This window comes from Canis lupus, chromosome 13 (genome assembly GCF_048164855.1).
Source record: "Canis lupus baileyi chromosome 13, mCanLup2.hap1, whole genome shotgun sequence".
NCBI lineage: Eukaryota > Metazoa > Chordata > Mammalia > Carnivora > Canidae > Canis > Canis lupus.
In genome coordinates, this window is record NC_132850.1 from 25,547,427 (window position 1) to 25,835,784 (window position 288,358).

General features: G+C 37.1%; 2 protein-coding genes and 1 pseudogene across 19 annotated transcripts; 1 reads left to right on the plus strand and 2 right to left on the minus strand.

The window, feature by feature from the left end:
• Nucleotides 1-75,239: 75,239 nt before the first annotated feature.
• Nucleotides 75,240-84,471, minus strand: CCDC59 (coiled-coil domain containing 59). 3 transcript variants are annotated; one of them, XM_072772930.1, is made up of 4 exons: nucleotides 83,774-84,471; nucleotides 81,383-81,679; nucleotides 77,964-78,063; nucleotides 75,240-75,715 (listed from the first exon to the last, which is right to left on the minus strand). In XM_072772930.1, exons 1-4 carry the CDS (start codon nucleotides 83,925-83,927, stop codon nucleotides 75,634-75,636), a joined length of 633 nt encoding a protein of 210 aa, XP_072629031.1. In that variant the 5' UTR covers nucleotides 83,928-84,471; the 3' UTR covers nucleotides 75,240-75,633. The 3 variants fall into 3 exon arrangements, with proteins under 3 accessions (XP_072629031.1, XP_072629033.1, XP_072629030.1); XM_072772932.1 differs by having other exon boundaries at nucleotides 77,964-78,044; nucleotides 81,367-81,679; XM_072772929.1 differs by having other exon boundaries at nucleotides 81,367-81,679.
• Nucleotides 84,030-214,142, plus strand: METTL25 (methyltransferase like 25). 16 transcript variants are annotated; one of them, XR_012005731.1, is made up of 18 exons: nucleotides 85,015-85,183; nucleotides 91,183-91,428; nucleotides 91,792-91,890; nucleotides 97,191-97,337; nucleotides 107,339-107,503; nucleotides 108,183-108,289; nucleotides 116,692-117,288; nucleotides 118,126-118,273; nucleotides 148,300-148,394; nucleotides 151,048-151,077; nucleotides 155,037-155,110; nucleotides 176,669-176,762; nucleotides 189,498-189,572; nucleotides 190,121-190,192; nucleotides 191,830-191,938; nucleotides 207,173-207,279; nucleotides 208,407-208,485; nucleotides 210,551-214,142. XR_012005731.1 is itself a non-coding variant. In XM_072772928.1 (12 exons), the coding sequence occupies exons 1-12, from the start codon at nucleotides 84,111-84,113 to the stop codon at nucleotides 191,920-191,922; spliced, it is 1,821 nt and encodes a 606-aa protein (XP_072629029.1). In that variant the 5' UTR covers nucleotides 84,032-84,110; the 3' UTR covers nucleotides 191,923-192,070. The 16 variants fall into 16 exon arrangements, 1 of the variants encoding a protein (XP_072629029.1); XR_012005729.1 differs by lacking the exons at nucleotides 85,015-85,183; nucleotides 97,191-97,337 and adding an exon at nucleotides 84,241-84,381; XR_012005728.1 differs by lacking the exon at nucleotides 97,191-97,337 and having other exon boundaries at nucleotides 85,009-85,183.
• Nucleotides 181,206-182,027, minus strand: LOC140603219 (large ribosomal subunit protein eL6 pseudogene; annotated as a pseudogene).
• Nucleotides 214,143-288,358: the final 74,216 nt, after the last annotated feature.

Sequence of the window (288,358 nt, forward strand, 5' to 3'; positions counted from 1 at the left end):
ATATCAAGATTCTTTGATGAATTTTTGGTAATTTGTATAATTTATGTGTACAATGTTAAAATAAATAGTATTCAGGTTCCAGATGCAAGAAAAAGCTTTCAATATCTTGTGAAAAACTAGTATACTGTTGAAAAAAATTCAATGGGCCTTATAAAATGAACTGTCCTCTGGAAGAGTTTGCAGAAGATAAGAATTACTTGTTTGATTACCTGATAAAAGTCACTAGTAAAGCCATCTGGGTCTGAGGTTTTCTTTGTGAAAATTCTTGGATACTCCATTAATTTCATGTTTATAGAACTACTCGTATTGTCTATTTTACTTTGACTCACTTTGGGAAAGTTTTATTTTCCTAGGACTTTGGACATTCTTTTCCATGTTTTCAAATTTATTGGCATAAACTAATTATAATACCATCTATCTGTTTATTGTCTGCAGCACCTATAGTTATGTCCTTTTGCATTCTTTGTATGGATTATTTAGGTCTCCTCTCCCTTGTTCATGATCACCTTTGCCAGGTTTGTCAATTTTATTGATCTTTTGCCTCCAAAACAGCTGACTTTTGGCTTGGTTGATATTTTCTCTCATATATTTGTTTTTAAATCATTAATCTCTGCTCTTATATTCTTTCTTATATACTTTTGTGGTTTATTTTGCTGTTTTCTAACTTTTAGAGACACGTGGTTGACATTAATTTTCAGCCTTATTTTCTAAGTACTTAAGGCTATAAATTTCTAATTATTGTGTTAGCCTATATCCTCTTCAATTTCCTAGTTAGTATTATCATTATTAAAAATAGTATTTCCTATTTAGTATTATCATTATTAAAAAAATACCCTATTGAAAAGAAACAGTTTCAAAATGGAGTCACTTATGTTAAACCTCACCAAGATTTTTTTTTTTTTTAATTTATTTATTTACGATAGTCACACTCAGAGAGAGAGAGAGAGAGAGAGAGAGGCAGAGACACAGGCAGAGAGAGAAGCAGGCTCCATGCACCGGGAGCCCGACGTGGGATTCGATCCTGGGTCTCCAGGATCGCGCCCTGAGCCAAAGGCAGGCGCCAAACCGCTGCGCCACCCAGGGATCCCTAAAACCTCACCAAGATTTAATAACTAATCTAATTGCAGTTTCAGGCTCTCCCAGGAATGGAATTTTAAGCCAAGAAGTCTAGAATTTCTTGATTAGCCCTAGTAAAGTACTCTGCATAATAAGACACCTGCCTTCACCTAAGGAAAGGTAACCTGGCCTGAAGTAATCCTTTCTTTTCTTTTGCTAATAACCTTGTTCTGCCCCATTTCTGCCTATAAAATCCTTCCATTCTGTACAGCCCTTTGGAGCTCCTTTCTGCTTGCTGGATGGGATGCTACTTGATTCATGAATAGTTGAATAAAGCCAATTAGATCTTTACATTTACTCAGCTGAATTTTATTTCTTAAATACCTCTAATTTCTGTTATGATTTCTTCTTTGAACCATGAATTATATAAAACTGGGTTTCCTAATTCCCCATCTTATGGAGATTTTCATGGAAACTTTTCTTCTTATTACTTCTTAAACTTAAATGCATTTCAATGGGAGAATACGTCGCATATCATCTCAGTCCTTTTACATTTTTTGAAAGTGTATTTATGGAACACAGTCAATATTTTTAACTTTTCCCTATATAATTTGAAAAGTATATAAATTCTTCAGTTGAGGAGGCTACTAGGTCAAGTATGCTAATTATATTGTGCACATACTAATTTTTTGGTCTGTTTGTTCTATCAATTATTGAGAGATGCCTGCTTAAATCTACCACCACCATGTACAGAGATCGATGTATTTATTTTGGTAGTTCTAAAAATTCATCCTTTATGTCTTTTGAGGCTATGTAACTATGTACCCCTATGTTTAAATTTTCCATCTTCCTTGACAATTGAATTTTTTATCTCTGTGAAGTATCTGCTCTATCTCTAACAATTCTTTTAGATACTAAAGTTAATTTTATCTGATGGTAATGAAGCTGCACATGTTTCCTCTCTGTTAGTATTTGTATGGCAAACTATTCATGCTTGGAGGATTATTTTGTTCTTGCTATTGTTGTTCTTAGTCCCCAAGTGATGAGAATTTTTACTACAACTGAATTCAAAATCTCACATATGGCAACAATTTCTAAAGTTGGTTTTGTTTCTTTTTTTCTCCTGTTCTGCCAAGTTGCAGAGAAACTTTTCTTTTGAGATCTTGGGGATGAAAGTGGGCAGGGACAGGTTTAGCTTCTAGTTCATACTTATCCTGAGGTTATAGTCCTTTGGGGTCTCAGAATTCCTACCCGTCCCCCGCTTTTTATGGTATCTCATGCTCTGACTCCACACAGTTTCTCAGAAGGTCATCAGATCTGAAACTCAAAATAGCCTAGTTCTAACAAAACACCCCCAGGTCAAAAGCAGCTATCATACTTAACCTATTTTTCAAAGTTCTTAGAATTTAAATTTTCCCTTCAACATATTTGCTATCCCCCTCAAAGCTTTATTATCATTCTTTTTTTAACTTAACTGTTAAGATTGTGTATTATAAGAGCCAAGCATGCAAATCCTTAAGCATGATACCTGACAACATATCTCAACTTTGCTGTTTACTAGCAGTGAGATTTGGGCAAATCACTTCCCCTCTTGGAGCCTCAATTTACTGCTCTGTAAAATGTAGATACATAGTGCTACTGAGATGATTAAATGGGATTGTGGGTTTAAGACATGTAGCACAGCACCTGACACTCAAGATTCAGGAGTTCAAATGTTTAAGTTACATGGTACGGAAAAACCTGCCTCAGCTGTCAAAGTAGGGAAGTTTTACTTCACACACATGTTGCAAAGTAAATTTATTTAGTGGTTCAAGAACATTCTCAGTGATTGGGGTCTTTCTATCATCTTTCCCTGCTCTTCTGAGGCATGTTGGCTTTCTTCCCTCCATGGTCTCCAGATGGCATTAGCATCTTCAACAATTTTGCCTTCATGGTAAGATCCAGAAGGCCTTAAGAAACAAATCTCTATCTTCTGTCTCTCAGGAACTTTCCTGGCCAACTTTCCTTCTAAGTCAAAATGCCCATTTCCAAATCAATCACTGGCAAATGGTATAGGGCATAATGGTTGTCTTACTTAAACCAGTCATGATTCTGGGGTTGGGACTGATGTTTTTCCACTTGGGCACATGGCTGCTATAAAAAGAGTTAATGGCTGAAGAAAATTGGAGTTTTGTTAGAAGGGAAAAGAGGAAATTGGCTGTGAATAGAGATAAAATCTTCTAAAGTTTCTATTACTGTTCTTCATCATCATCATTATTATTCAATATAATAATTTATAAAATGTATACCACAGGGGACAGCCAAAACTAGACCCTGAAATAGACTGTTAGAAATTTTCTTATATGTCTACACTAATTCATTAATCTGGACCCTTTGGGTAGAGTTACAAGATTGATTACTTTTCTAATTAATAAGTCCAGCATCTTGAATCTAATGAACAACAAAATCCCTATCCTGTTCACAAGATGAAAGAGCTTATTTAGTGACTTACTAAAAGCCTGGAAACACTGTCCCTAATGATATTTAGGAAGTGAAGTGTTTTACCAGTCTAATATCTCTGTCAAAAGGAATTTACTTAGACTGACATGATTCATTCAAATTCCATTTTGGCTCCTGATAACCACCTCTTCCTTTTCTCCTATTCACAAACCACTATTTAAATAATTCACTCTGGTTTTTCTTTTTTGGTCAGAAGTTGACATCTAGCACAAACGTCTCAAGGTTACAATTATAGGTCCTGTTTTCTTCATCTCTTTGAATATTGCTATCACTTCCTTCGGCCTCCTATATCTTCTTCATGATTCCTCACAGATTAAAAATATTATCAATTATAGAGATAAGCATCAATATTGGTGTCAGTAATTAGAGTGCAGATAACATTTTGGAGTAATTTGCTATGTGCTAGGCTTGTGCTAGGATCTTTAATTATATTAAGTCCCCTAAGCTCCACAGAAACTCTGTAGATTTGATACCAAGGCATACAGAAGACAAGTTACTTGCTCCAGGTAAAAGCATCCTGAATCTGAAGTCCATACTCCAGGCTACTGTGCAATAATGTAATATAGCAGGTAGTCCCTCCAGCTACACCCAAGCCTCAGAGAGAATAATTCAAAATACGGCATTTTAATCTGAATTTTCATGACTATCATACCAGGTTTCTACCATATTAAGTTTCATTACTTTTATTGCCTTTTTTACCTGCCTACCACCTCAATCTTACTTGGATTGGTAACCATTCATTTAATACCTTATTAGAAGAATTGCTTCTATTGATGCTACAATTTCATGTTTGAGATTCCCTTAGAGCTCTAAATTATACCACTGTTTCCTGAACCTACACTAGTATATTAGACCTTACTTCTGGAAAAACAATTCAGGGGCACCAGTCGGTTGAACGCCTGACTCTTGATTTCAGCTTAGGTCACAATCATGGGGTCCTGGGATTGAGTCCCAAGTCAGGTTCTCCACTGAATGGGAAGTCTGCTTCAGATTCTCTCTCTCCCTCTGCCCCTCCCCACACTCACTCACTCAGTCTCTCTCTCTAAAATAAATAAATGAGTCTTTGAAAAGAAATTCATAAAACCTCCACATCAAGAAATAAATGACAAATGTCCACAAAAGATATCTGAAGACTTGTAAAACTATATTATTAGTAATCAAAATGTTGTAGTAAATAAAGTGAACATTTTCAACCTTAGTTTTAGAACATGTCTATATGCAAAACAGGACATATTTAATTACTTCTCCCTACATTTGCTGGCTGTAAGGGGAAAAATGTTTAATAAAGACAAGTAAAATTTTCTGTTAAATTCACACACATTTAGTAGACTTAGAATAATTTTATAGGGTTACAAATTTTGCTCTAGACAATTAATTGAAACTATCTCATCACTTTTTAATTTTTTTTTCTAAAATATAAAGCATCTTCCATATATAATGCATTGCATCCCTGTAGTCATTTCTCAGTACAGCTGTGGTTTTCATCATAAATTGGGGGCAGTGAGCTATAACGTATGTCCAAATCACCATTTGCATGGCTATAACTCTGTCTGTAGCTTTTTCTAAATCCAGGACATTTTTATATTCCTACCTGGATGTCAGTACACAGTTGTACTTCCTCCAGACTTTCTCATTTTACATAACTGCTTCTTGGTTCATCATAATAAAACGTACTATATCAATATCCAAATATAGGAATGTTAGCAAATCCAGAGTGAGTCTCAGTTTCAGAGGCAGTAATATAAGATACATTTAAGAGGGGATGAATAACATACTACACAGAACTCTCAAGTTTTCTATCTTTCCAATTATTCTTTACCTTCTCCCTCTTTTATTGAATGTCCTTAGTTTTCTGACCCTGACTGTTTAGATGAGATTGTCTGGTTCTTAAAATTGGGTTGGCTATATAGACATCTTTGAAAAATGAGTTAGCTATGCACCATCTCACTTAAAAAAAAAAGTCCGTATGTACACACACACCCACACATACACCCTAAAAGGAGCAAATCACCTACATATGTTTATATCACTCATTCACAGTACAAGTACTACTTTCTCACCTGCTAATGAGGAATTTTGATTAGATGACTCCTAGTTTGGCAAGCTATGAAAAGAAAAAAGAAACAACTTCTCATTACATAAAGTTCCTACACTAGGATTGTATGAAGCATTGTAATCACTTTACTTTTATCAAGAACGTTGAGAAAATTGATGAAGAAAGTATTTACATCTGTAGAAATAATAAGTGATGTCGCTGATAATTAAGTCATAAGATTTTGTTTTCCTTTCCTCACTTTCCCCCCAATAGAAAGCACAATGGGGACGCCTGGGTGGCTCAGAGGTTGAGTATCTGCCTTCAGCTCAGGCTGTGATCCTGGAATTCAAGGATCCAGTCCCACATCGGGCTCCCTGCAAAGACCTGCTTCTCCCTCTGCCTATGTCTCTGCCTCCTTATGTCTCTCATGAATAAATAAATAAACTTTAAAAAAAAAAAAAAAGAAAAACCATAATGACCCCATCACGGGGGAGTCATTTTGGTCTGAGATGATGGCTTTATTTCTAAGCCAATTTGAAAAAGGAATGAATATTAATTATGGAGAAAATGTTTTTCTCTTTCATGCATCAATCTTAACACTTACTCTATTTGCATTTATTTTGAAATAGACAACTACCACAAATTCAGCATGGAAGTCAATGTCGCATAAACAATCCAAGATGTGGCTTACAAGTTTAACCACTCTGATTTCCTTGGTTTGAAGTAGAATCTTTTCCTACAATTTACCTTTTTATTCTATAATGACCTGAATTAAGACAGTTTATGAACAGCTACAGTCTTTTACATACATAGCTACCAATTTTTTTTTCAAATGCCACCTCACTTTTCTTGATAGTAGAATATCTTGCAGGGTTTGATGCATATCCCCATCTCTTGATGGTATATTTGTAGGTAAAAGAGAAGGAACTGGAGTGACTAGAGCCCGACAGTACCATGGGAATCTCAAAAATGAGCATTCAAAAACAAGTTGGATGTAGGAAAAGGAGTTAGAGAGGGAATGGAATCGCAGACAAACTCCTAGAGCTGTGAGTACAATAGTGACCAAAATCTAAATCAGTCCTTGATTTCATGGAGCTTACAGTCAACTTGGGTAAAATACATTAGTCAAATAGTCATACAGCAAACATGATTCCTTAAATTTTTGTAACTGGGGAGCTTGCCTGGCCTGAGTCCACTTCCCTGAAGAAGTGATACTTGAGATTTGAGGGATGAATGTTGAGTTCAGTCGGCAAGGGAACCGGAATCTTCCCTATTTTGAAGCAGCAGAAAGAGCTTGTAGCTGTAGGAAACACAGCTCATTTGAGCAAATGAAGAAAGTCCATTGTTACTAGAATAGATGAGAGAGAGAGAGAGAGAGAGAGAGAGAGAGTGATGGAGGTAGAGTTTGAGGACAAAAAAGATAGGGTGAGATCACAAAGAGTCTTACAGATGAGGATAAAGATTTTGATCCTGAACCTGAAAGCAATTATGAAGAGATAAAAGGCTTTATTCAAAGCGATGACATTAACAGATTTATATTTTCATCTTCATTTAGAAGATTGTTCTGGCTGCAGTTTGGAGCTCTATTCTGTTACTTCTTGTCTCTATGCCCTTTTTGGAGCCCAGAATTGTTGCAGAGTATAAAAGCAAATTATTCTTTCATAGCACTGAATACATCAGAGTACATGGTGACTTGTTTCACATCTATATCAAATTTCATTTCCCAATCTCATATCCAAAGCTGTTTAAATTACCATGGGGGTAATGTTGGCCAGGAAAAGGCAAAACTGAAAACCAGAAAATAAATGTAAGCATTTATTTGGGGTTTTAGGGATTAAAATCCAGGAGACAAAGTATAGACCAAAATCAAAAGTGTGCTCCAAATCACAGGCAATAGGCAAGAGTTTTTGAAGACAAAAACTACATGCTTACACAAATGTTTTGAATTAATTATGACTGGTGCTATTGAGTTTAAGTTGACTAATATATGACTGGTTGTTTAGCTAACAGGATTCTGTTATTTCTACTTCAGTCCAAGGTACAAGGATGTTTTCTAGGATGTGGTGGGTTGAGGTTGGCAAAAGTCAAAAGTTCAAATTGCATTTGGATGCATGAGCTACATTTCTTTGATGGCCTCCTGACTTCATTCTAAAATTACTCTGCTAGCCATGCTTATAATCCTTTTTGAATCTTTTTTCACAAGACGTTTTGTCTGCATCACATACATCTCAACTGGCAAGGTTCTCTTGTGGTGTTTGCCTCTGAAATTTACCAAATGAAATCTGCATTTTTTTCTAAAAATTAATAATAATAATAATGTAAACCCATGTCTTAAAAGTTGGAGTGCTTGATGTGAAGTTTGAATACTTTGCTCCACAGGAAGAAGCCTTGGTTTTGAATTCTCTCGGCTGTGGGTCTCAGCACTGGGGTGAGGGGGGCCTTAGGGCAAGATTATGTCCCAGCCTCTCCCACTTGCTTTTCTTCTCATTTCCCTAGTGTGAAGTCATCACTCAGCCAGGCTCTAAGCTTTTTTTAAGAAGAACTGTTCCATATGTAACTGTAGACTCAGTGTGTCTGTGGGAGGATGTAAGTCCAGGTTATCCCCGTGTGACATCTTGAACCAGATTCTGTTGAGCTATTAGAAACTTGTTCCTTCACCTAGCTGATCCATTTCTTTTCTGCCCGTTCCTGGTCCTGGCTAATGCCAAGCCAATCTTTCTGCCATTTTGGTTCTGTTGGCTTGGAATGTCTCATTCTTAAAATTTTCACGTGGAATAATTCTGGTGTTTTTCTAACACAATTTCAAGATTCTCTGTAATATTCTGCAAGTTTCACATGTGTTTAGCATAGTCAGAAAGTCCGGCCTTTAATTTCTGTATTTGTTCATTTCTTCTCAAAAGCTAGGATAAAAGATCTTCTCTGGAGCTGCTTCCATTGAAAGCAGTCACCTCCTGAGTCAGCTTCCATTGAGGGAACTGATGCCTTGCTCACCAACCGTGGGATCTAAGTAGCAATCCCGGGCCTGAGGATGAAAGCAGTCTCTTCTACAATTTTCTTCTTTCATTTTATAAATATTTTTGCCGTGTGGCTATCCTGATGACCAGCTCTTGAATGAACCAAGGTTACCTTGGACTGTGATATCCTCTACAAACAGGGTTGACATCAGCCTGCCTCTCCCCTGCTTGCCCTCCTTTCTGCCAGGTGTAAGACATGTGGAGAGGGGGGTTTTTTGTGGTTGTAAGTGATCATATTTTACGCCCCTTTCCCTGTCATACAGCCTTCCATGTTTTATTATAAGAAATACTGGCTGTGAAAAAAATTATATGCAGAAGTTCCAGTCAATAATCAGATATGTATAATTTAAAATAGTATTGCTATGACATTTGCACATATCTCTGAGATGTGTCTTAAGGCATGAGAATAAGAAATAACTAAATATTATCCCATGTGCGGTAACACACTTAAGATTTTCTTCTGAGATAAACATGATTGTCTGCTTAAGGCACCAATTCAAAGCCATATATTATACTTTTAATATGAGCATTATCCAGTTTTCAACTCCTCCGAGCTATCTTATTTCATTAATCCATTATCATTTTTTCAGAAATCTTGATAAAGGAAAAGCTAAAATTGTATAATTTATGTGACTAGGAAATTAATCAATAAGCTAAGGAAATATGTCACCAAAACACAGTTAATTCTAGAGAACCTTTTTTTTTTTTTTTTTTTTTTTTACTAGTTTTCTTATAAACAGAAGACATTTAAGGTAAATGAAAGTACCAATCCCTGCCTGGATGAGTGTTGCCAGTCTGTCATATATCTACAACCCCTGATGCCATTTATTATTTCTCCTCTCAATTTTTAGAAGTTCTAAAAATGAAAAAATACTTTCTAAGATTAGTAGGATTAATATGTTGAAGGAGCAACGCAATTTTTAAGTGTTGTTTTCTACTGCTCTCATTTGGTAAAACTAGCTCCGTGCTTCCACCCAGTGGGATTATTTCACAAAAAGGATTAAAGAAAGAAGAGGAGAAAGAGAAGGAAGGGGAAAGAAAAGAATAACAGGAGGAGGAAGAAGGAGAAGAAAAGCAAAAGCATTTTTTCCTTTCAAATTTCATGGCTGGAAAACATGGGTGTATGACTTTACTCTTGAATCCCATACCATTTTTCCAAGGATGTCCACTGTTGAGTTACACTCAAAAGTGTCTCATCTCTGTTTAACAAAATGTGATCTTGCTACGGCATGAAGCACCATAATAAAAATATATAATTAACAATAATAGTCCAATAATGTGTTTGATAATATTTCATTCTAATTCAGTAATCTAGAAAAACATACATTTGGAGCTCCAACTTAATACTGCTTAGAAATATGTCTACAATGAAGCCCATTTATTTCCTTCATATTTTAAAGTTCCTTTCAGAAGCCTTACTTTAAATGAGTACAGAAGTATTTTACGTAGGAAGATACATAAAGAAAACTAATTTGTATCATTTTTCCCATTAGAATCAATTTAAATGAATTTACAGAATTGGTAAATTTTTAAATACCACTAATTCATTCATTCAACAAATAGTCATAGAGCTTCTACCAGGTATTGGGAACCAGGGATGTGAAGACGATGAAAAAGAATGTCCTGCCCTCACAGTTTCCTTTCTTGTAAGGAGACAGTATGCACACAAACAAACATAGAATATAATCTCAGAGAGTGATAAACAGTTGAAGAAAATCACAGCATGGGAAGGAAATAGAAGTTAGCCATGAAAGCTCTGAGAAAGTGGTATCTGAACAAAGAAAAAAATGATATAGAGGAATAGAACGATATTGAAGAACATCCAGAATGAGAGAATATAAAGGGAAGGGATTAAAAGGGGGGAAAAGATTCAAACAACATTACAATAGTAAGTTTGCTTTTGTCAAATAATCATATAAGACCCCAAAGTTATAAAACATTTTGAAGGCAGCCAGCCACTGGCATATTATAAAACGTAGTTGACCCAGTTCAACCAAAGACTTTGAGAACTATCTATATTCCCCTGATAAAAGCAAATAGCAAAAGTTTTATTTCAATTACTTTGAGGTAGTCATGAATTTTCAAAGCCATGTTCCTGCATATGCAAATTAAATTTTTTGTTTCTCTATAACCCATCTTCTTCTCCATTTGGAATCAACATTTTACCAAAGGAAAAATAATAATAATTCCGTTTCAAGTGAGTGAAGACACTTCAGATCTTCTTCAGTGACAAATTCAAGAAGGCTTACACAACACACAGTAGGAGAGTGGACCTTAGGTGGGAAATCAGAACCTGATTTATTTTCTCATCTATTAAAGTCCAAAATCCTGGTGGGTGTACTGATACGTTCTTTTCACTATCCTGGCAACTGCTGAGGGAGTCAGCCTTCCCAGTGAGTCAACAACCACATAAGCCACAGCTGTTCTCTGCTCTGGACTGCTGTTATTACCTCAAGATGCTCTAGGTCTTCATCTTCCTGAGCCACAAAAGAAAACAATGGCTGCTTCCCATATGGCAGGAGGGCCTGTGTAGACAAAAGATGCATCTCCAAATCTCCTTCTAGAGACGGGTTTGGGGCCCAGCTGTGGGGAGTGTGGTTAGCAGACCACCTCCCACTGCCAGCCACCTCTTGGTCTGCTTCACCAGCAGCGAGCTGTCTTGCCTGAGCTCATGCACATTGCTGAGTGGCTCATGCCAATGACAGAACAAGGTCAGGGCCTATAGGTCAGCCATGTCAGCCAAGCCAGGAAACTGGCGATTCTTGTTCCAAAGTTTCCCTCAAGGCTGGCCAAGGCTGTATCACAGCTAGACTCTCTTGTCCTGTCCTATCTCTTTCCCCTTTCTCTTCCAAGGTATTAAACCCCTAAAAAAAACTTGTACCCCAAATTCTGCCTCAGCATTTGCTTCTGGATAACCTCACTTATAAAAGGCTTATCTTAATTTAATGAGCCTACTGCACCCCCTTCTGCCTAGGCATCTGATACGGTGGTGCCCGTTCTGTTTTCCCACATGGTGGATATCAGAGGGATGTGCCATTCTGTCCCACCCAGGTAACCAGGTAGGAGATGAATCACAAGTCCCTTCTAAGCTCCCATCTCCAAACCCAAGGGGGTGGGGGTGGGAGGGCTCAAGTTTTTATCTCCCAACTTGGAACTAACCCCAGAATGAAATGTAAAGGGTCCTTCTCAGTAGTCCAAGCCATTGTCCTACATTGCTGTCTTCTCCACCTCTTTTCTCACCTCTGCATTGCAGCTATAAAAACTGATACAGCAAATGTTCCCCCACACATAAAGTCTGATATTTGAATCATGACTTTTTGTCTAACTTTACAAGTAAAAATTCATGTTTTTCTGGGTTCCAGGGAAAACTTACACTCCTTCCCCCCAAAGATGATGGAAGTATAATGTTTAGCAGCCCGGGCTAAAGAGAAGGGGGCAGGTCACAGAGTAAAAGTAAATTAAATACATAGGTGCATACAAACATACATACATACAGAAAACTCATACGTTTCAAATGAGATCTGATCCCCATCTCTTTGGGATAAGCACATGACCTAGACATGATCAATCTAAGCCCTTCCTTGGGTTTTTAATAACTGGAGCAGAAGATGGGATAATGAGTTTTTACTACCTACTGGCTAAGTTGCAAGATACCCTGGAAATTGCAAGGTACATCCTGTACAAAGAAAGCTCATCTGCATGCCAAAATATAGAGAAGACCAAGATGATAGATTTAGGAGATCAAACAAAACCATCCTGATGGCTTTCAGGCCCCTGACTCAGTACCTCTGGATCCTGGAACTGTCCTCATTCTTGCTTTCCTGAAGCTGATGTTTTGCTCTGCCTTGGACTCTGAAAACTCTACCAGAATCCTTCCAATATTGTTTTTCCATAAGCTGGTATAACTTGGGGTTCATTATATGCAAATAATATGCTTTACAAAACTATACTGGAACACTTAACTGCCTATTGAGGACCTCTGGCCTATGAATTGTAACCACAATTACCCAAGGGTGGTTGTTCCTACTCTATCAACATACATGTGTGAGCACAAACCACACACACCGAGGCTTCTGGGCCAAGGAATTATCTGAACAGCAACTTCATCAACTTAATATACGCATGTATTCCCAATTCAGAACACCATTTTAGCATGTTTATCCTGGGCCATTTGTAACAGTATCATTTGTATATAAGACCTGAGCAAGATCTGATTGTCCAAGTGTTTGAGTATTATATCTACTTCCTTAAGGGAGTCCAAATTTTCCTGAAAAAAAAAATTAGTATTATAGCAATGAAAACCTTCAGTTATTCCAAAGATCTTTGGTTCTTACTGGCTCTAATGTCCAATCCTTGACATTGCCCATCCCTTTGCATATATCTCCTGAAAAAGATTGCATAATTTTAGTGATTCCTGATGGCATAATATATTCTCCAGAGTCTGCATTTCAAATTTCTTTTTTTTTTTTTTCAAATTTCACTTTAAAAATGTTCTCAGCTGCTTCTGATGGAGATTGATGGACCTAAATGGTCATGGCTGTCTTGGAGGCCCAGGGGAACCCTAACTATTGCCTCATGAAATTCTTAAAGGAGCTCAGCCCAACAGAATGCAACTATTCGCTCCATGTGGGTAATGAAACCTCAAGAACCACATTTAATGTGGGATGCCTTTACTAGGAGGGTGGGGATATATTACAAAATAACAAATGCAACCAATTGCCACAGCTTAAAATAACTCTATAAAATTACATAGTTAAGTGGTGATAAAAATAGTAAATGGTGTACTTTGTGTATCTCAACTCCAAGATCATAAATAAGCCTAGAAATCTAACCTAAAACCTAAATATCTAAGTCAGATAGCTAGCCTCAAAGAAAAAATATCTGGCTGTGCTAGAACTGTTAATCAGTAAAAATAGCCTTAGCCCTATTTTTGAATAAGAAATTCATCATCACTCAGCCTACGTTGAACTTCATCTTCCTCACCTGGTAGCAGCACAAACTGGTCTGGTTGACCATCTGATTTACTAATATTCACATTCACTCCTATTTGTATCCCTAAACATATTGCATTATTGGTTTCCTTCTATATGTGCATTTTTGCGTATATCTTTCTTACACAAGGGTCCATGGACCTCTAGTTGGGCCACAGCCTTACCTGGAACCATACTCTCCACAATGTCTCTCTTTACCCTTATTTGCCATCTGGTAATTCAACAGGCTCTAAGTGTGATCTATGCCCGGAGAAAAGACTACTCTCAAAAACTCCAAGCATTTCCCACTCTTCATGCCAACATACATGGCACAACCACAGGGGAATGATCAGTGACCCTAATCATCTTTGTGCCAGTCTTGTCATCATAGACTCTCAACAAACTGGATTGTTTAATATGTGGCTTGAAAGTCATCATCATATTCAAAACATTCTCCATTTTCTCTGATAGATCTGAATACAAAGGCTCACTAAGTAGATAATTAAGATTACAGGACATGGTCATTTTCTATTTCTGAAAGGCTCTCATAAATAACCCCAAATTAAGGTTTGCTTATAACATCACAATGCTCATAATTTCTGCCCAGTACTAGGCACATAAATGATGGCTATTAAAAATGGTAATTATAACCATAGCAATTTTAATTTGAAATGCTCTGTAAATATTTACTAACTGCTTACAATATGACGTCATGCTAGGATATAGACAATCAATAGTGAGGAAATAATTTGGGTGCCTACTATCATGGAATTTAGACACTGGCAAGAATGATCAATAAATTACTAAGAATAAATAAACATGATTTTTCTGACATAATAAAGAGAATAGAAAGTACAGGATGCTATAGGAGTGTGTAATGGGAATGCATGTTGGAGTAGGGTGGGGTGGGAAAGTACCCTGCAAAAAGTGATGCTTAAACTGAATCCTAAAAATGGGACAATCATCAAAGGAGTTGGCGTAAAGGAGAGAGATGAGAAAAAATTTGAGCTCCAAGCAAAGGAATCAGAATAATAAAAAGGCTGGAAGGGAAAAACAAAACGACAAACATGAAGAAATTAAAGAAGTTCATTCTAGTTGCACAAAAAGCCACATGAGAAGAAGAGAACTGGATTCGGGTGTCTGGGTGGCTCAGTTGGTTAGCATCTGCCTTTGGCTCAGGTAATGACCTCGGGGTCCTGGGATTGAGTCCCACATTGGGTTCCCTGCTAAGCAGGGAGCCTACTTCTCTCCTGTCCCTCCACTTGTTTGTTCTCTCTCCCTCTCTCAAATAAATAAATAATATCTTTAAAAAAAGAGACAGAGAGAACTGGATGGACAGGTAAGGGGCGGACAATAAGAATTTGTGAAAGACCTGCTCAGAGAATTAGAATTTATCCCAAGAGCAATGAAAAATTACTAACGGGTTTTTATGCAAAAGTACAATAAGATTTGTGATTTAGAAGGAAAATAAGAACACAGGAGATTCCTCATCACTGCCGTAACAAACTCTACTGCTTTTTTTTTTTAATTTTTTTATTTATTTATGATAGTCACAGAGAGAGAGAGAGAGAGAGAGAGAGAGAGGCAGAGACACAGGCAGAGGGAGAAGCAGGCTCCATGCACCGGGAGCCCGACGTGGGATTCGATCCTGGGTCTCCAGGATCGCGCCCTGGGCCAAAGGCAGGCGCTAAACCGCTGCGCCACCCAGGGATCCCTCTACTGCTTTTTAAATTCACATTCTATTGCCCATGAATGTAGATCCATTTCTTGCAATATGGTGAACTAGAAATTCTAAAAGCCTTCAAACTACAAAACTCCTAAGTACACATTAGGTAAATATAAGAATTTTTTTTTTTAATACAGCATGGGTTTAGAAGTAACAACATTCCAAGGAAATATGGGGGGGGGGGGTGGTGGTAAGTGAAGACTAATTCAAAGAGAAGAGCGAACCAAAATCCAGAACTGGAAACACCGAGTCGCTGGTATACATGGGTGGAGTGTAATAATGCTGCTTTTACCAAGAGCCTTATGGATTTCCTGCTTTGAGCCCTCGCCCCTCCTCCATTAAAGGAGAATCCTAAAAGGGGGCATCCCCACATGAAATGATAAGCAATAAAAATGCACCCAGCTCCTACCAGAGAAAAATGTAAAGATAGTATATTGTTGTGCTCTGGCTCTACAACAGAGAGGAAAACAAATCTTTGCCAATAATTTATAACCACAGGCCTGACCTCAGTCAAAATTGGTGTTTTGATTGCCACTGGTTCCTCGGTCTAAATCTCCAAAGCTTAAAAATTAATATAAAATGTTGCCTGGAGGCTGGATAATCTTTAAGATTCTTGGTAGAACTAAATATAAAATCATTCCTAAAGGATACACCTTAAATTCCATTAACAGAAGATTGCCTACTGAGGATAAACAATCCAAAATTAGAAAGCACAGAAGGAAACCACCACTGAAGGCAAGAATCAGCAGATACTATAAACAGCAGGTAAGACATCTACGACTTCAGACAACATAACAATCTCATATAAAATACTAAATATATTTAAATGCTTAAATATGCAAATAAGGGATTAGAAACCCTGAACTAAAAAAAAAAATCAGAAAAATCCAGGCAAATTTGGAAAATAATTAAATATAATTCCTAGAAACTACTAATGTAACAGAGAGTAAAAATAGAAAATTAAATGAAGCTAAAAACATGATTCGTAAATTGCTAGTGCTGAGAAAATTACCAAGAAAGCAATAATCATAAACAAGAACAATGATTAATAGAGGGAACATAAAAATCAAGGTGAAACAAAAAATATTTGATCATAATGACATGGAAACATGCTGGGAACTATTAAAGAGAAAAACATTCTAGGTAAGTTATATTGTTTGGAAAGAAAGCAGAAATTCTGATTTGTTTAAACTTTGTTAAATATATATGCTAAAATTTTAAGGTTAACACTTACAGGAAAATATACAATCTTCCTTAAGTGAGAACACGTAATTTCCAAGTGAATAGAGGGATTAAAAACAAAATAAATTTTAGCAACCTAATAGAATACATAAGAAGGAAAATGTGAGCATAGAAAAATACAGCACAGGGCAGCCCCGGGTGGCTCAGTGGTTTAGTGCCACTTTCAGCCCAGGGCCTCATCCTAGAGACCCCGGATCGAGTCCACGTCAGGCTCTCTGCATGGAGCCTGCTTCTCCCTCTGCCTATGTCTCTGCCTTTCTCTGTCTCTGTCATGAATAAATAAATAAATTCTTTAAAAAAAAAAAAGAAAAAGAAAAATATAGCACAAAATCAAATGAGAGAAATAAAAATTAACAATAATTACAATAAACATAAATGTAATCTTTAAATACCTAAAACATATGGACCCCAAACAATTGCAGGCAAATGGATAGAAAAAAGACTGCAAATACTATCAAATGCTAATAGCAAATGTTGATCAAAAGAAAGCTGGCATTAGACAAAGTAGGATTTATGGACCAAAATATATATATAAGTACTGTTACGCAAAATGAGTGAACGAATGATAAAAGGTAAGATTCATCAGGAAGACCTTAGAATTATGAACTAAACATGTATGTACCTAACGACATAACTAGATCATTCTGTCACAACAAATTTAAAAACTAGGTGCTATTATTATGCACATTCTACAAACGGAGAAACTTGGACACAAAGAAGTAAGTAATTTGCCCAGAATCACACAGGATAAAGCTGAGATACACTCATTTATACCATAGTCACTCAAGATTTAAAAGGTCATAAAAGTATAATTGAAATAAAGAGCTGAAAACAGCTGCTCGTTGCTTTGTTCATTGCATCCAGGGCACCTCAGAGTGTATACTGTATAGAATACGTGTATAAATCTTTCATCCAGTATCTGAAAAGTAGTAGATAATCAATAAATGCTAGTTCCTTCCACTTCAGAATGGGGTGGTAGGAATGAATATAGTAGTCAGGCAAGCAGGTTTGAATACCTGCTTCTGCTACTTCTTGGTTATGTGACCAAAGTCAATTTTCTTAATTCTTCTGAGACGTGATCATCCCATCAGTTACCAGTCCTACGGTAATACTCACCTTATTGTGTGCATTGAGAATGGTGCATGAATACTGACACATAGTAGGTGCTCAACGTCATTTATGCTTTCCTTCCATTAGACGACTGCTTGTATATGGTCTTGATCCTGGTGTTTTATATTTGACAGGGTTCTCCAGAGAAACAGAATCAGTAGCGGCTGAGAAGGGCCACCATCTGCCCTATGTATGCTGGAGATGCAAGAAGGCCAGCGTCGCAGTGTAAAGGCTGAGATCCAGAGAGCAGATGATGGATCCCAGTTCTGAGGCTGAGAATTAGGAGCATCAAGGACAGAAGACTGGTGTTCCAGCTCAGCAGTCAGACAGAGAAAGACTGAATTCATCCTTCCTCTGTCCTCTTACTCAATTCAGGCCTTCAGTAGGTTGGATGATACTCACTCACCTTGGGAAGGGTCATCTGCTGTGTTCAGTTCACCAGTTCAAACACTAATCTCTCCTCGAAACACCCTCATAGGAATCCTCAGAAATAACATTTAAACAGCTGTCTGGCTATTCTGTGGCCCAGTCACGTTGACACATAAAATTAACTATCATGAGTTTATTACAGACATCAGATCCAGATAAACAAAAGTATTGTTCTTAAATTTTTTTAAAGTACAAATTGTAGGGATGCCTGGATGGCTCAGCGGTTGTACGCCTGCCTTCAGCCCAGGGCGTGATCCTGGAGTCCCGGGATCGAGTCCCACGTCGGGCTCCCTGCATGGAGCCTGCTTCTCCCTCTGCCTGTGTCTCTGCCTCTCTGTCTCTCTCTGTGTCTCTCATGAATAAATAAATAAAATATATATTTTTAAGAAGTACAGTATCAAAAATACTCCCTTGTGTGCTGCAGTCAGAACTAGGGAGTTGTTTCTGTGTGTATATATTTTAATTAGGTATCTTAGGCAGACAGTGAATGTAAAAGTCGGGCTATCCACACTACACAGTCTACAAAAGCTAGCTTCTTGAACAAGAAGGAAAAAATTGTGCATTTGTTTTTCAATCTGGATTCCTCCAGTTTGGACCTTCCATAGTAAAACCACAAATTTTATTCTGAAAGAATAGACTGCCCTTGTAATGAAAGAGTAGAGGTCCTCAGGCACTGAGCCTTTTGACTTCTGTACCTTTAGTCATATACCCAAAGCCTAAACCCAAATCCAGGACAGATTATAAACACCCAGGAAAAACATAATTTAATCTATTTTATAAAATTTCTGTGCACTAGTGTTCATTACCTTCAGCACCCTGCCATCATATGTAGTAGGATCATTGCTTCAATATATTAGTGAATGAATCTAAAACAGAGGCTAAAAATAGACCTCTACGCTCACACCATTTGAAATTCAAATCACTAATATAACATTATATATTAACTATACTTTAAATAAATGAGTGAATGAATAAAATGTAAATGAATAAAAACTCATGTTTCAATATGAAACAAAAATCTTCGAACCCCTCATGTCAGTTGATTAAGCAACCTGTGTTAACATTTCTCTTGGATGTAGATAATTCTATTTTTCCTGGACTGATCACAGATTCCAATTTTCCCTCTTTAAATATACTTCCACCAACATATAAGAGAATGTAATTTACTTATGGAACACCTAGCTCAACGGTACTTGAAAAACTCTCTCCTAGCACCCAATAACAAGTCATTTTGCTGTTCACAACTTGCATAGGTTGCTATGCAACCATAATGAGAGAAAGGGAAAATTCAAGGCACAGAATATAGGCACATGAATTAAGGTGTTAGAACAAAATTAGTTGAATGTGTATATGTATGTGTAGGCAAATACTGTATAAATTATCAGACAATAATGAGCTGAAAGAATAAAGCAGTTTTTCTGTGAGAGGGGGGAAAAAAGGAGCCAGAAGAAGCAGATTTTCTAGTTAGAAGCTTGCAAAGTTCTTTCAGTTAATTAGGCCTATCATTTAATTTGATCACTCAAACTGCAGCATAGGCATAAGGCGCAAAGAAGAGAACAGTGGGTGGACAGTTAGCAACTAAATTGGGCAGGCAGCACAAACCAGCATAACTCTCTTTTTTTCTTCTTCTATTCTGGGTAGGAAGACGATAAGAATATATAGAAGGAGAGCTCTGTACTAAATCATGTGTGACAGTCATTGTAACAAGATGGAATACATGGTATTCAGAAACTCACACTTTTGTAGGAATGCAAGCAAAAAATAAAAGGAACACTAGAAATACATGTAAACACAGCCTATGTGATCTATAAAGGCAAAAGCACAAACCAGAGGTGTTCAGATAGAACCTTTTCTCTCCTACTGATATCGTCTCAACTCCCAGTGGCGTTTCACCTGAAAAACCCCAAAGCTTTATGCGCTTAAAAAGATGTTTTTAAGGCTTTCACTCTTGGGAAATAGTAGCATGAATGAGATTGTTTCTCTAAAATCTGCTTGGGTAGTTGCACTGCCTTATATTAATACCCTTCAGCTAAAGACCACCAGAGACAGGCCTGTGGTTGAGTCAGTTAGGTTCATTACTCACGGAAGCCAAAGAAAGAGAGGATGTGTGGGAACTGGGGGGGGCCATCTTAGTAACAGGGTGCTACGAAGAATCTCCTAAGGGATTTGGGCTTTGGTTGGGTGCTCTTGAGGACAGTCTAAGAAAGCAAGGGTTTACTCTAGATGCTATAAGAAAGCAGGGACAATTCTGGGGTTGGGTATCTCAGGAAGTCTTATCAATGTAAATGCTAGGCCTGCGTGAGGCTAAAGCTGTGTAGTGATGGTGAGTAGCAGTTTCTCAGGCCAGCCAGGAGAGGGAGACGTGTTCTATTTTTGGATGGCACAGTGACCTTGTTTCCCCCTGTGCTTAAAATGTTAGGATATGGCCCTGTTTTGTCTCACTCTGTCTTGGTCTCATCACGGCCTTGTCTTGTGTTGGTGTTTGATGAGATTGTTTATGCCCAACAGGACAACCACTAGGGGTAAGTACCAGGCCAGTTTCAAATAACCATGAAGCTTAGGGCTCTATCAGACAGTTCCCCATGGTCAGAAGCTGCTTTTTTCTTCCTCATGTCTGCTTATTTGGAGAATAATAAACCTTTCTTTCAGGGCGTGATCCTGGGGACCCAGGATCAAGTCCCACATTGGGCTCCCCGCATGGAGCCTGCTTCTTCCTCTGCCTGTGTCTCTGCCTCTGTCTCTGTGTCTCTCATGAATAAATAAATAAATCTTTAAAAAAAATGTACACAACAAACGAGGCTTGAGATCTTCCATACCATGCTGAATTTACTACTGGAGTCCAAAGGTTTACTGCCACATACTGTATGATCTTTCGTGCCCATTGTCATGGACCTGTTTTCTCTGGAAATCAACAGTCTTATGTCAGTTCAGTAGCTAGGCTGCCCATAAATATAAATGACAAATACACCTGTACTGATGAAATTACTACAACCGTTGACATTTATGGAGTCCTTCTTATTTACCAAAGAGCTTTATATCATCTTGTCAGTTATTCCGCACATACAGGAGATTGTAGACGATCTAAAGAGATCAGATGGCTTTCTGAAAAGCATAGACTAGTAGAGCCAAAACATGAAGTCATCTTCTGAACTGAGGATCGAGTATTAAATTGTTCACCCTTAAATTGGTACAAACTAACGTTTAACAGCGCAGTGTCTGAGAGAGCAGCTCTGAGACCGGGTCACCTCCATTTATGCCCTACTCCGCCATTTACTGCCTTTGTGACTTTGAGAAAGTCATTTTACCTCTCTGTAACGTGGTTTTCACATCTAGAAAGTAGTATGTTTCATAGTAGCTAGCTCACAGGTTTGTTGCACAAACAACTCAGTAAATAAAAAGGGGTTAGAACACTGCAGATCCCTCATTACCACTTATTAATGGGCTGAATTGGGCATCTCTCTCAAATTCCGATGCTGAAGCCTTTAACTCCCAATCCCTCAGAATATGACTGTACTAAAGATAGGACCACTAAAGAGTTAGGTACATTAAGTTAAAATGGAGCTCTTTATTTCTCTCTTAGCTGATACTCTGAAGTGAACAGCCTAGGTCAAAAGGTTGCCCTGCTCCATGTAGTCATTCAAAAATCTGGTCCAGTCTGAATGGGGTCCTTATACGAGGGGGAAATCTGGACACACAGAGAAACACCAGGAATGCATAGGCTCAGAGAAAAGATCATGTGAGGACACAGCAAGAAGGTAGCCATCTACAAGCCAATGAGAGAGTCCTCAGGAGAAACCAGACCGGCTGACACCCTAAAATTGGACTTCCATCCACTAGGATTTGAGAAAATAGTTTTCTGTTGTTTAAACCACTCACTCTGTGATATTTTGTTATGTCAGCCCTAGCAAACTAATGCCGATACACTTATAGATGTTAGCCATTGCTAAGGGGCTGAACAATCCCAAAGATTGCAGCTGCCATTTCTTAAAATCTGTACATAAAGATATTGATGAGAACATGAAATAAGTCTTTCATTTTTTAAAATAGTTGACATCTCTTAGAGTTTTTAACTGTTGTTTTTTTTTAAAGCTTCTCATACAGATCTTTCTTTCTGTCCTCACTGTACCATCTTATATACCACTGTATATAAAAGTATACATTACTTCATACCTTCTAATTAGTATGTGATAAAATCCACATAGACAGAATATAGGGAGATCAGTCAAAAAGGACCAGGAAGATGATAAGGCCATAAATAAATCTGTAACTAAGCTGGAAATGAGAGACAAGCCATGACCAGTCACCAGGAAAAGATTCCTTGTGTTTTGCTTTCTTTTGGAAATGAGCAAGACCTAGCAAAGAGATTCTCGTTAGTGTCAAGAGAGCCTGTGCTAGAACACAAGCTCTGACTACACACAGCCACATACCTTAAGACTCCCAGGAAAGACCAAGACTCTTATGTCCACTCTGGACACAGAAGTTTACTCCATACAGATTACTGGGAATGCACAACCAGTTCTGACAACAAAAGTGTTCTTTCAATATTGGGATGTCTGAGAACAGGTACTTCCAAGGAAGCCTCTCAACCATGCAATGTCAATGCTAGGTCACCTAAACCAAGGCCAGCTTCCCCACATGCCTGCAAATCTCTCTTTATCCCTTACTTTTCTTTCCTATTCTATGTCCCTTCTTCCCTGAAGCTGTGGACACTGCTTCTATTCCCACTGTACATCCTGGCATCTCACTCCATTATTATTTAGAAAACAAAAATGAACTTGGGGCCAGAGTGGCCAACTTTGAGAACTGGGTCCTCTATCTAGCAACTGTGTGTAATGGCCTAAGCTAGTTATCCCTCTATCTCTCAGCTTATCCCTCTGTAAAATGAGGAAGTGTTGGCCAGGAAACAAATTAAAAAGAGAAATATATTGTAATGGAAAAATATAAGAATAATAAATACTGTATAGAAAACATACATTAGATATATTGTAAATAAAAATATATGATATATAGTATAAAATATAGATTTAGAATGAAACTAGACCACTCTCTTTCACCACACACAAAGATAAACTCAAAATGGATGAAAGATCTAAATGTGAGACAAGATTCCATCAAAATCCTAGAGGAGAACACAGGCAACACCCTTTTTGAACTCGGCCACAGTAACTTCTTGCAAGATACATCCATGAAGGCAAGAGAAACAAAAGCAAAAATGAGCTATTGGGACTTCATCAAGATAAGAAGCTTTTGCACAGCAAAGGATACAGTCAACAAAACTCAAAGACAACCTACAGAATGGGAGAAGATATTTGCAAATGACATATCAGATAAAGGGCTAGTTTCCAAGATCTATAAAGAACTTATTAAACTCAACACCAAAGAAACAAACAATCCAATCATGAAATGGGCAAAAGACATGAAGAGAAATCTCACAGAGGAAGACATAGACATGGCCAACACGCACACGAGAAAATGCTCCGCATCACTTGCCATCAGGGAAATACAAATCAAAACCACAATGAGATACCACCTCACACCAGTGAGAATGGGGCAAATTAACAAGGCAGGAAACCACAAATGTTGGAGAGGATGCAGAGAAAAGGGAACCCTCTTACACTGTTGGTGGGAATGTGAACTGGTGCAGCCACTCTGGAAAACTGTGTGGAGGTTCCTCAAAGAGTTAAAAATATACCTGCCCTACGACCCAGCAATTGCACTGTTGGGGATTTACCCCAAGGATACAGATGCAATGAAACGCCAGGACACCTGCACCCCGATGTTTCTAGCAGCAATGTCCACAATAGCCAAAAACTGTGGAAGGAGCCTCGGTGTCCATCGAAAGATGAATGGATAAAGAAGATGTGGTCTATGTATACAATGGAATATTCCTCAGCCATTAGAAATGACAAATACCCACCATTTGCTTCAACGTGGATGGAACTGGAGGGTATTACGCTGAGTGAAATAAGTCAATCAGAGAAGGACAAACATTGTATGGTCTCATTCAGTTGGGGAATATAAATAATAGTGAAAGGGAATAGAAGGGAAGGGAGAAGAAATGGGTAGGAAATATCAGAAAGACAGAACATGAAGACTCCTAACTCTGGGGAACGAACTAGGGGTGGTGGAAGGGGAGGGGTGAATGGGTGACGGGCACTGAGGGGGGCACTTGACGGGATGAGCACTGGGTGTTATTCTGTATGTTGGCAAATTGAACACCAATAAAAAATAAATTATTAAAAAAAGAAAACTATACATTGTATATGTTGCATTTAAAAAAGCAAGAGAAAAATAAATAAATAAAAAAGCATCAAGCCAATAATTTTATATTTTCATCAGAATCTATTTAAATCATCAGAGATAGAAAAAATAGGGGTGCCTGGGTGGCTCAGTTGGTTAAGCATCTGCCTTCAGCTCAAGTCATGATCCCAGGGTCTTGGGATCAAGTCCCACCTTGGACTCCTTGCTCAGCGGGGAACCCCCTTCTCCCTCTACCCATCCCCCCCCCCCATGCTTGCTCTCTCTCTCTCTCAAATGAATAAATGAAATATTACCAAAAAAAAGAAAAAGAAAAAGAAAACAGAGCACACAGACCATGGAATGCTTTGGATTCTTTAAATCACAAAAGTAAGGGTAGCAAAGAACTAGATTGGTAAGGAAACCCATCAAGTTGAGTCAAATATCTCTTACAAAATTGCAATGTACATATGGCTGGCAAGACACCAACCCACCCTACTTATGGTAATAGCAGTAGAATAAGAGAAAGCACAAGTAAATAGAGCAAGCATTAGTTAGAGGTAAAGCTACCTACTAATGTATGAAAGAACTGGGGCGGAGTGTGAGATTGTCGCACGAGACTGATGGTATTATGGGGAAGAATGTGTGTAAATGAGCTAACTTGAACTCATGAGTTTCTGAAAACATCTGGATTTATTCCTTCTTTCACTGAATCCAGTCAAATTACTATGTATTATTTAGCCCACGCTGCTGTAATAAAGAGAATCAACAATAATTGAGTAGCCTACAGAAGACAAAAAAAAATGTATCTCTTATCTGATACCCTGAAGTGAGCAGTCTAGGTCAAAAGCTTGCTCCCCGCAGTCACTCAAAAATCCAGGTTCCTTCCTTCCTGTTCCTCCACTGTCCCACAGGGCCTTATGTTTAAGGCAGGTCAAAGTCAGGTCACTGCCATTTGAATCAAAGTCAGGTCAGTGCCATGTGAAGGCTGCCTCTGGCTAACAAGCAGAAGACGGTCCGGTGGCACACACCCAGACCAACTGCGGGGGTGCCATCCAGCACTGCTAGTCATAGTATCTTCAGAGAAAGTTTAGTCACATGACCACCCCTAATTTGGAAGCAGACTTAGCTGAGGGATGGGGGGATAGGGGTTATGGGATGAGGGGGGCATCTTAGAGATGGAGAACGGAGTTGGCCTCAATACCAAGATGACAAAATGATGCAAAAATAACTAAAAGGAAACAAAAATTGGAATTAAAGATGTGATCTCTGTAACTGTGATTTTTAACAAATTCCATCAGTACTTGCTTTCTCACTGAGTAAAAGAGGGTATAATATAAAAATGTCCACTAATAGCTACCTCATACAAAAATCCCCAGAATTCCCTAAGAATGATAGAGAGCAATTTCATTTCTTTAGGGGAAAATGTATAATAAAGTGTAAATCGTCACCACATGTTGTCTGGGATATGTAATTGAAACAAATTTTGTGATTATCTTTTCTAACCATGTAAAATGTGATTTAAAAATCTGTTTTTACACAGTTCCAAAGCACTTAAATCATGTTATCATTTTACATATGGCAATAGCAGGAATTCAAAACAAAACTTCTCATTTGATAAATTCAGCTCAAGATTATATATTTTTGTGGTTACCTAGGTAATAGTTACCATAGCTCTGGAATGCATAATCAGTTTAACATTATATTCATAATTGGTACTACATAATAGAGTCACTATTTTACAGTCATAAGTCATAATATCTTTGTATTATTTATCTATCAATACAAACACACTTTTTTATTCCTTCCCTGACAATATTTCAAGTGCCAATTTAAAATCTATTCTTCCTTGGGACGCCTGGGTGGCTCAGCAATTGGGCATCTGCCTTCAGCTCAGGTCTTGATCCCAGGGTCCTGGGATCCAGTCCCGCCTTGGGCTCCCTGCATGGAGCCTGCTCCTCCCTCTGTCTGTGTCTCTGCCCGCCAACCCCTCTCTCATGAATAAATAAATAAAATTTTTAATAAAATAAAATAAAATCTATTCTTCCTTGCATATTCCCCTCAAGATTAAGAATTTTATAAAATTTCATAATTATGTATATGCATTTATATTGGTCTTAAAGATTCAGTATATGACTGAATTTCTATAAAAAAGAAATGTCACAGGACACCTAGGTGGCTCAGTCATTTGAATGTCTGCCTTTGGCTCATGTCATGATCTCAGGGTCCTGGGATTGAGCTCCACATGGGCTGCTTCTCCCTCTCACTCTCCCTTTATGATCTCTTTCTCTCTCTCTCAAATAAATAAAATCTTAAAAAAAAAAAAGAAAGAAAGAAATGTCAAGACATTTATATATATAAATGACATTTATATATAATACATTTATATATATATAAATTTTATATATTCTTGAAGAATATATAAAATATTCTTCAGAATATATACAGAATATATACAGAACATATAAGTCCCCCCAAAAGATTTTTAATATGACATTCATTTCTACTAATTAGGTCAACTATCATAATTATTCAATCACTCTCTATGTAGGAAAACCAAAAAAATTGACCTTAATTTAAATGCATAATTCTAGGTCTCTAATTATTGAGTTGTAATTCATCCTGAAGTACTTAAAAGTTTTGGTTGGGGTGGGCATAAATGATTGCCTCTTTTAAACCATTTGATCATTTTAAATCGAGAAGTAGCATAAGAGCCTAATGTCAGACTTGCAAATTCCATGTCTGAAACTAGCTATATGATTTTGAGCAAATTACCTGAAGCTCAGAGCCTCCATTTTCTCATCTATAAAGGACTTTTAGAGGATCCTCCTCAGTATTAAAGGAGGTATGTGGAAACAATCTAATAATAATAGTATGTATGAGCCCACAGCAATTACTGTAACTTAACTACCAATTAATGTTTCCTCTACTGGTTTAATTACAGATGCAGAAATGTAAATTGGGTGCTGCTCCAAACAAAAAAAAATTCGTATCATTTATATCGATATATTTAGCCCCTGGCGTTGTGAAAATTAATAAAGTGAAACTTCATTAAAATGGAGTTGAGAAGTTGGACAGGGGGAGCTCTCACACCCTAGCACTCTTCCTCAACTGCAAATTCAACAGGAAGAGACAGCCCTGGCATGTGGGTACTATTTGACCATCCCAAGGGGAGGTAGAAAGGCTAACCCCCACCCCTACCAGGAAATAGCCCAGCCACTAAGAGACAGTCACAACTCAGCCAGTGAGAGGCCACTGTACTCTCAGCTCCCAGTTTACTCCAGTGGACTTTTGTCTAGGACAGTCTTTCCAACTTGCACTTCCTTCTATGAAAGAGTGTTCCTCTCCTTTGTTCAGTAGACCTGCCTATGCTCTTTGCCATATCTTGCTTGTCCCTAGTTGCAATTCTGTGCCATTCAAATAAACCCATTTTTTGGCTGGTAAAATAACTGGCAATTCTATCGTTCAGGTCAACAGAATCCAAGGTAGAAACTTTTGCATTAGCAAAATTCATCCAACTCTTTATTTTACCAAAGCATAGTGTTTTGAAAGGGTTTATTAACTATCCATATTCTAAAACTATAACAATAGAACTTGACTGGCTTGGTGAACATACTCAACTATATTCCAGATCTCTCACCTGTAAGAGAAGAGAGAAAAAATGCAGTCCAAGGAATATGATGTATTGTGCCTTTTAGAAAATCACTTCTTCTATGGATAAAATGTAAACACACACACACACACACACACACACACACACACACCTTTGCATGGCTTCTTTTTTCTCAAGCTTCAAAGCCCTTTCCTTAACCTTGCTTTCAAACAAGTCTTTTCACTATTTCACTGTGAAACTGCTTCTATCAGAGTCAACACTGATTTCCCCTTACCATTTCCAAAAGTCAGCATCCAGTCCTCCTCTTACTTGGCTCCTCAGCCACATTTGACATAGTTGATCATCACCACCCTCTCTCCCTCATTTTCCCCAAATACGTCTTTCCAAGATACTGCATCTCCTGCTGTTCTTCATACTAGTCTGTTCCTTCTCTGTCTCCTTTCCTACCTAATTGTCTTCGTCTCTCTTTTTGAATTGTGGAGTGCCTTGGGGCTTAATCAAGGGTGCACATCTCTATGTACACTCGCTGCAGCAGGTGATCTCTTCCAAACTCACTGGTGCAAATTTCACCCAAAGTCTAATGCCCAAATTTTATCTCCACTCTACGTCTCCTCTGAGCTTCATGTTGCTCTTCTTAAACTAACTGTTTACATATCAACTAGGAATCGAATACGTAGTTTAATTTATCCCAAACAACTATCTCCCCACTAGGATCACGAACCTGTTCTTCCCCTGTCCTTCCCTGCCATTCACACATTTCCTCAAGCCTACAAATCATCCTTGACTTCTGTTTCTCATCTCCCACATTCACCTCACTACAAAGCCATAGTTTGAACATATACCTGAATCCTACCTCTTCTCACCATACCACCACTAATACCCTAGAGCTAATCACAATTTTCCAATGTGACTTTTATAAAAATGTAAATCAGGTCATGGTACTCTCCTCTTCAAAGCCTTCCATGACACTCAGAATATCTGTTAACCATGGTCTTATGTTCCTATTATGCTCACAATCTACCCTCCCAATCTCATCCCCTACCTCTTTCTGTGAACTCTCTTCACTTCAGCCACACTGGCTTGTCTGTCAGGACTTTGTCACTTGGTATCCCACCTCCTGAAATATTCTTATTCTAGATCATCTAATAGATTGAGGCTAACTTCCAAGTCTCCACTCAACTATAATCTTATCAATGGCCTTCCTCACTGTCCTACGTAAAATAAACTTCCCACATCACTTTCTATTCGCACCTATTTTTATCTATAAAAATTGTGGATGAAGAGATACTCTTTTCAGAAATCCCTTCTATTTCCCAAAAGTGAGGACTGGGGTTAACTAACGGCCCCCCAGATATTAACTCTATCAGGACCTGCCTCATCTTCAAGTACAGGTACATTCTACTCCAGAGGACTTCAGCCAATGGCTGAGCAATGGTCAATACAAGGGCAAGGACATTTCTAATGAGAATTCCTTGCTCTGGATTGCCTCACTGGACTGTTAGAGACATTGTCAGGTGTAGCATTATAGTTGACCTCTGTCCAGTCCCTCTTCTTCCTTTTTCCCTTCACTGGTCTTAGTCCTCAGCAAACATTTTCACTCCTACACCTATATCACTGCCTACTTTCTGAAGGACCTAAGAGACACAGCAAAATACATCACATATTCGTTTGTTGTATCTCTCCCTCATTAGAATGTAAATTCTATTAAGGCAGTGAGTTTGTCTTTCCTACTGTTGTACTCCCAGTACCCAAAAAAGAATCTAGGATAAAGTAGGTACTTGACAACTATTTATGACCCAAGAATAAATGAATTACCTGATGCATAAAAAACTTTATAGCACCATTAATAAAATATAACTAAAAGAGGAAAATACCAACCCACAATTTTGCCATCCTAATAAATCAAGGCTTTAAATTGTGTTTCTTTTTCTTTAGCTATACCCTTACAAAATTATTTAGTTATAGTTTCAGTCACAGCCTCACAAATATAATTTTTGTTTCATTGGTCAATTTTAATTTAACATAAATTGTTTCTAGGTTACCATAGAGTGTTCAGATTGTGCATTTCTATTGGTGTTTTTGCTTTATTAGATATATAAAAAATTTACTAAATTGTTAAGATTTTTTTTAATCAAATTTTTCAGTTTTAGAAGTAACAGCACAACAAATTTCCCTTAAATGTCTGATTTGGTTTTAGCAGGGAACAGAGCTAGATTAGGTGCCATTTCAGGAATATTAGGTTGGGAATAGGGAATATATATGTATATTTTATTCTATGAGCCCAGTTTGTTGCACTTTGCCAAAAACAATGAGAAAGATAATAGAAAATACTTTTTTTTATTTGAAATAGGTTTGGTAGAAAGGATACGAATTAAAGGGAGAGTGAATTAAGATTTTTGCATGACCTCTAAAATTGTCTTTGATCTTTGCATGACCTCTAGATTTATTTTATTTTATTTTATTTAGATTTATTTTCTAAATGGACATGCAGACTTAGAATTCTGTCCTCAAGCTCTGTGCATACATGATACAAATACTAATAAAACATAAATAGATGATGTAAGTTTCATATGGATGCAATCCAACATGCCTGGTCACTGGAGTACATGTTACTTAATTTTAATAGCAAGAAATTTTCTCTTAGTTTAATAATCTAATAATGATCTCAGAAAATTGACAAGATAAAAAATTTATATTTTATCACATTTTGTTAATACACTGAGTGAAATATGACTTCAAAAAGTATAATCTGGGGATGCCTGGGTGGTTCAGTGGTTGAGCCTTTGCCTTTGGCTCAGGGCATGATCCCAAATTCCTGGGATTGAGTCCCGCATCAGGTTCCCTGCGTGGAGACTGCTTCTCCTCCCTCTGCCTGTGTCTCTGCCTCTCTTTCTGTGTCTCTCATAAATAAATAAATAAAATCTTTTTTTTTAAAAAAAAGGTATAATCTGATGATACTTCCTAGTCCATACTATATACAAGTATAAGTTTCTTGACATATAAAGTGATAGGGTAAGAGGACTGAGAGGATCCTTGAATCTGCCATAAACTATAAGATCAGATCAGTCACTGGAATTATTAAACATTGTTTCACAAAACTTCACTTGGCCTTGTGTTCTAATTAATTCCTTGCCCTATTTGTAGCAAAGTTTCATAAGGACTTTAGGCTTAACCTGAAGTACAATTGAAATTATTACATTAAATATAATCCCATTATGAAAGCAATACATGTACTTCATTGTATTTAGCTGGGTTTGATTAAGCCTTGGTAGCAAATTCTAAAATTTGGGGGGCTTAACCCACTCGAGTTTTTCTTGCTCTTATATTAGTGTGGTTCTCTCCCATAAAATTTATTCAGAACTCAGTGCCCTTCCATTTTATGGCTTTATCATTCTCATCAGTCTCTGCAGGCAGCTAAAACAAGGGAAAGGAAATCATGGAAGAGGCCAACCTATACTAGAAAAGCCTCAGATGAGAATGCTACATATTATTTCCATTCACTTTAACCACACTTTAACCACAAGGGAGAGATATATAGTCTAAACATGTTCATGACCACATCTTATTATATAGAAAGAATGAAGAAGTTTCGGACAAAAGTTAGAGTCTTTTAAATATTTATATAAAATTAAAACATTATAAAAATGCGCTTTCAAAAGTAAAAATTCCCCTTAAAACATTCTTCAGAGATAACTATTGTAAAGAGCTTGTTACATATTCGCATTTAATGTATTCATATACTTAGATATATTTAAATAAGTCCATAGCGTGCCTAACATTTTTCAATTTTAGAATAAAATTTAAAAATTCTTAATACAGCTAATAAGATGCTAAATAGACTACTTGACTTCCTCTCCCCACCTCTCACTGCATGCCAGCCACATAATCCTTTTCTTCCGTTGTTAAAACATCCCCATTTACATTTTCAGTTTTTTCTGTTTGGAAACTTCTTATTTTTTTTTTCAGGACTAGTGGCTAGTTTCACTCATGCAGCTGCAGTCAGGTGGGAGCTTGTCTAAGATGGCTTTCTCCATGTGGTCTCTCCATGTGGCCTCTAATCATTCACTCTCTAGCCTGGACTTCATCACACACCATGTTTGCTGAGATCCATGAAAAAGGAGTAGAAGCTGCAATATCTCTTAAGGTTTAGTGTAAAAATCTCAGAATGTCACTTTCACTGCATTCTATTGGTCTAGCCAAGCCATAGTTCAGGGCATATTCAAGAAGACAAAAAACAGACCCCATTACTTGGAGTCTACCCATGTATGGTGAAGGAAGGAATTACTGACCACCACGTCTGGAAACCATATACCCCAGTCAGTGTATGGAAATGCTGGCATAAAAAGTATGAAACAATTTTAGTAAAACACTGTAAAATTCTTTAGAAATAGATTCTAACAATACTGTTTTGGAGTCTGCCATAATTTGGTCAGCCTCCCTCTTTGTAGTCTGATCATCTAAAATTATATATGTTGATTTTAAGGAATTTAAGTGGTTAAATATGGATTATTCTATTTTACAATGACATTCAGAAAAAATGGTAAAAAATAAATTGAAAGTTTTTCCCTTAGTCAGAAATGCCTTCATTATATCTGGGACTTTTGACATAAATACATTTTAGAGATATTTTAAGTCCTTTAAGTTTGGATTTTATGATTGAAAAAGAAAGATCACATCGTACAGCCATCAATTCTTTATAGTGCTGATGTGATTATCACTTTCTTGTGATCCAATTATGCTAATAAACTCCCAAAACAGAGTTTAACATATGTGAACTGTTACCTTAATTAAAGAATAAAAATTTATAGAAAATAAATACACATAATAATTATATCACTCCTTTAACTCTTCAGATTGAGTGATGCAGCACATCTTCTGCTTGTGATAAAGCAATGTCACCTTGTGACCTTAGCAAAGTCACTTACATTTTCTAGATCTTAATTTATTTTTAACATAAAGTTAATAATACCGATTTCAAAGTTACAAGCATGTATGAAATAATACCTGAAAAGTGCTTAGTAAAATGCCATATATAAACCCAACACCCATTAAATAGTTTCTCATTCTATTACTGTTGTTACCACATATATTATGAGACACATGTTATCTTTGACAGTTCTTTTCATAGGTACCCACCTTAGTCAGGTTTCCTCCCCACCACTCCATTGCTACTGTTTATGTCAAGGTCACCAATGACTTCTGTGAAACCAAAGCCCATGCACACCTTTTTGATCTTACATTCCCTATTTTCTGTCCTCTCACCACACTTAGAACACTCTCTGTCTCCTTTATGATCCTTTCTCCTCTACTGAACCTCTACATTGTTAAGGTGCTTCAAGGCTCAGTTTCAAGTCACCTTGTCAATATTCTCACAAAGTAACATTTCTAGCTAATTTTGTGCACTCCATGGCTTTAAGCACCAACTAAATACTAATGGCTCCAAAATCCTTGTCTTTAACCTTACACATCATCTTCTACCTCCTATCTCTGCATGCGAATTAAACAAATATTTCAAAGTTAACAGGGAAAAATCAGAACTGCTGGCCTACCTTCCTAATCCCATCTCAACTATATCCTGTGCAAATCTTCTCTGTTTCATATCCTAGTACTATGACTTCTTAAAATGTAAAGCAGATCTTGTATCATCCTTCCTTAACCTACCAATGGATTCCCAGTATACTTTTAAAAAAAAAAATTCAAATTCTTTTCCCTGGTTTACAAAGGATACTCCATGGTCTTTTTTTCTCTAACTTTGACATTACAAAAATGTCAAATCTCTCCTTATCCAGGAGAGATATATTCCATGATATATCCCAAAGGATGCCTGAAACTACAGATAGCACTGAACCCAATACATATTTTTCTTTTATATCCATTCCTATGATAAAGTTTAATTTATAAATTAGGTACAGTAGGAGATTAACAGCAATAACTAATAATGAAGTAAGATAATTATAACAACATACTATAATAAAAGTTTCATGAATGTGGTCTCTCTACCCATATATTATTGTAGTGTACTCACCCTTCTTCTTGTGATGACGTGAGGTGATAAAATGCCTACGTGATGAGATGAAGTGCGTTCAGTGATGTAGATATTGCAATGTAACATTAGGCTATTACTGACTTCTGATGATATGTCAGAGGGAGGATCATTCGCTTCCAGGCTGCAGCTGACCATGGGTAACTGAAACTACAAAAAGTGAAACCGAGAATAAGGGGAGACTACTGTATAATCCCCAAACATCTCAAAGAACAGACGCTAGTATTCAAAAGAATATGCTAAATGCATCAACAAACATATGAGTCCTCTCTACAACTGAAAAATAAAACTTGAAGAGCTAGTGCAAAACATTTCATGGGGGGGGGGGGAATGATGAGTCATCACTTCCCTTGAAACTTTCCAAACCTTTTTAAATTGCTTCTAAATAAATTTTTCAGTTAAGTAATATTTATGAAGCTACTACTTAAATGCCACCCGGAAACAAAGAACAAAACATAAGCATGATCTCTAATATCCAGTAGTTTCCAATTTCAGTGAGGAGACAACCATACACATGAAAAGTTACATACCAGGCAGCAAATACTAAATGCTAGAAGAATGATACAATTATGAATAAAGAGAAATAGTGTAAGATTCGAATGCATTTACTTTACTGGATAACTAGTGATTTTTTTTTCTTTTTTTGCTTCACTGTTGAAGTGCAGCCAGTGAAGATTTTTTGAAGATTTTGATGCCCAACTGAATATATAATCTGGTAAAAAAAAAAAATCTGAGAAACTCTAAAAAACTATTTCAGACCATTCAAGAAAAATAAAGACAAAAATGTAAATGTTGCTCACTAAGAAAAAAATAATTAAACTGAAGTCATTTTCAGAAGGATTAGTGGTTGGGACAGAGGGGGAAAAAGCCTGTGCTGTTTTGGACAGAAATTGGCACACTTGGTGGATCTGCCTAGTATACATATTTTGGGAATTATATGAAAGCTAAGTGTATATTTTATAGTTGTAATTTTAAAATAAAGATTTCATTGCATATTTCTAAATGCAGAGATTTCTGCCACATGTATGTTTCCAAGAAAATTTATTTTTCTCTACAAGAGTTCTCTCTACAATCATGACTTTTGTGGCAAACCTAAATAATGCAACTCAAAGATGGTGAGGATTTAAAACCATGGATAACTTTGCCAGATTAATTTATTCCTTGTTAGGAAGGTCTCAGATAATATATGGTCATCACATACCTAGAGAATTAAAAGGATGCTATTACTGGGGAAGAGCTCACCAAAAAATGAAAAGTGTGAAGATAAATGTTACCTACTTTACTTTTTTTGCAAATAGCCAGCCTGGACATCACCAACAGCAAAGTTCTTTAATTATTCTTAAAAGAAGGCAGAGAGGGTCAATTTAAGCAGAGCCTATCAGCAAAAGACAACAGTCCTCAATCCTCCCTGAAAACAACTCAGCCTGATGTAGTCTTGAAGTCATCCTGTGTGGCCATATCACCATGGTAACCTCCAGCTCAGGCTAGATGATGTCTGCAGAGCAGTAAGAGCATTCCTTTAAAGAGAAGAATGCATCTAGGTCACACACACACACACACAATGCAACGGAATAAGACAGTCATTTATGGGGAAGTGCAAGCTGCATGCTCTGGGCATGCAACATATGGACAATGAAACCTTTCTGAGTCTTTTTATTGCAGGAGACCTGCAAACATTTCACTCTAGCTACTGAAACTGGGAGCATCTCTGAAATGAAAGAAGGAAATAACCAGAAAATAAAATGTGAATAACAGGGGGAAACTTCTCCTGATTCCATAATCCAGAAAAAGTATATTCCCCACCTAAAACTGAAGTGGAAGAAATTTCATTCCTCCATCTCTGGAGGTACAAAACACCTTTTTCAGAAGCCATACATATCTATGTAAGACATTAGTGAAACACATTTGCATAGAAGGAAAACTATACTATAACCCATGCCTCCTCTCTATGGGACAAAAAAGCACTGACAAAAGTAGTTAGAAGTAATTATAACAGCAAATGCTTTCATAATGCTTATTATTTGATAGACACCTGGTATATATTCACGTGTGTAATTCTTTCATCAATCTTGTAGTATAAGTGCTATTGTTTTCTTTTATATATATATATATATATATATAGATGAAGAGCTAAAACACAACTAAGTAATTTTTCCAAGGCCACACAACTAATCAATGATGATCCAGAATGCAAATGGGGTCTGTGGCTGCAGAGTCCTGTCCTTAACCACTATGATAAGAGTGTATTACCAGCACAGAATTCTTTTATCTTTAGGTACAATTGATAAAATGCCTGGAGTCTGCTTGTGTTATTTATCTATTGCAGCATAACAAATGGCTGAAAACAATAAACATTTATTATCTCAAAGTTCCTGTGAGTCAGGAATTCGGGAGTAGCTGGGCTGGAATGGTTCTGGCTCAGGGTTTCTTATGAGATTGCAATTAAAATGTTGGCGAGGCTAGAGCCCCTGAAAGGCTTGACTGGGGCTAAAAAATCTGCTTCCAGAATGGCTCCTTCTCAGAGCTGTTGGCAGGAGGCCTCTGGTCCTTAAAGCTTAAAGGCTGGACTTCTGTGTGGAGCAGTCTGTGTAGCTAACAAAATGGCAGCTGGCTTCGGAGAGCTTCTTCCAGAAGAGAGCAAAGCCCTACCAGGATGTCACATCCCATCACTCCGCTCATTTTCTCCCTGTCATAAGGACCCTGTATCTCTATGAATGCCATCAGGATGAGCAGGGGATCGTGGAGAGCCATCTGGGAGGCTGGTGATCACATAGCTGTAATTTGAATTTCTTTGATTAATGCAAAGCTGGGCTGGGACTACAGGCAAGGAAAGGGAGGCCTCCAGGGAGCAGGACTCAAGGAGGCGCCCGTTCCAGGTGCTGACCCAGCAAGCGCATGATGCAGAGAGGATCTCTTTATATTTTGCTCCCCAGGCATCTTGCTTGCTTCACCCTAGAGGGTCAGCCGTGGAGCAAAGAACAAATGCTTTTCCAAGCTTGAATTTACAACTTTTCTTATTATTTATTTTACTTTTGGTTCGCACCCTTGAGAAGGCCTCCCAGGTGAAATGGAAACTGGCCCTCAAACTGGGAGGACAGGGAGAGACTGGAGAGAGAGAGGCCGAGCACTGGGGATTGGCAGGTGGCAGTTCCAAGCCAGGGAACTTACCTACACCCCTGGTCTCTGTCGGCTGCAGGGCGAGGGGTCTCCACACCCCACAGCCAGAATCTGAAATGTTTCCATAAAGGCATTAACTGGGTGTAGCCACAGATTCGGTCCAGGTGGTCTCCACAGCTGCTCTGTCCAGGCTGTGTCCTAGGATATAGCTCCACCTATGGGGATGGCAGCCGGAACCCACTTTTCAAGGTGTTGGAGGAGCCTCAGGTTGCCCAGGTCCCACCCCCGGGGTCAACTGGAGGTCACGCCCTCTCCATGACCTCCTCCAACAATTACAAGATCAAAGTCAACACACGTTGACCAAGTGGAGTGCTTATTTTATAATATCCCTTGTCTTTAAAGTTTAAAAATACTAAGCCTACATTCTTGTCATCATTTTTAGGGGTGCTTTTGGCCTCTAACAAGGAATTTCTAATATCATGGTTCTGAATCTTGTCTCAGAAGACTAGAATGGAAATGCTTTTTTAAAAGTGCTCTTAACCTGGAGTCCCATGAGTCTGCTCCATGAATACTCTACTATCATAAGATTTGAGTCATATATATGCCAACGTTTCCTGGGTAGGAGTTCATAATCTTAACCTAAAAAGGTCAAAACTACTTCTTCCTCGTGAATTAAAGCAACATTTTTTTCAGACTTTGGGATTTGCTCTCATTTGTCCTATACAACTCAGATTTTTTTTTTTTTTAAGATTTTGTTTATTTGATAGACTGTGAGAGAGCAAGCACAAGCAAGGGGAGCTGCAGAGAAAGAGGGAGAAGCAGACTCCTGGCTGAGCAGGGAGCTCAATGTGGGGCTTGACCCCAGGACCCTGGGATCATGACCTGAGGGGAAGGCGGACCCTTAACTGAGTCACCCAGGTGCACCTCAGTTATCATTTTTAAATGTAAGAATAAGATTTTTATCACTAATTGATGTTTGAAAATAAGAATGAGAACTGAATTTCATTTCTTGAATTCAATTTTGTTTCATCGGACTTTATGAAAAGAGATTTACAGAACACACGGTTGAAGTACACTTAAAATTCATATTTTTGTGTAAACAATAGTATCAAATAAGCCCCAAAGGAATTAGTTTCTCTACTCTAACATATCAACTTCTTTTTTAACTTATTTTCTCCTACTCCTAGTCTAGCTGCACACAATAGATCATAGTAGAGATGCATTTGCTTTGTTATTCACTAAACAAGAAGGGTATGTGCATTTCTTCTGTGCATTATGCACTAAATGCCTTTCTATGCACTATGTACTTCACCTTGCCTTGCAATTTGTGTATCATTTCACATTTTGTTTTTCAAAGCTTTTTACTTCAGAAAATTCCAATCATACGCAAATATGGAGAGACTTGTAGATTAAATCCCGTGTACCATTACCTAGTTTTGACAATTATCAATCACTTAATTCCTAGAGAGAAATTATTTTGCAGATGTGTTTCATCTCTTCATACCTCACTAAATTATGAGATTAGATCTTTAATTTACAATCTCCATTTTTAAAGCACTACACAACTGCATGAAAGATGTTCACTGTGTTCTGATCCTTGGGAAGGATACTTTTCCATGCAGTATAGCTGACACAGAGACAAGAAGGAACCAAACATCTTTGAGTTACCCAAGAGGCTAGCCTGTATTAAAAGTTCCAGACTGAAAAAAAAAATTAAAAAAAAATTAAAATAAAAAAATAAAAGTTCCAGACTGTTATATATTTTTAATTGGATGCAAAATCATATTAGAGGTTGAAAATCATCCTAAATTGATTTAAAAATAGCAAAGCCTCAAGAGTAATCAATTAATGGTTACTTGTTTATCTCTTTCACCTGTTTCAATCATTGCAAGAATGTATTTCTTAAAAAAGTTACAAGTTTGAAAAATGATAAATGTGAAGAAAAAAAAGAAAAAAACCAAAATGTGTTTTGTTATCTGAGACCCGGTGAGGAGCTATTGACCGCTGAGTTCAATTAAGTTTCAGAGAAGAAAGTCAGAATTAGCAAATCCTTAACAAGCCACTCTGGCAGGAAGTTAATTTTTGATTAAATGACATGATTATAGAGTGAGGTAGTTTAATTCAGAGGGAGATCCTAAAGGCATCCAAATATATTACTTATTTCTAAAAATTGAAGAATTTAAAATAGCACAATATGACATTTAAATTTAAACAGCATGTAAATAACAACTCAAAATTGGTAGCAACTAATGATCTCTGGTTAAATATTCAATATTAGCGTGGATTTGGCAAATAATCCATACTAATGTAGCTTTCAAACTTTTGTTTCACTTAGGACAAAAGTTTTCCATTGCTGATTTGACTATATACCTACATAAAAGAGGTAACAATGAAGTTCACACTCCAGAGATAATTTTTTTTAAAGATTTTATTTATTTATTCATGAGAGACAGAGACAGAGACACAGGCAGAGGGAGAAGCAGGCTCCATGCAGGGAGCCCGATGTGGGACTCGATCCCGGGACCCCAGGATCACGCCCTGGGCCGAAGGCAGACGCCCAACCTCTGAGCCACCCAGGCGCCCCTCCAGAGAGAATTAATAGCAGTAATGAAAAGGAAACTGGACTTAGATATCAAAGGATTTAGATTCAACCTTCAACTCTTTCTCTAAATGCTTATGTCTTTGGGCCTCAACACCTTTTTTGTAAAGAGTATTGGGCTAAACTAAGTTAAACGGATGATCAAAATTTAAGATCGATATATGTAGTATGAAAGGATGATTAATCTTAAATGATAGTTCTCTTTAAGCTTCTATATTCAAAACAGAATTCATAGAAAAACCCTCTCATGACAAAGGTGCTACCCGTCTGCACAGAACTGATATTGAGACAGAGGGGGAAAGAAGTATGTTACCATATGATAATGTTACTGTGTGACTTCACTCAGTCTTTAAACCAAAGAATAAAAGTAAAAATAAATGCTCAGCATAGCATAAGCTGATCTAACACACCTGACAAATCATTAAATCTGTATTAACATACAGATTAATGTGCAATATACATTTTTAATATATACTTTTTTTGTGAATTCAGTTAATATTCTCCATTTGGGAGATAACACTTAATGAGTCCAGTTATTCAACTTTTGAGAAACAATTGTGATTGGCCTGGATTATTTGACACATTCAGAGACAATACTTATTTTATTATAGATTCTGGGTAGGAAATAGAAAATACTTTAGATCTATGGTTCTTAGATTGTAATCTCTAGTTCAGCAATCTGAGAACTTCTTCTACATCAATATTCTTGGATCCTGCCTCCATGCCTAATAAATCAGAAATTCCAAGAATGGAGCCAGGTAATCAGTGTTCTTACAAGTCCATCAGGGCATTCTGAGGCACCCTAAAGTTTGAGAACCACTGGTCTAGATATTATATGTAACAATAAATACAGATTGGGAGTTTACAGAATCATTAAGAAGGCTGCAGGAGGGGATGCCTGGGTGGCTCTTGGGTTGGGCATCTGCCTTTGGCTCAGGTCGTGATCCTGGAGTCCCAGGATGGAGTCCCACATCAGGCTCCCTGCATGGAGCCTGCTTCTCCCTCTGCCTGTGCCTCTGCCTCTCTCTCTCTCTCTCTCTCTCTCTCTCTCTGTCTCTCATGAATAAATAAAATCTTTAAAAATAAAAAGAAGGCTGCAGGAGCAAGTTCTGCACTGGGCCTCCAGAAATAAAGAACAGGATAGAACTGACCCACTGGGGAATTACCACTGCTGCATCCACTACTGGAGCAACTGATTTAGGAGCATAGACTAACTGCAGGGGGCATCTGGATGCTAAAATTAAGAAGCCATCATTACTGCCTCCGCATGTGTGCCTGAATACCAGAAGCTGGAGGGTGGAGCCTGAGAAGCCACAATAGAATGATCTCACGTCTCCAGGAATTTATTTCTTACAGAAAAACAGTCAAAGGGGACACAAGGATGGCTTCTGCCTCTCAAATCTTACACCGGTGCATATGATCAATAGATTCAACGATACAAGCAGAAACAAAGCTACATGGGTATAGACTTAGTGCTACCATTGGCGTGAAAGAGGCAATAGAGTTAAATCACTGTTTGGACATGGTGCATCCTGTCTTAAAGTATGTAACTGGAATTATATAACTATCATTATCTGGCTTTATCACTATACTGAAGCATAATTTAAGAAATACTAAGAAATCAAGGCTTAGAAGCAATTCAGACATTTAAAAGGAATGGCTACTAATTTGTTACGTGTCATTATCCACAGATATGAACTTATACACTTGCATATATTCATTGGCTAAATTGAGCAAGTGAAATCATACACAGCCATACCCTGGGAAATACACCTACACAATTTATATAGAGTTGATAGATACAAAGACACAGAGCAATAGCTTATATATATATATATATATAATATTGTACTTTACTTTTTACATATTATAATTGAGGTATTGAGGTAGGTAATGTATAATATATTCATTTTCATATGAAGAAACTGAATATCAAAATTGTAAAATTCTGCATGGCCATGTAGCTGAATAATAAGTAAAAGAATGTATGGGGGAATCCCTGGGTGGCTCAGTGGTTTGGCACCTGCCTTTGGCCCAGGGCATTATCCTGGAGACCTGGGATCTAGTCCCACGTCGGGCTCCCTGCATGGAGCCTGCTTCTCCTTTTGCCTGTGTCTCTGCCTCTCTCTCTCTCTCTCTCTCTCTCATGAATAAATAAATAAAATCTTTAAATATAAATAAATAAATAAATAAATAAATAAATAAATAAATAAAAGACCAAATCTGAAAATATTGAAAATCTAATACAATTCCAAGTATATTTATGTATTAGTCAAGACAGTTTGGGCTATGCTGAGATAACAAAGAAACTCAATATCTCAGTGACTTAAAACAATAAATGTTTATTTCTTGCTTCGTTGAGGGACACTCACAACCCTAATCTGGAGAGTCTTCATTCAGGAACTTAAGCTGAGAAAGTATCCATTAACTATAACGTTGCTGATCACCAAAGCAGAGGGAAAGCACACCCTAGAGAGTCTTTTACTGGTGTTTAAAGGACACACTTCACTACTGCTCACATCTCATTGACCAGAATAAATCACATGGTATTGCCCAACTACAACAGAGCTAGGAAGTACAATCCTATGTCATGCTTGCAAAGTAGGTTGATAGAAATATGTGGTGAGCAACATAATGACCGCAATGTCAAAGCCAAATGAATAAATAAAGCTTTTACCAAAAACTTGGAACGGAAGGTCAGAGACAGCCAATTAAGACAGATGGAACAATGTTGATATATAAACTTGGTATCAGTGAGTAACCATTTTTCCATCCCGGTCATGGAGAAGCAGAAGTCAGTCTCAAAAAAAAAAAAAAAAAAAAAAAAAAAGCAAGCCTGATGTTCATGGTAATACAGAGAAAAGTGGCAGATTATAGCTGGGAGAGCTGGGAGTCCCTTTGGCTTTTTTTGATCTTGCCTCTAGTCATTAGAGAACCCTAGTTGCCCTTTCCCATTAGATTAAGTCAATATCTATCATTAAATTTCTGGCTTTTCCTAAATTCACTCATGTTAATTTCTATTATTTGGCTTAATATTTCTCTATCAAATGAAATACAATATAGGGTCTAACACAACATATAGAAGTAGTTTCTCACATTAGTGGGCCTTACTTTTTTTTTTCCCCTGCATGTAACATGCTGATTACAGAAAAAATTATTTTAGACTTGGAATTACTATCACAGTATTAGAAAAAGTTAGATAATGTTATTAGAGACTTTGGATCCTTCTCTCAAAGTTAAAAAAAATGGAATTTCATTAATTTACACTGGCATCAATAAAAATAAATGGTCAGTTTTTAAAAGATTTCTGTCAAAACAGAAACAAAAACCTATCAGATCCTTTTTCAAGAGCTGAGAAAATGCCAAATAAGCAACTTTTGTCTAAAATTTAAATTATTAAAATAAAATTTATATCAGCTAGAGAACAAATTATTAGAATGTATAGTCATATTGAGACAGAGAAATAGAAGATAAAACTTAAAAGAGAGAGACAAACCAAGAAACAGACTCTTAACTATAGAGAATAAACTGACGGTTACCAGAAGAGAGGGGGTGGGGGGAATGGGTTGGATAGGTGATGGGGATTAAGGAGGGCACTTGTGATGAGCACCAGGTGTTGTGTGGATGTATTGAACCACTGTATCGTACACCTGAAACTAATATCACACTGTATGTTAACTGGAATTTAAATCAAAACTTAAAAAAGAAAAGGTTTCTAAAGTCCATAGCATGATACATCCAGTAATACTTCATACCAACTATCGGTGTCCTTAATTGTAACTATAATGTTTCCATACATTCTCCAGTTGCAGAGTAACAATTCTGGGAGACAAGTTTTATTATTATTATTATTAATTTTATAAGCAAGGAAATCATTTGGTTCACATTGTGAAAAAAAAATTAGACAATCATGGATAGAAGCTGTCAGATAGTCCGAACTGTCAGTTTGGCTTAAAACATTTCTGAAAAGATGAAGTAATTTGACCAGAACTGCCAAAAATATGCCAACTGCTTTAGTGCATGCTTGAATAAACACGAAACAATATTTGGATATACTATTAAAGATAAGATTTTGTTATATATTTATTAGATTCCATTCAAAATGTTTTCTCTTAGTAGGAGAGCCAATAATGCTTTTAAATATCAAACAAATACTGAAGTCTGTTTCTTAGAAAACAAAATATAAATAAGAGTATGATATTAATTACATAAAGGTTAAGTTTAATTATGGGAAGTAAAACACATACTGCCTACCATAAGATGGTGACTTAATAATTATACCTTCTGGGACACCTGGATGGCTCAGCGGTTGAGTGTCTGCCTTCGGCTCAGCTCATGATCCCTGAGTCCTGGGATCGAGTCCCGTGTCGGGCTTCCTGCATGGAGCCTGCTTATCCCTCTGCCTGTGTCTCTGTCTCTCTCTGTGTCTGTCATGTATAAATAAATAAAATCTTTAAAAAAAAATAATTATACTTTCTTGCATAATTCCCCAATTTTCAGCAGCAAAATACTTGTGTACACACAGGATTTTAAAATATTTTTCTTTTCTATTTACATAAGATACTAAAATTGTGATTTTTTAATCACTTGAAATCTCTAGTTTCAAGTAGATTCAAAAATACTAACTAACCATAAACATTAGGAGACAGTGATCCAGTGATGAGTGGTTCTCTGCAGTGTGATGGTATTGATTTGTTTAAAAAATAATTGAATGTCTACTGAGTGCCAGACTTTATTTTAAGTGCTTGGGGTTCAGCTGGGAACATAACAGAAAAGGTCTCTACTTCAGTAAATGTTACTAACTAGTTAGAAAAATATTCTAAAACAAAAGAAAAATATGTGAGATAAGTGCCATGGAGAACATTTAAATTGGGTAAAATGACAAATGTAATACCTCTACATCCATTTTCAGGACTTAGATTCAGTATTCCAACCACCTCTTAACTTCCCCTCATAACTTCGGCTTTGCAGGATCTGTAAATACTTTCAGCATGTGTACACAGCAATAACTGTTTTTCTACAAAAAAAAATCATAGCTTCAAAATCCATTTATTAATATTCACCTGTTTTTTCCTCAAACTGAAGGAATAAGAAGCAACTTTAAAAATCTGTTTTACAAATTAGAAAAAAACAAGTCTCAGGGACCTTAAAAAGCTGGCCCAGGTCTATGTGCTACAGCTGGGACTTGAACCTGGGTGTGATGAAGAATTTTATTAAAATTCTTTGATATGTCAAGTACATGATGGATATTATAAATGAATGTGGCATGAATCTGACTTAAAAATGTTTCTTCCAGGATATTCTCAATTGCTGGATAGAAGCAACCATGCATCATCGAAAATTAACCACACACTCGCAAAAAAAATCTAACCCTTGGAAAACATGAGCCTGGAAATAAGTCAAAGGCTTGGTCTCAGTCGTTCTTCTTCTAGTAGATGATTATTTACCTCTAGATCATCAGAGACTGCATGCAACAAAATTTACGTTATCCATTTTAAATGTTAACCTTCCCTTTCATAATTTTCAAATATTATCAAGGGTGAACAGAAGAACCAGAGAGTGAGCTCAAGACAGAACATTAGCAGAGGTTTTCTTGTTTTCCCCACGCATGACTACATACATTGGAAGGCTGAGGCATGGGATCCCCACGGCCCCAGGTGATCATAAGGTTGTACTTGGCATCCTATGCAGTACAAAGGAAGTAGCTCTTTTTACCAGTTGAAATGTGATTTGACACAGGTAGCTTCTGGGGATCGTTGCCGTGCTAGATGGCTTTTGGAGAATCAGACTTAGAAAGCTAATTGAGAGGCAATCCAGTAGATTTCCCCAGGGGGACCTTAGATATATTTTCTTTTTTTTTTTAATAATAAATTTATTTTTTATTGGTGTTCAATTTGCCAACATATAGAATAACACCCAGTGCTCATCCCGTCAAGTGCCCCCCTCAGTCCCCGTCACCCAGTCACCCCCACCCCCCGCCCTCCTCCCCTTCCACCATCCCTAGTTGGTTTCCCAGAGTTAGGAGTCTTTACATTCTGTCTCCCTTTCTGATATTTCCCACACATTACTTCTCCCTTCCCTTATATCCCCTTTCACTATTATTTATATTCCCCAAATGAATGAGAACATATAATGTTTGTCCTTCTCCGATTGACTCATTTCACTCAGCATAATACCCTCCAGTTCCATCCACGTTGAAGCAAATGGTGGGTATTTGTCATTTCAGAAAGAGTTGCTAAATACCTGGAGGGATCATCTTTTAAAGGAGATTCAAAATGGAAGTGTTCGTGTTGGTGCTAAAAGGCCTATTCCTGCCTAGTGCCCACAGCGGGACAGAACAATTAGTAAATGTAGGAATTGCTTTCACTTGTGCCTCCAATAATACAGGCAAGGTTTGCAAATCAAGTTCTTCCTTGCTTCAACGGATTCATGCTTGTTAATAATACTAAAGTACGTTTAAGTATATTTTATTGTTTTGCGCTCTACACCTCAGGGAAATCTTACGAGTGTATCACTAGTCAAACATTACCAATTGCATAAAATAACATTTAACCATTAGAATGAAAATATCACAAAGGGAATCATTCACTAATTTTTGAATTCTTTATCTTTACTCTCCTCCCAAAATTATCTAATGGACATGGCCAAACACGTTGGAGAATATGCTTCTTACACAGAATTTTTTTTTGACCCGAGTTGTTAGAGGAGGTCATCTAGAGAATGTGACCACCAGTTGACTTCAAGCTGGACCTAGACAATCAGGTGCTCCTCACCTCCTCCCCTGTCTTTGGAATGTACATGCTACTCAACCGTCCCCATAGCCCAAGCCATTCAAGGATGCAACTTTGAGAGAGCAATGCATTATTGAGGCCATCCTTTTTTTTTTTTTTTAAGATTTTATTTATTTATTCATGAGAGACACAGAGAGAGACAGAGAGACAGAGAGAGAAGCAGGCTCCATGCAGGGAGCCAGACGTGGGACTCGATCCCAGGACTCCAGGATCACACCCTGGGCCAAAGACAACACTAAACCGCTGACCCACGGGGCTGCCCCCATTGAGGCCATCTTGACCTGATTAAGCCTAGTTAAGGCCTCTATATACACTTTTAAGGTTTTGGGGGTCTTGTGCAGAGACCTACCTGTCTTGAGGCCACCCAAGACAAGCTTCGTAGATCAGTTCCCTTGCTTATTAAGACTGTCATTTGCCACTCTGGAGTGGCCTTCTCCTCTCTCTGCTCTTTCCTTGCCTTTCCTGTAAGGGGGCTAGTTTCAGATTTCACCTGGGACATTCTTGACATTTTGAACCAAAACCCGTCAAGCAAAGTGCAAGTAAATTACAAGGACAAGACCTCAAGAATTCCTGGGACAGTCACATTTGCAACATTTCCCTCCCAGGCTCCCATCCAATCCTGGCACAGGCTCTTGTGGAGTCCATTGTGCCCAGAGGATGTGGCCGTGTCTGTGCCATGAAGCTGGAATGCAGATAGCCCAAGCCCAAGCCCCCTGTTTAAGCACCTGCTCCCAAACTCAGGATTGATATTCGCCCAAATTCCAACATTGGTTAGTGCTTGGGACAAAAGGAGCACTCAATGAATACTTGTCTAATTAATTAATTAGTTAATGACAAAGATAAGTGGCAGAACCAAAAAAGTAAGCATAATAGTGAAAAATTTTAAAAGCAAGCAAAACAAAAAGCATCAAGAAAAAAAAATGAGAACTTTCTATTTAATCTATATGCCTTTGATAAATCATATAATATGCAATATGTTAAAACTGACAAAATCTTAAAACGACCAGAGAATCTACGAGTTCATTAATTCCACTCCCTTGTTCTCAGAAAGGTACATTTCTAAGCTTTCCAACGAAATTGTTCTCTCATCTTCTCTAGAAAGTCTCTAGGGACAAATGACTACACATCTTCCTGAGCAGATTAACATAAAAATTTTATGAGGATAAACCTAATGGTGTTAGATATAAAAGAGATGATTAATCACTGTGTCATTTTTGAAACTGAATTTTTCTTACTTTTGCAATAAATCATTCATAAGGGCTGTTTCTATTTAATTTTTGTTTTTCTCTCAATAAGAGAATTATAAATATAAAAATTAAAATCTATTTTCTTTGTAGGAATTTTGAAAAACTGGAAATCTTGAGGAGAATAAAAACCACTTGTGTTTCTGTCAACCAGCATGCCAGAATTAAACTTTCTTTCATGTTTTGATATATTTTCTCCTGAACTTTTTCAATTCACGAATTTAAGTAAAATTAGATTTATTTACTCAGTGTATGTATGTAGCTATATATCTATACACAAACAAATAGGTTGCCATCATTCTTTCTTTTTTTAATTTATTTATTTATTTATTTATTTACTTATTTATTTATTTATTTATTTATTTATTTATTTATTTATTTATTCATGAGAGACAGAGAGAGAGAGGCAGAGACACAGGCAGGGGGAGAAGCAGGCTCCATGCAGGGAGCCTGATGTGGGACTCGAACCCAGGTCTTCAGGGTCACACCCTTTAGTGCTGAAGGCAGCACTAAACCGCTGAGCCACCCGGGCTGCCCCATCCTTTCTTAATTAAACATTACATCGTGAACATTTTTCAAGATTTTAAACAGTAACTAAACTATGATTTTTAATAGCACTGTAACAATGTAGTGTACTGTAGTTGGGTGAATGGTGATTCCCCTACTCAAAAGATAGGTCCTCCTGGAACTTGTGAATAGGACCTTAAAAGATGAAAGTCTTTTTGAAGATGCAATTAAGAATTTTGAAATTAGGGATGCTTGGGTGGCTCAGCGGCTGAACATCTGCGTTTGGCTCAGGTTGTGATCCCAGAGACACAGAAGTCCTCCCTGTGAGGAGCCTGTCTCTTCCTCTTCTGTGTCTCTGCCTCTCTCTGTGTGTGTTTCATGAATAAATAAATAAAATCTTTAAAAATTTTTTGAAATGAGATCATCCTGAATTGGGGTGGGCCCTAAGTCCGATGACAAGGATATTTTTAAGAGAATAGAAGGAAAGAAGACAGAGAGGTAATGTGAAGATTGTGGCATAGTGATGCACCAGTGATTGCCAGCAGCCACTACAGGTTAGGAAGTATGGACGGGATTCTCCCTCAGAATCTCCAGAACGCTGCCAAAACCTTGATTTCAGGCTCTTGGTCTCCAGAACTGTGAGAGAATAAATTTCTATTGTTTTGAACCACCCAGTTGGTGGTGATTTGTTAGGACCACTGCAGGAAACTAGCACACTTGTGTACAGACCATGATTTATGTCACCATTCTTAGACACAGAGGAATTTTTCCCATTTTTTTCTTTTGCTTTCGTGAATAATACTAGAATTCTTGACATTCATTCATTCATTCAATGAATATTTATTAAACACCTACTATATGCCAGATACTCTTGCAGATAATTGGAGGTGCAAGACATCAGGGCACAAGACCAAGATTTCAGTCTTGTTGAGTTTCCAGTGAACAATACCCATGACAAATATGTAAATTATAGGGTATGTTGGAAGATGTTATGTATGATGAAATAAAGAAAAAAGAATAAAATAAGGGAGTTTAGGATGAAGGGTGGGATTTGCAATTTAAAGAGGTTGGTTAGGTAAGGTCTTAACTGAGTAGTTGGCTGCTGAAGATGGATGAGAAGGGCAGTGAGGGAGCTATCCACGTGGTTATCCTGGAAAGAGCTTCCAGGCAAAGGAAAGAGTCAATGTAAAGTGCCAATTTCTAACTATAATTTTAGGATATTTTTCTAGAATGGAATTATCAAGTCAAAGTGCATATATATTTTTAAACCTCTTGATAAATATCAGCTACCCGAAAGATTGCATCAGATTAGACACTCACTGGAAATATGTATCAGTAATGACTTCCCCAAATTAAAACATTATATGTTATCGTTTTTAACTGTCATGTTATAAAGAAAAAAAAAACTGTTGTTGAAATTTGCATTTTGTGATGAGAACATATATTTTTGTATATCTAGTAATCATTTGTATTTTTAAGAAATTCCTATGTTTTGAAATGTATGCTCTTTTTAATATTGAGCTGTGATCTATAATCTTTAACATATGGTACACTTTTTCCCATTTGGAGCTTGCCTTTTAAGTTTGATTGTGTTTATTTTGACATGCATAAATATTTTTAAGTTAATGTAGTAAAATATACCCATTTTTTTCTTTATGATTCACTTTGAGGTAATGCTCAATTATTTACTATCTCCAAGAAAAGATGGATAATCAAGTATATTTTTTCTACTTGTTTTATAAGCCTATTTTCAACTGAGTATATTTTGCCAAGGTAGTTATATAACTTTTCATGAATGATGACTAGAAACTTAACAGTAGCTAAATTTGTGTTTCTTGAAAAATTGAAAATTCAAATGCTTATCTTGGGTAAAATATTTTGAAAATAGAAGTGTAGAAAATTCAGCAATGATAATAGTTAAAATATATCATTCTAGATATTTATTTCAAAATTTAACTCTGTGCTACGAAGTGTGTATGTCTGAGATATATTAGCTTTATTTTTAAAATATTTTATTTATTTATTCATGAGAGACACAGAGAGAGGCAGAGACAGAGGGAGAAGCAGGCTTCATGCAGGGAGCCTGATGCAGGACTTAATACCAGGACCCCAGGATCACGACCTGAGCCAAAGGCAGATGCTCAACCACTGAGCCACCCAGGCGTCCTGATACATTAGCTTTAAAATAAAACTATTCTAACACAGTATTGTACTTTTAAATATTTAATTTCATTTATACTCTATCGTCTTATGTAAATATATACACACACACACAGCTAATAATATATATCGACAACAAACAGAACAAAATGTAGAACAAAATGAAATGGATACATCAAACTCAGGATAATAGAGTTACCCTGATAGAGCATTAAATTTAACACTAAGTAAGGTTCCTGGCTTAAAAAAATATTTGATACAACAAAATGAGGTCTACCTCTGCTATCACATAACAAGTGGCCCACAGGGCTTTTGTAACCTTTGCTTGATTGAATTACTGCTACTGAGAGGTTCAGTGAAGCATTTTCTGCTTCATGGCAGTCTCCATCATTCTGATATTTATAAATATCAAAGAGCAGCAGGCTAGAGACAAAAACTTCCACTGGAATAACCCAGTGTTTTCCAAATATCCAATATAAATTAGCCTATTTATAAGTTCCTACTAAAATGTCAACCCCTTTTCAGGGTATCATGTTTGCGGTATTTTGTAATTTCTTACTTACACTTTAAAAAAAAAAAAAAAAGTACTGCCAGAATGTTTAGAAGTGTTATTTATGCAAGACTTCAATCTGTTTTATGCATATTCAAGCATTAGAAAACTGTGTTCAGGGGATCCCTGGGTGGCGCAGTGGTTTGGCGCCTGCCTTTGGCCCAGGGCGCGATCCTGGAGACCCGGGATCGAATCCCACGTCGGGCTCCCGGTGCATGGAGCCTGCTTCTCCCTCTGCCTGTGTCTCTGCCTCTCTCTCTCTCTCTCTCTCTGTGACTATCATGAATAAATAAATAAAATCTTAAAAAAAAAAAAAAAAAGAAAACTGTGTTCATATGATCAAAAATAAGTGACAAAATAATAAGCATTTATTAACTAATCTTTAGTCATTTTCTCTGGATTTTTTCTGTTTGATTTTCAAAAGTTAAGTCGAGATCCCATTTATTATATTCCATATATTATTTTAATTTTATGTTACCTTCATTGTATACATGAACTTGTGTCAAATATTCATCTCACTCAAAAGGAAATTTAGGTTCTCTAAATTATGTGACTTATGGAGAGCCTATAAATATTTAAGCAAGTTTTGATTATGTAGGTGTAAATTTTGATCAATAAAGATATTTGATGGAATAAATATTTTGAATTCTTAAATGTATTCCAGAAATCAGTGAAAGGACGTATTTCTAAATGATTTTTAATTCCTCACGAGTAAAACAGTGCCTTGTACTCCCTCTGCTGGCTTTCGAGGGCAGTTTAACTTAAAAAGACATTCCTGTATTTGCATAATAATCTAGCATAAAACAGAAGCACTTAGAAACACTTTAAATGTTACATAACGACCTCAACTATGATAAAAATTCGAGTAAAAATAAGCATATCTATCTTCTTTCAGACTTAAAAAGTATACTTCAATGTCAAGAACATTGAAGGAGTGATAATATAAAATCGCAGTAATCAAAACAGTTTGAGGCAGACACAAGACAAAAAGAGCAGAACAGCCAAAAAAACAGGTACATTAGGAGTTTACTAGATGTAAAGTAAAATGACATAAGCAGTGGTGACAATATATGTTGATATAATTGGTCGTACTTTTTTAAAAATAACTTTTAAGCCCACATGAACATTGGAATAGTAAATTAGGAAATTTCATATCTCCAGATGAGGATGATCTTCCTAAAAGATGAGGTTTAAGAGTCACAAGAAAGGGATACCTGGATGGCTCAGTGGATTAGGCATTCAACTCTTAATTTTAGCTCAGTTCACAATTTCAGGATCATGAGATCAAACCCCATGTTGGGCTCCACACTAGTCATGGAGCTTGCTTAAGGTTCTCTTTCTCTCCCTCTCTCTCTTTCTATCCCTCTCTTTCTCTCTCTCTGAAAACAACAACAACAAAATACCATAAACAAAGTTAAAGGCAAGTGACTGGGGGCAAATATCTGCAACAAATGTGATAGGTAAAGGTATAAATTTCCTATTATTAAGAGGCTTTTATAAGGTGGTAAGAAAAAAGAAAAGGAACCTAAGAAAAATAAACAAAGTCTTACTAAGGAAATTAGAAGACATCCACGTACTCAACACGCATAGGAAAAGCTGCTCATCCTCCCTGGTAGTCAAGGAAAAGGAAAAAGAAATATACAATGAGAGTTACAAACCATTAGAGGATAGTTATCTTAAGCCCTGTTCAAACTGGCAAAAAATTAAAAATACAGTTCAAGTTGGGGCATCTATATGGTATGGTCGACTGAGCGCCAGCTCTTGATTTTGGCTCAGGTCATGATCTCAGGATTGTGGGATGAGCCCCATGTGGAGTTCCAAGCTAGTAGGCATGGAGCCTGCTTGGGATTCTCTCTCCTTCTCCCTCTCTAAACAAAGCAGAACAAAAAACAGTGCAAGCTGCTGCAGTCTTTTAAAAAATGATTTGGCAGTATCTTTAAATTAAATATACACACACATGCACACACGAACACACTTTTGACACAATAATCCCACCTGCGGGAATTTATCCAATACAAATAAAAGTGCCAACATCCAAGGCCATGTATCTAGTGACATTCAATGTAACAAATTTCTAATGACAAAAACTAGGGAACATCCAAATATCAATGAAAGATAAAATATATGGATAACTTTTGCTACGGTCATTCTAACATACAATTATTTAAAGGAAAGCTTATATATAGAGAGACATAATTATATATAGAGAGAGAGATCAAAAATACATATTGAGGGGCGCCTGGGTGGCTCAGTGGTTAAGCATCTGACTTCAGCTCAGGGTGTGATCCTGGGATCCTGGGAAGGAGTCCCCCATCAGGCTCCCTGCAGGGGGCCTGCTTCTCCCTCTGCCTATGTCTCTGCCTCTCTTGGTGTCTCTCATGAATAAATAAAAAATCTTTAAAAAAAAATACGTATTGATCATATTTAAGGTGAATCATGATGAATCATTACAAAAAACAATAACAGTATGTCATTTATTTATGAATATTAATGTATGTATGAGCATAATAGGCATTGCAGAAGGAAAAGAACTAGGCCTTTTATAGTAGTTACCAAGGGATAAGAATGAAGGGGGGTGGAGGTAAATTTTACCTTTCTACATCTGAATTTCATACTAGTTAAAACAAGTATCAATATGTCTCTAATTTGCTGTTTTAATTAAGAAAATAAATTTTCAAGTGTTAATATGAAGTAGTCACATTTATCTCTCAGGACTAAGGTACATACACCCTGTACAGATTGAAGTCATAGGGTCAAAAAGGTCTTCCTTTTTTTATTTTCCCCTAAAAGATAAAAGAAACTTTAACCACCCAGCAGTGTATGGCCATGAAATCTGGATGGAAGGAGGTGAGAAGTAGCAAAGGAATTTCCAGTATAGAGTAGGGGAACAACACCGCAAGCACACATATTTGGGAAAACTTCCCAAAGAACCCCTAACCTGTGCTGAGAACTACAGCTTTACTGATAAGGTAGGGAACACCTTCTCTTTGCTTGCTTTTTAGAGTTTCACCAGGGGCTGGATGGGATCACAGGCATCAGCATCACTGATTCCCAAAATTATTCTGGAAAAGTAGTGCAGTATTTTCTTCCTCAACTTTGGCTGCACAATAGAATCAAAACTGGGAACAAACAAAAGGATATCGTATTCAAGCTGATTGGATCAAAAATCTTGGAATTGGGGATTGCTTGTACTGTGCTAGTATTTTTTTAAAAAAAGCTCTCCAGGTGATTCTGAAGCAGAGTGAGAGCTGAGGACCGTTAGAGTACAGACCTTAACACTGTGCTAATGTAGTACCTGGAATCTGCGGCTTGCCTCAGGCAGGCAACCTAAAGGGGAGGAGAAGATGTATATGGTGTCAGACAGAAGAAAATTAAAAACCTGGAAGTCTAGACACCCTGCTGTATGTTTTCTGTGCTTTTTTTTCTCTTTAAAAACAGCTTTGTTGAGTTATAATCTGAGGCCATTATGAATGATGCTCACAGGTTCATAGTCTTTGTATGAATCTGGGTTTGTTTGTTTTTTTAAAGTGAATCGCTTGGAATAGATTCACCAAATTGTACAGTAGGTGTATGTTTAACTTTTTTTTAAACTGCCAAATTAAAAAACAAAAAACCTGAAAAATTTCTCCAAAATATACCATTTTACATTTTCAACAGTAATGTATGAGGGTGCTGGGAAACAGTTGTTATGTGTCTTTCATGTTTCTGCACATTTGTCAGTAGAATTAACTGCTCTTTTGTTTCAGACTATTTTTTAAAAGCTTTTGGGTTTTTTTTTTTTTTTTTTGGTTTGGTTTTTGTTTTGTTTTGTTTTGTTTTGTTTGTTTGTTTTTGTATAGAGAACTGCTTTGGAAAAGCCAAGAGAATGTTAACTCACTAGCACAATAAAAATAATATCTCCCTCTGGGGCAAAGGTCAGCAGATTTTCTTGCGGCCTTATATAAAAGATGTATATTTCCTGAGCTTAGGGCTCTTCAGGTGTGATTAAAAAAACAAAACAAAACAAAACAAAGAGCACCTGGGTAGTTCAGGTAGTTCAGCGTTTGACTCTTGGTTTTGGCTCAGGTCATGATCTCACAGGGCTCTGTGCTCACTGGGGAGGCTGCCTGAAGATTCCCTCTGCCCCTCCCGTCCCCCGCGAGTTCTCTCTAAAATAAATAAATTAATCTAAAAAAAAATCAACAACAACAATGAAAACCATGGCACGCATAGCATCACCTGACTCCCATTGCATCACTCCATGGGAGTTAGGACTCAGGGAACTGGTGCAGGAAAATAATACTGTGGCTACTGCTATTGCAATAAACTGTCCTTTGTCTCAGAGTCAGGAGTCTTGTATCTTCTACTAGGATCCCCAAAATGTGGAGGCCTAGCTTGTTAGCTTGCAAGTGGGGCAAAATCTCAGAACTTTCAGTTTTTGACAGGAGGTTCCAGTTTCTCCACATCCTCATCAATCTCGGCATTGTACATATGGGATATTAGCCATTCTAGTAGGTATGATTGAATTTGAGTTCCCTAATGACCAGATACTGAGCATCTTTTTCTGTGCCTGTTGCCATCCATATATCTTCTTTGGTGGTGTGTCTATTTCAATCCTTGGCCCCATTCTTAATTGTTTTTTTTTTATTATTATTATTTTATGATGGATTTGTGACATAGCCTTTTCCCTTCTTATTAATTATATCTAGCCTTTGAGAGAGTAGATTGAGTTGTCAGAGTTCTTTGTGTATTCTAGATACAAGCTCCTTATCAGACATATAATCCCCAAATACTTTCTCCTGTCTATGGCTTGTGTTTTCATTTTCTTAATGATGCCTTTGTAAGAGCAAATTTTTTATCTTGATGAAGTTGAATTTATCAATGTTTTCTTTTATGGATCATAAACTTGGCCTGAACCAAGGTCACAAAAATCCCCCTATGTTTTGCTCCAGAAATATTATAGTTTTAGTTTTTACAATTAGATCTGTGAGTTATTTCAAGTTTTATATGGATCAAGGTCCTTCTTTCTTTGCATGTAGACATCTTATCGGTCCAGCACAATTTATTGAAAAAAAAACAGTACTTTCTCCATTGAATTATCTTGTCACCTATGGCAGGGGAAGATCATTTATGCATGGGTCACTCTAGACTTTATGCTGTTCCATTCCTCTTTATGTCTATTCTTATGCTAAGAGCAGTGTTTTGATTACTGTGACTTTGTAGCAAGCTTTGAAATTAGGTAGTTAACTTTTCCATTTTTTTCTTCTTTTTCAATATTTTGCCTATTCTAGGTCCTTTACAGACTATTCTGTTTTAACAGTAGTGCAATAGGCCAATTTAGGGTGGCAAGTTGGAGTTGGGTTAGGAGTGATGTTCAAAGGGGTTAAATAAAAAGAGATGTTATAGGGACACCTGGGTGGCTCAGCGGTTGGGCATCTGCCTTTGGCTCAGGAACTGATCCTACAATCCCAGGATCAAGTCCCACATCAGGCTCCCCACAGGGAGGCTGCTTCTCCCTCTGCCTGGGTCTCTGCCTCTCTCTCTCATGAATAAATCTTAAAAACAAAAAAAAGATGTTATAGAATGTGTTGGACATTAAGACAGAGAACATGTATACATGCATCTGGTTTACACGGGGGTAGGTTATTTTCTACTTGCTGCATCAATGAATGAGAGTCTAGTTTTATAGTCTGACCATTTGGTGATGTCTCCTCATTCTGATATTTTTGGTTGCTCTAATAAATTAACTACTTCCATTCATCAGTCATCATCAACTTTCTTCTTTCCATTCATGCTTTCGTGAAGGCTTTGCTACACACTGCATGCAAAAAAATGAGTCAGTCTCAGAGACTCATTGAAAGGATTGCACTAAGTAATATTTCTAGAAATAAACTCATCATAGTTACAGACTTTGGAGTTTAAGTGAACATTGCTCAGACAATTTCCAGGCTGCCCAGAGGACTGAATTATGATTTTCAAGAATCATTTAGTCCAAAAACAGAGATTTTAAGAAAACATATTCAGAAGAACAGGAATTGATTACATAAATTCAAATACATTGAGGCATATTTAATTGTGGCTATCTCTCTTGCCATGCTGTTAGTATTATTTCTAGAGGTCTATTTTCTGATGGATTTGTGAGAAAGCCTTTCCCTTTCTTATTAATTTATAGCTAACCTTCAAGCTAGTAGATTATGCTTTTGTAAATTGAAGTCAAACATTTAAAATATATCTGATTCTCACTGACCTCTCAGAGCTCAGAAATTCATGGTAATGCATTTATTTCATAGGTTCAATAAGATTCCACCATTCTTTTTACCAAGACATATCTGACAAATTGATGGTGGAATCAAGGTCATAAAGAGGTACTACACTTCATAATAAGCCTCAGAAGCTCACCATTAAAGCATAAGTATGGAACCAATATTCAGAACACTCTCATATCAAACTGGACTGGTGCTTATCATATGAATTACAAGGTTCCAGTCCCACACTAGTAAGAAAAATCATTTCCTAGTCAGAAATCTTAGATTATGTGGGTAACTTCAAAGAGGAAACAATTGACCAAAATGTATAGACATTGTAAGAAATCTTATATAAAGAGACTTTTAAGAGTTTTTATTTAAATTCCAGTTAGTTAACCTACAGTATAATACTGGTTTCAAGTGTACAACATAGTGATTCAACACTTCCATGCATTATCACAGCAAGTGCACTCCTTAATCCCTACCACCTATTTCACCCGTTCTCCCATCCATCTCCTCTTTGGTAACCATCAGTTTGTCTCTATAATTAAGAGCCTATTGCTTGGTTTACCACAGTCTCTTTTTTTTCCCCCTTTTCCTTATTTGTTTTGTTTCTTAAATTCCACATATGAGTGGAATCATATGGTATTTGTCTTTCCCCGACTGATTTATTTTGCTTAACAAAATACTCTATAGCTCCATCCATATCATTGTAAATGGAAAGATTTCATTTTTATGGCTGAGTAATATTCTATTATATATATACACATATATTATATATGTATGTATATATATATATATATATATACACACAGACTTTGGAGTTTAAGTGAACATTGCTCAATTATATATATAATTGTCTTCCATAAAAAGATATGGAAAAAAAAAGATATGTCACATCTTTTTTTCCATATATTTTTTAGAGTTTTTTAGAATTGAAATACAAGAGCAAATAAATAGGATTTTAAAGTTCAATCCTATATATTCCTTATGAAATTTCCAAACAAAGTTAATTTTCTGGCATTAATTTGCCTAACTCTGTATGCTCTATGAGGTTTGTTTTAAGTAACACTTCTCAGTGAATCTATGTAATAATCAGGTCAAAGAACAATGAAACCAGCCATTTTAGGATTAGGAATAATCTTTGAAGATTATTGGTGATTATAAAAGAAGGACTCTTAAGAAAAATTATCCAAGGTTTGGAATAACAGATATAACAAGTCAATCTAAGGAACATTTCATTATCTAGGGGAATCAGTAATGCTATTGTTTGTTTAAATCATTATCTACTACCAGAGTGCCTCAGTGGCTCAGTCAGTTAAATGTCCAACTCTTGATTTTGGCTTAGATCATGATCTCAGGGTCCTAGGTTCGAGCTCTGAGTCAGGCTCCACACTCAGTGGGGAATCTGCTTGAAATTCTCTCCCTCTCTCTCTCTCCCCCTCCCCATGCGAGTGCTCTCTTTCTCTCTCTCAAAATAAATAAAATATTTAAAAAAAATCATTATCTACTATTGATAGAAGTCCCAGACTATGTGATTTTTTTCTGTTAACATATGTATTATGTATCTGGCATTTTCTTTCAGTAAAAATATAATCTCCCAAATTATGGTTTTATGTTCTATAGAATATTAACTAGTTTTATATCTAAGTGGCAAACTTATTCAGTATTGTGTTTCCAATAACAATACTACTACTATTCCTTCTAACCAACTTAGACTTCCTGCTACTTATCCCATTAATGAGTTGAATACATTTTAATGAGTGTTCATTCAATATTTTATGACAATCATATTCTTAACCTTTAGAAAAACACTCTAACAAGTCCATGGCACAAAATTGTTAAGGGTCCTTGCTCTAGCCAATTAATGAAGTCAGAGAAGTCTCTCTCTGAAATTGATAACAGAAATTCATTCATTCATACTTTAAACATGTCAGCCAAAAATATTTTTTAAACATATACATGTGCAAGGCTCTTTTCTAGGCATGATAATATAATGGTAATTATGGGAGGCTATTTCCCTGCCATGTAAGGGTATTTAAATTCACTCAAAGAGACACACAATAAACAAAATCATATCCATATAAATTAATAAGTTTTTAAAAATAAACCAAAGGATGAGGACAGAAGATACATATTTGGAGAGAATGATTATAATTTTATGAAAATCAGAGTAGGTGATCTTTAATAAAGATTAAGAAAAATTGAAAGCAAACTATATGACTGGTAAAGGAAGATCTAAAGCATTGGTTCTCAAACTTTTTAATCTCAGAATCCCCTTATTTTGAGTTCTTAAGACCTATTTAGGGAAGAGCTGTTTTATATACTTATACACATATATCTCACTATTTACTGTATTATGTAAAACCACACAATTTCAAAATATGTATTTACCTTAAAATTAATAAATAAATCAGATAGTAGGTTTATATGTTAATATAAGTAATGTGATTTGTGAAAAATAACTATATTTTCTAAAATAAAAGCTTGCAGTGAGAAAAAAGGCATTGCTTCATATTTTTTGCAAAACTCTTTAATATTAGGTTTAATAGAAGACAGTTGGAATCCCATATATGCTTCTGCATTCAATTCCTTACAGTATGTTGTGTGATTAAAGCTTATGAAGAAGTTTCTGCTTCACACAGATACACAGATGGGGAAAGAGGGATTGATTATTTCAATAGCCTTTCAGGTAATTTATTTAATTTTTAATCATAGTTGTGTTTTGCAACCCATTCACAAAATTACACACCTATCAGGCTGGCAGCTTCCTCAATAATATATTTTACAGTGTTTTGTTGAGAGAAATATTCTCAAATATTTCTCTTTGTGGTATGGTAAAACAAGGACTGAGCAGATTCTGATATTTCTATCTTTGGGCCTGTAGACTTCTACCTTTACAGTACGCCAGCAAAGTTCAGGCATTTCCAGTTTATAAAGTAGGTACTATTAATGACTCCAGGCTTCAATTAGCCCGTTTATCAGGTTATTGATTCCTTTTCCCCATACTTAAGCCATTTTATTAAATTCTATATTCTAGGTGAATGCATCCATGACAAGAAGTTCAATCTAATTGCACCTTATAGTTTTATCCTCCTTAAAATCCATTTCCATACATATTCTCTAGTTTTTTTTTTCAATACAACTTAGGGAGGTCCTGAAATCCTTTGGGTGTGTGGGCTGTCTCCTTTTAAAGCAATTCTTGTACTTTTCATCCATGCTAGGTCTGGAAGTAATGACAATTGTGTTATGAAGAGAATCCATATGTGATATAAGTGGAACCACTGAAAAGCTTTCATAATAAATAGATTTGTTCTTAATTTTCTAGATGTCTTCATATTTGAGGTAATTGATGGTGGAAGTGAGGAGAACATCAAAGTTCTCAGCTTCATCCATGCTGTTTAAATATCCCTTTCTTGTGATTTAAGACTCTATCTCTTCCCCATCAACACTTTCCTATCTCTATAAGAGACCCTGAAGTCTCTTTTGAATTAGAGTTAATGCTCCAAAATCCTCACAATTGGATCTTGAACTTGGTTCTCACCCATTTCTTCATTCTGGCCACAGAAAATGAGGGATTCCTTCAAGACTTCTCTTTGAACTTTCTGGCCATCCATGCCAGATATTTTTAATTCTCAACTGCTGGTTTTTCACATCTACATTCTCCAGGGCCATCAGGAAAAGCCAAGTTTTTTCCATAGCAACTGAGTTTTATGATCGCTTGATATGCCAATGTTATAGCCTGTCCATATAGCTCATTCCATGGCAGTATCAGTGTCCATTTGAGTAATCATAATTTCACTGCATGTCATGGATTAGCTGTGTCCCATCTCTCTCCAGCACTCTTCAAATATGTGAGCAATCCATCTCCCAAATGTGAAATTCTGCTTCTTGGTGCCACTTTGGAACCAACTATTGTATCAGTGAAAGTCCTGGCAGGAATGAAATGACACAAACTTAAGAAGAGGTTCATGAAGAAACTAATTTACATGGGCAAAGTATAGGGAACCATAAGGGATCATGTAGGGCAAAGTATAGGGAAACCATAAGGGATCATGTAGGACTGTGTATGGTAACGTTTCCAAGTTCTGAGCTCCTCTCCCCTTAAGACTTAATTCACTACATGACCCAAAATAACAAATTTGGGAGTCATCCAAGATTATCCCTTGTCTACTACAACCCACTTTTAATTAATTAAATACCAAGTCTTACTAAATATATATCCAAGTCTTTTTTCTTTTTTTTTAAGATTTTATTTATTTATTCATGAGAGACAGAGAGAGAGGCAAAGACACAGGCAGAGGAAGAAGCAGGCTCCATGCAGGAGCCCGATGCGGGACTCAATTCCAGGACCCCAGGATCACACCCTGAGCCAAAGGCAGGTGCTAAACTGCTGAGCCACCCAGGGATCCCCAAATTCTTTTTTCTTTACTACGTTCCCCCTACCCAGTGTGGCATCATGGTTTAATTCTTACTGAATCAAGAAATTTGAGTATAGCATAGATTATGTATATATAGGAGTAGTAGGAGAGGGACCTAGAGAAATAAGGAGGAACTAGGTTATGGAAGATCTTCCATAGCATAATGAGTTCATTTTCCTTTAATTTATAGCAAAAGAAAAAAATAGGGATAGCAGAGCCCTTTATATTTCCATACTATTTGCACTGTTGCAATTGAATGCTCAACTTGAGACAATACATTAATACAACATCAGCACAAAGATGTGAATTTTAATAGGTTAGCACATCCAATTACAGCACCACAAGAAGAATTAGGAAAAAAGCAGCTATAAACATCCAGCTGCAGAGTTTAAGCGGTCTCATGCTGTGACTTTAGAAAATGCAAATTACATGTTCTCATCTTAGAAACTAAAATGTTAAGTTATATTAAAGGCTAATTTATATTAATGACCTAGAAATTATTAACTTTGACACAATTCAGGAAATGTATAGACTTTATTTTGATCAATATTACTGAGTAAATGTTAAACTACATTACACAAGGTGGACAGGCCAATATAGGTAAAGGTCTCCCTATTTCAGCTACCGTACCATTTATTAACTATAAAGTGTCAGGGTGTAACATAACCATAGTTCTTCCACCTATGCTATATTGCCTATAAGCTTTGTATTAACTATAATGTAATACAAACTTTACATCAACCATAAAATGTGAGGGTAAAGCATAGCCATTGGTCTCCTATCTGTGTTGTAGTGATATTTATTAACATAATATGTGGCTTGCTATATTACTTGCAAGTTAACGTAAGTGAAACTAATCAATCTTAGTTTTTAATCACTTGACAATGTAACTTTATAATAATTTATTTTTAAGATATATGATAAAGAACAGCCTTTTATGAGACAAAGTGATATCCTAATAAAATATGCATACAATGTCCCATTCTTGAATTCCTTCATCCTATTTTTCTTCTCTCAGTAGCAGTTCTCTGGCTCATTACTTTAACCCCAAAATGTAAGACCTACTCTTTGAAGAAGAATCTGCTGCAGGTATATAGACTCAACTCTCATGATACTTTAGTTGTTAGGGGAAATAAGCCCACCTTGGGATCTGGAGCCTCTATGAAGCATTATAGAATAGGACCTTTGTGAAACAAGAGCAAGCTAGGTGAGAAAAAACCCAAACAAACACAAACAACACTTGCCTTTCCTTTCTAAACTCCATAAGGGATTCTTTAGGCCAGACAGCCTTTGACAGTTGTGTAGCTTTGGTTCAAAGAGGAGGTACCTATTAAAAAGAAAGAATAAATGTCATGTGTTCCAAGAAAAAGATCTATTAAATGTCAGGAGGCTGGCTGTACTTTTCTGTTATTCTGAAATTAATTAGTGCATCGTAAATGGTTCTTCATGGGTACAATGGAAAAAAATCAGACTTCAGAAATACATAGTCTAGGTCACTGCTTTCCCTATGACCACTCCCATCAAAATCACACTATAAATTAACTTAAATTCCCTGATTTAGGTTTCCATTCTTTCCCACTCCCAATCTCTCTCTCTCTCTCTCTGCTTCTCTCTCTCTCTCTCTCTGCTTCTCTCTTTCTCTATCTCTGTCTCTATCGCTTTTTTGTTGTTGTTAAGGTTTAAGGAACTTAAAATTCTAAAAGATTGTTTTAAAATTTAAGTTAATTATTTAAACAAAAAATATAATGTATTTTCTAAAAACATATTTTCTTTCAGGAAGTCTGGATAAAATAGAATCTCCTAGAAAACTGAAAGTCTCTAGAAGCATACTGAAATATATCAGAATATTATTGGAAAGGAATGTGGTTCTTACTTTGCTTCATGTTTTTTTGGAGTCTAAAGCCAATTCTATGATGTGATTTTTTCCCCTATCTCCCATTTGTGTGAACTACCATTTCAAATTAATTGGGAAATTGAAATTTTCTTTCCGTTAAAAATGGTGGGAATTATTATAGCTTTATGGTAATAAGATTAAGAATACTCATCGTTCAATAAAGCTATGTAAGAAGGGGTTGGAGAAAATAATCATATTTTCTTTCTTTTTCAGAACTGAAGGATGTACAATATTTTTCTACATTTTCTTTCCACTATACCTGATTATTTATTGTGATCCAAGGGAATTTTTTTAAAAGCTCAAAAAGAAATACTTTATATTATCCACTTAATATGTATTTACAATTATAGTTAATATGTCAAAATTTCCCAAGTAACTTAGTTAACATGAAATGTATAAATTTCTATATGGATATTTTGTATAAAACAGAAATCTTTAAAGAAAATTTATCCAAAAAGTGTTTAGGGATGCCTGGGTGACTCAGTGGTTGAGCGTCTCCCCTTGGTTCAGGTTGTGATCCCAGGGTCAAGTCCCACATCGAGCTCCCTGCAGGGATACTGCTTCTCCCTCTGCCTATTTCTCTGCCTCTTTCTCTGTGTCTCTCATGAATAAATAAAGTCTTTAAAAAAAAGTGTTTAAAAATTTAAATACACAGTGGTACCTGGATGGCTCAGTCAGTTAAGTGTCCAACTCTTGGTTTCCACTCAGGTCCTGACTTCAGGGTGAGATCAAGCCCTGCCTTGGGCTCTGGGTCCAGCATGGAGTTTGCTTAAATTTCTCTCTCTCTGCCTTTCCCACTGGTGCTCATCCACAAACTCTCTCTCTCTCTTGCTCTCTCTCTCAAATGAATAAATAAATAAATCTTTAAAAAATATTTAAGTACACAAATTTCATTACATTATTTTTATTTTAGGATAGGCATAATCTAAAGTCTAACTCAATAAATAGATTATGAAGGTTCAATATTATAATAAAACATATTCAGCTATAAACCCTTAGAATGCTGATTTATCAGACCATTTAATGATGTAAAATATGTTTGTAATATAGTAAGGGAAATATAAAACACTATATTAGGAAGATGTATACCAATGCATTAATAGTCCGTAATAGTCCATAATTTTTCTTTGTTAAAAATCTGCATTTTCATCTGAACTAATATTTATAAAAATAAAATATTCATTTCTCTATATATTTTTTAATGTACTGCTATTTGGCTTATTCCTTAGCAGAATACTAAATACTGTAGAGATAGCTGAGGAAACACTTCTGTGTGTACATTTGACTGGAAGATAAGAAAAGACAAAAAATACAGCTATTCTTTAAGTAGAATTTCTTTGGAAACACAACTAGTTGATTATTTTTAATGTATTTTATTCTTCATTTTTGTAATTATAAAATGAGTCACTGGTTTAAAGAAACTTTTGTTAAGTAAGTAATGAATATTCTTATTTGGAAGCAAGATGCTTGAACTAACTAGGGTACTAATTTTGAAAATTTGCTACACAAAGAACAAATTTTGAGGAATTTAATTTGGGTAAATACTATTCTATGTATGAGCTGTATGAAGCCTGCTTGTACCTCAATTAATTTACCAGTTATGATTAAGAAGTTATATCACAAAAATGATAATTTTCTTAACTGAAAATGGCAACGATAATATTATTTATCAGGGGGACGTTAAGGGGATTACAGGAAATAATGTGTAAAGAAGTCTTAGTATAATTTTGGCCAATATTAATATTAGTATTTTTATCATCATCATATTATATTTAGCCACTCATAGGGTTGGATGGAATCAGAGTTCATTGGGATTAAATGAGATAAGATTAGTAAGTTTCTTAGCATGGTACCAGGTAATTCTAATAATAAGGATCTTAATCTACTTATTTTTTTTAAAGATTTTATTTATTTATTCATGAGAGATACAGAGAGAGAGGCAGAGACACAGGCAGAGGCAGAAGCAGGCTCCATGCAGGGAGCCCGATCCCTGAACTCCAGGATCACTCCCTGAGCTGAAAGCAGAGCTTAACTGCTAAGCCACGCAGGTGTCCCAGGATCTTAATTTACTTCTTACATATGTGTCCGATGAATAGTATCTTAATATCTCTATTTCTCTAACATTCATACCTTTCATGACCTCAAATTATTAGTTTGCTATTAATTGGCCTCAAAATACCAACCTATATTTCACATGAAAATATCTAATAATTATAAGAAGGAAAATAGTATGTTTAACATTTAGCAAAGTAGTGCTAAAAATCTAAAATATCTGAGTTCTCAGCTTATATGGATATAAAAATATGTTTAGAGATCTACATTTGAATATGGACTTAAGGTGCAATTACATTTTTACCTTGTAAGTGGCATTAGCATTAGCCTGCTTAAGTCTCTGCTATTAGGTTTATTTTTTTATTCATTCATTTATTTTTTAAAGACTTCATTTATTTATTCATGAGAGACACAGAGAGAGGCAGAGACATAGGCAGAGGGAGAAGCAGGCTCCATGCAGGGAGCCCGGTGTGAGATTCGATCCCGAGACTCTGCTCTGGGCTGAAGGCAGTCTCTCAACCACTGAGCCACTCAGGCATCTCTGCAATTAGGTTTAGAAGAAGATAAAGTTTAATTCATATCCTATGCTTACAATCTCATTTTTTAAGTAACAAAAGTGTAAAAAGTCTTCATGGATAAAGAAATAAGGGTGGATAATTCAAATTGGCAGGTTTTATCTGTAAGGGACCCAGCACTCAAGTGTCACTTCAGGATTTTTTATGGTTTCTTTTTTTTTTTTTTTAAGATTTTATTTATTTATCATGAGAGACATGGAGAGAGAGGCAGAGACACAGGCAGAGGGAGACGCAGGCTCCATGCAGGAAGCCTGATGAGGGACTCGATCACAGGGCCCCAGGATCCTAAGCAGAAGGCAGATGCTCACCACTGAACCACCTAGGTACCCCTTTTTTATGGTCTCTTAATGGCTGTAATTGCCATTATTAATCGAATGGGTTAATACCTGTGTTACAAAAACAATCATGCATGACATTCAATTTGACAAGCTAAAAATTATTATTAAATATTACCAAGACAGAAATTAATGTGATTCATATCTAAAATATTACAGTCAGATAATTGCAATTATGGGTAATTGCAAGTGCTTTATATTGACAACATACGTACTTTTTTCCTAATGCCATTTTGATCTTTAAGAAGTGAAATGTTTATTTATTCACTAAAGTTATCCTATTATGTGTCTATTATTTCAGGTCACTGATCTTTTTACCTACAGTTTTAAAAGGCAAGTCTCGGAGAGCTTTGGTTTTTTTTTTGTTTGTTTGTTTTATCATACAGGCAAAAATGTGACCTGAATTGATATGAGGCTATTTATATTCTTGAATCATCTCTTAGTTTGAATATTCAAATTTACTGCAGCAATTTTAATATTTTAATATGCTGCTTGAGACCCTGCTGTGACTGTTATGTAAATATATGTTGTTTGTGCTGAATTACATATTTAAAATTCAAAACATTCTGAATCTGAAACTTTTGGACTCTTGGAAAATAAATTATGAACCTATATTATCGTGCTCATTTTACAGATAGATAAACTGGAGCACAGAGATGGTAAGCCATTTTGCAGTCACACAGCTCATAAATAAGAGAAATATGACTAATCTCCATATAAACATTAAATTGGTCTTAAATGCTTTCCCCATCCCTCCATTCTTTTCCACTGGTTCCCAAATATCAGAAATGGAATGTTTGATGGACACTTGTGCATAGGAGTGTCATTTTTAAAAACATCACTTTGTATCCTATGGATATCATATTGGTCAACCCAGATGAGTCCTTTAAGACCCGGCTGTTAATTTATTTCAAAGTGTGTGTGTGTGTCATGGTTACTGCAAGGGTTGCCAAATGCTGTGCCAGCATGTACTGTCAAAAAAAAAAAAAAAAAGACCACTGTGAATGACTATATAATAATCAGTCTGAAATGTGGAATTACATAGAAAGCAAAGTTTTCAAAGGGCTTAAATACATCTGTCTTGATGAAATTTCACAGATGGAATTTCTAGAGTTATCCGCATAGCAGCTTGGGGTGAATGTTAGGAAATTCAGTTTTTGTTTAAGCTCAGAAATCAAATTGTCATGTGACCTTGAATAAATAATTTAGTATTCTATTTCATAGGTTCTCATTTCTAAATTATATTTGGAGTTCTGTTTTGATGAAACGTAGATGAAATAAATGTACCTGACTGAGCCATTTTTAGAAAGCCCTAAAAGTAGTATTTATTACTATCCCAGTGTCTAATTCTGAAGCAATATGTGAAGCCAAGCTCCGAATTTGTCATCTGCTGTGTGTCCCAAGGTAGAACCTTTAGACTACTTCTTATATTCTTTAATAATTTTTTTGAAAGTGGCAAAACAGTAATAGTTTATGATCACAATTCTAAACATAGATTCCATTCTTAGTCAACTTATAAATGTGTAAGTTAATAATTCAAGCCTATTTGTCCCTTTCACACTCTACATTAATGTTTCCCAGTTTTAGTTATTCCTGGGACAGCAAAATACTGCAAGCTCTTAAACTATTTCAATTAATAGCAAAGAATAATTCTTTCCATTCACACCAGATTAGTTGTTTCTAATTTCTAGAATAGTGCGTATTCCATTATTGCCAAAACCCCTATATAGACCAAAGAGTTGTCATCATGACTCACGTGGATGGCTCATTTATTAGGCCGCTAATGCAAAAAACATTCCTATAAAATCAAAGAATGTGGGTAAGCTTTTAGAGTTGATGACAAATATATATACCCTGTGAAGAATATATAAATGTGGAAAATTATAAATTGTAGTAATTCATGATGCAGAATACATCTCAAAAAATTTTTAAAGGGCTAAACATGGGTTGTTGTAAATTGTAACCTTTCTTAACTAATTAAAAATTAGATTTTTAGGGGGCACCTGGCTGTCCCAGTTGGTAGAGCATTCAACTCTTGATCTCAGGGTTGTAGGTTCAAGCCCCAGGTGGGCTATAGAGCTTACTTTAAAAACTAAGATTTTTAAAATAATTTGTCAATAAAGCATACAAAAAAGTAAATTTGCTTGGAAATGGGGGTAAGAACGTAATGGATGAATTTAGCGGTTTTTCAGTTTTTACTAAGGGAAACCGCTATTGTGAATATTTACAGTTTAAGATGATACATTCGATACTATGCCAAATTATACATAGATTGGAAGAAAAGAAATCCAAATTACTCCTTTCAATATGCAAGCACGAAATGCAAGTCACACAAATATGCTAATGTTTTTTAAATGAATTCAGATTCTAATCTACATTTAAAACACAAAAAGTAACCTTCCAAACCTCCTGCCATGGTAATTAACTCAAGAAGAATTTCCAAAAGACTTTTTCCTAAGGATGTCAAGAGGAAGAGAATGGTATTAAGGATCCACTTGACTTTATCCACTGTGGTGAACAGATACATTGAGGTCTACTCAGATGTAAATTGAACAAACACTTATTAACCCAAGCCAGTTCCTTCTACCAGTTTCTCTATTTCTGTTGTAGATTTTCTATGTAGTATATATAGCATATTATAAAATATACTATATATAAAATATATTATAAATATATATATTTATATATAAATAATAGCCGACCAAGTACAGGGGGCTCTCATAAAAAAATCTGGGGAAGGAGAAATGGACTAGGTCTTTTATAACCATGAGACAGTGAACTGTCTCTGTTGCATCTTAGAAAAACACGATCTCTCAGTGATGTCCATCGGATGGCTATATCTGGGTTAAGTAAGCACTAGGATACTTGGAGTGTTTGTATGACGCCCATTTTAGGATTATACCATCTAAGCACCTCTGCTTTGTATGTGATTTCACCAGTTTAGGATTATGGTGTTTGGCTCTCTCTGCTTTGTATGTTGTGTGCCCAAGACACCAAAGTTCATCAGTCTCTTTTTATGGTTATTCTTCCGTTCCAGGAGAGAAGGTTCAACCATAAAGAATTTGGCTCACTCTGCACAGACTCATCCTTTGAGTGTGTCTGTGCATCAGAGGTTCAGTGACGGAAGTGGCCTATTGAGATAACAATATTCTGAACCCTGTATGACTGCACTGCATTAATATTAAACACAACTGATGAAGTTTTGGAACACAGGTGAGGTCTGGAGCCGACGACCAAGAAAGAATTCTCGAGATGTCTTTGGTGCAAAATGGTGGTTTTATTAGAGCACGGGGACAAGACCTGTGGGCAGGAAGAGCTGCTGCCCCAGGCCTGTGAGGGGTGGCTAATTACATATCTAGGGGTTGGGGGAGGTAAGTAAAAGGGAAATTGCAAAAGGATTTTTCTATGCTAAGGAGGACCTACAAGATACTGGAGGTCTTGCCATGGTCAAGTTAAAGATTGCTTTTTCCTCTAGCAAGGCGTTAACATTAAGACAGTTGGAAGCTTCCTGAAGAAGTCACACATATCCCCCCCTCCCCCCCCCCGGGTGGGGGTTGTTTGTGGCTTATCAGCTGTCCTTTGTCCTCAGCTAGCCCTGCTCCCTCATCACAACCACAAGTAGAAGTTGAACCAACCAATGATGACCTTTTTTTGACCAATGGAACACTGCTTTGCCATCTCAAATGGATCTTGTACACTTTGCAAGGTTGACAATAAAATAGGCTAAATTACTCAGCATAATCAGTTAACAGGCAACATCTAACAAGTTCCAGTTTGCACAAATGCAATATGAGGAAGAAGATACTAAAAAAAAAAAAAACCAACCAAACAAACAAAAAAAACCTTAAGAAACTTGCACTGATGACACTTTGTGTTATTTCCGTCATTTTTACATTATTTTTCATCTCTCAAACATTACTGAAAGTGACACACACTGGAAAGTCAGTCCCCACTCAGACCCCATGACCTGTGTGGATTTTGACCAGGTAAGCTGGCCTCTACAGAGGACCACAGGAATGGTATCACAAACCTCATGTGGTTCTGGCCATCGGGGACCACAGCAATCACCCGTGCCTGTGCATAATAACTGAGAATTACAAGGATGATTCCCTGGTAGCTTGGAGACTTTCTGAGTGTAAAAAGAGACATTCCCATAGACCCAGCCATTTTTGTAATTTAAAGCTTTGGAAATGCACAGGCTAACTGTAACCATGTATTTCGAATATACCAAGAACTGAATATGGTTAAATTCAGCTATGCTGACAGAAAACGATCTGTTCGGGTTATTTGGGTTAAATCACTAAAGAATACCAGAACAAGAAGTACAAAAAGTGAAAGATTAAAAAAAAAATCATTGTGCTATGTCTTATTTTGTCAGGCATGGGCTTGCTTCACATCCGTCGTTACCTTTGGTTCAGACTGTTTTTGAAACTGTCTGCTTCTAGAGACTTTTTTGACTTAGCCTCAGTTTAAGGAATCATGTGAGTGGAAATCCACCGATGTGGGTTGGTCATTTGTGCGGTGACATGTGAACCCATAGAAAGAACAGAGTTGGGTGTTCCAGAAATGTTGTATAGCATTTTTATGATGATATGTGTTATGGGTTGAATCGTGTCCCCCATAAAAGATACATTGGATTCTTATCCCCAGGACCTCAGAATGTGGCCTTGAAGGAGGGTCTTTATAGAGCTGATCAAGGTAAAATGAGATAAATGGGAGGAATCCTACTAGAACATAATCAGCATCCTTATAAAAAAGGGAACTTTGGACATAGAGACAGGCACGCAGAGAGAACAGCATGTGAAGACTGGAGTTACGCTGCCATAAGCCAAGGAACCAGTAGAGCTAGAAGAGATACCTGGACCAGACCCTTCCCAGAGAGCATGGCCCTTCAACACCCTGATTTCAGACTTCTGGCTTCCATCTCCCTGATGGCCATTTCTGTCTTTCAGGTGGATCTAGCTGCTGGGAGATGACGGCAGCCTGCTTAAACTGAGAAAATGATCTGTCTGGAAGTTTAGTGAGGGGGAGACCTCAACATAGAGGCATCTCCTACAGCTCAGACGGTTAAGAGATGCTCATTTAGCATGTCGCACTGCGAGGGCCTTGCCACCAGCTTTTGGTCTGTATGCACTTCTACCTCCTTAACCACCGTTGCCTTGTGAGTGTTGAATAGCTTCCACTAAGTCATCAATATCTTTCTTACCATTAGTCAACGTATCTGAAGTTATAAATCCTTCAGGTTTCACAGCATTTCTAAATCACAACTGTAAAATCATACCGACTATCATTTTATCTTCCTCTGCCTCGGTCAGAGCTATTGCTTCCGCTACCTGGGAAGATCTAATGTATGTAATGGAGCTGCTTTAATGGCTGTATTTTCAGTAGACACAATAAGAGTGGATGCCTTTGTCATTTTTAAGATAAAATCCATCTTGGGATACCTGGGTGGCTCAGTGGTTGAGCGCCTGCCTTTGGCTCAGGGTATAATTTCGGGGTCCTGGGATCGAGTCCTGTGTCGGGCTCCCTGCATGGAGCCTGCTTCTCCCTCTGCCTGTGTCTCTGTCTCTCTCTCTTGTGTCTCATGAATAAATAAATATAATCTTTAAAAATAGAAAATAAAATAAAATCCACCTATAAACTATATCAAATCAAGTGTCAGGTGGGAGAGGATGAATGGAGTAAAAAGATACAGATATCCAGTTATAAAATAATTCATGAGGATGTAGAAAACTGTATTGCATAGAAGTCCTCTGCCTTGAAGAGCAGCAAACACTGATATAGTCAGTTTAGCATATTTTTTCTATCATTAAATCCTAAATGAGGTTGCTTTCTAGTGTTGCTGCAGCCTCTGAGGAGGTTCCTGAGGCTCACACATAGTTTAAATATAGTTCAAGGTCAAGCTGTAGTGGCCTGCCTGCACCTGCCACCTGCACTTGCCAATTCCTTTAATACCAGCACCGCCAGGGTGACTCACGGAGCCTCATCTTGGCTGGCATCAGCTGAGGCCATGCATGAGGCCAGTTTCTGGGTGAGCGCGCTCCCACATTCTGAGCGTTTGCTGAAGGTTGGGTGTCTACCATTCCCACTCCCCACCCAGCTTCTTTGTTGAGGCCGGTACAACCTCTACTTGAGGCTCAATAGTCCACTCTGCCTCTGTAGAAATATCCGATTTTCTATAGATGAAGCTACCCTGAACTTCAGTTCAAAATCCCATGTGCCGTAAGGCTTAAAGTATCTCGCCCAAAATGGCAGCAATTAAAAGCCTACTGCATATTTTTAAAAATCAGATTAACAGGGCAGCCAGAGTGGCTCAGTGGTTTGGCGCTGACTTTGGCCCAGGGCGTGATCCTGGAGACGCAGGATCGAGTCCCATGTCAGGCTCCCTGCATGGAGCCTGCTTCTCCCTCTGCCTCTCTCTCTCTCATGAATAAATAAAATCTTTAAAAAAAAAAAAAATCAGATTAACGGTCCAGTATAAGCCTCTGCAAACTGCCAAGATCAAAATCCCCTGCGTCTGTATTAAAGTTTGAGGGTTAAAACTACAAGCTCCGGCCACCCAAAGCTGCTGCACTTCTTGTTTTATTTCTTGATGTATGGACCCAGGCAGCACAAATTGGTTTTAGATGTCACATTCCCCCAAACACAGGCCTCTCCTCTGCTCTGCCTCCATGTCCTCTCCCTCCTACCCTTCATCCATACTGCCTGTTCTTTACAATTTCGGTGTAAGAATAGTAATCAAGATTATATGCACTGTGCAGGCAGGCCAGGTGTTCTCCCCAAATTACCATTTAGCTAAGTCACTACTTTGCTGGGCAGAAAAATTAAGAAGAGCAAAGAGACCATGAGTTCTAGCCTGAGGGTGCAGGGAAGAAAACATCAGCAAAGGATAGGAAGAGTTAGCTCCCATTCGTAATAAAATACACAGAACTATTTTTAAGACTTTTAAATAAACTTTTACATATACCCCAGGCTTTCTTCCCTTCGTCTTTTCCTCATGCTGTCTTCACTTCTCACCCTTAAAACCTTTTCCCACAAACAGTCTCATCCATGAAATTATCTCTAATTTCAACCACATGAAATCTCTCAGCATTTGTCCGATGCTCCGGAAAATGTTCTGAGGGCCATCCACAACAGAATCATGAGCTGTGAAAACATGTTAATGAGCCCACAGATACGATCCAAACCTTGGAAGTAGGACCCTTGAATGTGCCTTGTAAGAAGTTCTGGTGAAGTCTGAACCTCTTTTTTTGTACCTAATCATCACAGATTACTTTTGTCCTATGATGTTATTTATTTGGTATTTACCATTAAGTTGGAGGAAGGAATTCTTTCTTTAAGACTAATTCCTTGGGCAGCCCTGATGGCGCAGCGGTTTGGCGCCGCCTGCAGCCCAGGGCGTGATCCTGGGGACCCTGGATCGAGTCCCACGTCAGGCTCTCTGTATGATGCCTGCTTCTCCCTCTGCCTGTGTCTGTGCCTCTCTCTCTCATGAATAAATAAAATTAAAAAAAAAAAAAAAGACTAATTCCTTAAGTGGACCTTGCACTGCTCATAGCAGCTGCTCAACAGCATTTGGAAAATGAACTCTATTTTTTGCTCATCTCTCAAAAGTACTAGATGTCTTCCCTGGTACTATCCTGGTAAAGTGTCTCCCCTGTCTTACCTTGATAGCCTCTAGAGGTAAAACACAAGTGAAATCATCGTACAGCAGTTGAAAAATTTTAGTTGCACAATGTATTCTCTCTACTGATATAGCCATATTTAGGCTCTTGGGGTTGGCTTGTTTTAAAGGCAAATTTCTAAGCACTGTTTTTCTACATAATAAAGAATTCCTCTTCTTTAGTAAGTGGTTTCCTCAGCATCTCCTAATGCATTTTTTTTAAGATTTTATTTATTTACTCATGAGAGACACAGAGAGAGGAAGAGACATAGACAGAGGAGAAGCAGCCTCCATGCAGAGAGCCGGATGCGGAACTTGATTCCCGGACTCCAGGTTCATGTCCTGGGCTGAAGGCAGGCGCTCAACCGCTAAGCCACCCAGGGATCCCCTTCCTAAACGCACTTTTAAATGCCAATGATAGAGCACCAGCGCTCCCTAAAACCTTAATGCAGTACCAGGCTGCATGTTTCCATTTATAAAATCTTATTACACAATTTTTTACAAATACTATCATAGGGTCCTTTTGTTTCTAGGGATGATACACAAGCCCTCCTCATCTTGCAGTGATTGTAAGGGGGTCAGAGAAGCAGTACACCAGTCTTTTTCCTCAGCTCACAGAAAGTATCAATGGAGACAACACTGTTGTCCAGTCACAGCATCCTTCCTTAATAGGGTACCACAGAATCTGAAAAGCTTAATTATTGCTGTGACACTGCTCAGTTTCCATCATTACTCAAGATTTGACACTAACAAGCTATCTGCTTCCATTTAAGAAAAAGTTTATAAATATACCAGATGGAATTCTTACACCAAACTCTATAAAGACCATGTGATGGGACGTCTGGGTGGCTCAGCAGTTGAGCCTCTGCCTTTGGCTCAGGGTGTGATCCTGGTCCTGGGATCAAGTCCCACATCAGGCTACCTGTGAGGCGCCTGCTTCTCCCTCTGCCTGTGTCTCTCATGAATGGATAAATAAAATCTTTAAAAAAAAGAAAAGAAAAGAAAAGAAAATATAAAGACCATATGGTAATATGCTAATGGTAGAAGATGGCTTCAGCACCCATGTAGCCTGCTCTTAGGGATTAATAAATTTAAACATTTCACTGAAATGATTCATTGAAAGTTGTGCTCCCTTATTTTCAAAACATTTTATTTCATCTGAATTTCACATGATACAAAAATATTACATGCTTAAATATGTTCAAATAGAAAGTTCTTTGGACCACTGTCCTTCAAAGGCAAATCAATAAGAAACAAATTATACTATGTAGGGCACACATAGAAAATTTTCTTTCACAAGAATAAAAGCATTTGAACATTTTATACTTAGTATAGCTTTACAATCCATTTTATGTTAACAAATTTAGTTAACTGTTAGGAGGTACAGTACCTATACAAAAGAACTCAATAGAGAGCAGATATTTTAACCCTTAAGAACATGTCTGATTTAATTATTCTCTTGTATTTTTTTAAGAAGATACTCCATTTGTAAATTCAGGTTTGGTTGGCCCTTTTTAGTCTTTTTGCTCAATATTTTGAATACTTCCATTTTCTTCTTTTTATAGAGCCTTTGAGCTTCTTCTCTCTCTCGTTTTCTCTTCTCGAATTCCTAAAATTATTAACATATGTAATTTCCATTAGTAACAGACAGCAGATATGTTTCAATAATTGTGTTGAAATAATTATCACACAAATGCTTTAGGATTGTCTTATATTTTGCAAAATGGGAGGAGTTGTCACTGAAGTAGTGTACCCTCTTTGTCTTTATACTATAATGCATCCTATAACATAAAATAATGTAAAGTTATTAAATTTTTAATTCTTTGGATAAAACTAAAATTAGAGCAGAGAAAAGGAAGCATATTTAAGATTTCATCGTTTAATTAGATCTGCTAGAACTAGAAGAGACTTTAGAGATTACCTACTCCATATAATACAAAAACCTTCACTTCCAGAATAACTGGTATTCTTTTTAATTTGCTGTCTAACTGCTTTAATTCGGCAAACATTTACTGACTATACACTGGCCAAAAACTGCTAGGCATTATGACTTTGATTAAGAATTATCATGTTCATTTGATTTGCTAAGATAAAGACTCAAATTCATTTAAGCATAAGAAAAATAATTCAAATTTATACATAAACCTGAAAAGTACTACTTGAAATGCAGAACATTCCTACTAAATTAAATATAAAAGTTAAATGAAAGTTCATAAATAATGCAATACATATACGGTTTCTCAATCTCCCTGGTAACATATACAGCTCCCAAATGACACAGCGTGTTTTGCATGGTAACATAATCATCAAAGGGCTTTCACATCAGAGCATATTCCATTCTTATAAAACTTTCATGCTAGGCTATTATCATCATCTTACAGATGAGGAGCTGATGCTCAATGATACTGAAAGTGACTTGTCCCAAAACCCAAATACCTGGCAGAGCCAAGTCTTGTATCTAGATCTAGATCTTATGAATTCAGTCTGTATTAGCACTCGAACTTACGTTCTCCAATGGTATAATACTTCATTTATTTTAATAAGTATAAAAGAGCTGGAACTATTTGTGAATTTAGGTAGATATAGTCTAGTTTACCTCTATGGAGTTTCTCTAAACAAAGTAAAAAAAATTTAAATGGTCTTACCATTTACTATGGGTGCTTATGTGATTTCTTGTGGATTGGGTATTAGCTTTTATACTGACATTTGATATCTGTAAGTCCTAAGAAACTGTCAATTATAAAGAAAATTTTAAAGCATACTATATATGCTTTACTGTATGATGGTGCTTGCCTTATCTGGCATACTATTTACAAGGGTGGCTAGAAAAGAGTATAATGTAACAAAACCTATGAAACAAATATCCAGTATTTCCATAGAGAGATGTTTCTGCTTATGCTAATCCACCAGTCTCAGAATAATCATGAGAATTTAGTTGTTAAACTTCCAGATTTTTTAATTATATAAATTCTAAAGCTAAGATATAAAATAAATTATGTCAGTGCCATCTTTAAAGTAGTTTTTGATTGATGTGTTCTCTTTTAAGGCAATAAATATAGCTTCAATACAAAAAATAAAAACAAGTTAAATTTTATCGAAGCTGTAGATACTTTTATTATACTCACTTGAATAGGACTTATATTTTAGATTTCTGAATGATAATAAAAAGTGGTAATTTTTTGCTAAGTTAATCTAGGAAGCTGGGGATCCCTGGGTGGCTCAGTGGTTTAGCGCCTGCCTTCGGCCCAGGGCCTGATCCTGGAGTCCCAGGATCGAGTCCCACGTCGGGCTCCCTGCATGGAGCCTGCTTCTCCCTCTGCCTGTGTCTCTGCCTCTCTCTCTCTCTGTGTGTGTCTATCACGAATAAATAAATAAAATCTTTAAAGAAAAAAAAAATCTAGGAAGCTTTTTAATAGGCATGATCAACTCTTTTTGAGAAAAGTATTTTTTAATGCCTCCTGGTTTTTACTTGCTTCGATGTAAAATTATGATAATCATCTATTCTTTTCCCAGATCAGTAGGTCTCAAATTTTATTATACATAAAAATTTCTTGAGGCACTTTTAAAAAGTGCAAGTCCTCAGACCATATACATACTCTTGAAAAACGCTGTTCCAGATGCTCATAACCTATGAGCAATGTCTTTAAAATCCTATTCTTGATCTGCTAGTATCTCTTCTCAAGGGTAATATAAATGATCAAGGAATTTGTTGGAATTCTCTAGCTCTGCTAAAACTACTCATTTATTCAGCAAGTACTTGTAGAGAACATATTATATGCACATACTAAGAAGCACTTTACATAATCTTCATTTAGAATAAATTAAAAAAAGAATCTACATATTTTGAAAGGTCTTACCTGTCTCTTAGCAGCACACTCAGCTTGTACTTGCTCATATGCTTCCCGTGCTTTTTGATTTGACGTTTTCTTTTTATTTTTCTTTGAAACGGTAAAGGAACTTTTTAAGATAAAGATATGTAAGTCAAACAATTAAGTGACGTAACCGAAGTTATGATGCACTCACATCAAATATAATACTTCCACAGTAAAATCTCACTGATGCAAATTGATAGAGCAGGGGAGAGAGGCTGGCAGAAAGAGGTCATCAACCTTATTAGTAAAATGTCCATATAACACATCAAAGTGGAAAATGGGGACTCTTGAAGAAATATTTGAACCAAGGACAATACAGAAAGCTCTGAAAGATCCTTTTAAGATCCTGAAATGTTAACAGGAAACTAGCACAAGAATGACACAAATGATAGACTGAAAAGGCATTAAATTTAAGGACACTATAAAAGTTATGGGTGACACGAACTTTAATCCCAAAGTGCCCTGACCGTCTCTACGTTATCTATTCAGTCACAAATGACCACACCTTGAAGGCAGCCCGCAGTTAGGACTGTTCCATCCTGTTGAAGTACTCACCTCTCTGGTGTCCCTCTCTAACCTAATTCAACTACTCAGGCTCAGATTCCATCCATTTCCTCAAACTATCTGATTCAGCAATTAATCTTCCTTTATCAGCTTCAACTTTTTACTACATCAACTGAGAACCACAATAAAACATATTTCAACAGCTCCTTTCTTTTCTTTTCTTTTTAAGATTTTATTTATTTACTCATGAGAGACACAGAGAGAGAGAGAGAGAGAGAGAGGCAGAGACACAGGCATTGGGAGAAGCAGGTTCCATGCAGGGAGCCCGATGTGGGACTCGATCCCAGTCTCCAGGATCAGGCCCTGGGCTGAAGGCGGCGCTAAACCGCTGAGCCACCCGGGCTGCCCAGCAGCTCCTTTCTTTTTCTTTTTCTTTTTTTTTAAATTTTTATTTATTTATGATAGTCACACACAGAGAGAGAGAGAGAGAGAGAGGCAGAGGGAGAAGCAGGCTCCATGCACCGGGAGCCCGACGTGGGATTCGATCCCGGGTCTCCAGGATCGCGCCCTGGGCGAAAGGCAGGCGCCAAACCGCTGCGCCACCCAGGGATCCCCCAGCAGCTCCTTTCTTAAACAAGTGCTTAAATTACTCATCACCAGACTCTCTGTACTCTTCTAACCAGGGACTAATCTTTTCCTTGTCCTTTCACAGTCAAGTACCTTGAAAGCATAGTGCGTAGGCTACAGTCATCACCTCACACTCTTTATTCACATTCACTCCTTAACTCTTTGCCATCTCACGTTTGCTCTCTCCAATAAAACAGTCCATGCCAAGATAGTGATGACCTTCTCGCCAAATACAATGATTGAATCAATGGATACTATTCAGTCTCACTTAACTGACCATTCACTACCTTTGCAAATATACTCCCTTAGTTCTAATAACATTTTTCTCTCCTGATCATTTTTTCCTTCCTTGCTCCAGGCCTTTCCCCAAGTGTTTCTCTTCTCGGTCTCCATTCTTTTTTTTTTTTTTTTCGGTCTCCATTCTTCAGTCATATCCATGACCATGGATTCAGACACCAAATGGATGTACACTCAAAAAACTCAGAAAGGCTTATACATTAAAATCTTTCCAAAGTCACCAATGATTACTTAGGCCATAAATCCAAAGACTTGGTCTTAGTCGTGTTTTGTGTGGACTAAGTATTTGATAGATGACCAGCCTCTACTTTGCACAACTTTCCTCTGCTGACTTCACTCTCTGTATTCCCCTTTCTCCAATTACGACAGTCTTATTAACTTTTTCCTGCTTTGACCCCAAAATAAGTAAACTTTAAGAATATGATGGTCATGGGGCAGCCCGGGTAGCTCAGTGGTTTAGCGCCGCCTTCAGCCCAGGGCCTGATCCTGGAGACCTGGGATTGAGTCCCAAGTCAGGCTTCCTGCATGGAGCCTGCTTCTCCCTCTGCCTGTGTCTCTGCCTTTCTGTCACTCTCTCTCTGTGTCTCTCGTGAGTGAATGAATGAATGAATGAATGAATAAATCCTTTAAGAAAATTAAAAAAAAAAAAAAGAATATGATGGTCACTTATATATCATATCTTATGGTTTAACCCTCCTCACCTCAATTAATGCCAGGAATGACTGAAATCTACATTTCTAGATTTGTCAGAGCTTTACATCCATTATTAAATAATATGATGCACAAGCCGACCAAAAAAATTTGAATTTTTAGTGTCTTTGTCTCTATCTCCACCACACTTTCTCCTAGGGTATTATTTCCTATTACTTTTACCACAAATAGTTAACAACTTTAAAGAATAGTATTTTAGTGAACTAAAAAGTTACAGTCTCAAGTAACACCTGGATTCCCTGCTGGTTTAGGTTTCAACATACATTTTTAACCTGAGATGTGTGTAGAGAAAGCTTTGTAAGGTAGCTCTTAAAAAACCAAAGTGTTAAAAAGAAGACAAAACAAAACAAAACAAAATAAACAAACAAACAAAAAAAACCCAAAGTGTTATACAGCTATGCCGTTTGTTTTTTAATGGTCACCAAGTCTATGTCCTCTGGAAAAAGAATCAAGAATAGTAGTAACAGTTAACATCCATGTAGCACTTCCCAGGTACTATACACCTTTTATGGAAATGAACTCACTCTTCACAACATCATGAAATGGGTCAGAGACACCATAGAGACCATGTGAATAATCCATTCGAGAGTTCTAACAACATGACAGCTCTGGATTATGTACTTTCATTATTTCCATTTCAGAGGGCATCAGGCACCAATATGTTAAGTCCAGCTCCAGAGTCTGGTATTAACCACTACACTTTAATAGCTCTCAAGAGACAGTTGTTTATTTTAAACATGGATTAGTAACAGGAGCCAAACATGGTCCCCAAAAGCTAAATATACTCAAAATACTAAAATCCAAAACCTAGATCTTTTAATTCCAATTCCATTACTTCTCCCATTAACCTATAAACTAGCTTAATGCATTTCAGCTAAAAAAGAAAGCTTTCCTGAAAATATTTTCACATAATCCACTCTGACTTCTATGATGCCTTAAAATAAGAAAGATTGCAATTCCTTAAACTGTCCTATAATCTCTTTGATAAAATACTACTTACATCTAAAATTAAGGATTTGAGGGGTGCCTACATGGCTCAGTCGGCTAAGCTTCTGACTCTTGGTTTCAGCTCACGTAATGATGGATCTCATGGTCCTGAGACTGAGCCCTACCTTGGGCTCTGCACTCAACTGGGAGTCTGCCTGAGATTCTCTTCTCCTCCCTTTTGCTCTCTCTTTCTCTAAAATCAATTAATCAATCTTTAATTATTTTTAAAAAACAAAGGACTTGAAAGAAAATCAATACATACTTTACTCTTATGCTACCTTGTTCTGCAGACTGAGGCTGCTCAAAACTACAATGTTCTTCTGACGAGGCTTTTTCGATGTCACATTGCTCCTGTGGCAAAGGTTGATCAGTTTGTTCTTCTGACAGAGGCTGTTCAACTTTTCTAACTTGCTTCCGGAGTCTTTCCTCTTCAGCTAAATAAAGGTGTTTCAGATGATCCGGGTATCGATCTGTGAACTGGGATTCCTGAGGGGTTTGACCCTTCTTTTCCCTCCATTGCAATTTCTTATAATGTTGCTGAATCTTCAGTTTTCTTCGGAATGCAAAGCCTTGCCCTGTTAAAGAGTATGAGCCATAAATTACTTTCTCAGAAAGGGAGTTGTATGAAAAATGTAACTGTTAATTTAAAATGGAAAACTTCTCACATTATCACATTCAGAAACTAGAATTACACGGATTTGCCTAAAAGGTCATTCTAAGAAAACGAGTTTCGCGGGGGTGGGGTGGGGGGTGGGGGGTGGTGAACAGTATGTTGGTCCTTTGCAAAAAGACTTGGTTAACATCAGTCATGCATGCTCGGCGGGAATCCCAAAGAACAGAAAACGACTCGCGCCGCAGGACTCCGACTTACCGTACCCAGAATCCAAACAAATTCTTTCTCTCAAACACTCATTCCAGATCTTCAACACTTAAGAAGAAAACCCACATCCGTTATTTGACCTTAGAGAAACACCGGCGGTAAGACTGACTTTCTAAAGTAATTCTGTACAAGAGTGAGAAGACAGTGTGCGATTTCTAGCAGCGATGAGAAAGCTGAACTTAAACTTAAGACTTACACATTTTAAATGGAATTTGAGGAAACTTGACAGCAAGACAAAAGCACAAACGAAAGCGAAATAAAGGACGGTCAGTGAGAAGGCTGGAAAGCTCTGGGATATTTGTAATCAGCAAAGAACAGGGGCAGTGCGTTTCCAGTCATGCCTCTCTTGCTTTTTTTAAAAAGATTTTATCTATTCATGAGAGAGAGAGAGAGACAGAGACAGAGAGGCAGAGACACAGGCAGAGGGAGTAGCAGGCTCCATGCAGGGAGCCCGACACGGGACTAGATCCCAAGACTCCAGGATCACGCCCTGAAGGTAGCGCTAAACCGCTGAATCACCCGGGGATCCCGCATATAAGCGTTTTTAAGTGTCCACAAGAAGGGTAAAATCGTATGTGTAAGCTGCTTCTCCTCTTTAGATAAATCTTTAGAGCTCCTCACTGTTCCTGACGGTTGGAAGGAACCGGCTTTTTCTAAAGAGGACAATCCCAGAGGACTCTCGGAGGAGGGCAGTTTTGCAACTTTGTTCCCAAAATATAGAGAGGCTTACTTGAAAGAGCGCTGGCCTTTGGTACAGAAAGCCTTGAATGAACATGTATACACATTTTATATACTTCTTTGAGATTTTGCTTTTATACCTTTTTTTTTTTTAATTTTTATTTATTTATGATAGTCACACAGAGAGAGAGAGAGGCAGAGACACAGGCAGAGGGAGAAGCAGGCTCCATGCACCGGGAGCCCGATGTGGGATTCGATCCCGGGTCTCCAGGATCGCACCCTGGGCCAAAGGCAGGCGCCAAACCGCTGCGCCACCCAGGGATCCCCGCTTTTATACCTTTTTTAAAAAAAATAAGTTTATATGCTGGTGGATTTTTTTTTAAAGGTAGTAGCGTAACTAGTTAATTTGGTTCCTTTGTTTTTTGTTTTTTTTAAAGAGAACTCTTTGAGTGTGTGCGCCTACAGGCATGTGTGAGCAGAGGCGGGGGCAGACGGAGAGGGAATCCCGCGTGGACGCGGCCGAACACAGAGCCCGACGTGACCTCTGCTCTCACGGCCCCTGAAATCACGACTGGGCTGAAATCAAGAGTCGATGCTTAACTGACCGAGGTGCCCCTGGTTCTTTTTTTAAAGAATATTTTATTTATTTATTCATCACACACACACACACACACACACACACACACACACACAAGCAGAGACACGGGCAGAGGGGGAAGCAGGCTCCAGGCAGGGAGCCCGACGCGGGACTCGATCCGGGACCCCGGGTCACGCCGCCCCCCCCCCCCCCCCCCCCGCCCCCGGCTGCCCAGCCCGTCCTTCCGACCCTCCACCCTAACACTTGCAGGCAGGGACCCGCAGGCGCTGTGGGTGCGGCCGCACAGGGAAACCGCAGAGGAAGACGATTCTGATCGAGGAGGGGGGCAAGTCGGGGACGACGCTTGAAGACCCAGAGTTAGCAGCCCGGGCTCATCCTCCCGTTCGCAGCTCCGGGAGGCCCACGGCTCTAGGGGGTTCGCCATGGCTTCCTCTGCGCCAACCGAGGCCGGCTCTCGTTCCTGAATCCTCGGGTGCGGCGGGGAGCGAGCGGGCCGCGGGCCTGGGGACCTACCCTCGCGAACGCTCCCCTGAAACGCCTGCGGATGGTTCGACCGCCACGTCCTCTGCTTCGCATCCTTACTCCTGAACCCGGCCGAAGACGCTCTTGCGCTACGCGTCCTAAGACCGCCCGGCGGCCAGCCCGCGGCCGGTCCCACCGGCGCCATGGCGCACCACCCGCGTCGCCGGAACACGACGGACGCTGTTGAAATACGTCACGAGACGAAAGCAATCAACCCCCCACCCCGCGTCCAGATCGACGTTCCGCTGATCTGGTCTGTGTCACTTGCGACCGAGGCCTCGCCGTGCGGCCACGTTTGCGCCACCTACAGCCCGGGAGGGTGAGCGTCATGGCGGCTTCTTTCTCGCTCCCGGTGACCCAAGACTTGTTCGCGCTGCGTGCCAAGTTGCAGGAGCTGCTGCAGTTCCTGCGGGAAGCCTTGTCCATTTCCAACGCACACACGGTGGACTTTTATACGGAGTCCGTGTGGGAGCAGCTGATCGATTTACCCCCTGAGGCCGTGCTGGGGGTCCTGAGGAAGTCAGCGGCGGAGGCGGAGGCCGAGGCCGAGGCCCGGGTCTCAGAAGCGCGCCTCCTGTCGGAAGCCGAGAGTCCCTCAGGTAAGCGGCAGGTGGGCGGGGCGGGCAGGGAGCGGAGACTCGGGGCGGCCCACAGAAGCGTCTCCCTAGCGGAAGAAGAGCGGAAACAGGTGTGCGGCGGGGCGGGCGGAGGCGGCCGGACGCGGGCGGGGGCGGCGGAAGTGCGGTTGGAGGCACGGCGGGGTGGGCGCGGGACCTTCTTCCGGGTTCTCTCTCCGGTCCGTGGGTCCCCAGGTTCCGTAAAGAGAACCGGAAGTCGCGCGGAGATCCGAGCCGACCGACAGGGATTCCCTTACCGGAGGAAAACACGCGAAGCCGCGCTTCTGGGTTCCGCGCGGGAAGCGCGGGAGACGGGTGCGCGCGGAAGGCACTGCAGGATGGATTTCTACATGACGATAACGTCTATCTTGGATAAATAAAATTATTTTTAAAAATAAACAAATAAGGATAACGGCCAAGGGACAAAAAAGCAGGAACCGTTAGGCGTGGTCGTGGGGGAGGCTGCGTCCTTTCCGGGGGGTCAGGAGCCGGGGGTCCGGGCGCCGCCGCGGCCGGGGGCACGCGGGCGGGCGGGGCGGGGCGGGCTGGGGGCGCCGCCAGCCGTCGGGAGCGCAGCGGGGTTTGGGGTGCGGCCCCTGAGGCCGCGGAGGGGCTTCATGTCACTTAGCTCCGAGGAGGTCGTCCACCAGGCGTTGGAGAGCGGCTGGGCGAGGAGGACTGCGGGGGCCGCGTCGTGCGGCTGCGGGGAACGGCGCGGGGGTCGCCGCGGGGCCTGGCGTCCGCGCCCCGGGGCTGTGGCCTCGAGCAGCTCAGGGCCCCGGAGGTGAGTTCGTTCTGAGGGTGCGGGCAGGGGGCACGTGCTGGCCTCTGGGCCCGGGCCGCAGGACGCAGGACGCAGGCCGCAGGAGGCGGGCCGGGGGCTCCCCGGGGCGCTGCGGGCGGGGCCTCCGCCCGGTCGGCGGGGCCCGGCACTGAGCGCTCCGCGGGACGCCGGGCAGCCCTCGCGTGCCCCGCTGCGTCCGTGGAGTGACCTCCTGACCGAGTCGCGGCGGCTCCCCCGAAGAGCAGAGCGAGGGGAGGGGAACCTGAAGCCCGGGGCTGCCCCGCGCCGGTGGCCGCCCGCGCTCCCGTCGTGGCCCCGCGGCTCGGAGCCTGCCGCTTGGGGGGCCCGGCCACCGAGAGGCGCCCCGGGGCCGCCGCGGCGAGTCCGCCAGCAGGCCTTGGGGAGCCGGTTACCGAGACCGGACGCCGTTCGCGCAGAGCCGCCGTCCACGCGGCCCGCACGCGTGCCTCGTTTTGTTTTTTTGTTTTTAATCGTTTCCCCTTTAAAGACGTGAGGACCGCCGTGTTCGCCGCCGCCGAGCCCTCCGCGGGCGCCCCGACGCGGCCTCGGCGGCAGGACTGGCGAGCGGTGAGCGCGCGGGAGAGGGGCTGCTACTGCCTTTTGGGAAAACCTTACAACCGACTTTTTTTTTCATTTATTTAACAGTGGAATCCTGACTGCACTGTTGTTCGCTTTTGAAAAGTTTCTGGCCCTGCAAACTTTCATACACACTATTCAGCCGCACAAATGCTCAGCTGTCTTTGGTATTAAAAAGAATGAATTTTCATAAGTCGTGCTTGTAAGGAATGTTAATTCTTGTTCACGAGAAGATTAAAGATCAACATTTTCTCTATCACTGTATGAGATCTGTTAGTGTCAAAGAAGAGCAGTTTTTGTTCTTTGACTATTCGCACCTCACTAAAGCTTACATCACATGGTTGCTGTCTACAGTATAATTTAGCGGTTAAATTTTTAGACTTGTTCAGATGTGGTTCAAATTCCATTTTTTTATCACTTATTAGCTCTGTAACCGTGGGGAAATTTTGTTCAGCAAACATTAACTAAGTGTCTGCTGTGCGGTGGCACTTTTCTAGGAGCTAGGGAAACAGCAGCAAATCAAACAGTAACCCCTGCCTTCATCTTGCTTGCATTCTAGAAGGAAGAGAGAGTTTTTTTGATACCGCAGAGAAAGATGAAGTGTAGAAAGGGAGGAATAGATACGGGAAGTGCAGGAGGAAAGTATGCTTGCAGCTTTAAATAGGCTGTTCCAGCAAAAAATTATGTAGGTAACTCTAGAAAAGAAACCTGGATAAGAAGAAAAATGAGTCCTGAAGCTCTCCGGAAGGGAAGCATCACAGGCAGTGCGAGAAGTACAAAGGGCCTGGGGTGGAAACATGCATGGTAATGTTTGGGGAGGATTGAGGAGACTTGAATGGATTTCCACCAGGGACTCACAATAAGTATTTTCTGCTGATTATGTATGAGGAGACAAAAAGGAAACAATTCCCAGAGCTGCAGTGAGTTAATGGGCAGTGTGTGAAAGTACACTAGCAGATGTTTGACCTAATCATTTGGTGTTTTATGAGACCAAGTTGTTTCTGAAGATCTTCCTGTAGCTATTTTAGTAGATTTCATTCGCCAGGTAATGTTATGGCCTGGTCAGCCTCCCACAAATTTCTTCTCCACCATCCATCTAAAAAGAACTAGGAAAGAAAAAAAAAACAAACCTTAATTCTCTAAAATAAAAAGGAAAGATGTGGAAAATAATTGTTTTATGGGTATAAATGACAGGTGTTATGGATTGCATTGGATTCCCCCCAAAAATTCGAGTGCCAGAATCCTAATCCTCCACTGCGACTGTATTTGGATGTAGGGCCTTTAAGGAGGCAATTAGGATTAAATGACATCAGTAGGGGTGGCACCCTAATCCAGCAGGAAAGGAAGAAACCTCGGGAGGGTGCACACAGGGAGAAACTATATGAGAACACGCTGAGAAGGCAGCCATCTGCAAGCCAAGGATAGAAGTTTCATCAGGAACCGCCATCCTCCAACTTCCAGAACTGTGAAAAAAGAAACTTCTGTGGTTTAAGCCACTCAGTCTGATACTTGGTTATAATAGCCAGAGCAGAGTACTGCAGTGGGCTTTGCACACAGGACTGCGGGGTTCAGATCCTGGCTCAACTTCTGGTTAGTTTTGTTAACTTGGACTTCAACTCTCTGTGCTTTGATTCCTTATCTGTAATAGGGATAATTATGATCCCATTTGATGGGGTACAAGGAAAGTAACATGAGTTGACACAATAATGCCTAACGGATAGCAGCACTTTAACCCATTCGTCTGTTTGGCTCATGTTTATTGACTACCTTCTGCCTACCAGGCTCTGTTCTAGGACCTACAGTTAGGATACCGGATGCAACAAAATTCCAGCCACATAGAGTTTGTTTAAGTGAGAGTAGATCCGTAGTGACCGTATGTCTATGTGATACATATGTACATGTACATATATATTTATATACACATATCTATGTAAATAAGTGAGATCAAGTGGCAGTAAATACAGTGAGGAAAAAGCAAAGCAAGGAAGGGGATGTGAAGATGATGGACAGTGTAGTAGAGAGAAATGCTCTTTTAGATTGGGTAATCAGGGAAGTCTTCTCTCGCAAGACAAAATTAGAAACTTGGAGAAAGTGAGGGGAGCCAGTCGTGCAGCTAAGTGAGGGAAGAGTGTTTTAGGCCAAGTGAAGACCAGATATCCAAGCTGGAGTGTGCAATGTGTTGTTGGAAGCACAGGAGAATGGTCTAGGTGAGACTGGTAAGAGCTAAGGTTTGAGAGGTGGTTTGGGCAACTTTATATAGGACTTTGCAGGCCATATGATGGCTTGGCCTTTACTCCGAGTGAAATGGAATGCTTTTCAAGGATTTTATGGCAGATGTGATACGTGATTTATGTTTTAAAGGGATGACTCTGGCTTCTGTGTGGAAAAGAGACTATCAGAAAGAGAGGGTGGAAGCAGGAAGGCAGGACATGAGGCCAATAAAACAACTTCAGGTAATGGCCACCTGAAGAGGTCAGATAGTTTCTCTAGCAGATAACAATGATAAACAGTGGCCAGATTATCAAAAAACAAAACAAAACCTACTGGAAGGTTCTGGAAGATGACCACAGGTAGGTGAGAAGAGTTTACTATAGAAGGTTTCTTCTGATTGGATAAGAACTGGGAGTTAAGAGCTTTCTTGCTTTCTTTTGTGCTCCAAGCCCCCCTAGATCTGGTGGCGGAGAGCTGCATCCTTACTAGATCCAGGTGGTAATGACAAAGGTCAGAGATAAAGCCGATGGACATTTAAGGGGTATATTTTGGAAGCAGAACAGCCACAGAAAGGGCTGAGATCTAAAATAGAAGCTCTAAAAATAAATGAATGAAATGAAGTAAAATAAAATAAATCTCTACCCTGGATGACTTCTAAGTTTAGAGGTCACATGCATGGTCACATGCAGAGTCCAGCAAAATTGCTGGCAAAACCAGGGGATAGTGAACCTCTGAGAGAGAATTTCTGGGGAGATTTACAAATTTACTGCACCTTTGACAGAGCATGTTCCCCAGGGTGCACACAGCTTGGGTGGCAAACATCAAGAGCCTGACTGAATTCATGTATTTAGGGAAAGAATTCAGGGCTAGTATAGCAAATGGAAATTTAGGCTGGGGAATCCTGGAAACAAAGATAACCACAGAGTGGGTGAGCCCTGCAATCTGACTATAAAATGTACCCAAATTTGTGGGACTGCTGAACTGCACAGGTTCACGGATGCCCTCAGGGGCAGGCTAGTAAATTAGTAATTGAGCAGAGACATCAGTGCTTCACCCTGATGGGGGACAGATGTCACAGTTGAGTCCAGACTAATTAATTTCAACTACAACAAAACCCTTAGGTGTAAACAAAATGGAATCCTCTACAACAAATTATCCGCAATTCTGCTTTTTTAACTGAAAACTACTAGATGTGCAAAAAAAAAAAAAAAAAAAAAAAAAAAAAACCAGGAAAGTGTGAGTCATACTTAGGAAACTGATTCCAAGTGAGCCCTGATGTTGGATTTAAGTAACTATGTTCACAGAATTAAAGAATTGTGTGACCTACGGTGGGGAGAATGAGTTAATAGGAGCCGATCCTATTGGGCTCAGATGTTGGATTTCAGCAGCTGTTATAAATATATTCAAAGAACTAGATGAAAATATACTCAATAATCTCCAAGAATTAAAGGAAAAGATAGCATTAATGAATAATTATATGACTTATCTCATAATTCTCTTAACTGGAAAAGTACATGCATATTGACACAATTATATCAAGGTTTTATATTATCTGTTGCTGCCTAACAATCTCACACAGTTCCTATGGGCCAGGAATTCCAGGAGCAGATTAACTGAGTGGGTCTCGTTTGGGGTCTCATGTGACCACAGTCAAGATGTTGGCTGGGCTGCAATTGCTAAAGGCTTGTTTGAAGCAGGTGGATTTGCCTTCATGATGTCTCACTCACGGGTGGCTAGTTACCCGTTGGCACGAGGCCTCAGTTCTTGCCACGTGCGTGGAAACTTTTGTGTTTGCACAATGGCCTTGTTTTTGTCTGTACTCAGACATGATTATGAAGTAGTTGTGGTCACGGACCTTGTCTGATATTGGTGTACTGTGCCACTTTTATATTCCGTAGGAAGACTGACCTGCATGTCCGTGCCAGGACAGTTATGAGCGGACATCTGTCTGTCACAACTGACTTTTTTTTTCTTTTCTAGAAGTAAAATTTTACCTATTTCGCAGAGTTGTAGTCAAGATTAAAGATGATGTACTATCTCACTAATGGTAGCACTGAGTGTAATAAACTGTGGCTAGTAAATGTCGTGGTGATGATATCTGTAGTGATGATGCGGTAATTAGTCTTTCCTTGAAAGAAATAAATTGTCAGGAACTTCTGGAAATGTGTATGCCCTCTGTAACAACCTGTGTTCTCTACCAAATTAACAAATGTCATACTGTTGTCATTGTCCAATGGCTTGTCTGTAGTTGCAACTACATCATTAACCATATACAAACCAAAGTACAGTATTTGCTTTTTTCATTGTATTCTCAGAACCTTGTACATTTTCTGGCATACAGAGGAGTAAAGTAAATGATTCTTAGAGAACAAATGAAGTGAAGCATAATGAGTGTCGCTGAAGGTACCCCTTAAAATGTGCTACTGAACTAGACAGCTAGTATTTCTGGTGTGGTTTCTGTCTATACTGTGTTTATTATTTTTATGTATATGTGATTTGGTCCAATTATTTTAATTTGAGGAGGCAGAAACCAGTAATTATTTTTTTCCCCTATGTGAAAAGGGTGTACTTCTTTTAGTACATTGCAAATTACAATAAGATACCCTGAGAATTTGAAGATAAAATCGAGACAGGCATCACTTCAGGTTAAAATTCCTGAGAGTCATTACATATGTGAGATTAACCATCTACAGGAAAACACTACCAGAAATAGTTTCTAAATGCTTTGCTGATATAGGACAAAAGGTCTCCTGTATCTCATCTCAGAGGTAAGATTTTGTTATACCCCCTTCAAGGGAACAAGGCTGTGTCCTTAGGAAGTAATAATTATGTATATAAATCTGTAACATTCTCAAATGAATCATCTCTTGGTCTTCAGAAATTTATTCGTTTTCATAAAGTCTAGAAAATTCTTCCAAAAAAACAAGCGGGAAATGATATTCCGAGTTAGGGTAGCCAAAATGTTTTATGAAGTAGAAATAGATCTAGACTACAGAGACAACCAGTTATCCAGTTTGATTAAAATTTTAAGAATATCTGTCTTAAAAAAAAAAAAAGAATATCTGTTTTTAAATGTAATTTTAAAATTAGGAGACTGTCCTAGCAAATGAATAGTATGGGTTATTATTATAAGTATATTTCTCAATGCATATTAATAAATTTGTATTTCAATTTCTTATAACTTCGTTTAGAACCTGTTGTGGAAAACCTCCTCAGCTCTCAGAAAATCCAGTTTCTATACCTGCAAAGCTGTCCTTGGTGACTGCCAAAGCCCAGGGCTGCTCTAAGACCCTGCGTGAGCCTCCAGGGCCTCTCTTGACTCTCTTCTTCCAGCTTCTTGAGGCCATATGCTACTTCTCCTGTTTCTTATTAATGTCACTCAGATGATCCTTACCAGGATTGGCTGCTGAGTAAATGTTTAGAATTGATTCCTTTTGGTGAGCATCTGTGTAATTAATTTACTATCATTTTAATTGAACAATGCAGAAAATGTATGCCTGTGATAGATTATTGTTTTGTTGAGCTTTCTCTTAAATTATTTTTATTGCATCTTAATAGATTACATTTCTTCTTGGCCATCCTAAGTAATTTCTATTGGTGGTGGTGATGGTGGTGATTGTGGTGTATTGACATTATGCTAACATTTAATTCAAAACACATGAAACCAGAAAATGTGTTTGAAATATAAAATGAAAACAACAGAGAAATAATTAGCGTCGTCTGTTTTACTCTGTTGTATTCAACTTTTATTCATTCACTTTCCTTGTGTATTTTCCTGAACTCTATTTTCCCTTTTTCAGTTTTTCTGGATCTTTTTAGGAGACTTCAAGTGTGGAAATGATATGACACCATAAGATAGTGGCAAATGTCAGCTCTGTTCCCGGGTTGCTACTGTAATTGTAAGTAAGGGAGAGTAACAAAGCAGCAAATCTGGGAGCCCAGAATAATTTGTTATCATACTTTGTTTATTTGATGTATGGAAAGTCCTTTCAGATTGTTCCTTTTAGGTGAGACCATTTAGAACTTGAATTTATGTTCTGGTTTTTAATGTATTCTCCCCAAGTTTTGATTCCCCACTCCTCTATCTTTCCATTATTAAGATGCTCAGTAAAACAAAGTTCATGAAGATCCCGCTCATCTCTGGCATTTTCCCCCCTCATTCTACTTAAATTATGCTTATCTTTAGCCAGTCAGAATAAATTTGAGTGCCATCTGTGTGTTTAGATATTCATTTTATGTTGTTGTTTATTTAAATTTTGTCAAATCATTAACTTTTCACCGGAAGCTTGCAGTTACGGTGACCTATCTTTATGGCTTACCATGATTTGGATTCTTTTCCCGGTTTACAAAACCACCCTGCTTGCCTGCATGGCTTCATAACCGCCAGTCTGCATTTGTTTTTGTTTTTTGACCTCATCACCTCAGTGGTTACTCTTCTTCCTGTTACTCAGGCTCATAATCTGCCGACTCTTCTTCCTCAATTTTTCTTGCATCTGCTCATTCCCATTCCCATAGCAAATAGTTCAGTTCCCTCCTTTTTAAATCTTGCAGCAGAATTTTAGCAATAACTTTGAGCTGTTTTTCTTGCCTTCAGACTCTGTATTTCAGTTACTTTGCCATTCAGTTATCTTCCTGGTCCTGTCATTCCTCTGCTCAAAAGCCATCAATAGGTCTGCATTTCCTACAAAATAAAGTCCATCACCTTCTGGCCTTATCCATTCTTTCCTCTCCACCTGGATCCTCAGCTGTTGATGTAAGCAAATAGGAGGCAGCACATTAGGAAAATTATGGGTTTTGTAGTCATTACAGTTAGTTTTGAATCCTGGCTCTGATACTTTACTGCTGTATTATCTTGTGCAAGTTGCTGCAGGTTTTGAGCCTTAATTTTCTCATTTGAGAAATGGGAATCATAATTCCTGCCCTGTAAGGGCTGTGTAAAAGTAAATGAGATAAGTGTTAAAACCTACCATGTGAGTAGGCATGTAATGAATACTAGTAATCTCTATATTCTACTCCCCTCAGATAGGGGCAAGCTGGGCCCAGAGTCAGGAGACCTGGATAGTCATTTGCCAAGTCTGATGAGCCATATATCTTGCACAGACATTTAACTGTAGGCCTTAGTTTCCTCATCTAAGAAGTAACCACCTAGGGAGTTTCTCAGTGTCAGAGGTAGAAAATAGCTGCCCCCAGGTTCATGTGGCTTGTCAACATGTGTTACACGATCAATAAGTTAACTTTTTTTTCCAGGCAGCATTTCAAAATGGACAGATTTAATATATGCACATGCACATAAACACACACCCACAAATCTGGAATTGTAGTTTCTCTTGTAAAAAAAAAAAAAAAAAATCAGAAGATCTGGCTGTTTTGTTGCATACCACTGTGTGGCAAATAGCTCCGTGTATTCCCTCAAGTGTATCCTCACCCCCTAGCCAGCATTGCCATCTGAATTTCCCTGGCCCTCCGAAGTACCAGCGATGATGGCTCTTGGTCTGTGGCCTCCAGTCAGTTTCCTTTTACCCCCTGAAAATGAATTCAGGAGTTTGTTTCACATTCTCAAAGGAGAGCAGCAGCCAAAGATAGTTATGGGTCACGTGGCTAAACATTACCTAAGGTTGCTTCTAGTTCTCAAATCCTATAGAATGAAATGATTTAAAATTTTTATCTCCAGACCTTATCAGTCCGTGCTTTTAAACCCATGATCATGTGAAGGGCCTGGGCCAACCTGAATCTTGAGATGAAAGAGTGTATGACTGGTCATAATTGAGTCAGCCAGGTTAATAAATTTTTGAACTTCCCACATGATCTGATTCCAGATCAACTTTAATTATGAAAACGGCTGAAATTGGGATGTCTGGGTGGCTCAGTGGTTGAGCATCTGCTTTTGGCTCAGGTCATGACCACAGGGTTCTGGGATCGAGTCCCACATCAGGCTCCCCTCAGGGAGCCAGCGTCTCCCTCTACCTGTGTCTCTGCCTCTCTCTCTCTGTGTCTCTTGTGAATAAATAAATTTTAAAAATCTTAAAAAAAAGAAGAAAGAAAATATCTGAAATAATTTGATGTGCATTCTCACTTTTAAGATATGTCTTCAACCAAAGTTGAAGGGAGGGAGTAGAAGATAGTGGTATAGTATTATCAAGCACTTCTCTTGGCGTTCCTCTCTACCCAAATACCTCGTACTTCTGCTACCTTATTCCCTTAATGTGCCATGTATTTTTCCCCTCCCTCATTTTGTTCATGCAATCCTCTTTGCCCTACCCCAAATATTTAGTAACTGTCTACTTATTTTGTATCTTCTCCCAAAGCCCAAATCAAATAATATTAAATTAATAAAACTAGCTATTTGTATATTATTTTATTTCTACCTTTATTAGAGTACTTAGCACACTGTATTAGAATGATTTGACATTCCTAGTATGTGAGTTCTGGTCTCTAGCATATGGTGAGCACCACGTAGTAGGTTCTCGTATGTTTTTTAAATTTCATATAGCTGAGTAAGGGTACATATGGCTCATCATGGGCATTCCAGTAGGCAGAGCAGTAGAAGCAAAAGGCTAAAGATGAAAACTATAAAACATATTTGGAGGCAGGAACAGAAAGCTGAGCATTCATACATTTTTAAGTAGCTGAAAGCAAAGTCAGAAAAACATATTGCAGCCAGTTGCTGGAAACTAGTCTTAAACCATTTGGAATCATTCTTCCATGGGACACTGCCTCCTTTCTGATAGTCTAGAGTTGAAGTATGAACCTGGGGCCAGATGATGGCAATGGAAATGCAAAAGTAGTGATAGTTTTAAAAGAGTTTGTATGGAGAAAATTGGTAGTTCTTGGTGACTGATATTTACATAGGGTTTAGGAAAATGGAAGAATCAAAGATAATTCCAAGATTTTGATTTTGGAAATGACTTGAAGAATAATGATGAATGTACCATTGACAAAATTAGGAAAATTGGGAGAGGGAGCTCTTTGGGAAAATGATGCATTTAGTTTTAGATATATTGTATTTAAGGTCTCCCAAATAGAGACATTTAAGATTTCACATTCCTTGCTCCTCATTTCCCTACCACCTTACATGTTTAGAATTAGTTTACATATTTTGAGTAGTATAAATGATCACTTCTCTAGGCTATAAGGACCAGATGTTGATTGAAATGAAATTAACCCTACTGATAGTGGAGAGGTGAGAGGAAGAGGTAGCAATCCTTGAGCATCACTTCTATCACCTCTACAAGTTCAGTATTCTTCAAAATTTGTGTGGTTATTAGAGTTAAGAATAGGTCAGTAGTCTGTCTCTAAGCCTTACAACTTTTGAGAGCATGATTATTTTTATATCCTAATTTATTTTTGCAAAGATTACTTAACATTTTCTTAGCATAAGACAGTGCTAGGTGTTATGGTTGAATACAAAAGTGAACTGGGCATAATCTCTGTCTTTAAAAAAGTCACATTCCAATAAGAGAGAAAAGACACCAGTAATTGTACAAAACAAAATGGGAAGATGAAGGTTTTCCTTTCTAAACAGAATTTTAATCTAGTTTCTTACCATCTGATAGAGTCTGAGAATTATTATACTTTCTAGACTAAATGATCTATGAAAATCCTATGTCCTAAGTATTGCCCAAGAAAATGGCTTATGTGTGTTATAATAATAATACATAGTTATTATATGTGAAAATTTGCAATTAATATATATGTATTTTTTATTATTTAATTTCCAGGTATGTGACAGTGTTTTTATCCAAAACTAGTTGATTTCATTTTTCAAATAAGTTTTTCATTATTCTTTATATTTGAAATGTAAAATATCCAGCTGTGTATGTTTCAGTTGTATTGCTTTCATGGGTTTTTATAGTTCTCCATAATAAAATTCTAGTGTTCCCTCCTGGCAAGTTAAGCTGTTCCTCATTTACTGTTCTATTCTTCTGTATGCATTTCTTAAGAATGTTTATGCCATTTTAGTGGGGTAATGTGCCATGACAACTGTTTTTTTATTTAAAAAGTGACAATATTTTCAGTTTATTCAGAATTTTACTACAGCTGGCTCTTTGTCAACTGTTATTTCCCAAAGATTATTATTCTTAATTGACTGCTCTTTGCATCTGTGGAATGTGAAGGCATTATCTAAACACAGTGAATCTGTCGTTTTGTCAAAAACCCCTACATTTATAAATCTTTAATACTACTTAATATTTTTAGTATTTTCTACCAAAGACAGATATAGAAGTATAATTCCATTATTAAATTATTGGGAAATAATTCTTTTTTGTAGGAGGAGGGTCATCTTTAATCAAACTTAAACTATATAAATTATTACTTTTTTTTTTTTTTTTTTTAGGAAAGGGTGAGAGAAGGGGGAGGGGCAGAAGGAGAGAGAGAGAGAGAATTTTAAACAGGCTCCATGCCCAGCACAGAGCCCGATGTAGAGCTCGATCTTAAAACTCTGAGATCATGACCTGAGTGGAGATAAGATTCGGACATTTAGCCAACTGAGCCACCCAGGTGCCCCAGATTACTTCTACTTTTGTTTGTTGTTTTCAATCTTCTTTGCCATCCCCCCCACCCCCCCCATCCTGTTCACTTAGTATGTGAATGTGGCTTAAGTTCACTTATCTTTTTGTCAAAAAATAAAATGTGTGGTTCATTCTTTTCCTGGATCAGATGGTTGTATCGTCACTTGAGATGTTTTTGGGGTTGTGCAAACAAGCAACGATTTTACCTTTTTCATTAGAGATTTAAATTTAGATTATGCAAATTTATTTAAAACCATTTAATATTATTAACATTTACTTTGTCACATGGAACAGAGTGACCTATATGTTTTGGTACTTAAATTATTTGTTTTGCTTAGATGGGCATTATTTAGAAAAGCCAGCCCAGTAACTTTGACCATCAACACTGTGGATCTGCTTAATAATAAAAATACTGAAGAGCAAAGGGATGTTATCTTTTCAAAGTTAGATTAACTTCAAAAATATAAAATTTATATTAAGGATTAGTAGCTTTCTGCTGATGGGATAGAAACAATAATCCTACGTTGTTTTGGTAGCCAGTACTTAGTTTTCATGTTTTGAACATTTAAAATCTCTAGATTCCTCTAGCCAGAAGAAAAATACTTGGTTGAATTGCATGTTATAATATTAATACTGGGCAATATAAAGGGTGAAAATATAGTAAAATACAGTGACTTTTAATCTTTCAGGTCACAAATCCCATTAAAAGGCTGTATTAAATGAGTACTATAGAACTCTTTCCTCAAAAAAAATATGGTATCTTTCTTCATAAATAGATACAAAACTGCATACATCTTTTGATGATTCATAGGCTTCTTGAACTCGTAGACCTCAAGGTAAGAATCACTGGTTGAAAGTTTTATTAGTATTACAAAGCTCTTTGAATTCTTGATCTAGACCACCACTTGTGCTCATTCTTCATTTTTTTCTTGTGACTTTTTGTTACTTATTATGAACTATTTATATATTTGCAAACATTCACTTAACTAATCTTTTTTAGTTTGTAGAGTCTGTCTTTATTTCTTTTTTAAAAAGTTTGTTTTTGGGACACCTGGGTGGCTTAATGGTTAAGTGTCGGCCTTTGGCTCAGGTCATGATCCCAGAGTCCTGGGATCAAGTTCTGCATCAGGCTCCCTGCAGGGAGCCTAGTTCTCCCTCTGCCTGTCCTGCCTCTCTCTCTCTCTGTGTCTCTCGTGAATAAATAAATAAAAGATTTTTAGAATTTTTTAAAGATTTTTAAAAATATTTTATTTAAATTCCAGTTAGTTAACATGCAGTGTAACATTTTTTTCAGGTATACAATATAGTGATTCAACACTTCCATATATCACCTGATGCTCATCACAACCTTAATCTCCATCATCTATTTCCCCTGTCCCCCCCACTTCCCTTCTCCTCTGGTAACCATCAGTTTGTTTTCTATAGTCTGTTTTTTGGTTTGCCTCTCTCTCTTCTTCCCTTTTGCTCATTTGTTTTATTTCTTAAATTCTACATGTGAATGAAATCATAATGTAATTGTCTTTTTCTGACTGACTTATTCTGCTTAGTATGATATTCCGTAGCTTTGTCTATGTTACTCCAGTGGCAAGATTTCATTTTTTGATGGCTGAATAATATTCCATTGTATGGGGGCACCTGAGTGGCTCAGTGGTTGAGTGTCTGCCTTTGGCTCAGGTGGTGATCTCAGGGTCCTGGGATCAAGTTGTGCATCAGGCTCCCTGCAGGGAACCTACTTCTCCCTCTGTCTATGTCTCTGCCTCTGTCTCTGTTGTCTCTCATGAGTAAATAAATAAAATATTACAAAAAATATTCCATTGTCTGTATATACCACATCTTTGTGCGTTTGTTGGTGGATAGACACTTGGGCTATTTCCATGATTTGGCTATTATAGATAATATCAAGTGCTGAAAACAGTCCCTCCTCTTATTAGGGGAAACTCCATTTCAGGTGCAGCAGTAGATTATCCGACCAGTATCTCTAGGCAACACCAAAGATCGTTACAGAATCTCTGTTCTTCCCTCTTGATTTCTGAAACCAAAATGGCAAATTTAAAGGTTAGGTTGGCATTTTATTTACTTATACTATTTGCAGCCACCTTGAATAATGACTCATAAAGAATAAAAATGATTTGGTTTTATTAATTATATACACTGTTACAAAAATTAAGAACAAGAGTAGGAAGTACTGTTGGAAGTATGGTAGGAACTATATAGACAAAAGTGTATATTAAATACAAATTCATTTCTTTTGCACGTTCCTTCTACCTGGCAAATGATTATAACTAGATTTCAGTTAAGAGTAGAATAGACATGGTACCCTGAGTGGCTCAGTGGTTGAGCATCTGTCTTTAGCTCAGGGTGTCATCCTGGGTCCTGGGATCAAGTCCCACATTGGGCTCCGTGCAAGGAACCTGCTTCTCCTTCTGCCTGTGTCTCTGCCTCTCTCTCTCTGTGTTCTCTCATGAATAAATAAGTAAAATCTTAAAAAGAAAAAAAGAGTAGAATAGACACATCTATTTTGTATTAATGTTGAAATGTAAGTAATGGATTTTAACAATAGCATATGAAATTAAGTTGAAATTAATGAAATGCATAATGGAAAAACAATACAATTTTAAGAGAGAGGTGTGACTTAATTTTACTCTTTCAAAATGCCCTGTTAGAAGTTAATTATGCTTACAGTTTACCTGGGACAAAAATTCTTTGTGTGTCCTACCTCAAATAATAAGTAAACTGAAAAGTCTCCTTTATTTTTGAAATCTTGGAGATCTAGGTCCAAGTCAATGTATAGAAAAAGATAATATTTGTCTTCCCAGTAGTGTTAGTTACTAAGATACTGGCTGGCATTGTTGAGGCACCATGGGATGATAGAGCCAATAGTGGTGTTTAGAAATGACAGTCAGAATAGGAAAGGAGAGCTCTGTGGTAGGAACAAGAGAAGAACAGATGGACTTCAAAGTGCTTACTGGTTGATTTTTAAGGTATCCTTTACAATTATAACATCAATTTTTTAAGTTTTGCAATCTGGAATTAATTTTGTATTTTGGTAATACCACATTTAATTTATTAAATTTTAAATGTATTCTTCAGAAAATATTTACAAATATTTAATTTACTCTTTTTTATTATTTATTTATTTATTTATTTATGATAAGAGAGAGGCAGAGACACAGGCAGAGGGAGAAGCAGGCCCCATGCCGAGAGCCTGACGCGGGACTCGATCCTGGGACTCCAGGATGGCACCCTGGGCCAAAGGCAGGCACCAAACTGCTGAGCCACCTAGGGATCCCCTTAATTTACTCTTTCTTTAATGCCTTTTTTTTTTTTTTTTTAATGGAGTTTGAAGTTGGATTTCTAGTAATCTATATCTTGGTTTTGGTTATTTTCTGAAGACAGAGACTTTTGATAATAGAAAATTAAAACATAGTAAAACTTGAAACTCGACGTCAGGTCTTTGAGGCATAGTCAAGTTTCTAACATATCTATTACATTTCACATTAAATACTGTGAGAAATTACTGTGGTATTAGAATTCTCTCCTATACTTTAAAGCTGATGGTACAATAGTGGTTGCTACTGCTAACCACTGAGCTCCCAACACTGAGTAATTCTTGCTGTTATCCTGCCTAGAATGTCAAACCGAGGATTGGCTTTTCGACTCCTATGTCATGTCTCAAGCTTACCTGTCCCTAGTTGTGCCTTCATTCTAATATTGGAGGTCTTACACCCAAGTCTTATACTAGGCCCCGAACTTCCTTTCACCCAGCAGGTTCTCCGTTTAGGAACTGGGTATATGTATTGATCTTTCTCTTGGATTCTTCCATAGTAGCCTATATAGTGTTCTGGGCCTAAATATTTGAGTGTTTTCAACCTTCTTATTCCAACAAAGACCTGAGTATACACAGTTACTAGTTTGGACTCATGGTTTGGGGGTTGTCTACTATGTTCTAGGCTCATAGATGATATGTATGTATGTGTGTATGCATGTACTTGTGCACATCTGTGTGTACTTACATTAAATACTTGTGTACATATTCACGTATATATGTTTGTATTTTTAACGACATTATAAAATATATATTTTCCTCCCATTTTATAGATAAATCAAGCCTTAAAGCAGATAAATAAATTACTTATGGTCATAAAGGGATAGACAGTCTGAGAACCAGAATTCAAACCTAGTTCTTGCTCATTCATTTACTCATTTTCTCATCGAGTACCTTCTAAGTACCAGGCATTATTCTAGGTTCTGAGAAGTCAGTAATGAATAAAAATCTTTGTAATTTTGGATCTTATTTGCTATGTTAGATGGTGATAAGAGTTGTGAAAAAAATTAGTAAAAGATCAGAGAAGGGGCAGCCTGGGTGGCTCAGCGGTTTAGCACCGCCTTCGGCCCAGGATGTGATCCTGGGAACCCAGGATCAAGTCCCACGTCGGGCTCCCCTGCATGGAGCCTGCTTCTCCCACTGCCTGTGTCTCTCTGCTTCTCTCTCTCTCTGTCTTCCATGAATAAATAAATAAAATCTTTAAAAAAAAAATTAAAAATATTTTACAAAATGGTCAGGGAGGGTAAAGGTTGAATGGGGTTGCAATTTTAAGCAGTATTGTCAGAGAAACTTTCATCAAAATGGTGACATTGAGCCACAAACCTAGAAGCTTGAGTGAGCCATGAAAACACCTGAGAGAAGATGGTCTTGGACAGTTAAAAACAAGCCCAGAGACCTGAGTAAGCACATCCCATGTGGGCTGTCAGCAGAATTCTAAGTGGGAATTTCTGTGCTCCCTAGAATCCACATGGAACATTTGTTGTCTGTATGCTTTGTAAATGTTGACACATGTCCCATAAATTAATCTCAAATTAGCTTTATTCAGGTTCAGTTATTACCTTGCTACAATGTAGTAATAAGCACCTTGGAAATGTTTATTTTTTTATTTTATTTTTTTATTTTTAAAGATTTTATTTACTTACTCATGAAAGACACAGTGAGGCAGAGACGTAGACAGAGGGAGAAGCAGACAGGGAGCCCGATGCAGGCTTTGATGCCGGGACTCCGGGATCACGCCTTGAGCCAAGGGCAGATGCTCAACCACTGAGCCACCTGGGCATCCCGGAATTGTTTATTTTTTAATCAGTCTTACTTTTTATTTACCAAATCAGTTTCTAAATTGCTGTTTCTTTGTATGATAGTTTTATTTTCCTTCAACTTTTCGTAGTTTATGAAAATGGTCTGTTACAGTTAAAGTATGTATAGTTCAATTTTCCTATTTTTATATTTATTTTTATTTTTGTAAGTAACTAAATGTAAAAAGTGCTTTTGAGATGGCTACATGCACTTTATATATATAATATGAAGTTAATATTGGTACAGTAAGAACATGCATGTCAATTCTTCGCTAATTTTACCTTATTCTTTCTAAGAGCATGGTTTACATGTTGAAATGGCATATTTCATTTCATATGCAACCTGAAATTACTCTGAGGTAGCATAGGCAAAAAGTTTCCTAGCATGTAATTGAATGATAGAAGTTTTTTTTTAAAGCAGCAGTATATATATTATTTTCTTCACTTACATAATTGATAGGATTATGGAGATATATAAACATTCATAAAATTTAATGCATCCCATCTATAATTTTCATAATTCAGGAAGACAGACTTCAACTTTTGATTGGAGTCTGCTAAACAAATATAAAAGATTAAAGCCTAAGTCAATCGTTGTGGAAGTCACAGCCTTAAAATGTTTAATTAAATTTTCATTGAAAATAAGTAAGTTTCTGTTTTAGAAAACATGTTCTTTTTTTCAAGGTTTTATTTATTCATGAGAGACACACAGAGAGAGAGAGGGAGAGAGGTAGAGACACAGGCAGAAGGAGAAGCAGGCTACATGCTGGGAACACGACATGGGACTCAATCCTGGGTCTCTAGGATCACACCCTGGGCTGAAGGCAGTGCTAAACCGCTGAGCCACTAAGGCTGCCCTGTGGAAAACACATTCAACTCAGCCAACATTTATGAGCACTTACTGTGCCTATAGGAGTTTTATCGATTAGAAAAAAAAAAAATCACCTGTGAAGCTATTGCAGTAGCACTGGTGAGAGTTAATAGAGTTTGAACTCTGGCAGTGATAGTAGGGGATTGTGGTTAGTTCCACAGTGAAAGACATTTTTACGTTAAGATTGATGGATAGCTGGATATGTGGATTGAGGGCACAGGGAGCATTTAAGATAATATAAAGACTTAACTTCAGCACTGAGTGAGCAAGGACGTTATTAAACAAGATAGGAAATAGGAGAGAAAGGAGAGATTTGCAGAGCATAAGAATGTGCATTTCAATTTTGAACCTTTTGAATTAGAGGCACCTGTAGGAGATTAATGTAGAAATGAATATAAAACATTTCCATGTCCTTTAAAGATTATATTATTAAGAGGGCACTGTTGATTTTTCTTGAAGTTCTAGGGCATGGGATAGTTGTAGGCTATGTGATAGCAATAGCGACCTTTGTCCTAACACCTGTAACACGGTTAAGCCTCATTATTTAGCACATGATTATATTTTATCTAGTATCGTATTGTAAATCTTCTAAGTTGCTCTTGTCTCACCTTATGATTGTAGACATTAGGACTGAGATGAGATTTTATTCTAACAGGCTCAGCAGTGCTATCAGAGTCCTCTAGCTGGCATCAGTGATCACTACCACCACAGAATCTTAGAATTTGTTTCTCCTAGTAGAGCAGGTGATGCTGCATGCAGTAGTAAGTGCATTAAAGAATTCCTTTTCATCTACTCATCCCCTACTGAGTGCCTACCAGGTATTCAAAGGTATTGTTGCTTTACAACGGGGCATGAAGCAGTTGGGTTGTTTTATTTCTAGAAATAGCACAACAAAATCTTATTATAAAATCTTTTTATTTCCTTTTCAGAGACATCAGTTCTGTGTGTAAAAATTACTTTTAAAATTTCTTGAAACTTTATAATCACTTCTGGTAGACCAGGAGGTGTCGAGAGAAGTAAAGTGAAAGTATTAGGAACATGAAGAAAGTGAATATGAAGCACCTTAAGATACTACCATTGTATGGATCTCTGCCAGAGGGAATTCTTGCTAGACCCGATTCTGACAGTCAAATAGTTGCCTAGCAATTTTAACTGCTGTCTTTCCTGTTTGTATTTGTTGCCCTCTGAACTTACTGCTGTGGCATGCTAATTATCAAATTTGGGAATTACCTGCAAGGGCTGAACACTGCCTTGGGTCACATCCCTTGCCATTTGGTGTCTGTGCAAATGTGACTAACATGTAGCCTCTTAATTTCTTCCTCTCTAAATAAGAGCACTATGTAATCACTTCCTAAGACTGTTCTGTTAAATGTAAACTATTGAGCAGGGTGCCTGACATGTAGTGTATATACAATAAATATTAGTTATAATACTGATGAATTATGAATCCTAACATAGTATTCTTCCTTAAAGTGCTAGGTAACATTCAAATAACTATTTTTAAAACTTAAAAAAATGTAAATATGTAAACTGTGTAAAATGTAAGTATATTATTTCTATTTTATTTAGTTTTGAAGTGTTATTTCTTTACCATGATATTTTCATAATCCAATGTGTATACATAATTTTTCTATCTCCTTGTACATTGATCTCTGCTGGTTTTTTAAAGAAAAGATAGAGATATCTCGATCTCATTTTTACACAAAATAGCTTCTCCTCTGCCTCTTCACTTCCCTTGCTGTCATGCCCAATTAACCTATATTACAAGAAATCTCTGTGCAATAGTGATGTAAGCTGTACAAAAAAATAAGAGTAAAGACAGCATGCAATCAAGCAGAACAGGTTCTTCCAGTAGGGGGAGATATTTACAAAATAATCAAGCCACATAAAATGCTGGTGCAGTGACAACACATTTAAAAACAAAACTTTCTCTGTGTAAAAAAATCCAGCTAATTAATAAATAATTAAATATTGGATGAGTAACACTGTGGTTTCTGTTTTGCCAGTTGCCGAACCCAAACTCCTTCTGCAGGTACCTAGAGAAGCGTGGTGAGGACTAAATAGACCGCTACCATTGCCACATAACTTGTATTACATATTATATCAGAGGTGGAAGTGAAGACAAGAACATGATAACCACCCCCCCGCCCCAAATCTTTAAAAGTTGCTGGTGGAAGTTACAGGCTGGGTTACTTGAAAACAGTACAGAAGCTGTATTTCTGTAATTCAGAAAGATTTTTTTCACAGGTTCTAGACTATCTGAATAAACTGGTGTAGCCGTAAAGGATGTAAACTAATGGATGGAATCAGAACACTATACTATATATATATATTTTTTTTTTTAAAGCATCATTAAAAAGATAATAGCTTTGTAATTTAGATCTCCAGATTTCTGAAATTACTGCAAGACCTATAATTAAAATCAAATTAACAACATTTAGATCTGGTTAGACTTGGGTTTTTTCAAGTATTTTCAATGGATAGTTAAGTTGGTATGAACCTTTATTTTTCCAACAGAAACATCACATTTCTTTCTGTTGGCAGCATTGTCCAATAACTGACTACTATAATAGTCCCTCTGCACCTTGAGATTTAGTACTCTTATTCTATCACATTCTAAGAAATTGCTGCCCTGGAACTTGGGGATGTTGAGACTGCCTTTAAACCTGAGAGTCTCACTTAATAGTTGACTGAGTTTTCCCCCTTTGTATCATGCCTAAATATTTTGATGTGGATTTTATTACTTTTGGCCGTGTTACTAAATTCAGTTTGTAAAATACCCAAAGAACTATATAATACACAAAATATATCTTAAATAAATTCACTATAGTAGTTTTGTAGCTTGAATTTCTATTTAGTTGAATCAGAAATGGAAGTTATAGGTCTCTGCCCATTTTATTCTTATTAATTAATGCAGTGTTACCAGCAACAACTTAATAGATATTAGCTTTAAAAAGATACTATCTTAACCATGTAATTTTTATTTAGAATTTTGCAAACTTCATCAATTTTCCTCTTTTAATTTTTGCTAGAGTCGTCATTATTCTGTGTGTTTAAATGAATTTTTATAATTTTTAAAGTATCTGTGGAGGGTCAGCTATGCTAGAATAGACTTCATAGTGTATAGTTTGGGTTCTCTGGTAGAACCAAAGTTGTTTTCTGGATTTACCATTCTTTCATAAGATGAACATTTTAAATCCTTGATTTAAACACTGGATGCATGGGGCTTTTTAATTATTAAAAGTAATTTTCAGTGAATGAACTTTATTAGACTGAACTATCCAAAGAGTTTATTTGAACCACTACAGACACATTGAAGTGATCTTTTTATGAGCTTCCTAAATAGATTAAGTATATTAAAAATGGCCATAAAAATGAAATTGAGCAAATAAAAAGCAGATCTGTCAGGGTACATATATGTTTCCACCTATTCTATTAGAATAGGTGAGATTATGCTGTAGTAATAAACCTAAAAACTTAATGACTAAAAAGAATGAGGTTTACTTTTTTTCTCTGTGTTGCAGACCATGGTAGTTTGACAGCAGTAATATCCACGTCATAGTCACTCAGGGACTCAGGTTCCATCTTGACGGATGCTTCAGTGATTACAGTTCTGAGAAAAGAAAGCATAGTGAATCCTCCAATTTTCTTAAAACTTCTGTCTGCAAATGACATAGTTCACTTTGGTGAGATGTGTCCACACCAGAGTTCAACAGGATACATGATCCTCACACAGAGAGAGGCGCTGGATGTTTGTATGATGGTTGACCATACTCTTCTTACTGAGTGAGCATTTGGAAATCAATAGTTCCTACAGTAAATGTATAGAATGTCTGGCTTAAAACTGACCAGGGAAAGAATGTTAACTCTTTTTTCCTGATTTTACCGTGACTAGCTTTAAAAAAAAATTTTTTTTTTAAAAAGAGTTTACATCTTTATTCATGAAAGACGCACAGAGAGAGGCAGAGACATAGGCAGAGGGAGAAGCAGGCTCCCCATAGGGCACCTGATGCAAGACTCGGATCCTGGGATTCTGGGATCACACCCTGACCCGAAGGCTCAACCACTGAGCCACCCAGGCGTCCCACCATGCCTAGTTTTAAAACTCATATTGACAGTGCATTGAATGCACACACATATGCACATAAGATTTCTGCATGGTCTTTTACAGTAACATTTATACCAATGGGGATATTGCCATTGTTCCACATGCAGTGTGCACAGGGAATAACAGTGTAGTGCAGGCTGATTGCCTTTTTTTTTTTTTTAAGATTTTATTTATTTATTTGACAGAGAGAACAACCACAAGCAGGGGGAGCAGCAGAGGAAGAGGGAGAAACAGGCTCCCCACCAAGCAGGGAGCCGGGCCATGGGGCTCCATCCAGGATCCTGGGATCATGACCTGAGCCAAAGGCAGGCGCTTAACCAACTGAGCCACCTAAGATCCTCAGACTGGCTGCCTTTAATTTCACAGTTGTAGGTCAGCCAGGACCGTTCATAAATTTAATGACCGCATTACAGTGTAGCAGAATTTTAAACTTTTATTTTTCTTCTTTTTTTCTTTTTTAATTTTGGCTTTTGGAAGAAAAAGGTCAAATTTTGATTTAGAATTTAAATATATAATTTTGTACACTATTAAGAGAAACCTGAGTGCTACAAATAACTAATTGATTAAATATAAATATAGTGGAACCATTAGAGATATTGTTAAAATTCACACCAAAATGAAAATATTATAATTTGATGTAAAGATCCAGTGTTTTTCATTTATTTTTTAAAAATCTCATACAAATTAGCATTAAGTAAATATTGCTAACATTTCTCTTTTTATCCTGGTTGTTTTAGGTATTACCAATTTTCCCAAAATATTTTGTGAAACTTCCCAGAAGCTGATGAGTGTGGAAGCCTTTGCTCTGGCTGTGAGATATTATTCTGTACAAAACTTAGGAATATGTACTCCTTTTGAACAGTTGCTTACAGCCCTTCGAGGAAGTCAAAAACAGAGAACTGGTGAGTGTGTATGTATGTTTTTTTAGTGCTAGAAGCGATATACTGTTCATATATGTTCCTATATTCTTTCCAATGTGTTATTTTTCTATCTGCGCTCTTCTAACATAAGCACTGATAGATTGGCTTATACTTAGATGAGTAGGTTTTCTTAAGCATCATGTCATACAGAACAACTCCACATTTTTTCTCTACATTTTAGTCCAGCTATCAGTCTTTTCCACAAATTGTTTTTTGTGTAAAGGAACATTTTTGTTCTATTTTATGTTTAAGATTTTATTTATTTATTTGAGAGAGAGGTGTCAAGAGAGAGCACTAACAGGGATGGAGGCAGAGGGAGAAGCAAGCTGTCTGCTGAGTACGGAGCCTGACACAGGGCTGGATCCCAGGACTCTGGGATCAGGACCCCGGCCAAAGGCAGATACTTCACTGACTGATCCACCCAGATGCCCCTTAGGGAACATTTAAAAAAATAATAATGTTCTATGGGTCTTCCTATTTATGTTCTTAATTCAAATTTTGATTTGTAGCAGCTAAACTGATAGAAATCTAACATGCAGACAAAATGGAATCTCTTTAATATTTTCACATATATAACTACAGAAAACACGAACATTAACTGATGATTTTTTTGTTACATTTTGTCATAGCAATATTTTAATTTTGTTTTATTTTTGTTCAGGTGAAAATGTGAAACTAGATGAATTTATGAATTTGAAAAAATCTCATGAAGTTCAGGCTATGTCAGAGCTGATCAGCGGTATTGCTGATTACTGTGGAATAAAGCAAGTAAGAGAATTTCCTTGTATTTTCAGGTATTAAAATTAGTGCCCTCTTTTTGTATCATATACATCTTATCTACAATTACTATCTAGCCTTTAAATGTTATTAAATAATATAGCTGATGTTAGTTATGTCAGACACTTTAAATATATGCTCTCATTGCCCAATATGGTGTGATGATAACAAATTTAAACTAAAAATAGATATGACTATTCATGTTTTGCCACAACTTTCACTCTTTTAAATTATCTTTGATAAGTTTCCAACTTGAGGCAGCATTATATAATGACATTCTGCAAAATTGTTTGCTGCTAGGTGTTCTCAGAACCTGGGCTACTGATGTGGTGTGGGGTACCTGCCTCATTATAGTAACACAAAGAAGCTATGTTTTAGAACTTGGATTCTTTCACAGTGTCAGAATCACAGTGATTCCTGTTGTGAAAAGTAGCTTTTATGAAGCATAGTAGTGTCTGATAGCAGATGTTAAAATAAAATTTAAAAATTGCCTATGTTGACCTATAAAAATAGTAAGTTATTTTTCTTATCTCTATAAGAACATCTATAGGGGGTAGTGAAGATTCTTCCCTCCTTCAATTTCGGTTAGGCGTTAGAATCTTTTCAATGGATTCTTCCAGACTTGTGGAGAGTTTGAGGATGATTAGAAAACTATCACAACTTGGGTGAGGCATGCGGAGCCACTTGTGATAACATAGCTCTCTAGGGTAGAGGCTAGAGGCAAGAGCTAAGGAAATAACTTTCCACCTTTTCTTTCATGTATCATACTTAGCGGTACCTATCTGGATCAGTAACTGGCTTACTATTGGCATTGTTACTCAGCTGGAGTACAATTTAAACTACTGCCATACATATTTACATGGATGGATATTAGAAACATAAAATTGAGTGGAAAACTTAAACACTTTACAGAAGACTACATATTTTATTTTATTTTGTTTTTAAGATTTTATTTATTTATTCATGAGAGACACAGAGAAAGGCAGAGACATAGGCAGAGGGAAAAGCAGCTCCTTGCAGGAAACCTGATGTGGGAGCCTGATGGGGGACTTTAGCTCCGGGATCACGCCCAGAGCTGAAGGCAGATGCTCAACCACTGAGCCACCCAGGCATCCCAACTACATTTTATAATGCCATTTTTTAAAGCTTTAACGTAAAATAATGGCATATTCTTAATACAAAAAATGCATGCAAAACAACTATTACAGAAGCAAGGGAATTATGAACAGCAATTTGAGAATAGTTGTTATTTCTGGTCAAGGAAGCAGTGAGATGAGATATGGATGGAAAACATCGCTGTGTGCAGTGGAGTTAACTCACATTCTCATTCGTATGATGGCTGGTGGGTTCACTGTTATAGCAGATATTGTTGGATGTCTAACCCAGATATTCTTGGACATTTCATGGTGTGCCAGCCTGCCTTCTATCTGGCAATATTTGCATTTTCCCCTATGGATTTTGTCTGGCTGCCAAAGCAAAGCACTACTTATATACAAGTCCTGGGAATTAGTTTTTCCCTTTGAACATCCTTGAATTAATGATTGATGAAAGTTCAATACAGATACATCAGCTCCTTGACATTTCAGGTAGGATGATTCTGAGGTTTGTGTTCTACACTAGCTCCTAAAATGTTATCTTTCTTAATAGCGTACCTTTTATTGGGCTTCCTTTTTCTTTCTGCTTTTTTAGTTCTCTACTTCTCTCCCAAATAATTCACTTATACTTAAATCTTTGTTGTAGAATCTGCTCCGTGATAACCCAAACTAAGATAAGTGTGATTTTTTTTTGTTGTACTTCATAATTTTACATTTAGACTGCGTTCATTCTTTATTTGTATGGAATATTGCATAATAAATAACTTTAAATTCATACAGCAGATTATATCTAAAGTACAGAGAAAAAAATTTGTAATACTTTAATGTATCATGTTAGACCTGCTTTCAGGGAACTTTATTATAGCACTGAGGCTTGTTCCTTAGGGAATGAAATAATCTAAATTAAAGACTTACAAAGTTTTTCTCTCAAGACCACTTTATAGCAGTATTTGATTCTCACATTAGTAAGTTTAAAGTCTATTATATATGTACAACTTTTATGTTTAAAATGCAGATTTAGGGATCCCTGGGTGGCGCAGCGATTTGGCGCCTGCCTTTGGCCCAGGGCGCGATCCTGGAGACCCGGGATCGAATCCCACGTCGGGCTCCCAGTGCATGGAGCCTGCTTCTCCCTCTGCCTATGTCTCTGCCTCTCTCTCTCTCTCTGTGACTATCATAAATAAATAAAAATTAAAAAAAAGATAAATATTAAAAAATGCAGATTTAATAAATATAGATTTCATGAGGATAGATAGAAAACCAGATTCTGAAATACCTAATTTACTAGTGATCATAGACTCCAAAGAAGAAAACAAAACAATTCTTTTTTTTTTTTTTTGCCTCAGCCACATAGCTCTCTATATGCCAAAAACCTTTGCTTCTCTCACTCACATTACCAAGGCTTCTTAATTTTTATTTCTAAAATATGTTTGTTCATTCATTTAATAGGTATTTCATTAGTTCCTACCATGTGTCAGCACTATTATAGATACTGAGGATGCAGTAGTGAACAAAACTAATGATATCTTTGCCCTTACGGCATTTATATTCTAATAGGGAGAGATTAATAATAAAATGATTATAAGTATTTTTTGTATATGTTGATATACTTTAAAGAAAAAAAAAAGTAAAGGAAGTAGCTAATTCAGAGATGGGAGATTAAAGTTTTTGATTAGGAAGGGAGGAATAAGTAAGAGGTAGATTCATTTGAGTTAAAGACCTCCTTCAGGAGGTAAGAAAGTTTCCCATTAGAATATCTGGACTAACAGCTTTTCAGATAGAAAGGTTAACATGCTCACTGGCCCTAGTAGGAGTATGCCTGGTGTGTTCTTGAAACAGCCTGAAAGCCAGATCAACGGCAGTGGAGAGAGCAAGGGCAAAGTAGTAGGAGCTGAGGTTGGAGCGGTAGAAGGCAGGTCATAAAGTTGTAGTCTTAGAAGCCATTGTGATATTTTGGGCTTTTATCCTGAATGAGATGAGAAGCCACTGAACACACCGGATCGCTCTGGTTGCTGTGCTGAGGACTGGTACGAAGCAGATATTTTCACTATCTTTGCACTTTTTAATCATAGTCTTTGTAGACATTCAAGCTGTTTTTTTCCAGAAATTGGCTCCTCCCTGAGCATGTGAAGAGGTTTCAGAGTTAAGGCAAAAATCCCAGTAACAAAGGAAGTTATTAGTAAGCAAGAGGTAAGATTAAAGAGCTGATGAGAGATTTTGCTAAGAGGAGTGGTATGATCAGACTTTGTTTTGCTCTCCTGAGAGTAGATTTGAGGGAAAGGAGCAGGGGGACTATTGAGGAGGTTGCTGCAGTAAATCAGGCTTAGAGCAGGTTGTGAACATTATGGATTTGCTCGCATTTCACATGGAGGGTATGAGAGAAAGAAAGGAGTCATAATATCCACCTGGAAAGAAGTATGGAGATATTACTGACTACGATGGAGAATCTTATGGGAAGGGCAGGTTTTACAGGGAATATCAAGAACTTAGTTTTGAACACCTTAAATTTGAGATTCTTACTAGATACTCATGTGGAAATGTTTAGTAGACTGTTGCATATAGGAGTATGAAGTTCATGGGAGAATTTTGTACTGGAATTTTATAAATTTGAAAGTCATTAGCTTAGAATGGTGATTAGATCTCTAGGTTAGACAATAAAACATAACTCTTCTAGACTCTGAACTCTAGGAAACAAACTGAGGGTTGCTGGGGGAGAGGGGGAGGGATAATTGGGAGATGGGCACTAAGGAGGGCACTTAATGTGATGGGCACTAGATGTTATATGCAACCAATGAATCACTAAAGTCTACCTCTGAAACTGATTTTTAAAAAGATATTTTGAACTCCTTATTTAAAAACAAAACAAGGGACACTTGGGTGGCTCTGTGGTTGAGCGTCTGCCTTCAACCCAGGGCGTGATCCTGGAGTCCCAGGGTCGAGTCCCACATCAGGCTCCCTGCATGGAGCCTGCTTCTTCCTCTGCCTGTGTCTCTGCCTCTCTCTCTGTCTCTCATGAATAAATAAAATCTTAAAAAAAAAAAAACCCTCATGTTGTAAACCTTAAATACAGTTTTTATTAAAAAAAGGCAAACAAATATAAAAAAATATATAACTCTTCTATATGAAGTTCATTACTGTACTAGTAGTGTTAAGAAATGTCAGCACTCTGTATAACAAGGTTTCTGTGGGAAGTCTCTTAAACAGAATTAGGAGACTAGGAAGATACCTCCCACCAGGCTTTGGACTGGAGAATCCTTTATTTTCAAATCCATAAGATGATCAGGAAGGAAAAGACTATTGCGAGTAAGGGGTAGGAGACCAGAATGGTAGAGATTTTGCTATTCAGACTAGATAGTTTGAAGGCAAAAAGTTGTATGGCTTCTGTTACTTGATTGCATAGAGGTTTTCGTTGTCTTGCTGCTACATACTCTACTAAAAGACCAATTTGAAGAGGGGTAAAAATCAACATGGATTAATAAAATAGAAGGATAAGTCAGCCCACAGATTTCCTAGGAAAAGTTGCCTACTAACAAAGATTTATTTTTTTTAATTTTTAATTTTTTTAAAGATTTTATTTATTTATTCATGAGAGACACAGAGAAAGAGGCAGAGACACAGGCAGAGGGAGAAGCAGGCTCCCTGCAGGGGATCCCCAGACCCCAGAATCATGGCCTGAGCCGAAGGCAGATGCTCAACCACTGAGCTACCCCAGGTGCCCCTGAAAAAGGTTATTAAATATAATATTGTGAAAACATGATTCTTAGAGTCTCTACAGCCATCTTAACAACTAGAGGTATTACAAATAAGATGTCCCCTGGGCTCTGTGTGGTTTGGCCTCTGAATGGTTCAGCCATTCTACTGCCAGATTTCATAAGTAAGGTGAATTTTCTTCCTTGTTCAAAACTTGATGTTCTATTACTTGCAGCCAGAATATTTTTGATTCACAAGTAGAATCACCATAAACAGTTAAATGAACAAGCTCAGTTACCTCTTGGTAAGAAAACATTGGTAGGAACAAATGTGCTGCTGCTTATAAGCAACCCACTGGTTGCTAACTTTAAGGTTGTCATCAGCATCAGTAAGTGTGTTTCCTAGAAGGAAAGGAATAGAGAGCTTTGCTTTCCCTGGAGATTCAGATAGGGAGGAACTGATTAATAGTTTCTACTGTATAGCCCTTGTATTCATGAGTCTGGGAATGGTATCTTCAGTTAGACTGTAATTCCTTAAAATTAAGGTATATATAATGCTTCTATATTTCCTATAACACCTGGCCCAGAGATGAACATAAAAAAGGGTAGAGGGAGTTCTTTGTAAGCTTATTTATGGGGATTATAAGGGAGTCTTACCTATGAGCTCCTTGAATTACAAGACCCTAAAATTTTTAAGGATTTAATTAATGGCATTACTTCAAATATAAAAATGTCTCCTTAATGGGCTCATACTTATATCAGAGTTTAACTGATTTTAGGATAGACATAGATTAGATACTGTTTTCTTGGAATAGTCTTGCTGTAATTTTTCATTTATTTCTTACGGAATGACATGGCAATAAAATAGCAATCTTGGTAATATTTTATTTCTCGTTTTTAGTTCTGTTGAGGTATAATTTACATAGTCACCAATTCTAGGTGTACATTTTGATGAATTTGGTGTGTGCAGTTGTGTGACCACCACCATATTCAAAAAATATTTGTCACCATAAAAAGTTTCCTTTTGCCCTTCTGTAAGATATTTCTTTTTCCACTCTCAGGTAACAACTGATCTGCTGGTAGTAGTTTTTTAATTTTGTTTTGTTTCGAAGTAAACTCTGCCCCCAACATAGGGCTCAAACTCATTACCCTGAGATCAAGAGTCATATATGCTACCGACTGAGCCAGCCTGGCACCCTTGACCTACTTGTAATTTTGAATTTCTGGAACATCATATAGATGGAATCAAATATATTGAGAACTTCTGTGTTCGAATTGTTTCCTTTAGCACATAACTCTTGAAAGTCATCAATGTTTTTGTATTTATTCTTTGTTTTTCTTTATGCAATGGTATGGCTATTACAATTTGTTTTGCCATTCACAGGTTGATGGACATCTGTGATGTTACCTTTTTTTTTTTTTAAGCTCCTATGAATATTCACATACAAGACTTTGTGTGGACATGTTTTCATTTATCTTCAGCAAATAGCCTACAATGGGATTTGTAGGTCATATAAAAGGTGTATATTTTAATTTTATGATGAGCCACACCATTGTTTTTCAAAGTGCCTGTACCACTTTACATTTGTGAATATATCATTATGATTTTAGTTTGCGTTTCCCTGATAGCTAGTGATGATGGGCATCTTTTCATGTTGGCCATTTGTATATCTTCTTTTATGAAGTGTGCATTCAAATATTTTGGCAAGTTTTAAGTTGTTTGTCTTATTATTGAGTTGTAAGAGTTCTTAAATATTTCAGATACAAATCATTGGTCAGATGTATGTTTTGCAAATACTTTTTTTTAACTATGTGTTTTAAATATCAAAAATTTGAATTTTAATAAAGTTCATTTTTTCAATTAGTTCTTTTGTAGTAGATACTTCTTTAAGTCCTACATAAGAAATCTTTGCCCCTCTCAATGTCACAAAGATGTTCTCATACTTTCTTCCAGATTTTAGTAGTTTTTATTATCACATTTAGATTTGGGATACACTTCTAATTAAGTTTTGTGTTTGCTGTGTGACAGGAAAAGTGCATTTTTTCCCCCCAGGGAGTCATCCATTATACCAGCACCATTTGTTGAAAAGGTTATCTTCTCTATTGGATTACCTTAGCCATTTTGTTAAATATCAGTTGATTATATAAATGTTGGTCTATTTCTATATGCTGTTCTTTTCCATTGATTTATTTATGTATTTTTATACCAGCACTATGCTATCTTTGATTACTGTAGTTTTATTTATTTATTTTTTTGATTACTGTAGTTTTATATTAATTCCTGAATTAGGTTACATCTTCCAACCATTTTTTGCAAATATTTTATTTATTCATGAGAGAGAGAGAGAGACAGGCAGAGGGAGAAGCAGGCTCCCTGCAGGGGGCCCAATGCAGGACTCGACCCCGGGATCACACCTGGGCTGAAGGCAGGCGCCAAACTGCTGAGCCACCTGGGTGTCCCTTCCAACCTTATTCTTTTTCAAAAGTATTTTGATTATTCTAGGTATTCTGCCTTTTTGTATAAACTATAATATCTACTTCTAAATTTTTTAAAGAGACCTTGTTGGCATTTTGATTAGGATTGTGTTGAATCTGTAAGTCATTTCGGGGAAAATTGACATCTTCATTTTGAGTCTGCCATTTTGTGAACATGATGTATCTTTATTTAGATCTTTTAAATATTTTCTCTGCTTTTATAGTTTTCAGTGAATAGGCCATGCAGAACCTTCACTGAATTTATTCCTAGATATTCTATTTTTTTTTGCTATTTTAATTCAGTTGGTTTTAAATTTGTTTTCTAATTGTCGCCCTTTGCCGCTATATTGTGTACGTTCTGATGCTTCATTATTAATCTCTAATGATCCTGTATCCTGACACATTGCTAAATTCACTTGCTAGTTCTTTTAGTTTTGTATATTCCTTTAAATTTTCTGCATAGTCATGTCATCTATGAAGAAAGACAGTTTTATTTCCCATGTTTATATCTTTTACATCTTTTCCTTGACTTTTTATACTGTCTAGAACTTCTTTTAAAATGTTGAATGTAAATGATGAAAATGGTTGTTTTTTAATAGGAATCAAAAATTAAAACAAAAAAACAAACATAACAGGTTGTATAAATTATACAACCATTTCTTTACTTGCTTAAAATTTTTTTTAAGATTTTATTTTTATTTATTCATGAAAGACACGGAGAGAGAGGCAGAGACACAGGCAGAGGGAGAAGCAGGCCTCCTGCGGGGAGCCCAGTGTGGGACTCAATCCCAGGAAGCTGGGATCACGACCTGAACCAAAGGCAGATGCTTAATTACTGAGCCACCCAAGTGCCCCTTAAATTTTTTTTAAAAAGATTTTATTTATTTGAGAGAGAGAGGAGGGAGCGTGTGCACAAGCTGGAGGGAGGAGCAGAGGAAGAAGCAGACTCCCCAGTCAGCAGGGAGCCTGAAGTGAGAGTCCCGGGACTCTCAGATCATGACCTGAGCTGAAGGCAAGATGCTTAACCAACTGAGCCACCTAGGTGCCCCTACTTGGTTTTTAAAAAGGTACTAAAGATGCTTTCTGTTCTCATCTGACTAAAATCCTTTAATTCATTCTGTTTTTCTTACTTTAGGTAATTGACCTGGGTTCTGGGAAAGGCTACCTAAGCTCTTTTTTGTCCTTGAAGTATGGCTTAAAAGTTTATGGAATTGATTCATCAAATACCAATACTCATGGAGCTGAGGAGAGAAACAGGAAATTGAAGAAACATTGGAAAGCCTACCATACTCGGTCAAAATTAGATGCTAATGGACTGGCATTAAAAATGGCAAAAGAAAGGAAAGTGCAAGATGAAATTAAATATAAAGTAGATATTGAGGGACAATGTAACAGCAGTCCTGCGAATCAAGAAAAGATGTCTACTTCAGATTTTTTGCCGGATTTTTCGGATTCTGTAATTTCTAACATTAGAGCACAAATGGAAAACCTACACGTGTATTCACATCAAGAAGAAAACTTGTGTTTTGAAAATGCCTTTTCTCTTATAGACCTTTTGCCTATTAATGCTGTAGAACCTACTTCATTTCAAACACCTAAGAGAAAAATGTCTGAAGCAAATAAAGAGAGAAGAAAAATGACATCAAAGTCAAATGAATCAAATATATATTCACCTTTAACATCTTTTATCACTGCTGATTCGGAACTGCATGATATTATTAAAGATCTGGAGGTTATTTCACTTTTGAATTCCTTAATTTCATTTTTAAAAACGCTCTAAGACATAGAATTAAATCTTAATAGTAAGCTTACTTGACTTAATCTTATTTGGTTACATTAATCTAAAGGACCAAGAAATATGATCAGAGGCTATATGCAAACAATTACAAGAATCTGTCTAATATAAGATTAGTTGGAAGAATGTTCTCTGAGTCCTTGAAATCATTCTGAGTCCTTGAAATATTAAGATCTTTGACTGCATGTATGTGCCCACACATTCTGTACACACATTCTTTATGTGTGTACATTTGAAACAAAAAATTTTTCCTGAATTTCATATTGCCATATTTGATATAGTGAATAAACTATACTCTTGGTGTTGGAGTAGAAATGCCAAGTTAGCACCACCTATTCTCTATGACAACATTTTATAAGTTTTGGTAGGCAGTTTGTGAAGAACTTAATAAAAATATTGAAGAAGCTGTAAATGTGTCTCAGTTCACAAATTTGTCCTAATGTAAGCTTCATTTGATTGTCCAGTCTTTAATATGGGCTAGTTGTTAAGCAGATATTAGTTGCAAAAGATATCAGAGAAAATTCAAATGGATAAGTAACTAAAAACATTAGAAAATAAACTCAAGAGTGTGTTAGTTATGATAAAAGATCACAGTCATTTTGCCTATAAAGGAAATAATTATTCATTTAAAAACATACACTACTTTCTAGGTAGACTGTGATCATTTTTAAAAGCCCCATACATTCTAATGAACATTTAAAATCTTCACCTGAAATTTTTTTTAGCCTTCCTCTTACTAATTCCAAAATTTATTTTTTCTTTTCATTTTTAAAGGATTGTTTGATGGTAGGTTTGCATACTTGCGGTGATCTTGCTCCAAATACTCTGCGAATATTTGCTTCCAAATCTGAAATCAAGGGAGTTTGCAGTGTGGGTTGTTGCTACCACCTCTTATCTGAAGAGTTTGAAAACCCGCATAAAGGTACAGAGTTTTCTATACCTCCTAATTATATTTATTTGAGCATAATGACTGCTTTCTGTCTCTCCTTTTTTTTTTATTGTTTGCAATAACATTTTGAATTCACATTTACGCATTTTATTATATCATCTTACGCATTTTATTATAGTTTTTTGTTCATGAAAAGGTCTTAATGAATGCTAAACACTGCAAATATTTAAAATTTTTATAGGTACATTTGAGAACTTCTGTTTAAAAACACTTGTATGATATACATTTACTTAAATAGTGAAGCATAGTTATTTTGAGATGAATATAGAGTTGCAAAGTTTGCTTTATATTTAAAGCCTCTGTTTTGTAAGCTGTATTGATATTTGTCATAAAAAAAGTTCCTTACTGTATTTTGAAGAGTCAACGTACTCTGATTTTAACAATCTGCATAACAGCAGTTGCATCAAGATAATATTCAGGGATCCTTGGGTAGCTCAGTGGTTTAGCGCTGCCTTCTTTGCCCTGGGGCGTGATCCTGGAGTCTCAGGATCAGGTCCCACATCAGGCTTCCTGCATGGATCCTGCTTCTCCCTCTGCTGTGTCTCTGCCTGTGTCTCTCTCTCTGTCTCTCATGAATAAATAACTAAAACCTTAAAAAAAATAATATTCAAACCGTTCCCTGGACTGAGAAGGTACCTGAAGGGTACAGTACAAAGTACTTAGGTAGGACTTGAAGCATCTCGTAGCCCTTCTTCAGAGCCGCTCCCGAAACACCTATGTCTAATCCATTTTATATGCTCTTTCTGTAAGATGTAGTTTCAAAAGCACTGGTTCAGATTAGCTGGTTATTTAGTCTATTAACATTAGCAGTTCTCTTTTCTATTAGTATAATGGATTCTTTATCAACATGCACCATCTTGTTAAGAATTTTACATCAGGGACATGTGTGGATATGGATGGTATTGTATGCTCTTCTCAGTTTTAAAACCCGGGTGAAGATGAAATTGTAATTATTTTTCATTCAGTCATGTCCAAGAGGTAAAAATTGTGATTGTATAATTCTACTGAAATTTGACTGGATGAAACAGAGGTCATCCTTAAAACTGACAAAGATTTTTGTGAAATAAAAGTCCATTGAATTTGAATTCTTTTGTGTGTCTTAAAAAGTATCTTTTAGGAAAAGGTGCACAAAAGTAAAGTTGTGAATAAATAGAGATACACACAGAGAAGGCAAATTGGCAAAAAGTTAACAACAGTTTGGTTTACATGGAGAATATATATATTTGTTATGCCATTATTTCCAACCTGTCTCTGAGTACAAAAATTTTCTAGTAGAAATTTGGGGAAAAAAGTAAGCCCAAAAATAGAAAAAAAAAAAAGTAACCAAAATATATACAGAAGTATTTTACATTATCTTACAGTCTTGTACATCTTTCCTAAAAGATGAAGAATAACCTTCTATACAATCACAGTTGTACCATTTTAAAAATATTAGGTGAGTAGTGTTTTCCTGCATCAGCAAGAGATTTTATGTAGGGGAGGTTTGGTTTGTAATTCAGCAGCTTCCTATTCTGTGGGTACAGTGAAATGGGTTTTTTAAAATATAATTGGCTTATTTAGAGTAGGTGTAGATGCTTGGTGTATTCTTCAGTTCAGAAGTATTGTCCTCTACAGTGTAAGATCTTTAATTTCAGCTGTCTTTTTCTCTCATTCATTTTATCATCATCATACTCCCAGAGATGCCTTCCCCTTCCAAAGGACTTCCCTTGCCTCTGCAGGCAGTACTGTTTTAGGACTGCCATCTCTGGTCCTACTGGACCTTTGCAACCATTGCTGTGTATCATCAGGTCTCAGACCTAGTCTCAGTATTTCTCACCAGCCATGGGATCCTCTTTTTTGACTTTGTACTCTATTCTAATACCCATTTTTCCACACCTGATTTTCCCTCTGGAATGATCCTCTCAGCTGGTTCTGCTAGTTTAGGATGTTTATTTACTAACTTACATTTAAATCAAAATTTGTAGTGTAGTTGTGGCTTATGAATAGTTTTCTTTATTCTATGTCTGGTTTTTGTCAAACATGTAATGAAACTCAGATTTAAGGGACTCATTATTTTATGACAACCAGGAAGTACCATTGGTACATTTTTTATCATGTCTAGTTCTCTAAATCTATTCCTAAAGGGTTTGGTAAAAGCCATTTGCCAGGGTAGAAAAAAAAATTAAGAGAATGCATACTCACTCGTTTGTCTATCCATTTTATTTTATTTATTTATTTTATTTATTTATGAGAGAGAGGGAGAGAGGCAGAGACATAGGAGGAGAGAGAAGCAGGCTCCATGCCGGGAGCCCGACGTGGGACTCGATCCCGGGACTCCAGGATCGCGCCCTGGGCCGAAGGTGGGCGCTAAGCCACTGAGCCACCCAGGGATCGCCAAATCTATCCATTTTGTATTAGCCTTTAGGTACTTTTCTTTTTTAAGATTTATTTATTTTAGAGCACGTATGAACAAAAGGAGGGGCAGGCAGAGGGAAAGGGGGAGCGAGAATCCTCAAGCAGACTCCTTCCTGAGTGTGGAGCCCCACACTGGCTCCGTCCCAGGCTCCAAGATCATGACCTGAGCCAAAATCAAGAGTCAGCCGCCCAACCAACTGAGCTACCCAGGTACCCTTAGGTACCTTTTCTAAGAGATTATTGCATTAAACTATTGACAAGTGTTTATTGACCATGTATTTGAACAAAAATGAAAAATATACTTGATTAGGGCATGTTCAGTGGAGAAGTCTTTGAAGAATCTGAAAGGAGAGGGAAGATAGTAGCATCTGCATCTTCAGTCATTCCTGCTTCTTTCCTGCCATGGAAAGAGCTGATATGTTTATGAGTCTTTAGAGTGTAGGTACTGGTTCTTGGTCACTTTTGTATCTTTAGATACTAAGCACATTGCCTCAAACATGATGCCTAGAGATCAGTGTTTGTATAATGTGTGTATAATGTGTGTTGAATAGATAATTTAGAACAAGTGACTAGCAGTAGAAAAAAAAATCACTATCACTGTAATGGCAGCTGCATTTCTTTCTTTCTCTCTCTCTTTCTTTTCTTTCTTTCTTTTTTTTGAGATTTTTAAAATTTATTCATAAGAGACACAGAGAGAGAGGCAGTGACAGAGGAAGAGGAAAAGGCAGGCTCCCCATGGGGAGACTGATGTGGGACTCGATCCCAGGACCCCGGGATCACGGCCTGAGCCAAAGGCAGATGCTCAACCACTGAGCCATCTAGGTGTCCTGACAGCTGCATTTCATACTGGTAGGAGACAATATGATTGAATAAACATTTCTTGACTAGTTACTATTTTCAAGGCTTGGTACTTGGTACTTCATGTATAGTAGAGATGAGGAGAGGCTCATAAAAAGTCAGTACTTTGGAAAAAAGTAAAAAACTCAAATAGATGCCAAGCAGAGTTCAGTTCAGTTCAACATTCATTGAATGCCAGCTGTGTTCCATACTGTGCTAAGCAGTGATGATATTAAAATGTATGAGATACCATGTTCACCCTCAAGAGATTAAAAAAATAGCCCTTAATCCTAGGAACCAGAGAGTCCCTGTTAGTAACTTAATTTGCAAAAAATCAACATAGAAAATTCAAATAATATAGAAAGATATTAAAAATAAAAATAAAGTCTCCCGACCCATATTTTTGCTTTCTTGTTTGATTTTCCAGAAAAGATCATGTGTACACATATGTACACACTTCATGTTCTTCTATTTTAGGGAACCAGAAGATAAACAATTCATTTTTTCACTTAATATATTGTAATCTTTTCATATCTGTACATACAGTGTTGCCTTGTTCTTTTAAGTGACTCCAAGGGATTTCATATGCTATTTTTTATAAAATATGGGAAGAGTGTTTCCCTGAATTTCCTAATCCTCCAACATTAGTTTCAAAAGAGTGTAGTAAGTGCTTACAAGACAGAAATTTATACCTGTGGATCTTTTTTTTTTTTATTTTTTTATTTTTTATTTTTTTTTTTATACCTGTGGATCTTATACCAGAATAACACGTAGCTCAGTCTGTGATGGGGGAGTGAGAGTTGAGGTTATGCTCCCAGCGTGGTGAATACCCTCTGTGACTTAAAAGATCAGTAGGAGTTAATCAGACAAAGTGAGAAGGATATTACAAACAGTAAACAAAGGCATAGGGTGATGAGTGTTCACAATCAGGTTTCCTTCTCTTTGCTTTCCACAGTCACTGTTTCTCTTTTCTCCCATCCTTTTTTTCCTTATGTCTTTCTCAGAAGCAGTGATAATAATCCTCATGGTCATTTCAGTGAGTAAAAAAGCAGCTTTAAGAGAGAATGACGCCTCCATTTTCGGATTTCAGTTTACCTAAAAGTCATTTCGCCAGAATCTCTCTTTGGTTCTTTTAGTTTATTTATTTAGTACCTAATTATTCATAAAATAATCCTTGAGTCTTCTGGGAAAATTAGGTAAACCAGACAACTACATATCTTCACACTCTGGAAATGGAAGTCTCTCAGTTAACAGATCTCAAGCTTTTGGTCTTGGATCCTCTGCTTCTCTAGTGTGGAAGTTAACCACTGTTCAGTGAGTGAATAGGACATTTTTGGCTCCAGGATTTAGACAAGAAAAAGTGTTGGGAAGCTTTATAACAACACTGACTGGCAGCTACAGACTCATTTTCCCTCCTTTTAGGCAGGATTAATTCAAGGAAAGACTTTCCTATCAAAAGATATCTTGAGAATCACTGAGGTTATCAGGTAAACAATACTAGGCTTAACTGACAAAAGCTAATAGTGGTATCTTAGTACTGCTTGCTTTCCTTATGCATATCTGAAACAAACAGAAGATTGTGAGTTTTCCTTGTCAGGAAAGCAAAGAATAAGCAGAAAGTGACAGGACTGGGTGTTATGATGAAGTAGGTAGAAATGTATACAATAGGAGTACCTTCAAATACTTTGGAGGTCGAGAAGAGAGGTGGAAAGCCAAGAGACAGGAGAAAAATATAGAAAAATAAGTGATAGGAGCAACAAAAACAGCCTTTATTTGTGTTACAGTTTTGCCTAGCTTTGGACTGTCACATTTTCTCATCTCAAAAGCCAGATGGCAAAGGTAACTTACCCCCTTCTCTTTTTCCCAGGTCTTATCTCCATTTTCTTGCCTTATCTTGGCTATAGCAAAAGGAAAAGATGAGAGCTATCTCCTGCAATTTTTATAACAGTATCTCTAGATTCTGGCTGCCCAGCTAGATCAAATATGGCACTTTCAGTATATAGATGCCAGGGACCTGCTTCTGAACTTCTGAATTACAATCTCTATGAATAGCACTTAAATATAAATATTTTTAAGAAGCTCTATAAGTAATTCTGATGAACAGCATGCTTGAAAACAGGATATTTATTATGATTCCATAAGGGGACATAACAGAGTTCTAAAAGATGACTTGTAGAAATATATTCAAGATTTATTTATAGTCATTTCAGTCTTTCCCATGTGTAGACTTAGAGAGTCTACTGACATGCCAGTTTGCAGATCCAATTCAGAGACTGGACCCAAAAGCACCCAAGAGGGTGTATCAAAGTACAGAATGCAGAGTGCTGGAGTAATTAGCCAAAAAAATGTCCTTGAGGTGTGGAGCTCATAATAAAACCTGGGGAAAACCAAACATAGAGGGCAGGATACCATGTCATGAATGCATAATAAACTTGCTAGAATAGACAAAATCAAGGGGAAAAAGATAGGAAAGCAGAAGAATGTCCAAGATAATTATGAATATTACTAGAATTTTGATAGTTTAACTTTGTTGAAGAACTGTGTGTGTGTGTGTGTGTGTGTGAGTGAAGGCAGACAACAACAGTTTGTTATGGACTATATAGCTGTAACTATTTGGATAGATAAAATATGAATATAGTCTCATTTTGTATATACAGTGTATACTATGTAGTTCTCATTTCCCTTACCAAAGTAAAAATCCATCACTATACAGTTTGATCATTATATTAAACTAACTTATAGGGCAAGAGGTTTGCATGCATAAGGTTAGCCTATTTCCTGTCATATATCTAGCACTTGGGTTCCATGGAATTATATCTCTGAATGGTCAAGTGTGTCATGTGTCTCTCTCTTCATATCTTATACACCTGCCCCTCACCCTCACTTTGTTTGCACAGCTGTTTTTAAGTTTAAATTGGGGCATGGTAGCCCTTTGGGATGTAAATTTGAGTTATTAATAGTCCAACGTAGTATAGTAGGAAAGTCTGGTATGTACACTGCAACTTTTTATGATGATATGTACTATGTAAACAATATGTGTTTTACATGATATGTTTACCCAGTATGCTGTGGTAGACCATGGAGGTGGTCCGCCATGAATGTCAATTTTCAAAAATACCTCAAAGCTCTCTGAGTCATCATGAATACTGAAGTTATACCATATGTTTTAAGAACTGCTTTTAAATATTTATACATTATGAGCCAGTAGTTCCTAGGAGAACAAGAAATACCAGGAACAATTTTATTTTAGTGCTTTGTAGAACACGTATATTTTCCCAAGCTTGAATTGTTGCAGCCTTTTGTTTTAATACTGATTATTATTGTCATAATTAATTTGAAATGCTTTATTACTTTTCCCCCTCAAAGTTGGAGAGAGAAATTCTTTTGGTTGTTTTCCTGTAAATGTAGAAAAGTGCTATAAGGAAATACTACCTAATATTTACCTATTACCTGTCTAGATCCATATATCTCTTCCTCCTTGCTAACTAAACTATCATTTTGTTAAGGTATCAGTCTTTAGGAAGATTGTGTCCTTTTATAGCCTTAGAAATAAATTACTTTCTTTTTTATTTTTTAAAGTAATCTCTACACCCACAACCCTGAGATCAAGAGTCAAATGCTCATCCCACTGAACCAGCCAGGCGCCCAAGAAATAGATGACTTTCAATCTCAGTTAATTATGGTAGTTTTATTTATTTAGGAATGGATATGAGACACAGTTCTTACCAATGAAGCAGGAGGAGCATATCTCCTAGGGGGTTTCCTAGGAAAATTTTAATTTTTTCCTTAAAACTGAGCTCAAGGCAGGAAATCCCTTTTTTTTTTTTTTTTTTTTTTTTGGTCTCTGAACTTGGTCATTTGTGTGTATTTGTTCAGCTTAACAGATGTATCTCTCTATATCTGCCTGTTATATATACTGTCAGAAATTGGTGTTAATGCTCTGAGTCCTTCAGGCCCAGTCTGAGGGACAAAAGATAATTTTATATTTCCTCTAAGTTTATACAATCATTATAGATGCTTAGGAATACAGAAAGAGTAGAGAAAGATCTAGGACCCTGAAAAGTCACATCAGGCTGTTTTATAAAACTTCTTCCGTGGCGTTGGTAGAAAGCCCCTACTGGGAGTACCTCTTGCCAGGGGCCTAGATTTGTGCTTGGTCTTTCCTCACCCCATCCCCAGCTCAGTGCCCAGCAGTCTTCTAGTATGGATAGTGCATTCCAACAACTGTAGATTTGCAGATCACATGAACGGTGTAACCTTTGAAAGCCTGCAGTATACCTTCATGTTTACTCCATGCCTTACTGTGTTACAGGGTATTAAGGTGATTCTCCCATAGGTTCCTCCATTTATTTTTGTTTTGTTTTTAACCAGAGGAGGGCTGTAGATAGTCTTTTAGTGGCATATTTCAATCTGGTTCTGCCATTTCTATATCCAATGGTAATATTTCAAGGGCACATGATTCCTCTCGTATTGTAGATTCTCTGTTTATGTCACCAGTAGGAACTTAAAGGAAGCTAGATACTTATATAGTCGTCTTCACTGTCTTGAGATGAACTATTGATATGACTGCTTTAAATTTAGAGGTACTTTACTGGGAAAGTTATCTGGAGGGTTTTATTTTTCCTGTTTTTTTTTTTGTTTTAATTTTTTTTAGATATCTGGAGGTTAAAAAAAAACGTTGAGCATATCATTTGAAAATGTAGCATACTGCTTAAAAATAAGTTTATCTTTTTCTAGAGATCTTTCAGATACACGGTATATGGTATTAACTACTCTTAAGATGGGCAGCACCCGTGGCGCAGCAGTTTAGCGCTGCCTGTGGCCCCGGGGCGTGATCCTGGAGACCCTGGATCAAGTCCCACATCAGGCTGTCTGTATGATGCCTGCTTCTCCCTCTGCCTGTGTCTCTGCCTCTCTCTCTCTCTCTCTCTCTCTCTCTCTGTCTCTATGAATAAATAAATAAAATCTTTAAAAAAAATACTCTTAAGACAATATTAGCTGGTTAATAACAGCATTAAACCATACATTGTATCATACAGAAAGGTATGACTAGTTTCTTTGTCATGGTAATAGAAGTGAATTATTCCCCTCATTGCAGCAGTACATAGAATTGCTGTCTTTTCAGTAAAGACTCGACAATATATATTTTCTGACACATATAATATGTATTTTACTAAACAAATCTTTTTGCCTAGTATAGTCTTTTAATACTGGAAGTTTGAGGGATGTAGAGGAATAAGGCATGGTTTCTCTTTTCAAAACAACATGTATTTGACTTTTATTTCTAGCAGTGTGGGAGATGTGATTTTTCCGAGAAACGATCCTACTGTAGTTCAGCTAGCTTTTGGCTAAACTAGAACATGCAAATTTTTTAAAGCATTGCTGAATCCACAAAAAGTAAGGGAAATCTCTATGATTCAAGAAAAATCAAAACCTAAAAGTTAGGGATGCTTGGGTAGCTCAGTGGTTGAGCCTCTGCCTTTGGCTCGAGTTGTGATCCTGGGATTGAGTCTCACATCAGATCAGGCTCCCTGCAGAGAGCCTGCTTCTCCCTCTGCCTGTCTCTGCCTCTCTGTGTGTGTGTCTCATGAATAAATGAATAAAATCTTAAAAAACAACAATTTAAGGTTAAAAGGAGAGATGAGGAAGAGGAGTTGAAACCAGAGCCTGGAACTGAAGCCATAAGGTAGCAGACAGTGTTGTCCTGAGGCAGATGCTTCCCACAGTGGGATCTAGAGAGTAATATTAGGCCTCCTGCATGGTCAGGGGCCTAACCTGAAAAGTCCATACTAAGCCATGACCTTGAATGAGACAAGAATTTTCGGTCAGATCTATACAGAAACAAAAATCAAATCCCTACGAGGGAATACTTTTCCAAATTCAGGTCCTTGGAATTTCTGTAGGTTAAAATCTACGAAATATTAGCTCAAAACTTAACAAACTAAATCACAAAACATGTCTGGCTGGACATAACCTGAATGCTCCTTGCCCCTATTCAACTAAAAATACTGAATACAGTTCAATTTTGTTTCTTTTTAAAAGCATTGAAATACTAGAAAGATACATAGTATTTATCAGGTCAACATGTAGGAGAATGCAGGAGTCCACAAAGATGATGGAAGCACTGAAGCCACTAAGGGTATTTGTGTCATAGACCTTCAAGGGGTAGGCACACAAAGGAGTCTTACAGGACATACTCTCACAAGTTGAGACCACAAAGGTGAGGACTAAAGTCAGGGCAGCAGTAGTAGAGATAGAGTTAATTAGGAGAATTTAAGAAACATTTAAGATTGTTTAGAGTGGGAGATAATGAAGCAGGAATTGTCAAGGATTATTACCAGGTGTCAATTTTCAGCCACTGTGTAGGTGGTGGCACAACTTACATGATAGGAAACACTAAGGATGGACCAAGTTTCAGGCAAAGTTTTGAACATGTTTAATATTTTGAAATTGCTTTACGTATGAGTGATGCTATTTTGGGAAAGTTATATAAAAACAGACAATTAAATACATGGAAGTGGAGCTCTTGTAGCGTAATCGTAGGATTTATTTTTCTCTTATTTTCCGGAAAATCTGTAGTAGCTGACAGTGTCTCATACATAGTTCAAGGATGTGGAGGCCAAGGTCTTTACAGTTTTATTGGCTTTTCAATTATGGCTATATAATGGTTGCTACTGTCCAGCCATTATAGTTCAAATGAAAAGAAATATGAAGATGAAAGAGTTTCTCCCATCAGAGACAGTGCCCTAGATAGAACTTCCTTTCCTTATAGACTAGTTTTAAAGGCTAGGAAATGGAATCTTCTAGATGGGTACATTGCACCTCCAAATGAAATCAAGATTCTGTGAGTGAGAAAGAAGGAGAAACTGGGTATTAGGTGGGCAATTAGCATAGTCTATCACTGTATGGGTGTGTGTATGTATCACATATGTGCCTTTGTGTAGTATTAATACATGAATAAGACACAAGAAAGAGGAAACTATAAAGGAGAGTGAGAATGTAACAGCATGTAATCACATCCATTGTCCTCTTCTTCCTTTCTTCCTTTTAATAATTATAACTCCTCTTAGTTTTAGCAGAGAAAACATCGCCCAAGCATCCAGAGTACCCATCTCCCATGAGAAGAATTCAAGGCAGTAGAATGTGAGTCAGAAAAATGTATGCAGCTTATTTAAAAGTGCTGCTCAGACCCCATTTTTTTCACCCTTCTTGCCAGCCAATTAATGACAGTAATCCTGATACCAGTGCCAGTAGCCAGCTCTTGAGGATGCCAGAGCAGCCCCTGTCATCTGGGTCTCTGGATAACACATTGTACACTGCCTGGCTTCTTTTGGACTATCACAAGAGAGAAGTAGACTTCTGTTTAATTTAGGGACCTATGTTCTGAGATCCTTTGTGACACCCTATCTAGTGTAGGTTAATCTAAGGCCTTGTTCTGAGTGCTTCTCCTTTGTGTGAAACTTGTATCTTGAGACTATAACTGTATTTATGTGCTATGAATCTACACAAGCCGATAGTAGTAGCAACAATAAACAATAACGTGATTTATGAATTAATTATGTAGGTATATGATTTATAAGTGATTTCTTAGAGATAAGGAAAAAGAATATGATAAGTGTTAAAAGAACCATTCTAGCTAAAATGTAAAGATTACTTCCTGTCAAGAGGTTAGGAAAAGCTTTATGAGGTAGTAACTTTGGAATTGAGCTTTACAGTGTAAGATTTAGATAAGCAAAAATGAGAGGGGCATTCCAGGCATATGAATGAGGTAGGTTAAGTCAAAGCGCAGTAGGTCACTCATTGGGAATGGCTGAATTCTCTAGCTAGGTGGTAACCTAATTCATATGAACTATTGAAATGTTGAAGAGTATTGAAATGAACTCCTCTGGAAAGTCCATTTTGGTAATAAAACTTTTGAACAGAACAGTAATGTGACCAAGAGCAGAAGTTGTCAGACCTGTGATTCTCAACCATGAGATTTGTTGAGACCCTAAAGTGGGGAAAGGAAAATAAACCAGAAGCTGTGGGACCAAGGCTAGGGGAACTAATTCAGTGGAAGTATTTACCCCAAATCAGGTAGCTGGTTCCCTAATAGTATTCAGAAGGCAAACTCTAGGGGCACCTGGGTGGTTCACTTGGTTAAGCGTCTGTCTTCTGCTCAGGTCCTGGTCCCAAGGTCCTGGAATTGAGCCCTGTGTGGTGCTTCCTGCTCAGTGGGGAGCCTGCTTCTCCATCTCCCTGTGCCCTCCCCCTGCTCACTTGTGCTCTCTCATGTGTGCCCTCTCTCTCTCAAATAAATTAAAGAAAGACCAGCTCCCATCATGTGTGAGTTGGCATCTATCATCTATATAGTATCATTACTATATGTGAAGCATTATTCTAGGTACGTTACTAGTATTGACTCTTTTTGTCTTCATCTCTCCTATGAGGTAATAATGTTACCATTCCCATTTTCATTATTCTTCATAACACCACTATCAGGTAACACTATTATTATACTGGCCATTTCAGGTGAGAATACTGAATGGCATGGCGGTTAAGTAACCTGCTTAAGATCATACAGTTAATAAGTAAAGGAGTTAGAATTTTAGCCCAACCAGTCTGGTTCTAGAGTCACACTCTTAAAGCATCTGTCAGAAATTGAGACAGAGAGATAGGATTTGGCCTTCTGGAGAGATTCTGTTAATTTTAAAAACATCAGGGCTAAAACCCAGTGTATTAGTTTTGGATTAATTTCTGGCTTTTATTGGAGTCCGAGAATCTAAACCAGAACCTGAGGCAAAGGCTTAGGTAGATCTTCTGTGTAAAAAGTGAGACAAATAGGGGAAGCTCAGGGGATACACAAATGCTAGTTCTTCCTAAATATAGAGGAGAGTCCAAGTACAGAACTGAAGACAAATTCTGGTCCTCACCTCTTTTTAAGAATATCAATCCTTAAAAATGGAAAAGCTTGGTTAGTTTGAGTTTGGAAACTAGGGAGGGATATTGACACTGGTGGCGATCAAGACAGTTTGGAGATTGGTAAATCTTTCCTCACTCATACAGGGTTAGGACAGTTTCCTAATTTCTGCTTCTCTCTCTTCAGTTGTGTACCCTATAACTTGTTCGCAGTCAAATAGAGTGACATGGTGCTATTTTCCTTCTCTGGAATATGAAAAGGGTGAGGGGTCTCTGAGTGGCCAAGCTTATATAGAAATACCTTTTGTTTTTAGGAGCAGCATTATCCTTAAACATCTCTATTTTGTGTTAAGGTTCAATGAATATAGGTATTTAATATGAGATAAATGTGTCATCTCCCACATTCTATAAGCTTTCTTTTTATGTTAAATATCATGCTTTATTTGCTAGAATTACTATTTTATTAAATTGGCATGATTTTAATAGCTATATCCTGCTTTGATTTTGCCTTTCTTTTTTGGTTTTATGGTCTATACCACGTAATTAGCTTTTTCTATTTTTCTATTCATTTTCTATTTGCGTGGGCCACATGGGCTTTGAGAGAAGGGAGACTGAGACAATTTCAGGATGAGTTTTGCCATAATGTAGGAGGCATGTGGCTTCTGAAGAGACTCATCTTGGACAGAAAGAAAACAGTGGTTAACCATACCTAGAATCTCAGCCAGAACCTGAGTTTTAAAATACTTTTGGCTGTAAATAATAGCAAGTTCACCCAACAGTGGCAAAAACAACAAAGTCCTTAATTTCCTCACATAAACAGAAGTCAGGAGTAGCAGTTCTAGGGTTGATTCACTGATTCTGTGACATCAGGGCCCTGGATTCTCAGGGCTGTAGTTATAGACATTATGTCTTCATCAAAAGTGAGTTAGAGGGCAGCCCAGGTGGCTCAGCCTAGGGCCTGATCCTGGAGACCTGGGATCAAGTCCCACATCGGGCTCCCTGCCTGACGCCTCCTCCTCCCTCTGCCTGTGTCTCTGCCTGTGTCTCTCATGAATAAATAAATAAAATCTTAAAAAAAAAAAAAAAGTGAGTTAGAGACTTTCTCCTCAAGCATTCGCCCCTCTGTCCAGGCTCTGTCCAAGAGGGTGAAAAATATCTGTCCAGAAATTTCTCAGAATTGTTTCATGTCTTCTTGCCCACACATATTTCACAAAGTAACTTCTGGCTGTAAAGGAGTCTGTAAAAGTGACTATTTGACTTTTCAGCCTCCTTGGTGAGGCCAGCAAAGGGTACAGGTGTTAAGCTATGTCTGCAAAATACTTTTTCTTATCCTCCCCCACCTCTCCTCCTTTCTTTCTGCTTTCTTTACTGTTTCCTCTAGGTTGTGTACTGATTTTGAGGACTGAGTAAAATGAGAGCACTAATTCTCTAAAAAGAGAGGGGCAGTGATCTCTTCGAGTGCTCTTTTGCTTTGGCACCTACCACATAATTTAATCGTTATTAAATTAATGGTTTAGGTTTAATGTCTTCAGAATGCTTTAGTATTAATTTCTTGGTGTAGACTCTGACAACTTTAAAACAGAAAGTTTATCTTTAAAATTTTTCTTTTAATGCCTAACAGTCACCAAAATATGTGATATATAGCAAGTACTCAATAAAGGAAATTTTAAGAAAAAACTGATTCAGTACTGGTTAAAACTTAAAAACAAAAGTGTTTGATGAGACATCTTGAGAAGAGATATTATTAAGTAGTTTGGGAATTCTTAAGGTACTGAGCTGGCTTTGCCCTTCTCAGCAAAGGTAAGAAACAGAAGGTTAAAGAAGGTTTACATTCCAGAGGCCACTGGAGCAAAATGATGAAAGCACACTATCCTGGTGAGACAGAGGTCTTATTTAATTTTAAATATACACAAACTCAGATTCCTTTGTGATCATAAATTATAATTCCTTCTTTGGTTTTCTTTGAGAAGAAAGAAGAAACTTCTAAATACTCACCTATTAACTATGAAGTTTCTATTTCTCTCTAAAGCATGTAATCTTTAACCTCAAATCATATGATGACCACAAAGGTTGTAAAATTTGTGAAAGAAGAATGTATTGGTTCTCTTGATCATAATAGTGGTTTCACATTTTTTTGTATATTTTTTTATTGGAGTTCGATTTGCCAACATCACATAACACCCACTGCTCATCCCATCAAGTGCCCCCCTCAGTGCCCGTCACCCAGTCAGGCTCATTTTTTTTTTACTCAGATCCAAATTAAGAAGTACGTTTTATGTCATTACGGATTAATAGATAAATAAAACTGGTACTGAAATTTCACAAAAAATTACTTATTCTTTCTTCTTTTTGGTTAATTAATATTCATTTTTTGAAAGGTACTGGATCTTATAACACACAATGCATGCTAATGTGATTATTTTATTCCATTCTGTTAACATTTTATAAAATGTTGGCCATAATCCACTAAATTGGTTTTATGACCTATTAATGGGTTGTAGCTAGTATTTTGATGGTAAATTTATAATGGCTGCCTTTTGCACCTGAAGAAAAGCCCCCAGTATGTGTTTTCTGATTTCCATGGTGTAAATACACCCTACTTGGCCAGTTTCAAGCTACTATCCTGATGTCACTGGGTGTTGAAATGGGAAGAAATGACATATTCGGCTTTCTCTGGAGCCATTATGAGCCAGCTTCGCTACACCACTGGCTATTATAATATATAGTTTAAAATGAATATGAATTCATGTTTATTATAAGTAAGTTCATTTAAACTGCAAATCAGGAAAAAAAAACAACAACTGCAAATCACCTTATCTGTTAAACATCACAAACGATGTCTGTTACATAGCAGATACCAAATATGTATTTGGTAGAAGAATGAGTTCTTTATTTTGACAGATATGAAAGAGTATTTGTATCTCTCCAAGTTTGTTTCTTTTTCAGTTCAATTATTCACACAAGGACTATAATTTCTTATCTGAATGTCATATAGAGATTTTTTATATTCATAAACTTAAAATTGAAGAGGAAATGTTTTACTGTATTTATATGCTATGATGCCTACTATATCATTTGTTCATCACTGAAATGGTTTTCTAAGAGTTTTAGCCTAAAATTTGATAAAATAAAAACAAATTATTATTAAAAAAGCTATAAGTGATTATATTTCAAAACAATTCTTTGAAGAAAAGAAAGCTTCAAAAACAAGTTACATAGAAATGATGGATTACATTTCATATTCTTTTCAATGAACAATCTTTTAGCCTTTCTATAAATCATTAATATTTGATCCAGAATCTGGATATTAGGGGCATAGAATTTTTTTTTTTTTTTAGCAACTCCTTTTAATTTAAAATTAACCTGAAATTAAAATGAAGACTCTGAAACAGTTATAGAAACATAAGAGCTGATTTAGTAACAGCTTTGGGCATTGAGAATATCAATAAACATTTATTCAGCCCAGAGTATGCAGAGATTTGGAAGACACTCCAGAACTGTGTACCTACTAACTGACCACTTTGCTAGATAAAACACCTTAAAAAAATTTATAACCCGATGGGAAGACAGATAACAAAAGACAGCTGTAATTCAATGTGATAAGTGCTATATTAGAGTTATAAGTTACATTGAAAGTGTAGAGCTGGTGACATTTAAATGCCCAGGGGAGTCCAAGAACACCACTTAGAAGAGGACATGCTTTGACTACCTCGAGTTTTACTTCTGTCTCTGCAGTGCTACACCATTGGATAAATCAGGTAGCCTTTGTGGGTCATCTATAAATTAGTGAGAAGAAAGGGGCTAACTTCAGTGGCCTTGGAGGTTTCTCATAGTTCCAGTAATGATTCTGTGACTTGAACGTAGCTTTCCAAAATATGCCTTTTGTTCCAACTGAACCTCACCTATATTTATTATGACATTTAGATTTAGTTTCATTATCTTCTTTTCTTAATTATATTGGATTTTCATGAACAGATATCTACCTTCCTACCATGATTCTACATTTGGATGATAATATAGAGGTTTTGAAAATAAGTATAATAATGGCCTTAAGTTTATTTTCCCCAAAATTTGGCTCTAAGAAGTAAAATTACCTAATAATAATTTATGGGAAGTGCATATTTACATTTTCATTTACTTAACTATCAATATTAACAGTTTATTAGCTTATTTAGTAATTTTAGTAACTCAGAAACCATGAGGAGCAAACTCAGCTTAAATAAGGTATTGCTCTTGTAATCTTATAGCAGATAAGTAGACTTAACTGTCAGCCCTGTAGATTCAGCTGTTTATAAGCTTTCGTTACAATATCACATTACTTCTCACTATTCAGTTGGGTTTATGTCTCAGAACAATTCTTGCCAATTAATATGGGAAAAATATAGAGGTTTCTAGATGTACTTGGCAGTCTTTATACAATTACTTCACATAGACAGCTGTATCTAATCTTCATTCAGTTCTACATTTTCTGGAGTATTGGCACTGATTTTACTTTTGCCATAGGGCATCTTCTTGCTGTCTAGAGGTAGTTAAATGGAGTTTTAATACATTTTACTACTTTTTTTCTTTAGTTTGCACCTCGTTATTTCTCATGACTAATATAAGTGGTTTCTGAAACTCATGCAGATTGTATTTATTCAGCATAAAAAAAGTTCTCCCTGTGCTCATGGTAAATAAAAGAAGTCAAGAATGTGATTAAATCTAAAATAGAAAATTAATATCTACTTAAAAGAAATAGTAAAGAGAAATAAGTTATGTTTCAAATATAGAGTAATATGAAATCAAAGCTAATAGAAATTCTTATCAGAAGGTTAACTATCAAAGTAATACAAAACAGGGCTTTTGAAAAAACTAAATTACATTTTGCTAGGTTTATTTTTTTAAGATTTTGTTTATTAGAACATGCGTGGGGGAAGGGCAGAGATAGAGGGGAGAGGGAGAAGCAGACTCTCTGCTGAGTGGGGGAGCCTGACATGTGGTTTGATTCCAGGACCCTGGGATCACGACCCATGTGGAAGGCAGATGCTTACCCGAATGAGCCACCATTTTACCAGGCACCATTTTACTAGGTTTATATACAAATTTGGGTTTGTATATTGTAAAGCATATGATCTTGAAAAATATTTTGCGATAAATATAGTATTCTCACATTTCTTTTTCCCATGGTAAATAAAGTATGAGCAAGTGGTCTAAATTTGTTTCATCATCAATCTGGCACAGTGAATAAAATTTTCATTGGAATGAAGTCACACCATGATCCATAATATTAGTCTGAAGACTGTCTCATTGACTTAATGTTTCAGATGTTCAGCATATGTCTCAGTGTAAACTCTTATCAAGACTGTTAAAGGACTCTGAAAAGAGCTCATTAAGAATGGTAGGAGAAACTTTTTGGGCTCAGTGAGAGCAATTGGGGAGCTACTATCACAGTGGTGGCCAGGCCAACACCGTTTTCTCTCAGCATCGAGACTTTACCATTCCTACAGTCATGCACAAAAACAGCCAGACAGTAATGTCTAGATGGATTTACTAAGAAATGATGCTTCAGGCGATGTCTGGGTGGCTCAGTCGATTGGGCAGCCGACTCTTGATTTCGGCTCTGGTCATAATTTCAGTGTACTAGGATTGATTGAGCCCTGAGCTTATTGGGAAGTTTGCTCAAGGATTCTCTCCCTTTCCCTCTGCCTCTCCCCCCACTCACACACATGCACACATGCTCTCTTTCTTTAAAATAAGTAAATAAATCTTAAAGAAACTGTTTTATCATAGATATGATTCTATAAAAGTAATAGATTACATTTTTAACTAGCTGTTTATTTTCTGTTGTACATATACTATAATTTACATATTCTCTCCCTTGAGATTATATTCCTAGCTGCACTTTTAACCAAAAGATAAGTGAGATACTAATGCATTGATTATATCGTGGAACTAGAAGTGGAAATGAGATGCAGAAAGAAAAATGTTGTAAATGGGATTGACTCCTTAATTTCTCTTTCTTCAGTCTCGTTGTTAGTGTATAGAAATGCCACTGATTTCTGGGCATTGATTTTGTATCCTGCCACGCTACCGAATTGCTGTATGAGTTCTAGCAATCTTGGGGTGGAGACTTTTGGGTTTTCTATGTAGAGTATCATGTCATCGGCAAAGAGGGAGAGTTTGACTTCTTCTTTGCCAATTTGAATGCCTTTAATGTCTTTTTGTTGTCTGATTGCCAAAAGCATAAGACACCTAGGAATAAACCTAACCAAAGATGTAAAGGATCTATACCCTAAAAACTATAGAACACCTCTGAAAGAAATTGAGGAAGACACAAAGAGATGGAAAAATATTCCATGCTCATGGATTGGCAGAATTAATATTGTGAAAATGTCAATGTTACCCAGGGCAATATACACGTTTAATGCAATCCCTATCAAAATACCATGGACTTTCTTCAGAGAGAACAAATTATTTTAAGATTTGTGTGGAATCAGAAAAGACCCCAAATAGCCAGGGGAATTTTAAAAAAGAAAACCATATCTGGGGGCATCACAGTGCCAGATTTCAGGTTGTACTACAAAGCTGTGGTCATCAAGACAGTGTGGTACTGGCACAAAAACAGATACATAGATCAGTGGAACAGAATAGAGAACCCAGAAGTGGACCCTGAACTTTATGGTCAACTAATATTCGATAAAGGAGGAAAGACTATCCACTGGAAGAAAGACAGTCTCTTCAATAAATGGTGCTGGGAAAATTGGACATCCACATGCAGAAGAATGAAACTAGACCACTCTCTTGCACCACACACAAAGATAAACTCAAAATGGATGAAAGATCTAAATATGAGACAAGACTCCCATCAAAATCCTAGAGAAGAACACAGGCAACACCCTTTTTGAACTCGGCCATAGTAACTTCTTGCAAGATACATCCACGAAGGCAAAAGAAACAAAAGCAAAAATGAACTATTGGGACTTCATCAAGATAAGAAGCTTTTGCACAGCAAAGGATACAGTCAACATAACTAAAAGATAGCCTACAGAATGGGAGAAGATATTTGCAAATGACATATCAGATAAAGGGCTAGTTTCCAAGATCTATAAAGAACTTATTAAACTCAACACCAAAGAAACAAACAATCCAATCATGAAATGGGCAAAAGACATGAAGAGAAATCTCACAGAGGAAGACATAGACAACATGGCCAACACGCATATGAGAAAATGCTCTGCATCACTTGCCATCAGGGAAATACAAATCAAAACCACAATGAGATACCACCTCACACCAGTGAGAATGGGGAACATTAACAAGGCAGGAAACAACAAATGTTGGAGAGGATGTGGAGAAAAGGGAACCCTCTTACACTGTTGGTGGGAATGTGAACGGGTGCAGCCACTCTGGAAACTGTGTGGAGGTTCCTCAAAGAGTTAAAAATAGACCTGCCCTACGACCCAGCAATTGCACTGTTGGGGATTTACCCCAAAGATACAGATGCAATGAAACGCAGGGACACCTGCACCCTGATGTTTATAGCAGCAATGGCCACAATAGCCAAACTGTGGAAGGAGCCTCGGTGTCCGTCGAAAGATGAGTGGATAAAGAAGACGTGGTCTATGTATACAATGGAATATTACTCAGCTATTAGAAATGACAAATACCCACCATTTGCTTCAACGTGGATGGAACTGGAGGGTATTATACTGAGTGAAGTAAGTCAGTCGGAGAAGGACAAACATTAGATGTTCTCATTCATGTGGGGAATATAAAAAATAGTGAAAGGGAATATAAGAGAAGGGAGAAGAAATGTGTGGGAAATATCAGAAAGGGAGACAGAACGTAAAGACTGCTAACTCTGGGAAACAAACTAGGGGAGGTAGAAGGGGAGGAGGGCGGGGGGTGGAAGTGAATGGGTGATGAGCACTGGGGGTTATTCTGTATGTTGGTAAATTGAACACCAATAAAAAATAAATGAAAAAAAAAGAAAAATGTTATAAATAGGGCTATATGTGTCATGGTCTAGAGAGAAACAAATGAGAAATAATAAATAGCTCTTTTACCATTGACTAACCAGCTCTACTGCTTTAGAATAGTCTGCATAGAAAAAGTCCATAGGTGGAATATATATCTTAGTGACTTTTTTTTTTTTTAATTTTTATTTATTTATGATAGTCACAGAGAGAGAGAGAGAGAGAGAGAGAGAGAGAGAGAGAGAGGCAGAGACACAGGCAGAGGGAGAAGCAGGCTCCATGCACCGGGAGCCCGATGTGGGATTCGATCCCGGGTCTCCAGGATCGCGCCCTGGGCCAAAGGCAGGCGCCAAACCGCTGCGCCACCCAGGGATCCCATATCTTAGTGACTTAAAGGTAGCTTCTTGTGAAGGCAGAAGAAGAGGACCAGTAGGGACTCAACCCATATTTACATAATGTGTCAATTAATTAACATGAACATATGATCATAGTGCTATGATTTTCCTTAAATGTCTTGAATTCTAGGATCTTTCTCCAGGACTTCCTTTACAACTTAAATCATTGTTGATAGCTATGTATAAATTTTATCTTTTTAAGTTATTACATTTTTATACCCATATTTATTCTAATCATTTCGAGAGAATAGAGCAATTTTTAGATACCTAGGATACCTATCAACCTATATTTTACCTATATTGTCATAAAGCGTTATAGAAATGATACCAACATGTGTTATGCAAAAAAATACGAAGCTTTAATTAATTAAACTGAGTGAACTGAAAACAGTAAACATTCTGACAGCATACAAATGTACAGTAAAAAGTGAAAGTCTTTGTTCAGCTTCACTACCCACAATGACACTCCCTTCTCATATTTCTGTCCAAATGTGTATATGTACAGATATCTTGGGTTTTTGATAAAAGGAATCAAACTGAATGTAATCATCTATTCATTCATTTATCCATTCTTTCAAAAAATATTTATTATTATGTTTATAGTGTGCCAGGTACTCTTCTGGGAGCTGAAGAGATGGAAGGAAAAAGAAAAGTTCCTGCTTGTATGTCATTTAATATAGATATAGTATATCATATGGTGATAAGTGCTGTGGAGAAAAATAAAAGTGAGTGAAAGTGAGGTAGGAGGGATAAGAGTGAGGAGGGATGCTATTTTATATATAGTAGCCAGGGAAGGCCTTTTTAAGACGACATTTACATAGACAGTTGAAAGATGAGGGAAGAAACCATGCAGTTATGTTGGAGGAAGAGTAACTTTCAGCGGGTAACTGAGGGAATAGCAGGAAAAAGCCCCAAAGCAGGAGCTTACTTGCTTTTTTTTTCAAGGAACACCAAAGAGACCATATGACTGAAACACAGTCAACAACAAAAGCACAGAAATCCTTTGGGGAGCTATAACCAGGTAAGGGATGATGGTGGTTTAGGTCAGAGGGGAAAATAAAAAGAAATGTTTAAGTTTTGGATATATTTTTAAAGTATTATCAGCAGAAATTATTGACAGCAGAGGTATGAAAAAAGCATAACTCAAAAGTTTTTGACCTAAAATAGTAGAAAGATAGAGCTATCATTTAGTGAATTGATTATAACTACAGAAAGAGTAAAATTAAAAGGGAAGTTGTTCAGTTTTGAGTAGGTTGGGTTTGACATGCCTCTTAGAAATTAAAATGCAGAAGTTGCATTATGAATTAGATAATTCTGGATTCCTGAGGACAAATCTGGGTTAAAGATAAGAAATTTATAAGTTATTAACATATAGATACTAAGTCTGAGGGAGATCACATAAGGAATAGAAATGATGAAGAAGTACAGAGAGATTGAACCCAAGGACATTCCAAAGGAGGTTGGGAAGATAAGAAAGACCAGCAAGAGGTTGTGATTTAAAAAAAAAAAAAAGAACAAAATAGTTTTGCCCCATTACTTAGCAATATATCTTGGGGCTCTTTTCATAAATTTGTTTTACACAGTACAAAGTATTCCTTGGAATGGATGTATCATATTCGATTTAGCTTCTCCTGTATTGATTAACATTAGTTTTATAATCTTCTCCTCTAACTTTTATAGTTTTTCTCTAATCCAATTACATAATTTATCTGGATTTATTTTGTGTGTATCATTCAAGAAATGGCTCTAATCTTAAATTTTTAAATGCTCTTTATTGAATAATCCATGCTTTGGCATACTGATAAAATGAAACTTTTATCATGTAATGTATTTATGAATTCTCTTCTATTCCTTTCATCTGTTAATTCCTCTGATGATACTATTCTGCCTAAATTAGTATAGTTTATTGGAACCTTTGAAATCTGGTAGAGGAAGTCCCCAAAAGTTCTTAGTTTTTCAGTTTTCCTAGCTAACCTTATGTACTTTCTCTTTCAAAGGGGTTTTACTTATTTATGTATTCTTAAAAGAGTGATACTTTCATTGCTCTATCAACTATAAGACGTACAGATACAATTTTACTCTTTTTAGAGACCAGGTTCAGGATTACTGAATGAGTTTCACAAAAGAAGAGGTTTAAGCAGAGCTTAATGATAGTAGCACAACCATTGTCTGGGATTGGCAATTCTAGATGGCATGACATTTCACTGCATACTTGGTGAATAACTCCAGATAGGAAAGTTAAACAATAAGGCATCTTTATTTCATATTTGTAGTATGGATGCAAAAAGCATAGACCATCTTTCAAGGAAGAAGATATTAATACTAAAAATGCTTATTAAATATTAGCAATTTGGAACAATTTTAATGTTTGGAGAAGAAATCTTTTATTTATCCAGACAGTTTGCTCAGAGAGAATTGAAATGTTCATCACATCAAACATTTAATAAGGCTTAAATAGAAAAATTTACTTGAGTCTTTCATTTAGAATTAAAGTATATGTAGTTTATAATGCAAATTTGTATGAAAAGTTACATAATGTTTTGTGCTTAGAAAAAAATAATTTTAAAATTATCTCATTTTCTTTATTATGTACGCATCATAATAAACACTGCTGACCAAATTAAAAGTAAAAGCTGATTTCGGTGATGCATATATCAAATCGTTTTTAAATTAGATTGTTAAGATCCATAAAACAGTCTGTTGGGATTTTAATTGGCATACATTGAATTTAGAGATCATTATGGAGAGAATCTATATCTTTAGGATGTCAGTTTCTCCTCTCTGAAATATAAATTATATCTTCATTTATTTGCTGTGGTTTCAAATATTCATATTAATCTTGCTCAGTGTTAGTTTGGTTTACTTGTCACAATTCTGTAATTTTTTTCATTCTTAATAGGAAATGTTTGTTGGGTACCTGTCACATGCTAGTCATGTTACTCTTCTAGGTACTAGGGATACAGGATTGAACAAAACAAAGCCCCTGCCTTTATCAAGCTTATATTCTAATAAGAAGGCTTCAGGCAATCGAAAAATAAATAAGTACGTAATGTCAGTTATAAACAGTAAAAGAAACTAATAAGCAGGAGAATGGAGGGTAAGGTATGTGGTGATTAAAGCAAAGATTTTCAAAACTCACTTATCTTTGTTTTTTCCTATTCCCCCCACCCCATATTTTAATCATGGTTATTGTGGTTATATTTAAGATATTCTAAAGCTCTCTATTTAGGAAGGCATAATGTAAATTGAGATTATCAACTTAGATGACAAAAATTTATATCTCTAAAGGCATAATACCTGTTTGTTTTTCCCATATGAAATCATTTCAGTCAGATTTCATTTAGGTTTAAAGAAATTTAAAAAGAAAATATTTTCCCCAAAATATAATGAGAACATGTATATGATCTTGGTTCATCTGTCTGATTTCTTTTTATTCAATTCAACAAAGTTTTGTTGGAGGCACTAGAGGATATAAGTAAGACACTGTCTGTCCCCTTAGGAAGTCTCAGGACCTGGTGAGAATTCAGAAGCAATTACAGAGAACTTTGATGCATATCCGAGAATAATATATTCCTAGCTCATAGACCTTAATCAATTAAGACTGAATTTTTGAAAAAAAAATGAATGAAAGAAGTGATAAATGATGGATGTATAAACCAAATACTGTTAAGACTAGCAGAGAGAATAAGTTTTCATAACTAAGGGATAAAGAAAAGCTTGCTAAAAGAGGTGATGTTTGGTCTTGATTGAGAAAGATGAATGAGTAGGGAAGGACGTTTTGAGAACTTTGTGGAGAAGAGGCATAAAGACAGAAACTGTGTGGCTTGTTCTGAATAAAGCAAGTCCATGTGGCTATATAACTGAGAGTGAGTTGAGGGTGAGAGTGTTGGAAACAGAAAATATGGCTGAAAAAGCAAATTAGGGCCAGATTATGAGAGCCACACATGCTATGCTGGAGTGTCAGATTATTATTCAGTGGGAGACACGATATGCTTTGTTTCATAAAAACATTTCTTGTGTATTGGTTCAATGCAAAGGAATTGCATACACTCATCTGCATTTCTGAAAGGTAGTAATTTTTGGCATTATAGTGAATAGATTGACATGGAGCTAGATCAGGGACAGAGAGACTAGTTCGAAAATAGTTACGAAAGTTCAGATCAAGAATACATTGGAAAAGAACACGAGGAGGAGAATAAACAATAAATAACCTATGTAGTAAATTAAATAGAGAATCAGGAGAAACCCCATTAAAAGGTGAGATTTTAGCAAAGATTTGGCAAAGGTAGTTGAGTTACCAAGTGAATAACTGGGGGAAAATCATTCCACACAAGGGAACAAACTGGCGTATTTGAGGAATAGCAAGAAGCCAGAGTGAAGGTAAGAAAGAATAGAAGGAGAGGAACTCAGAGAGGCAATAGCTCTGGCTAGACAATACTGAGCCTGTAGAACTGCATAGGATATTACAGGTCTAATTCTAAGTGAAATGAGAATCAGTTAGGAAGTTAACAGTAAGATGCCTTGGTATGCATCAAATAGAATAATTTGAAATGAATTTATTTACAAAGGGGCTATTTACAAAGAAATGCATTTAGGAGAATTGTGGGGTGTAGTATAGAAATCTAGGGCTTACAACAGAAAATTCCAAAGCTTTGAGGTAGGTATTTTACCAGTTGAGGGAACTAAAAATTTTACAAAAGGCTGAAACAGAGAATAACGTATGAAATGAAGACAGGTAGACATGAGCAGATCACATTAAGGAACAGAGTCTTAATTTTTTTAAGTTTTTGTTTAAATTCCAGTTAACATTACAATGTATACAGTAATTACATTACATTGTAATACATTACAGTGTATACAGGTATACAGTCTAGTGATTGAACACATAAGCCCTGTGCTCATCACAAGTGCCCTCCCTAATCCTCATCACCTATTTAACCCATCGCCCGCAATCCACCTCCATTCTGGTAACCATCAGTTTGTTCTCTATAGTTAAGAGTCTGTTTCTTGGTTTTCTATCTGAAAGCATAAGAAGGATGTGTTAAACCAGGAAATGAACGGATGAGGTTTATATTCTAAAAGATCACCTTGCAATATTGAAATTGAGGTAAAAAGGAACAAGAGTGTGTGTTGTTAGCCAATCAAGAGGCCTTCATAGCAATTTCATCATATGGTAGTTTGGGATAGTGGAAATAGAGAATATGAATGGATTTGAGGAATATTCAGGAGAAAAATAAACTGGAATTTCTAAAACAGGCTATGTATGAGGAAGTATCTGAGAAGATTCCTGAATTTTTTGATTCATGTAAATGAATAAATGTCTATGCCAGTCATGGAAATAGGAAACTTTAGGATATCTGGTTTTGTATCATTCAGTTATTTAGATTTTGGACATGTTGATTATCAAATGCCAGTGAAATACCTATTTGGAGATACTAGTTAAGCTATTGGTGATGTAGAATTAGATCTTAGAGAAGAGGTTGGAAACATAATTTAGGAATTGGATCAGGTTGAATAGTGTCTTTCATAAAGTCATGTCGACCCGGAACCTCAGAATGTGACCTCATTTAGAAATAGGGTATTTATAGATGTAATTAGTTGAGGTGAGGTCATACTAGAATAGGGTGGACCTTAATTCCAATGGTGAGTGACCTTATAAGAAGAGGGAGGATACACAGAGACACAGAGGAAAGACAGCCATGTGAAAACAGAGGCAGAAACTGGAGTGGAACAGCTACAAGCCAAGGTTGCCGGCAACCGCCAGAAGCTAAGAAGGGGCAAGGAAAGGATTCTTCCCCTGGAGCCTTCCTAGAGAGCGTGGCCTTGATTTCAGACTTCTAGCTTCCAGAACTGCAAGAGAATACCTTCCTGTTTTAAGCTACCAAATATGTGGTAATTTGTTACAGTAGCCCAAAGAAATTAATACATGGGTCGTTAGTATATATTGAGGTATAGGTAAGATATAGGTATACTAGGGAAAGTATAGAGAAGGGGTTACACACTGACTCTCACTCATAGTCCCCTCAGACTCATTTTGGGCAATTTTGACAGTTATATTATGGCCAGATTGTGTTATAGCATTAAGCCTGAGCAAATGAGATACTTGGTTACCAAACAAGTTGAAATTATTACCTATTTTATTCTATCTAGCTGCTTCATACATTTATTTACCAACTGTAAGTATTAGAGTTCGTGAATCCTTCAAAAAAGTTTAAAGGGAGATAGGATTAATTCTTATGAACATTCAGTAGACAGAAAATAACAAACTATCAGGGGGATAGGAAGAGCGTTAGGCCACAAATAAGAGAGCATGGTATCATGGAACCAGAGGGAGAGAGTATTATAAGGAAGGAGTATCGGACCCTCCTGAAAATCCACAATAAGAAAAATACCCATTAGGTTTGGTCTCATAGATCCTAGTGAGATAAACAAGAGCTATTGGAGTGACATGGTTAGATGTATCTATTTTAGAAAGATAATGTTACTCTTAATACAAAGGATGAACAAGACTAAAGGAAAGAGAAAAAAAGATTTATTAAGTAAGTATTGCATTTACCCAGTCAAGAGCTAATGAAGATTGAAAATGAAAAGGAGGTATAATTAAGAGGTTGTATATATAAGAGCTTGAGGCTTAAAGGAAAAAAATAATAGAAGATAGTTCTCAAGTTCAAACTTGCTTAATTCAGGGGATAATAATATTATTAACACAGGAAGGAAGACTAGTAGAATCTCTCCTTTTATGAGATTAATGGATTTCTAAAGCCAATAAAGAAGAAATGGGATAGAAGAAAAAAAAAACAAAAACAAGAGACTTCATCTATTCCAAAATTATCATTTAAAGATAGCATGGAAGTGAGCCTAGAGAAAAGCAGCTGATAAGGGCGGTTAGAGTTCAGTTTGACTAGATTTGAATGTATGAACACAGTTAAATAGGAGATTGATACATAACTATAGAAACAGCTAACTCTGGGACTTTGATTCAGGACATAGAAGTGAGCCTCCTGCTTCACTGCAGTCAGACTGAAGCTGGTGAAATAGATTCCAAAGATAATATTGAACCTATACGTGAAAGGCTCTGTTTGAGTTTGAGGATGTCCTGCCTCCGTATCAGTTGTTTGCACTTACTCAAAAAATGAGCAGAGCTGTGAGGCCACCATCACCTCAATCACAGAGGAAACTGATGTAGCTTCAGAAAACTTGAAGGAGATTCCACAACCACCAGATGTCCAAAGGAGGCAGGCTTTGATGGATTATTTTACATAACCCTGAACCAAGGCTGGCAATTCCTATTATCTATAAGGCCTAGAATCTTAGATGCTTTGGCTAGAGATTCAGGGAGCCATATATATCAAGTAAGACTGCCCTTCTGCCTTCATAGTTCCGTAAGGTTAGAGAGGGAGCTCCTTTATGTACAAAAAGTACTCTTCTGTAAGCTGTTTTTGTGGTGGGAAAAAGTAGCTTTGTGAGCCATTAGGAACACCATAGCTCTTCTCTACACTCATCATCTTCATCAGCACAAGTTAGTGAACATGCAATAAGACCATCTTTTTTGTTTTGTTTTGTTTGCAGTAAGACCACCCTTTACTAGCCTCCATTTTTCTAACTACAGCCCCATGTGCTCAACAGCCTTACTGTTGGCTTCCATGTTTTATCATCTGAAATCAAGAAGTACCCCAGGGTCTTATGTGTAGGACCTGCCTTCATCTTCCCTTTATTACTAGAAACCAATACGAATTCCAGAACTCTGTATTCCTCTGAGTAATTACCATCCATCTTCCCCCTACCACATACAGCTTCACCACTGTCTTTCTAGGGACTTCAGTACTATCCCATCATGCCTTTGATCTCTATTCCTGTCTACAAGGAACAAGAAGAGAATGGATGAGGGAAGATCCAAATATTTTATTAGTTAGCACCTTTTTATTCTGAATAACATAGTATAAACCTATCTCTCTAGCCCCTTACCCTTTACAATAAGATCTAGGTATTTCTCTTTTTGGTTATAGGAAGAAAAAAAACTGACTTAATTCTTTCATTTAGTAGTAATCATGTCTCAGTAAAATTGTAAAGCCTTAAAAAAAACTCAAACTGCTATTTCAAGTCATCTTGGAAATAGAAGTAGTCCAAGGGTCCACGGGACCTGGATTGGCTTCAAGGACTCCACAAGTCCTGTGCATTTGTAATTGAAATTGTTTATATAGCTTGGTGGTTAAGAGCATGGCCTCTGGAGACAAATTGCCTACCTTTAAATCCTACCCCACTATGTGGTAGATTTTGCAATTTAGGCAATTTACTTAACCTGCCTGTGCTTAGTTTCCCTAGCTAAACCATGAGAATAGCAGTGTACCTACTTCATAGAGTTGCTGTAGAGACTAAAGCTTAAATACACTTAACGGCATTTACAATAGTGCCTCATAATATACAGTGCTATATAAACACTAGTAGTATTATTATTTATATTCCTAAGGGAAGGTCTTTATCTTCCAATTAGTTATCAGTAAGGTCTATTACAAATCTTAATTTATGTACTGAGAGAAACCACTTTCACAGGCTTATGATCTGCATGAAATTTAAACTTTCACTATTTTAATCAAAAGTCATCTGATCCTTCATAACAGAGAAATTTACTTAGTGGAATTTACTTCAAAAATATTTTCTTTTAAAGCATTTTGTTTTGTTTTGTTTTAAAGGTTCTAATGCTATCTTTACTTTTAACCTAATAAAAATTTTGTATTTTTTTAATTGTCATAGCCTTGATAAAATTTAAGCTCTTATTTTTCAAGCTTCAATTTAAAAAATAAATGTGTTTTCCTTTTCAAAATACCTGTGTAATTCATACTTCTGCAGTAAGGGTTTTAGCATCAGCAAATTGCATATGCAACTCTGTAAGTGAGTTGGGCAAAAGATATGTGTGATTAAGCAGTGAATGTTGATTTTGTTGTTGTTACTTAAACCATATATGCAACTGAGCCAAATTGGATCACAATCGAAAATATTGCAGCTTTTTCATGTAATGAAGAAGGAAGAGCTTATACAGCTGTTCTTTTTCTGGAAAGTGAATATAGTGGCTGAAAAAAAATTGAGGCTTCATCATTATTAGGGATGAATTAATATTGTTCCACAGTAAATTACCAAATGTCATTTAACAAATTTTTTTTTTTAAGAAAGTCAAGTCAGCAGTAAATATCCAGTATCTCATTACTTATTTCATAAGTTGTACTGAACATGAAGAATACTTCCATTTTAAATTGCTTTTGCTAAACCTTAGAAAGATAGTTTTGGCAAATTGGTTAATATCAAACCTAAAAGCTTAAACACAAAACAGCTATTGTTGAAAATACCACTTTCATAACATTAATATGCTTTCAATTAACTGATTGGAATGAAGTGTTAAACATTACTACCTCTATGTTTAACTACTATATGACTCTCAATGACTGCTTTTCTTTCTCAATAGATTGTTTACTTTAACTGAAAAAGGAAGAATCTTAAATAATCCATATTTTTTCCCTCTCTGCAGAAAGTACCCAAGAAAAGTGGGGATTTCCAATGTGCCAGTATTTAAAGGAAGAGAGATGGTGCTGTGGTCGTAATGCCAGAATGTCAGCATGTTTGGTATGATTATATTTCTTTCTGGACTAAGGGCTTTATCCAGATGTTGCAAAATTTATTATTGTTGGCTAATATCATGAATTAAATGCCAAGTTTTACAGAGCATCATTATTAATGCTTTTGTGCATTGCAAATTTTGAGAAAAAAATGACTTGCCCTTCCAACATTATCTACTACTTTACACACATTGTGGTAACAATTTATAGTTGTACTTTTTATATATAATTTTTATATATAATTACTTTAATTTTCATATAAAATGTATCAACTACCAAGTATTAAATACAGAATCAGTTCATTGCTTTTATTCATAGTTCCGTGGTGTGTTTATGTGTGTTTGTAGTAGATCATTTGGTCTCTTAATTTCTTACAAAATGGGAAAAAAATTAATAAGCCACCTACGATATGAAGTAGCTGTCTAATTAAATAAAACCTTTAATGTGCCTGATTTGGCTAGTGTCCTTAAACCTAGATAACTTTAGCCTGTGATATTCTCTGTTCATGGTGCTATGTTAGTTTACAAAGGATAGATGCAAGTTAAAAAGTGTAAGTTATTTTTTTGTTAGAAATTTATAAATATATTGATTAAATAATGTGTTTAATGTTCAAGCCCAAGATAAATTAATTATCCTATGGCCGTTATTTCTATGCCAGTTACACAGCAATATAAAAAATAGTATACCAGTGTTCTAGGTCATGTATCCTAGAATTATTTTAGAAATCAGTTTATGCTCAAATAATTTTTGTAAATCTTCTTAAATTGCTTTTCTTGGAAATTGTCTTGTTCTTTCATTATATCCGTTAGTGATATATGTTCAGGGTCATGTTCGAATGGACAGGTAATTCTTGGAATGACTTGGTCCTAAGAATGCTGGCAGCCAGGGTTATACCATCCAGACTAGAAATTAAAGAATCTGACTAGCCTGAGAAAAAAGACCTAATGATGATTTGGCATCAGAGATTCTAAAATAAAGCAGGACCAAAAAAATAAAAAAATAAAATAAAATAAAATAAAATAAAATAAAATAAAATAAAATAAAGCAGGACCTTTATAATGAAGCCCACAATTAACAGTCCTCACTCATAAGCACATTATTTCTAATCAGTTTTATGATATTCTCATTTTAATTAACAGCAAACAGCCAAGAATCACTAGATGTCTCTTAAAGAAGGTCTCATGTGAAAGAACAAAGGTCAGATAAACAGAAGGAAAGAAACTTGGAGAAAATGGAGACTGTACAAAATAAACTAAAGTAAAATAACTATTAATATCTTAGATAAAAGGATATACTGCATTCACAAAACAAAAATATTTGCTATAAAAATAAACATTCAAAGAAGCAAAAAAGCATTTTTGAAAAATAAATTTCAGAATATAGAATGTATAGACCACACACTGCACTTAACAACTTTTCCTGACCAACGTCACCTTCCTATGGAATACCCCTCTCCTTGGCTCCATCCCAGTCCCTGGCTACTTTGGCTTTTTTATTGGATGCCGAGGAACATTTTTTTGGTACATATTTTTATTGTCTTTTGCTCCATAACTGACCTTTTCCACCAATAAGGCCTCAGGGGTTAAAAAGAGAAAAAGAGACCTTTCTGGTGACACTTTTGAGATAAATTGTTAATGGTACTAACCAGAGATAAGATTTTAATTAGATTAGCACAATCTTGTCAACATACTTTAACTCTGATAAAACTGCAAAATATTTCAGATTAGTATGAAAGGAACACTTGGTTTATTTTCTTCATTATCTTTATTTATTGGCCAAGAAAAATACTGATGTTTATAAGAAACTTTTTATCACCTACCTGGTTATCTTTTATTATGTCATCATAATTTATCATTTGTATTTCTCAAATCCCTTATCAGTAACACATACTAAAAGTAGTCTCGTGTTGACTACTTTTAACGAGTTATACTTATCTAAAAGCAGATACTTTTATTAACACCAATTTGTTAAAAATTCTTGTTTCTTTGTTCAATTCAGCCTTTTAGCAAAAGCCATAACACAAAAATCTAATCTGAAATGAGCACAAACAGTACCATAAATGAAAATCAATGTTTTCTTCAATAATAAACTTATTCTGGGCTTGTTGCTGTTTAATTTAATATGAAAATTATGTAATAACTTTCTCTTATATTCATACATCTGTGGTTCTAGATGATCAGTGAAAGTATGCCTCAAGTCAATGGAAAAATTGCAATTTTTTTCTTCAAACAATTTCTGTGAAGCAACTTTCTATACAGTGAACTCATTTTTCCACTAAATCTTCATGGTGTGAGGGCAGGAAAAGCTAATTAGGGTTCAAAGAACAAGTTTCTACTTCCTGCCCACTTGCTAACTAGCTATACAACTTGCGGCAAGTTACTTTACCTTGTCATTGAGCTTGTGCAGCTGCAAAAATTGTACTTACATAGGATAATCTGTAAATTATCTTTAGTTTTAGGAGTATATGATTTCAGCTATATCTAACAAGTAAACCAGTTAACATTCCTTAATGATAGTAATACTTTTAAATGTTTAAACTTAGATGTTATCACTTAATTAATACTTTACATGTCTCTTTTATAAGCTCTTATACAGTGTGTTTATAAGTCTTATAAGGTAAGACTAAATACATGAGTAGTCTCTTATTTTTTTCTCCAAAGGCTTTGGAACGGGTTGCAGTTGGCCAAGGGGTAAGTAGGAATGTTTACTCTAATGTAGCAGATGGACAGGATAGTTTAAGTATTCTTCATACTTGACCTGCTGATGAACTTAAAATCTGATGGCTTTTAATAAATAACATCTCTTCTTTCACCTCTTCATATTCAAATTAATACATTTTCTATAAGTTTACTTTAAAAGTGAAGTGAACTTTCAGAAAGAGTAAATTGAATCTTTAAGCAAACTTCTACATTGTATTCTTGTACTAATGTCTCATTTCTTTATAATATACGAAACAGTCTGTAAATATTTCTAAAAACTGCTATTGCTGTTAGGTTCTTATGATGGGCTTAGTTCAAGCAAAGATAAACGAGGTATAACATTCAGTTTATTTATTTTTTTACCTATAGTCCAAAACATATATTTTGTTATTGTTGTTGTACTTAACTTTTTTCCTTATTTACTTGATTAGTCATTAGTTGAAATAGCCATATGGGGTTGAACATATAAACAAGTTAAATATACCCCCCAAATATCCATATAATTGTCTTATTCTCTACCTTATGATTCATGACACATATTAGGAATTTGTAAAAAAAAAAATTTGAATTCTTTTCAAGCTTTTCATAAGATTTTTCTCATTAGATCGAAATTTTAGAAATCTCTTTTTTGCTTTTTTTCAAGGAATATTAGTATGTCAATTTGAATTTTTAAAAATAATAATAATTTGAAAATGATAATAACAAATATCGTTTACTGAGTTTTTACTCTGGGCCAGGCATAATGCTTAGAACTTTTTTTAAAAAATGTACTCATTGTACCTATCTAAAAGTTGATAAAAACTGATCTTTTAAAGATATTAGAGCATATTTACTCTCAAACTCCTAGTTTGCAGTTAACAGCTATATTGCATATCAACCTAATGGTTTCCTAGAGATATGGAAGAGGAAAGAGCCTTTATCATAATAATGTTCCTTTGCATTTTTGTGGTGTTTTTCAATTTCCCAAGTGCTTACTAATGTTTATAGTCAATCTTATAAGTTGGGTATTATCCCAAACTTACATGAGAACGTGATACACAGCAGAAGTTTAATAGTACATTCTAGCTCCCTTAATTGCAGAGTACTGATGTCCAGCTTAGTGCCCTCTCTGCTGGACCTATAAAATGCATGCCTGAGGTAATATTCTTTAAGGGTGTGCTCTTTTTGCTCCCTCCCATTTAAAATGCATTAAAATGTTAAGCTGATTTATCACTTGTATAAGAAAGAAAGTAACTCTGAGCCACATCCAGTTTATTCTTGGAATAGTCAGACACATAGTACCGGGGAGATGTTGATTCCCTTCCCACTTGCCCCCAGTCTGTATTTACTAGGATGGATAGTTCTAGTTATTCTAGGAATGCACATTTGAAGGCACTTCATAACTCTTTTCCATTTCTCTTAGGAAACAGCTGTAAAGTTCTCATTTACTCAAGATAACTTGGGAATGATGATTTATTCTATCCTGTTATTTCTGTATGCATTTCTGTATGATCTCTTGTTTAAATGCATTTCTTGGGGTTTTTTTGTCATCTTCAACAGTTTTTAATAATAATATAAATATACATTTATTTCTAAATTATCCTGATACCATTTATATAATTTTTCTCAAAGGCAAAAACTCTTATTTTTAAGAGTTTTTTGGTTTTTGTTTTTAGAAAGAGAGAAAAAAAAAGAGAGTGGAGGGAAGGAGAGAGGGAGAGAAAGAATCCTTAAGCAGATTCCCCACTGAGCATGGAGCCCGAACTGACAACGGGGTTCAATCTCAGGACTCTGAGATCATGACTTGAGCTAAAGTTAAGAGTCAGCCCTTTATCTGACTGAGCCACCCAGGCACCACATATTTTTAAGAGTTTTTTTTTTTCCCTAAATGGAAGTACATAATAAAAACTAATGATACCTCATCCCTGCCCACGTATCCTAGAGGCAAAATAGCATCATGGCTTGGTACAGAGACATCAGAGCTAGGCTTCTTCAGTGCAAATACTGGCTCAACTATTTTTAGGATTTCATATAAAATTAAACTTCCTACTTATTTTATAGCTAACCAAATAAAAAGTTAAAAACTTTGTTAGCCATTTATAAAAATAATACTAATATTTTACTTCATATAATAATATATTTCCCAGAATGCCTTGAATTTCAGTAGGACAATAAGTGTTAATATGTGAAAGGAGATTTCAGAATTTTTGTGAGAGAACGGAAGGGATTTGGGGAGAAGTGAGGGACAGATGATAGAGATTTTTGATACTGCAAAAAAGAATTACTCAAGATGAGAAAATGCTAAATGAAAAATATATCCAGATATGGGAAATTTGGAATGAAATGTTTTTGAGCAGTCTTCTAGAAAGAAAATTTAGAAATCAGAGTTTGTCTTAAGTCAAGGAGTTGTATTTAGAAAGAGATTTTATATAAAAGTGTTTCTTTTGAAGGTTATAAATTTACTGTGAGTACTCAAGTATGTACGTATGTCTGTTTCTAGTGCATTATTTTAGGAGCCAGATTGGGGTCTTTGGTATTCCTAAGATCATTTCCAACTAGAATCACCCTTCTTGGTATTTCTTCCATCTAGAAAGGATATCACATGTGTTCTTTCCAAGTGTTCTGTCAAGATCCTGCAAGTCAGATGTTGTCCAGTGACTTAAGACAATGCCATTAGGTGAAGACCCAAGAAATAATGGTTGGCCCTCAAGTCCCAACATGTGTTTTTGTGTAGTTTCAGCATCAGGGACCCCCATAGTGTAGGAACTTGAGGTCAGATGAGGAGAGGAGCAGTAGTTAAGTTTTCTGTCTGAGCACACAGGCAAGATTTTGTTTTGTGCTAAACTCCATCTGAATCCAAATATATTTCAGTTAAAAACAGATGAAAATAACAATTCTGTGCTCTGAAGGAGAATAGAAGTTACAAAAGGATAGCTCAATATATCCAGTCTACTGAACTCTGTCTTTAAAACTTTACCAGTCATTGCGGTTTTGAGTTTTCACCTTATTAGACTTCTCAGAACTACTCAGTGTTGTTGGCCTCCCTCCACTCTGGCTCATTTTTTTCTTCTTCTTCTTCTTCTTCTTCTTCTTCTTCTTCTTCTTCTTTTTTTTTTTTTTTCATAATAACTTTGGAGCAGGGATGTTGCTGATAATATTTTGTATTTCATGTTGGATTTATTTATACTCTCAATATTAAGAGGTCTTTGAGGATATGGGTAGAGTCTGGGTGATTTTTATAGTTTCTTAGTTTGAGTACCACTTCCATTTTTTTAGTGAAGTGTTTTCTTTTATGTATAGTACCTTTTTTTACCTTCTACTTCTTTGAAATTATCATTTTTTCACTGGAGCCTCTCTCCAGCCATACCTTCTTTCCTTTGGAAAACCATCATGGACACCTGATCCTATGTTCTTTCCAAAGGACAAAAAACATGCCCTTTTCAACTCTACAGTAGCCAACGCCATGATCCTTCAGACTAAAGACATATTTTTAGAATGTCCTGGTTAGAATAGAACCTTCTCTTTCCAGGTTTGAATCTTAAGTGATATTATTTCTGTTCACTGTCAGAAACAAATCCATGTTCTCTTCTCTTTCGCATGTATTACACCTGACTGCTCTCTTATAGGCTCCAAAGCTGATTTGGCTGGTCATGAAAGTTTATTTCTACATTTTTAACTGAACAGCACTCTTTTTGGGACATTAGCTCATTTTTCTTTGATTTTGCATTTTTGTCCTCATTCATTACCATTTCTTTTATAGTTTCTTCTATTTTGATGCAGAATTACTTTCTGAGTATTGGCCTCAGGGTAACAATTGAACTTAGTATGGAAAAATTTTTAAAGTGCCCTCTATGTTTTGTAACAAAGTCAGGTTTCTAACATTCACTGATGGGCCTGACTCTCTAGTATTGATTCAATTTGTGTTTTTTATTTTTATTTTTTGTGCTCATATATATATACATTTTTTTCAGCTGTCTACTCAATCACTCTTCTATCGAGCCGTCCTTCAGGATATTATTAAAGAATGTTATGGCATCACCAAATGGTATGAGAATTTTATTTTAATAAAATTAAAGTGAAGTGACTTTTAGCCCAGGTGAATTTATTCAGGAACATTGTTACTGGTAGAAAAAGCTTTGAAATTGAGCATAATATCAGTAGTAACAAAGAAGTATGCAGCAACTGTATCTTAGATTAATCATTATTAAACTGAGGGCTCTAATGATCCTTTTTGTCCTGAAGAGTTAATGTAACTAACTCTGGTCTGTGTCGATTGTAATTCAGAATTTGAGAAGTACTAAAAGGTTACATATAAGTAATTCAGTAAATATAATACTATCATATGAGCAAGAGTTGTATTTGAAATGTTTCACAACCAGTACAGTCTAAACACTTAACTAATGAGCACAGAAATCGATCATAAACAATTGTGACCATTGTGATGCTGGTAAAATAGTAGCCCTGCCTGTTTTCTTTGTTTTCGTTTTCTTCCAAATAATTAATTGTTCAGACAGGCAGGGATAGGAGAATTTGTTCATAATATTGGTTCAGTAACTGCTGTAATCAAGCATACATTTGCAATTCTGGCAAGTTTTATGAATACCTTTTGCTAATTATAATTTTAGGATTCTGATAACCATTTGGTTGTAATAGGATTATTCTTCAAGTTAAAATAGGACAATTTTAAAGTTCTCAAAAATGAATCCACACTTATTAACTGAGATAGAAACTATTTTGAGTAGTTGTTATTTCTCTGTAAGAGAGAAAATAACCTTTTTTTTTTTTTTTACTGATAGAAATTATGACATATAAATACCACATATACCATTGGTTTAAACTATCATTTCTGTTTCAGTAACTCCCAAATCAATTGCAGACTCCATGCTCTTCTCCATATGTTTACCAATCTTCAAAATTGTCTATAAGTGAATTTCTCATGCTTTTCTGAAAACTAGCTCCCTCTCTTGAGTTCACCACAAGCTACTAACCTTGTTGAAAAAAGTCACATAATTTTGCAAATTTATGTTCATTCAAATATTGACTGCCTGCCCCTTTTGAGACTTCATCTCTTTATAAAGTTTTTAATTCTCCTAATGACAGCTTAAAATCATCTCCATTCTTTTCTGAATCTTTCTTCTTGCTTAAATTAAACACTCTCCAGCCCTCCATGTTCCTGCCTTCTTTTACTACTCAGAAGGTAGATATATTATAAGACTTCTTTCATTCCACAGCCTGATTGACCTTTCAGCCACATTTGACCATGTAGGTAATTATTTTCACTCCAAACTCTCTTCCTCCTTATATTCCATTAAGTTGCATTCTGAGTTCCTTTTTCCTACTATGCACAGTCATGTACTTACTGAAAGGTTCTTCTTCTTACTTATCTCCTGCATATGGGTAGATATTCTCTAACATTTTTATACTCAGCTCCTGTCTCTTAATATTTCCTCTTTCTCTTATGAATTGCTCTCACAACTAATATCTTGAATCAGGTGTCCATTCCCTCTACTTTCACTTAAGTAACTTACATCAAATTTAGTATATGCAAAAACTAAAATTAACTTCCCATTAATTGTAGTCTTCTTTCTTTCTTCTCTTGACTTCTTTTTTAATATGTAGAAATGCCAGGGCCATTATCAAGCTTTAGAAATCTTAGTCATATTTAATCTTATTCTTCTCCATTGTCAGGCCACATATTCTTATTAGTTGCCAAGACTTACACATTGTTATTTTTTTCAGTCCAGCAATTAATTTATTGTATGACAGGCAGCTTGTTAGGTTCTGGATGCATAGGATATACTGTCCACACAGAAATATTTTGTATTCTAGTCGGGATACCATGTGCAAAAGAAAAAGACAGTGATAGAAACCCAATTCCAGTAACAGCAGACTAGATAATTAGAACCAACTCTCCTTCTGAGAAAAGTGAAAAACATGAAAGGGGTGGGTGTAGGTGTGTGGACACGTGTGTGTATTTGTTTTTAGTTGGTTTAAGAACATCAGACACCTATCAAGAAAGTTAAGAATTACAGGGCAGGGAGTGATTTCACCAAGATGACAACATAGGTTGTTCCTGACTTTGCTCACAAAAACAACTAACAGCTGTTCAAAAACAATACACCACTAAAAGAATCCTAGAAAATGGGGATAAAGCTGAAGCACCTACCTGTACCTCAGAGGCCAAACAGACTACATCAGAAGGGCAAGAAAAACAGCTACATGTTGACCACATTGCTTCTCCTTCAGGCCAGTTCAGCAGCACGGGAAGTGGTCACCCCTGAGCCTCTGGTTCCTCCAGTGGGCAAAGAACCTAGGGGGTACAGCCAGCCCCCAACCAGCATTGGGGATTACTTTATGAAAGTCCATACTCTAATCTTGCCCCACAGGTATTGCAGGGAAGTCTGTGGGGCTCAACCACTGAGGATCTGACTGATAAGGAGAAGGGGGAAGGGGCTTGCAGTAATCAGCACATCGATATTGGCAGACTAAGTTCATACCTGTAGTGCCCAAGTAATAATCCCAACTGGTGGATTTGCTCGTCTGCTGCATAGCCCATTCAACAGCCCTACTTATTTATAGTGGGACTTGAACAGAAAGCACACCTATATCATCCTTTATCTGCAGAACAAAACCAGTGACATCACCTGACCATGTGCAGTTCAGTGCACACTCTGACCTTATTTGGGTCCCCAAACAATGAGCTATACAGGCCTTGGGTATCCTGCTTCCCTGCCAGAGCAAAGAAGTTAGTTCATAGCCCCATATACTACTGAATATAGGACCCAGTACTAAACATCTGGTAAGCATGACTAGAGAATTCAGGCAGTCATGGAACTAGTTCTATAGCTGCCTTCAAGTAAAGAACCAAGCCAACATTCCTATCCAACTATTCTCAAACAGAGGCACACTCCCCATCCCCATCTTTAGAGCTTAAACAGTTGTCTCACCCCAAAATAGACCATAATGGCAGTCCTTGCTACCTGTGGATGTTACCAGTAGACAGATCCAGAAACCCAAATTGAGCTAACTGGTAAAGAACTGTCTCTATCAAAGAAAACCTGTGAAGTTTGGTAGAGGAGCCCAGTTACTTCAGTGCTCAGATACCAACATAAGAAATCAAGGATCATGAAAAATCAGATAAATATACCACCAAAGGAAACTAATAAAGTTCTAATAACTGACTTTAAAGAAATGGAAATCTAGGATCAACAAATAATTCAGAGTAATCCTCTTAAGGAAATTTAGTCTACTACAAGAAAACACAAGTAAAACTTGGAAAACAGTATATGAGAAAAATGAGAATTTTGACAAGGAAAAAGCAGCCATCAAAAAAAAAAAAAATCCTACAGTTGTAAAGTATAGTTGACCTTTGAACAGCATTGGTTTGAACTGTACAAATTCACTTATACACAGATTTTTTTTATCAGATACAGAACAGTACTGTAAATGTGTTTTCCTTATGATTTTCTTAATATTTTTTCTCTAGCTTACTTTATTGTAAAAATAGAGGATAAAATACACTTAAATATAAAATATACTTTAATCAACTGTTTTTGAGTAAGGCTTCAGTCAACAGTAGGCTACTAGTAGTTAAGTTTTGGGAGAATCAAAAGTTATACACGGATTTTCAACTCTGTGGGATGTTAATGCTCTTTAACCTCATGGAGTTCAAGGGTCTACTGTACAGTAATTGAACTGAATAATTCCGTAGAGAGTTTCAAAAGTAGACTCATCCATACAGTAGGAAGAATCTGTGACCTAGAGGATAAGACGTTAGAAATTACCCAATCAGAGAAGGACAAAGTGAGGAATGAAGAAAGCCTATGGCAAAATGGAACACAATGAAAAGAAACAATGTTAATATTATAAGAATTCCAGAACAAAAAGTGTATTTAAGGCAACAGTGGCTGAAAACTTCTCAAACCTAGTCAAAGAAAAGGACATGCTCCTCCGTGAAATCCAAAAGAGCTCATATAGGTTGAACACAGATAGCACTACAGCAAAACATGTGATTAAGTTGTCAAAAGTCAAGGACAAAGAATTTTAAGAGCAACAAAAGTAGAGAGGAGTTACATAGAAGTTATAGCCTCCCATAAGATTTCTCAGCAGAAACTTCAGGCCTGAAGAGAATGGAATGACATATTGCAAATATTGAAAGACAATAACTGTCAAACAAAAGTTCTATACCTGGCAGAGCTGTTCATTAGAAACAAAGAAGGCATAAAGTCTTTTCTAAACAAAAGCTGAAGGAGTTCTTTGCTACTAGACCTGCCTCCTAAGAAATGCTAAATAAGAGTTCTTTGAATGGAAGTATAGAAAAGCTAAATCATAAAAATATAGCAGAACTCTCACTGATAATGATAAACATATAGTCATAGTTATACTCTGCAATATAGTAATAGAGGTGCATAATTCACTTAGAACTCCAAGTTAAAAGTTAAAAAAAAAGTAAAAATAACCACAACTATATGGTAATGTTACTAGTTATATAATATAAAAAAACTTTAATTGTAACAAAAATAATAAAATCTAAGGAGGAGGAGAAATAAAAATGATAAGTTTTATTATTTCTATTGAAATTAATCAATTTTAAATAGGGGTTATAAGTTGAAGATGTGTGTCATGGTAATCATAAGGGAAAATACTGTAACAATTGCATGAAAGAACATAATTAAGAAGTCAAAGCATGCAGATACCAAAAGAAAACAAAAGATAGCAGAAGAAAAAACAAGGAACAAAACAAACATAAAATGTCTGCAAAACAACAATAAAATGTTAATAAATGACAATAGTAATTACCTGTTAATAATTACTTTAAATATAAATAAATTCTTCAATTGAAAAACAGAGTGGTTGAATGTTTAAAAAAGACAAAATCCAACAAATTGCTGCTCATAAGAGATTCACTTTCACCTTAAAGATACATATACTAAGAGTGAAGGGGTGGAAAAAGATATTTCAAGCAAGTGGTAATCCAAAAGAAGCAGAGGTAGCTATACTTAGAGCAGATAAAATAGTCTTTAAAATAAAAATAGTAAAAGGAGACAGAGAAGGTCATTGATAAGGTGGGCCAATCCACCAAAAAGATTTAACAGTTGTAAATATTTATGTGCCAGCATTGGAGCACCAAAACTAACAGAGCTATAAAGGAAAAATAAATAGTAATACAAGAATAACTAGCTGGATCTCAACACTAGCTAGATCAGATCGAGAATCAATAAGAAAACAGCAGATTTGAACATTCTAGACCAAATGGATTTAACAGACATGTACAGAACATTGTATTGAATAATAGCAGAATACACATACTTCTCAAATGTATATGAAACACTTTCTAGGGTAGATCATCTGCTAGGAGACTAGCAAATTCCTAGTCTCACTGCTAGGAAGGAGTGAGACTTAGCAAATTCAAGAAGATTGAAATCCTACCAAGTGGCATGACCCCAGTGGCATGAAATTAGAAATCAACTTGAGACCTGGAAAATTCACAAACCTACGAAAATTAATATCAAAGAAGATATTAAAAAGTTTCTTGAAACAAATAAAAATTGAAATACAACATATACCAGAACCTATGGGATGCAGTGAAAATAGTTCTAAGAGGAAAGTTCTTAGCGGTAAATGCCTGCATTAAGAAATAAGACAGGGCAGCCTGGGTGGTTTAGCGGTTTAGCGCTGCCTCCGGCCCAGTGCGGGATGGGCTGAGACACACTCTACCTGTGTCTCTGCCTCTCTCTCTCTCTCTGTCTCTCATGAATGAATAAATCTTTAAAAAAAAAAAAAAAAAGAAAGAAAGAAAGAAAGAAGACCCCACATGCCCTAATTCTGATTTAAGGTACTATAAACTCAGGAGCCAACTGAGCCCATATTAGAAGAAAAGAAGTAATAAAGATTATAGCAGAAATAAATGAAATAGAGAACGGAAAAAGAGTAAAAACAGACTATCCAAACTAAGAGTTGGTTCTTTGAAACTTAAACAAAATTGACAAACCATTTTTATTTTTTTTTTTGAGGGAGAGATTGAAAGCATGAGGATAGGGGGTGGGAGAGGGAGAGGGAGAGAGAAAATCTTAAGCAGGTTCTGTGCCTAGTGCAGAGCCTGACTTGAAACTTGATATTATAACCCTGAAGTCATGACCTGAGCCAAAATCAAGAGTCAGACGCTTAACTGACTGAGCCACCCAAGCACCCCCAAAATTGACAAATTTAAGCTAGAATAACCAAGGGAAAAAGAGAAAGGACCCAAATCAATAAAATTATAAATGAAAAAGGAAGCATTACAACTGATACCACAAAAATTCAAGGTTCAAAAGAGGCAACTGTAAACAACTATATGTCAACCTAGAAAATGGAAAAATTCTTATAAACATACAATTTATGAAGACTGAATCAGAAAAAAACCCAGAAAGTCTGGATACACTAATTACTAGTAAGGAGACTGTATCAGTAATCAAAACCTCTCAATGAAGAAAACTCCAGGACCAACTATCTTTACTGGTGATGTTTAAGAAACATTTATTTTTAAAGATTTATTTATTTTAGAAAGAGAGCACATGAGCATAAGTACAAGTTAGGGGGCAGGGCAAAGGGAGAGGGAAAGAGAGAATCTTAAGTAGACTCCATACTGAGCGTGGAGCCAGACTGCAAGTTCATGACCTGAGCCAAAACAAAGAGTTGGACACTTAACTGACTGAGTTCTCCAAGCACTCCTTTATGAAACATTTAAAGAGGAATTAGCATCAATTCTTCTCAAACTTTTCCAAAAAATCAAAAGGAGAGAACATTCTCAAACTTATTTTATGAGGCCAGCATTATCCTGATACCAAAACCAGAAAAAAGACACTACTAGAAAAGTAAACTACCTGCCCATATTCCTGATGAGTATAGATATAAAAATTCTCAGTAAAATACTACCAAACCAAATTCAGTAGCACATTAAAGGAGCCATTCACCATAATCAAGTGGCATTTATCCTAGGGATATAACTATAGCTCAGCATATGCAAATCAGTCAATGTGATACACTAATAGAATGGAATAATCATGATCATTTAAATAGACACAGATAAAGCATTGGACAAAATTCAACATCTATTTATGATAAAACTCTTAGCAAGTTCAGCATTGAAGGCATTTATCTCAGCATAATAAATGGCAATCCTACAACTAATATCATACTTAGTGGTAAATGGTAGAAAGCTTTTCTGGTAACATCAGGATTGAAAGAAGGATGCCCACTCTTCACCACTTCTTTTTAAATTAGTACTGGAGGTCCTAGCTAGAACAGTTAGGCAAGAAAAATAAAAGGAATCAAAATTGGAAAGGAAAAAGTAAAATTGCCTCTACTTGGAGATGATGTGATTTTATATATAAAAAATCCTAAAGATTCAATGAAAGAAACTGAATTCAATAAAGTTGCAGGATACAAAATTAACGTAAAAATATCAGTATTCTATTCTCTAACAAATTAAGAACTACACTGATCCTACGTACAAGAGTATCAAAAACAATAAAATAGGAATAAATTTAACCAAGAAGATGTAAGATCTCTACTCTGAAAACTACAAGACATTAATGAAAGAAATCAAGGAAGATGTAAATAAATGGAAAGTTATCCTGTGTTCATGGGTTAGAATTAATAGCGTTAAAATGTAAATACTACGGAAAGCCATCTAGATTCAGTGTAATTCCTATCAAGATTCCAATGATATTGAAAAGAAAAATAGAAAAAACACTCCTAAAAATTATATGGAACCACAAAAGACCCTGAGTAGCCAAAAAATTCCTGAGAATGAAGAACAAAGCAAGAGAGATCACACTTCCTTATTTCAAACTGTAGTCATCAAAACAGGATGATACTGGCATAAAATAGACCAGTAGACCAATGGAACAAACCTGAGAGCCCAGAAATAAATTGAAGCATAGAATCAACAAATATTTCACACAGGAGCCAAGAATACCCAGTGGAGGAAAGAGTCTCTTCATTAAATCTTACTGGGTTAATTGACTATTCACATGTAAAGGAATGAACCTGGATCCATGTCTTACACCACTCATGAAAATTAACTCAAAATGGGTTAAAGACTTAAGTGTGAAACCTGAAACAAAACATAGGAATAAAGCTCCTTGACATGGGTGTTGGTAATGATTTTTTTGTTGTGACATTTAAAATACAAGCAACAAAATAGAAAATAAGCAAATGAGACAACATCAAACTAAAAAGTTTCTGCTGGGGCGGGGGGGGGGGGGAATCTACAAAGTGAAAAATACCCTACAGGATGGGAAAATATATTTGCAGACCATTATCTGATAAAGAATTCCTACAACTGGATAACAACAAAATTTTTTTTTAATGGGCAAAGGACCTGAATAGACATTTCAAAGATAGACAAAGGCCAACAAGTACATGAAAAAAATGCTCAACATCACTAGGTATTAGGGAAATGAAAATTAAAACCACAATCAGATTGGGCTGCCTGAGTGGTTCTGTCAGTTAAGCATCTGACTTTGTTTTGGCTCAGGTGATAATCTCAGGATTGTGAGATCAAGACCTGCATCAGCTCCATGCTCAGTGCAGAGTCTGGTTGAATTTCTCTCTCTCCCTCTCCCTCTGTCCTTCCCTCTGCTCGTGCATCACACACACTGTCTCTCTCAAATAAATAAATAAAAACTTTTTACAAAAAGAAAACCACAATGAGATCACCTCACACCTGTTAGAATGGCCATCATCAAAAAGATAAGAGCTAGCATGTTGCATGGATATGGAGACAAGGGAACCCTTGTGCACTGTAGGTAGAATTATAAATTCAACTACTGTTGGAAACAGTATTGAGAATCCTCAGAAAATAAAAAATGGAACTACCAGATGATTCAGCAGTTTCACCTTTGGTAATACATCTGAAGCAAATGAATATTCTGACTCAGAAAGATATCTGCACCTCCATCCATGTTCATAGCATCCTTATTTACCATGGCCAAGATATGGAAACAACCTAAGTGTCCATCAGTGGATGAAGGATAATGGAATAATATTCAGCCATTAAAAAATGAAAGAATCATACTATTTGCAACAAAATGGGTGAAACTTGAAAGCATTAGGCTAAGTGAAATAAGACAGAAAAAGAGAAATACTGTATGATCTCACTTATATGTGGAATCTCAAAACAAAAGCAAATATAAACAAAAATATCAAATTCATAGAAAAAGATCAGGCCTGTGGTTACGAGGAGCAGAGGGTGGGGGCATGAGGAATTGGAGGGAGGTGACTAAAAGGTACAAACTTGCAGTTATTAGATAAATTCTAGGGGTGTAATCTACAACACAATGACTGTAGCTAACACTGCTATATGACATATATAGAAAAATTAAAAGAAAATCCTGAGTTCTCATCCTAATGAATTTTTTTTCCTTTTTCTTTTTTAAGATGTTTCTATATGAGATGATGGGTGTTAGCTGAGCCTATGTGATAATCCTTTCATAATATATGGAAATCAAACCATCATGCCATATACCTTAAACTTGTATTCTAGTTATTTTCTAATAAAACTAGGGGGGAAAAAAGATAAATTCTGTGTTTATGTGGGTACTTGAATGTTACCATTTATCTTACGAAATTAGCTTATTCAGATTTGAAGTGAATCCTGTTCTAAGACACTTAGAAAAAACAGGCCACTGTATGTTGTTGAGGTCAAAATTAAATATTAAAGTACTTGTTAATGCAAAAAAAGAAAACAAAAACAAATAATCTCACAACAAAGTTTACACGACAAATACCTAGGAAAAGAGAATCAGGCAAACTAGCACAAGATCTCAGGACCTAAGGAACAAATTAGTGGGAGTTCCCTGGGTTTTCTTTTTGCCTTAAAAACTTTGTATTGGAGCTGAATTAAACTGCAATCCAGAAATGCTATTTGGTACATTAAAAAAAAAAAAAAAAAAGACCCAATAAAACACCTTCTTTCTCTAGCCAAAGGACCAGGAAAGAGGGAGGCACAGGAAAACCTTTTGACAAACCTACCATATTGCAGCCAAAACCCAAATCCTCACCCCCCACCATGCCAGCAAAGGATAAGTGGAGAGCCTAGACTTCCATCCTTGCCAGCCTATAAGAAATTTCCTAAACAGCACTTGTGAAGGGGTGTCAAAGAAAGCCAAGTAGGAAACTTAGGATTTTCTCCCACCAAGTGGTAACAAGCACCCCACCACTACTGCCACAGTGTCAGAGACTATGTGGGAATTTGGACTTCCTGTCCACCCAGCAGTAAAAAGGTTACACTCTCTCCCCACCAGTGTGGCATCAGAGAAGACCTGGTAGAAAGTCAGAATTTTCATCATTGCCCAGGAGTTACAAGTCCACCCCTACCACAGCATCAGTAGAGACAATGTGAGAAGCTGGAAGTCCTAGCACTAACAAGGTGTCAACAGAGGCTGCTTTTCTTCATACAAAGCTTGTGTATGAATGTTTATGACAGCTTTACTTGTAGCCTCTCAACTTAAAACAACCCAGATGCCCTCCAACAGGTAGTTAAACAGTGCTAATCCATTTCATGGAATACTACCCAGCAATAAAAAGGAATAAGCTATTGATACAATAACCTGGATAAAACTACAAAAATTATGCTGAGTGAAAAAAAAGTCTCAAGAGGTATATACTGTACAATTCTATTTACATGACTTTTTTAAAGATTTTATTTATTTATTCATGAGAGACACAGAGAGAGAGGCAGAGACACAGGGAGAGGGAGAAGCAGGCCCCATGCAGGGAGTCCGATGAAGGACTCGATCCCAGGTCTCTGGGATCACACCCCGGGCTGAAGGCGGCACTAAACTGCTGAGCCACTCAGGGTGCCCTTACATGACATTCTTGAAGTAACAAAATTATAGAAATGGAGAAGAGGTTAGTTGTTTCTGGGGGAGAAAGTGAGATGGAAGAGAATTAGGTGTGCCTATATAGAACACCAACATGAGTGATCCTTGTAGTGATAGAAATATTCTCTAACTTCACTGCATCAATATCAGTACCCTGGTTGTGATACTGTATTATTATTTTCTAAGATGTTACATTATGAAACATTTTAGGAAACTAGATAAAGGGAATAACAGTCTCTGAATTCTTTCCTACAATTGCATGTGAATCTACAATTATCATAAAATAAAAATTTTTGTTAAAAAATGTATTTAAAATGTATGTTGGACAAAATATTTTGTCAAAGAACCAAAATATAAACAAATAATCCAAGTGAAAATCCTCCAACTGAAAAATGAAATAATTGAAATGAAGAAATCAGTAGGTAATATTAATAGCGGTGTAGACACAGCTGAAGAAAGAATTAGTAAACTGGAAGACAGGTCAGAAGAAAACCCACAATGAAGCATGAAGAAACAGAAAGATGGAGAATACAAAAGAAAGACTAAGAGCTATGAAAAATACAGTGAATAGGCTTCACATACTTGTTAGTTGCAATTTGAAAAAAAAGGAGAGAGCAATTAGAGCAGTAGCAATATTAAGAATTTTCCAATATTGGAAAAAAAAAAAAAAAGACATGAGTCCAAGAAATAAGAAGTACACAAACCCCACAGAGAAGTGAAGAGAGAAATTACAGAGAAATGCAGTTAAACAATGAGATACCACTATGCACCTATTAGAATACCAAAATCCGGAACACTGACAACACTAAATGCTAGCAGGGATATGGAACAATAAGAACTTGCATTCAGGGCAGCCCTGGTGGCGCAGCGGTTTAGTGCCGCCTGCAGCCTGGGGTGTGATCCTGGAGCCCCTGAATCGAGTCCCCACGTCAGGCATCCTGTATGGAGCCTGCTTCTCCCTCTGCCTGTGTCTCCGCCTCTCTCTGTCTCTATGAATAAATAAAATCTTAAAAAAAAAAAAAAAAAGAACTTGCATTCTCTGCTGGTGGGAATGCAAAATGAGACAGCCAATTTGGAAGAGTTTGGTAGTTTATTATAAAACTAAACCTACTCTTACTATATGATCCAGCAATCATGCTTGATGGTATTTACCCAAATGTATTGAAAAGTTCTGTCTATACAAAACCTACACACTGATGTTAATAGCAGTTTTATTCATAATTTCCCAAATTTGGATGTAACCAAGATATCTTTCAGTAGGAAAATGGATAAATTAACTGTGGTACATTTATTCAGTGTAACATTATTCAAAGTTTAAAAAAAAAAGCTATGAAGTCATGAAAAGACATGGAAGAAACTTAAATATATATTGCTAAGTGAAAGAAGCCAATCTTAAAATCCTTTATAATTCCAATCATATGACATTCTGGAAAAGGCAAAACTACAGGGAGAATAAAAATATCAGGGCTTGGGGTGGGGTGAAGGATGAACAAGTGAAGCATAGAGGATTTTTAAGGCAAGAAACTACTCTGGGTGATTCCATGATGGTGTATATGTGTCATTACACATTTGTCAAAACCTGTAGAATGTACAACACCAAGAGTACACTCTTAACTGTGGACTTTGGGTGATAATGATGTGTCAGTGTAGGTTCATCAATTGCTACAAATCTACCAATCTGGTGTAAGATGATAGTGGGGGAGGCTATGTATGTGTAGGAGAGGGGGCATACAGGAAATCTCTCAATCTTCTTTTCAGTTTTGCTGTGAGCCTAAAACTGCTCTAAAAAAAATAATAAAGTCCTAAAGTAATAGGAAGAGTAAATATGAGCTAATCTAAAAATAGTGTAAAACTATGAAAGCAAAATTTTGTGTAATTTAAAATACAGAGAGAATTAAACAGTAAAATGTATAAAATGTTCTAATTCCTTTGAGTTGTTCTTGAAAAAGTTATCATTTTCTTTGGACTTTGTATAAGTTAGTGGTGTATGTTAAAAACTTTATGGTTTGTGGACACAAAAAGAATGGTAAGAGAATGTAGAACTAGCAAAATAATTCTAATAGGGAGAAAACAATATATTCACTTGGTCTAGAAGAAGAATAAGAAGGCACCTAAAAAGACAGAGACATATGCTTTTATCATTGATAGATCAGTGACTAGTGTTAAGAAATGTACAGGAGATTAGGCACTTATTCTTGGACAAGGTACATGGTGCATGTTTCCATAAAAATTCTGGCTGTCATCAACCTAGAAATGGTGTCATTCTGAATATACCCAGAACTCAAAACTAAATGGCCTCATACCCAATTGGACTGAAAGAAGCTGTTTGACTGAATAGTAATAACAGAGGCATTTAGTGCAGTCTCAAAATCTGTGAGATGCGCTGAAAAATATAGTTGAAGACTATACACTAGAGAGGAGGACTATGATAACATTGATTTGGGATCTCTGAACTTTCTTACATTTATTATTGCATCTATTAAACTGTCTTATGCTACAGTAATCTAGTCCATTCTTAAATGCCAGTTGACTGGATAAGCATATTGATGAATGTACTTAATAAGAAGAGGGAAAAAATAAACCTTTAAATGTTAGGACAAAAGTCCTCAAAAACAGCAAGAAAAGTAACTAAGAGACTCGGTCTCTGCTAACTTGAGATGGTGAGAAATCAGGAGGAAAAAAACCTGGTGGAGCAATCTAGAAAGGTATTATGGGGGTACCTGACCAGGTACCAGAGTTAAGGGTTAACCAACATGATAATTTAGTATTGGGACAGCTAAGTTCTTGTACCACTGAGGCCATTCTTAAAAACTGATACGCTTTTGGAACATAGGAGCCTTTTTTTGAATGTTACTAGTTGAGAAGGAACTCTTAAATAAATGGACAAATATGATATGTTCATGGATAAAAAGATTTAATATTGTAAAAAATACCAGCTCTTCACAAAGTGATTGCTGGATTGTTGCACTTCAGTACATTTAATGAATATCTCTAAAGTGTATTAGTGTTTGTATTATGGAATTTGTAAGTTGTTTCAAAATATACATGAGAAAGCTACATTATTAGCAAGTAAAGCCAAGACATTACTGAAGAAGAAAAACAAAGTTGAGAGACTTGTCTCACCAAATAACAGCATTTTTTTTAAACTATAATGATTCAGATGATTGTCATATTGGCTAGTGGAACTAATAGTGCAGAACAAACCTTTTGTCATACGGGTTTTGATCATTAGAGAAAAGAGGGAGTAGTCATTAAATAGTGCTAGAACAATACTTATACAGCTATACAATGTATTGGTTTCCATTGATGCTGTAACATATTACTACAAATTTAGTGGATTAAAACCACATAAATTTACTATCTAGCCCGCTGGAGGTCAGAAGCCCAAAATGGGTTTCACTATGCGATAATCAGATATCTTCAGGACTTCATTTCTTGTGGGGACTCCAAGGGATAATCCATTTCCTTACCTTTGACAACTTTTAGAGGCACCCTATATATTCTGGCTCTAGCTCATAGTTCATTCCTCAGTCTTCAAATCCTGCAGCATAGGATCTTTAAATCTTTCTGTAATTCTGATATCCTTTCTATTTCCCTCTTCCACTTTAAAGGATCCTTGAAATTATCTTGGTTCACTTGGATAATCCAGGATTCTCAATTTTAAAGTCAGCAGATTATAAAATTTAATTAATTTGCAATATTCATTTCTCTTTCCATGTAATATAATATATGCAGAGATTCTGAGATTAGAATGTGGACATCTTCGGTGGACCATTATTCTGTTCACTACACACAAAAAAATTAAATGAATCTGAACCCCTACTTTACAACACAAAAGTCAATTCATAATGGATTAAAAACTTAACTATGTAAGGCAATAGTACAGTACTTTCAGAAGATAGTGTTGAAGAATAGTTTTATGACCTAGAGATAGGGGAAGGATTTCTCAAACCAAATATAAACCTGAAAATCTTAAAAGATTGAAAATTCAATCACATTATTGTTTTTTTAAAGATTTTATTTATTTGAGAGAGAGCGCACAAAGTAAGGAAGGAGGAAAGGCAATGGGAGAGGGATAAGTGGACTCCTCTCCTCAGTTCCTCAGACTCCCCTCTCCCGGGCTCAATTCCAGGACCCTGGAATTATGACCTGAGCTGAAAGCAGATGCCTAACTGATGAGCCTCCCAGGCACCTCTCAATCACATTAATATTAAGATCTTCTGTTTTCAGAAGATGCCTTAGAATAAGTGACCAGTATAGAAACTAATTGCAAGTCCTAGAACTGGAAGAAGATTAATAGCCAAAATACACAAGAAATTTCTACAAATTTGTGGAAAAATTAACCTCTGTTAAAGAAAAATAGTGAAAAGACTGGACAGGTAGGTTCACAAAGTGACACTCAATGCACATAGGATCAGGTGCTCAATCTTAATTAGTCATCAGGATAATGTAAAATGAAACCACAATAGATATAAGTGGTTAAAAGCTTGCCTAAAATCATACAGCCTGAAAAACTCGGATTAGGACTAAATTCATGGTCCTTAAGTATTTACACTATCCCGTGCTTCTTTTTAATTTACATTTTTTGGAGTATTTTTAATATTTGCATTGCACAGATCTTTTTATTAGCATTGTAAATCAAGGTTAACTTGATTGGAATCTCTATCCAGTAAGGGTACTAACGTCAACCACATTAACAAAATGAAATGTAAAATTCATATGATTGTCTCAATAGATGCAGAAAAAACATTTGACAAAATTAAACATCGATTTTTGATAAAAACTTTCAACAAAGTAGATATAGAGGAAATGGACCTCAATGTAATAAAGGCCATATATGACAAGCTCACATCTAATATTCATACTCAATAGTGAAAAGCATAAAGCTTTTCTTCTAAGGGCAGGAATAAGACAAGAATGCCTGCTCTCACACTTTTATTCAATATAGTATTAGAATTCCTAGCCAGAGAAGTAAGGCAAGAAAAAATAAATAAAAGGCACCTAAATTTGAAAGGAAGAAGTAAGTAAAACTCACTATTTACAGATGACATGATTTTATAGAGAAACCCTAAAGACTCCACCAAAAAACTGTTAGAACTAATAAATGAATTCAGGAAAGTTGCAGAATATAAAATCAATGTACAAAAGATTGTTAAGGTTTTATACACTAATGACAAACTGTCAGAGAAAATAAGAAAATGATCCCATTTGCAGCTGCATCAAGATGTATAACTAAGAATAAATTTAACCACGAAGGTAAAAGACCTGTACACTGAAGACTGTAAAATAATGATGAAAGAAATTGAAGAATATACAAATAAATGGGAAGATATTCCATACCCATAGATTGGAACAGTTAATACTGTAAAAATGACATACTACCAAAAGCAATCTCTATAAAAATTCCAGTGGAAATTTTCACAGAAATAAAAAATAATCCTAAAATTTGTATGAAATGGTAGTTAAAGCCATCTTGAGAAAGAAGAAGAAAGCTGGAGGCATCATGCTCCCTGATTTCAACTGTATTATGAAGCTATAACAATCAAAATAAAGCTATAATAAAACAGCATGATGTTGTTGGCTTAAAAACAGGCACGTAAAAACAATTGACCTGAATAAAGAGCCCATGAATAGACCTATGCATATATGGCCAATTAATTTATGACAAAGGCAACAGGAATATATAACAAGGAAGAGATGGTCTCTTTAATAAACCTGGACAGCTACATGCAAAAGAATGAAACTAGACTACTATCTTAAACCATACACAAAAATTAACTCAAAAATGGAATAAAGTCTTAAATGTAAACCTGAAACCACAAAACTCTTAGAAGAAGATACAGGCAATTAAACTCCTTGACATTGATTTTGGCAGTGAATTTTTGGATCTGATTCCAAAAGCAAAATAAACAAGTGAGACTATATGAAACTAAAAAGCTTCTGCACAGCAAAAGAAATGATCAACATGGGACACCTGGATGGCTCAGTGGTTGAGCGTCTGCTTTTGCCTCAGGGCATGATCCTGAGGTCCTGGGATTGATCGAGTGCTGCATTGGGCTCCCCATGGGGAGGCTGCTTCTCCCTCTGTCTATGTCTCTGTGTCTCTCTCTGTGTCTCTCCTGAATAAATAAATAAATCTCTAAAAAAAAAAAAAAAAAAAAAGAAAGAAAGTAAGAAAGAAAGAAAGAAAGAAAGAAAGAAAGAAAGAAAGAAAGAAAGAAAGAAATCAACAAAATGAAAGGGCAACCTACTGAATGTTTGCAAATCGTATGTCCAGTAAGGGGTTAATATCCAAAATATGTAAAAACTCCTACAGCTCAACAGCAAAAATACAAACAATCCAATTAAAACATGGGGTAGAAGACCTCAGTGGACATTTTTCCAATATTCAAAGAAGACGTACAGATGGCCAACAGGCATATGAAAGGATGTGGAACATCACTAGTCATTAGGGAAATGCAAATCAAAGCCACTGTGAGATATCACCTCGCACCTGTTACAGTGAGTGCTACCAAAAAGACAGGAGTTAGTAAGTGTTGATGAGGATGTGGGAAAGCGGGAACTCTGTGCACTGTTGGTGGAAATGTAAGTTGGTGCAACCACTGTGGAAAACGGTATGGAGATTCCTCAGAAAATTAAAAATAGAACTACCATATGATCCAACAATTTTATCTCTGGGCGTTTATCTGAAGAAAATGAAATCATTAATTTGAAAAGACACCTGCAACCTTGTATTCATTGTGGCATGATTTACAATAGCCAATACATGGAAACAACCTAAGTGACCACTGATAGATGAATGAAAGAAACACAGATACAATAGAATACTACTCAGCCATATCAAAGAACATGTATGGACCTTGAGGGCATCATTATAGTAAATGAAGTAAGTCACATAGAGAAAACAAATATCATGATTTTACTTATATGTGGAATATTAAAAAAGCAAAACAACACAAAGCAAAATGAAAAACCAAGTTTGCAGATACACAGAACACATTGGTGGTTGCCAGAGAAGAGGAGGGTAGGGAGTGGCCAAAATGAGTAAAGAGGGTCAAAAGATACAAGCTTTCAGTTATAAAATAAGTAAATCATGGGGATATAATATACAGCATGATGACGTTTGTCAATACTATACTGAATATTTGAAAGTTGTTAAGAGAGTACATCTTAAAAGTTATCATCACCAGAAAAAAAAAAAATGTTTTTGTGACTACATATGGTGCATTTTAACTAGACTTGATCATTTCACAGTGTATACAAAAATCAAGTCGTTGTGTTGTATACCTGAAAGTAATATAATATTATATGTCAATTATACCTCAACTTTTTTGGGAAAAAAAGGATTAATACTTAAGATGGAAAATAAGATTATCTACTTATTTCTTTCTCATTTTTATTATTTTCTTGTTAACTAAAATAATGTACAAGTGATACACACTTTTAGAATATCTGAAACATTATTTTAAAATTTAAGTGTAATTGTTTATAGCCTAAAATTGGAAGTAAACTTTTTCATGGACTTAATTGTAGCATTTTACTCTATTAATTTTAGTTATGATTGAACATTTAACATTTATATTCGAACTCAGTAATTTATAGAAAATTTTTCCTTTTATAATTAGTACTTATCTGGAAAGTTTCCAAGGAGAATAAAATGTCAAAGAAAATTTTATGATATAAAAATGTATTCAAACACTTAGGGAACAGGGGAAACAGATACACTTTACTCAGTTATTCTCTCTCATAATGAGTATGGTATACAGCAGTACAATAAATAATTTTTGATATCTATAATTATGTATTACCTAGTTTTTTATTGTGATTTTGCCATAATGAAATAGAAAAGTTATAAACCAGATCACAAAAACTGGCTCAAAAAATGAAAACTAATTACTTAATCCATAATATGTGGCCATCGAAGTTAGGAAGCCTGTGTCTTTTAAATTTAAGAGTAGTTGGAAGATTTTTGGAGTTCCCTTAACCAGTCACTATTTTCAGCGAAATTTTATGTTGTGGATCTCAAGTCTTTCAATATGTATTAGCATAAAAAAAGCATAAAAGAATTAATTTTATAAGTATTTTGTAGTGATGGAGAAACTGGATTTTGTCACTTTCTGTCCTGCATATGTTTGTTTTCATTTATTTGGTGTACATCTACTTCACATTTTCCTAAAATTTACTGCACTAATCTTAACTCTTTGGAGAATGCTACATGTAAATCATGTTCTTGGAATTGTATTTTCAGAAAAGCATGTGGGTGGTGTTGGATTCACTTGAGTAGAATTTTAATTAGATCTACTGCATTCACTTTTATTAAAAGAAAGAATACCAATTCCTTTTTTAGCATGCTGACCATGCTTTATTCTGACAGAGGGCCCCCTTTTAATTTGTTCTTGAAGTTCCATCATTTATCTTTTAGAAATAGTCATGTCACTTTTCTAACTTCAAAATGTTTGATAATTCCTCTTTATACTCAAAAGATAAAATATCCTTATACCATTCAAGGCCATTTCTGATCTGTCATTAAGATCCTTTGCAACCTAATCAATTACCCTGTTTTTCACCCTCTGCACCTCAGGTAGCTTGCACACTGTCTTGGCACACTGGATTATTTATTGTTTCCCGTGCGATTAATTTTATATCTGGTATGCTTCCTTGGAGCTCCTCCTTCTACGTGGAATATCCTCTCCGTTTCTGCCACCCTTTCCTTCCACAGCTTCTGGCAATTAAAATCTAGGCACTTTTTAAAATCCAGTTTAGAAAACATCTCTGTGATCTTTTTCTTTTCTCCTTCTCACCCTCTTCTCTACTCTTGTCTCATAGGACTTAATCTTTGTGATTTACTGCTCTAATCAAACCTGATAGTACAATTAGTTGTTTGTGTCTTCTCCTCTCCCACCTAGTAGAGTTCCTCGATGGCCAGTGTTCAGTGTTATTTAATGAAACGATGTACCATAGTGCTTAAGAGCATAGTTTCTGAAAATCCTTTTGGGACCCCGTATTCCCCTTCAACTATCTTTTTATCTGTTCTGTTTTTTACTAGAAAACTCCTTGAAAATGCTGCCAATTTCTTTCCCTTTTTCTCTTGAATTCCATTGCTCCATCAAACCACCCTTTCAGGGGCACTAATGACCCATGTTTCTAAATCCCATGGTATATTCTCAACTATCTTACTTGGCCTGCCTTCAGTATTTCACACAATTTGCCTCTCAAGTGAAAGTCCTTTTTCTCTCATATTGTAAGCAAAGTCTTTCACAAAATACTTTTTTCCCGTTCTCGTCTCTTTTGGCTTATTTTGCTGATTCTGTTTCTTTCAAAACTAATTGTTGGAGTGCTTTTTAAAAAAAATCTATACTTACTACCTGGGTGATCTCATGACTTTAAATACCATCTGTATGCTGATAGATCCCAAACTGTAGCCCAGTTAGTAACAATCTTATTCTTCCTGTTGCTTGGGCTAGAAATCTTGGAGACAACATTGACGTCTCTCTTTCTCACACTGCCTAGATACAGTCCAACGATTTTGTAGTCTCTACCATCAGAACATATCTCAAATTCTATCACTTCTCACCATCCTCAGGGTTATTACCCTGGTCTAAACCTCTCCTCTAGATTATTGTAATAACTGTCTAATTGGTCTTACTGCTTCTATTTTCACCACCTATAGTAGATAAGATGTATATATCTATTATGTCTGTTATGCAGAAGATACATATGTGTAGGATCTGAGAATTATGTAAAAACTTAGATATAATTTCTGTTTCCTGGAACCTATTCCTATTCAAACAACTATTATTTCAAAGCAGTGATGAAATAAATGGGTGGAAGAAGGATATAGGCTATAGAAATTCATAATTAGAAAGGAATGTTGCTAGTCATGGTGCCAAAAAATATATAATTTGAGCTTGTTCATATAGGATGGCTCTAGTTTGAGCTAGAGAGTGGAGAACTTTATAATCCATTTGGAAGTGATTGAATGAGCAAAGGCACCAAGAAGTAAATGTGGAGAATTGTCTGAAACAATGAATAGAGGAAACTGAATTCTGGATTATAGTGGGAAAGTAGTGCTTAACCATTAAGTGAGCACTTAATTGTTTTTGATAACTTGAAATTGGTGAAGTTTTTTTCCTCTTTTTATATTTTACCTCAGTTGCAATCAAAATTGTATGATGTGATAGTCTAGCATTTCATTATTTAAATTCAAAACCACCTCATGATATTTTGTTTAAACTGTGCTGAAAATCTGCAGGGCATAAATGAGATCAAGTCAGACCCAACTCAGCATATGGTGCTTTAATGGCTGGCACTGAAGGAGTTCTCTTTGCATAGCTGTTGAATTATCGCCACCATTAGCAGGTGTTGCAGTGAAATATGCACTGTAATGTTGCCAGTAAAATTAAATGTGATTTGCAGCATAATGGAAACTTTACAAAGACCTATAGATCCCTTTAAAAAAAATTTTTTAATATTGTTAATTTACAAGTTCTTTCTCATAGTATTATCTTCATAATATTGTTTTCTACTGCTGTATGTTGAAGGAATACTCAGAAGCAGATCTTAAACACTTCAAATGTATAACTTTAAAGTGTTTACAAAAATATTACTACATTTTTGTCAAATCTGAAGCGTGTGCCATATACACAGAAGGTATTTAAAAGTATTTCATGATTGAATTTAATGCCATCTATAATTTAAATCGGAAAAATTAAAAAGTGATTCGCTTTTTTTTGCAGTGATCGGCACGTTGGTAAAATTTATTCCAAATCCTCTTCCTTTCTGGACTATGTCCGAAAGTCTCTTAAGAAGCTTGGATTAGATGAGTCCAAGGTCAGTGTATATTTGTTATTTTTATGGAAGAAAAACAAATTCTATGGTGTAATGAATTGAGATGATACAAAATAATTTACCTTCTATTTTTCAAATGTGAAAACATGTAATATATAGTAGAAAAATATCTAATTCTATTGAGACCATACCTCCATTATCTTTATTCCAAGTTCACCTTTCCTGTCAATGTGAGTGGTTTGCTAGCATACATCTCTAGAGAGTTTCCTCTTTTAAGTTTATTCAGGTATCATGTACCAGTTCTGAAATCAAAACAGTTAAAAAGCAAGATAATAGAACAAATGGGGATTATAAGTAAAGCAAGAGCAGTGAGACAATAAACTCCATTTAAAGACTGTATAACTTAAGTTATACAGTCAAATTAAAAACTTAAATTCAAAAAGTTCTAACACTGAGAAAAAAATTATCAATTCAGAGATACTAGAATATTAAATTGAACTTGGATCACTCTGGTATTTGGGTGTTTTTTTGTTTGTTGTTTTGGAGGTGGCGTTTTTTTTGTTTTGTTTTGTTTTGTTTTTGTTTTTGGGGAAGGGGAGGCAGGAGGAGAGGGATAGAGAGAATCTTAACAGGCTCCATGCCCAGAGTAGACCCCCACATGACGCTCCATCTCATAACACTGGGATTATGACCTGAACCAAAATCAAGAGTCAGACACTTATCTGACTGAGCCACCCAGGTGCCCCACTCTGGTATTTTGAATTGATTATAAATTGAAATAAAGAATAAAATAGTTGGTTTTAGAGGAATGAAATGGATTTCTTGAAAAAGTAACACAGGTATAATTATTGTATCAAAGCTAGAGGGTATTATTTATGGTACCAGTTGTTCATTTATTCCCCAGGTGCTTTATTATTTAAAGCTATTAGACTGTTATTAATCAGGTTTATTCTGTATAAAATGGCTATTCAAAAGTATTTCTAACTCTCATGATTTGAGATTAAATGAAGTAATGTACATAAAATACCTAGCACTTTTTTACATAGTAAGTAGAAAGAAAATAATATTAGTTCCTGTAGTTTTCATATATAGTTTTTATTGTTTATTATAGATATTATATATTATGATATTATATTAATGTTATGGCTAATAATATTATATTTTATGTGTGGTTTTTATTATTCTGATTTTTATATATGTGCTATCAGTAATAACATGACTGATATGACTCTTGTCAGTATTTTTATTTAGTCACCAAATGAAGATCCTTCTAGTCTTCATAAATGAATGAGAATAGACAACTTTTATCCTAGTTATTTTATTTCTAGGTTTTTAAAAAAACATTTTAACTAAATCAGACTGGCTTTCCTTGCAATCAGTCTCATTTAGTGGATATCTTTATTCCATATCTCAATTTCATGTCTTGCAGTAATGTCAAGAATGTCTGGCATTATTTTACAGATAAAGAGCTAAGTATTTACTTAAACTAAAAATATATTATCCTTTGCCAAAATCTAAACAGCAGAAACCCAGAAAAACAATGTTACTTACCCTTCCTGTTAGCTTTCTCTTCCCAGGTTTGTTTTTAATAGTAACCGTAGTAAATGTCCTTTATTATGTTATTATATTATTGATAGGAATTTTTTTTTTTTTGAGAGAGAGAGAGAGAGAGCACAAGCATCTGCTACTGAGGAGAAGGCCAGATAGAGAGAGGAGAGAGAGAATTTGGAGCAGAGTCCACACTGAATGTGGAACCTGATGCAGGGCTTGATCTCATGACCCTGAGATTATGACCCAAGCCAAAATCAAGAGTCAGGTGCTTAACCAACTGAACCACCCAGCCACCCCAATAGGAATATTAATAATAGCTAATAGTTACTAAGCACTTGCTGTGTGGTAGTTATTATGCTAAGAATATCACATCTTCTCATTTACTTTTCATAAAAACTCTTATGGTAAATACTATCCTTATTCCAGTGTAATGATCTAGGAAGAGAGGTGTTGAAAAAGACAAGTCATTTTCCCAGGGTCAGAGAGAGCTACCAAGTAGAAGTGGAACATGAGCACAGATTCAGCTAACATCAAAACCTCAACTGTTAACCACCATTATACTGAGAAGTGAAATGAAATAGAAAAGAAAAACAGACTAATGTAGATATGTATCACCATGTAAAATCAGTCTTAAATTATTCCTTGTACTAGTTAATACAGGCAATAATAGTGTCCTACTGATTTTCTCATAATAATATTTAAGCTCATTAAGAACAAGTATGTCAGACAAAATGAATAAAAAGACAAAAAGGAACAGAAACCCAAACTGGAAGACTTTTGGGGTGAAACGTACAGAACAACATAACATAAATATTTAAAAGGATGTACTGATGAAAGGAAGGAAATAGATGTGTACCTGTTTTGGGAGTAGGGGGTTTATTTTAATTTTAAACAAGAGGAATTGAAGAATTTTTTTCTGCCAGATCGGAGTGGTTAGAGCATAAACCAATGTTATGTTTTCAATCCAATACAAATTCCTATTATTTTTCTCCCACATCATGAAATATCACTGCTCAAATTAAAGTTTTAACAAGCTCAATAAAAGGAGATTTGTGTATGGTTTCACTTAATTTCATTTTATTTTATTTTTTAAAGATTTTATTTATTTATGAGAGACACAGAGAGAGGCAGCGACATAGGCAGAGGGGGGAAGCAGGCTCCCTGTGGGAACTCTGATGTGGGACTCGATCCCAGGACCCTGGGATCAATCACTGAGCCACCTAGGCACCCCTGTATGGTTTCATTTTAAAAATGGAATTAATTTTCACATGAGATTCTAGGCACTGAAAAGTATCAAAACCATCTAAGTTTAAAATGTTAAATATACCACAATACTTAAAAGATCTTTGACTAAATTTGTGATCATTTATTGTTAAGCTTATATAATTGGAAGTGTGGTTAATGTGTTGATGGGTTTCTAATCTTTTAAAGCACATCTTCATATTCAAAACTATGTTAAGTAAAGTGTCTAGAAAATCTCTTAATGTGCTCTGGATGTATTTTTAGTTACAAGGAATCATGTTAAATATATGGGAGTAAACAGAAAAATATTCCCAAATTATCATTCCAAAAGGGGACCAGAGCTCCATGTACTAGATATATAAGTGGCTTATACACAGCTTAAAAGCTTAGTCCATAATTCCTATTGTCAGTTGTAAAAGACAGCATTGGACATTTTCTCTTAGAGCAGGATTTGGCAGCACTGTTGACATTTGGGTAAGTCTTTGTTGTCGGGGGCTGCCCTGTTCATTGAAGGATGTTTAGCAACATCCCTGATCTCTATCCTCTAAATGTCAGCAGTAACACCCTAGTAGTATAAAAAAATTATTAATTAAAAAAGAAGTCTCCAGACATTGCCAAAAATTCCCTGTGGTGCAGTGTCCCCACTCTCCACCCCCAGTGAGGTCACTGTCTTCAAACATTTGTCATCTTAGTGATTCAATTTGCAATCATCTAACATTTCCATTATAAACTCCATATATTTTTTTAAATGCCACTTTATATATTACACCAAGAAACATGGAGAAAGAAAGTGGGGAAGAAGCAATGATTCCATTCTTCTGTTTTGAAGACTTTTTATCAAAACAATCCCCTCCTTAATCTTTCGTGTTTGCGTAGCTCTAACTACTTATAGACAATATTGTTTCAGTCCAATATAAAGTATGTCTATTTAAGCAGTGTTTAGATTCTGAAACAATAAATTGTGGCAGTACATCAACCACCTTGTATCAGGAGCTATCATGTTTATAATGAATGAATTTCTTAGAATGAAACATTTCAGTAAAATTCTTGTAATGTTCAGCTACTTTTTTGTAAAACGTTTAATAGCACCTGAAAAATGTCTAAAATATTAACATCCTAATGATTAGCTTTACCTAAATGTTAAAAAAAAAAAAAAAAAGATTAGGTATTTTCAAACTATATCTTCTGTCCCAAACTTTGATATCTCACCAATTTCAGAAAACCTCAAAATTGTCTTTAAGTTTTCAGGATTTCTTCATGGTCCATAGCATTTTGCCTTCTTTTGTCAGTTGATAATTACTTTTCTGCTTTTCTGTCTCTTTCTCCTAGCTTATAATGCATGCACACAAATGCACAATTGCAAACATGCTCATATCCTTCAGATTTTAAAAGCATCAGACCTGGTCTTATTTGCTAGACAAAGAATGAGCTGGAGTATTTGTTTTTAAGAAGAGGGAAAGAAAAGCTTATTTTCTAGAACTTGTGTATTATACACATAGAATGAATACTCAAATAATTGAAGTTAATTTCAGATATTAAGTAAAATAAGACCATAAAACTGGTGATTTGTTGGGGATTCTGTAGTGTTGAATAGAGTTGAAAACTACTAAGCTAAAAACCTTAATGGAAGTAAGGGATAATATATTTATTTTTTAATGGATCAGTTATTTAGTAAAGTTCTTTGTAAGAAATTTAGAACATCATTTTGTGAGGCTAAACTCCATTTTGTGAGAGAAAACCGAGTGGAGATCACCCTGAAGCTGAGGAACAGCTTTGATTTTTGGCAGAATTGGCGAGTCTACAGCTTTCTGATCAACCTTGCACTGCTGTGTGGTCTCATGTTTCTCCTTCTCATTGCCTTCCTCATGTCTGGGTTTACACAGCTTCTTCTTGAAGTAAGCATCAGTGAGATCTTTTGGGATTTTCATCCTGCTGATCTCAATTTTGGTGGAGGTGGCAGTGACAAATTTCTGTGTGTTCTACACAGAGGAACTCAGTTAAGACCAGAGATCTCGTCACAAGTAGCAAGCCACTGCTCATTTGCTACAGGAAAACCACCCTCTTGCGTCTGTGTTGCCCAGTGAGGATGATCAAAATGGTCCCAGGAATGATGCTAGCTCACAATTTTCTCAATGCTTCCTGATAGGTTTTTTGCTATGGCTCATTAGTTTTCACAGCACATCTTCAGTTGGATAATACCTAGGCGTTTTGCAAAGTTTAACCACTCCGGTACTACCATTCTTATTACCACCAGCTGGTTTTGTGACAGTACCAAGAGCCTTCTCCTTCTTTTTCTTCTCAACCCAGGAGTTAGTTTTGAATACTTCCTCTTGTTTATGGCCTTCTGGGAATCAGGAATATCTGCCAGTTCCTCTAGCTACGACAGGATTTCAGCTGTAATGGGACTTTGCCTTTAGTGCTTTAGCCTTGAGGTTACCATTCTTATTTCTTAATCTTGCCACTAGGATCAGCCTTCTTGGTTTCAGGTTTCTTCTTAGTTTTTTTACCCACCATCTTGCAAAATAGGAAAGAGCAGTAAAGGATAATTTAGAAAAATACTCTTAGATGTTTCCAAAAGGGAACAGTGAAAGGAAAACTTTTGAGAGCAAAACCATTTGGTTATTCATCAACAAACACCTATTTTGAAAAATCTCCCATGTGTCAAGAACAGTATAAACTCTGGGGCTACAGAGATAATTAAGAGATAACCCATTTAAATAGAAAACAAGTAATTATACCATGAATCTACAATAATAGACACATATATAAAGTAGGATGAAAGCATAGAGAAAGGAGTGACTCACTCTGCCTGTGAAGATTTCACAAAGGATATGTGAAGGATATATAGGGGTTCACTAAGCAGACAAGGTGACAAGGTAGGGTGTACAACATAGCAATTCAGCTTCTTTATATGTTATGCTGTGCTCCCCACAAGTATAGCTACCGTCTGTGACTGTACAACACTATCATGATACCACAGAGTACATCCCTCATGTTGTGCCTTTTATTCCACTGACTTCATGCCATAACTGGAAGCTTATATCTCCCACTTCCCTTTACGCATTTTGCCCATCTCTTATCCCCTTCCCCTCTGGAAACCTTCAGTTTGTTCTCTGTATTTTATAGGTCTGATTCTGCTTTTTGTTTATTCATCTTTTTTTAGATTCCACATATGAGTAAAATCACCATGGTATTTTTCTTAGTCTAACTTATTTCATTTAGTATAATACCCTCAGGATCTATCTATGTTGTCATAAATCTTTATATCAAATCACATAATTAAAGAACTATATTGTCCTATTTACAACCCTTTGCCTACAGTAGTTCACCCCTCTAGTGATGTATTATCAGAATTATGATTAAATTGTTTGCTGTGGTATGGTTTAAGAAGGAAGATACATGGTCATTTGATTTCAAGAAATAATGACTTACTCAGGTTTTCTAAATAATTCATGAGAGGCTATTCCAGGAATACATATACTTATAAGAAAAACTGAGATCTCTTGACTTCACAAAAACCAAGAAAGAGATGTACGGCCTAGTCTCCTCAGAATGTATTTTGTTAATCAGAGCTCTGAACTCACAGCTATCTCACTCTTCATTCTAGATAATATTTCTCTCCAGATTTTTGCTTATTGATAAATTGTTTATTCATGACTCAGCTCCCCACCTGCAACAAACATTGTACATCACTTCCCTTCACTGAACAGCACCTCTGACCCAGAAAAAGAGGACCTAATTAATTCATTTGATTTCTTTCACAGCTGTTTGGATAGAATTTTTATAAACAAACACCCTAAATCCAATAAGGTGAGAGAGAAAAGGGGAAACTGTAACTGCAGGAAGATTTTTACATAAGTGGCAACCCAAGACTGTTTCCCTAAATAGGGATTGGGCAGAAACACACTAAAATGGGGCTTAGGTTTTAGAGGCATTCAGAATGTTAATGTATTTGGTATGAGGATATTTTTGGACATTCAATAAAGACAATATTTCAAAACTTTTTCATATCATCTAGGTTCTGTTATATAACAATCTACATAATAATTTGATTTTTCATGATAGGACGATTTCCTTCAAAGAACACTCAGCTTATTTCTTTTTTCCTTAGCTATCCGGAGGGTCAAATATTTATTTATGCTTGATTCCAGCAACTGTTCTTAGCTAGGTGATTTTGGCATCATATTTTTCTCCTTTGAAAGTATACTTTTGAGACTTCATCCTTTCTTTAATGGCCCTACTGTTGATAGGTTTTTATGCTTCATATTATAAACCACCTCACATTACCCTTAAAAATGAGCATACTGTTAATAATAAAGTTTCCTGTAATTTGTGATTGTATGGATTTGTAGCAATTACATTTGGGAAAAGAACAAAACAAGAGTTAACAATTACACTTCTTTAAATTGAGATAAAAAACGTTATGTCAAAACATTATATGGTCTCATTCATTTGGGGAATATAAAAAATAGTGAAAGAGAATGAAAGGGAAAGGAGAAAAAATGAGTGGGAAATATCAGAAAGAGAGACAGAACATGAGAGACTCCTAACTCTGGGAAACGAACTAGGGGTGGTGGAAGGGGAGGTGGGCCGGGGGTGGAGGTGACTGGGTGACGGGCACTGAGGTGGGCACTGAATGGGATGAGCACTGGGTGTTATTCTATATGTTAGTAAATTGAACACCAATAAAAAATAAATTTATAAAAAAAAACGTTATGTCAATATTATATGCAAAACCATTTGGCATGGCAAAAAACCATGCCAAATAACATTTTAATAACAAGCGTAAAAAAGTAAAGGGACATTTCCATTATAGAGAACATTCTTACATGATATAAGACTAACTCTATTTAAGAATAGTGACATTGCCTATAAAAATTATCTTTTTTCACCCAGCTAACCACAGAGAAGCCTTAGGTACAGAAATGTCTCCCTGACCATGAATAGCTCTAGGAAGTAGCGGAAGATGTGATATAATCACTGAAAGAATAGGAAAATGTATTATGCCATTTGTTTGTTTATTTATGGAAGAAAAAGAGCTACTTAATTATCTTAGTTCTTAATGATGCTTTTAATATAGAAGGAAACATTGGTTTTAATGTTAGGTTATTTTAGATTATTAGAATTATTGACATGTATAAAATGTACAAATGACTTAATTCAAATGAAAGAATATATAATAATTACATAATGTATCAATAATTTTTAGAATAACTATGAGCTGAACTTATTAATTCATATGTAAAATCTCTTCATATAGTAGAAAATTCAAATTTTATTTCTATTACCTAGTTATTGAACATGTATATATTAGACAATATGGAAAGAACTTTATGTACTACATTTTGCCTTATTTTTATGAAAATTTATTTTATTGTCCATAAATTTTAAGCTTGTGAATATTAGTTACTTACATAATTATATCATTTATAAAAGTAAGAATCAAACTAAGTCACCTTTGTATTATATACTCCAGAAGATTCAGTGACAATAATCTTTTGAGTAATAGTATGGATGACTTTCTTTGTTAATCTAAGACTATTAGACTATAAGCCTCATTGCCACGGGCTTTGTCTTCCCAGCTCCCTGTGTAGATCAACTAATAGGCCTCATCTCTACATCCTCCTACCTTAGCTCTTAAGCCAATTATGACCAGTCAAGGGTATGTCAGCAGCCTCAGGCTCATCATTTAATGATGAGAACTGAGTCAATTACCAACGCATCTTTGATCGTGTATGATGTGGGAGGATCTCTAAACAACTATGTATCTCTCATCCAGCTTACTTTCTATGAAATTGCAGTACCGTTCAAGTTTGTTACCTGGGGCCCCTTATATAGATCTTTAAAAAGACAACTTTAACAAAGGAAGGGAGGGAGAAATCTCCCATGGAGAGGAATTTCAGATTATTTAGATACTCCACCCTCAAGGAGATGAAGTATTACTCCTCACTCCCTAAATGTAGGCTATATGTAGTGACTTCTTCACAAACTGTACAGTATGAAAAGTGGATAAAAGAACTTTAGAGGGAAAAACTTGACAAACACCATCTTAGCCAGCTAGTCAATGTCAACATCAATGATAAGTTATATTAACAGATACCCCTGATAGGTCAAGAACATGGCACTCTATTTCTGTGGTCTTCCTCTCAAAAACCCTTTGCCTCAGAGTATTTATGAGGAAAACATCTGCAAATCCAAGTGAAGGAATATTCTACAAAATGTCTGACAAGTATTGCTTAAAACTCTCAAGGTCATTAAAAACAGGACAGTCAGAAACTGTCACAACCAGTAGGACTAAATGATGTGATATCCTGGATAGAATTGTGGAACTAAAAAGACATTAGGTAAAAACTAATGAATTCTGAATAAAATACGGACTTTAGCTAACAATAGTGTATCAATATTGACGTCATTAATTATAACAAATAACCACATTGTAAGGTGTTAATAATAGGAGAAATGTGGTATAGGGTATATGGGAACTCTCAATGTTATCTTAAAATTTCCATAAATTTAAAACTTTTAAAATATGTTTATTTCAAAAAAAAAAGAACCAATATAAGAAATGATACTGTTGATAGAACCAATGCTTTGTGGCCGACTTTGCCAAAAGCTTGTTTATATCATCTTAATACTAAGGATAATCTTATGAAATGAGTACTGTTAAACTCATTTTATGGGCAAGGAAATTGAAACATAGGTTAAGTGGATTTCTTAGGGCCAAAATCTAGGAAATTGTGGAGGAAGAACTCCAATCCAGACTAACTCTAGACTACATGCTTCTTTTTGTCATATTTATATAACCTATTAGCAGACATTGAGCACAAGAAGAATGCTTATTTAGCATTTTTCCAAAACTAGCAGTCATCAGGCAAATAAGGAAGAATAAGGAGAAAATCCATGCTTGCCAAGAAACAAAATAAATGTACTTCTAAAGGAAACTGAAGAATTGAGGTTTGAAATAAAGGCAGAAGAAATTCAAGGAACGATGAATCTTACTGAAGCATTAACAATGAGATGCTTGTATTCAGAACTTTGACTCTTGAAACTTTTGCAGACAGGATGAAGTTGGTCAAGCATATGAAATGTGTTGCATAGTAAGACATACATTGTCTAACACACAAGTTGTATTGGAGTTAAAATATCTGTCAAAAAATTACAAAAAAGTGGAGAAAAAAATCTGAAGCACCTGAACATGAACATGACTGCTTGTTTACTGCCTCTCACCCCAGATTCCATTTAGGATTGGATATCTCCATGAGCCCAAAACACAGCCCTCTGAGCTAGGGCTCTGTTACACAACTTAACTCATATTAGTCTCTTTTTCTGGAGCAGGGAGAAATGGAGTTCATTATCAGTACTCTCAACTGCCATTCAATGTGCAATTCAATTTATAATTTTCTATGCACGTTCTTGCCTGAGTATGATCTACACCAGGCAGTGACTCAATTCTGATGCCTTCCCTTATCTATAGAATATTGGTTCTGCCTATGTGCTCCCTGACTTTAACGTTCAATAGTGTCATCTATAAAATGAGACTGTGAATATATGTATGTTACAGATTGCTGTTAGGATTAAATGAGATAATGTCTTTTTAAATTCTCCACATAATCTCTGTGATCTAATGCAGTGAAGCTAGTAGTTGAGTGTTTCATTGCAAAAACTGAGTAAGAGGCACCTGGGTGGTTCAGTTGGTTAAATATCCTGCTTCAGCTTAGTTCATGATCTCAGGGTCCTGGGATCGAGCCCCACATTGGGCTCTCTGCTCAGCGGCTTCTTCTCCCTATTTGATCTCTTTCACTCTCACTGTCTCTCAAATAAATATGTAAATCATATTTAAAAATTGATCAAAATGTAATCATATCTTAAACATTGAATTTTTCACTTAAAAACATATTAATATACTTGTACTCACCAAACTTTTGGTGTAAATACAAGGCCATTTGTTGTGGTGGTCTTTTGCACACAGCCTTGCATCGTAGTATCACTCTTTGGAGTTCTCTTAATTTTTTGCATCAGGCATACTTCTAACGCAGTCTATAGTATCCAGCTTTGATTCACTTAAACAACAGACTTCCATTATTTTTTAAATGGAAGAGTTAAGATGATGTTCTTACCTTTTTTCTTTAGGATCACAGAAAAGCAACAAATAGAAACCAAAACACTGGGGAATCCCTGGGTGGCTCAGTGGTTTGGCACTTGCCTTTGACCCAGGGCGCGATCCTGGAGTCTGGGATCGAGTCCTGCGTCAGGCTCCCGGCATGGAGCCTGCTTCTCCCTCCTCCTGTGTCTCTGCCCCCCTCTCTCTCTCTCTCTCTCTCTCTCATTCATAGATAAATAAATAAATAAATAATAAATAACCAAAACACAAACTCCTTCTTTGACTAAATTGGAAAATGTGTTAAATCCCAAACCATATACATTATGAAGCAGAATGAAGGTAAAGATGGATGCAGAAAGATACCGAGAGAAAATTCCCAGGGTTACAGATCACCAACAAAACCAACAGAACACAGTTCTCTAAGTTGGAATATCATGAGGAGCCAAATCTACCATTCCTAGTTTGGAACAAATGCAACTGATGACCAGGGTAATGCTTCTCAGATTGGCATAAAAGAAACAAAATATTGGAGAACCCCTGGAATCAAACTGAAAAACCATGTTTATAGGAAGCAGTGTAGTGGTAAAGTAGGATTGAAAAAAGATTATGAATTCTGACTTGTATTCTTCTCAGATGGCAGGAGAAGAAGTAAAGACTAAATAAAGGCTATGATTCAAACACACACACAATTTTGTAAGATGAGAATTTTTGCTGGCTTGAGGTTCAGGCCTGGATCCAATCCAGTATACGCTACTGCAAAAAATTGTGTCAGGAGGTACTCATTTGATTCAAAGATGGGCAGAATTTTAAAAAGGATTGGGAAAGGAGGTATAGTCGGCTTGTGTTCTGTACCAAGGGGGAAATCTTTTCAGGAAGGCTTCACTAGAAGTTGAATGAGACAAAAACCTTACTTTTTCACTGTTACCTCTTTGTACTTTTTAAATTCAAAAGAAATTTTGTGCAGTATAAAAAAGAATAAGGGCTTTGAAAAAATAATAAATTCATTTAGACATTTGCAAAAAAAAATCTGAATATAAATCCTTTCAGCTTTTTTTTTTTTTTTTTTTTTTTTTTTACTCTTTTTATCCAGTCTTCCATTGGTTTTGACCACATGTAATTTGATAGCAATTTCTTCTGATGGCTTTCCTTTATCAGGCCTTTCACAAAGGCATCCATTTTACAGAAACAACTTCTACTTTTGCATTAATACTTCATTAGTTGTGTAATATTTATTTATATCATTACAATGATGTAACTGCCATAGCAAGCTGAGAAACAAATACAGTTGACTCAGCAAACATAAAGTTAGCTGGTGTGAACAGAAGCATATGTGTTCTAAAAAGTGGCCTGCAAAGCACACGGGTTCAGTGTACTATATAGGCAGCCCATGTTTTTGAGAAAAATCAGAAAGTAGTGCTTGCTGATGGATTTGTTCAGTGGATGTTAGAGGAAACTATGTTAAGTATGAACATGTGTCCTTATTGTGTTCTTGTTGCTTTTGAAAATTGTTCTCCAGAATATATAGTTTAGATATATGATTATAAGTCTTAATTTTACTCAAAAAATATTAATTGAATTCCTACTATATACCTCAAGCATAGAAACAAGTGAAAGTAGGTATTTCATTTACTTGCTGAAGTCAAACAATATTAATAAGATGCTACTGCTGGTTTTATTGATGATATGCTAAATAAACTAGGTGCAGAAGATACTAACAAAAGAACTTAGTTGCATTGACTTGCTTCATGCATATCTTTAGAGTTCTTCAGACATTGAAGTTGTTTTAACTTGTTATATTGATTTTACTTTAGGGTATGTTTGATAAGGAAAAGCTTTTTTTTAACTGTTGTTAAACTTTTTGTTTTTGTTATTTTATCTTGAAGCTGCCAGAAAAAGTTATAATGGACTACTACGAGAAGTATAAGCCTAGAATGAACGAGCTGGAAGCTTTTAATATGGTAAATCTCAGAATTAAACATATTAAATTGGGTATGTTGCTAGGGTTCTGTTAAATTTTATTGTGGGACCAACCAATCTATGTTGTTTTTCTCTTACTGCAGAAAAATCCTTTTGGATCATTTCCTATTTCAAAACTATATTAGGTGTCAGTAATGTAATAAAGAGAACACATGGTAGATTTCTCTTAAAGTGTATCATAAACGTACAGAAAGAAATTTCAGAGTTCTTTGAACACATATTGGTCTCAATGCAGTTATTTCACATTCCTTTTAATGAATTTCACTCTTAGTACCTTTGAAAGGTCTCTATCACATATGTGTGACTGCCTTTGGATTCTAACTCAAAGTCATTCAAAGGACATTCTTTTCCTATTATCATTAAAGAAAAACTTTTGATCTCTGCAGTATTCATTTTCTGAAGATGTACAATTGGTACTGGAGATTTGGCCTTATATAAATTTCTATAGATACATTTTCTTAAACATAAGTGTTAACCTAGTCTTTTTTTTTTTTTAAGTTCTATCATTCTATTTTATTCTTTCTTTTAGTTGAAAGTTGTTCTGGCTCCTTGTATAGAGACATTGATTCTTCTAGATCGACTTTGCTACCTGAAGGAGCAGGTAAATTATGTTATTTAAAATATATATAACAAGTATCTTCATTATCCAGTAAATGGATCTGCTTATATCTAGGATAAGTTTCTTATTACATTTACCAAGTTTAAATATTCATTCTATCTTCTTTTAAATGTAAACATATGTACAACAGATGTTTTCAGCAAAGCTGCTATAATAAAAGTTTATATTCTTTTAATTGTATGGTAATTACTATACAGTAGGCAGTAAACACAGCCGTCGTATATGATATATTGTATAGCTAAAATTAATAAAGGCCAGACATTAAAGTATATGTGTGTTTCATTTTATAAGAATTTACCTTTTATGTCACTGTTGGATTTTGGACATATGCATTCTGCAGTATAAAAATTACTGATCAGTGAAAATTCCTTTTGTTTTTTTTTCACAGTCTTGTTTTATCTATGTTGATTGCCCCCCAAAATTGTTTTCTTGGTTATCTTTAGGGAAAATGTTTTTTTTGCAGATTTTACTCTGAGCTGTGGTCAAAAGAGTTATGTGAAGTGTTTAAATTAAACCCATATCTGGGTTAGGCCTTATGTTTCTACCATGATGCCTTTATTTTAACAATTTTGTTTTATCAGAGGGGGTAATTTTACTTCTCTTTTCAACAGACTATTTGGAACAGGTGGATTTTAATAAAAGTTTGCTTTTGTACTAATTTGTATTTTTAAGGAAAACGGGAATTTTTAAATATTTGAATACTTGTGTACTTTCTTAAGCTATCAGTCATCTCAGAATCACTGGAAATCTTAGGTTTCCAAGTTTATAGGTGACAGAATCAGGCATGTTTTACTAGGTACTCGCTGTTTCCCTTTTCAAAACAATTTCCATTGACCTAAATAAAATAAGTAAATGATATAAATAAATAAATTGACCTACATTCCTGAGTTAGTATATCTATAGGACACTATAATCTGACCCTTGTTTCCTGATCAGTATTTAAGACCCTTGATATTTACTTAATAGATTGGTAATGAAGTGACAGAAATCTTACAAATATTAATTTGTTAATACTTTAGTTTGTTAATACTTTAAATATTGTTTAAATAGTATCATTTTAAATAATATTTTTATAAGGGTAACATTTAGAGAATTTTAAATGAAGAATATAAAAAATTTTAAATAACAATAATTCCATCTTTCAGCATTATTTTAAATGTTTGGTATATTTTCTAGTGCCTTTCTCTAATATATGTATGCTGCACATATATGTATGAGTACATTATGTCTACTTTAATTAAAATTGGAATCAAATGAGAAGTACAGTTTTTCATCTAATTTCATTTATTTTATTCAGAATTTTCTCATCTCATTAGATATATTACAAAAGCTGAATAATCTTCCATCATGTAATAATTTAAGTAATATCCAGTTGTTTTTGACCACTTTTCACAGTTACAACAAAGAGTAACCTTATAGTTCATTATGTATGTGTGTCTTTATTTCTGAACCGTAATTTCCTGTAGGTGAAATTGTAAGTGTTCATTTCATTCAACAAAGAATAATTTTCTTTTATGTTGTTTATTTTTTGTGTTGTTATTTTACAATATATAGTCTGACTCATCTCATTCTTCTCTTCAACAAGTTGCTATATATTTAAATCACTTATCAATTTGCAGGAAGATACTGCATGGGCTGCACTTGTGAAGTTGTTTGATCCTGTGAAATCTCCCAGATGTTATGCTATTATTGCCCTGAAGAAGCAGCAATGATTTCAGTTGAAGCAAGGTATTAGATGTATCTGTTTGTGGAACCTATTGCTAATTTTGCTCATCTAAACATTTGTATTTGTTATGTAAATATTTGAAAAACGTTGCTCTATATTTTAAATAAACAATAAAATTATAGCTAACAACAGAATACCACAGTCAATTTTTCCATTGTTGAAGCATACATTAATAAAATAAGAACTCATGAAAATATTTTAAAAGGATTGACCTACATTCCTGAGTTAGTATATCAATAGGACACTGTAATCTGACCCTTGTTTCCCGTTCAGTATTTGAGACCCTTGATATTTGCTACATCTCACTTTTTGACATTTACTGACTTAAAAACTTCTATTGACAGAGGAATGGTATAGGTGTGTATATATAGTAAAATTAGTTGGTACAGGAGATCATTTGCATTTTCTTCCAGATTTTGAAAGGATTTTCCATGTTTTCCAGAGGGGAAAATCCACATTTAAAGGAAAGAAACACCCAGGAACCAGGCAGACATAAAAAGTGCTTAATATGTGTTTTAATGTCAGTTACATGAGGAAATAGTCTGTGCCCTTAAAAAAATACACACCTTGTGAGATATGGACTTTAAGGATAGAAGAATAATTTTTTGCTTTGGGTTGTGATATTAAGTTTGCAGCCAGTGAACGATCGGGTATTTTGTATAGCTAGTGTAATGTTGGGGAAATTAGCATTTTTTAAGCTTTTTATTTGGAAAATTTCAAATGTGTTCAGAAGTGAAGAGTAGAGTCTAATGAATCCCCATGTAGTCACTACAGACTTCAGTAATTGTCAACATTTTACCAATCTTGTTTAATCTGTACACTTATGAGCATGCACACACTCACATTTGCTACCCCACCCCTCATTCCTAGTTATGTAAAATTTTGAACTTCTTCCCTGAGGTCTAAATACTTATATAACACTATTTTCTCCTTATAATAAAGAAAAAAAATTTCATATGTGTAGATCTCTGTTTAGTATAGAGAAGTGAATTCCAACTCTTTCAGTACCAAAGAAATTATAGTTTTTATTAGAAATTTGTGTGATTAAAGCTAACCCACATGATATAACCTGTGAGGTTACACCAAGATGATAATATCTCAACAAAAGCAAAGAAATATAACATTGTGGTAGGACTATTGCTTTATCAGTATAAATCCCCATTACAATGTTTGTAGACTGTCATCTCATAAAAACTGCCTTTTTTTTTTTTAAGATTTTATTTATTTATTCATGAGAGACAGAGAGAGGCAGAGGGAGAAACAGGCTCCATGCAGGGGAGCCCAATGTGGGACTCGATCCCAAGACTCCAGAATCATGCCCTGAGCCAAAGACAGACACTCAACTGCTGAGCCACCCACGTGTCCCATAAAAACTGCTCTTGGAGAGCTCATTTACAGTCGAGCTAAAGAATGTGGGATATTGGCAGGAGCATAAGTTATGACAGTTACATTCTAACTAGGCTAAATTCTTAATAGCTCAGCGCCTCATTGGTAAAGTGGGGTTTCATTTAATTTTCATTTTAGAAACATTTATTGAATGATTATCAAATGTGTCAGAGGTTATGCTAGCCACTGGCAGCATGGAGACAGAGGATATGTTCCTCCTTTTAAAGAGCACACAGTCTAGTGAAGAAGACAACAAAATTACTAATTATAATAATCAGTACTATAATTATTGTATAGGGCTAAGAAGGCCAGGACATAGGATCCTTTATGATATCTTCAGATAGATAGACTTCAAGGGAAGAAGTAATATTAGTAGCATAGTTGAGATTCATGTGAGTTAAATTGTTGTGTGTCCTTGTGTAATCACTTTAGTATTCAGTATGCCTCGATTTCTCATCTGTAAAAAGAACATAAGAATAGAATTAACTTATAAGCTTATTACGCGGATTAAAGGAATAAATATCTTACTGAACCCTCCCAAAATATCTCCTGGCAATCTGTTAATAAAGCAAAACGAAGTTTATTAGAACTCTCTATAGTAATAGAGGATTCCGCCTTGACAGTCTCTGAAGGTAAAGTCAGGAGAGGATTTATAGGATTGTGAAGTCTGGGCTCAAGTGGTTTAAAAAAGTGGCTCTTTTCAGGTGGGCACCAGATTGCAGTTTGGAAAAGTTTATGACAATAGTTTTGTGATTAGTATCTATTGCAAGGGAAGGGTCTTGGCGCTAGTCTTGATAAGTAAACTGTTGCTTGATAAGTGAGCTCTTTGCCATGATGACCAGATTGTCTGAGATAAATTAATATATGAGTATTAATTGTACCTGAAACAATGAAATTATTTATTGGTCTCAGTTCTTAGATCCCATACTCCTGTCATATTAATGCAGATGGTTGAAGTTCTCAATGTAAAGCAATTAATTCCTGGCAAATAATACATATATAAAGCAAATAGTATAGCATGGTAGCTATACATTCAGATATATCAGCAATTCCATTAAATATAACTTAAATGCTTCAATTCTAAAACAAAGATAGACTTATTTTTTCAAGGAAAGATAGAGTCCAATAACATGTTAGAAGAAATACATCTGAAACAAGCATATAAAAAGTTCAAAATTAATAGAAAAAAGGCATATTTGCAAATATTCATCAAAAGGAAAGTGTAATACAAAGGAGCTCCTAGTTAATGTCAGGCAAAAAATGTTCTTGATAAAGAAAAGCCCTTCATAATGAAAACCTTTCAATTTACCAGGAAAATACAATAATTACGTTTGTATTTAGTAAAACCATAATCTCAATATATAAAACAAAAACAACTGTAAAAGAAATAAATCTACAGTCATGCTGGAAATATTTTCATGCTCTCCCCATCTATCTTAATGGAAAAAGCAAGTCTTAAAGATACAAGATTTGAACAATAACAGAAGTAAAATTGACCTAATGGACAAATACAATAAACTGTTCCCAACCACTATATAATTTTTTCAAGTAACTGTGGAATTTTTACAAAAAATAACCATGTCCTGGGCTTTGAAGTAAATTTTAATAAATTTTCAAAAAATTGAAATTATAGTTTCTGATCACAATGAATTTAAGCTAAAAAAATTGTTTTAAATCTAAGTAGAAAATTTCCATATATTTTAAACTGGTAGATTATACATCTAAACAACTTTTGAGTCAAAGAAGAAATCACAGTGGAAATCAAAGTATTTTGAATAATAATGAAAATAATTGAATTATAATTGATAACACTGCACATCAAAACTTGTGGGATGAGCTAAACCATGATATAAGAAAACATGAGCTTTGAACACATTAGAAAAGGGAGAGACTAAAAATCAAAAGATTAATAGTGAAAAAAAAAAACAGAAAGATGATTAACACCTCCAAAAATTGGTTCTTAGATAACTAATAAAATTCACACAATTCTGGCAATAATTAAAAAACTAAAATATTCAAATAATCAGTATCAGGAATATAAAAGAGAACATGCTAATAAATTTACCAGTACATTTATGACTATAAATTTACAAAATGGAAAAATGTTTCAAGGAAACAATATGCCAAAACAGCCTCAAGAAGGAAAATATGAATATTTTACAACTATTAAACTAAATCTGCAATTAATCTTTTATTAATTTCCTACATCTCAGTAAAAGTACTTTGTAGATGTGGCACAGAATTCAATCAACCACTGTGTGTCTGCAATAGTATAAGACTATTCTAGACACTATAGGTTGGGGAGAAACATTCATAGAAGTAGACTCTGGCAGTTCCTAATCTTTAGGAGTATATAATCTATTCACTGAAACACATATGAGAGGCATATGAAAGAGTTACGATTTAAAAAAAATTTTTTTTTTTTTAAGATTTGTTTGAGAGAAAGAGAACAAGAGGGGTTGAAGGGTGGGCAGAAGGGGAGAGGGAGAAGAAGCAGGCTCCCCGCTGAGCAGGGAGCCTGATGTGGGGCTTGATCCCACGACCCTGGGATCATGACCTGGGCCAAAGGCAGACATTTAACCGACTGAGCTACCCAGGTGTCCCAAGTTAAGATTTAGATAATGACACTGGGGAAGAAAAAAAAGTGTCTACGTAAACACACAGTTCTTTGCTATGAACGAACTTTGTCCTAGACTATTCACTTCTGTTTCCATTCTCCTCTTTAATTATAGGTTACTTTAGGTTGTTTTTAAATGTGGTCAGTAGAATGGCTTATTCTCAGGAAGGAAGACTGTTTAAGAAATAATCTGCTATGTGAAATATGTGCTCTGGTAACCTGTGACCAAAGGAACTGAAGTCTCCAAACCTCCCCAGATGGTTTGTACTTGGCCAGTGATGCTACTGGCTGCATGTATGGGGATTTATTAGTGGATGTATTTATCTCAATGGATTGTCTCATTAAGTTTGCAGATGTTCTGTCAATGGAAGACCTTTAAAAAAAATTATACTGTTTTTATTAGAGTTTTCCAATGCACAATCCAGAATAAGAGAGTTAACACATTTCAGCACAGAACAAAGTAGCATGTATTTAAATCTCGTGGGAGGAAAAGCCTTTAACTTGTACTCAGACAGTTATGATTGAACATGTTGAATTTAAGGAAAAAAAAAGGGAAAGTATACAAATTCCAACTTAAAATCACCATTTGGTCAACAGGGGAATCGGTGTGCATCAGCTAATCATGTTGAACTAAGTGTGCATATATTCTGAGTTAGCTCCCCTCTCAGGAAAGAATCCAGCCTTCTAATACTGCTACGGCTCTTTAAGAAAAAGGTTCAATGATGGTTTCCCATCAAGCAAAGTATACCCAAATAATGTGTTTCAAGGGAAAGATAAAACAATTCCAGATACCATTTGATTATAACAACAGACATTTCTGGTGTTCTGGTGACTTCAGAATATTTCTAATTTTAATAGACAGTATAGCTGCAGGTAAACCTCTATGAATAAAGGCATAAGGAAGAGACTTTAAACCATAAAGAAAAAATTAAGTGCTCCGTTTCTATTTAAGCTAACTTAAAAGGACAGAACTAAAAATAAAATTGAAGGCAAAGGAGGTTTATTTTTAACGTATAGAATTCTGAATATCTTACTGTGTATACAACAGTGCCCAGAGTCCAAAACTATATTCACGTTACCAGTTTATACTAGGTTCGAGAAGCCATCCCTAAAGGGCAGGTTATACTGTACTTAAAGAATGATATTTAGAAGTTTTGAGGATCAACATTTAGAGTATAAATACCGAAAGCTATTGCAAGATAAATTATTTTCTTGGTTAACTTTTCTCTCATTAATAGCAAATACTGTTGTTTATCTTGAAAATAAATGAATTTGGAATTCTTTAAAAATATGCTTCATATTTTAGGTCTTTTAGCACAGTTTTAATATCAACTTTTGTTAATGAGATTACTGGTAATATGTTTTCATTCTAATAAATTGGTTACAGATGCTTGGAGAAGAAAGGATTTCATTAAAATTATTGCCATTAATAGCATAGTTCCTACCTTTAAGATTAATGAAACCGTAGTAAATTCAACCAAGATCTTCTTACCATTCTTTTATTATGAAAATTAAAACTAAATCTCATGGAGTTTTGTTTAGTTAAGTAAATAAAGCAATGTTACTAAGACCTCTGAAGGTCTTAGATCATAGTAGCCTGGTGGCGATACATCATATACCCATTTATGTCCTAATTTTTAGATTCCAGCCTCTCTACAAGATGCAAATATGTAAGAAGGATAGGATAGCTGTTTGTTGGCCAGATCAGAATTCTATCTTTGAAAGAAACAGAAGGCCAAATATCTGTAACTTTCCAAAGAACAGAGTATACATGTTTTTCATCAAGTAAGATATTAGAAAATCCAACAGAACTTCAGTGAACATCTGTGAACTGACTGCTGGGTGCTTTCACATTTCAATCGAAATTCAATTACAACAAAATAATTTAGTAACACACATTAGGGTTATATATCCTTAATAATCATAACAGTAATATACACCCAAGGAGCAAGCAGTAATATTTGAGCATGTTTTGCTTATTCCTCATTGACTCTAGGAATTTTTTTTTAATATTTTTTTATTTTATTTATTTATGATAGGCACACAGTGAGAGAGAGAGAGGCAGAGACATAGGCAGAGGGAGAAACAGGCTCCATGCACCGGGAGCCTGACGTGGGATTTGATCCCGGGTCTCCAGGATCACGCCCTGGGCCAAAGGCAGGCGCTAAACCGCTGCGCCACCCAGGGATCCCTAGGAATTTAATTATTTTCCCGAAAGCATAGTGATTTGAATGCCCTGTATCTACTTAAAGACTACCCTTTTGTTCTTTTCTTTGGTCTACCTCTGTGATCAAATTCAGTGGGCCAAAGAATTAAGGTCTAGGACTATATTCAAAACTATACAAATAAAGAAAAAAGAAACCAAAAAAACCCATGTAGATGTGTTTTCCATAGAAATGTATTCTCATAGGAAATACATTTTAAGAGGTATTTCAGCTCACTGTTTTCAGGTTTAAAAAAAATGATTGACTAATAAGAATCCCATTGTGGGGTTATTCTGTATGTTAGTAAATTGAACACCAATAAAAAATAAATTAAAAAAAAAAGAATCCCATTGACATTCCAAATAATATATTCATTTTAACTACTTTAGGTAGTATATTTCATACTTAGTTTTTATTGTCTCATAAGTATATGATAAGGTATAATCAGAACTTTATAATTTAAAATTGAAAGTTTCATCCTGAGGCCACATTTGAAAGAATTGAACACTAATAATAGTGGTTAATTATATTGGGAAGACCAATGAAAACCACAAAGTTTCCTGCCTTAAGACATTAACTTTAGTTTTAATTTTAAAACAAATCTTAATTACTAAAAATAAACCTAAAAACAACTGCTAATTATTAAATATCAAATACTTTGGCATTTTACATGTCATATATAAAAGGGTCATGAAAATAATCAAGGAATTTTATAAAGAGATCCATTTATAAATTTGAAAATTCCAAAAAAGATTTTGAAGGTAGCCATCCAAGCAGATGTCCACACATCATAATGTTAAGGCAATAACATTCCCCAAAGCTGGTGAGCACAGAGCAGTGCATAAGACTTCAACATAAGAGTTACAGGGTATATTTTTTAGTTACCAATACTGATCTTTCTGGACACTAAAGTGATAAATAAAAATTGGACTCCACTCCAATGACATACTTCCTTGTCCAAAGATTAGTTTCCAGTTATGAATAATATATGGGAAGCAAAGATTAGGCTTATTTTTCTACATCACATTTTTCTTAAGTAAGCTGAGCATCACTTATTTTTCTCAGCTAAACTGAGCTTATTACTCAAAAATGCAGTCTATGAACCAACAGCATCAGCCTCACCTGGGAGCTTGTTAAAATGCAGGGCCTCAGTCCCTACCCCAAATCTACTCAATTAAAATGGGTATTTTAAGGGGATCCCCAAGTGTTTAACATTTGAGAAGTCAGTCTTAAAATGGTTCCTCTGAGATAGTTTTATGCCCAAGAACACAGAATACCCTGCCAGGCTCTGTAGTGTCTACTGCATTCCATTCCAGGGTTGAGGAGCATGCAAATCCTAAGGGTACTCACAGCCTTACCCTAAATGGACCTACATATTGGCTCATGCTCAAGAGGTCTGTATCTAAGAAGGTTAGATCCCCCTTTCCTTCAGTCACTGCCAAAGAATAAATACAAAGGAAACCAGAATTTCACAAACCCCTTCTACCTTCAGCCTACATTCTTTAAACAGGCATTACTCCAAGAGGACTTGTTAATAGAAGTTTTGGGTTTGAATTGTGGGCTTTTTGTAACATTTCTCACAACTGACTATGGCAGTGTCTTTTAATTACAATGTAAAAGATTTAATGTGGAAGTAAATGTTAAGAATGTGAAAATATTCTGTATTATCTATATCTTTCAAGACTCTTAACTTCTAAAAAATATATAGCAATTATGAACAACTTTTCAAAAGGCCTTCATATCTTTCAATGGACTTTCCACCCCATAAACTGTGCTTTGCCTGTTTATCTCTGATTATGGTATCTTTTCACCCACCAGGTCTTTTCATATTAATAAAGATAGCAAACACTTGGCATGAGAATTTGCATAGAATTTATTAAGAAAGTCAAGATACAGTGAATCTATTGAGGCAAACAAGTCAGGTTCTTGGGCTAAAGTTCAAGTTGGTTTAACACATAGGCTGTCATTTTTACAAATCCATGAAAAATGAGCAAGAAATTTGGCTCTTGACAAATTTGGTCATGCCACTTAAAGGGCTTACTTTTTCTCTTTTTGTTAAAAAGAAGTGAAGAAAATATATTTAAATTACTCATATTCCCACTATCAAGTAGTTCTTTTCAGTTGGTCCAAACACATACATTGTTTGTATTTGCCTTAACAGTCAACATACCCTTTCGTATTTTGCCTCTTTTACCTAGTATTATATAAGAAACATTGTCCCATGATTCTATACTGCCTTCATAATGATCTTTTCTAATGACTTCATGAAAGTCCATCCTAATGAGATATATCCTGTTTACCCATTATTTTATTGTTAGAACTTTAAGTAGTTTCTAACCTCTTTAGTCTCCAGCCTAGATATCTGTACATAAAATACAAGGAAACATAGGCAAGCAATCTACTAATGACTTGACAAAAATCAGTTAACATAGCAAGTCTTCTACATAAACGTGCCAGTAAACTTAATTCAAACACACCCTCCAAAAATGCACGAGTGGCCAGTCACAAAATAAAAAAATAAATACAAAGAACTTTTCTGAGTGCTCCATCTGAGTATAAAAAATAACCTATAATTTAATCTTTGTTGCAAACTTTCTCTGGACCAAAGAAACCGCCTACAATCTAGTAAATGCCAACAGCATATAGTTTAACTGAAAGTTTGAACAGACACAGAATGCCAGTTTAAACAGATGTCATAATCAAAAAAATATTTACCCCACTTACATGTATTAGTTAATAGATGTCAAAATGGCCAGTTTGACAGGAAGAGAAGAATGGGACCACTTCAGTTATAGATTTCATTGAATCTCCCCAGAAGTCCCATTTTTATTGGCCTTATATTCAGTCCAAAGGTGTTGCATAAGCCCCTTCCTGGCAAGCAGGAATACATCATCAATTTCTTTGACAGTTTTGAAAGTCTACTATTCAAATTGCTCTTTCACCATCCCAGTCTCCATGGAAGGTTCCAATATGTTAACATAATTCCAGATTCAGTATCCTCAAATGTGCTGGCATCTGAGCAGCCCTCTCTGAAGGAGTCTTCTTGAGTGGCCAGATCTGTTTAAAAAATTTTAGAGGTGACTCCAACTTTATATTTCTCTTAAACACATACATACCATTCATACAGAGTGTCCTTGGCAACTACTCAATTTTTAAAAGGTTTTTTAAACTCCAAATGACATGAAGGTTATAATAATAATGCCAAGTAAATATTTATTGAGTGCCTATGCCGTGTTAGGTGCTGTTCTAAGCACTTTATTAACTTATTCAATCCTCACAATAATCCTGAAAGGGACTATACTTTCTTCTGCTTTACTACAGAGAAAATTCAGATACAGAGAGGTCAAGCAACTGGCTCCAAGTAGGAGGCAGGAAGAAAGCTATGGAACAGTAAATTCAAGATTCAATTTAGGCATCTGACTTGAGAGTCTAACCACCTAACCACTACAGTGACTGTCTTACCACTGGATTATTTGGGTATTCTGTGTTGGTCTTCTTCCATTTTTTCAGTTTCCTTTTGAGAAAAGTAAGATATTGCTGGATGCATAACTCTGTAGACCTCAAGCAATTGATGATTTCTTGGTTGCCCTGCCTCTAAATGGGTAGGTATCATAGTCTGCCAGTCAGATGAAAAAAAAAATTTTTTTTTTCAAATAGCTAGAATAATATTTGGGGTTTTTTTCCTAGAAAACCTGAAAAATGTTTCAGTACTAAGTGAAGGAAAATATATGTGCAACTAAAATCATATGTAAAGTAATTTTGAATTTTCTGTTTGACATAATAATAGATAATTCCTTTTTTTGTTTATACTGGAAAATTAAAGCTGAGACTTCAAGTCACATTTCCCAAAATTGCCTAGATAAAACGTGGAGATGCTAAAATATAAAATAAATGACAGTTATGGATTATATTCATTCAGGTGGCACATCTGGAACAAGAGACAAGGTCAGTCTCAACATCATTCTTCTAACATGTAACTAACTCCTGCTTCTTTAGCAGTGACCATCTTCAGCTCACTTTAATGATCCTATTTTTTTAAAGATTTATTTTTATTTATTTATGATAGTATTAGTGAGAGAGAGAGAGAGAGAGGCAGAGACACAGGCAGAGGGAGAAGCAGGCTCCATGCCAGGAGCCCGACGCGGGACTCCATCCCGGGACTCCATGATCGCGCCCTGGGCCAAAGGCAGGCGCGAAACTGCTGAGCCACCCAGGGATCCCCTAATGATCCTATTTTATATTAAAAAAAAAAAAAAAAAGGCAAAGGGGCACTTAAGGTAATACACTCAGTTCAGCAACTGACTGTTAGTTTTGGCTCAGGTCATGATCTTAGGGTTGTGAGATCCAGCCTCATGTCAGCTTCTGTAGATAGCATGGAGTCTGCTTGAGATTTTTGCTCTCCCTCCCCCTTAATGTTTCCCCCTGCTCTTGCATATACATAAACATTCTCTCTCTCTCTCTCTCTCTCTCTCTCTCTCTCTCTCTCTCTCTCTGAAATTAAATAAATCTTTTAAAAAGTAAAGCAAAACCAGTCATTGAATTTCCCTAGCTTTTTGACAATCTCTGATCCAAAACTGGACCCCATGGTTTTAAATCCTCTCCATAACCATACAATACCCCTTAAATCCTATAAGAAGCTCCTAAAACTTTCCTTTACTAAGACAACCTATAGTTCCTCTGGAGTGCATTCTCTGAGCTGTAGTATTAAGTGAAATAAATCTAACTTGGACTAGAGGGGTTTTTTTCCTAGTGCTCTTTGGTCAATGGGACCAGTTGTTTAGATCATTTGACTAGCTGAAAGGTGGTGCTAAGGTACATTGAAGAGCAATATATGGAAGAAAACTGACCATTCCATTTTGAATATATTGAGTGTAGGGTACTTTTGAGAAATTCAAGCAATGTTAAAGAAGCACTGTGCGTTAAGGGTCTTTATAGAACAAAGGGAATACAAGTTTAGAAGTTAACATATCCATGGAAATCGAACCTGTGACATGGATGAGATACTCAGTGCAAAGAGCATAGGGAGAGAAGAATGGGGAAACTAGGACTGAATCTTTAAGGACTCAAGTATGAAGATTCTGTAAAGGAGAAAGCACATTCAGAGATAAATCAGAAAGACCAATTATGTATCATCATATGAACAGAAGAAGATATTTCAGGGCCTATAGAGTGACCAATGGTTGAAAACATTTGAGAGATCAAGTTAAGAAGTTAAGAAGAGAATGGAAAATTTTCCTTTGGAGTTCACTGATATTTTTTGTGAGAGATTTTTCAGAATTTTGATGGAAGGAGAAGCCAGATTAAGTGGATGAAGAGTAAGTATGAGGTAAGCAAAGTGAAAAAAGAGGTCTTCTAGAAGAAGGGACAGTGTGGTAATGCTATATATAGTGTTAAAAGAATAGATTCTAGAGAGAGACTGATAGAGTTCAAATTCTAGTTGTGTCCCTCCTAGCTGTGTCACCTTGGTTAGGTTACCTAAATGATTTATGCCTCATTTTTTTCCTCTGTCAACTGGGAGAAAATAATAACAGATCACTTGGGTTGTGAGAAGGGAGATCTTTGTAAATAGTAACTTCTCAATAAGAATTAGCAACAATTATTTCAAAAACACGAAACAGCATGCCTCCATAGGGGCCTGAAAGTAGATTGATGTGAACAGTGAGTATGGAGAAGAGACCACAAAGAGGCTTGACAGGATCCTAGATCTAGAAGACCATGAATGCCCTGCCTAAAGAGGTACATTTCCTCTCAAGGCAGAAGGATCCATTGAGGAGTTGAAGAAGAGAGTATGCATTTATGTTCCTATTTTAGAAAAATCACTGTGACTATAAGGGTAGAGGATGGACTATAAGACTAGGTAGTAGAACCAAGCTGAAGGCCAGGACAGCAGTTAAGAGCCTGTTTCAGAAACCTAAATGCAAAGTGATAAACTGGCTTATGGCAGAGGAAATAGAAATGGAAAGAAAAAATAATTAATTCAAGGGCTCAAATGACCATGACTTGGGTTACTGATTGTGTATCACAGGTAAGGGAGAAAATGAGGTTTAGGATACTCACCCTTTATATCCCCCCAAGGTTCTAGTTTGGGAGGCTAGCTGTGTAGTAGGCCATTTCCTGAGAAAGAAAGTCTAGGGTTGCTTGAGAATTAGGAGGATTATTGTTCAATTTTGAATATGCTGTATCTATGCAACACCCAAATGATAAATATATCTAATATGCAACCTAAAACCCATAGGAAAGTTAGAGCTCAAGATCCATAAATGGTTGTCTAAGTTATGGGTATTCAAATGGTATATCTAGAGAGAAAAGAATACTTGAAAAAAATTATTCAGAAAATTTATATAGGAAAATAACATCAATTGACAGTAAACACATATTAAGCTTCAGGAAAGGTAGTGAAAAAGGTGGTGAAAAAGATGATGGCATAGGGTAGTTGGTTTTCTCTAAAGAAGGATTTCTAGAAGGCCTCAGTGGAAAAGGATAGCAGCAGTAGAATGAGTAAGAAGGAGGGAGAATATAGCAGTATAGACTTAAAAGCATGATGGGGCTAACTGATTGGAGATGCATATGTTTTGTTCAGCGACAGAGCAAAGGCATGTAGTTCCAGGTCTTTTGGCAATTCCCAGGTCGTAAGAGGCCTCTGGTAGTCACTTTCTGTGAATGATACTGTACACTTAGCTCAAGTCAAACCCCTTTCCTTACCTTCTAGCCTGGTGACCTCCTCATATTTCATGACCCACCTCAAATGTTACTTTCTCTGGAACTCTTCACTCTTCCCCAAGTGACCTTAGCAGGCTTGATTATTTCTTCTTCTAAGTTTCCACCATATATTGGTATTCCTGTGTCATTGTAAGTAAAATATTCCCACTCTACAGTGGAATTCAAAGACATGGACATGATTTTCCCAAGGGGACCCAGGTTTTCTGACTCCCAAGATCAGTACTATTTCATTATATCACTGCTCCTCTTCTCCTCCAGGAACAGAGAAGAACCTCATGACTACAAACTTCTAGCCACTATAGGAATTTGTTTGTTCATTTGGTTAAGAAAGTGTGTAAAGGCCTGTGTTAGGTAAGGTTTGGAGTGAAGGGAGAGAGACTTTGCAAAGTAGAATTCAGTCCCCTTTGTCAACATCTTACTTTTCCAACAGATCACCCACCTTGCTTTTCTCCTGCCCTCCTTCCCACAGGCTTATTTAAAGAGATCCTTTCTTGTTCTAATGGTAGTTCTGTTATCTGTGCTCCAAAGTCCTGACCCACAGTTCTACTCAACAAGGGCAAATACCTAAAAAAATAAAATATATGTTTGAGAAGGAAAAAAAGGACAACTACCACTACCCTCTGTGTCCTGTATCAATATCATCCCCTCCTTCCTTGCCTTTATATTATAAAGATTGAGGTTAAGATTGTGGTTGAGGGGAAGCTACAACTCTATGTCTCTACTTTGTGCCTTCATTTATTGCGAGCTCACAGCAACCAGATGCCTCTTTGCCATCCCAGCAACTGGCCAGTGCCTTAGCTGGCATCCATATCATTAGACCCAGAGGACTCTTTGTTGACATGCCATGGTATCTGCCATTGTTAAGGATTCCCATCTTTAAACTTACATAAACTATAGATGTCATTCTTGACCACTTTTTGTTTTTTCTTTTTGCCCATATCTCCTGCCAAAGGATGAACCTGGGCAGCCATATTTTATACCTAAGATCACAGGTGATAGGAGTGGGAGTAGACACCTGGTCATAGTAGCCTAGATCCCTGATGTGACCTGACTCAAAAAGAAGCGTCAGACCTATCAGATTCTCTTTCTTAGGAATTAGAAATAGAAAACACTGGCATGGGAGCTAAAAGGTCATGATGTACAAAGAGATTCTGGAAGCAACATTTGACCTTGTGAAACCAAAATTGTGAGGGTCAGAAACTACAAATGAGCAGAGGAAGAGATCCTGAAACAGAAGAAAGAGAGAATACAGAAAGAAACAGGCCATAAGATTCAGGGAGGTGGAGAGGACACGTGACCCCCAAGAACCTCCTTCCCAGAAGCCAAAAGAGCCACTTCTCTAGAGTTTTCTCCTTCCACTATTTGTTCCCTCCCAGCCTTCTTTGCAGACTGTTCTCTATTTGTCATTTAAATATATTGGTTTTTCCTTTGAATGCTCTGTGTTGGGCTTTTTTCAATCCACACACTTTTCAAGAAACGTCGTCATGGCCTCCACAACTGCCTGTGTCTCAAGAGGCCCACTCAGATTTAATTTTTAGGCTAACTCTCGCTCCTGAATCTCTCTCCTGAGCTTTTAGTCATGTTTACCCAACTGCCTGATGGACATTGCCATTCCCCATGGCTGTTCCCCTAGCATCTCAAGATCAACATGTCCAAAATTAAACTTTCCTGTCAAACCAACTAAAATCACCCTAGACTCCTCCCTCCATCCAAATCATTTAAATATGAAGTCATTGTCATTCAACCACTTACATTTCTCCTCACCATCTCTCCTCTCCTCACTCCTGCTACTCTCTCGCTCGGTTCAGGGCCTCATAAGTACCCTCCTGGTTTCCTTGGCATCAGCCTCCTACCCCTGCCTGTAACTCTTCTATGGCCTTCCCATTTTCTTACAGGAAAATCCAAGCTCTTTAACATGGCATCCTAGTCTTCCATGATGCTTTTCCTGGTTACTTCATCAACACAATCTTTGGCTGCACTCCATCTACCACAGTTCCAAAGCATCTAGACTTTCTGTGATTCCCACAATATCTCCAATGTTGCCTCCGTCTGGACTTTGCCTTCACTGATCCCTCTTCCAGGAGAGCTAACATCCCTTTCTCTTCTAGTCAACACTTTCCTACATCATCCTTCAATATTTATGATCTTGCCTCCACATATAAATCACTATCTTTTTTTATTATGTCCCGACTTCACTGTGTACAGAGAAACATGACACTATTGCACGTACTTTTAAATGGTTTGTATTTCTCTGTCCATTCCTGGAGGGGCAGAAAACATACCATTTTTACTGTTTGTCCTATGCCTAGCAGTGAATACGTTCAGAACATGCTGTGGAGAAAAGGAAGGAAATGAATACACTGATCCTCCATGGGGAAAATACTGCCTTTCCTCTGAGAGAAAAGAATAATGCCAGGTAAGTGAAGCCATGAAATTTTATGGTCATGATTAAAATGCCTACCAAGAGCAACAACAAAATTCTTCTCCTACCCAAGAGCAAGAAAAGGCACCATCCTCTTTCTCAGAAAGTGTAATGTCACCTCAGTAATTGGAAGTGGAAACCTCTAAAAGGTAGGCAGTCTGTTTCCCAACTGAGCAAGATGAAACAATTTCCCGGACTAAACAGAGCCCTGGACTAAACAGAAGCCATTAAAAATATAAAGATTTTACATCTACAGTCCTATATTTATGAGAATATCAGGGATATGAGGCTGGAATTCACTCCATTTAGGTCCTGATTAACAAAGTGAAAATGGAGCCCATCACAGAGAAAAGTCCCAGTATCCTGGCGGACACAGGCAGGAAAGACTGTCACAGCTGATAAGAGTGCTAAAGAGTCAATTAGTCCCTAATTACCTGAGCAGCCCCTGCTGCTGCCTGGCTTGAGGACAGTTTAAATAGGAATGTCTCTTAGGAACAACAATCTCTGTTTAGGATGTAATGAATGACTTATTCAATCCAGGATGGGAGAGGACCTCGCTGCTCTAGACTGGGTCCCCGCGGCTGAAGTGCTAAAGAGATCCAGGCTATGAGCCTGCATCTGAATATCAGATACGGTATCCTTACTGTTGGCCCATGGTGTCTAAGTGCGTGATCATGCACCACCCACCAGTCTAGTAGTGAAGGAGACTGGCTACAGCCTTGGAGACACATGATGGAGGAGACAGCCTGTGGAGGGCGCCCTGAAGAAGGCACAGGAAATAGGGAGGGGCCCTTTCAAAAAGGGCTCCACTGGCCAAGGGCTCAGCACTGAACAGCTTCTGGGGAGAGAAGAAGGACCTCAGAGAAAATGCCTGTTAGACTGGTAAATGCAAGCTGAATATTCTAATCAAGAGTGGGAAGCTGTTTGGGCTTCTGCACTGTTGAGAATGATGGTCTTCCTTGACACATCCCAGGGGAGTTGGGGGTAGGCAATGCATCATTCCTCCCTGGGCCATTTTTCTGCCCCAGGGCTCCAGGCAGAGTTGAGTTGGATGCTTGCTCATGTTTCCTCTGTGTGAAATAGTCTCTTCCCATTCTAGTTACTGCTTTCTTATTCTCCAGGTATCCTCATATGCGTCAATTCCTGTGGGAAGCATTTGCTGATACTCGGCCCACACCTCCACCACCATCCAAGTGAAGGGTAAGAACATCATCTTACTCCCATGTATGCTCATTAGGGCACATAGACTGTAAATTGCCATGCCTACTTCCTTATCTGCCTAGTGGAACCTAAATTCCCCAAAGGTGGGAACCATGTGACATACCTTTGAATCTCCAGATTCTGACCTGCAGCATTTTCTAATCTCACATGTTTAATAAAGGCTTTTTGAACCTTTCTTAATAAGATGCAATAATATACGATATATTATAATTATATATAGTATAAGATGAAATAAGCAGAGCTGGTAATATTGCAGTAGTCTAAACTGAAGCCATAAAGACACTTTTAATGGGAGACAACCTAAGCAGTAGGTCTGTGAAATGGGAGTACAGAGGACAAAACCAATTTCTGTGTCACAGACCCTTTTGGCCATCTGGAATTATCTTTGGGCCCCTCTCAAACATTTTCTTTTTTCTTTTTTTTTAAATATTTTCTTTTAAATACAAACTGAAATACATAATAGGACAAAGCAAACCAATCATACTGAGATCATTACTAAAAGAATTTTTTAAAGTTATGATTTAGTAGTATGTGTATGTTTCTTTATTAACTCACAGAATAAAAAGATCAAGTAGCAGTTCTAAAAACTATGATTTTTAAGTAACAATAAATGTCAGCAAACAGTATTTGAAGATACTGGCCACAACTGTAATGTGACATGAAAATATCTGACCTTCTGTTGGCAAGAGTTGCAGGTATTGCCAATACTACTGAGGTTTGTTGTCCACATTTCTAATGGAAGGAAACCCTAAATTAGAATTAGCAATTAGTGAAAATAAAGAAGTACATTTTCTCCAAGATCCAGGAACATGGGTGCCCTGAATTCTATCTGTGGGTCCCCTAGGGTCAATAAACCCCCTGTCTGTGGAACACAGAAAAACAAAACACCTAAAATAACTACCAAGAATAGCAGTTCTTTCATCTTGGAGAAATGGTATCTTCTTAAATCAGTGCAGGTCTTTATCTACATTCTATAGTAAACAACTGTTTCAGAGGGACTTAGGTTTCTGAAGATAGGAGTATTCACTTTATTTATGTAAAATATAACAGTTTACAAGACTTACTAGAAAACCACAATAATAATAGCAGGGTAGTAATTTGTTTAAGGATAGTTATATAGGTGAATGGCACAGACTAGTGAACTCAGAAATCGACCCACACTTGTTCGGTCAGTTGACTTTAGACTAAGGTGCCAAAGCAGTTCAGAGGGTTTAAATATTTTTTTCAACAAGTGTTGCAAACAACTGCCTCTCAGAATGAAAAACCAAAAAAGCTTAATTAACCCTTACCACATACAAGTGGTAAGCATACAAGTTACTCAAAATGGATCTTTGTCCTGAATGTAAAAAACTACTAGAAGAAAACATAGAAAAAAATATTTGTGACCTTGGGTTAAGGAAAGGTTTCTAGGCACCAAAAAACATGAACCATAAGTGAATATTTCACAAATTAGACTTCACCAGATTTAAAATGTATGCCCTTTTAAAAGACACTGTTAAGAAAATGAAAAGACAAAAAATAAAATAAAATAAAAAAAGAAAATGAAAAAAATAGGCCACAGATTGGTTTAAAAAAATTTTTTTTTTGCAAAGCTCCTATAGGATAGAGTTTGTATTCAGAATACATAAACATTTAGACAAAAAACTCAGTTAAAAGAGAGGCAAAAGATGTGAACAAATATTTCACCAAGGAAGATACACAAGTAGCAATGAACACATATAAGGATATTTATCATTATTCATTAGGAAAATATGAATTAAAAGCACAAGGAGACAGGGAGATACCACTATACAACCTTTCAAATGATTAAGAATTAAAAGGATTGATAATATTGTTAGAAACCACATAAAACAACAAGAGTTCTGAAGATTGCTCATGCAAATGCAAATGATACAGTTATTTTGGAGAACAGTTTGGCATATTTTTATAAAGTTAAACATATACTTACCATATGACCCAATAATCCCACTCATAGACATTTGCCCAAGAGAAATGAAAACATATGTTCACACAGCAAATGTTAATAGTTGCTTTATTCCTACAGCTGAAAGTCTATCACCGGCAGAATGGATAAAATTATTGTGATATATTCATACGATGGAATACTTCTTAGCAACAACAAGCAATGAACTACACATACATGCAACAACATGGATGGATTTCAAAAGCATTACCCTAAGTGGCTAAGTGAAAAAAGACAGACACAACAGATTACATTCTGTATGGTTCCATTTACATAACATTCTAGAAACGTCGAAACTGTAGAAACAGAAAACAGATTGATCACTGGTTGCCAGGGGGCTGTGGATAAAGGAAGGGATTGTCTACAGAGGGGCATAAGGAACTTCCTGGGGTGATGAAAATGGCCCATATGTTTGTCAAATTTATTAAACAGTACACTTAAAAATAGGGTGAATATTATTGCATATAAATAATTGTACCTCAGTAAAACTTGACTTTTAAAAAAATTTTAAAGTTTTATCAGAGAGACATTATGAATGATATTTTGTTACTAGACCTAAATTGTCCTTTCAGAGAATACAGCCTTAGAATTTTCCCTCAAAATGAAAGACATTTGTGCATATTCTATAGAGGGGAACAAATATGCATTGGCTCAGTGTCTTGTTGAGTTTGTATGCTATTTGGAAATTGGATTGCTTTGACAAATTACTTGCTAGCCAGGAAAAGCATTAAAGGATTATTTGTCCACCACGATTTCAAATTTTCCCCTAATGATAAAATCATTTGAAATAAAAGGTGGCAGCCAAAGTAGTTTTACTCAGGGAGATATTATTTCATATATAGACATGTAAGAAACAGTATAAGCAAGAAGAGGAAATATAGTCTAATTTTTAAATTGTTACACTTACTTTAAGTATTATAAATAACAGCAGCAAACGATTTCAGTCCTAAATAGCACATATTTCAGATTTCTTTATAAGTGCTTCTCAACTTAAAGACTTGAAATCACATGTGAATGTGGGTGTTTAAACTTCACTTTGCAATTTGAATCTTTACTTTTCAGGCCACTTTAATGCCTATTTTAATGCTTAACTGTTTGAGGATACTGTTGGATTATATCGCTGTTTTTACCTGTTTGTGTGCTCTAATGTTTTCCTACTGTGCTATAGAATATTTTTTTAATACCATTCCATGTATTTCAAGAATTTCTTTGTAAATAAGTGATGTGTCTTTCAATAAAACAACTTGGGGAAGCCTCAAAATCTTCATAAAAGCAGTGTCCTTCATTTACTTGTTAATAGAACATTAGCATTGTCTGTCTTATCCAAAATAATTTTTTTCATTCATAGTTCATAGATTGAAGAACCAAATACCACTTACATTTTAAATGAGTTCCTGTGTAACTGCCAAATTAAATGAATTAATTTTTACCTTTGGGCCTTGTATTGTCATATTAGTTACTGTTTTAATGAACTGGTGATAATTTATTTTATTTTTTTATTCAATTTTTTACCAGAAAGTCCAAACTAACTTCAAATATGTTTCATTTTTTCCAAAGATATGTTTGATCTCCAAGTAAGTGATTACTGTGTTTACATGATGTCTATTCTTTTGTATATCTAGATCTGCTGCTATAATGCACTAGCTACTAGCCATATGGGCTTATTTACATTAGTTAAAATGAAATAAAAGTTCCATTTCTCAGTCACTAGACAAATTTCATGTGGTCAATAGCCATATGTGGTTTGTGGTTATCCTATTAGAGGGCACAGATATGTAATACTTCGTCATTGCCATAGTTCTTTTGGAAAAGGGGGACTAAATCAGGGTCAGGAAACTTTTTTCATAAAGGGCTAAGTAGTAATATTTTAGAATTTATGGGCCAACAAACAAAACTGAGGTTGCTATTTAGGTACTTAAATTACCATTTGAAAAATATATCCACTTAAAGATAGAAGAAAAAAAATCAACATTCTTAACTTGATGGCTGTAAAAAGCAGGCAACAGGCTGGATTTGAGCCATAGTTTGCCTACCCCTGATGTAGATCTTTCAGTCCTTGATTCATTAAGCATATCTTTATTGAGTACACCTATGTTTTAGCCACTGTGCTAAATATTAAGCAAAGTGTAGTGAACAAGAAAACATAGTTCCAGACCTTATGGAATTCAGAATATAATAGGAAAAGCTAACAAAAATTGCACAGTTAATCAATTATATATATAACAAAAATTGCACAGTTAATCAATTATATATATATATATTTTTTAAAGATTTTATTTATTTATTTGACAGAGAGGGAGAGAGAGAGAGCACAGGCAGGGGAGGAGCAGAGGGAGAGGGAGAAGCAGGCTCCCCACCAAGCAGTGAGCCCTTTGTGGGGCTCCATCCCAAGACCCCAGGATCATAACCTGAGCTGAAGGCAGAAGTTTAACTGACTGAGCCACCCAGGCGCCCCGAATCAATTATTACAATTTAACAAATAAAATGAAAGAGATAAATAGGATGTTATAAAAGGAACAGAGGAACATAAACTTGTGTGAAAGACTGACTTGCTAAAATTATAAATTATCTGCAACTAATGTTAATTTGTAATATATGGCAACTACTCTTTATTACAGACTTTCTAGTTTGACCTATGTGAGAAAGATGCTATAAAAACTGACAGATCTAGATAATATTTCTAAATAGATTTATGTTTAAATACATGACATTCCTATATACCATCTGTCTGTTTTATATATGTGAGGTAATAGTACATCTAAAAAATGTATTTGCTAAAATAATATTTATTGATGTTTGGTGGTTTATTTTCCTCTACTAGAATCTTTTATAAGAATTAAAGTGTATAAATTAAATGCTCCCTTGTACCCAGGAAAACTTTGTGGCAAATTAACTTATAAAGTGGCCCCAGTTTCCTTTCAATTGTTTATAATCAAAATTTGAATTGAGCCCTCCGTTAAACAAAACAATATGATGCTACTTTAACAATTTTTTTAGAACCTACCTTTTTTTTTTTCATTATGAGAACTCAGTATATAAATCAGCAAAATAAAATAAAAATATATGCTGTACTATCTTCCCATGTATTGACAATGTTCCTCAAGATCTTACTTGGTTTTCTGAGACTTATTTGCACTTTGCAGTTCATAGAAAGGTGGCCTCTTTTATTGTGATGTCAAGAACTTTAGATAAATCTGTTTAACCACTGAGCATGTGAGAGAGACCTGAGTGAGCAGAAGCCATTCTCAATGGAGCTCACGCCTCGACTGACAAATAGGCCAAGCTGAAGTGGTTCAGAGATTACGTCATGGGCCACATACCTGCTTTGTTTCAATAAATAAACCCCAGGCTGTGAAATATGGCTGATTATACATCGAGATGAGGATGAACTAAAGGGAATGAAAGATTTTCTGAGGTCATGACATAGAGTTTTAATTCTTCAATTTCACTGTAGTTAACAGGCCCAGGAACTCATGCTTCTGCCGATCTAGGTTTAAGTTGTTCTTTTAGGGTGACAAATGAGGTACACCAAGAAGCTAGAATTTCACATTCCCTTCATGGCTTCTTAGAACAGTGCATGTTGGGATAAAGCCAAGAATAGTGGCGTTTAAAAACAAGTTTAAAAAAAAAAAAAAAAAAACTGACCGAATCCATCAAGAAATGATTTCCACTTTTGAGTCACTCGCTGCTGCTCAGCTCTTCTATCACATTCACAGTTTTCAGCACAGAGCTGCTACTATTATTCTTTAATTCAACTGTGTATATAAATTAAAGATTCTGGCTCCTTCAAGGCAGATATTCTGAATTCATCCTTACTGAGAGAGACAAAAATGTTACACCTACTTAATCCAGATTGAAGGCCCCAAGCATGAATCAGTTCTTAATGTCATCTGGGGTGGAGTCATACTGACAACTGGAATACATTTACTGCATGGAGCATGGGACTTCTTCAGAGCGCCCAGTGGCCAGTCTGTAGATGGGCTCATCCTGGGCTTCCTCCATCTGAGATTCCTTTGGTCTCTAGGACAGAGCCTGGCCCTCTTCACTCACACAGTACCATCACCGCGGAAACCGAGATTGCTCCTGTGATGGTTTCCATTTGCTGGAATCTTAGACACAGGACAGGTGCTTATACAGAAGTGGAAGAGGGACACAGTCGGCTGCTGCAATCGTATGAGGTGGTGAGGTAGGAGCAAATAATTGGCTGCCTTGAATCTCCCCCACCCTTTGTTTCTGTAATAGCACCTGTGTCAGTTGGATCAGTGTGTCCTAATCATTATGCTTGAGACTCCACTGTACCAAGACGTCACTTGGCACAGGTTCAGACTACTTGCATTTTACCCACATGTTCCACTATTATCATCGATCACCGAGACCCTTCACATTTCCTTTTTTTTTTTTTTTTTTCCCTTCACATTTCCTTTTGAGTCCTTTAGCCCAGAAGAAATCTGAAAGATTTGCTGGGGTCTCTTTTCCCCAGCGGAAGCTCCCTGCCTCAGCCAAGATGAATTCTCAAACTGTAAGCAAAATGATGGCCAACAATTGCCAGCTTATTTCAGAAAGTGGTTCTCCTTTCTCTGGAATTTTTCTTTATCCTATTTCCTTACTCTCTGATATCATTTAAAATATGTGTTTTATAGTTTTTATCCTTTCTTTTTTTGGTTTTGCAGTGAATGTGTTGGCTTGTCATGACCTGTTCTATCCTGCCTGAAAGCAGATGTATTCAATTTAACATGTTGACATTTGTTTAATCCACCTAATTAATGCTCTGTTCTGTATAGCAAAACAGAAACCTATCACAGTGTAGTCTCTTTGGTGAAGGGACATAAATGAGTATAAAGTTGTGCTTTGTAGAATTTGAAAACAAAGTATAATCATATTCCTTGGTATATATTTGAAGATACCACAAAAAGACACAAAACTGTTTTAAAAAATCAAAAGTGTGCAAAAAAACAAAAGTTGAAAGTTGTCCAGTTATGATGACCTATCTTTTTTAATACGGTGACAAATATAAAGTTTAAATATATTTGTTATTATTTACTAATATGTTTTATTAAGATATTTACTTTATGAATAAAATGTTTAGGAACTCACTTTCCACCTTCATTTATATTCTTTTAAACTTTGAGCAGCAGGGCTCAAAGGAAAAGATTGAAGCTTGTTAACTGTTTTCACACATCTCCTTCCTGTCCACTTCACGTACACACACCGCCACCCACACATACAGACACAAATGTCATTTAACCGCATGTGAATTTTGCCAGCCTACCCTATTCTGTTGGATGCTGTAAAGGCACAGATTAATATTCTTACCTATCCTGTGATTTTTTTTTAATATGACCTTTTTATTTTGGAATAATCTTAGATTTACAAAAAAGTTCCAAAAATAGAATTCCCGTATGCCGTATCACCCAGTTTCCTCTAGTGTTAACATCGTAAAGTCCCACAGTGCATTTGTCAAAGCTAAGAAGCCAACATCAGTACATTACTATTAACTCCAGGCTTTATTTTTTTTTTTTTTTTTTTTTTTTTTTAACTCCAGGCTTTATTCCTACTTCCAATAGTTTTCCACTAGTATCCTTTTTTCTGTTGTATGATATAATCCAGGATACCACATTATATTTAGTGTTTTGTGATTTTGTGTCAATTGATGTCTTATAAAGCTCCACATTTAAGAATTCAGTGTCTGTTTGTCCTTATATATATAAGTATTTAATTTCGTTTGAGCATTGTTTTCGAGTGCCAAAATGCCGTTTTTCACACTCCAAACTCCTAAGCAGGCCTCTGAAGACAACTTGTCCTTTATTTATGACACTATATATTAAACTAACTGAAAATATTCAAAATAATGCTTACTTTGTGCAGAGTCCATGAACTTCAACCAGAACACATAAAAGTCCAATTTGAGCAATAAATTTTGATTGATTTTGAAATTCCATTTAAGGCGCTATTTTCTGAATAGATCCTCATGGAAAATATTTTAAAATATTGTTTTATAAAAAGTTTCCTATGGGATCTAAAAGTTCTTTAGGTAGATTTTTTGTAAAATATCTGAACAGTTTAAATACTATTTCAGATTGTCAGAATGACGAATGTTTTTTAATTACTTTATTACAATGATTTCGCATTCAAGTCTCAGTACTCTGAACATAATTTTTTTTTTCATTTCAACTAAACAACTGGAATTTTCCTGTTTTGTTCTTTTCCTCATTGTGTACTCTGAACCACTTTCAAATTTAAAAAGGGCTTTTTATTTAGGGGCTATTAGTGAATGTGCATAAGCCATTATATTCAGTGAAATAAGCATTGTGTGATTGAAGATTAAATAAGGGAACGGATTATGGTTCCATTAAAGGAATCAAGATATTCCTGGAAAAGCTATGAAAATATGCTTTTCCATTAAGAAAGAACACTTATCAATGGTGCTGGTCTGGGTAGAGATTGCCTACTATAATATAAAGCAGACATTTCTTATAAGGCGCATGAGGAGGGCATTAGGCTTAAACATAGTGTAACTATCTGCTAGGTAGGAATTCAACATCTAAAGGTTAACTTTGTAACTGGCTTCAACTACAGATGACTGCAGAGCTTGACACCAGTTCAAGGGTGCAGCCATGATTCTCATTAAAGGTCTGGACCTAGAGATCCACTTGGAAAAGTTTGGAATTAAGATGATTTAGCCTTGAGAAAAAATTGCTTGAGTATGGGTCACACCCTTGTGATTTGAAGTCTTAGTTTGTTTGACCCAGATGACAAGTTTTATTTGTTTATTTGTTTTTAGTATTTGAGTTAATTGTTGAACTTTTAAATATTGGGAAATTACACTATAAAAATGTGAATTGCACTCATTTCTACATGTCAGTAATAAGCTAGAGATGAGGAGCAGGCCCATTTTTCAAGGGGGTACGCCCTCTCCCGCTGAACACAGTCCCCACCACACATGATAGTTTCTTTACCCTGCAACCATCAGATACCATCACAGCTTACCATGTTTTCCTATGAGAAAAAGGTTCTGTTTCCACGGTGTTATTCAAAGTAGAAAAAAAGAACTTGAGTTTGAGAAGACAGTATTCTCCTTTCAGTGATGTTTCTAATTGGCCCCATGGATATTAGACCTCATGACCCCGAGAAGGCAGAAAATTCATCTGAGGATAGTTTCCACTCCTCTGACTTTCGAAGTGGAATTAAGAACAGAGTCCAAACACAGTGATTTTTACCTTTAAATATCTTTCACCTTATCTCTTGCAGTAATGGCTTAGTGTTTTGAAGCCCAGATTTTACAGCAAGACTGCATCAGTTCAAATCCCCTCTCTGCTACTTCTAATTATGTGTCCTCAGTCAAGTTACTTAACTCCTTATGCCTCAGTCTCCTCGACTGTAAAAGGAAAATACAGGTAGGTCCTGCCTATTGACTTGTGACGATTCCGTGAGTCGATGAATGGGAAACACTGAAAACAGGGCCTGATACATGTAATGTGCCACAAGAGTGTTAGCTAGTGTAGTTGGTTTTTGTTTTCTGATTGTGCTGATCCATAATTTATTTTATGTTGGTCATATAACCTCCTGATTTCTAAGTGACTGATAAAAAGAAACTCATCCTGGTGTGTGGGCTTCACCTACACCTTGTGCCTCTACATGTTCCCACCAGCTCCATGTTATTTGCATATTAAAGGAGCTAAATAACTACAGAGAATAGAATACATTCAGATATGGCAGGGACCTTAGAGATCATCTAGTCTAGTAGGAGTTGGCACAACTTTTTCTGTAAGGGGACAGATTGTAAATATTTTGGCTTTATTGCCATATGTTTTGTGACAACTACGCTATTGGGCTGTTGCAGCACAAAAACAGCCGTAGATGATACGGAATGAATGGGTGTGGCTATATTCCAATAACACTTCTTTTTTATAGACACCGAAATTTGAATTGTGGAGAATTTTTTAATATCATGCAATAATATACTTCCTTTGATTTTTTTTTCAACCATTTAAAAATGTGAAAACCATTCTTAGCTCACAGGCTATAAAAAACAGGTGGACAGCTGAACTTGGCTTACCCCTGGTCTAGTCCAAAGCTTGCAAAACCCTGTATTTTCACCTAGGAATTCCACTTGGGGATTTTTTTTGTTGTTGTTGAAAAGTAAAGCTACCCTGGGATACCTTGGTGGCTCAGTCGTTGAGTGTCTGCCTTCAGCTCAGGTCATGATCCCGGGGTCCTCGGATCAAGTCCTCGGATCAAGGCAAGGCTTCTCCCTCTGCCTGTGTCTCCGCCTCTCTCTGTCTCTCTCATGAATAAATAAATAAAATCTTTAAATAAATAAATACATACATACATACATACATACATACATACATACAAAAGTAAAGCTACTTGAGCCCCACTCGAAACCCACTAAATAAAAATCTGTAGGTGGTGGGCATTGGAACCTTTGCTGTAACCACATTTTGACAATACCCAAGGCCTTCATATGAGTATGGAAACTTCATGGCTTTCTTCGGAGATCTAGGAATGATTTAGAAAAGTTGATATTACACGTACTACATCACAAAAGTTAATGGGATCATTTGTGCCCTAAATTATTTAAATTTATTCTTTACATTCTTTTATCTTCATTATCAATGTTTTCTGTCAACAAAGATTATTATTTTCTTACTATGTTTGTAAGCACCTTGAAATTACTCTGAAATAACTGCACATTAGAGAAATCTCATGTTTTGTCAACATAAGAACATGTACATATTTTTTGACACATTCTTTGTGGTGACAAAAAAATAAAATCTGAAAACAAATGGTCTGGTGAATACATTCTGGTGTACACTTGCCTGAATATTATGCCTGTACTGTCCTGGAGGAGAGAGGTCCATCACATACCAATAACAAACAAAAAAAGTGTAGAGTGATATGTACAATATGATTCAACTTTCATAAAAAAGGAAATACATTGATGACATTGGCTACCTCAGGCAGATAAGACTCGAGGGGGATGTATGTGTAGGATGAAAGACTATTTCACTTCTTTAAACATATCTTTACTATTTCACTTTTTATAGGAATAGTTTTAAAATAGAAAAATTTTAAGGTGTAAATTAGAAACAAAATCTCTAATAACCTTCATAGTCTATTTGGGACAAGACTCCATTTCCCTGGTAAGACAAAGAGGTCTGCTTCTGAGACCAACTCTGACAAAATAGAGAAAATTTAATTTATGATGTGAATCTGCCTGGAAAATCACACAATTAACATCTTTTTCTTTTTTCCTAACTCAAGTCAGCAGTTCAAGAGAATCTTTGAAGTGGAATTCCACTATAAGTCTCATTTAAAGTCAGATAGAACCCTGACTTTGAATAAGCTTTACAAAACAAGTCAGAAAGAAGCAATCCATTCTGCTTTTCTGGTCTTTATTTTCAGTATAGAGAGTATAATTTTAATAGTCTAATGGTTTGCTTCATTACAGAAAGTTTCTTAGAAAAGTAATCCAACTAAATAGTTGCTAATTACATAGCTCCCATTAGACTTCGCTTTACACCAGTGTTTTCTCAGTGCCAGCTTTTGTAGGAATTGTGGAGAGCACCATTATCAAATGCTCATCTAAATGATTCTGATTCATTTGGGCCCAACTGTCATTTCTGTGTAATTATGTTTGAGCATTAGGTAACTGATGCTTTCTTAAGTAAAGAGAGAAAAATAGATGAATCTAATAGATCTATGAAGTGGCTCAAAATTAAATATGCTCAAGTTCAAAGTGAAAATTTCAAGACTAAAAAGGGAAACTTCTTTCTCTAATTGCAATTTATCCATTTGTTCACACATCTGTTAAGTGTTTACTGTGTCAGGACCTGTGCTAGTAAGTGTATTTTGTGCTATTACCCAAAGAAGGCAGTTCATCTTTTTCCTCCTTAGAAGAAGGAAGCTCCGAGAAGTTGGATAATGTGCAGTCACCCACTGGTTAAGTGCACAAGCAGAGATTTAATGCAGGTCTATGCGTGTATTTAGCAAATGTAGCAGCCACTCTTCTAAGTATTCTATGAATATCCATATATCGCATCTTCATAATAACTCTAGGAGTGGGGACTTTTGTCCATGCCATTTACAGATGAGTACATTTAGGCAGAGGAAGTTTACAAAACGACAGCACTGGAATTGGAACCCATGCAGTCGGACTCCAGAGGCCTTCTTTTGAACCATCACACTAGATGGCCTTTTCTGTCCTAAAGGCATTGTTGCCCACTGCACTGGTCTGCTTTTAAGTCAGACCAACACCGAAGGATAGAACTAGATAGGGCTGGGTGCTGAAGTCAACAGCAAGGACTGTAGCATTTGGAATTCTGTTCTATTAAGTGACTGAAAACCCTACCCATTGCCTCTGGGGGAAAAAGGGAGAATTTCTTGAGTCATGCTATGGACTGTGTCATTCATATGTTAAACCCTAACCTCCAATGGAACTATATGTGGAGATAGGGCATATAAGGAGATAATGAAGGTTCAATAAGCTCATAAAGGTGGGGCCCTGACACAATTGGATCAGTGTCTTATAATAACAACCTGATCCCCTGCCTCACACCCATCTTTCTCTTCCTGGGGACGCACAAAACGGAGGTTCTGTGAGCAGGATGACAGCTGTGTGCAAGCCAAGAGAAGAGACCTCAGGATGAAACTGGCCTCACTGGAATCTGGATCTTGGACTTCCAGTCACCATTAGCAGGAGAAATAAATTCCTATTGCTTAAGTCCCCTCCCTCCCCACCCCCCACCCCGTGTACAGTATTTGTGATGGCAGGCTGAGCAGACTAAAATACATTACGGTTCTGACAAGTCCCGGGGTTAATCTAATTAGGCACAGTTGGATTCTGGGACTCAAATAATAATATTAGGCTCTCAATCCCTCCCTTCCTCTCCTGCTCTCCTTTTTACCTATTCTTATTTTTGTTTTGCTCTAAATTGACCATATTCTCAGTCAGAGTCCTCTCAGTGCCCCAGCCCCACAGACTGACTAGTGATTCTCAGTCACTAGCCCATGCTAGTCAACGCTAGTGCAGGACCCTAGTAGAACCCCCGGGGGAAGAATGCTTCTCTTCCCCAACAGTTCTGACAAAAGGGAACAATTGAGCCTTACTGGACTAGCTTGGATCAGATCCCTGAACCAATCAGCATGGATTGGCCAGGCCAAAGTTACTGCTTTCCTCCTTGGAGCAGGCAGCCTGGGGCCAGCCTCCTTTGAGCTATTGGCTGGAAGTGGAGCAGGGTGTCTTCCTGGAAGAAAATCAAGATAGCTGCACCAGGAGAGAGAAGGGACCCAGGCCAGTCACACTAGTAGGTCCACTACAGTGTTATCAACCTTCTACTAGGCCACTAATGCTCAACGAGACTGTGTGCTGAAAGGATTTGGGAGCTTATTAAAAAACTGCAGATGCCAGAGGCTTACCTTCAGAGATTTTGATTTCACACTTTTCCAAGAAGCCTTCCCAGGTTGCAGAGACCAGGAGTTCTACTCGGAGGTACTTTTCTTTTTTATTTGGTAGCTTAATGAAATATGGTCTTTTCGAGTGTAAGTTATTAGAAACCAATGAGAGTGTGATATTGTGATTAAATATATATTTGGTCTTCATCCCTGTTTCTAACACAGAGCTTCTAAACCTTTGGAATTTCCCAAGTGATGAGTGATAATGGTGTCTTGGTATTTGCTAACAAACCGCTTTCAGCCTCACCTGAGTTTATGTTAATGATGTAATTTATGGAAAGCAGATAAGCTTAAGGCGGTGGGCTGGTGACTAGTTGCCAGGGTAACCAGCCAAGAGGTTAGAAGATTAAAACTTTTGGTCCTACCCCCTGACCTTCTGAGAGGAGAAAGGGACTGGAGTTTGGATCAGTCATCAATGGCCAGTGATTTAATCAACCATGCCTATGTAAAGAAGCCTCCATAAAAACCCAGGAGTAGGTTTGGAGGGCTTGGGCGTTGGTGAACACGTGGAAATTTGGAAGAGTGGCACCTGCATTGAGCATGGAAGCTCCACACCCTTCACCCATTCCATGCCCTATGCATCTCTTTCATCTAGCTGTTCCTGAATTAAGTATTTTTATAATAAACTGGTAATGTAATAAGTAAAATGTTCCTCTGAGTTCTGTGACTCAGCTTAAGCAAATTAATCCAGCCTAAGGAGGGGGTTGTTGGAACCTCTAATTTATAGCTAGTGGGTCAGAAGCACAGGTGACAACCTAGGCTTGCAGCTGGCATCTAACTGGGGCAGGTCAACATGTGAGAGCCTTTACCTGTGGGATCTGATACTATTTCAGATGGATAGGGTCAGAATTGAGTTTTAAAACACCGTGCTGGTGTTGGAGAATGGCTTGTTGGTTGGTGGTTTGGACCCCACATACACATATTGGAATTGTTGACCAGAACTTTTAGAGACTCCTAATTCAACCATTTCTTAAAGTCTATGTAAAATATGCCTACTAAAATGCAGCTGTGTACCAAAAATGGAATTCCTTTCCCTGAGAGCTAGTAAGTAAAAGAAATAAAATTGTGCTTTGAGAAAAATTATAAGATATGCAATCAATGGATTAGTGTATAAATATGCAAAGCAAACTACAGGAATCAGATTGGAGCTTAATGCCAGCAGGACGACATGACATGCATTCTTACTATTTTATTTTTTTGACTTCTCATGTATACATGGTGCTGATAATGTTAACTTCCAACAGGAAAAAAAAAAAAAAACTAGTGTATTTTTGATCCATATGCAGCTCTCTCCTTCAAGTATTGATCATTTGCTAATTTTAGGACTGCTGCTGATATATTTATTTCTGGGGTTTATTTTGGTTTTGGGTTTTTGTTTTTGTTTTGCCTGTGTGAGAAATAAACACGGAAACAACCTAAATGATAGCACAGAGTAAAACAGAAAAGAAAAAAATATAGAGCATGGAAAGGCTGTGAAAGCACATTCTTCAGAACTGATGAATTTCCTAGATGAAGAAGCAGCATGGACATTCAAAGAAAAAGGAACAAAGTGAATCTCATTTCGGATAGCAGTTGCTCAGTCTGCAGGAGAGCCTAAACTTCTATGAATATGCATATTAACAAAAGTGAGAAATCTAGCTCTGAAACTGTTGGAGGAAGAAATGGAAACTATCATTTAGGTAGCAGTTGGAAAATATATTCTCTTCGCTGTATGCAACAGAAAATAATTCTGGCCTTCTACACTTAAGCAGAAATGGAGTTTGTTGAAAGAAAAAGTTTAGCTCATAAAAGCACCAGAAAACTAGGCTTAGAGTGTATGCAAAAACAAGGTTAGACCAGAACCCAAATCATGCTACAAGCCAATATGATGAGACACCATGAGAATCTGGACCTTGCAGTTGCTTGCTCAGCCCTAGGCACTGGGTGTCCTTGCCATATGCATTCTGTGGCTGGTTTCACACATACTCGGTGTAAATAGTGATTTCCCAATCAGCAACACCTTCATATAAGGAAATCTAACTGTAACCAAATTGTTTGTATTTAACTTCTCAGAAGAATGTGCAATTTATCGATACTGAATAAAAATGAAGATGCTTGTATCACCCTAATTCCAGTAATTCGGTGAAACTCAGTGTGCACAAGGATCTGCATATCCAAGGATATATACTGAAAAATAATTGTCCTCTTCATTTTTTTTCTTTTTTTTTTTTAATTTTTATTTATTTATGATAGTCACAGAGAGAGAGGGGCGCAGAGACACAGGCAGAGGGAGAAGCAGGCTCCATGCACCGGGAGCCCGATGTGGGATTCGATCCCGGGTCTCCAGGATCGCGCCCTGGGCCAAAGGCAGGCGCCAAACCGCTGCGCCACCCAGGGATCCCTAATTGTCCTCTTCAAATCTTTATCAGTGGCTTATGTGGAGATTTGAAAGAACGCTTACAAAATGTCAAATAGCCAGAGCTGGGACAGAGAAAAAAATAATTTCTAAAAAAATCTATCTGAATGAGAAGGATTCTAAATATTTGTGAAAGCCTGAAACACTATGGTAAAACTGACAAAATGAAGTATAACAAAGGTACTTTTTTTTCTTCACTTTTTAATAACCAACTGTATACATACAGGATGAGGAAGACCTGACTTGTGGAGGAATTTCCTGTGAAAATAACTTGATGGGTTGGAGTTGACCACAGACCTACTATGCGTGTCATGTGGCTGCCAAATTAGCTCGGCTCTCATGTTACATCTGGGCCTCATGTTCAGTTCGGGAGGAGAGACATCAACAAACCAGAAAACCTGCAGGGGAGGATGATCAAAATGATCAGTATGCTATGTTATATGAAAAAATAGTTGGAGGAAATGGTAACATTTAGATTGAAAACAAAGAATAAAGGAAAACATAACTATTTTCTAGTATTCTGTAGATGAGAGAAGAAATCCCACAGAATTTCAGCTAAACGTGATCTATATTCCTCTAGCAAATAAAACATGAACACATGGATAGAAATCATATGAATATGCATTTTGTTCTGGAATAAGAATGAAATTTCTAACATCTGTAGGTTTCCAGTAGGCAGTTTAATGAGCTACTGAGTTCCTTCTTCCGGGAAGTAATCAAGCAGAAACTTGATGGCTTATTATTCTATTGGGTGGAAGATTTTAAATATTTTAAATTTTCTTAATATTTTTATGCATTCAAAATTTCTATTTCAGATAAGAAAATAGGTCTGCAAAGCAAAAAGAATACTAATCACTTGAGGAACATATTATATTCAAAATTCTTTACCTAACTGATTTTAGTCAGAGGCCATGGATGTAATTACAAAATAATCTTATTTTTGTCTCTCTCCATCCTTTTAATCCTGCTCAGTGGGGCTATTCCTTTCCCTCTTTGGATGACGTCCTGGGCCAGCCTATGACTTCACAAGTTATATTTAGGTAACAGTCCTATAGTCACTTCAAATCACAAACATGATCTGATTTACAATTCAAAACATCCATTATTGTGTTACGATCAAAAGTTAGAACTTGATTTGAAGTGAAACACTCCTGTTTTCATGTCCTCATGGGCCTCAGACTGCTTTTTGGTTGGCTGCTCGCAGGACAAGAAGGCTGAGCCAAGGCAAGAGAGGGAGCAGAGAAAAATTTTCCCCAAAAGGCGTGTTTGTTAAGATGATTGCATGTCCTCAGGGGGCTGTTGGGGTGGGAGTTGATGTCAACTTCTTATACAAGAATCTTTTGATTTCTGGGGGACTCCTCCTGGAACCCTCTAAGTACAACTCCGTTGTCATGGGCTGGGCCTCAGCTTTGGCTGGACTCCATTGTCCTCTCTCAGTTGCTGTCTCAGCTGGAATAGTCATAGGTGTGCCTACCACCTCCTCTCCTTGGTGTAGACCATGTTTCTGAGGGAAATCCCTTAAAAAAAAAACATAAAAACCCTGGGTTGGCATCACATTCATAGTGTCCACATTTCACTGTGGGCTCAATAACACCTTTCACTTGCTATAGAACGAGGCAGGTGCAATTACTTCCTAGGGGCCTCTGTTTGCTCTGTTGTCATCAGATGTTTTCACTTCCTCAGGCATGAGGTAGCCCACAGTCCATGGGGCGCGGAAACACCTATCATGTTCTCTTAGTGGTTCTGCTGAAACCTCTCTCACCTGACCTAGCACTGGGACGCAGCATCACATACCCCTCCCCACCTGGCAGGTGAGAGTGCAGCTCTCACCTTAAAAAAAAAAAAAAAAAAAAAATGTCTCCCGACAAATCTGTCCTAAATCTCAGCTTGTCTGGTCCTTTTGCATCTATATGCACTCTCAATGAAGTGGGTAAAGGACTCCTAATCTATATGGACTTGAGTGTTTCCTTTGTAATTTTGCATTTTGAGCATCTGTTATACCTGACATCTATCATGGTGCCTTGGCCAAAAATTCCAATTAAACATCCCAATTATATTAATTATATATATAAATAGGCCTTCAACAGGCCTATTTGACAGGGGTCAATATCCACATTCTATAGATAGGAAAAACTGAGCACAGAGAGAGGAAATAGTTTGTCCAAACCGTAATCAAACGGCTTGTAGAATGTGAGGCAGGATATGAGTCTAGAATCTGTTATTCACATGCGCACCATATTACGTTTAGATTAACTGATTTCACTGTATGGACGAATCAACCTATGTGTGTAGTTTTCCTTGTGGATGCAGGGGGAGCAGAGTTGTTACTGCTGAAGAGCTGGAACCAAACATAAATTTCCAATCATTGTATTTTAGTTAATGGCTACTCAAAAGCTCTGCTTGGGGGTGCCTGGCTGGCTCAGTAGGTGGAACATGTGACTCCTGATCTCAGAGTTGTGAGTTTGAGCCCCTTGTTTGGGTATAGCGATTACTTAAAATCTTAAAAAAAAAAAAAAATGAGTTCTTTGTAGACCAGCACAGCCTGATGCATGTGCGTGTTAGCTCATTTATCTGTTATATGACAAGTAAAGTGTAACAATAAACATTTGTTGAGCACTTACTAGGAGCCTAAGTGTTTTACCCAAATTCTTTTTAAATTTTTTTTCCCTTCAAAACACCACAAAGTTAGCATCTTTTCCATTGTACAGATAAAGAAAGAAACCCATGAAAAACATGGGAGAAAACACTGAAGACAAAAGACCAGACTTTTTGTTCTGTTCTTCCCCTGATTCGAGCTTGCTGGTCTAGTTCTGTAACTCCTTACGGCCACATTTCTCCTCATCTATCACCTGTGAAGAGTAACATCTGTCCTGTTTGCTGTGCAGGCTCCTCGTGGGATCAGATGAGACTGAGTGGGGAAGAACTTTTCAGACTCATGAAGTAGTGTCCTGAGTCGGGGAATCATTTCTGCCTGTGTTATTCCTGGTCAGGGAAGGCAGCCGCACTAAATAGCCTGCAAGTGCATCCTTAACCAAACGCCCCATGATAAGGACCACAGAGAAGTTGTTGGATAGAGAGGAGCTAGTTTGCATCGCAGAAGAGAGACTGCGTCCTGAAAATCATTTGAGAAAGTAAAGAAACAGAAAAAAAAAAATCTCAAAATTGTATTGCTGAGACAGGGCCAAGCTGGGAAACCTTTGGGATACATTTGTTGCTCTTGAGAACTCTTAGAAGGCTTGAAAATGAGAGCCAGGTGGAGGAAAAGAGAGAAAAGCCACGAACGATGAGCAGAGAGAAAGAAGAGGCACAAAATCACAAATTCAGGGAAAGCAAACACAGAGATACAGAAAAGCATTTTTAAATCCATTCAAAAACTGACCAGAGATTCTAAGATAGGACTGGATGTTTGCAAAACACAACAGCTGCTGCATTCCACAGTCTACAAGAGAAAGAGTGGAAACTTTCTTTTCTCTTTTCCAACAAGACATAACAAAGGCAGAGCTGATGTAATTAATGAAAAAAAGATGGCTATTTGAAACAGTGAAGGCACTGAACAACAGAATGGAATGGAAATGAGGTTCACATTTAGGGACAATTCATTATTTACCCACTGTGCTTTTTTTTATGCACACTGCGTTCTGCTAATATTCCTCTCTCCAGGGATAATACCAGACCAGGTTGGTGAGCTGTGCAAGCATGAGTAGTTAGAGACTGTGATGGAAGGAGTGGGTGCATGGAGTTGGTCCTTGAATATCAATTAGCATAGTCCATCCAGCCTGAAGACTCTTACAATTGAATATTTCAACTTAATGGATCTGTTTTCAAATTCCCTTTAATGGCCCTTCTGTGACCATAATATCTACTTTTCCAGACATCCTAAGTAGAAACCATTATGGACAATGTATGTAGAATCCCCCAAGGATGGCATATGGAGGAGAGAATGCGGATTGCCAAATTTAGCAGCTCTGGAGAGAGTGTTTTTGAATTGAACTTGAGTCTACAGGGATTACCGTTCATTTATGACTGGCAAAACATATCTTCCCAATTCTGAAAGATAAATCCCACTGATATACATGTGGATTTCACAAGTGTTTCTCAAAAACAGAAAGAAAGAAAGAAAGAAAGAAAGAAAGAAAGAAAGAAAGAAAGAAAGAAAGAAAGAAAGAAAGAAAATCCTTTTTACGAAATGCAGAAGTTCCGTAACTTTTAGAATTATGATGTCACATGTTCTTTTGGCAGTGTTTTTACTGCTAGATAGGGGATCTTGTGAGTACTGTACCACCTGAGGAAACGTGGTTCAGAAGATTCATCCCTGAGACATAGGGTTTGATGATTTTTTTGAAAAATGTAAACTGGCGGACTGGCAGGGCAATAACTACACTCTGGTATTTTAAAGAAACATTTGGTATTTTTAAGTAACATTTCAAATGTAGTGGAAGGAGGAAACCAAAGCATTGTCATTTTTTTCTCTTTTGCCGGGTAAGATTAGTTTTTATTTTATTTTTCTTAATTTTAGTTGTATTATTGGCAGCACAAACACAGACAGCTTAAAGCACAGATCTTCAATGCACTTAGTTTCATGAAAACTCATCCTGGTTTATTTTAGTGTTCTAATTTCATTGTGGACCAGTGAAAATATTGTGGCAAACCCAAGCTGGTCTGCAAACCCGCAATTGAAAACCTCTAGCCTGATTCACTTCATTAGCATGAGCTGGTTCTCTACCCTAAGTCGTCATTAAAATCTTGTTCAAAAATGTATAACATCTAACTAGAAAGGAAACTCTTGGAATTTAGGACAAATGATTAAATCTTCTAGTGAATGTTTACATTTGTTGGAGAATGATATTTTATTCTGTGTCTATACTATAAAATTCCTTAGAATAGAATAGAATTTTTTAATCCCCATTTCCAAGGACCTGATATAACTAGGATTTTACCCATCTTTGAACAGTTTCAATCAAAACTATTACCATATCTTGAGACATTTGAAAACTTTAATTTGCATGCAGAGAACATTCTTCATTCTAGAAAGGAACACTCTTCTCTCTCTCCCTTTTTTTTTTTTATCCTGAATAAGAAAGCTCTTTGATACTCATTCTTTTTCACAGGTTAAATCAAACCATGAACTCCAAGAAACCTTGAAGATCGTTTTTGGGTTTTGTTTTGTTTTTTTGACATTGTCTTGTGTTGATATCTAGTAATGAAGAGTCTGCAAAAGGAGAATTAAGAATGCTTATTATTCAGCGATTTTTGGTGCCTTGATTCCAGCTTTGACATTCACAAGATATGTCCCCTCTGTGAATTAATGTTCCCTCCCAACTATGATCAGAGCAAATTTGAAGAACATGTTGAAAGTCACTGGAAGGTGTGCCCAATGTGCAGCGAGCAGTTCCCTCCTGACTATGACCAACAGGGCTTTGAAAGGCATGTGCAAGCCCATTTTGACCAGAATGTTTTAAATTTTGACTAGTTACTTTTTCTTACGAGTTAATAATACAATTTAGCAATTAAAAAAAAAATCACCTCCCATAGACCACTATGAAGACCACAAGGTATCACTTATGTGCACCCTCTACCACACTTTTCTGACCAAATGCTACTTTTGAGCTTTGTGTTCCTAGGGTCAGAGTCAGTTTTCAACTTATCAATAAAATATAATTGTAACCCTTGTTAATCTTACCAGCTTAATAACAACAAAAAAAATCTTACCAGCTTAAGAAAAGTTTTTCTGTTTGTATCTTTATTTATTCCCCAGTTTGCAAAACTATATCAGGAAAGGAAATGGATTACTTTAATGTTGCCACACCGAAAATATATGTATGTAGAGTGTGTCATTTAGCATATTTACAAGTTTCTGTTGACCTTGTTGATTAAGCATGACTACTAAATATTATGTGATAAAAGTAATTTATCATTTAAAAAAATAGTTTTATATGAGATTTGGCCAAATATGAAAAGTAACTTAATTTTATTAATGCTGGTAGAGTCGCTTTCCACTGAAAGCGACGACAAGACTAAGGATCAAGTCCTACCTTGTACTAAATTTTGAAAACCTACATGTGGGATATCTATATTCAAGCACATTTTTTTTTTTCTTTTCCCTATTTCCTTGGAAATTCTTATTAGCAGTCTGACACTTACAGAAGAAAGAACTGGTTAAGTTCTCCCTCTAGCAAGACCAGCAGGCAATCTTCTTGAGCATTAAGTTCTTTAAGGGCATGGAAAGAATGTCTTTTTTTTTCTTCCTCCTTACCCTATCACTCTAAAAGCCAATGCATACTTAAATTCCATCCACCTAAACAGCCTAAAATCCCAAACCAAGTAATCCACACACTAAAAATAAATTTTTTCATGGTAGATTAATCCAAATCCTGGAAAGTAGGGCTGGGCGAGGTGTTGATGAAGAGATTCACTTTTTTTATTGATGCCTTTTTGGGAGTGTTTGAATTTTTTTTACCTGATTGTGTTCCTTTTGTACTAAGTAAAATATATATTATCAAGTATAATTATATAAGTAAAAATATATCAAGCATCGTTTTTTAAATCTGAAATATGTATTTTGCTAACCCTTTCCAATAATTACTTTTATTCTCAGAAGATAAATAAAACACAGATGGGGAGGTAGTAAAAACCCAACATGCATTTCTTAAACTAAATATATTATTGAACATAGAACTTGAAACTGTATTAAAACCAGCAGAGATCTGCTTATTTTTCTTAAACATTTGCTTTTCAATTCATGCTAGCAATTTTTCCTTACGCATCACACGAAGATGTGGCTACTCTACTGAAATTTGTTGGTGATTTTACCTACATTATCAGAGAACCAGTAGAGGTCGCCATCTACCACGTTCTAGCATGTTAGGGGCAAGGAAAAAAAAATCTTGAACATTTGGTTAGTAAAAATGCACAAAGGGGTCAGAAGTTTTCAATATGAAGCTTTCCTCTTGGAAGCTTTGCATAATTGAACCAATATTCAAGGAAGAGAGAAAAGTATAAATAAAAATAATGGATACAAGATGTTGGTGTTACAGGACTTCAAAAAAACAGAATTTCTTAGAAATTACATAAAAATTTTTCTAGTTGACTTGGTTAATACAAATCCTTCTTCATGTCAGACTAGTGGAACAAAAACCTCAAAAAGTTATCAAATCCCAACATAGTAAAGTCCGTATAGTTGTAAAATGGCTTTGTGGTCTCTTTCTACCACTATGTTGGAAACCCTTGAAAAGCTCAAAGGTTTGTTTTTGCCCTGACTTATCCTGTGACTTTCTTTCTGTATATTAGACTTTTTCAATGTCTTTGTTTTCTCAACTACACAATAAAAGTTAACCTGTCATACAGTTAGTGTCACTGGTGGCTCTCACAAAGAACATTGAAACTTTGATATGTAAATACTGCTGCTGGGTTTCCCAGAGATAGCTTAAAGTTTATTTTCTTTAAGACATGATTTAATTGAAATAATAAAAGATCTGCCTTTCAGAAGAGAAAATAAACTGAAACTTGATAATTCCAGAATGGATAAGTGGGTAGACATATAAGGATATGCAACTTGAAGCAGGGAAAGCTTTACTATAAACAGGACTTTCTTAATGATAAATGATTGCCTCAGAAGTTAGTAAACTTTCTACCACCGGAAATATTCAAGTGGATGAGATACTCACTTGGTGAGTGTGTGTTAGTGATTTAAATTCTCAGGTGTGGGTGAGAAGCTATACGAAGCTTCTAAGACCAATTCTATTATTTTTTAAATTTTAAATTGATTAACAGTGCTATATTAAATTAATGTCAGGATAATACTAACTAATGCGACAAATACGTCTGAAAATTTTAGTGGCTTAAACAACCATTATTTCAAACTCATGTACTGGTCCCATGCTGTTATTGATGGTTTGCAGTGACTTCCTCTGTATGGAGACTCAGGGACTTAGTTTCCATCCATCTTGTAGCTCCACCATCTCCTAGGGCCTTGAAGTACTTTGCCTCCTGGAAAAAGGAAAAACAGGGGATACATACCTACTTCTTAACTACCTAATCCTAGAAATGACACAATTGCTTCTGCTTATAATCCTCTGAAGAAAGTAAGTCCTATGTTCTCATGCGGGTGTAGGGAGAAAAGGAAGCAAAACTTTGATGCACAGCTGTCTTTTCCATCACCCACCCCTCTGACTACTAAAAACATTCGTGAATACACCTCTTCTTGTGAATGCGCCTCTTCCTACACATGAGACAAACTCCTTACCTCTTCAAGGAAGTCAGCTCAGAGTTGTAATCAGAAACCTCATCCAACTCAAAATCCAGAAAATCTGGAGGGTGCATAATCCTCTCCATCATGTATGGACGTGACTCCTTATAGTCCAGGGACCATGTTTATTTCCTGATGTCGATTACATCATTGGCCCAAATCCTGTCTACTTCTTGGATCCACATCCTTTTACCATGTAACTTTGCAGTGTTCACGCACAGTAGATGAAATGTTGTGCCCACCCTTTGACACTGAGCTCTGCTACATGAGTCGCTTGGAGCAATAGAATGATAGTAGACAAGATGTACGCAGAAGCTTGTCCTCTATCAAGAGAACATACTCAAGGCTAGTCTACACAAGAGTGAAAGGCACGTGGAACAGAGCCAGTGGCCCCAGTCAAGCATCCTAGGTTAGTTGACAGCTACCCAGTGAGCTAAGCCAAGGCAGAGACACCTGGTTAACCCCAGCTGATCCTAGACACATGAGTAATAAATGCTTAATGCTATATGACACTTGGGTTTTTATAATTGTTTATTATGGTAATAGGTAGCTGATACATTTCCTGAACTAGACTGTCACTCTTAGTGCACAAACTTGTTTTGTTTTCTGTAGTTTGCATAATAGCTAATAGTATGCCTTCCTAGGTTGGATTTTAATTTTCATTGAGCTCAGTTTCACATATAGCGAGACTTAGCTGAGAAATGCTTTAAATAATGTCAAACATAAGCCTAAATCGCTTTTTATATAGTGAAACACTCTTCTCAAATCACTTTCAGATCTTTCTTTGATTTCTGTAGGAACTCTCATGGAAGGTAAAACAAATATTAATTCTATACCATTGACCACCAACTCTCAGTGACTGAGTGACCTGCTCCTATTACAACTAGTTGGTGACAGGGCCAGACCAAACACACTGGAATCTATATCTCCTGGCTACCAAAATCTGTTCCCATCGCTGAATAGGTCTTCGTTAGAGAATTAAGGACACAATTCTTTTTCCGTTGCTAATCTATGATAAATATGGTCACAGCATTCTTATCTCGGTGCATATTTTTGAGTGTTAGCTTTCTTCCTTTAGAAATCTCTGATCCCAATTTATGACTATTTTTTCTTTTTTAAAAAAGACTATTTATTTATTCATGAGAGACATGGAGAGAGAGGCAGAGACAGAAGCAGGTTGCATGCAGGGAGCCGGATGTGGGACTCGATCCCCGGTCTCCAGGATCAGGCCCTGGGCTGAAGGCAGCGCTAAACCGCTGAGCCACGGGGGCTGCCCATGACTATTTTTTCTAATGGAATGCTTGCACCGATATTTTCTTCTTAGGTGAGCTATAGAACGAACTGTTCAGTCAAGAAGAATTGAATGCAAGGGGATTTTGGTCTAGAGCAGAATTTCTCAACCTCAGCACTATTGACATTGTGGGCTCGGTAATTTTTTCCCAGAGGAAGGAGGAGGCACCCTCTTCATTGCAGAATATTTAGCAGCGTCCCGACCTGGACCTACTCTATGCCAGTAGAATTCCCCAAGTCATGATAACCCAAGTGCCTGCAGATATTGTCAAATACCCGTCCCCTCATAGAGAAATACGGGCCTACAGGTTAAATGAAACTTGGATTTTGCGAGAGTGTCAGGTTCCTTGAATATGAGAGCTGAGATCTAAGGATGAGATTACACAAACTTTTTATTTTATAAGTGAGGAAACTGCATCCAAGTTATACAGGGTCATGGAGCTGGTTAATACCATTTCTCTTGACACATAATTAAAGCATTTTATATACCATATATCTACTCCCGTTTACCCTGCAAATGAAGGGATTTGGGGTAGTCTGTCTACCTTCTGATGCCTGTTCTGGGTTCAAGTATTAGCCCATCTGTGGGTTTCTATAGGTGCCTGATACTACCCACGTAAGGCCTTAAACCACTTCTCTTCTCTGCCTCTGTAGCTCTTCCACAAGCTTGACTGTGATTGCCGTTCTTCCCAGGCTGGGTCCTGGTGACAGTCTTGTCTTAAATCGCTTTCCAATCTATGCATTTAGGATCAGCTCTCCAGCTGTTCCCAAGACTCTGATTTTTTTTGACTGAGCCAAGATATAATCTTCTGTTTGTCCTCTTTTTCTATTTTAGGCCTTCCTTGAAAACATCCTTCTCACGCCAAATTCCAAACCTTTGGATAACAAATGTTTCAAGGCAAGATCACCTCAACCCAAGATCTCCTTTTGTTTTTTTTTTTTCTTTTTTTTTAAATTTATTTTTTATTGGTGTTCAATCTGCCAACATATAGAATAACACCTAGTGCTCATCCCATCAAGTGTCCCCCTCAGTGCCCGTCACCCAGTCACCCCCACCCCCCACCCACCTCCCTCTCTACCACCCCTTGTTCGTTTCCCAGAGTTAGGAGTCTCTCATGTTCTGTCTCCCTTTCTGATATTTCCCACTCATTTTCTCTCCTTTCCCCTTTATTCCCTTTCACTATTTTTTATATTCCCCAAATGAATGAGACCATATAATGTTTGTCCTTCTCTGATTGACTTATTTCACTCAGCAAAATACCCTCCAGTTCCATCTACATTGAAGCAAATGGTGGATATTTGTCATTTCTAATGGCTGAGTAATATTCCATTGTATACGTAGACCACATCTTCTTGTCCAAGATCTCCTTTTCTACACAAAAATCTGTGTATCTCCTTTTAATTGTCATTACTTTCCCAAATCCCCATTCAGATAGTCTTGAGTCATATTTATACCTTAATAGGTATAAACTATCGGTTTGCTCTTAAAAGTTCTCACTGTCATCTCTTTGGAACATCTCTGTATTTTTGTTTCAATATACCAGTATTTTGCCCCCATTCCCAAAAGCCTGTCATTTTCATCACTGCTTTGGGGCACAGGGTATATTTTGCAATCCTGTCCTTTCTTTGAAACATGTAAGTGAACAAAACAAAATAGCTTTGTATGAAATGTGGATTAACAAATTCAGCCCTTTGGGAAGACTGTTCTATGAAATGAGTGGAAAATAATTATTTGATAAGGGTATGAAACTACAAGGGAAAGTTCATAATTAAAAAGCTTGCTATCATAGCATTCAAAGAGAAAGATGTCATCTAGTTGCTTTCAGGAAATTGACTCCTTTCCTTGTAGCCTATCAAGAATATAATCTGGTTTCAAAGGATCATGTATTAACCTGTTATCAAAAGTTGCCATCATGTGGAGTAAAGAGAAAAAGTAGCATCCCATAGAGTGTCCATTCGGGTAACAGGCACTTGGAAGCTGGGTATTTTTATCCCTTCCTTCAGAGCGGTTACTCATTCCCTTTTAAAATTGTCTGACTCATTTAAGGAAGAGATGGAGGTTCGGAGAGACATAGAAAAGAAAGAGACTCAAAATCTCTGAGATTTTAAAAACATAGAGCTGTAAAATAAAAACAGAAAAGATGTACATGCAAGGGTGCCGTTTGATTCGGTCATAGATAGAGGGGCTAAACAACTTCTGCTCTGGAAGGGACCTAAAAAGAGCAGAGTCCAAGATAAAGAAGCGTGGTGCAGAAGTGCGTGGGTGCCTTGCATGGTTCTGAGTGCCCCGTCGGCGTGCCGGCTACATTAATAAATCTCACCTGGAAAATGTGAAGGGTTCATTCTCAGCTCTGATTTCAAGTTATATACTTCTTTGTTTTCTTGAGGTTTTCTTTAATTTCAGGGAAAGTAATTTTCCAAGCTTAAGGAGATACTTTTGGCTTGCTGTCTGGGTTGGAAAGGAATAATTTTTATAGTTAGCATAAAAGCAAATCATTTAAAATGAAAGCCACTTGTTTAAAAAGTCGCTCACAGCTCTATGTTTTTAAGATACCTACTAATGAGTACTTTTATTCCAGGTGGACATTGTGTCTGGATCTTGGTGGCCACAAAGTAAAGAGGAAAGTTAATGATTATCAAGTAAATTCAGGCTGCGGTTATGTGTTTGTATAGGAAAGTTGGTTTTCTAAAATGCAGTTGCTAAAAAAAAAAATAAAAATAAAAAATAAAATAAAATAAAATGCAGTTGCTCTGTTCGCTTGTGCTCCTCTTAATGCCTCTTGAAACAGGATGATTAAATCGTATGATTCAGTTCTCATTCCTTATTTATTTGTGGAGATTGGCAAGAGGAAAAGCCTCTGATTTTTTCAGGAGTCTCTGATTCCAGCCTCTCAGTGGATGTTATCTAGCAGAAAGCAAACCACTTACACTTTGCCATGATAATGTTGTATAAAAAACAAACACAACACTTCAGAGGAACATACACCAATAAACATTTATTTTGACTTGGGAGCACATGGGTTCGCTGGAGTATTGCAGAGCTCAGCCAGGCTCTGTTAAGCTGAGCCGGGCTTGTGAGGGCTTCTGCGGCCTGCAGAGGAGCAGCCAGTGGCTGGCTCTTCTAGGACGGCCTCTGCAAGGACGATTCTGTTCACCTCTTAAGCTCTCCTCACTTCCTATTAACAGGCCAACGCAACATGTTCTCGCTCTTGTGGCAGGGACCCAAGACAGCAAGCAGAAGTGGACAAGGCCACCTGAAACCTAGGCTCAGAACTGGAGTTCTGTGGCTTAGGCCACTAAATAGGGCTAAATATGGCCAGTCATAGGGCTAGCCCAGAGTCTGGCAAACCTCAGGACTTCATGGAGACACTAGAGAATCCCATCTCAAGCAGCGTGGACATAGAGAGGGATGGAAATGGGCACATTTTTATAATAAATCCACCACATGGGACAACAATCTTGGTGAAAATGGGAATTGGCAGGGGTGGGGAGGTAGGGGGGTGCAGGTGGGGATGTCTCACAGCTGCATTTTCCACAGCAACATCCCGCTTTTGTGTAGATGTATATTTATTAGGAGCCATGTGATGCAATCTCTTTTTCGTGCTATTTCTGCTGACACTGTTTTATATCTAAGGCACTGTGGAAAAATCAGATAAACCAGTTCAAGTTTTTGGTGTATTTTAATGATTCAGGACTTCATTTATCTAAGTAAATTTTTCTGCTGCCACAAACCTAATATTGTCAAATCTTCCCTTCTGTGTACAGAAATTCTGTGTACAGAAAAGTGAGGGTTTTTTTTTTTTTCTCAAACTTTCCATGGAGATTTTGACTAATGTCTTTCTTCTACTTATTCATATGTATGCATTTCCCCTATCACTAATTCCCCTCGGTCTGGAAATCTCTTTCTCTCTTCTCTTAAGCTTACATTCCTCCTTCTTACAATAGCAGTACTTTGATTTTTCTGTGGGGAATTATCCTTCTTCCTGTCCGTGAAGACTGGTTATGACTATTGAGAGTTAGGGACATATCTCAAACTTGTAAATTGGCTCCTCTGCCAGGGAAATTTTAATATTTGGTTTCTTGGCCTCTCCTTTAATTCTATGAATTACTTCATATGCTTCCAAAAACTTATTTGCAAGTTATTCAAAAGTGTTTTCTGTTCCTTATAATCAGAGGATACTAGAATATGTATCCCTTAAATTTTAATTTTCCTTGCCTGAAAAAATAGAGAGTATTGCTGTCACTTTAAGTTCTTATCTAAGGAATATAACTTAGTTATTTTTACTTAAAAAAAAGATATTGAATATTTGTTTGGGTGAGCAGCCATAGAGATGTTGGAGTAGGGACCATGGTATTAAGTGAAATACTATGAATACCATAGTATTTATTTATATTTGTTGACAGTAAAAAGAAGCTAGAGACAGGAAGGGTATGTGACTTAAATATATATATAAATATATAATATAAAATATATAATATAAATACAAATATAAAAATATATTTTTTTAATTCATTTATTCATGAGAGACGCAGAGAAAGAGAAAGAGAGGCAGAGACACAGGCAGAGGGAGAAGCAGGCTCCATACAGGGAGCCCAATGTGGGACTCGATCCCAGGACCCCGGGATCACAGCCTGGGCCAAAGGCAGATGCTCAACCACTGAGCCACCCAAGTGCCCAAAGGGTATGTGGTTTTTGAAGCTAATTCAGATTCTAATTATAGACCCCGATAGGCACTAGATTTTAGTCTTGGGTAACGCACTTTCATTCTTAGCTATTAAAATGTGATTTATAACGCATCATCATACCAATCCTAGTGAGAACTGGAGATAATATATAAAGTGCTTGCCACATTATAGATGGTCACTGATTTATAAATATTAGTGTGATGCATTTAAATAGTGTAGAATTAACTTTACCCAAAGAAAGCCTGACCTTTGCCGGTGCTCCTGGTGTGTAACCTCTAAACCCCTGGAATTTCCCAACTGACAGGAGCCTCTTTGCTATTCATGGTGGCTCCCTCAGACCATAGATGATATTTTATGGTAATGAGGTGACTTATGGTGGGCTCCTAGTTAGTTCAGAGTAGCAAGATGGCTCAGGATGGAGGCTCTACCAAGTGATTAGAAAATTGAGGTTTTTTAGTGCATGCACTATATATGCTGTCGTTGTTATTATATTTTGGCAAATGTAAAAAAGCGTCTTAAGGACCTTCATGTATTCACATGTAATCTCCTAAGACCCTACCCTTTTTTAAATTAACATCTTATATTCTTAAATCCTTTAATTCTGCCAAAGGGATTTTCAGAAATATAACGTTTATACTTGGGAAAAGATATCTTTGCTGGTATTAGGCTGCTGAGCAGGATAAAATCTTTCTAAAACTTACCTATAATAGTAATAATGCAAACCATTTAAAGAGTCCTTGAATATGCCAGACACTATGCTTAGTACTTTTATATGTATATATTCTAATCTTTATAACCAAAGTGGAAGATATTATCATTCTGTTTAAGATGATAATGATTATTTTTTATTGAACTATAACTAACATAGAGCATTCTGTTAGTTTTAAGTGTACATCATAGTGATTCACTATTTTTATACATCACAAAATGATCTCCACAACAAGTCTAGTTACCATGTGTCACCATACAAAGTTGTCGTAATATTATTGACAATATTCCCTATGCTGTATATTGCATCATATATGACTTACTAGTTTTATAACTGGAAGTTGATACTTCTTAATTCTCTTCACCTGTTTTGCCTTTTCTCCAACCAGTCCCATGTCCGGTAAGCAACAGCTGGTTTCCTATATCTATGAGTCTCTTCTGTTTTGTTTTCTCACTGGTTTTGTTTTTTAGAATCCACATATAAATAAAATAGTATGGTATTTCTCTTTCTTTGTCTAATTTCTTTCACTTAGTACAATACCATCTAGGTCCATCCACATTGTTGCAAATGGCAAGATTTCATTCTTTTTTATGGTTGAGTACTATCTCATTGTAGATATCTACACATCTTCTTTATCCATTCACCTATCAATGGACTCTAGTTGCTTCTATGTTTTGGCTGTAGTAAAGAATGCTGCAATGAGCAGGGGGTTAGTAAGAATAGACTCGATGTTTCTGTTTTCTTCAGCTAAATACTCAGAATTGCTGGATAATATAGCAATCTTTTGAGGAAATGCCATTCTGTTTTCTATAGTGGCTGCACCAATTTATATTCCCATCAACAATGTATGAGGGTTCCCTTTTCTCCACATCCTTCCCAATACTTGTTATTTCAAAATGACAGTTATTGACTCCCAAGAAAATAACCCGGTTAATCACATAAACCTAAGTCTAGTAGACTTACTACAGTCAGAGAGAACACCACTTTGACATAGTCCTAGTACTATCTTAACAAGGTGGAGGAGGGGTTAGGGAAAGAAATTGATGCAGTTTGGAGTCTGAGAGTAAGTGGTTTATCATGCTTTCTCCTGGCTGGAAACTTATTGAGGATTGAACAGTTCATGACCATAGTTAAAAACTGAAAGACACAGCAAGGTGAAAATTTCAAAGGAACCTTGATCATAAAGTTCAGATAAGTGAGTTGTTTGTCCAGATAAGCGACCTACTGTTCTGATAGAAGAATCGTCCACCAGAATAAGCAAACTCTTTGCCCAGAAAATCTAGTTTGCAAGAATTTCCAAAAGCAATAAGTAAAATTATGTGTTCATTTACATTCTTATCTTCCTGAACAAAAGTTTTTAACCTGGAATAAATGGTTAAATCATGTTGATGTGGTTGATCTCAGTGCTCAAAAATGAGGAAATTTAGCAATTCTCCAAGGATGACAGCTAAGACTCGGTGACTTCAAAGCCTTAGCTTAGTCAATAGCTCCAGTTTTTCTCTCCAAATATCTTCATATGTCCCTGAAAAATAGTACTACGTGTCATCCATAACTTTACTACCAAAACTAAGAAATACGAAAAAATGATGAAAGAAGATAATTAGGTGTTACAAACAAACTTTATTTAACACTTCATGAAGTGGACAGCCCCCTGGAGAACAGCAAGTGAGAGAAAGTGGCAAGCTTTTACAGGGGAAAGAATAAGAAACAAGGAGAGAAAAGTAGAAAATAAATAAAGGTCAAGGTTATAAGCGTAGAGCAGAATTGGCTTGGCATTTGCTGACTGGATATATTGTGTTTCTGGTTAAATGGAGCATTTCCAGAGACATGAAAGTTATCTAAATACTGTTGATGTGGCATCCCAGGGAAGAGTGGCTCCATCTTGGGCCTAGAAAATTATTTCAACAGAACTAAGGTTGCCTATATCAATATGACTTTCCTGTTTTGTTTTGTTTTTTTCCCAAAAGAGAAGGCTATAGACCAATAAATTACTTCATTGCTTTAATAAGAGAGGAAAATTAATTTTTCCTCCACCTTCTGAGTTCTTGGCTGAGAACTCTTTGCAGGAGACAGATTAACAGGAACAAAACAAAACCGAACAATTACCTACATACATTATGGGAGCACCACAAAAATATGAGATTCAAAAGGCAGCCAGATTAACTGAGGTTAACATACCATCCTGAGCTAAGGAAAGGGCGAGGATTCTGGGGCTTCAAAGGGGGAAGTCAATTCACCCACAGGAGGTTTAGAACATCTGTTTGGCAAACAAATTTGTCCTGCCACGTGGAGAAGTTTCTCAGTAAAAAGGTTGTCTCTGGTAATAACTCTCTCCCTGGAATAGTTTCCTTCCCCCAGAATAAATTTCCTTTGTAAGTGTAGTTTTTCTTTACAAAAGTGTAACTTCTACTCTGTTTTTCAGAGCTCCTGCTGTGTCTTCCTTTTTTAAAAAATAATCAGCCCCAAGTAATTCTTTTTTTTTTTTTAGCCCCAAGTAATTCTTAAGCCAAACAGGCATACCTTGGACCGGCACATTCTGCTACTCTTCAACTTACTTCCAGAAAATTCATTTGGAAAAATAAACTATTCAACTATCCCTTTCTCGGGACAATAGATTGCTTATCTGGGTAAGCTGCTTGCAGATGACATAATTGTTTACTCATCAAGAATCCCTTCAAGATCATCACCTCTCTGTGACCGCCAATGTTGAACTCCTTTAGATCATGAACTTTTCCCAACACCAAACAGATCCTTGCCTTGAAAGACTAGGAGTAAACCACTGGGGCCCAGATCTCAAAACCCTACAAATATGTACCTCTGATATCCTGCAGGGACTCTATTTAGACTCTAACAAAGTTACTCTCTAACAGTAGGGATACAGTATAATAATAATAATAATAACAGTAGGTCATGACCCCGCTGTGCCTGGTGACTGTGTTATTCCGATGGTCATCTAGTCTGTGAGAGACTGGACTAAATGGGCAACCAAAGGGAAATGCTAGAGAAAGTAACACGCTACTAATAACCTGGTGCATAACTATATCTCTTGCTTGTACTCTTGTCACAAATAATCTCCCTGTTGATCTCTGGGCTGGGATCCTTATGAGAGTGACCACCTGCCCCTATGACAAAAGAACATTTTGAAACTTTCTACAGTCTTAGGGCAAGTAAAATAAGAATAATAAAGATGTGTTGTAAAGACTCCGTGAGAAATGCACGTAGAGTTTTTCATACTGTGCCTGGCGCATAATAAGTAGTCCATGTTGGCATGCATTAGCATGACTCCATAGCCTTTGATTTAACTTTTCCTCATCATCATTCACAACTCCATATTCAAACTCATCAGTGACATGCAGGATGGGATTTTAAACACTAAACAGAATCTATAGGCTTTAACTTGAAGCTTAACACAAAGAATCATATAGCTTTCCTCTGAGAAAATAATACATGAGTGACATTTATCAAATATTTATAGAATATTTATTAAAGTGCATTTTCACAGTTAATGTTAGAGCGTATGTATTAAAAATACTTACTAGATATACATATTGTTTGAATGCCTGTATCATATCAAAACGAAGTTTTAAGTGTGATTGATTTTTATGAAGAAGAAGAAGAAGAAGAAGAAGAAGAAGAAGAAGAAGAAGAAAGAAGAAAAAAAGAAAAAGAACGAAAGAAAGAAAGAAAGAAAGAAAGAAAAAGAAAGAAAGAAAAAGAAAGAAAGAAAGAAAGAAAAAGAAGAGGAGGAGGAGGAGGAGGAGGAGGAGGAGGAAGCTCTTATATGTGTTAACACTGTTCTTACAACTGCTGGCTGTAATCCACCAGGAGTCAAGGTTCCTGCTCGTTTACCAGTGCAGAATCCAGACTCTCTTAGATAATATCTGTCCCCTTTGACTTAGGGCAAACAGTCTTCCCAGACATGTCACCTGCCTTAGGACTGATTTCATTCTATTGCTTGGAAGGACTGATAACATCTTGCAATTATGTTTGCTTGTTAGTACAGCCTCTTACAAAGAACTAAAGTGTGCCACTGAGTGTCATTTAGACTCAGTCAAGCTGGATTTATATAAAGTAGAATGTGTTGGAGAGAAGAATGGATTGATATTTTTAGATCTTTTTAAATTTAAAAAGCTTTACGCCACCATTAGCACATTCATTAAAGTAGCATTCAATTATGAGATGGGTTTTTATGCATATATAATGTATCAAATTAAGCAGAAGAAAATAATGTTAAGCCTTCTTATTTTAACTGCCTTTCCATTTCATCAGTTTTGGAAAAGTAATTCTTAATTTTTCAATTAATTTTTTATTAAGTACTCCCTGTGGGAATGGCAATTCACTGAATACTTTGAAGAAAGACAAGTAGAGATTAGTCAAAATAGTGAAGATGTCCTATCGGGGTTGTTGTGTTCTTACTCGACATGGAAACAAGCCTGGATCCTCCACCTTATTCTTCATCCCTATTATCTACCATACTGTAGATCAGCCTTGTGAACTCAAAAGCCAAGACTGGACAGGAAAATATTCAAGGGCCATGTGCCCAGTGGAAGGCGCCAGAAGTATAGAGACTATGAAAAGTGAAGCCGTGACTCATCTCGGTATCATGGCTGCTATTTAATTCTAGCCAATTGGAACTGTAGGTCCAGTGTTAGCAAATCTGCATATTAATGGAAATTCTTTTCAATTTTTAAATGTTGGCAACTAATTCAAATTAAAGGGAAGAATATATTCCTAGGCCTTTGCTGTGCAGGCTGAAAGAAAAGTAGCTATGAGCCAGAATCACCAGGTGCAATATCTGGCTTAGAGTGAAATGAAGTTAGAAGACAGAATTGTTAGAAATGTCAAGCAAGAAACAGAAAAAGAAAAAAAGTAATTGTCAGAAGAACTTTGGTTGCAAGTGACAGAAAATTCAACTCTGATTGGCTCTTTATTTTTATTTTTTAAACTTTTTATTTGCACATAGTCACCTCCAATTGGCTTTTTATAGAGGGAGATATTTTAAGTGAAAAATCCACATGTAAGACTAACTTCAGGCAGGGCTGTATCTAGCAATTCAATGATGTCAACATCATTTCTCTCCATTTCTTCCCTTGGCCTTCTAAGTTTTCTGCTTTATCCTCGGGCTCCACATGGAGACCCACAGTAGATTCAGGCTTATTTGTTAGAATCTTCACGTCATGCTAAGATAAAAAGAAGTCCTTTACCTCCTGCAGAAGAGAGAGTAAATGTCTCTTTCCAAATGGGGCAAAAAGTGTCTTTTTGTATGTAATCACTTCCTATGATGTTGGGGGCCCTACCTTGGACTACTATGGCCAGGAGATGGAATCAGCATTTAACTTAAGCCATTTAGAGTTTTAGAGGCTCCCCTGGAACAACTCTATCCAATGACACATAGCCGAGATTGGCAAAGGGTAGTTTCACGATATTTTCTTTAGGGATTACTGCTGTATAGAAAGGGAAATGGATTCAGAGTCACAAGCAATAGTTATCCATCAGATAAGGGGGAAAAGGAAAATTAAATACCAAATTAGTAGGGGGCGGGGGGGGGGGAAATGTAAGAAAAGAACTAAGCTACTAAATGTGAAATTTTCAATATAGGAGGTCTGAGGATCAAAGACAATTGCTACAGGGGCCTAACATACAAGAACAAAAAATATCCAAAGTGAAAATCCTAGAAGAAAGCATGGGAGGACTTTTATTTTTCTCGTTTCAAAGTGAGCAAGGTCTTTCTAGTTAACACACGAAACCCAGAAGCCATAAAGGAGAAACTAGATAAATTTAACTACGTGAAATTTTAAAATTCTACGTGTCTACAATAACATAGTTCTATTAAAAAGAAGACCAGATGGGGATCCCTGGGTGGCGCAGCGGTTTGGCGCCTGCCTTTGGCCCAGGGCGCGATCCTGGAGACCCAGGATCGAATCCCACGTCGGGCTCCCAGTGCATGGAGCCTGCTTCTCCCTCTGCCTGTGTCTCTGCCTCTCTCTCTCTCTGTGACTATCATAAATAAAAAAATAAATAAAAAATAAGACCGGTAACAAACTTGTAACCTACTTACAACTCATGTGGTGCACAAAGAAATAATACCCTTAATGTTTAAAGAGCTCTTGCAAATCAAAAGGAAAGATAAACCCAATAAGAAACTGAGCATAGGTTATTAATAGAAAAAACTGGCTTAAAATATGAAAGGATGCTCAACTTCAGTTATAATTTTAGAAATGTAAATCGAAAGAAGCAGACATTATTCTTCACATAACAGATTACCACGGAGATTAACAAATTGCTGTGCTACAAGGTGGCAAAGCTGTTAGGAAACAGACTTCTTCTTGCATTTTTGATGGGATGATAAATTGGCATAATCTTTTTCCAGGGTGATTGGCAGTATCACTCAAAATGAAAACATACTACCTCATGGCTATGCGATTTGACTTCAAGGATTATATCTGTCAATGCCCATCAGTCAGAAAGTACCAGGAACACAACTATAGTTCTGTTGGATTTATTACTCATCCCAGCAAGATAGAACACTACCACAGAGAACTGGAGGTGCCTCAGGTAGAGGGGCGCATTTCTAACAATCTATTGTGGGATTTGGGCTCTGATGGATGATCTGGGGGAATGTCCAAGGAAGTGGGGCTTCAATCTGGATTGGGTTCTTCCACTAAGCCAGGACAATCTGTGATTGAATATCTTAATTAGCCTTTTCTAGAGGGAGATGAGACTAGAATGAGGCCAAAGTTGTAATTTGTTTTAAAAAAAAAAAAAAAAGAACAAAAAAGCAGTCAGTCTTACTAAGTGGAAGAGGAGATGTTTGGTATTTCATATGTTCGTGGAGTTGACCTTGCTTTGTCTGTGCTTGCACAAAATTATGAAGTGGTCTGGTTCTGACAAATTTTATCGGGGTCTCAGAGTGACTGTATAATGCTGGTGCTCCATGACATTGTGTATGTCCAACAGGAGACCAGCACGGCCTTGCTGCGAGTGCCAGGCTAGCTTCCAACATCACTGAAGCCTTTCCCTAAGTGAAGTCAGGGGCTGACCTTTCTTTCCCACATCCTGATATACTTCCAGTTATGCAAAGAGATTTATGTACAAAGATATTCGATATAGCAATGTTTATAGCAAAATATTCTAAATACTCCTCAGTGACAGAAAGGCTAAATAAATTATGATGACAGTTGTATAATGGATTACTCTGCAGCTGTGAAAAAGGATGTCAACAGGTGCAGACAGGACAAATTCTAAATTATCATTAGGTGGGGAGCCTGGCGGGCTCAGTCAGAAAAGCATGCAACTCTTGATCTCAGGGTCATGAGTTTGAGCCCCACATTGGGTGTAGAGAATGAATGAATGGATGAATGAATGAATGAGTGTACTATTAGCTGAGAGGAGCGAAGTATGTAATCACATCTGTTCCAATTTGTGCTGAAAATGTTTGGTGCTCTTTGATAAATACTTCTGTTTCATCCTCCTTCCAGTTGTAGGATATTTCCTGGCCCCCTCATGTTTGGATGGGGCCATATTACTAGTTCTTATAAAATGAGTTCTCAATAAGGCATGAGTCACTTTCAAACTGTTCACAGTTAATTGTTGATCCAAGGTCCTCAGAAACTCTCTTTCCCTTCCTTGGTCATGACTACCGGCAAGGATCTAGATGGCAGTCTGGGTCCTAGAATAAGAAAAGCATGAAGCAGAGCCTCCGGCCCTCCTGGAAGGGTGGAGGGAGGGGGTGGTGGAGCAAAAGCCACTGAGATTCTCATTTAAACCACTCAGCTTATGGGATTGTTTGCAGGCACAGCATACCCTAGCTCATTCGAGATTAGTACCAGGATGAGAGTGCTCCAGTAAAGAATATGTGGCATTGGGTTGGGGGTTGGACTGTGGTCAGTGGGAAAACTTTTCTGTGAGAAAACTGTGTCAGTGAGAAAACTGTATGAATGGAGATGCATAGCGTGGCCAGAGCAAAACAGACTAAAATTGTCACCAGAAGAAAAAAAATGAAAAGGCAGTGAATGTGCCTATTAGAATTGAAGCCTTCGGGGCAAGAAGTCGGAAGACAAAATGTCAGTAGCAAGTCTTAGTTTCTATTGACTGCATTTGGCAAAGTGTTCCAAGAAAGAGACTAGAATTAGCTGTTCCATAAGCAGGAACACAGTTGCCCTTCCAACATGTAGTTTCAAGCCACCTTTTGTTTCTGAAAAGGTCTCTCGATTTATATTTTCCAGCGTGCATTCTCACGCACTGTTCTTTTACCTCTCCTTTGCTTCTTGTTTGCCTATAACTCCCATGTCCCTCAAATACTTTTCAGTGCTTTATTTCTTTTTGATTTTTTTATTTTGTCCTTCCCATGTATCTCAAGGCATTCATTATCTTCACTGATTCCCTCTTGTGTTCTTTCCACTTTCTTCCTCAATTCTAGAATGACTTTTTGTTTTATTAATCATATTCTACATCCTGTGAGCTCAAATTCCAGATCTTCATATTCCTTTCTCTTGTCTCCAGTTAGTTTCTTTCTGAGTTTTTTAGAATTAAGATTTCTGCTGGTTCAGAGCTATTAACGTTTGCTTAAATGACTTTATCTCACTTTAAAAAAATGTGGTCACAGTTTTCATCGGTTTTTATGTTTAGATCATCCTGTCTACCGTTATCTGTAAGATTATTTGGCTCCATTTTTTTGCTTTCTCATTATAAAAACCCTTTCCTGTTATAATTTTCATGGGTTATGCATGTCCCTGTATCAGAAAGGGAGGAATCGGGAAAGCTTCCCTAGATTCATGGCTCGAGATCTCCTTCTATAATTTTCAAAATGTATTCAAAAAGAAAAGTTGGTATTTTCTTGAAATCTGCCAACTCTGGTGCCTTCTCCCCGATGATCCTCTGAGCTTTGTCTTTCCTTTTTTCCTGTTGGAGCTCTACTCTTGGCACTTTTTACATGTCACAGGATTTGATACTGGAAGGGAATCGCACTTGATCATTATCAAGTGTTGATGAAGCCCAGATCTTCCAGCACCATGATGCACACCATGGTCCTACACCTCACACTGTGATTTGAGGTCTCACCATTGCCTGCCCCCCAGTTTCTGCTGCTAGCCTCGAATTTTCCTGACGAGTTTACCAGGGAGTACCTGCTGGTAGTTTGGATATTTTTCAGCTTTGGGGCTATCAGAACCTTCTCTGCCTTTCCCATGCCTCTTTTCCACATTGTTGCTGCCACCATGTGTTTTCTCGGTCGTGAGGGTGGTGGGTCTTCACCAGCTCTATTTTAGGGTTTAAAGTTAATCCGGTTTTAGGTTAGTGGGAGATGTCCGTGTGTTTGGGTTTTGCTGTCCTGGTTCCCATACCTGATCATATGAGAAGATTTTAGGAAATTAAAAAACTCTGCCACCATCTTCCCAGAGTCTTCCACCTCTGAATGTTTGAAAAGCATGGTTTTATGCTTTTATAATTTTTTTTCTTTCTAATGGATGTGCTCTATCATATACAGTTGTGTACATTCACATTACATGTGTGGGTGTCTCTGTGTGTAACAGTAGAGCCCTGTGACATGTTGAGAGGACATCCATCCCAACTTTGTCACTATTGTAAGGGACCCAAATTTCATTACAACCCTCTAGCATCCATATTCTGGTCTCTAATCTACACATTCATAGGGTACCTGCATGAAGACTCCTTGAAAAGTAGGTGATTCCAAATTTTAGGGCAGAAAAAGAAATCAGTATGGACCTAGGACATTTATTTGTTGCTACTAATTCTGTTGAGGAAGTTGAACTCCAAAGAGTATGGCTAGACACAAGCATGCTTTGAAAAATGTCAGGCAAAGTGCTGAAATAAAGGAAGACAAATTACAGGGGCCCTTATTCATCAAATTTTTGCATTTTGATCATTAAACCAAGATTAGTGGTAACTGTTAATTGTAGTAAACCAAGCAGATTGAATCTAAGAAAATCTACAAGTTAAATTCCTAATAAACAAGAAAAGTTTATATAAGATTCCTAAAGGGTGGTAAAATATGCCAGAAAAGTGAATATATTAGAATATGCTTAACATTTTATTGATCTGAATACATAAGGAATTGTTAATATATAAATATAAGGAATTGTTACTTTACAAAAGAGTTAGATATCTGTCTATAACGTTTAGGTACATACTTTCTTTGATCAACACAGAGTACGTAAGAAAGCCAAGCTATCCCAGCAAAAGTAGATTCAGTAGCAAGAAAAGGAAGACCTGATCAGCACATATAATTAATCAGATTCAAAGGGTGTCCACAGCTAATCAGCTTCAGTGGTCACACACAATAATCAAGTAAAAGGAGGGTTCAACAGAGTGTTCTAAAATGATAAATTAACCAAATGTACAAAAGAGTAATGCTGACTATGCGGACACAATCCCTCATCTCCTAGGAGCTGACAATTCTTGATGGTCTAACTAATTATAATAAAATACTAATAAGAAATATATAAGATTTTAATAGGGCTAACAAACACACTAATACATCAACATGACAGGGCAATGGATAGGATCAAAGTTAAAAGAGTTTCTTACTTCTTGGAAAGCTACCAAGTCTCAGAACATTAAAACTTGACTAAAGAAAAAAATTAAAAGTCTCAAGTGGTGATAATCAGAATTCTAGTGTACAAAGGAATTTCCTATTGGGTAAGCAGCCTGGAGATTACCTTAGACTGCTCAACCAGAGTCACGTTTCAACCAGAATTAAACTCTTTATAACCTATATCCAAAACCTAGTTTGTCTGAAATGATTCTATTTTTTTAAAGATCTGGTAAGATTATTGGAACCTCATGAAGGGGGTTTAATGGAAGGCTAAGAAAACATTAAACAAGAAGGATAAGGATAAAGATAATGTAGGACACTTTTATTCCTGGTTTTAGATAAAATCTATTCATTAATTTTGTAATCCTTGTAATAGTGTGTTGCCCATTGTTAAAGGTGTTGAAAACATTGAAAGCCACCTAGAATGTAAAGTATTTAGAAGTACTTTTTGGTAAACAATATTTTAAAATTGGGGGAAATTTACTTGGCTAAATTCATAAATTTTGTTTAATTGGTTTCTGTGATAACTTAGAGGGATCTGGAAAAGGGTTTTTGATAAAGACATGAGATTCATAGATTATTTATTAACAATGTCAAATATTAGCGACTGTTACTTTCCCACACTAAAGCCCATCATACAGTAACAATCCTTAGGAAAATTCTAGTCAGGGGAAAGCAGAAATGCAAAAAGTAAACAAATAAGCGAGAAGATTTCAGGTAGTTTGAAAGAAGCGAGGTGGAGTGATGCTGTAGAAACGTGGAAACCCCATTCATTTGGACGGGGTTCATGGGAGACCTCGCTGAAGCCGTGGTGTTCCGGGTGAGCTCTAAATGGCAGGGATCTTCATGGATCTGGGGGCGGGGGGGGGGGGGGGGCAGCGCTCCAGGGGCAAAACAGCAGGAACAGGTGTCCCACAGCCTCTGTGCATTGGTGCATCCAAGACCCAGAGCGACTTTCTCTGCGTGGCTGGGAAGCGACAGATGGGTGCTAAGACTGGTGGGAGAAAAGTCCAGCTCATGTAAGGGCTTGTGTGTAGGGGGTGGGGGGGGGCTTTGTGCCCCCAAGTGAGGAGTCTTGGGGAGCTGGGCTGCAGGAGTGGGGGAGCTACTTAACCTGCTGGTCACTGTTCCTACTGGGGAATAGCTTGCTGGGGAGCAGCAGGGGAAGACTGATGTCCCCTCCTCTGGATCCTGGTGCCGGTGCTCCCTTCCCTGCTCAGTTGAACGGTGGGGGGGGGGGGGGGGGCGGGGGGGATCGTGCGGGGCAGGGAGTCTGCCTGGATATCTTGGCCTCCTACCAGGCTGTAACTCCGTGCCCAGGTTAAAAATAAAAATAAAAAGAGGGGGATCCCTGGGTGGCGCAGCGGTTTGGCGCCTGCCTTTGGCCCAGGGCGCGATCCTGGAGACCCGGGATCGAATCCCACGTCGGGCTCCCGGTGCATGGAGCCTGCTTCTCCCTCTGCCTGTGTCTCTGCCTCTCTCTCTCTCTCTCTCTCTCTCTCTCTGTGACTGTCATAAATAAATAAAAATAAAAAAAATAAAAAAAAATAAAAAGAGGAACATTTTCTGGGGATGCAGAGTGAGCGTTCATTCGGCTCGTGGCAACCGGCGGAGCGGATCCCGCTACGGAAGTGGCGGAAGAACCGAGGCGTGACCGACTGTCGGCAGGGACACTGCCCGAGCGAAGCAGCGGGGCTGGGGCTGGCCTCGACCTTGTCCTCAGCACCAGCTCCCCGTCTGTCCGGGATAAACCCAGCACATAGCGCTGATAGAGGCATTTTAAGGGTCTCGTTCCCGATTCCCGGGGTGGGAAGAGCGAGGCCGGCGCTGTCGCCGTGGGTGAGGTTCCCTGGGGACAGGAACCAGAGAGGCCAGAAGCTCCCTTATTGGTTATTAGTGAAAAGCTAAGAAAGGCCTTCATGGGGAAGTTGGGGGCCCGAAGCGCCATCGATGGACCGGGATGGCCCGGACACGGGAAGGCCAGGGCCCCGGAGTGCAAGGGGGCAGCCTGAGAGGCGGGCGGCGGGCTGGGGTCTGACCCTGGTGGCCCTGTGGCCGCGACCTGGGCGACCCAGCAGGAGGAGCCGGAGTCATCGTCTACGCAGGCTTCTTAGCCTCGGGGCCCAGCCACCTGCAGCTGGTAGCAGAGTAGCGAAGGCCGACATTCAAGTGGGTTTTCTGACCCCAGCTCATCACTGCTGCCGAAGGATCGTGCAGATGGTGCAGATGGCGCAGATGGTGCAGATCGTGCAGATCGTGCAGACCGAGGGATGACAGCGCACCTGCCCTTGTTTTCAGGTGATCGCTGGAAATGCCTCGGGGGCGAGCCCTCTGTGCACCAGCTGTGCGCAGCCTCGGGGGCACCGGTGGCCAAGCTGTGTCCCAGCCCGGCCCCAACTCGGGGACCCGAGGCTGCACAGATCGGACTCCCCCTCCGGGGCTTCGAACCTGGGGTCCACTGGCTCGCGGACAGGCCAGCCGGGCGAGCTGAGGCCTGCGGCTGAGCCAGGCACACCTGGCCGGTCAGGGTTAGTTCCCGGAGCCACCCTCCTGCCCCGGGGACCTGCTCCGTCGTGGTGCCGGCCCGTTGCTCCTCCTTGCACATGCCTTGTCCCCCGCTGCACACGCCGACTTCGCTGGTGTGACCCGCGTGCGCTTCCCACGATGGAGCCCAAGCCTGGCCCTGGAATCCGCACTCTGCTTGGGGGGATGCGAGCGTGTCAGGGCCTGAGGTCAGAAGCCAGTGCAGCAGTTAAAGAAGAAAAGAAATGACAGGGCTGAGGTCACATAAAGAAGACCGAAGCCAGGTTTCAGATTGGGGGTGCACGCCGATTCACCCCTGGTCCGACTGACTACATGTGTCTCAGGTGTCCCTGCGGCATGGGGCAGGCCTGAGGCAGCGGGTTGGGGGGTGGGCACCCACATGGATGGGAGCGATGCGATCCTGGGTGCTTGCCACAAGCCTCCAGGCAGGTGACAGCCGGAGGCGGAGGAAGCAGGGCCCAGAGCAAGGACTGATCGGGGTCCAAGCTGCCATACCGGGGTCTGCAAGAAAACAGAGCGATCTGATCCCTGGATCCACCTCCTTCTTCCTTCTGAGCCTGGTCCTTTCATCCTGCCTTGGGTTCTGGAAATTCTAGACTCATCTCTGAACACAGGGCACAGCTGAGGTCATCCCGTCGGGCTGCCAAGAACAAGGCACAGGGAGATTGCTGTGCTGTCTTCGCATCCCTCACCTGGGCCTCGCAACTCCACCGACATGCCATTGGGTGGGGGGCGGGGGGGAGATGGCCTGGGAGGTGATCCTGGGATACTTGACCTGATTTTGCATTTAGGACCCTGGAGCCAGACAGTCCCTCTTGCGGGGGCCTCCCTTTCCTCCTCTGCACACTGAACACACAACAACCAGCTCCGTTTGCCTCCTGAGTCGTGAGAAGCATGTAAGGAAGTGGATGCAATAGCTTAGTAAGTTGAGAAGAAGGATCCAGAGCATAATGTTACTTTCCCTTTGGCACCGTTCTCAGCCCCGGTTATGAACAGCCATTCCTCAGCCATGGCAGAGAGAGAAGCTAAAAAAAAAAAAAAAAGAAAGAAAAGGAAATTGTGGCTCTGCTGCCAGCTTCAAAGGCCAGCCTTCAGGTTATGCAGCTCCAAGAAGTAGAGACAGAATGGAGGCTCTGGGAAGAATTTTGACAAAAATTAAAGTGCGTGAAAGGTATGTCATGACTGAGAAGTTACCAGAGCATTTGTTCAGAAAATATATGTATTTCCATTGGAAATAATCTCTTTGAGGGTGGGAGTTTGTCCTTTATTTATGAATCCAGCCATCTGACTTACAACACACACAAAAATACTTATTAAATAAATGCATGAATGAAAATTATTCTTGCCAGGGCTCTGGATGGCTCAGTAATAAGCACCTGACTCTTGGTTTCGGCTCAGGTCTTGATCCCAGGGTTGTGAGATGTAGCCCCACGTCAGGCTCCCCACTAGGTGGGGAATCTGCTGGAGATGTTCTCCGTCTGCCTCCCATTCCCTCTGCCCCTCACCCCCTCAAAATAAATAAATACATCTCTTAAAGGGAAGAAGAAAAGAAAACTGCTCTTGCCTTGGCTCCAAATGCATATACCTGCTACCCAGTGTAGCAATCATAGTTTCTAAAATGGTGACATTGGTCATGCTGTTCAGAATGACAGACTCATTACAGAGTTTTCTACTGTCCCTCTAGAGTCCTCTCATTTTATGTCCCTGAAGAAAAATTACAGAAACGTAGAATGAAAATGGGCATAAACCCATAGCAATAAATTTAAGGCACCAATACTTTGTTAGGAAGTTCAATTCCATGAAAGCAAAAATGAAGGAAAGAGAGAAGTGACGTAAGGAAGGAGGAGTAGAGAACTCAAGTGGTGCCCTTCTGAGTTGGCCAAAATTTTCTATCTTAAGCAACCGGTTTCTTGGCTTCAGAGAGATCTTCGGGGGGGGCCATATGAACCACTGTGTCCCAGAACAGTCCACAGCCAGGGAGGCAGAGAGAGAACTATTCTACTTACCCTCTACCTGTTCCAGCCCAATCCCAGTCCTCTTGTTCCAGTTCACCCCACCTCACAGCACCTCTAGATGGTGTTACCTCTCTCTCCGGACAGGTTCTGAACACTCTTCAGGTCCAGCAAAGCCACTTGGTGGGCACATGGTTATGTTCTTCTTGCCAGTTGGCACCTGGGATATCTTGTTGGACTAGAAGCACAGAAGCTAGCCAAGACTACCTGGGGTCTAATCAAGAGATCTTAGGAGCCAACTTGAGAAGTTCCTACTGGAGTAAAATGGAAAAATTTAGCAGCAAAAAGAATACAGGCAGCACAGTGTGATAAAACAGATCAGATATGTAAAAATCCCTGAATTTTTCATGTTGCTAAGAGAGAAAAAGAAAAGGCAACCTCATTTGTTTGCCAGGGCACCACTCTATTGTTTTAAAAGCTGGTAAGTAAAGGAAATACATTAAGTGGGCACCTTGCCTTTCCTATACAAACTGTATTTCAAGGTAACAAATAGCTTATATGGAAAAATTCTTTATAATAGAAGAGATCATTCAAAGATCCAAGAAAACTTAGAAAGTCAACATTTTGCAATCCTTAGTGAAATAGTCATCTTGTCCAAGATCATCAGAGGCTGCTAAAACCATTAGGTTAATGTTAATGGAGAACTTTATGATAAATGGATTAGACTGACATTCCTGGAACCCACTGATGAATCTTCCCATCACTCAAAGTGGAGCAACCAGTCCTGATGCCTCTTACGCTAATGTGATGTGATAGGAAGTACACAGCCCCATCCAGGCAATATTATTATTGCAAAAGGAAAAGGGGTGTGTGTGTGTGTGAGTGTGTGTGTGTGTGTGTGTGTGTTTTAACAACATTAATTAAGCCACTAGTTCTAGCTACCAGTTTTATGGGAAGCATTTAAAGACCCACCCATTAGGAGCATTATGATGTGACACATTCAATCCAGCTATTCCGTATTTCTGCTTTTTCTTTCTTCCTATGAGGAAAAGCCATTCATTTGAATTGCCACGGAAACTGTATAATTATTATTCTTAAAGATCACAAATACATTGTCAGTCAAGCCCAAAGTGATCTCAAGAAGGGTATCTGACCTTCATTCATGTACTAACTCAATCAAGATTTATTAGCCATCTACTGTGGGCCTAGCACTACAGTAAGTGCTATTGATTCAGAAATGCACATTAGCAGCTCTCTCCTGGATTTGATCACAGTTCCTCAAAAGCCAGGACTCCATTCTTATGAATAAATTAACTGTGCAGAGGTATTAGAAGGGAGTAGTGGAAAGAGCTCTGACCTAGTTATCTAAATACCTGAGAGCTGGAAAAGTAGATAGTAGATGTGATCCCGGGCTGTGTTAATGAGAATTGTGAGTTTTAATTTTGGAAGTTAAAGTGTAAATTTTTGTCATTGCATCATAAAACATGCTTTACTCTCAATTTGTTCATGGTCACTTTGATTCAAAAGTCCAGTTTATTTTTTTTAAAGGATTTTATTTGTTTATTCATGAGAGACACACAGAGAGAGGCAGAGACACAGGCAGAGGGGGTCCCTGCAGGGACCCCAATGCAGACTCAATTCCAGGACCCCAGGATCATGACCTGAGCCACAGGCAGATGCTCAACCATTGAGCCACCCAGGTACCCCGAAAGTCCAGTTTACATGGAATTGTTGGGGTTAAAAGATAAATCATAAAACCTTTAAAAATTGAGTATGAAGTTGAAAAAATTGGGTTACCGGGTATTTCACTTACGGATAAATTAAAAAAAATATTGTTGATGAATAATTTTGGTACAACAGTCAACCAGAAGAGCAATAGATATTGTGTGTCATTCATTACAAATGGATCTCTGAGAGAGGGAGCTGATTTTTACAATTTTGAAAAGAAGAAGAATAGAACCTCTGGAATTTCATCCTCACGTGATGGAATCTAACAAGGAACCTCCGCAGTGGTTGCTTTTTCTATGTCAAGCAAAGATTATATCTAAGTGTGTCATGTAATCAAAATAATACATCATTTTTGTAGAGGGACTTTAGTTGCATCATTCTGTCCAGTAAGCATTTTTTAATCATCTTGGCTGAGAAGAAAGCTCAAGAGAGTTGATAGTCTTTGAAATAATTTTGAAAAAGAACCCTTCATATTTTATAGAATACATTTTTCAACAAATTAACTAGAGTTATGAGAGTTTGGGAAAAATGGGTCCTCCAAACTTCCTGGGGTCAATGAGAGTTTAACTTGCTTTCAAAAAGAATCTTTCTGTTTTATTGGCCCTCTATAGGAAGCTTGAAAGACTATTCCTGCACTTAAACTTACATCAAGGTCCCACTTTCAGAGGAAGAGACCAATTTAGCCATTGGAGTCTGGCAAAAAGGACTCCAGCTTGCATTGAGGACAGTAGCAAGAAGCTAGATTGAGGAGAAGACAATTAGAATACCCAGAAATGGACTTCCTGGAGATTCCCTGAGCAACTATGTGGGAGTCTCTTTTAAGGGAAGGCTCTGAGCCAGGGGTGTTACTGGTAATACAATGAATGCTTTTGAGATTATTTACCTAACATCCCTGTTCTGGGATTTCTTCTGATCTCAGTCCATCTCCTTGGTCTTCACAGGAGCTGTTGCAATGATACTATCCTTGAATGACTTGCTTGTAAATGGTGAATCTTAAGACCTCTGTATCTGCGTATCTTGCCACACATATAAAAACACAGGGATAGTTGGCCAACAGGGAGACAAAAATAATGAAGCAGAGACAGAAAATGATGAGATAAAAGACATGGGAAATAGAAAATAGAAAAAGTCCTGAATATTGTTATGCTGGAAGATGTTAACAACCAGTTCTCCATTAAAAAAATAAAATAAAATAAGTCTTGATTGTAGCATTTGCCAATTACTGTGGTGTAAATTCTCCTACCATAGCTGAGCTCAAACCACTAATGGGATGTCACTGAATATGAGTTTGAAAGAGATTCCTAGCAGCACATTATTATGTAGTATTTCTAACACACAGACACCATTAATGTATATACTTTCAAGAGTGTAGATAATAATAAAATACCATATAGATAATATAAAAACCGATAACAGCAAAAAAAAAAAAAATCAGGAAATGATGAGACCTGATGAATTACTACCTAAACAATTTACTTAATTTTTAATACTAGATCTGTTTTATAGTAAACTTTCAAAATACCTGAATTTAATAACTGACCCTGGTGAGCTGAGAGGGCTGGTTCTGAGTGGTCCTAATGGCATAAACATGCCTTGTTTCAGTTGCTTGTAAACTAACAATCCCATCCCTGTCCTTGAGTTACTTGAGATAGCTCAGTACCTTTAAAGTCTCACTCTCTGTCTTTCTGTCATACATAGGCTGACTCATGTTGGATTTTGGCCACTTGTAACATAGGTAGGTATTTTACTAGGGCTTGGCTCTTACCACAGTTTTCAAGATAGTAGAAAAAGAAATATAAAAAGAAGTCTTTAATAGTATTTCCTTTTTACTGATTCCTTGTGTAAAGTATTATGGTTAATACTCTGATATGAACTAATTGACGGGTTTTTTTTTCCTCTCATGATTGGTCATACCAATTATCCTTCCACCATCCAGGCAGCCACAAGAGCTTTGCTTATGAAGAACTTTTGCTGATGGCCCCTCAGGGCCAGTGAGACTATAACCAAGAAGAAGGCATTGTGTATCTGCTAGGTTCAAATTAGGCTTTTTTAAAGTCCATGGTATAAATTATAGTCTTCAAAGCAAGTGTTTCTCCTGTAGAAGTTAGGCTTTTTTGAATATTAAAAGATTTTGATGATCTCCAAGACTAAGATCCATGGAGTTCCCAGGCACAGTGTTTATGGATAAATCAGAGGATGAGGAGAAATATATGACAATGCAAGAATAATTTCCTATCTCAAAAAAGATAGAAAAGTGAGACTAATGGGTCTCACTCCCATTATTACCCATTATTACTAATGGGTAATAATGGGAAAATCATTAAGGAAATGGCTAGAATTTCGATTGTGAATCCCTGAAGGGTGCTCAAGGATTCCACATTGCTGGAATTGGAGGTGGTGTGTACTAACACAATGAAAACTGTGATGGAAGCCCAACCGTATTTGAGAGTCTCCCAGAATATACAAGACTACAGGTTTTCATGAGGTACTCCTGCAAGTTTCCAACATGGTCCCTGAACAATGAAGCAGAATGACTGAGGAGGGCATACCGGTGCCTGGGTGTGAAGGCAGTGTCGTAGCTTCCCCCAGGCCCAAGGAGAAGAGAGGCCAGTGCATTGCAAGAAACCTTGTAATGGGGAAAGGATGCATGATTTACATTCCTGATAACCAAAGGCTGTTGCAACACTAGGGCCTTTGGCAGTGAAAGAACAAATACCAACTGCCTATTTCCAGACTCATTGAATTACCCTCGGCAGAGGCCAGGGACAGCAGAAGATGGAGTTGAATCAGAGGTTCCCACTTGCCAGTATTGGCATTGCTCAGGAACTCACAGGGCCTCTAGAGAGGACAGGAGAAAGAGAAGGGGATTAGAAACAAAGTCTGAATCAACTCAGTAACCCCAAGGTGACTACATTTCACAGTGGAAGAGATTGAGTTCTCCTGAATTGGTAAGATTTTATTATTTACCTTCAGCAGACACAGGCCTCGTGAACAAAGTTGCACGTGTTGTATATAGAGAAACATTAAAAATTATCTTTTTCACACCTGAGATTTTTATAAGTACTTCCCACTAGAAATTTCTGGTTCAGTTTAGGATTAGGAACAGGGATCATAGGATTTGTGATTTAGAACCTAAGTATTCCTTGTCCCATTTTCTAGCCTGAGTTAGATCTACTGAAGAAAAAAAATTAGAATCTGAGCATCACCACAGTACAACCTTAGTTTGTCTTTGGGATTTACAGAATGATTGTGGCACTATATTCTTTTCATATAAATATATAGGACCCATAAATACTTGTTGGGGCAACAGTTTTTGCCTTGTAATTTTGATATTTCCATTAGCATTTAAAGATTGGAATGGATCCAAAGTGAAATTTAACATTTGTCCATTATAAATATTTTCTGAGTCCAAGAAAAGAGCAGATTATTATAGTAGATACAACAAATGTTAGACATTTTTAAGAGAAAGAAATAACAGGAGAAAGAGTCACCTGTGGATTATTAACTTTATCCTCAAAAGATTCCGATCCTGACTCTGATTCTGGTATAGGACGAATCTTAGGAATGTTCCTATCAAGTAGCTGTCTCAGGTAGTAATCTTGCAAAGAAAAGAATCAGCTCTGTAAATCTAAGCACAAAAATGGTCTTAAGACACATTTGAAATCATTCATAGCATTCACAGTAAGTTGAAGGACCAGGGTTTGCAAAGGAGGGAAGCTCAGTTGATCTCAGTAACAGTAATTAATAAAGTTTCCCTGGGGTACGTCCTTCCAAAAAAATATTGCATTCTTGTTTAGTCTCTGCTTCAATTTTTTGAAGATTCAAACTCCAGGGAAAGAACATTTGATATGCTACGTTTGGGTCTTACGTTCTCCAGTTGGCCAGAAGAAGCCAAGAAACTTTGGCAGTTCCATTGAAGGGGAAAAGTAGATCCCCAAAATAAAAGCAGGGGCTATTACTCTAAGAATGAAGACTTGATGGTGGAAAGGCAAAACCACAGTTGTCCATCACAGAACCCAGGTAAGTCAGATGTGGTAATGAAAACCACGTGTCTAGAAAGATTGCCATTGAAGATTCTATGATGCTATCTGTATTGACTTCCCAGGGCAGCCGTAACCAATGGCCCACACTGAGTTGCTTAAAATAATGGAAAACTACTCTCTCTGGAGAGTTCTGAAAGCTAAAAGTCTGAAATCAAAGTGTAGGCTGAGCTGTACTTCTTCTAAAAGCTCTGGGGTCAAATCTTGCCTCTCAGACCAGCTTCTAGTGGCTCCAGGCATTCCTTGGCTTGGGGTTGCACAGCTCCAGTCTCTGGCCCCACATTCACAAGGCCTTCTCCTCTGTGTCTTGGTGCATCTCTATTTCAAATCTCCTACTGCTTTTCCCTTAAAGGGACACGTGTTATTGGATCTAGGTAGGGCAAACCCAATTCTGGAAATGACCCCATCTCAAAATACTTAATTACATTGAAAAGGTTCTTTTTCTAAATAAGGTCACATTGACAGGTTCCAGGGATTACGACATGACTTATCTTTGGCTGGGATGTGGGGCACCATTGCACCCACTACCATATCCTCAAAGACGTTTCAAGCTAGACAATAGATTCTAGGAATGGTGCAACACACAACTAAAAGGTAACTAAAAAGGTACGTTGTGATAAGTACCAAATAACATTTAAAAAAGAAAAAAAGAAAAAGGCGACTCCTGGAGCCCAGGTGTAGGGGAAAGCACACTTTTTGAGGAAATGAGAGACCTTATGGAAAACTGGCATGTCCAGGAGATAAATAAGATAAAGTATGCATTCTAGGCAAGAAAAAAAAATACATGAACAAACTTTTGGAAGCTGTAAAGAAAAAAACAGGATCAATCAATAGGTTAGCGTGGACGTTAAATCGAAAGCAACACAAGCATTGAATAATTTGATCAGAAAATAAAGTTTCTAGAGGACATTGAGCATGTCACAAAGTTTCCAGGAAAACCAAACTCAGAAGCCAGGACTAACATCACACACACAGCTGATCTTATGAAGACATCAGGCCTCCCTCACCTCTCACCCTGCAGTTGGGCCCAGGTTGCCGTATGTTATACCACTGCTACGTCATACTGGACACTACACTCTGGACTCCCCCTCCTGTGGCCTCAAAGGAAGAGTGACGTTAGCAAGGGTTGGCCCACCTCGTAGCCAGAATTCAGGGACGATACCCTCCAATATCCCACCCTGATTCAGGCTTGTGAATGTGATGAGATACCATGACCAGGATGATGTTAGGTTACATGGCACAAGGGATTAGACAGGTGCATTTAAGGGTATTAAGCAGTTGACCATGAGAGATTGTCCAGGTGGGCCTAATTAAGCAATGAGGTTTTTTTTTTCCTTTTCAAGTGAAGAGTTTTTTGCGTTGGTAGTAGAAGGGGAAGTCAGAGGCATTTGAAGTACAGAAAAGATTTGCTAGGCTGTTCCTGGCTTTAAAGATGAAGGGGGCCATAGAAAAGGGTGGAGAGTGGTCTCTAGGAGCTGAGAGTGACTTCTGGCTAAGAGCCAGGAAAGAGATGGGGTCCTCAGTCCTACTATTGCAAAGACCTCAACTCTGCCAATGACCTGCACGAGGCTGGGAGCATATTCTTCCCCAGAGCCTCCATTAAGGGCCCAGCCTGGCCCACGCCTTGATTTTGACCTGTGACACCCTGAGCAGAGAACCCAGACAGGCCTGCTCTGACTTCTGACCTACAGAACTGTGAACTAATAAGTGGGTGACATTTTAAGCCTAAGTTGGTGCCAATTTGTTACAGCAACAGTAGAAAATGAAGATAGCCAGCTTCAAGGATGTCTTATCAGGTCTTGGAACCGAGCTCGGAGCCCATCTCTCAGCATGCTCTTTTGTGGGAGTCTCTCTCCTCCTGGGGACAGATTGTGTGTGGGATCCCACCAGCTGGGATTGAGGCCTGGTGCCCTCTCTCTGCTGCCACTTAGGACCCTGGCTTCAGCTCCCTCGGACTGAGTCTCCTCCGTGTGCCTGACAAAAGATAAATGGGACCATAGCCTGCTCCCTCCTAAAAAGTCCCAGATCTTGAAGACTCTAGGCACTGGGCCATATCCTCTTGCTCTCTTTGCTTCCTGATAGCTGGAATGTGCAAAGAGGTGAGTCCTTTTTTCTCCATGCAAATTATGAACCCATTAAGAAGTGATAGAGAAAATGTCCCCTTTATTCAAGGGTCATATTAAAAATAGTTCATACTCGGTGCACCTGGGTGGCTCACTGGTTGAGCAACTGCCTCTGGCTCAGGGCATGATCCAGGGTCCTGGGATCAAGTCCCGCATCAGGGAGCCTGCTGCTTCCTCTGCCTGTGTCTCTGCCTCTCTCCATGTGTCTCTCAGGAATAGATAAATAAAATCTTTAAAAAATATAAAAATATTTAATATTCTATACTAATATAAATTAAAATACAGATCAATCTTTAAAATAAGGTTCCTGGGATCCCTGGGTGGCACAGCGGTTTAGCGCCTGCCTTTGGCCCAGGGCGTGATCCTGGAGACCCGGGATCGAATCCCACATCAGGCTCCCAGTGCATGGAGCCTGCTTCTCCTTCTGCCTATGTCTCTGCCTCTCTCTCTCTTTCTCTGTGTGACTATCATAAATAAATAAATTAATTAAATTAAATTAAATTAAAAAAATAAAATAAAAAATAAAATAAGGTTCCTGGGGCAGCCTGGGTGGCTCAGCGGTTTAGCGCCACCTTCAGCCCAGGGTGTAATCCTGGAATCCTGGTATCGAGTCCCGCATCGGGCTCCCTGTATGGAGCCTGCTTCTCCCTCTGCCTGTGTCTCTGCCTTTCTCTCTCTCTCTCTGTCTCTCATGAATAAATAAATAAAATTTAAAAAATAAATAAATAAAAATAAAATCAGGTTCCTTATTATCTAAATACACAGTATGTTATAAAATACTAAATAATGATAATCTGTAATGCAAATCATTGATCAACTAATTCTAATAACTTCTAAATCATTTGTTGATTTTCATAGATTTTTGATTTTATGAATTGTTGATATAATCTTTTGTTTGACGAAGTTGTAAACAGCTTAGTAACACATTTATCAAAGTCAGGATCTTGAGCCCCATCAACCTCTTTGATGTCCCACTTAAAGTTAGAGTCACTGGTGGTATGTAATATAATAAGTAGAGAATATCTCTTAATGTCTATTATTTGGTTCATGGTGCTGCTCTCTCAGATTATAGTTTTGCTTAAATAATACTAATTAAACTTAAAAAATAAACATTTTTAATACTGTGAAAAAATTTTAAGCAATCTGTATAGTAATGTAAATTTACATATAAACTAATATTGAAATATATTCCCTTTATTATTTAAATTCGTCTGAAATTTTTATATATTCGATATTTCTATTATTGACTGAGGCATAGGTTTATCTCTTGAAATATTTATTTAATTGCCTTAATTTCATTTATTTTTTTTCTCACTTCAGTGAACAATTTTTGCCAAGGTTTTCAGACAATTTTTAGGAGTCAATACATTGGAAATCTTTTTCTCCAGTTATCAAAACAACACTCACATTTTCACATAGCTAACAGGTTACTAATCTCTATTGAAATGACATTTCTATTTCAAATGATACCATTTTTTTTCTGTTGCTGTAATGTCATTTGCCATAGTTTCCTTTGATTTTTCTATTTCAACCATTCTCATCGTTTGTTTATTGATGTCAGCTTTTGTAACTGAGACATGTTTTTTCTTATACAGCTAAAGACTATATTGACTCTCTCTCTGTTAGACTCTCATTTATTAAACCGAAATCTCTAGAGGCACCCGGGGGGCTCAGTTGGTGAAGCGTGAGACTCTTAATTTCAGGATCCTGAGACTGAGCTCTGCGTCGGGCTCCACGCTCCGCAGGGACTCATCAGCTAGTGTGCTTGAGGTTCTCTCTCCCTCTGCTCCTCCCCCCCAACTTGTGCGTGCACACATGGATCTCTCTAAAATAAATAATTTTCTTTTTTTTTAAAAAAAAGCTAAATCTCTATAAACAGTTTATTTTACAAATGTTTAAATACCCCCCTTTCACAATTTTTATTAAATGTAGAAATGAGGTTTTTACAGTTTTGGCATCATACACTGCCTTTTAAAGTCCATATATTCTTCCAGTTTTTATTATTTTATTCCAAGATGTTCTGACATGTTGACTTTCTTCAAAATTTATTTGATATATGAGGGTAAATAAAAATTTACTAAGAAATATTTTTTTTACTAAGAAATATTTAAAGTGATTTATATCAGCCAGTAATAATTGAGTACAGTGACTTATAAATACAATGCTAAATTAAAACATCTGGAAATTTATCTAAAATTTTGTCTGGAACTCTCAACTTTCTCCTGTAGCATTCCGCTAACACCATCTGTGCGAAGTTCATTGAGATTTTCACATAATTTTTCTCATTGAAATTTTTTCTCAATAAAATTAAATGTTATTTTGGCTATTGTTCTTTTTGGTCTACAAGATCAAAAAAAGTACTAAACTATATTTTAAATCATAAACTTCAGATTTTAAGTAAATTATTAAAACATTTTAATGTGAAACAGTTGGTGCTTTATTAATAATTGAGAATTTTGAAATTTTGTTGCCTTGATATTTCAGTTATCTGGAAACTTTTATCTCATTACTGTAGATAAATGTTTCACATCCGAAAATACTATGTATGTAGGTTGCAATTTTATGCTCATTTTGATATTATTCTTTAAGTTCTAATAAATAGTTTATGTCTGAAAACGCTTGATTGTGTTTCAACCGTCTATCAAATAGTGTTGAAAATGGTTATGGCATTTTTAAAGATTTTTTTACTTCCTTTATTGAAACTGATAAAAATTCTTTACTGCAATTTGTTTTTCAATTTCCCAAATGTGTTAGCTCTTTTCCATATTGTCCTTATTGACAACTGTAAATTTTATTAGAATCATGAGCTTTGACCAAACATAAATGTGGTTCTTAAGAAATATAGTGTGGAACACTTTTAATTGGAATAATGCAAACTTGGGGACCATCTGCATCAAAATTTGTCACTAACAGAAACCAAGATCAAGTTGTTTTTTATTAAGATATGCACATTATTCATTTGCTTGTACTGCTTCTTACATAGCATTAGTCATTCCAAGTTGTTTTGGGTTTGTTTGTTTGTTTGTTTGTTTTAAGATTTTATTTATTTCTTTATTTGAGACCAGAGAGAGAGAGAAAGCTTGTGAGCATGAGGCGGGAAGGAGCAGAGGGAGAAGGGGAAGCCGACTCCTTGCTGAGCAAGGAGCCAATCTGAGGCTTGATCCCAAAATTTAGGATCATGACCTGAGCCGAAGGCAGATGCTTACTGACTGAGCCACCCAAGGCACCCCCATTCCAAGTTGTTTTGATTGTTATTATGATTAATATCATTTCCTCTAGATTACGCTATAAATTTAGAGGATTCAGAATTATAAAATCTGTAATTTATATTAAGAAATATATATAAACTTTGGAGTCCTTTAAATTTAGGAGTTGACTTTATTTTATCATAAATTCTCAAATGGCCAGTGTATACTTTGCCCTTCGATGTTTTGCAAATTGTCAGAACGGTAATTTAATTCAGTAACTCTAAAACCATTCTCTACTCAATAGTCTGTCCCAAATTTTGTCAAACTATGCTTTTCAATCAACTAATCAAGGTTCTACAATGAGGTAAAGAGACAGCATTAAATAAAATTACTAACAAAATAGAGATGACCAGAATTTCAAGATAAACCACACCTATTATGAATTTCCCAGGGAAAGATTAAGTTTCAAAATTTAATCCCCCTGAAAGTTTTAGTCTAAAGACATAAATTCAGAAATCAAATCATCTTACCCTTGTGGGCTAAATTTTCCAAGAAATGAAAGTACAAAAGCCATAAGTTAAGGAGCTAAAATTTAAAATCAACTGCACTTGTCCCTGTGAATTAAAATTCAAACAAATTAAAGTCCAGAATTCATCCCTTCTAACTTCCTTTTCTACTCCGTCTTAGCCAGTAAGGTTTCCTGGTGATCGCTTAGCAGCCAAAGCTAATGCATTCTCCTACCAGAAATGACAAGGCTCCTTCAGGACCTCAGAAAAAAGAATCCAGAAAGTTAATAGGACATCACATGATCCAGCACTTCTTGATCCCCAAAATTTATAAAATAAGCCAATGTTCAGGTTTGATGCAATTCCCCAAAGTCGGTCTTTAGTGTTTTCCAAGACCATAGCAGAAATGCAATTGCTTATTAGGAAAGGAGGAGAGTCAGAGAACACCTTATGAATTTTAGCCTCACATGAGTGTTGGTGAGCTGTGGCCAGCTGTCCAGGGCCTACACTGAGGGTCCTTACACATAATTGGAAGAAATTTCTTATCAAGAAATTAATTTTGGCACTATGAATATACCCACAACTGGCAGGAAGATCCACCAAGGCATATGGTTCTCTCTCTCAGAGAGTGGTTTTTTGACATCACTGCCTTTCACAAAATTTAGAAAAAAATGTTAAAAGATTTTATTTATTTATTCATGAGAGACACACAAAGAGGCAGAAACAGGCAGAGGGAGAAGCAGGCTCTCTGCAGGGAGCCTGATGCAGGACTCGATCCCAGGGCCCCGGGATCACGACCTGAGCCAAAGGCAGATGCTCAACCACTGAGCCACTCAGGTGTCCCAAAATTTAGAAATATTTGTAGTCATAGTCCTAGCTATCAGGTATTAAACTGAGGTATCTTTTCTGCATATTTAGTACTTCTTAATTTCCATTTGCTGATTGATCCTGGTGTCTGGCCCTCTAATACTGAAATGAGTATAAGCTAGACTTACTCACGTAGACTCTACCATGTATTGTGTTCCAGTATTTCCCATCGTGCCACAGAAGTCTTTGACAATGCCTTTCTCTGTGGAATAGCTTAAGTCAAAGAAACCTGCCTCCTGGGAAGATCTCTCCTTTATTTCCACATTTGTCTCAGCAGAAAAGTCATCCTCAATAGATTCAAACGCTGAAGCGTCTTTTGAGGCTTTAGTATGTACCTCCGGAGGGCTGGGCTAGACAAATATCCAGGCTCTGTGCTCCCAACACATGGAAATTTCTCACATTTTTAACGTGCTGGACACGAATAGCATTTCTCTTGTTACTCCCTCTCTTTCTGCCTCAACCATCTCTCAATTCTTTTCATAAAGTTAAATCTGCCTCTTAAATGGATCCTTTCCTTCTCTAACCAATGTAAAATCAGTACCATTTACAGAGTCTCCAGGTCTTGTTTTCTTTCACTTTTACTTGGCCTTTTGGACAGACATTTATTTGTCTAACAATTTTTCATAATAAGAAATAGGAAATGAGTGAGCTCTGGACTTGCCAGAGCAACTATTTTTTACATAAATCTTGGCCACCTCCTTGTCTATGACTTGGATATTCTCACCCGGGAGAAAATCTCCCATCAGACCAACATCTGTCCGAGGCCTGACTTGATCTATTATTTGGCAGCTCAGCTCTCCTTAAATAAGTTTCTTGCAACTTCTCTTGGAATCTCAGAATTAAGATTCCTTACTCAGGGACCCCCAGGACACAGGCTTTTGCTTCCCGCCACACAGTAAGGGCTTCATTGCACTTTGATCCTCTGTAATGCTTTGAATATTTTATGATATTCCTCTGGTCTTCCTTTTACAGACCAGTCCAATTTATTTTAACAACTTTGAATAGCTGGCACATTCTTTAAGGGATAATTTCCAGAAAATTCTTACTATAGATGTTAATTGTGGCTTTGACAAAGTTTCCTTCTATATTGTCTTTTCCTGGATCTCTATCCCTCTGGGGAAGTTTATTCCAGGAGGCCTTCTGAGACCTTGTCTCGCTTTCTCTGCTAGATTCTTCAGGAGCCCAGCACAGTGTTCAAACAGTGAGTAAAATACCAGCCCCATTTCTAAAACACATTTTAAGAACAGTTAGAAGCAGATGTATCTCCTTGTGCTTTTATCTTCCTCTATCCTAGACTTCGTGAACTCATTTTTCCATACCTATCTCCCTCGTCTCCTCCTAAAATGTCAACTTCCTTCTAAGGAAAGAGGAATTCTCCCTCTAGCTTAATTCTTTGCTTTTACCCTGCCTCTTCTCTTCTGATATTAAGACTGAAGGATATATTTCAAAGTACCCTGGTTTCTCCTAGATTTCCTGAATAAGACTCATTCCTAGAACCAGGACATTCCAGGCACAAGGCTCCTTGTGGCTTTAGTCATTTTATTGAGTTTTCTACTTTAACACAAGAAGATGACATATCTCTTTCTGAGAGAAGCCCCTAATCCCTTTTATTTATTCATTTAGTATGGACATAGAGGACCCTCCCCTGAGTAAATTAACACTTTGAATCTCCAAAATCTAGGGCTTAGTCAGAAAAAATAATCAGCAAGTCCAAAGCCAACTTGGCGCTGCACAACTGGAGAAACCCTTCATTCTGTAAACAACTGGCTTGAATGCTAAGAATTGGTGCACCAACCTGGAGCCGAAATCAGGTGTGACAGGTTTAAAGCTTAATATAATTTTCTGGGCTCCCCCCTTTAAGAAAAAGGACACAAAATTTTGAATACAAAACTAGGTAAGAAAAATATGTAGTTATTCGGAATAAGGGGTAAAAAACAGTAAATTACAAATCTTAAGGTCTGACAAATGTCACCAAATTAAAAATAATAATAATATATTTTATTAATTGCTTAAAACATCTTGGCGATACTTTTTTTCCTACGTTTTTATCCACATACTAAACAGTATCACCTCTTCATACAGGTTTCTTTTTTTTTTTAATAGAGAATATGGGAATACAGGAAGCCGATTCAGCCTTTTCTTCAAGTCGATCAACTTTTAGTGTTATTGTCAATAGTCAGGACCCACCCAATTTTTTACTTCACACCCACAGGTATATTTACTATTCATCACATAGCTACAGAGTTGTGGTCTACAAAGATGAATTCTGTTATAATATTTTCTACCCGAATGCCATCAATAAAAGAAAAATACTGATTTGTATGTTTATGGATATGTACCCTACTTTATGAAAGGTATTTCTGATGAGCGGTAACTTCCGTTTTGACCAGGCATTGATGAGAGAGGAATAACCACACATAATTTTCTATGTTTACAGGTGGTGGAATGGTTCACATGGCAAATTTTCTCTTCCACTGCCCACATGTTTCTGTCCATATCATGATATGAACTTTGGGCCTGCACTCTGTATACCATTGCTCTGTGAGGTGGGACAGTGAACACTGAAGAATGCCCAGAAGCTTATTCTACTCAAGGACGCTGAACAATAACTTCTTTGAAAGTAATAATAAACCACATAAGTATATCTCATTAAATTCAATTCCAGTGTATCTCCAGATCAGTTACCCTAAGCCAGATTCTGAAACAGCCTGCAGCCATTTGTTGAAAGAAACATTTCTTTAAGCAACTGTAGTGAAAATATCTTAATTCTCAGATTTCCTGAAAACATAATCTCATGAGCATATTGTAAGAGGACCCTGAAGCAAAAACTTAATTAGCTGCAGGATAAATCTGCCTCTCTCCCTTGTGGTTTCTTTCCTGGGTCCTAAATGCAGTCGAAAGCATAGGAAAATGGCACAGAATCTAGGGCAGCGCATCTCTCCTTCTACCCAAGTCTGGCACAAATGACTTGAATATAGGAGCTTACACAATTGACCTCTTGTGGCCCAGAGAAAATTTAGTTATTGTTTACAGCTCTGGTTTATCTAATTTTTTAATAACGGAGTTAAATAGAAAATGTTTCTTTGGCCTCTGTAACCCGAAGTTCTTCAAAAGTTCCTCATCAAAACTTTCAGGCCACACCAATTTAGGAAAATCGGTACCTGCATCTCTCAAGGTTAAACCAAAGCAGCCCGAGACTTGAGCGTGTTCCTTCCCTTAAGTCTGGCTTGACCACTGTTAAAACCGCCTTTGCTCATGGGTAGAACAACCATGGTTCAGTGATCTACCAAGCTGGGAGAAAAATCCTCATGATTCTCACTTTTGGTATTTTTATGATCTTCAAATTCCACTAAATCCTGTTTCACAAGCTCCCTGGTTATCAGAGATGTTGTGGGGGAGGAAAGGCATGAAGAGTGCTCTTCTCTCCAACTTCTCTTGGCCTAGGTGGCTTCCCTATGAAAGAGCCTGAAACGTGGGCAGGGGTATAAGTCATTTCTGGGAAGTAATTCCAGGGAATGGTAGTGAAGGATGGGAACTGAAACCACAGCGGAGAGAAAGCCAGTGCAGCAGTGCATTCTTGAGATATTCATGACTGAGTGAATAGGAGTTGACTTCAATGGGACTTTTTGCAGATCCATATAGTACACACCTTGGAACTATGCACTGGAGAGAGGCTCCTGTCCTCACACTGGTCAAGGAGTGCTAAGTCATGCACTTCCATGTTGTACATGCATGAATGTCAGGCATACACGTGTGCCACACACACTTGAGTGCTAGACAAGGGTGATTGTGGAAGGATCTAATGGGGTATTCAGGGTCTCGAGTTCTTCCCATCCCGTTCTCTATCACCAACTTTAAAATAAAATACAGATGTTTGATAATCAAGAGTAGTCAGAAGGTTTTCACAGGCATCCAGAGCTGTGGAGCTTGAGTGCTCATCCGGCTGTGGTGAACTGCTCTCAGAGAACACGTACAGAAAGCTGGCTACTACGGCCTGGGTATGGCTACAGTGAAAAGTAGACCGGAAGGACATGAGGCTACGGCAAGAAGTATCTGGCTCACTACTAAAGCTTTGAACCAAGTTGGAGGTAAAGTAGCAAATGGGGGCAGTGAAGGGAGGGATGCCACCCTATTAATATTAAGGGTGATATTGGAAAATATGGCTTAGGGGCATGGCAGCAAGGTACTTCCTTATATTGGACCTCAGATTTAGACAGACTTAATCACAGGCAATGTTGACCACCACTGAACTTCCACGGGGCCCTACCCCTACAAAACTTGCAGCATGGGGCCACAGAGGGGAGTGTATGCTTCCTGTAGGCAGCTGGTTCCCAAAAGGAAGAGTGAGAGGTTGGAAGTGATTGAGCTGTGCATGCTCAGTCTTGTCCCAGACACCCCTGAGGAAGAGGCAGTTAGAGAATGGAGAGAGGCAGAAGGGTTCTGCTAGTGGCACTGTCTTCGGGAGCGAGGAAGAAACATTCCCTTCCAGCAGAATAATATCCAGATTCAGGACTTTCTCTACCATTCGATTTGTGACAAAAGGAAAGCAAGGTTCACATAAGTGTTAGGAGACAAGAAGCAAAGGAGGCACTTCTTACACCCCTGGACTATGAAGAGGAGTCATGCACATGGCTCGGTTTATGTCACCCCTTAGAACTGCAGTGTGGCTTAGGGCCAAAGCCTCAGAGTGGTGAGGGGCAAGCATGAGCACAGTCTTGTCTTCTTAGTGACCTCTGGGACAAGGGTGACTCGTGGAAGGATCTAATGGGGTATTTGCGGTCTCGGGTCCCTTATCCATGCCTTTCTCTGTCGCCAACTTTAAAATAAAATAGACATTTGATAATAAATGAGGAGTCAGAATTTGTGGAAGAAGGAAATAAATTCAGAATTATGCTTTGGAAAGAAGGCAGGGAAGTCACAAATATTTCCTGGCCTAATAGGCTTCAAAAATAATATTGTTTCACAAATTTCTCCTTTAATCCTTAGTGTTAAACTGTGTACTATCAACTTAATTTTACAAATGTGGAAACCTATACCAGGAGATGTTAAATACCTTTATTAAAAGACAAAGCATTGAACTGAAATTAATATTGCATGACTCTAAAACCTGTATTTCCAAAACTTTATTATATCTTACATAAGGACATTAAACTAGTGTTTATATGATCTTTAATATCAAAAAAGGGGAAGGAGGGGTCCCAAATGGATTCCTTACAAAGGAAAGCATCTTTTCCTTTCTCTGTCCTCAAATTGCAATATCAAATAAGCTTTTGACAAAGCTCAGACTCCCATTGTTTGGGGTCGTTTCCATGTGCAGGAGTCTGGGGCTAACACACTATATAATTATTTTCAGGTTCTAAAAATAATGCCACTCACTCTAATAATGCCAGTGAAGCACATAGGGAGGTTTTCAGTCTTTAGCATGAGCAAAGAGGCTGAGCTCAGAAATGACATCTCCAAAATTCTTAATATTTTTAGACAACCAAAATGCTAGTTTATACAGCTCATTTCTAGCTGTCAAGCTTTCACATTGCCATTAACTAGAGGAAATGAATGCAAGATACTTTACCGAAAATGCTTTTATGTGTTAAGAATCACCTAAGAATTAATGTCATTGTATGACCTTGTGCTTTTCACACCATAGAAAGAAAATAAATTGAATTTTAATGATAACCACAGCTACTTCTAGCTACGTGATTAGCTTGTTTGCCCTTCCACAAGAAGTTTTCATCCTATACAAAGCTTTCCAATTCATTTTATTGAATTGTTTAGGGAAGAACAAGACTTTTTTTTTTTTTTTTGTAATGTAAGCAAATTTTAAAGTTTAAGAAGAGTGACTTTTCTTTTTTAAAAGAAGAAATTATTGCTGTTAATCTATATTCTCATGACTCAATTTCCTCACCCATGAAACAGAAGTAATAGTCGCTCATTGAGGTATGATGAAGATTCAAATGAGACCATTATTGCAAAGTGCTCAATACAGGGTCAGGCTCATCAAAGGGACATACTAATGACGTTGAGGTACGAGCAGAAGTAGTACCTGTTGGTGTAGTCCCAGTCTTCCTAGCAGTAGCAGTGTTGGCCGGAGTAGGATGAGTAGTAGTGACAGTAGTCATAGTAGCTGAGGTGTGGGTTATCAACAAAGAGAAGAGAATAATCCAATGGTAGCAACAGCATAGGCAGAGATTGCGAGCTCAGTGAGATTACCTGGTTAACGTGTAAAAAGGATTAGCAAGTAGTTGGAAATAAAACTAAGTAAATGAAGGGTGGGTTGCAACTTATTAAGACCAGTTATTTTTTCTTTATTGGGGGGTGAGAATGGGTGGGTAATCCCCAAACAATTTCCCCCAGTAATTTTCAGCTGTCACTGTAATGCATATACCTGATTGAATGATACGGAGAGTAAGCTATTATCTTGAATTGGAGGAAAAGAATATTGAGTACAGCTTTGTTCTCTATAATTTAGCAGTCAAAGGAATAAGAAATAACCTAAAGTAATTTAGGCCGAGGATGCAGGAACACGGTCAACCACTTGGAAGGGCGTCGGCAGATATTTCCTATCATTTGTGCGATATCTCCAAATCTCTGTGGGGTCATCAAGGTTTCTAAGGAGGAAAAGAATCTGTAAGAAAGCAAGACTTACAGGGAGCTGGAACTTTCTAGCCCAGTTAACACATAACTTTATGCAAAAAAGCGTTCACACTAACAAGCAGCTTCAAAGGCAGCTGGCAGCGGTTGCCATGCTACCAAAAGGAAGCTTGATGCCTGCCTCCCCTTATTCCTGCTTTGGGGTGGCTATTTTGTGCCATTTGTGCCTCAAGGAAGAACCAGGCAGTCAAGGCTGGGCTGGGCTGTTTGGTCCTCTGGGAAAAAGAAGAAAAAGAACAGATCCCTGCCCAGGGGAACCAGACTCATTAGGAGACAAAGGTGACAGGTGTTTCCTCTGTGAAGCATCTAGTAGCTACAGAAAAACTCAGCTGTGGTGGATTTCGCTAACATAAAAGCTCTTAGGGAGGAAAGAGGGAAGATAGGGCAGAAAGGGGTGACCGGCCATCCTCGTTTACCTGGGAGAGCAAGGTTGGAGATGCTTACTCTTAAGAACATACTAAGGTGGATTGTTTGCATTGGGCCCATTTGTATGTGCTCATGAGTTGTGGGGAATATTGGGAGGGGAGGGTCTTTCTCCCTCAGTATTTGGGTGAGCTTTGGCTGGGTCAGGTCCAAAATTAGGAGCAGTGCAGTGCTCCGGGTCTTCTGGAAAGCCATCATACATTCCCCAGTAGCCACAGACATTCACCAAGGGGAAGTAAAATCTCAAGAAAAAAGCATGCAAAGCAGGTCACTGAAACCTGTGTATTTGGCTTTCCCTGGCATGAATATGTTACTGACAAAAGTGGCCTTATCTACAACGTCGTGCGGGCTGCTCTCCTGAGCAGAAATTATTATCCAGGAGGATTTCAAATTAAAGAGAAATTTATGTTTCAAGGATGTGGCATCAGATCTTTATGGGATTAAGCTTCCAGAGGCAGAAGGTCCCTGGAGGCTTGTTGCCAAGAGCAGAAATCTCATCCAGAAGTCAGAAACCTCCTGATGGGCCATGTTTTTTTTATTTGTAGGCTAGAGGAGTGTAATGCGAAGTGAAGAGGCCTTTGTGGGTGCAGCTCCCAGGCTGCCAAGCAGGGCCCGGGTCGGAGGGTAATTGGAAAGCAATTAGTGCCCAGGGGAGGCCAGCCAAAGAGGACAACAGACCTAAGTGAACCATGAACACGGAAGGTACTAATTGGCACATGTTAGGTATTTGCCTGCTTGTCTCACTCTCATCATCTTCTTTTTCTCCCAGCATCCTCATCATCATCTTCCTGCTCCAGAAATTTGCATAATCAGGTGCAGAAGGCTGTTTTTGATCAGTGTCTATTCCTTATAATTATCTGAGGTTGAGTTGAAAGGTTCCATGTTGTCCATGGGCTTTATGACTTTTTTTTTTTAAAGAGACTTTATTTACTCATTTGAGAGAGAGAGAGAAAGAGAGGAAGAGAGAGCATGAGGAGGGAAAGAGGGAGAGGGTCAAGCAGACTCCCCGCTGAACAGGGGGCCCAACTTGGGGCTCCATCCCAAGGCCCTGGGATCATGACCTGAGCTGAAGGCAGACGCTTAACCGACTGAGCCCCCAAGGCGCCCCATGGGCTTTGTAACTTGTTAACCAGGTAATCCCCTTACTGCAGGAGAGGCCCCTGGAAAAAAGAACAGAGGAACTCTTAGTTTTTTTCTGAGTAAACTAAGACCTTCATGGAAAAAAATGAAAAAAGAAAACTTTATGCCCAGAGGATGTCATACATACATGTGATTGACCGCACGCATTCGGAGCAGAGGCATACGTTTGAGTGACATCCTAAGTCCCAGTTAGATAGGACAATGCCCAGCATTAATTAAGCACCACCAGTCAGAAGACATAGGGACTCAGAAGAAATAAGATGATGCACATCCTCTACTTAACAAATTTCCATGTGATGTGTTACTTCAATATGTACCCAAGCATTTTCTTTTTTAAAACTCAAAGGAGTCAGCAGTTAGACATCATGTGTCTACACTGCAGTGGCTCTTGCCTGCCTGTAAATGATATGCGATAGCTCCCAGAGACTCCCCTACCAGGTGCAAATGACAGACACAACAGTCCTGATGACAGTTCTTGTAAACAGCAACAGGAGGGTTAACTTATTAAGGGTCTCAGCATCCGCAGCTGTTTCCCTTCAACTGATGTGCCTGAGCTGCTTTGCTAACAGACCCTGTAATACCCTCTCTGATGATGTTTCTTTCTTTCTTTGCTGCATTTTTGAGTATCAGGTTGATATGGCACTGAGAGGGGGCTTTAAAAGATCCCAGCCCAGAAGGATTTCAAGTGCAACGGTGTTTTCTAGGTGCCAGGCTTTTCACTTTGGGTTGCTTTAATTTAAGTGACTGCCCGATGAACATAAAAGTCCCTCAAGTGTTATTTTTTCCTGTGGCGTGAATGAAATTTTATTTGAGACTTGCAAAGCGTATGCAGCCTTTGTTCAGGGGTTTGAATCGAGTCATTTTCATCAGACCAATTGTATTTATATGACTGAGATCATTCGAGTCTGTTCATGTTTCAGTATTTGATATGACACATGCTGATGTGTTCTCTGGGAGGACTATTATGTGGCCAGAGGAACCTCGGTTGGCACTAACAATAGCAGACTCTGAGTGTGCTGATTAACCATCTGAACTGGCGGGGGTGGGGGGGTGGGGGGGTGGGGGGGGTGGGCAGCGGTGCATCCTTAGGAGAGCACTTATGTATTCAAAGTGGTACAAAATGAAAAGTCAGCTTCAACATTTAAAAATAGTATTTATCATCGATGAGATAACAGAATAAAATGCCCAACATAATGGAGTTGACAAAAGTAAGTTACAATATAACTTGCTAGATAATGATGATTTGGTGACATTTTCCCATTAACTGGTGAAGAGCTATTGCTTCACTAGTTTTATTATGATTAATAAAGAAGATGGATCCCACTGAGATCAAGGCTTTATGAAGGTAAGGAAAAGAATACTATCTTGTGAAATATTGTGTGTGTGTGTGTATATATATATATATATATATATATATATCATTCTTCAAGTTATGTTTATACACATATATATGTTTATATATATATACACATATATATGTGTGTATATATATATATATCATTCTTCAAGTTATGTTTCAATTAATGAAAGTACTAAAAAAAATTCTTAAGTTTAGGCTATTCTAGAATTAATTTCAGTAATCTGATTTCCAGTGAAAATTAAAATTTGAACTTGGGAATTCTGAAACAATAAGAAAGTATCTGTTCAGTGGTGTCTATGGGATGGCTGATTTGTTGAAGATGTGGCGTTATCTATTTTCAATTATATAATCTTAGTCGCTGGAATCATGCCCATCAAAACTAAGTTTAAGTGGGGGTTGGGCATCTGACTTTTGATTTCACTTGGGTTGTGATCTTGGGGTTGTGGGATGGAACCCTGCATGAGGATCCACACTGAGCATGGAGCCTGCTTGGGATTCTCTTCCTCTCCCCCCACCCATGCTGTCTCTCTCTCCCTCTCTCAAAAACAACAACAACAACAAAAAAAAAAAAAAAAAAGAAAACAAAAAGAAAAAACCCTCCAAGTTTAAGTGGGTACTAAGCGTCAATATTTTTAAGGGTTATAAAGGAATTTTGGACTTCAGGCTTATCCTAAGCTCAAAAAGAGGTAACTTCTGATAATTTATACTTTAAGAAAGCATTTGACATGAGGCACCTGGGTGGCTGAGCCGGTTAAGCATCTGATTCGATTTCAGCTCAGGTCTTGATGTCAGGGTAGTGAGTTCAAGCCCTATGCTGGGCCTACTTTAAAAAAAAGAGACTATAGACACTTCCTAATACTTCTGTCCTTTAAGTCTTCTGTAAGTGTCTTTGTGACCAGCACATTCCAAATCCACAGTAACATGTTTTACCAGCGTCACAGACTCAACCTTTCAAAAGCAGGAGCATTCACTCTGAGTTGCCTGGCCTGGTGAAAGTGGTCCAAGTCAGAAACCTGGAGGTTACCTCTGATTCTACCCTCGAGTTCCTCCCCGACCTACAACCTATCACCAAGTGGTGTCAATTCTGACTCTTAAATATCTTTTCAGTCTACTCACGTCTCTAAACACCAAGGCCTCTTCGAGGTCACCATCATGTGCTCTTGGATTAGGGCCGCATCACTTAATGAATCTCTATGTGCCCAGTATTTATTTTATCTCTTTGATTTTCCATGCAGCAACCGAAGAAATTTTTATTAAACTCGAATATGCCATTCTTCTGCTTAAATCCCTTCATCGATTTCCCACTTTTCTTAGAACAGGGTCTAAACTCATTGTAAAATAAAGGACCTCCAGCACACCCTTCTACCTGCCTCTTCTCACACGCACTATGAGTGTGAATTGTGGCCTCCAGATTTTTGTCCAAGCAATTCCATCTACACAGAGATAATCTTCTCTCTTAGCACAGCTTCCATGGCCTTCTAGTGGAAGGTATCAACTGTATTGTTTTTCTAGGAAGGCATTTGCAACTCTTCCTCCAGCCTCAAGTGTAGGTCCTGTGTCCTTCGGTTATTATATTTACAGCTCTCTGCTTATTGTTCCCAAGACATTCTCTGTAGTAATTACCTGTTTATCTGTCTTTGTCCATTGGATACAATCTAAGAAGAGAAACACCATCTCCTTCTCTACATAGCTCGAGGGCCTAGACCTATCCTGTTCTTGCTTTAATCAATGATGTGGAATGAATTAATGGCATGAAAATTAAGTTGAAGCAATTTATAGTGTCTAATCATCTAAATAATTTTTTCAAGTCACTGTTAACACCTCACAGAGCAGAGTAATATAGCTTCTTTGTACAAGGGGCTTAGGAATGAATGGTGTCTACCTTTGAAGTTTTGTATGCTAAAGTGAAATCTAATTGCTAGGCATTCCGAAATTTTGTACACGATGGCAGAGGCATCTATGCAAATGGAATTAAACGTATCTAACTGACAGCATGAAATGTAGAAGGAGGCCAACAGAAACAATATACAGTTATTAGAGCATAATCCTATCAGAGCAACCTGAGCTCATATCTGGGCCTCTAATGCGCTAGGCATATGGCCGTAAGAAAATTATTTAATCTCTCTATTAGCAAGGATATTATAGTCCCTGCCTCATGGATTATGGGTAGCATTAACATCCATAGTATGTATATAGTATTCCCAATGCCTATCACATACATATGTTCCCAATAGGTGGGATTTATATTATAGTTATAGCTTCCTGCTTTCTACCTGTAACACTAACACATAAGGGTACCCATTAAATCTCTGGATAAATATTAAGAAAGGATGACAAAGTGTTGACTTGCACATAACCCTAAAATTGGTATAACATGACAAGATGAGGAGGAAGTCAATTCACAGTGTCCCTTTCAGATAAGGATGATCCTCTAGTCTGGGCATTGTCTTCTGATAAGTGAGGGGGAAGCATTTTATCAGATGTCCACAGAAAAATTTCCAAAGGAAGTCATAAACATCCTTGCCATTGATATCAATGAGAATATTTAACATTCTTATTTTAAAGGGTTTCCATTCATGTTCCAACAACCTCTAGGATTAAAAAAGTTTGAGCCATAGGAACTTTCCAGCCCATGTACTGCCCTAATAATTCCAGAGCTGAAGAAAAAGAATAAACCTATCTGAAAGGCTAGCCATATAATACAGAAACTTGTTACAAAAGAAATACAGCCCTTCCTTACAACTAAACATTTTTTGTGCTTCCGCTTGGTGCCAGGCATTAAGAACACAAAAATGAATACTAAACATTCTTGTTTGCAGGAACCAACAGTTATGCGACAGAGATGGACTAAGAAACAACACAATAATATTGATATAATTGTGATAAACCCAGTGATAGAATTTGATATAGTGGGAGCTGTGATATCTGTTAAGGAAGTTAGGAAAGACTTCCCTTTGGGAATTTCTACTTAGGAAGTCCTAATGTTGTCCAGTGTTGGGGAAAGCCATGAGAAAAAGACATTCTGGGCACAGGGGAGGTGATAATAGGATGGTGTGTATTTGTACTATAAGTTGTACAATGATGGAGTGGCAAGAGATGAGACTGGAAAGAAGATGGACCAAATCCCGAAGCCCCTTAAATGGCATGCTAGGAATCTTGGACTTTATCCTGAAAACAATAGGGAACACTGAATTGTTTTATGCAAGGAAGGATGCCAGGGCTATACATGCATTTTAGATAGAGCATATATTTTCTACACCAAATATAGACGAGATTAGAAGCTCCTTTCTCTCTGTTCCAAGAGAAATTTATCGAAATGTTTTGTAGCTCTATTTGCTTGTCTTACTTTCCTTAGACCGGTGGCCTGTGTGTAGATCAGAATCACTTGGAGGTGTTGTTAAAACACAAATTGTTAGGTGAGGTTAGGGGCCTGATTTTGCACTTCTAGCAAGTTCTGGGCCAAAGCTAATGATGCTTGTGTTTGACTGTACTATGAACACCACTGTTCTAGACTAAGATTTGGGCTTGCTTTCTTATGATTTATCTTTGTTTCTCGAACATCTAGTTCAATGTCTGTTACTGAATAGATATTCATCAGCTATTTTCAAAGAGCAAAGGAATGAAAGTTGCTAATTACAGGGAAAACAAATATATTAAGCTGAATGATTTTCTCTCCTCTTCATCAGAAATTACGCAAAATGATAAAGGCACAGGCATTAGTATAGCTTGTAGAAGCAAAACCAGAGAGACAATAGTAATGGTAGAAATGAGGGCTAAGTTAGGAATCTTAAGATTTCCATTTGCTTTCCAGAGCTTCTATGAATAGAGTGGCCTTGAGCAAACCATTTTACTCTCCACAGTCCTGTATCTGTGCCTTAGTTGGATGATTAAGTGGCCATTAGCAATACTTCATTGAATAGACCCTTTGAAAAAATCTCAAAGAATTTATTCATATAAAGCCTATTGAATTTAATATAATGAATACTACAAATTGAATAAAAGTTCCAAATGTACTACAGCAAGTGTTCTCTTACATTATGTCTATAAATTCCTTCCTACTTGATAAATTATCTTACAGAGAAACTCTGCATTCATTGTAGCCCTGTGCTGTGCTTCATATATAAATGCTTCAGTTACAGAGTGTACTTCACATGGGTGGATTTGTTTGGATTCAAAAGGTGAAGGATCCACGCTTAGAGTTACTTTCTTGGGGATGGGTCATGTTTATATCAAGTAATCTTCAGTTTCTCACTTTATATGCAGTGACTAAATTTTCAGGATGGCAGGAACGCTTCTTTGCTGTTATGCAGTAGGAATTTTTTTTACTTAAGGATGAGATCTGCTTGTTCCATAGTATATCCCGACTGGCTGGAATCAATTAACAAACATGCGGTGCACACTCTCAGTTAAAATACTTGTAGCGAAAATCCAAATCTCCTATTGGTCATTGGTATGAATTTGGTCACAATGTGAGAGAGTTTAGAAAATATCACATTCCTAAAACTTAATCTGGCTCAGGATCTAGCCACCTACATAATGGGAAGTCCAACTCTTGGTCTGTTTCCAAAAGATACTTCTTCTCTTAGGATCATTAAAGAACACAAGGGCTTATAAAACCCAGAAGAGGGGAGAGCTTTGATATTTAGTCTGTGATAGCCACCATTGAGATTCTTTTCCAATCTACCGAAGAGCAGTTGAAAGCCGTCTCTCCCTCCTTTTTTTTTTAACTCTGATTTTATTTTATTTTTTTAAGAAAGATTTTATATAAATAATAGGAAATATCAGAAACATATCTCCCTCCTTAACAGCATTCATTCCTTGGGTACTAATCTCAACCACTACCCCTAGGCATCTCTGGAGTTGTCCAGAACCTCTCCTGAGGTCCTAGCACCTCCTATATTTCCACCACAAAACTGACCCAGCACTCCTGCTGCGTATCTCAAGTCTCAGGAAATACAGTCTACCTCTTAGGATTATATTAATTCCTTCTTTGCCACCTGACCCACCAACCTCTGTGGTGCCTTCTTTCTAATCACTCCATGGTAATTCTCTGATAGGCCTAACTCTATCACAGCTGGTTCAGTTTTTCTTTCTTAATTAGGACTTCCAATTTATCATCTACAATGAACCAGCTTCAACCGGAATCAGTGCTATGATCTCCTAAGATCATTTCTTGCTTTCTCTTTTCATTCTATTGCTCCTTTTGTATTTGCTCTAGGCAATCCAAAAACATAAAGCTGATCATTTTAGAACAGGAGTCAGCAAACTATGACCAGGCACACGAGCCAAATCTGGCCTACCTCTTCTTTTTAATTACAAAGAATTTTTTTTTTACCATCCTCAAGCTCAGAATATTTTTTACACTTTTTCAATGGTTAAAAAAATTAAGAATAATATCTTTTGTGATGTAAAAATACATGAAATTCAAATTTCAGTGTCCCTAAATAGAGTTTTATTGGAATACAGCCATATCTATTCATTTATGTGTTGTCAGTGGCTGCTTTCACACTACAAGGGCAGAGTGATAAGTAGAGACCATATGGCCTTCAAAACCTCATATATTTACCAACTGGCCCTCTACTGAAAATGTTTGCCAAGTCTTGTCTTAGGGCACAGTTTGAAAAACTTCATTGAATCACTCAGTAAGTCAAGTCCAAAATCATGATTTTTTCCCTTGACGTGACCATAAACTTGCTTCTTCCCCCTCATCTTCTCTCACAGTCAACACCCCGTTCTCCAGGTAGATACTTCTTAGTGTTTCCCAAAACTATGATTGTTTTTCCCCTCATCTCCCTGACCTATCTCCATTTATCCTCAAGATTCAACATAAATGTCATGTTTAACCAAGTTAGAAACTTCCTACACTCTGATTTCACTCCCTTATTATTCCATTAAAAGACTCATTAGCTTGAAATAATTATTTGCATACAGGTGGCAAGACTTTACTTTGGTCACCTAAGGTCCATGTCCCCTTCTGGTGACGTTAAGAGCATGGTTTTGGTCTGTCTTGTCTTCACTGCTTTGCCTTCTGTGCTAATTCCACTACCTGCAGGCTCCAGGGCTAGAGCACCTGCTTTTGGCTAAGCCAACAGGTGCATCTCATCCCCTGAGCCATAGCGATTGCTTTATGGACGAATACACCCAAGTGAGGCAAATCAGAGCCAATAAGATTCAATTCTGGGACTGTTGTCCTTCTATGAGGTTATTTGATTTCTCTCAATCTTTCACCTGTAAGGCAAAGTAAAGGCAAATGTAAGCCTAAATCACAGAGGGCTGAGTGTGGGGGCACAGCTGGTGACACTGCTTGAGTCTCGAAGCAAGCCATCCCTGAAACCAGATGGCCCCTGGAACATCTCAATGGTCTCAGTTAAGGTCTCAATATCATCTCTGTTTTGCTTGAACCAGTTTGGGTCAGCTGTTCTATCTAACGAAGTCCTAACTCTTTGCTTTTCCCTTGTGAGACTTGTCTCTGTATCCCTGACATGCGTGTCTCTCCCTGGCACATAGGCTACACTCCATAAATGTTTCCAGAATAAGTTGATTTTAACCTTCTTACGTTGTTTCTGATTGCAGTCAGATATACATGTCCCATTGCCTCAAGTGTCTTTCCCTTACTGCCTTTGCTTCACCATGATTTTGATTTCAGTGGTTTTCTGTGGGCTTAGGGAGCTGACCAGCTCCCAAATGGAACCTTTGTTTGCACTTGATCTGTGTTTGGTTTAGTCTTATTGACGTGGGCTCTCGATGCCTTCCCTTTCAAACATTAGCCTTTCATTTCTGGCTCCAATCTGTGTTCAAATCAAAGCTATAAGATACCTCAAGTAAGAGGATGCACCTTTGACTTGGGTAACCCAAGGCTGGAAACCTGAACATAGTACTTATAAGACCTTAGATACTTAGAGTCCCCCTGGCAAAGTGGAGGAAACTTTATCTCTGGATGTAACAGTGAAGGGAAGATTATTATAGACCTCAGCATGATCTCTGGCATGTAGAAAGAACTCCAAACACAGCTTTATTTGTTTTTAATAAGAAGAGAAAATCTTTCTTCTTTATGTTTTAGATGTAAAAAGCTTATGACCTGCATTTAACTTTTGGTAAGGAATTGGGTTTTTTTAATCATTAAGAATGATTTGAAAAGGAAAGCCTAATCCATTTCAGCTTCGTTATATCTACTCATTCTAGGTCATTTTGACATTGAGACTGATTAATCTGCTTATGCATGTAAATTAATATTTCAACCTCTTGTGTGAAGCTTTAGGCTCTCAGATTCAAAATACATTTCCAAAAATATAAGTAGCATCATAAATCTAACTCTCAATATATAGATCTATGCATTAGTGCCTGATGGGATAACTAGAAAAGTTCATTGTGTTATATACATTTAATCACATTTATTCTTCTCTTTCCCCCTTCTCATTCCCTATGTCCTTCTTCCTTCCTTTCTACAAAGGATCTGAGGAAGCAGTCCTGGCACGCAAAAAGGTGTAGCAAATATTAGTTAAATTGTTTAAAAACATAATACATTTCAAGTTGTATTACTAAAACCTAAGAAATACTCTGCAGGGAAGATTCTGGCAAATATCTTATTTTTAAGAGTAAGATTACCACTACTGATCCGGAACACTGACTCCTCTATTTCTAGAAGACCAAATCAGTGTTTCCACTCTACCTTTTTCTACTACCGCCATGGCAGAGATGGAGTTGTGGATTTTCTTCTTATGCACATATCCAGCTGGTTGCAAATGATTAATATACAAATGATTCCAAAGCAAATATAAGATTTCCATAGAAACTCCATTTTAAAAGAGACTTCTTAAACATTTGCCTTTGAGGGTAATAAATCTTTAAACTTACCAAAGCTCTTCGCCAGCATGCACTGAAAGCATTTTGTTTTGTTTTGTCTTCATCTATAATTCTTGCGATGTCTAGGACTTGAAATGAAAACCGGATTCCTACCAAGGATTGTAGTGAAGGGGATTGTATGGGGCCCATACAGGTAACGAGACAAGGAAGTGTAGGGAGTAAGGATGGCAGGGACTGGATAAAGGGAAAGAATATATTGTTTACCAGAAAGGGGCCTCTATCCCATTCCTGGCTTTCTTGTCTTGTCTTGTCTTTTCTTTTCTTTTCTTTTTTTTTTTTTTTTTCTTTTCTGGTCCAGAAACAGGAAAAAAGAGAAATAGAAACAAGAGTATATATGGTTGAAGATTCAGGTAATTCATAGTCACCCTCAAGTAGAGAAATGCCAAAGCTGTCCAAACTCAAAGTTAAATGCTATGTTCCATAAAATTAGCTGGGAAGATGATTTAGAAAATTGGGCAAATTGCAGAGTTTGTACCCCTCATTTATCCACACTAAGATTTATATTCCATTCCAAGACCAAATTATATTCCTTATCACATCAGCTCCTTGATATCTAGACTCTCAAAGAAGGGCTGGCTTCAAAACCTCAAAGTTTAGCTTTTGATTCTAAAAGAGCTAAACTATCACAGAATGCCTTGAGTATCATGCATTCTTAAAATTCTCTAGGATTTGTTTGATTCTTCTTTAGCTCAGCAACTGAATGTTCTTTTCCTACCTGAGTAGGAATGAAGTAGATACGATTTTTCTTTGGCAGGAGCAACTATTAATATGATTTTTTTTTTTACATTCAATTGCTTTGATCCCTAGATGATTATATTAAATGTGTCCAGGTTATAGAGAATTAACAAAGAATAGAGGATATAGGAATACTGAAATAGAAATAGACTCTTGAAAGCCTGGAGTTTTTCTGGTTCATCTGTTTTTTATTTTGGATCAGATCACAGAAATAAGACTTAGAATCACACAAATGTTAGAACCAAGATAAAGTTCATGAGATCTGACCTTAAGTCCTTTGACCTATTGTAAAAAATCAACTTAAATTCAATTTCATAACTGGCCAGACTGAGCTCGTAAAAAATTCCCTGGGAAGCCAAAGGTAAACTGGCTTGGGGAAATCAGAGGTTCTTCAGGACCTCACTACATTCCTCAAGGCTTTTTTTTTTTTTTTTTTAATTGTCGTGTAAATTTTTATTTCATTCTTCTGTAACCTTTCCCTGGTGCCCTTTCTTCTAAGTCAGACCTTTGTGCCAGCTCCCCAGAGAGGAGGTTTGTGTTAGAGCATTAAAAGCAAAAGTTGCTTACAGAAAAGCTGCTTTCTGGGCTTTCGTTCTCTAAAAGGAAAAGTATTGGAGGAAAGGAGAAGTAGAGAGAGTGTTTGTGTTGAGTGGGGAGAAGGAAGAGGGTAAAGATGGGCAGTGAGAAAAGAGGGAGAGTGACATGATATCTGGAAGAAGCAAGACCATTTAGGGGAAGGATGTAGGAGCAGACTTAGACACACTGGACCTGGACCTCGGGCCACTCAGCATCAGCAAACCCTCCAGTGTTCAAACTTAGCATTGGAGCCTCAGAGCTGCCTGCCTGCCAAGGTCCACGTGGGCCTAGATGTTGATGTCTGGCTCCTTAAGGTAACCTTAGTGCCTAAAACAATGTATGTCCATTAGGAATTTCTCAGTATTTGAACGAACGACGAATGAACAAATGAATGAATGAAATCTGTGAAGACCATTATGAATTGAAGTGGACCTTTTCATTTTTGAGGCACTACCTAAGTTTCTCAAATTTTTGGGAGATTCTCGGGATGACAAGATCTACTCTCTCTTAAAAAAATTAATAGTGACATATTGCATTTCCTATCATCCTGGCAAGACAGAGGATGAGTCAGATTTAATTTGATTTATTTCACAGTTACAGTTTTTTTTTTTTTTAAGATTGTATTTATTTATTCATGAGAGACACAGAGAGAGGCAGAGACACAGGCAGAGGGAGAAGCAAGCTCCCTGCAGGGAGCCTGACATGGGATTCGATCCAGGGTCTCCAGGACTAGGCCCTGGGCTGAAGGCGGCGCTAAACCCCTAAGCCACAGCTACAGTTTTGAAGTAGGATGCATACCCATGCAAAAATGTTATCTGTGGGATACTGCATTTTACCTGGTGTCCAGGAGGAGGTAATAGATGCAATGGCTCTCTGCAGGAAGAGTTCCTGGAGCTGCTAGACCTCCCTGGGAGGCCAGTTTCAGAGATTTTTTTTTTACATGATATTTAGGAATTTTAGGGTTGATCATCTAGTTAGAGAAAGAGGTAAGATGAATCTTGAAGCTAAATTTGCATAACCATCCTCAGAATATTAGGAAGCATCTATCATGCATATGAAAACTATAGCAATGGGTTTGATGGAATAGGGAAGGGAAGCGAGTTCTTTGAAGTCCCTGGTGCCATTGATGCTGTGTCCCACATCAAGGAATGGTGCACAGACATCCTCAAACACATAGTCCCGCTCACTCACCCACCCATCTCTGCATATACAATGGAGTACAGATACCTTTTTCTTGACTATTTTTTATTCTACTATATTAATACAACCCTGCTATTTGAATTAAGATTAAGGCAGCATAAATTAGTTTAAGCCTACTTTAGAGATGTCTTACCAGGTCTCAGCCACAGTGGGATGGGGAGAAAAATAGAGACCCTAAAATATATACAAATGACCATTTCTCAAATATTTGAAATGTGTCATTCTATTAAATTTGTGAAAAAAATATTTCTGCCACTTACAAAGCATTTTTATTGATAAGTAGCTCAAGTCATTGTCTTAATGACCACAATTCTCAGCTTAGAATAAGTAAATGAGTTTTCACTGATTTACTATGTTAAGATTAGTGCATAGAATAGTAAATGAAGGATTGAGAGTCAGTGAGATCTTGGCCAAATGCGGCTATCTTCAATTTGTATTGTGATGTCAAATATTTATTAGACATCAAGTATAGATTCTCAAATATTTATTAGAAACCATGTGTCTACATGTTTGTGTCCCGAAACTCATACATTAACTTACACGGATACTGACTAATTCTAGCAATCCCAAACCACTGCAAGTATATATGTTGGGCTCTTTGATAATATTTTTTGATAATATTTTTTTAAATTATAGTTTCAAAATAAAATAGGGTAAGCAGATAGAGAAAGCAAAGTTTGCCGCACCATAATGTCATAACCTCTTCCGATATGGAAGGAGGAGGTAATAGATGCAATGGCTCTCTGCAGGAAGAGTTCCTGGAGCTGCTCTTCCCTATTAGGTAATGATTATGAGATGACAATTCATTGACATACAAGTATACAAGCAATAAAGAGATAATGTATACTTAGGTTCAAAGGTTAGAGAAAACCCAAAGCTAGAATGTAAGACTGGTATTTATAAATATCAGTAACAAAAATTCAAAAGGAACATGCAATGGTATATGCTCAAAATAAATAGCCACATTTGGACATTATCTAATAGATCGTATATATTTTTCTTTTATATGATATTTTGTTTTCATAAAAAGAAATCTGGAAATACATAATGGCAGGAAGAAAGATAGAAAAGAAGGATGTTCATAGCCCTATGAACCTAAGCACAACCAAAATTATTTTGATTAACTTCCTCTGCCTTCCTATTCGGTATTTTTAATAAATATTGTACTTTATGTTAAATCTTAGCTTTAAAATTTTTTCTACAATATTTAAAGCATATTTTCACATTATTTTTGGCTTTCGTCACCTTATTTTGTGTATATTTTAAGTAGGCTCCATGCCCAACATGGAGCCCAGTAAGGGGCTTGAACTCCCGAACCCGAGATCAAGACCTGAGTTGAGATGAAGAGTTGGACACTTAACCAACTGAGCCACCCAGGCACCCTTTTCATCATTTTTTAAATGATTGAATAATATTCTGTTTAGTTGATACGTCATAGATTGCACAACTATTCAAGTCTTTGTCCCTCCTTAAGCCTTATGAAATTAGTTATATATAGTTACTGCTAAGATAATCTCCCTCTGTCATCGTTGGTATTATGAGTGGGATTTTGTACTGTTGATTGTCTGTGTTTCTATTTTTTCATTTGTAAAATGTGAAAGGAAGAATGTGTCTCTGGAGACAAGAGCTTAACAACCCTTAGCACATAATAGCATTTCACTA

Excerpts from the sequence above, each read along its gene's own strand:
- CCDC59 (XM_072772929.1), bottom strand. The coding sequence starts at position 83,927 with ATGGCGCCGGTGGGACCGGCCGCGGGCTGGCCGCCGGGCGGTCTTAGG. Across the intron at positions 81,680-83,773 it reads TCAGGGGAGCGTTCGCGAGG|GGCAAGGCTTTGCATTCCGA; the intron begins GTAGGTCCCCAG and ends ACTCTTTAACAG. Across the intron at positions 75,716-77,963 it reads AGTGTGCTGCTAAGAGACAG|GAATTCGAGAAGAGAAAACG; the intron begins GTAAGACCTTTC and ends TAATAATTTTAG.
- METTL25 (XM_072772928.1), top strand. The coding sequence starts at position 84,111 with ATGGCGGCTTCTTTCTCGCTCCCGGTGACCCAAGACTTGTTCGCGCTG. Across the intron at positions 107,504-108,182 it reads AAGTCAAAAACAGAGAACTG|GTGAAAATGTGAAACTAGAT; the intron begins GTGAGTGTGTAT and ends ATTTTTGTTCAG. Across the intron at positions 155,111-176,668 it reads TGTTATGGCATCACCAAATG|TGATCGGCACGTTGGTAAAA; the intron begins GTATGAGAATTT and ends TTTTTTTTGCAG.